The sequence below is a fragment of the Tricharina praecox genome (genome assembly GCF_024521635.1).
Source record: "Tricharina praecox strain CBS 144465 chromosome Unknown BZA05scaffold_6, whole genome shotgun sequence".
NCBI lineage: Eukaryota > Fungi > Ascomycota > Pezizomycetes > Pezizales > Pyronemataceae > Tricharina > Tricharina praecox.
In genome coordinates this window covers 336,310-570,874 of record NW_026250408.1, presented here as the reverse complement: position 1 = coordinate 570,874, position 234,565 = coordinate 336,310, and the positions used below count along the sequence as shown (strand labels likewise).

The following is a 234,565-nucleotide window of genomic DNA, read 5'->3' as shown; positions in this document are numbered from 1 at the left end:
TGTAGCCGGCCTCTAAAAACTCCCAACACAAACACAAACACAACACAAATCTTCTTGCCGAAAGAAAGAAAGACACGAAATATCAAAGGAAAAAAAAATCAATTCACTCGCTGTGGGGATTCAACATTACGATCATAAGGAAAACAGGAAAGAAAATCCAAGGCGGCAGTGGTAGTGTAAGTTGCGGCCCTGGTCGTCGTAACCATAGACTATTCTTCGGAAGAACACTACTTCCCAGTCACCTTCTTCAGATGTTCTGCGTCACTCTCGTCACCCACGAAAGTCCACGACTCCTCGGATTCCTCCGTCACTTCGCCAACGTGCGGCGTCTTGATCAAAGTGCGTGCGTATTCGAGGTCGCGATAGATAGCTTGCACCGCGGTTTCGACACCGTTCTCCTATATTCATTGTTAGCATCCGCCACGCTCGACATGTCCGGACGGATTGAATGAACGCTTACGCTTCTGATCTGCTCGCCCAACACCTCCGCTTTCACAATCATCTTCTCATTATGCGTAGCCTCCAAAAGTGCTTTCGTAAAGACACTGGTGTTCATCTTCTTGATGCACACGCCCACGCCGAGGTCTTCCACGCGATTGCCAAAGAAGAACTGGTCACCAAAGAATGGCTTGATGATTGTCGGAATGCCAGCTCTGAGACTTGCGCCTGTCGTTCCCGCACCGCCGTGGTGGCACGCAGCATCGATCTGCCTGAATAGCCAATCGTGTGGGCACGAGTTGATCTGGTGGATCTCGGCAGGCAATGGGACTTCCGGATTAGTGGAGCCCGCCTTGCTGAGCCTGTCGGACCAGCCCTTGGACAGAATGCATCGAACATCCGCCTTGAGCACTGAATCCACTACTGTTTTCGTGAGCGCCTCCGGATCGCCAACAGTAACTGAGCCGAATCCGACATATACAAGCTTCTTGCCATCATTCCGCGCCTTCTCGATGAATGCCAGCAATTCGCTTGGCGGCTTCCAATCCGTTGGCTGATCCAAGAACCAGTATCCTGTCACACGGATCCAGTCGCTGTAGTCTAGCGGGGGGATAACGACCGATGGGCTGAAGTTGTACAGGAAGGGAACTTTGTTGATCTGGAGCTTGTCTAGACTCGTGCGCGGGAGATTAAGCAGCCGCTTTCTCCATCTGTTGATCTGGCCGGCTGTTGACTTCCAAAACACGTTATCGATGATAACATAAGTGAAGTAATTATAGGCGCCGCCCATCTTGTGTTCCGGCACCGCGAAGGCGTGGGGATAGGCACGGGTCCTTGTCCAAGGCATGGTGAACGCGCGGAAGTATGGAATCCCGAGAGCCTCGGCGATATGGATTCCTCCCATGGCGCTAGGACTCTCAATCAGGAGATCCGATCCTTGACATGCATGCCATGAGGATTCCAGGAGACCGTCTAACCAACCTCGCATCTATCGTTATTTATCAGCTGGGAGCCTTCGTAGTTTTAACGAGGGATCAACGGCATACCCGAGATGTTGTTACTTTGAGAAACTCGACCGTGAACATGCCGTACTCCACACAGAGCTGCATGAGCTCGGCAGGATCTCCTTCAACGGGCGCAAACTGGATACCAAAGCTTTCAATCCAAGGTCCAAACTCGGAATGAGTGGCAATTCGTGTAGTGTGCCCGTCTTTCATCAATCCCAGACAAAGGGCAATAAAGGGCTGCACATCTCCACGGCTACCAATGGTCAAGCAGGTGATGGTCATTGGCTCTGTCGGCTTGAAGTTAAGGATAGATCCATAAGGATCATCAAAAACGATCGGCGGCGCCTCCACGATACAGCTGTCGTCGGTAGCTGTCGGTAGGCGAAGATCATGACCTCCGCCCTCTTCATGTCGGGCATCCTGGAGCATTTGATGTTCCTTCTTTGCGGCCTCGGCACCTTGCTTCTCTTCCCTGCTTAGGAAACCGCTCTCGGCGAGGTGCCGGATATCGTCAATGTTTTGCATCAGAGTAATATGAGCATCGTCTCTGGTATCCGCCTGACCAAACTCGAAGAAGAGTTCCTCGTGGCCTCTAATAGTGATGACGAGACCGGAATATCCAAATCTGAACCCCTTCTCCTTATCAACATTCTCGATGTCCTTGAGAGGCAAAACCATCTTGGTTTTCATGCCAGGCACCATGCTGCGGAAACAAAAGTTGCGGTTGCTGAGATAGATCTTGCCATACAATGGCAAGACTCGGTGAAGATATCCGAAGTAGACCGCTGTTAATCTCTCCGAATCCGGCAACGCAAACCTGGTCCGGAATCGCTCGCCGTGCTCCAAAGCATCCGTCTCATCGCCGTCATCATCACTACCGTCCACCTTCTCGTTCGGCATCATTCCCATAGGCTCCTTGTAGTGCCGTTTGCCGCCGGTCCACATGTCCGACACTTTTTCGAGATATCCCATCGGCTGGGCGGCAATGAGGGTGGTCATTTTCTTGGACCGCCGCTTCATCCAATCGGCCCATCCAGCAGCACGTTGCAGTGGATATACGCCGGTCTTCGCAATGTCTTGAAGCTTGGATGAGCTCGAGGCGCCACCAAGCTGAGAGTCAGAGTCATTGGGTGACATTTTGTGGCGGCTGTCTGCCGTGTGTCTTCTCGAAGGAGGATGGACCCGTATTGTCGCATCAGGCGATGTATCCCTCCTATGTGACTTCCCCTTCTTTGACTTGCCCTTGGAACTCATGGTCGGAGATTTGAAGAGATCGCTACGGCTGAGAATATTGCTGGCCGAGGGGCTGTCGTCCTCGTCGAATGACAGCCGTACATCCGAAGATTCGCCCCCGAAGGAGAAATCAGTTGGCTGCGACTCGCTCGAGAGGACCCTTCTGTGGGAAGACTGTCTCTTCGAGTCTATGCTATGCCGCTGGGGGGCATTTCCAAGCTTTAAACTCTCCCGAGTGAGATCTGTGCTGTGTCTCACCCCGTCGAAACTAGTCCGAGAATATTCGCCACTGTGCCTTGGGCTGGCTCTAGCACTCCCAGCTGGAGATATGGGGGCTAATGTTGCCCGAACAGCCTCTCTACGGACCGAAGTTGTATCGGAAGATGCGATGGACAGCATGGAGCGATCCACTAAACTGTCGGGTAGCTTCGACGCAACGGAACCTTCAACAACTTGTTGCAACACTTTCAGAGCGTCGTTGCCGAAACTAAAGAATGAAAAGAAATACTAGAGGGAGCGATCAGCCACAGCAAGAACAGCATATCACATGCCGAGAGTGCCTTACTTCATCCATTGCATACGTGTCGTCATTGTCGACAACACTCAGCTTGATTGTATCTGCAAATTCCAACACCGGACTCTCCTCGACTCCCATAACATTGGCCACCGGAATCGATATCTTGACGCTGTCGCCTTCATTGTGCGAGCGGAAGATGACCTTCTGGAGGCATTTGACCCATTCCTTTGCGCTGGGTGCGGAATCCGCCTTGAGGTAGTATTTGCGTTGATCGGTAGTGACTGTGAAGACTGTGGGATCCCGATTGTCTGCAAGAGTTGCCTGTATGCCATACCGAAGGTCGATGTGTCCGTTCGGAAAGTACAGCTCCGACGGGTCGGCAAAGTAGGATAATACATCACCCTTCAGGATGAACCAATAGCGCGTAGATTTGACCGTCGACTTGCCACGTTTCGAGAGATAGCCGGATTTCGTGGCAACGTTCTGGAATAATTCTTAGCATTTGCCAGAGGACACTATTTCAAGGAGAGAGCAAACGGTTTTCTTGGGCAAGTACGCATAGAAGCATATGTGTTGTGTCGTGATGTACATGTAGCCCTGTAGCAGTACGCTCTTCAGTAACCAACATGGGTATTCTAGATTGGACGTCAGAACAGTCTCATAACCAACCGGCCGACGCGTCTGCGTAGCCTTACCTGAAACAACCTGTTCCAATTGCGGGAGATCAAAGATCTCCTTCAACTTCTTCGCCAGCTCCGACGATTTTTCGCCCTTAAATAGGATCTCGCTACCGCTACCGAACATCTCAGCCTCGGAGAGTTGTGCCGCAGCACCAAAATCGGCAGTGTTCATCTGCGCCTGAGCTTCCAACATCTGGCTCATGAACGGTGCAGGTCCCAGTTTCGACGAGGATTCTGAAACATCGTCCTGGCCCGCCTCGACATCCGAAGCGGCTCCCCCGGATTCCTCGATGGAATGTAGTCTGCTGAACGACGGCACCCACGGTTTCCGCTCCGTAGCTTTCGCTTTCCCTTTGTCCACAACAACACCTCCGGGCGGCACATCGTCGTCGTCGGAATCCTCGTCCGAGTCCTCGTCGAACCTCGAGCTCATCCGCATGTTCGACGTGACGCCGGTAAGCAGCTGGAAAAAGCTCTGGTTCATGTTGACGGGAACGTTTTTGCCGGGCGCGCACACATCCGCTTGGTCTTCGCTCTCGGAGAAGTTTGGGCGGCTGGGGAGCAGCATGCTCTGGGTGACTGCCCCACCGGAGCTCTGTCGTTTGCGGGAAAACTTGCGGCCTATGCGGTGGATGGGTGTTCGTTCGTCGTCGGAAGGCATGGTGAGTTGATTAGGGTTCGGGGTGATGTCGAAGCTATCAGGGAAGATGTGGGATATAGAGCGGGAGGGAAGGGGGAGGAGGGATATAAGGCCGTGGGGATCTCGGCGCCTCGGGTTGCGCGTAGTCGGTGAGTGGTAGTGGACGGATGGATGGGGTGTGTTGATCGCGGGGCGTGGATGGATGTAAGGTACGGGGATGGTTACTTGATACCAGTGGCGTGTGTCCGGGGATGGGAGGGGCGGGGGGCTATCGAAGCTTGAGTTGGGGGCGGGGTCAGAGTTGAAAGCAGCAGCTTGTTGCAACGTGAAGCTTCGGTCCCAGCAATGGAATTCCCGATGAGAGGTGAATATTTCAATTTCGCACAAACGCTTTTCGTTGTATGTACAAGCAGGGAGCGCGATAGATAAGCCACTCGCTCACGTTGGATGGTGGGAAGAGCGATGGGGTACGTAGTGTGTATGGAGCTCGGTGGGGCTTTCCGTATGACTGGGCTATCACAGGGCCGCGGGTTGGCAGGCAGCTGGTCGAGGCAGGCGTTCGCTAGGCGCATACGGTGCTTACCTCCATAGGTACCGCTCCCCCGTACTCAGCAAGCTATTTGTACAGCCAGGTACCTGCTCTGCTCACTCGCCTTAATGGTGTCATATGACACTTGGCGAAGTTCTCTCGCTACCTATCCTCTACCCGGCCTTCGTTCTGAGTAGAGTGCGGTAATCGTGGAGGAATCGTTCTTCACATGGATTTCCGAAATCCTTCCTGCTGCCTGCTGCCTGCTATCTATCTACATACTTGTGCCTGCCCGCTGCATGAACTTGCTTGCTTGCTTGAGGATTTGCAGGTAGCACGCCTGTGACAGGGGTCACCTATCCGCGTCGACGATCTGTGACGAAGTACCGACGTTTCCTGTCCCTAGTTGAGGCGCTAATCGTGCTACATAGCCCACTTAGTCATCCACTTCAATGGATTCTCTCGGCGGCCGGGTGCTCTTGTTTCCGTCTCTTCACAACTGTTTCGCTATCGTTCACGATCGGTGTTTGTGTGTGCAGTCGGGCTGCGAATTTGAGGACATCTATGAACGGCGCTACGACAAGATGGACAAAGAGCTGCGTTTCCACACGGCGAGCGATAAGACGGGCAGACAGAGAGAGCTGCATTTCCACATGGCGAGCGTGAAGAAATACGAGTGATATATCATACAACATGCACATGCCAGAGCTCGAGCTGCGAAACATATGATAGCACCAAGGATGCAGAACGACGGCAGGAATCGGTAAGCATATTGATTCAGCCGTTCTACTCATATGTCCACAGCTAACCGATTCTTCGGAAACCTAGAATCGGAGATATCTTGTCGCTGTTGGGCGAATCCGAGGTCGGAGGGACTATTCTGTCATTATCGGGCCGACGCCTCGAAGCTCTCTCGAGTATCGACCCGAATACGAAGCGCTATATTCATGGGGGAGGAAACTTCAGGAAAATGTTGAGAGGTCGTATCGTGAACTCGGATTCTTCACGCTTGTATGCTGTGCGCAACAGGCAACCAACTAAGTAAGTCCTTACGAATCAGAGCCTCCGACCCGTCAGACTCCGGAATAATTTGTGCGCCGGATGCATCATCATGCATATCACTTTTGCTTCTTCCGCATCGACCGACCAGCCGTTGCAAACATCAATGCCGTATCAAGGGACAGTTCTCATGGCACTGTTCGAAGTGAAGCGAGGAACTTTTGCTTCTTTCCTATCGTCCGACATCAGGCAACAATTACAGCCTTTGCCCTTTGCTTTTTCTCCATTCCAGTCCTGAGTCATACATACACGTTCTCTTCATGGCCCAAAGGGTGTCACGGACTAACAGTTCGCCGTGAACACAGGCGCCGGTCTGTCTTGGTACAAACGGCTGGCTGGCTGCGCGGGCTGTGACTTGAAAGCCATCGTTCCACCAGGCTAACTATGGTCCTGCCCGACGTCAGATGTGCAAGAAGTTCTCAGCTAGAGCTCTTGGGAGCTGTATATTCATTCACCTTGGAAAAAAAGGTCGCAACTAGGTCGAAATGCCATCCCTTCAAAAGGAACGCTCTTTCCTCTGAGTAAAGTACTTGCATACATCTCCATCTCAGACCCTCACCGGCAGTCAATCAATTTTCAGGAACACACACAAATAAACTCACGCCATCCCCACCCGCAGCAACAATGAAAGTCGCGGTTTTCGGCACGAAGAAGGTTCGCATCCATACCCCTCCACCCCTCCACCCCCCCGCCCCACCACCCCGCATGATGTAGTTAGTTAGCGGTGCATCCAATCCACATCGAAGCAAACTGACAACCTACATACATACAGTACGACAGCGACAGCTTCGACGGCATCGATCCCAAATCCCACGGGATCGAGTTTAAGTACCTCGACGTCAAGCTCGACGTCAACACCTCGCTTCTCTCCGCCGGCTACGATGCCGTGTGCATCTTCGTCAACGATGTGTGCGACAAGGAGGTTCTGTCGCAGCTGAAAGAGCACGGAGTCGTACGTTTCCCTGCCTCGCGCTGTCTTTTGGGGGAGGGAATCGGGCTGACTGGCCTACCTATGTAGAAATTCATCGCGCTGCGTTGCGCAGGCTACAACAACGTTGACCTTTCTGCCGCGCAGGAGCTAGGCCTAAAAGTGGTGCACGTCCCCGCGTATTCTCCCGAATCCGTCGCCGAATTCGCCGTCGGAATGATCATGACGGTTGTGCGCAAGTACCACAAGGCGTACCTGCGGGTGCGCGAGGGGAACTTCCTACTCGACGGGCTGCTGGGGTTCAATCTCAAAGACAAGACTGTCGGCATCGTTGGCACGGGCAGGATTGGGCTGCTCACCGGTCGCATCCTCGCGAAGGGCTTTGGCTGCAACGTTATCGCTTACGATACTTACCCGAATCCTGAGGCGGGGGACTACGGCATCTCGTATGTCGACACCCTGGAGGATCTCCTGGTACGCGCGGATATCATCAGTCTGCATTGTCCGCTCACGGAGGGGACGAGGTATATGCTCAACGATAAGACGCTGTCGAAGACGAAGAAGGGCGCTATCTTGATCAATACTTCGAGGGGTGCGCTGATCGATACACATGCGCTCATTCGGTAAGTCTCCTCTTCCTCCGTATCTTTTAACCGTACTAACGCGGAATATAGCGCGTTGAAGACTGGTCACCTCGGTGCTGTTGGCCTGGATGTGTACGAGAAGGAGGCATCCTACTTCTTTGCGGACTCGAGCTCAAAGATTATCCACGACGATAACTTTGCCCGGCTACTGTCCTTCTACAATGTTTTCGTCAGGCATGTTACCTTACCCTCTCCTCTCACTCGCTCTTTCACCCGTATTCTGACATCCCCAAAGTGGCCATCAAGCTTTCCTCACCCACGAAGCGCTGAAGGGAATCGCCGAGACTACCATCAAGAACTTGCAGGAGCTCGAGCAGGAGGAGAAGTGTGCAAACGAGGTGAAGCAGAAATAGAACTGGTCTACCTGACAGCATAGAAGGAAACTGGAGTATACTAGTAGAGGTTTTCGGTTGGAGTTAATTGTTGATTTGTTGAGATTCCTTTTGTGCTTTCTTTACTCTATTTTTTGCCTGCTTGCTTGCTCATATACCTGGATATACTATACCTAGTAGCAATTTCATACCCCGTTGTCCATAGACTGTTTTCACGAGTGAGCGGGATGAAACGTGCGAAGAGCTTAATGTGCTCCTCATCATCCCGCACTCGGGTATAGTGTAAAATACAAGCAACCGCACTCGTGGTATACCACCTTACCTCGAGCTCCCTATCATACCATCATACATCCTCTCCCTCCTCGCCTCCAGCTCCTCCAACTCAGCCTGTACTCTCTCGACCTCGAGCCTAGCTAGATCCTTCTCCGGCGGCAATCCCTGGAATCCCTTGGCCTGGGCCTCGAGATTAAGCACATGTTCCTTGAGCGCGAGCACCTCCTGCTCCTGCTCGACCAGCACAGGGACCAACAGCTCCTCCCTCGGCGCCTCCGCCGCCTCCTCCTCCAGCCGGATCCTGTAGTCCTCCGTCTTATTCCGCAGGTGTCGTGCAGTGCGTGTCCACTCCGTCACTCGCGTGCTGAGGTCCGATGGGAGTCTGTATTCGTCGCCTGTCTCGAGGTGCCGCAGCGTCTCCCGGAGAGTCTGCAGGTCCGCTTGTAGTCGCGAGTGTAGTGCGTCAATGCGCGCGGTTTGCGTGGTCACGGAGAATTCCTGCGTGGAGAGCGTGAGGAGGTGGGAGGATAGCCTGGGGGGAGGTTAGTGGCGCGGTAAACATGGGGTGCGTTGAAGCTCGGGCGGAGGGGGAGGGGGAGGGGGAAGGCTACTTCTTCGGGTCGGTGCTGTTGCCCGCGAGCGCAACGCTCAGCAGCGCTACGGAGTTTAGACACCGTCGCCCCTCCGGCGTGAGGTGCTCCTCGACGCCCACGAGTATGTGCTCGCCCTTCCCCAATCCCGCCGCTTCCACAGCCGCATCGCGCTTCTTCAGCTCGGCGAGCGCCTTCTCCTTCACCCTGCGCTCGAGGGTTTTCTCCTCGTCGGCGGACTCGTTGGCCGCGGCGAGCGCGAGCAGAGCTTTCAGCGTGTCCGGGTTGCGCTCGAATTTGGGCACCGCGGCGGGCGCGAAACGCGTCGTCAGGAATTGGTCCACGTACGCCCAGTCTTTGAGGAGCAGGCTGGCTTGCTTGGCGACCGTGGGGGAGAAGACTTTCGCGGGCGACCAGATCGAGTCGAAGTCTGTCATCGTGCGTGCGAAGGTGTGCTCGTCGAGGATTAAGGTTGCGGATGAAGCTCAGTGTGTGTGTGGGGGAAACGTGATCACGAACGAACCTTGTCGTCTAGCTATCCGGGTCCCGGGCTTTAGCCGTGGAAGGTGCACTCTATGTACGGCCCGCTAACCGCCCCCGCCACAGCGCCACATATAATAGTATCGGCGCGCCTTGCAACGTGCCACGCCACGCTAACATCAGCCCGATAGACGGTGTCGTCCGTAAGGGGAATAGTCTGTTGGAGCTGTATGGAAAGGCCACTCTGGTCCATCTCGAGAACTCAGCCATAAAACAATTACACTCCCCCGTGTCGGCTCAGCGCGAACGGTCACTCTCATTCCCTTCACTCTGACAAGTCACTCTTTTTTCCAAACAAACTTCTCCTTCCATATACCCCGCACAAGGAAACGGACGGCGTGGAAATAAACTTCCTGCTCTATCTACTCTAGCATTCAACCTTCTCGACAGATATCCACTCTGCGCATACCTCGCCACCTCATACGATTGGCTTGACGCAGGCTACGCACCCCGCCATCTTACGCCTTCCCCCACCACCACTCGCTTCAGCATGATCCTCCTCAGCGCGAAGTTCGTTCTCTCGGCGGGTCTTCTCTGCAGCGTGCTATCCCCCGTCTTGGGTGGCGAGCCCGACTACGACCTTCCGGTGAGCTCTTTGATCGCCAGCGCGGACGCACTGCTGCAATCGGGCGACAAGCAGAGCGCGCTGGACCACTTCGCCGCCGCGATCAAGAAGGACCCCACCAACTACCTGACGCTGTTCAAGCGTGGCGCGACGTACCTCTCGCTCGGCCGCTCCACCGCCGCGTCCGCAGACTTCGATGCCGTGCTGGAGATCAAGCCGGACTTTGAGGCCGCGCTCCTCCAGCGCGCGAGGCTGAAGTCGAAGGCCGGCGATTGGACGGCTGCCGCGGAGGATTATCAGAAGGCCGGCACGGCTAAGTATGCTACTGAGATCCTGGAGATCGAGGAGGCGAAGACGGCGGCTGCGGAAGCGTACGCAGCGGAGGGGAAGAAGGACTGGGATACTTGTGTGGAGAAGGCCGGTACCGCTATCATGATCGCGCAGGCTACGCCAGGCCTCAGGAGCTTGCGCGCCAGGTGTCGGATGCACAAGGGGGATGTGTTGGAAGCTGTGGGAGATCTAACGTGGGTTGACCTCTACCCTTGTTGCCGGTAGGATGCGGGTGCTGACGGTGGTGGTGGTGTAGACACTTCGCGCAGCTCAGTCCGTCTGATATCTCACCCCATTTGCAGATCGCAAACCTGCTGTATTTCACCATGCACGACTTTGACCGGTCGACTGCCCAGCTCCGCAAATGTTTACACTCCGATCCCGACTCGAAGCCGTGCAGCAAGCTGCTGCGCCGGATAAAGAACCATGGAAAGGCGGTGAACATGGCAAAGGACGTACGGGAGAAGCGGCAGTGGAATACTGCCAACAAGGTCTTGCTGGGTGTGGCCGATGAAACCGGAGTCATAGACGATATCAAGGAAGACGTTGCAGATCTCAAGAAGGAAGGCATCATCAACGAAAAATGCCCTCAGACATTGCTCGGAGATCTCCAGGAGATGGTTTGCGAAGACTTCACTGAGGTATGTTGTTGTCTTGCTGGCTTCGTTTTTTTTTGCCTACTAGTACTGACCAAACTGTAGATGGGTAAACCCGAAAAGGCGCAGCCATACTGCGAAGAAACTCTTCGAATTAACCCGCAATCCATCGTAGCAACGGTGTCCAAAGCTACACGGTTAATAAAGGAAGACAAGTTTGACGAGGCAATCCGACTTCTCGAGAAAGCGAAAGAAGAGATAGAGGGAGCTAGCAACGACCGTCGGATCCAGAAGAAGCTACAAGACGCACACACCCTCCTGCGGCGGTCCAAGACCAAGGACTACTACAAAGTCCTGGGCGTATCACGCGACGCCTCCGAGCGCGAGATCAAGAAGGCGTACCGCAAGCTCACCAAGCAATACCACCCGGACAAGTACCGCGGCACCATGACGCCCGAAGAGATCCAGACGAAGATGAGCGCCATCAACGAGGCCCACGAGGTCCTCAATAACCCTGAGCTCCGCGCCCGCTTCGATAATGGCGATGATCCTAATAGCCAGGAGGGACATAACCCGTTCGCGCAGGGTGGCAGCCCGTTCGGAGGTGGATTCGGCGGTCAGCAGCAGTTCATGTTTAGACAGCAGCATGGAGGTGGCGGAAGTCCCTTTGGTCGTGGTGGTGGCGGGTTCGAATTCAACTTTTAAAGGATATAGAGTTTACTTTTTTTCTTCTTTTTTCTTTCTTCCCGCGGTTGAGGGGTTTCTTTTTTTGCTGGATTTGCTTTGCGTTTTCGTCAATGGGTCGGTGTTCTGAGTTACATCATCTTTTTTTCTTTTCTTTCTGCTTGCGTGACTTGACTTGACCTTTTCTTCTACCGAGTACCTGCTTGTTTTATATTTTATGATAGGAGGAACTTCTCTAGACAAATCTTTACGTTTCGTCCTGTGATGGATGGTGATTATGCTAGTGCTCCCCGTACCAGTATGCATAATTCCACTCGTAATTCTTCACCACCTGTCTGGCTGTTCACACCCGTAAAACAGCGCTGTAGTACGTACGGTAGGTATTGCTCCCCCTCCAGATCCAGACTATAACGGACGGACGGGCAAACGCTAGAAATAAAAACCAAAGATAAGCATCGCTGTATAGATAACATCGCTACATCGCTACATCTCGCACAACCACTATTCATCGCCAGCCAAACAACCACACACGAACACACGAACACACGAACACACGAACACACGAACACACGAACACACGAACACACGAACACACGAACACACGAACACACGAACACACGAACACACGAACACACGAACACACGAACACACGAACACACGAACACACGAACACACGAACACACGAACACACGAACACACGAACACACGAACACACGAACACACGAACACACGAACACACGAACACACGATCAATTGAGTGTGTGTTGCACACACATACACACACACATACACACACGCACACGCAACTCGTCAGTGACCACAGCCCACTCAGGAAGCAGTGAGCAACCTAGCATACCTCGACATGATAGTGGGCTCCTGTCCTCTAGGGGTGTAGACATTCCTAGACTTGACGCCCTCGAGCATGTCCCTAGTCTTGTCCTCGCGGCACTTGACGACCGCCTCGACCCAGCTCAGCGGGAGGTCCCAGTACGCAGTCTTAAAGTCCTCGTACCGCTCCGGGAGCGCGTCCTTTTCCGTCGAGATCATTGCCAGGAACTGTTCCAGCACCGTCCACACGCTGCGGACCTCGCCCGAATCGATGAACTCCGTAAAGAAACGGTAGGCTAGCGCCACGTCGGCACGGATCTGAGAGACCGCCTCGCCGATCCGGAATTTGGCGCCTTTGTTGTACACGCCGGAGAGGTAGGTGATACAGGTCTGCTCCGAGAGCTGGTGCATGAACGCGGCAAAGAGATCTTCGTCCAAGCCGCCTTCGATGTCGGCGACGTAGCTGCGGATGGTCGTGATCATTGTTTCCATTTCGTTACCGCTGTACCAGGAGGCTGTGAAGAGAGTGTTCCGGATTGGTTTGAGGTCGTTGAAGATGATTTCGATTAGTTGGCCCATGCAGAAGGTGGCTAAGTCGACGAATCCGTTGGTTGCATCGTCGAGGGAGGCGCGCACGCGGTCTTCGTATTTCTTGGAGAGGAGGGGCGCTTTGCTGTCCGATATTTCTTGCGTGTAGGCGGCGCAGCGGAGCTGATCGTTGGCTACTGCGATCATGTACTCCAGGATACCATCTGGGAGGTCCTCCAGCTCCTCCTTGGTAACAGCACGCATGTGCTTGCTGATCTCGTCCTTGATGACCTGCTCCCACTTTGATTGGCGGTTCTTGAGGAGCCGTACGCACTCGTCGATGACGCTCGACACGACGTTGCCCTTGTTACTGTCGAGAGCTACGTTGAGCTGCTGGTTGATCATGGTGAACATGGTTGGTACACTAGGCATGTGCCACTTTCCGTCCTGTTCGGTCGGTTGATTCTCCCGCTGCACGAATTCCCGTGTGTCGTCATCCATGATGTTGTTCATCCATTCCTCCATCTTGCTGGCGATGAGCTGCGAGTACTCCCGGAGCAGATCTGCCTCCTTGTTGTCTATCACGTGAGGCACCATTTCCGCCGCCTTGATACCAAGCTTCTTCATGCCCTGAGAGTACTCGCCGTTCCAAAGGATAATGCTGAGTAAACTCTGACCGTCCAGATCGGGCCGGTCGATATGATCCTTCAGGAAGTCGTGCATTAGGTTATGGTAGGTGTCCAGTATGGTGTGGAAGATCCTCCATTTCGGCGGGAATAGCTTCGGAAAGTCATGCTTGACCAGTGACAGGTCATCAAAGTACCACTCCATCCACTGCCCGAGCATATCTGGATCGTCCTCGAAATTGTTTCTCGCATTTTCGAACTTCGCTTCGGCCGAGGCCCTGATGCAGTCCAGGAACTTCTGCTTGTATCCTCGCGCAGTCTTTGGCACTCGTGCTATCGACTTGAACTTCTGTGTCAGATGCTGGTGCGATTCTTGCGCCTCCTTCAGCGCCAGCACTTTCTCGTCTGCTCGCTCCTCCGCCTCTATGATCTTCGCCAGGCGCACTACCAAGCCCTGGTTTTCGGCCCGGACCAGGTCTACCATGCTCATCGCGATGAGACCGATCCGTTCGTTAAAAAGTTCGATGGTATTATCCAACGGCGCGAAGTAGCTCTCCAATGTTTTCCGTACGTCGTTGTCGCCGACCTTGTCACTCTGTTCCATTACATCGTCCCGAAAATCTTGCAGCTGGGTCAATGCGAAGTGGATGGGAAGGAGATTCGGCATCGGGTTCGTCAGCTCTGTAGGAAGCCGCGGTTAGTTAGCAGGAAGACGTAAGGGTGAATAAGCATTTGGTACCATCGCCATCGTCCTGTTCGAGCATACGATCCACATTGCTCAGCTGATCGTGCAGACTGGCAAGATTCGACTTGATATCTTCGACTGCTAGAAAGTTCCGATGGATTTTCGATATCTTCTCCCATCAGCCTACTCCTCCTAGGTCGGACCACTATGCTCGCCCTAGTACCTTATTGATCAGGGGGAACTCCGAGATCATATTCTCTGCCTCCGCACAGAGCTTGTCTATCTACGTTCTATTAGCATCAGCCTCAGTGAAATCCTGAGAAAGCTTGTAGTACCCGGATCATCTCCTCTTTGATGCCATTAAGCGTCTTCTGGCCATTACTGATGGCATTGATACCCGCCTACCTCTCCCTCGTCAGACAAAACATCTTACGTCTCCCTCTCCAGCTAGCAGTAGGTACCTCTGTAACCTCGAGCTGGCTTTTCAATCCCGACTTTAACTGCGTATCCACATGTGCCTTCTTGCGACTGAAATCTGAGCGAAGCGCAGCTATCTTGTCGAGGTCCTGGGGTTATGTCAGCTGCTGAGGCACGAGCTGAGAGGTAGTGACTCGAATACCTCCGGGTGCCGTAACAGCTCGGATAGCCGCACGGTGATGGCTTCGGTCTCGTCCATGGTAGGTCTTTCGGAGGTGCAGGCGAGCTCGTGTAGCCAATCGTGGGTGTCCGCTTGTGTGGTAATGAGTATTAGATGCTCTGGAGATCAACTATCGCCGATGCAAGTGGTATATGTAGACGGGCTCGTTTTGTCGCGGGTCTGCCGTATGAAGAGAGCTTCGAGGGTGCTGCGGAGCTGACAACCGCGTAGGAGGTGAGATGCGGTTCAAGTTACACACGGCCCTTCCCACAGCCCTTCCCACCACGGGTGTCTCGCCTCGTCACTAACTGCAGCGCGCTACAAAACGAAACGAACACCCCACCACCACCACCACCGCCTCCACCACCACCACATACGCGCCATGGCCGACTCAAGCAGCAAAAAGCGTCAGCACGACTCGCGCGATGACAATTCCGGCAAAAAGAACAAGGCGCGCACAACACTCCAAAAGACACTCTGCGCGACTCTGACTTTGAGGCTGGCGGTAGACAAATCACCAGTGGAAGAAGAACAATTTCCAAACGTTGACGGGAATCGAGCTGGGATGGCAGGGGATCTTTGCGACGTGTGATAAAGGACGAGAGAGTAGGGCTGTGGCGGAGATGTACTCTATACTCGAGGAGGTACGCGCATGCTCTCTCTATGCTATGCCGTGGACCTGGGACTGATTTGGCAGTGCGCTTCAAAACTCTACCCCGACATGAAGAAAGACGGCGAAGGCGCAGCGGACTCGGACGATGAGGAGGAAGACATAGAGTCAGCGATCAAGAAGGAATTGGCGGACAACAAAGACAAGAAGAAGAAAGACACGCGGTCAATTGCCTCTGTGAAGATTGACACCATGTGTGGTGCGTGCGCACCTCTCCTTGCCTTCCCACCTCCCCAAAACACTGACCGGGTGTAGTGACATTCTTTCGCCTGAAACCCCCACTTGAGGCGACCGGCATGGTCCGCGCACTCTGCGAGTCTGCGAGTAACCCCGTCGGCGGCTCGATTCGCAGCAAGTTCGTGCACCGCCTTACGCCCGTAACGCGGACGGGGAAGGCTACGCTCGAGGGGCTGAGGGAGGTTGCTGCGGAGGTGTTGAAGCCGCATTTTCACAGTGGACAGGAAGGGATTAAAGTTGGTCTGTCTGGCATGTTCGCCCGTTCAATTGCTGACACGTTTGATTAGTTCGCCATCCGTCCAACAACCAGAAACCACAGTATCCTCAAGCGCGACGAAATAATCCGCACGATTGCGTCGTGTGTAGGACCATCGCATACGGTCGACCTCAAAAATCCAGATCTTCTCATCCTCGTGGAGCTCTACAAGAATGTTTGCGGAATGAGTGTTGTCACTGATTTCGAGAAGCTGAAGCGATTCAACTTTGGGCAGCTACAAATTGATGCTAGTAGTGGCGGTGGTGAGGATGAGAAGAGGGAGGGTGAGAGTAAGAAGGTGGTGCCTACTGTTGAGGAGGTTGAGCCCAAGAACGAAGAGGTTGAGCCCAAGACTAAGGAGGTTGAGGACAAGAAGCCGGAAGAATAATCGCACATCTAGAGTTCTTGAATGGCAAGTAGTGTCTAGAGGTCTTGACCGCGAACAAGCGATGGAGGTTTAGGTAACTAAGTCTTGATGTTATCACTGGTTACATGATGTGATCTATATAGCTTACAGCCGAAAGACGGATGTATACTTATCCATACAACTTATCACTCGGCTAGATTTACTTCAGTGCACACCATGAATGTTCCACAATATCAAGATGTTGAAATTCAATCAACTTCCCCGGGTGGGTGTGAAACCACCGTAAAGCATACATACCCCCACTCTCCACGGCCAAAAGTAAGGGTACGGATTGACGACAAGTCGTCAGTCAAGCTTTATACCAGCCAACAAGTGCACAACACAGGATGTCACCGAGCACGCAGGCGTGCTACAAACATCGACAGGTTCCGACCATCAGCAAGATCACCATGTTAAGCAACGTTCTCGTACATCGCAATTCGTAACACATGTATGGTCCCATAGACAACCTGAGCCGTACACATTCGGCAATCTTGTAGAAAGAAAGAAAGCCTTTATCTTCTCCTGCCGCCCTTGGCGTCCGCCTTGGCCTCGGCTTCCTTCTTCTTCTCCTCTTGTTCTGTGAATCCGTCAGCAAGTGATCCTCGCCGCACAGGAAGCATGGTAACATACCCGCCTTCCTCTGCTTGGCCTTCTCCTCTCTGTCCTCCCTGATCTTCGCCAGACGAGCCATGTCCGCCTTCGCCTGATCGGTCTTTCCAGCCTCCTGAAGCTTCCAGTACCTCTCCTTGGCAGCAGCCGCCTCCAGCGCCTCACGCTCACGCCTGCTCAGTCCACCAGCCGCCGCGTTGGCTGGGTCATTGGGATTCGACACGGCGATGGTCTTCTTGGGCGCAGCCTTGGCAGGTTTCCGCTCCTCCTCCTCCTCTTCCTCGTCATCGTCGTCGGAAGCGGCGGGGCCAGCGAGACGCGCCTTGGCAGCTTCCTTGCGAGCCTTTGCAGCGGCTTTACGTTCGTCGCGGGTCATGGCTTCTCCTCCTCCTCCTGCGGCGGGACGGGACTCATCCTCTGACTCCTCCTCGTCCGATTCAGACTCCTCTTCTTCCGACTCGGGTTTCTCAATGGGTTCCTAAGGTTGTCAGCGGAATGCGGACTGGGGAAACGTGCGGTGCGTCATACATCGAGGGGTCGGAGGTCACGCGAAAAGTGCTTTCCTCCACCACGGGCGACCTTGCGCTTTGCACGGGGGGCACCGGGAGCCATTTTTGTGATTTGGTAAGAGTAGTAATTGCTTGTTTGAGTGTCGTAGTTCGTTGTGAGTAGACTGGTGTCTAAGGAAGTGCTCTTGGTCGCGGTGGGAGGGGATGGAGGCAAAGAGACAAGGCAGTTAAGTTTAGCGCGGGGTCGAAGGCTCCATGGAAGCACCAGTCGACATCATATTCCACTAGTGAATTCCAGGTATGGTCGGTTGTTGAGCCCTATCTTAGACTGATAATCTGTGAAATTTTAGCCGTCCGCCAAGCCTCTGGGCCTACAAAACTACGATTTCCTCGCCGAGTTTCCTCCTCTTCTTTTTTTCTCCACATAAAACTTAAACTGAAACCCTTCATATTCACTCTGTTTTCTAGACCAATGGAATCTCGGAGGGGAAAATGGAGGGGAGAGAAAGTGGCCGTGGAAGAGCCTAATCACTCTATCTTGCGGCCGTTGGATACCTCATGCTCTTCGAATCTTCAAATTCCAGAGTTCAAAGAGCAACATCCGGCGACACATCTTTTTTTCCTTCCGTGACATCTTCTGCTGGACGCTGTTCGAGCCGAAGAGGTCACTTTGTTCATTTTACTTTACTTCACTTCCTGCTCTAAAAATTCCCTCCAATCCCTTCGCATTCCCTACTTCTTCGCCAACGCCTTCTCGACAGCCTCCCGTACCATCTTCTCCAGTATTCCCCCCTTCGCACCGAGGCCCTTCTCCAGATGGGCCTTTACCTGCTTCTCAATGTACTTCCCAGCCATATCGACCTCGACATTGACACTCTCGCCCACCGCTTTACCGGGAATCACAATCTTCTCCTGCGTGTACGCGACGAGCATGATCTCAAACCACTGCTCCTCATCGTTCACCGCGACGATAGTCAAACTCGCGCCGTCGAGCGTGATATAGCCCTTCTCAACGATGTAGGTGAGCACCGCCGGGTCCTTGGGGTGGAGCCGGATCGTGAGCGCATTGCCGTCCGGCGTCTTGGAGAGGATCGCAGCGGTGGTGTCGACATGACCCTGTTGTCCCATCGATCAGCCCCCATCTCCCCCCCCTCCCCCTCCCCCTCTAAAAAAAACATAACCGGCCACGCACCTGAACAAAATGTCCACCGAAGCGAACATGGCCGGCAACGGCGCGCTCAAGGTTGACGCCCATGCCGACCTTGAGCTCGCCCAGGTTCGTGCGGCGAAGGGTCTCGGGCGCCACGCCGACCTTGAACGTGTCGGCTGTGAACTCGGTCACGGTGAGACAGGTGCCGTTGATGGAGATGCTGTCGCCTAGGTGCACGTCGTCGAGAATGCAGGCCGCATTGGAGATGGTGAGGGAGGTGCCGCCGCCGCCGGTGGAGGTTGCGTCGAGCGGGACGAGGGACGAGACAGCTATTACAGATCAATAGGTGGCGATGTTGGGGATAGGATTGAAGGCGCACTCCCGATGGTTTCCACGATTCCGGTAAACATTTTGAGTTGGAGTGTGTTGTGAAATTCAGATGGCAACAGTGATGGGTGTGTTGCTCAGGCCTCGGTGTCGGCAGTGGTGATAGTGGGTCATCCTTGTAGCTCGCCCGGGCAGATATGTCATGCTCCGTAAGTTCAACGCCATCGGACTTTACATCGCGGGCCGGAGGAAACGAGCATTCCATGGCCCATTTTGACGATATATTGTTTAGTTTCGGCCCTCAGAACATAAATTTTATCACTCAGTTACAAAACGTGAGAGCCGTAAGGCACGAGTCAGGTGTGCCATTGCTATCTACGCATAACACATATACAATTCGAAGCCGGTGTGGCGTACATCATCAAATCACACTTGTTCCGTTGAAAGAACGTCAAGCTAAGAATAGCCCTGCAATTCACACAGGTAACACACAATGGGGATAGAGGTTGGGGGAAAGGGTAAGAGGATAAGGGGAATATGAAGGGGCAGGGACAACACGGATGATGAATCTCCTTTGAAAACACGGACGAAGGACCTCCTCCAATACAGCTCTCATTCAGATCATGATTATTTTTGACTGGAAACACCGAAGTAAACGTTGTGAGAGACAAATGAAGGCGCGAGACCGAACAACCAAACCAAAAGGCGTTTACGACTTGTGGATGAGCTCCTCGTTCTCCTGCTGAGCCTTGATGAAAGCCTCCTTGAAAAGGTTGGCATCTGGTGTAGTTTGTTAGTTCATTGGACCGCTGGACGGGAAGTATCAGGTCCTTACTCTCGGCGTTCGCAAATCGGATGGCTAGCGTCTGCGCCTCGGGGGCACCCTCGCTGACGTCGGCAGAGGTGTTCCACACCCAACTCCTGTCGCTGCCAACGTTGGGAGAGAGCTTCATGTTGGGAACAACTATGTCATGCATTAGCAATCATCCGGGGAGTAGGCGTATCCGGATAACCCTTACCGTAGTGGTTCGCGCAGACCTTGAGGGTCTTGTCCCGTCTCATGACCAGCCTGGTCTTGCCGTTCTCCTTGTGCTTCAACAGCTTGACGTCACCGGTGCCGCGCTCCTTCCACTCCTTCGAATCGGAATCGAACTTGAATAGCTTCGCGCGCCTGAGGGAAAGACCAGAGCTTTGTCAGTATCGCATCCACAGCTTTTTCTTCACGGCACGGGCACGGAACGTACATCTTGAAGGTCTGTTCCTCAGACTCCTCGTGGGTCTTGACTTCAGCCTTCTCGAGGTGAACCAGGGGCTCGAAGTGGACATCGGGGGATTCGGGCGCCTCATCCTCCTAGTATAGCATCAGCATCCGGTACACACACAAACGCTATCAAATTGGAACCGGACGACAACACATACCTCACCCTCCTTCTTCTCCTTCTTCTCTGGCTGCTCCTCGTCATCGTCCCTGGAAGTGTCCTTCTTCTTGGGAGCGCCTCCTCCGAACATGGAGAAGATGTTGTTCTGGGGGAGCTTTCCAGCCTCCTCCTTCTTCTCCTCCTGGGTCTGCTCGGGGGTGTCTTTTACGTCGGTGGAGTCGGCCATGGTTGATAGTGTTAGAGTAGAGGTTGTGATGTTCGACGGGGGAAGGGAGGTGTGAGAGCGCGTGGAGGTTGATTATGTGGCGGCGGAGATGGTAGTTGGGGAGGCGGGTGTTGTGTGGTTGGCGGTGGGTTATTAGATGGAGGGGGAAAGAGGAGGGGTGGGCTTTTAGGGTGTCAGTGCTGTTTAGTGGGGTTTGCTGGTTTGTGTTGTTTCTGTGCCTGCTTGGCGGCTACGAGGCACAACCTATGACTCCTAGTCGCGTGATTGCACTGGATAAGGAATTTGAGAGTAAAATGTCTGTCGTTGTATTCTACAGTATTCATCGTCTGAAGAACAGCTGAAACACAAAGGCTAGATTTCCGTCACGATTGAATAAAGATACAGTTCCTAGTTTCCTCAGGTCTTTCATGCGGGGTAATCTACGCTTCCCTACAGAGTTCCCGCCAAGACAGCCTCAAGCTGTGACTTGTGGCCATCTTATCAGCACATCCAGCTGTATGAGACTTTATGATAGACGCCACATCAATGTGGCGCGTCGCTTTCAGGCAAAGCTGGAAAATCAAACGGCTTGATCCGCCTTTCACTAGCGTTCAACAATTTCTCGCGGTCCACCTCAACAACCACCACTACCACCACCTTCACCTCCGATCTCCCTCAATCCTACCATTCTTCTCCGCGACCACCCTCCATCAATCAAACTCACACCCATCCTTCGGTAGATCGTCATCACCATGCTCTTCAACACCTCGAGGACCCTTCTTTCTCGGGCCGCGCTCCGTACCATCAGGACCACCCCCGTTGCTGCCGCCGCCGTCCGTGTTCCAGCGTTCAAGTTGCCATCACAGCTGCAGGCTCGCCACGCTAGCTCTGGTACTAGGGAGTACACGGTGCGAGATGCTCTGAACGAGGCTCTCGGTATGTCTCTATTTTGATTTTGTATTTTAGATGGTGAGTGTGAGCGTGGGGAAGCTGATGGTAGTGGTGATTGATAGCGGAGGAGCTGGAGAGAAATCCTAAGGTCTTCATCTTGGGAGAGGAAGTTGCTCAGTACAACGGTGCGTATAAGGTCACCAAGGGCCTGCTGGACAGATTTGGTGACAAGAGGGTCATTGATACTCCGTATATCATCCATATTTCCCCGCCGTGCTTCTCCGAACCATATCCTGACTTTGCATGTGCAGCATCACCGAGCACGGTTTCACCGGTTTGGCCGTCGGAGCTGCTCTTGCTGGCTTGCATCCTGTGTGCGAGTTCATGACCTGGAACTTTGCTGTATGTTTGTTCCATACATGGCAAAGCCGCGTTATCGGGAGATCATCGCTAATATCGAACTATCCGAATTAGATGCAAGCCATTGACCAGATCATCAACTCGGGAGCCAAGACTCACTACATGTCTGGCGGCATCCAGCCTTGTAACATCACCTTCCGTGGACCCAACGGTTTTGCCGCCGGTGTCGCCGCCCAGCACTCGCAGGATTACTCCGCATGGTACGGTTCTATTCCCGGTCTGAAGGTTGTCTCTCCCTGGAGTGCCGAAGACGCCAAGGGACTCCTCAAGGCTGCCATCCGCGATCCCAACCCTGTTGTCGTCCTCGAGAACGAGCTGCTATACGGACAGGTCTTCCCCATGTCTGAGGAGGCCCAGAGCAGCGACTTCGTCCTGCCCATCGGAAAGGCTAAGATTGAGCGTGTCGGAAAGGACGTCACCATCGTCTCGCTCTCCCGCACCGTCGGACAGTCTCTCATCGCCGCCGAGAACCTCAAGAAGAAGTACGGTGTCGAGTGCGAGGTCATCAACCTGCGCTCCGTCAAGCCTCTCGACGTTGAGGCTATCGTCCAGTCCGTCCAGAAGACCCACCACTTGGTTGCTGTCGAGTCCGGATTCCCGAGTTTCGGTGTTGCATCTGAGATCCTCGCTCTGAGTATGGAGTACATGTTCGACACTCTCGATGCCCCCGCTCAGGTATACTCTTACCCTCAGTCCCCCTTTGTCTCTCTTTCAGTCAACTAACATTCCCCAGCGTGTCACCGGAGCCGAGGTTCCTACTCCTTACGCCGCAGGTCTTGAGGCCCTTTCATTCCCCGACGAGCACGTAATCGAGAAGAAGATCGTCCAACTTCTCCGTTTGTAAGTGGGGTAGGAAAAAAGGAAATCATGTAATTCTCGAACAGGAGGTTTTCCGCACAAAAGAAAACGTAATGTCTTTTTCAGTGCTATGCTGTTCCGAATGATTTCTTTTCTGCCTGTAGTATGTGGTTGTGGTGTGGTGTGGTGTGGTATGTGCGGTGTTGATCTGGTTGAGGATATCTACTGTTGCTGTAACTGGTGTTTTTGTTTGTTTTGTTTGGGCTTCCCATGGGTGATTTTCATTTTCGTTCCTGGTTTCTGTCTTTATTTTTGGCGGTCGATCGATCGGTTGTGCTGGGATGTGTTTTTGTAGAGTAACCCACAATTATAGAGGCGGGAGGAGGAAGAAGAAGGACGGTCCTGTTCTGTTCTGTTCTGTTGTGAAAGGTGTTGTTTTTGTTGTGGAAGAGGAAAAAAGAAAACACATGCCGGCAAGAAACAAAGCGGAGAAAAGTTCAAATTTATTCATGTCACTGGCAGGCCGACTGGATTTCTCGGCCCTCGGTCGGAAGGTAACTACGCTCCAAAACCAACATGGGTTCCGCTCGTCCAGGGGACCGGTCGGTATATCATGTGATCTCTTCTTCCAATATATGAATGATATTGTATGAATGAAGTGAGGTGAATTCTACATATCCATCCGTCTGATACAAAACACAAACAAAACCCCGCCGATAGTATGTAATTTTATACCCAACCAGGAGCAAAAAAAGAAACGAGCAAGGAGAGAGAAGAAGAAGGTTTTACAAATATCTCTTCTCCTCGATAACCTCATAGCACTGAACCAGATCTCCCTCCTGGAACTCACCCCAGCCCTCAAAGCCGAGACCACAATCGCTTCCCTTCCGCATCTCGGGCACATCCTTCTTGACGTTCTTCAGACTGTCGAGGGTACCATCGTACACCACCTCCTTCTTGCGTATGACACGGACCTTCGAGTTTCGCGCTACGACTCCAAGCTTGACTCGGCATCCGGCAACTGGTTTGTAGACACTACCTTTGATGTTGATTTGGAAGATCTGGGCGACCTCGGCTTCGCCGGTTACGTTGGTGCTGATCTTGGGTGGGAGGAGCTCCGAGAGCTTGTGGCGCACTTCGTCGACTAGATGATAGATTACGTTGTGAGAGATGATTGTTACTTTGCGGGCGCGCGCGTATTGTGTGATCTGCGGGTCAGCGGGAAGGTTGAAGGCGAGGACGTAGGCTGGGCGATGTTAGCTGAATTTGTGTCAGGGGAAGGGCGGGGCGGTTCAGTATACCTCCAGCGGCAGCAGCATGGTCGATATCGAACTCGCTGACGGCACCGAATGATGATCGAATCACTCTCGTTTTAACCTCGTTGTTGCCGAGTGCGGAGACTGAGTCCACCACCGCCTCAACGGAACCGGCGACATCAGCCTTGACGATCAACCCAATTTCCTGCGTCTTCGCCACTGCTCCTTCACGGATCTTCTTCGCCGCTTCGAGAATAGCCTTTTCCGGGTCTTCTCCCCGAGATATTGCGTCTCGCCGGATCTCTTCTTCAGCTTCTTCCTTCTCGCGAGCTAGGCGTCGCGACTCGTTGATCGCCTCCATGTCCGTGGCTTGTTTGATTCGGTCGGCCTTTTGTATGCGGTAGTCAACTGCCTGCTTCGCGCGGTCCTCAGTCTCGGCGGACAGGGCCAACTCGCCGGCCTCAGGGTGGTCTCGCCAACCATCGATTTCCACGGGCGTACCAGGCGTGGCAAGTAGGACCTCATCGCCGAATTCGTTGGTCATGCTCCGAACCTTGGTCCACGTCTTTCCAGCCACCAGAATATCTCCCGGCTTCAAGGATCCCCTTGTGATCAGAACAGTGGCTACACGCCCCTTCTTCTTTGTGGTAGCCTCGAGTACCCAGCCCTCAGTCTGCCCATCCGTCTCTGCTCTGTGATCCAGAATTTCACCAAGCAGCAGAGTCGCCTCCTCGAGGTCCTCCATTCCCTGTCCCGTCTTTCCAGATACGCAGACGGTCTGTGTGTCGCCTCCATAGTCCTCAACCTCAACACCGTACCGGGCAAGATCTTGCTTGACCCTTTCCACATCCGAACCTTCCTTGTCGACTTTGTTTATGGCGACGATCATGGGTACGTTTGCGGCTTTGGCGTGTCTGATGGCCTCGATCGTTTGCGGCTTTACCGAGTCGTCCGCTGCCACCACGAGAATGACGATATCGGTGACGTTGGCACCTCGCTCACGCATGGAAAGGAATGCAGCGTGGCCGGGTGTGTCTAAGAATGTAATAACCTTACCAGAAGGCATGGTGACGGAGAAGGCTCCGATGTGTTGCGTGATTCCTCCGTGCTCCGAGTCCACAATAGCGGACTTGCGGAGCCAGTCGAGGAGAGTGGTTTTGCCGTGGTCGACGTGGCCCATGATTGTAACTACCGGCGGGCGAGTAGGCAATGATGTTTTGTCCTCGGGCGGAGGCCTATGGATATTAGTACGTATTAGGGCACCGACATGTGAGAGCATACCTAGGCTTGAGGTCAAGATCGTTGCCTCTGTCAATTACAGGATCGTATCCGTATTCTCCACAGATCAATCCAGCTTCTTCGGCACCCAAAACGTGGCCATAGCTCGTCTCAGTGAACCCCATATCCTGCAGCTGCTGCGTAAACCTCTCAACACGGATATTGAGCATGGCCGCCAGGGTCTCGATGCTAATAAACTGCGGCAAGAAGATGGGGATTAACTCCTTCCGTGCCTCCTTCCGCTTCGCTTTCTTCGCCTTCTTCGCTTCTTTGCCTGACAATTCGGCCTCATCGAGGATGGCAGACTCAGTGTCATCGAAACGGCGGTTGCGGCCTCGGTCTTTCGCCTTGGCAGCTTGCTTCTTGGTGTAGGACGCATCCTGGGGTTTCTCGCGGGCCTGACCAGTGGTGTATCGTGACGGTGTGGGGGCTTCCACTTCCTCGGCAGGCTCATGCCAGAGATTTCCCCCATCCGATTTTCCAGAGCGGGTCTCGCCACCAAACCGTTCGTTCCTCTGCTGGCGATCCTCGGAATATGCAGGCCTAGAGTTCCGCTCCCCACCGTGACGAGCACCCATGCCTTGTCTATCATCGCCATGTCGGTTGATTGCCTGCTCACCACCGAAACGGTCTCCTCTCTGTTGCCAGTTCCCACGCGGAGACTGCTGGGTTTGGTCTCCCCTCGTGAATCGCTGCCCGTATGTGTCGCCACCGGCATTTCGTGTGACGTTACCACCGCCTGTCCGCTCGCCACCGTACCGGCTGTCCCTTTGTGGCCGTGGCATCTGGTCATTTCTCCCCGCGTACCGCGGTGCAAACCCCTCGGTATCCCCAGTGATCCGTGACATAATCCCGCCAGACGATCGCTGAGAATCATTACCCAGCCCTGGCAGCGATCCCGCCCTATTGATGTTGCTATTCTTCAACAAGAATGATACAGGGTCTCTACCGGGTGGTCCCGTCACCGCCGAGGCAGATGCTGGCTGCGCCTTCCAATTGCTCCCGCCACCACCACCATTCCCGTGCGTTCCCACGCGAGAGATATTCAGTCTCGATCCCGGCGATGCATTGTTCTGTGTAGCGCCTCCATTCCGTGGCCTCCAAGCACTGGGGTTACTGCTGGGGTTACTGCGCGGCTCGGGAATGCCCCACTTTGCCGCCGCGCTCTCGGCAGTCTTCTTGTGGCGGACGGAGTCGAAACCTGCGGGACTATAGGAGGGTTCCGAGCTGCGCGTTGCTGGCGGTACTTCGTATTCGTTCGCTTTGTTGGAGCTGTGTAGGTGTCGTTGTGGTTGAGAGAGAGCGAGCGTGGAGGGGCACGGACGGATAGCGCAGAACGCACAGGTGAAGGGCCGGTTCTGCGACTATTAGCAACTCCTCGGAAGCTCTTGAGTGATTGGCACACCGTGATGTTCTTCGAAGATCGTAACATGGTAGACGAATTGATGAGGTCGACTGTCCGTTGTTTGGTGTCTGGTGTCCGGCAAACAGAGCTTTAAGTCAATCTCCAGAGATTCAGATCGTCCCGACGCCCCTCCAAATTTTTAGGGTCTTAGTTTGATAATAAGGGAGCACTAAGCTTCAAATGGAATAGTGAGCCTCTAACCCAGTCGGGTGCAACCGCATTTGCCCCGAGTGACAACTCTTACAGATAACGATATTGCACGCGTTCATGGACGTCTTTCTTTGGCTGGAGACGTGTGATTGGTCGCCGGAGGGATCAATTGGGTGGGTTACGTGTCTCGGCCCAGTCTGCCTATTCGCCAGGTGGACTTACCCCGCTATCTGCAGACTGCAGACTGCAGCGTTTGGGAACTGCTCTGCTGTTGGGTGCCATTTCAGACCTTTAGGGTAGTTACATAAGTACCGTAGTGTATGGACTTCCGCGAGCTTGAGCTCGGCTGTCACCAGAGCAATTCTCCGGACACGCGATTGATGTCTCGGAGTACAACTATCTAGGGCGCCAGCACGGACGGGCCGGTTATCGACGCGTGCAATTGACGTGCGTACATACCGTTAAAGTGCGGCTCTTGCAGCAGCTTCTCATTTTCCATATGTAGGGGTCTTTTGCTGGGACAGGTCGGCCGTAGAGTAGTTGGCCCCAAGCTCGCTGCTCGATACGGCAAGTAACGAGTGATTTGAGGTGCAACAATGGCCACCATCGCGGACACCTTGAAGTAGATATGTGCTCTGATTACGTCGCCGAAAGCTAAGTTTCGAACGCGATTGGCTCCATACTCGAGACCGGAGTCAAAACGGGGTTTGAAGGTGGATAACCAGAATCGTGCCACCATGACTGCTGCTGATAATGCAGTCTGCCTAAGATACAGAACTCATGCCCGGCAGATTAGTCACTGTGGCATCGCAGTCGCCGACACGAGTGCTCTAGAGCTGAGAGTCCGAGCCCATGGCGGATTGGCACAGCTTACGCCGATGGTTGTCGATGTCTGGGGCCAGAAATATTCTTCTCCGGCGTTCGAACTTCTCTGTAGTCGAGCGTCTCCTGTCTCATGTCTCCTGTCTCCTGTCTCTTGTCTCCTGTTTCCTGTCTAACAAAAACACTTTTCAGCCGCACCTTCAGACTTTGTCCGCTAAGCTTTTGCAACAGATCGCCGCTTCTAAAAATTGCCCCTACTCCCGAGCCTCCGACAGCTCCGATCCCATCCCCCCCAAAACCAAACCCCCAAATCAACCCTCTCCGTTCCTTCATCTACGCCCACACCGCGCATCATCGAGAAACCCACCGCCCACCACCACCAAAAAAAAAAGTTACATCCCGCCCCCCCGCGCCTGTCCTCCCCGGCAAAAATCAATTAAAGAAGAAAGAGAAGAGAGAAAGGAAGAGAAGAGAAAAGGGATATGGCCTCTCACCCTCAAAACGGGGACAACTTGAAGGACGATCAGCAGAACAACAGCACGCCGATCACTCCCGTGGCCGCACCCGTTCTGTTCCCACCTTCATCTTCACATTCGATACTGGAGAACGTCCACGCGGCGCCCATTCCCGCCCCCAACCCGTCGGCCGCACACTCGCTGCAGCCCCGCTGCGTATACCTCAAAGACCATGTGACGCAGGCGACAATATACCCCGTCGCGTCGGCGGCGCAGCTGGCCACCGGAATTCTCCAAGTGCTACAGGATGAGTTCAATAGCGAGATCCGAAAGGGTGATACCTACCCCATGGAAGAGGAGATGGGCTTTGATAAGTTCGTAAGCTATTGGTTCGGCACGTTTGCTGCGGTGATGCTTCAGGGCAAACCGGAGGAGCATGGAGACCTGACCGACGAGAGGGATTGGTCGCAGTTCGTCTTGGGAACGTTCTATATAAAACCAAATTACCCTGGTACGTTCACGGTATATTGAACTGACGGCGGACAGCCGCGTGCTAGGGAGGCATTGACGTAGTGAAGTGAGGTTAATTGAACGCTGTGGATTGTAGGTCGGAGTTCGCACATCTGTAATGGAGGATTCCTGACATCTGCTGCCTCCCGAGGCAAAGGATGCGGCAGGCTGTTGGGAGAATCATATTTGGAGTATGCTCCAAAACTTGTCTGTGCCCCCAGGACAAGGTCCATAACTCGGTGGTGCTGACTTCTCTTTTCAATAAAAAGGGGTTTACATACTCTGTCTTCAACCTCGTCTACGAAAGCAACGCCATATCGTGTAAGATATGGGACTCCCTAGGCTTCAAAAGAATTGGAGTCGTCCGGGGCGCTGGCCGTCTCCAGTCGTGCCCGCTCATCCTCGTTGACGCCATCATCTACGGTCGAGACTTGAAAGACGACGACGACTATGTGTCGGAGGAGCGTTTCGACAAGATCCGCTTCTACCTTGAGAAGGGAAAATACCCACCTTCCGCCGACCGATCCGAGAAATCTCGCCTCCGATCAGCTGCTACGCATTACCGCATCACGGATGGAAAGCTCATGCTGAAGGATAAAGAAGTCGTGTCGGATAGTCAACTGCAGTACGAGATTGCCAGGAACGTGCATGCACAGTCTCACGGAGGGATCAATAAGACTACTGCAAATATCGCCGAGAAATATCACTGGGTCCGCATTAAGGAGACCGTTTCTCAGGTCATCCGCAATTGCCCAGAATGCAAGGAGCACCCTAAGCCACCAGTTGTCAGAACAGAGAACCGGACGCCGCCGAAGCGTGCTTCGCCGTCGAAACAGGTCCCGGTTCCGGTCCAGCAACAGCAACAGCCACCGCAGCTGCAGCATCAGCAGCAGCAACAGCAACAGCAACAGCAGCAACAGCAACATCAACAACCGCATCAACAGCAGCATCAACAGCAGCATCAACAGCAGCAGCAGCAGCATCAACAGCAGCATCAACAGCAGCATCAACAGCACCAACATCATCAGCAGCAGCAACAGCACCACCAGCAACAGCAACATCACCAGCAACAGCAACAGCATCAACAACATCAGCATCAACACCAACACCAACAAGTCCAAGCCCAAGTACAACAGCAAGTGCAACAACTCCTGCTCGAGCGACAGGCGCTGCAAATGCAACAACAACAAGCGCAACAAATGGCGCTCCAAGTACCCACATCCGTCTCGGTATCTATGGTCCCACAATCCACGCCCCTGATGCCACTTGACGTCACCCGCGCCGGCGCACTAGTAGGGATGGATATTCCTGTGGATCCTCAGATGATGGAAGGCGTTGAGCACGCTGCCGCACATGCACAGTTCGTTCAACACATGCAAGTTTATACCGCGCCGGTGGCCTCCATGCATCCCGCCGCCCACCACATGGCCGTCGCGGCGGCGGCGGCAGCAGATCATGCCAGCCGATTGCAGCAGCAGCAACATGCCGTTGAGGCTGCACGGGCGGCGTTGAGTGCGGGTGGAGAGGTGCTCACAGATGAGGATCGGATGAGTAAGGATCGGCATTTACTCGAGACTTTGACGGCGGAGTTGAAAAGGGAAGGGGGAAACTATGTCGACGATGAGGTCTAGATGGTTTCAGATAGTGTATGCAGTGTCTGTGTTGGTAGTGACAATGTCTCTATGCGTTTTGGTGGTTTTGCGTTGTGATTTCGTCGATTCTCAGGCATCCATGGGTGTTTTTTTGGGTGTCTTACTGTTAATTTCTCTATTTAGCGAACTGCTCGTTGGATACTTGTGTTTTCATGCGTGCTTTATACAGCGAGGTTGATTTTGTGGTCTGGTGGATTGATATGGTAAGAAACGTGACATACAGACAGTAGAATTCATCAAAGAGCGCAACAGCCAGCGTGACGAAACAAAACAAAGCAAAGCAAAAGAACGCCCAACAAAAGAACACCATGCATGTACGTAACCTTCATTCAACGCCTGAGACTATCCAACCTCGCCTGCAAATCATCATCCTCGGCGCCACCTCCAGGCACGCCCACAGCCTGCGGCACCTTCCCCTCCGCGACCCGTCCGGACTGAATTCCATTCGGCGTCTCGCCCAGCTGCATATTGAGGTCGACGCCGATCTCGTCTAGCACCTGGTTGACGATCTCGTCTGTCTCCTCCTCCTCGTCGAGGCCGGTGATATCGTCGATGGCGTCATCCATCATCTCCTGGCGCTGGTCCATGATGTCGTTCTCGCGCTCGAACTCCATCGCGATCCGCTGCAGCGCAGGCAGGTTCATGCTGCGGTTCATCGAGCTCAAAAGCCCCGTCGCCCCCTTCATCGACTGCATCATCTGCTCGTTGCTCCGCACCGTCTGGATCCGAAGGCTGATCGCTTGCAGCTGCGTCTTCATGCTCGCGAATTTCTGTATGTACCTATTTTTGCCGCCCCACGTTAGCCCTCCCTCCCTCCCTCCCGTCACCGCCGAAGACATGTCCTCGGGGGAGGGGACAACTCACCGTCGCGTCCGCACTAGATCCTTCGCCTGGATCTTGCACGCCCCCATCTGCCCGTTCTTGGCGGACTTCTTGATGTCGGCGATGAGCTTCTTCTCCTGCTGCTCGAGTTTGATGCGTTCGCGGTCGAGCTCGCGCTGGGCTTTCTCAAGGGACCGTTGGTGCTATGGCTGGCTGTTAGCTGTAGTAGTAGGACCCCGGGGGAAGAGGGATTTGACGGGGGGGAGGGCATACTTTGCGCAGACGCTCGGCGGGAGTTTGCCGGCGGCCAAAGGCCCATTCTATTATTCCGCTCATGCTGGTGAATGGGCGGGCGTGTGAGGTGGAGGTTCCTAGGAGGGTGAGTTGAGGTGAAGTGGTGGGTTGATAGCTTCAGGCTTCAGTCCCCCAGTCTGCCGGTTGGACTCGCTTCGTCATTGCCAAGTTGATCGTTACCCTAATCACGTGCAGGCGCATTTCGTGGGGCACCCGCGCGGCTATACTCTATATGACTCTTCACTCATCTTCACATTCTCCCCTACAAGCACTGTAAGTGTATCATTTATACGCCCTCGCATGCCCTGCCTCAGAGTAGTGACTGAGGCATCATCTCCAAGCTGGGTGGGAATAACAAAAGGAAGGAGAATACAGAAAGAAAAAAATACGAATTAGAAGCAAAACAAAATCGACAAAGACACCGTTCTACCCCCTCGTTCTCCCCCGCCCTACAGCTACAAACACCCACATCTCTCTCACCCCCCCGAAGTCATGGTCATAAAACATATTTCATTCCCTCGTAAATACCCCCCCCCCCCCCACCCTCCCCTAAAGCAACAAAAGAACACCATCCCCTACAAGCCGCCAGACCTACACGAAGTGACGCTGCACGGTGGGGACCATCTCGGCGGGCAGGCGAGCTGCTAGCTCGCGGACGTCTGCTCCGGTCATCGCGATCAACGCTTTGGTCGCGTTGATCACTCTCTCGGCAACGTTGCCCTGGATGGTCTCCGCATCCACCGCCTGCACAACGTAGTCGAAGACCTGGGGGGCGGCGTTCAGGACAGCAGGGTTTTTCCTGCATTACTTTCAGCATTACTGTCTCGCACGTTAACTCGATGGGATGTGAACATACTGCTCAATGAGCTCGGCCAAGAATGCGTAGGCGAACGGGGCTGCCTCGTCGTCATTGACGACGGGCAGCGTCCCGATCCAGTGGTTGACAACCGCCTGGACGTCCTGCACCTTGCTGCTGTTGTAGTGCAGGATCTTTGCGATCGAAGCACAGGCGTTCTCGGTGGCGAAAACGTGGTCATCCCGGCGTGCCTTGGGCCCCTGGGTGGCTTCGAACAATTGCCGGATGGTGTGCGCGACAAACTCCGAGAAAGCGGGGCCACCGTTCTTAGCAGCAACACCCACACCATACGCGGCCGCTTGTCGGTTCGCCGGAATCTTGTCGGACAGGCCTTGCACGAGAGGTCCCGTAAAGTGAGCCTGGTATTTCCACGCCTCCGGCCCGCAGAACTCCAGCACATCGTCAATGATGCAGAGTGCCCATTGACGCTGTGTGGCATCCGAGCTGTTGATAAACCGATCGTAGAACGGAATTAAGCGCTCCCATTGAGGGAGGAAAGATGTTCCCTGGTTCTTGAAGATTGTGTGGAAGGCTTTGTTCATATCCGCCAAAAGGGTCTGGTCATCCTCGATGGCATAAAGCATCTCGTCGGTGTCCTCACGCTCCTCCTCTGGCTTCAAGAGCTCCACTACTCGCTGCTCGTGACGCTGCTGGTATTCCTGAAGCGAGCTCTCGACCACAGAAATGAACGCAGCCATCGTCTCCTGAGACAAGCAGTTCTGACCAACGACTTCAACGGACTCGTAGAAACATTGGTACATCTCCGCAAGGGTATCAACTGCCGGTTCTTGGGCGAGGTCTTCCAGGATCTTTCCGACTGTTGGCTGCCAAATCTCGGCCAGCTGTGGAGACTGAGGTCCATGTGCTTTCTTCATGCTGTTCAAAAGTTGAGGAACCAGCTTCGCCGAGGCAACGCGTACTGCATCATTAAAGAAGAAGCGAAGGCCTGGAATAGCGATCTCCTTAAGAACGGTGTGAACATAAGGTTCGAAGGCGGCTTCCAGTTGTTGGGCATAGATGACGAGAAGCTCGATCGCCATATACTTGTCGTCCAAAGCAGAAGTCTTGATGCCAATGTACTTTCCTCGAACGGGAAGCAACTCCCAACCTTCTTCTTGTTCTATAGTAGCCAGTTGCTCTTCGTCTGCAATTACCAATTAGCATCAAACTAAAATGTTTGGAGAACGTGTCCAAGTTACCATCAAGAAGTTGCACATCAGCCTTCGCACTAGCGAGCTCGAGCAGTGGGGGCATAACAGCAGGCAGATATGGCAAGAAGTCGTTGCCCATGACTCGGCACATTCTACCCCAGCAGTGAAGCAGGTAGGATCCTTGAGGGTCATCCGGGTCCGACACCGATTGCTGAATTCGTCCGAGCACTTGCACCAACTGAACCGCATCCGCTCCTAACCTCTCCCGGCCGACGGCTAAAGCAATCAAAGTGGCACACTCCATAGCCTTAGCACACAGCAATCGGTTCTCCTTCACTTGGGCATTCTGCGGCTGGTTCAGAACGCCAAACAACAGTGGCATGAGATGATCATAATAGCGGCCGAACGCCTGTTCCGCCGAGTCCGCAATGGTAGCAATAGTCGACAAGGCTTGTTCCTGGACATATCGCTTGGTATCATTCGTCAACAGAGCCAGCAGCCTCTTAAGCAGCTCGTCTAAGTAGGGCTCCAGAACCTCCTTCTCGGCTTCCTCGCAAAAGTTGACCAGTGCCGCGGCGGCATGCGATTGTACCCTGAGAAATTGTCAACACCCGCTGCGGCAATTTACCACAAACGTATCAGGAATAACATACCTTGGCTCTGGGGATTCCAGCACCGGAATAATACTCGACATAACAACCTGGTGGTACTTCTCCTGCATAATTCCAGCAAAATCCGTACTCATTTGGCCCAACGCATTGCATCCTGCCCATCGAACTCGGGGATGAGGGTCTCTCAATGCCGGAACGACCAGATCCAAGATTTTGTCAAGCTCGCCCTCCATCATCTCACGGCAGCCCTCTGAAATAGCAGAAATGGCCATCAAAGCCGCATGTCGATCACGCCATGCCGAGGAAGTCATCATCCGAGGAAGCCACTGGAATGTCGGTGCAAGAACAGCGGAACCACCAAGTCTATTGGCCAGACGGTCCATACATTGTTCTCCAGCAACATGATTGAGGTCGCTCTCGTCAACGTCAAGCTGAATTGCATACATTAGCCAGAATTCTTTCCCTCCGAAAGCAGGACAAGCCGAAGGAAAGACTCACATCGTCTGTTTCATTCCATTCAGACGCATCATCGTCGTCGGCTCCAATGTCGGTCATCAAGCTAAGACATTGAGTAACCATTTCCGAGGTATAGTTAGGATCCTTCCTGCACATATTCGGTGCGGTATCGGCAAAGGTCGCAAGGAACTCCAATGCGTTCTGCCTCGTCATGTCGGTGAGATCCTTGTCTTGGACGACAGCAATGCCGAACTTGACGACCTCGCTGAAGACTGATTTGAACATGACAGGCGCAACCTCTGCAAGTTCCATCAAAGCTACCAAGGCCTGGGCGAGGCAGTCCGAGTCTTGTTGCTCCTTCAGAGGAACCAGTATCACCAGGATATTCTGCAACAATCCGTGGTATGCCTTCTGCGCAGGCTTCTTAATCGATCGGAAGAATGCCGAGAAAGCCTCCATTGCTGCAATGCGGACCTTCTGCTCGGGATCCGCGAAGCCGTCATTGAAGACACCTTTGACGGTATCGCCATGCTGCTTCTCGATGATACCCGGCGTGGTGGTAAATATCCTGAAAGCGCCCTCTCGGAAGCTCGCGTGTGGCGACTTGCTTGCCGAAAACAGTGCTTGCAACAATTCGGGCCATGGCTCTTCTAAACACAGGAACAAAATCCATCAGCTCGCTCATTTCATACGAGAGAACCCAACCACTTTCCAACGCAAAGCAACACGTCGGAAGTTGTTGGTGGGGGTTGGAACTGACCAGCATCCGAAAGTTGCCTGGCAACTTCCGCAATAGAATCACCAATCTTCTTCCGTACATGGTCGTCGGTTTCTGAGGCGAAGCCGCGCAGGAGGATATCGCGAATGTAGGTCCTTACTGCGGGCAAGCAACCAATGTAGAGTTCCTGCGGCTCATCCTTCTTAGTCTGAGTCTTGAGCGCCAATCGTCGGAAAAGAACGGCCGAAAACGAGCGAGCCTGCGTATGAACGTCGCATGTCAGAAAATGTCATCTTCCACGATTCCGCCGCCCAAGCCGCAAAAAATCTTAACACACTCGCGTAACAAGACACCCGCCTATATCGGGCCTTTTGTTTCGGCGGAGCAAGATTCGCGGCTAGTAGCAAAACACATCCCCGGGGTCGATCATTTCAAACTCACATTCGCGTCACCACCCCCCAGGACCTGTTCCGCCAGGCCCGAAAGCAGCATTTCCGGTTTTGTAGCGACCCAGTCGTTAGTCAGAGACTCCTCCGCGCGGTGACGAATGGCATTGTCGGCCGAGCTGAGGCCCTGTAGCAACTGCTGCAGGCTCTCGACGATATCTGGAGGGAGCTGCGATGCCATGATTTTGCTTTTCTTTTTGTCGAACTGTTTTTCCTTTTCGTTTGAGGAAGTGCTCTTAGCCGTCGACAAGAGGCGACGAACTAACTGCGGGGTGTAGTCGTTAGTTGGGCGTGGGTATGTAGGTCGTCAGAAGAATTAACGCGGGTGGTGGTAATGGGTCGTGATTGTTGTGGAATTCGGTTTGGTGTGGTGGGTCGTTGTGCTGCTGGTTATGTGCTGCAGTCGCAAAGAAGTGATACGGGCGATGAAATGAGAGGCCAAGCGAACCGGCGGGTGTGAGGGCGGCGATCACTGTTCACAGGGCTCGAGGGCGACGTGTTGAATTCTTTTTTCGGGGTGGGTAGGGTGGGTGGGGGATAACGGATGGTGGGGTTGGTTGGATGGCCCTAAATTTTGAGGTAGAAGTCAGTACGAGAGGATTACTTACAGTTACTAGTAGCCCGAAGGGCAGAACCCTGCAACGGCAGTAGAGTACATACCAAACAGCAAGATAGCAAGTTGCGTACGCTCGCGAGTCGAGAGATTTCTTTTTCCGGAGGATGTTGTCGATCAGAGCAGTGAGTGGAGAAGAAGAGGGGAGAAGAGAAGGAGGAAGGAAAGGAAGGTGTGCTAGTGGGTTGGAAATCTGAGGTCTACAGACCCAACTTGAGAGGAGGCCTCTTGAATCCCAAACAATTTTCGTTTGTTTACGGGCTTGGCAAGTGGGCAGGCTGAATGAGAAGTGGCAGCGACATCCGTTCATGATATCTCGCTCGACGATTGCTAGTCAATACGCAGCTCTCTCAGCCGCTCAGAATCCCTCATCCACAATTTGGACACCCAAACCTTCATAGTAAAAGACTTCGTAACTTCGATAGGTTTCTTTTTACAAGGAACAGAGAAAGAAGAACCCTACGAGAGGAAATAAATAAAGGGAATAGAGGATGATAGCATGGAAACGAAACAGAGGACGAACAGACGGAAATGAAGGGCTAAAGGCGATAGTTAGTGAGCACAGTGCAAATGAAGAAAAAAAAGTCAAGCAACGGGACAATCGGACCAAATTACAAAAATGAGACATGAAAAGGTTGGAATCGAATTCAAGAAAGTAGCCCTCGGTCTGTGTAGGGTAATTGAATGGGCAAGAGAGAGAGAGATACAGTTAAGCTATGCCGCTGAGCTCCAACGACAAATAACAAGATCAATACAACCGAAAAAAAGCTTCCGTCTACCTCTAAAGCACATAAAAAATGGGTATTGCGGTCCAAAGAACAAATTCTCAGGCTTGCTGGTCCCATCTCTCCTTCACCAACTCCTCTTCCCCTTTGTACTTGAAGTTTATGTCTCTATCTTCTGGACAGAGCAAAGACGGCAACAATAGCCACAGCGAGCGTGACGATGGCCCCCGGCAAGATCAGCTCGTTGGGCACTCCCGGAATCAACTCGGGCTGAGCCGGTGAGATGGGTTCAGGCGGCGCCGTGTACCTCTTCTTCGGCCTACGCACTTGTCCTTCGGAATCGTCCGAGTCCTCGTCGTGATCCTCGATCTCGATTCTTGGCTTCCTCCTCGTCACAATTGGGGGCTGTGGGTCTACGGTGGCGACCACAGCCGGTTTCGAAGGGTCGTGAACGTACAGGTCAACCTTGTCCCTCCCGGTACGCCTGGCAAGGTTGACGGCATCAAGCAGGTCAGGGTCCGAAGTGATGGAAATGATATCTCCTTCGTCGTCGACATAGCTCAACGCAAAGCCTTGGCTGATCAAACTGCCGTCCGCTCCGAACTCAGGCTCTCCGCCAACCTCAGCAACCTCGACTCCAAGCTTCTCGCTAACAGCACCGAGGAGTTCCATCAATCCTCCGTTTGGGGCCGCCTGCACACGATGGATACGACCACTGGGAGCCTTGAACTTGAACGCATACGGCTGATCCATCGGGTCGGCAACTGGATCATGGATCATGGAACCTTCGGAATGGTCTCCGATGTGCGAAGCTGAATCGCCAGGCTGGATGGCAGCATCGTGACGTTCTAGGTGGCTCAGGCCGGATGTGTGTCGCATAGCAGCAATTGGCGATTCTGTTCCTTGCCCTCGGACCGAAGGTGTGGGACCCCGCGCACTGGTGTGATCGGAAATCTGGGATTCTGTATCATTGTCAAGCGAAAGCCAGAACTTATTCCAAGCGGGTCCCTCGCTGTCAGCAGTTTGCATCGAGTTGATCTATGATGCAAAGTCAGCTCACCGAATTCATTGATCCACCTACTCCCGTGGATTTTACCTGTTCGAGAGTGGCATAGGTCAATTTTAAGACGTCCACCATTCCAACAATCTCCCCTTCATTATTCATAACCGGAAGGTTAAGATAGTGTCCATCTAGCGACAATAACCATGTCAGCAGTTATATTTTTATTGGCAAAAAAAGTAAGGAGAGTCGCGAACCATGCATCTTTCGCAGGGCAGCCTGAATGGACATCTCCATTGGTGCGAAATCCGGATGAGGTGTCATGACACGCACGACGCTGCAGTTGGCAGGGTCCAATCCCGGCGCTATGACACGCAGGACTACATCCTTACTCGTGAAGATACCAGTAATATTCCCGGCATCCTGGACCAACACCGCAGTCGTGCGGTTCTCCTTCATCATGGCCGCCGCATCCTTGACGGTAGTCCGGACGGAAACAACTGTAGGAGGATTGCCGTCCAGGACCGATTCCAGGTTCGGGCCGGACATCTTTTGCCGCAGAGCCTCGACATAGGAGATGATTTGCTGGGGCTGCGAGGACCCGAGCTCCGACTGGACACCTTCCAGCGCATCATAGAGCTTCCTGGAAGACGCATATGCACGCTCCAGCTTCTCCATCGCCTCGTAGAAGCACTTGGTGATATCCAGAATACCGGAGATGTCTTGGTTCTCGTCCATCACCGGCAGATGACGGAAACCCTTGCGAACCATCAAATCCAGAGCGTCGGTAGCGGAGGTATCGGTCCGGGCGCAGAGCGGGTTTTTGGTCATGATCTGAGCAATCGTGATATCTCTAGCATCGATGCCGGCGCCTACAACACGAAACGCCAGATCTTTGGCGGTGAAGATTCCAGAGATGCGGTCATCGTCATCGGTAACGAGCACACAATCCTCACGCTTCGCCGCCATGAGCTGGGCAGCCTCCGCTACCGTCGTGAGAGGCTTGATCTGGAGTGCCTGGGATGGACGCAGGGCCATGACCGATCCGGGGGCTATTTTGCGCGTCTGTCTAGCACGAGAAGTCGTGCTCTTCTTCTTGCTGAGATCTGATTCGATTTTGCGACGGATAGCCTGTACGAGAGAGAGAACGGGTGTCAGCCTCCGATATCCTTTCTCCTCCCTAAAGCGGGCCGGCCAAGCAGCCACAACCCCACAGCCAGACGGGGGCCGGTATGCAGATGGCCTATGAGCGGACCCTGCCGTACCCCCCGTTTCGTAGAGATCGAGGGACTTATACACACCTCATCTCTCTTTGACTGTCTCTTCCGGCTATCGCTGACGCTGGGCTGGGAGTCTGAAGCCGGCGGAGTATGACTGTTAGGAACAGGGATTCCCGACGGAGCAGGAGTGGTGCTTCGACCACTATTGGTACCAGCTCTGCTGGGAGTACCTCTGAAAGATCCTACATGAGACATCTTGCTTTCGGCCCGCGTTCAGAGGTTTTGGGAAAGGTGATGTTGACGAGACGGCGTTTGGATGCCACAACTAGGGAGGGTGTGGAGGTGGAGGTGTGTGGTGGTGGTGGTGGTGGTGGTGGTGGTGGTGGTGGTGGGGGGCTTGTTGTAGTAGTAGTGGGCGATGGTTCGGAAGGGATGAGCGTTCGGCAACAACACCCTCTACATAGATGGGCCCACGAAACGAAACAGCAACAGACCCTTGGCATGTCACGCACCCGGAATAGCCCGTGACCACAAACAGGAGTAACAGCTGAGAATAATATGTACGAAGCTGGAGAAAACACGTCCCATAAAACGCCCAGTAACGATGCTTCTAATACGCCACCTATCCTACACGTGGGGGAGATATGCATTTAAAGGGGGCAAGGAGAAGGCACAGCCGTGAAGGGCAAAGACATTCCAACAACCAACAACAATCACCAGCAAAAACAACATATTCAACCCCCTAGAACAACCACATCCCGATTACATGCTTCGCAACATTGAACCCAAGCAAGCTGGTCGCCCATAGGATGACGAGTACAACAACAGGGAAAAGGAGGACCTCGGTATGGTGGAGGAAAGGAAGAGCTGAAGCGCGAGAACATCGGCCAGTCAGCAATCGTACGTCCATCGCGTCAATCCGTCCGGTGAAACGGAGGGAGCGGGGTTCCCGTACCATTGTACCCGAGAAAGGTGATTACGCTGTAGAACGAGAATGCGATCAAGTAAAGCGAATTGCCGAGAAAGATCGATATCCTGCGTCAAGCTAATATCAGCCGATTCGTACCGAAATAGTGCGTCAACAACCCATACATACCAATAATCGTTCTTCAGGAGCGGCATCATCAGGAACTGAACGACATAGCTGGTTTACACCGCCCGCCGGCAGTATCAGCCTTGCACTCTCCGTCTCCACTCCTTCAATGCGGGAAACTCACAGAAACACCCACACCGGGAAGAACGCCCTAACACTGATCTCGAAGCAGTACATAAACTCAAGGTCGCCATCGCCGGTAACAATTCCGGCCCTCGGTAGCCTTCCGGAAGGCGGAACCTTCAAGAACTTGCCACACAGATAGTATCCGGCCGTCGCGAAAACGAGCGACGTGAGTAGGAAATGGAGGAACACGAGCGAGAAGACCAATCGTACGATCGAGCTGAACGTGGGCGTGTAGGCGAGGCCCCAGGCTACGGCCGTAACCGTGAGGAAAAACGTGAGGAGAACGATGAAGGATGGGTCATCGCGCGACCACGAGTTTTTGGTTTCTAGAGCCCGCGGGGTCAGATCAACCAAGTCCGTGACAGCATGCGCTCGAACACAACCTACGTTTCTGCCGTTGTCCAGCCAAAGTCAGCAAGCAGTATTCATACAGCTGCTAGACTTACTCACGTGATAATATATCGCTTTGAACACCTTCTTGGGCGCGATGATCAGAGAGGTCATCTCCCATATGGCAACCTGTTCACCACGTCAATCTCAAGGGCCGCCTTTCCGCTGCCGACAGGACCCCTCCGGGTCCCCCCTCCCAACTAAACGAACCTCGAAATCCATCTGTGGGTACTTGAAGATCCTTCGAAAGAACACCGGTAACCGCATCGCGGAGCGCTCTCTAGCACCAGCCGTTGTGTATCGGGGCGCGGTACTATGCGGAGAAAACGTGGAGCGGTTGGGCGGTGGTGAGTAACGCGACGCCATTTCGAAGTGTCGACGCGGGTACGAATCTAGGCAGCAAGCGGTAGTCTTTGAATGGTATCTCGAGGGTTCGATGCGCTTGTTACTTGGGCACGTTGCGATTCGTTCGTGGGGGTGGCTCTCAATGACGTTCAAGGTTGACGGCCTTCGACGGCAATACAAGCCTCCGACGAGTGGTCACGTGGGACATGGAATGTCACTCGATGAGGCCAGGTTGCACTCGCCTAATAGTATGTAAGACTTGAGTAAGTGCCATGGTTACGGCCTTTCACCGGCAGGTGAGTACAATTTCCGAGAATTGAACGGCAGGCTGATGTTAGATGTGTTATGCGACTTACTTCTATGTAGTGATGCGAATGAGTTGCTGTGTTATGCAATAGGTGATGCGAACGAGAACTGCATCTCCCACGCGTCGGCCACGATGTCTTCTGTTGTATGTAGGATCGTCCCTGGGTACGGCCACTAAAGTGCCGCCGCCGCTCCCGCTCCGCGTGCCTGGCTAAGACGGACCTCATGCTGGAAACGGGAGCCCTTTGACCTCCGCGAGCGCCCCTGCAGATCAGCCCCGACTTCCGCGATACCATAAATTCACCTCCGTTCCCCGGGGGGTGCAGTTATGTACATATCTCCAGCCAATGAGCATGACCAGAAGGCCAACATAGATCTCTCCAACCGCAGGCTCAGCTGCACAATGCGATCATGCACAGCTACCTACAGTTGAAAGCGCGATTAAAAAGCATCGAGAGCTAGAACAGACAAACAAAAGCCGCACTCGTGAGAAAGATACCGCACGAAAGTACCTATACTTAGGCATCAGCGTCAAACGCCGAGTCGGAGATGACGATTCATGAGTGGACACCTGATGATACCCAAGTATGTTGGGTGCGCGCGTATGATACGGTAGTGAACATCCATCCCATTGTGCTCGGAACCAGCGCCCTGGTTCACTCTCCTGGGAATTATATTGTACTGTAGGTACGCTATGTACCTTTTCCTCTTCTTTTTCTATGTATCCACAGACGGAAAGCCCAATATCTTCACAAGAATCCAGTGACAGCCCTCAAGTCTCGCAGTCAAAAGAATGCACTCTCGGTACTGTAGCAGTCCCGCCACCGGCAGTAGCAGCAGCAGCAGCAGCCAGCGGACGTGGCACCGGAGAACCTTTGACGACATGGTTCACCCCCGCATTTCCAGGGGGAGACCTACCTACCGACGTTATGATGCTATCTACATGGAGCCATAGTTGCCCATGGTGCAAGTCCTTCCAGCTCGGTTTCACACAGACATCCAATTAACGGGAAAATGTTGACAGATGTCGATGTTCGTCCGGTTCCCGTACGTACATGCGGCACATACATATGATCTCGGTACCGGCGTGGCGTGGCAAAAGTTACCGTGTCTCTGGGAAGGTTGGTGATGGGGAGTATCTAACGTTTTGCCATGTGTGTATCTACTCAACCGCAAAGTCTTCCGTATCTGCTTCAATCAGAGGATCGGGATGATGATGATGGTGGTGAGTTAAGGGGAGAAGGGATGGATGCTTCCAGTAGGTATTTATTTAAGATTCCTCAGGAGCAGATCTTCTCTGTGATTGGGATATTATGGACTACAGACGAGTTGGGAAGTAAGGACGAAAGGCCGAAACAATGGTGAATCTTGAAGTTTCCGTCTCGAGTAAAGTGAGGATTGTTCGTTCGGCCAGACCGCAGTTGGCCGCTTAGTTCCTCGGCGCGTTGGGCAGCCCGCCCGGTCAAGACTTCAGGCCCAAGGCTGGCCTGAGGCTGATCATGGTTCCTCCGGATCTCGCAATTAGGCGGTAGACATTCTGCCTGTTTTCCCGTAAATTGATCACGATGCATAGATACACAAGTACATGTACCTACACAGGTGGAAGTGAATACGTGAGTACTTCTCACTTACCGCATCTCGAGGCAATTTTTCTGCATGGCCGCCATTGTTTTTGAATCGTCGCAGCCCCTCAATATAGGCATGATATCTTACTCGCTTCACCTTCGTGCCTTCCTTCTACGCATGCCTCGGGATCAACTAATCCACACCCACGTTCCCCAATAGCCATCTACGGACTTATGTAAACCCGCATCGCACGCACCTTCTCTGGTCAAGCTACTCCAAGTTTCACACACGTGCAGATTGTTCTGTCCAACTCTTCGCATACATGTGGTCTCCTCCGGCTGGGTAACCTCACACTACCTACGCCTGCCTATCATTCATCCATTCCCACCACCCCCTCGCTCTCTCCGCATACATTCTTTTGTTTTTCCCACGCACTCGTTCGTTTGTTGGACCTGGGTACCTATCGCAGCTGTATAGACGGTACTGCTCACATCATACCAAAGCTCTGGCTCCGGATCCCCGGAGATTCTTCTCCACCGACAACCTGCGTGTGCGTATATTGGAGACCTCGAATACCTACACACGGTACCTACGGTACATAGGGACTGACTTCAGTACGCAGGCATCCAACCGTGCCGGACCGGAGACTACACTGATGCCGCACGTCTAGCTTCATCGGCTCAGCTTCGTCTCAGCAGCCCTGCGTGCACATTAGACGAAAAGATTCCACACTCATCCGACCCGACCTGACCTGCCTGCTGCTGCCTGCTGCCTGCATCTCCAGGCGGAAAAGAAAGAAAGAAAAAAACGTGGGGATCTTTTGCTCGGGCGGACAGACTCAGCTCAGCCCAGCCCGTAGGTACATGTACCTGCAGACAACTCGCCTGCCGTGCCCCCTCCACCCAGTTCTCCAGCCAATCGGTAACCACCGCCTCTCCCTGTCCTGTCGAATTACGATTTGCAGCAACTTCCCCGCTAGACGCTAGAAAGGCATCCTCGAAAGAGAGGCGCATATCCACTACCCACACACACTCCCAGTCCAGTTGGGGTCCGCGAGCGTTGAACTAAGCACCGGTAGTGTGTTTATTAGAAGTTGGCTCCCCTCGACCATGGTGGCCCCTCTAGAGCCGGACTCCTCGACATCTCGATTCCACACCGCCGACAAAACGAGGCGCAGGCCTATCCAGAGGTCAATTTCTGGTCCGTCGCCGCTTTCGACAGCTTCTTCTGTCACGGATCTAACATCATCGATGTCGGGCTACGGAAGCACGAATTCCAACAGGTCCCATCTACCAAAGTCAGGGGAAGTTCCGGACAGCGACCACCACAGCCACCACAATCACCACCACAATCACGACAGCAGCAGACGTGATTCCCACGATCTCTCATTGAGCAACGGCGGCCGAGTACGAGACTCACTCCTAGACAACCTCCTTCTCTCCTTCGACAAGATTGGCGACGGCACTTTTGGAAACTTCGACGCCTCACCCTTCTTCTCCAACATCGACGAGGTCGACGACGACGAATCTGTATATTCGCGGCGCGGACGTTCCAATAGTGCCGGCTACGACTCGCAGTTTTCGTCTTCTGCCCCTAGGCAGTTGGAATCTGCACACGACTACGGCGAGGGCAGTTTCGGAGTTACTTACGAGAGAGACACGCGCTCGCGGGGACGCGGAGGGCTAAGCTCATCACATGGGTATGCGAACGGTTACGAAACTTTTGAATCTGCACCTGCGCCCAGCATAAGAACTAGGAACCGCACACCTTCTCCTCCGAGATCGCCGAGACTTGTGCGACGACCGTCCAACAAGAGCATCAAAAGCTACAGGAGCAGAAGCAGAGATCAACCATTCAACACGCCCCCTGAACCCGCGACACTCCCGCCGCTCCCAGCCTTTGCCAACCCCCCATCTCAAGCGACAGCAGTAGCAGCAGCAGCGGCAATGGGTTCTTCTACCAAGTCGGGCGGGCGGCCCGGATTCTTCAGACGTGTGTTTGGTGGCGGCGGAAGCTCTAACTCAACACACACACAGAGCACAAGTAACAGCAGCTCCAAGACCAGCATAGTGTCAAATCCCCCCTACCCTCCCAGTGCGCCGAATCCACCGCCACCGAATCCTCCGATAGCTCCCCCACCCGAACAATCACAGCCAGTGCTTCATAAGAAAGCTTCCTTCTTTAGGAGGCGGAAAAAGTCGCTGTCCGACATCACTGCACCCCCGCCGGTTCCAGCTCTCCCTCAAGCTGTCCCCGCGCCCATCCATGTTCCGCCCGCAGCCATAAAAGACGACGCAATCGTGCCCAGCCCATCCGGCATGTCTTTGCGCACCGCCATGAACCCCTATATCCGAGCGCCTCCCCGGCCTGGAACACTGGAATCCACAATGGAAGACCGCGAGACAGCCTACCTTGCACGTAATGCGACGATCCGCACGGTTGCTTCCTCCGATCCTGTTTCACCTCGGCGCCCATCATTCTTTAGTGAGAGCTCTAGGGATCGGGATATTGCACCACACCTGAGCGTAGACAGCAGCGGGAAGAGGTACCACAAGGAGATGTGGGGTGGCGGAAAGGATATGTCGGTGACCACCGATCACCGCGCGCCGTCGAGATCGCCCACAGGCGGCATAGAGCGACCACAAACATCCCCAAACACCCCATTCAACAGCCGCACCTTTTTCTTGGACAAGGACGAGGATGACAAGGACATGAACTGGCCACCGACGCCCCCGAGCCGCGGCATATTGACCAATGCCAGGTCCAGCACTACCGGGTTCCTGGGATCAGGGAAAGAGCGACAGGATTCGGACAGTTCTCTCGGACGCGCGCGAGAGTCTTCTGTTACATCCCTCAGCGCCGTACGGAAGTCCTCAACAGCTTCACTGAGCCAGACACGGAAGACATCAGCCGCCTCCAGGGAAAACGCGATCGTCGACATGAAAGAGCTCGAAAGACTGTACAACGAGGAGGATGCCAAGAAGAAGCATTCGTCGTCGCGTACCAGCAGGGGCGGCGATCAGTTGGAATTGGATACCATCAACCTGGAGCCACCGAGACCGAAGGAAGGATCTTGGATATCAGGACCAAGCCCCAGCACGCCCACCGTGACTCTACAGAAAGACGGTCCCGGTGAAGAGGCGGAACCACTGCGCCACGAGGAAGAAACGGACAGTGCACTGGATGATGGCTTGCCCGAGCCGTCGGCTGAGGACAACGAAATGGCGAAAAAGATTTTTGGTGGTGACGAGGATTTCATTGCAAAGGAACGGGCGGCAGCTTGGTTGGGCGACAAGTGAGTGACTCTCGGCAGAGTCGACGTTGTCGGATCAAATCACTAACCGGGTTCAACAGTGAGGCGGGCAAGGCGATTATATTGAAAGCGTATATGCGACTCTTCGATTGGTCGGGAGTGAACATTTTGCACGCCATGAGGATACTGTGTGGAAGACTCATTCTCAAGGGAGAAACCCAGCAGGTCGACAGAATCATCGTGGCGTTCGCGCATCGATGGTGTGTTTGCAACCCAAACCATGGGTTCAAGAGCGAAGGTAAGACAGCCCTTGGGAATGCATCTGAAATATCTTGATCTAACACATGAGTTACAGACATTGTGCACACGATTCTTTACTCGTTGCTATTGTTGAACACTGACCTTCATCTCGCCGAGTTGACTAATTCGCAGAGGATGACGCGCGGTCAGTTCATCAAGAATACCATGGCTACGATTCGACGTGGTATCCAAGAAGCTGCGGCTACAGCCAGCGTCGAAGAGGAGTTTAGACAGTCGCAAAGTGCTTCGGTAGCACGTTCCCAGACATCTTTCCAGAGAGGTACCGATGGGGACTCTCAGCTGTTTGCATCCGCATCGGCCACATTCCCCCTAGCTGCGCCAGAACTCCGGGGACACAAGGCAAAAGGGTCGTTGGATTTCGGGCGGGAGTCGAAGGGCTCGCGCTTGAGCCGGATTGGAAACATCGGAAACCTCAGCCCTAGGATCTTGCCGGAGGACCATGCGGAAAAATCAGACTTCGACCTGGACGGCGCTGTTGCGTTGGTCAATGCTCCGATAGGCGGTGGACTCCGGCTGTGGGAAACCCAGCTGGAGATCGTCTTGAAGGACTTTTACCATTCCGTCAAGAATAACGCTTTGCCTCTACATGGAGCGCAGGAGAGGATGGAGTCGTCTCAGTCGGGTGGATTGGCTGTGTTCGGTGGGAACAATGGCATGCTTCGTCGATCACCGAGTACTATCAGCAAAGCGCCGTCCGAACAATCGAAAAGAGGTGGAGACAGCAGCAAATTGGGCGCCAAGTGGTCGTCAAAGAACCGGTCCCGCCAGAGAGTGTACAATGCATCGCACGCAGGATCGAGCAGGACTAGTCTCGAGGACCGATCGATGTGGAGCCCTTCGGCATCTAGCACTTGGAGTAAGTACACGCTTGACAAAACCCAGACTTCCATGTCTGTGGATTCCCTTGGATCCTCGTTTGCGCACTCTGGAGACTATCAACAATCAATAGGATTCGCCGGTGCGCTCAACAACGCTATCATCAGGGAGGAAGGGGCTTCAATGACTTCTGCCGGGGAGGATGACGATGTGGATATACTCGACGGGGATGACGCACTTGAGTTGGAAGGAGCACCATGGGCCAAGGAGGGATTGCTCAAGCATAAGCATCACCTTGAGTCGGTTGATAAGCGGGCCAAGAACCGTGGATGGACCGACTGCTTTGCCGTTATTCAACGCGGCTACATGCGCCTCTTCCAGTTCCCTAGCAAGAGCGGGAAGGGCTCGCATGCCTCTGGTGGTGTCGTCGGTGGTGGTAATTGGACGGAGAATGCAGAGCCGATTGGATCATTCCTTCTGCGCCAGACTCTTGCTTCTGCTCTTCCGCCGCCGGGATACTCGAAGGATAGGCCGAATGTGTGGGCGCTTTCGCTGCCATCCGGTGCAGTCCATTTCTTCGAAGTTGGGACGGCCGAGATTGTCACCGAGTTTGTCACAACTGCCAATTACTGGTCTGCCCGTCTGTCGAAGGAACCCCTGACAGGTGGTGTCAGTAATGTCGAGTACGGCTGGGGCGAGTGCCTGGCTGGTATCGAAACGATTAGTTCATCGCCGCCATCCTCGAATAATCAGGAAAGTGGGGCTCATGGACGTGCAAGTCTTCAGATGAGCATTCGTTCCAGTATGGACCATGGTGCAGTGCGTCCGAGACTCCCCGGAGACAAGATCAACATCAAGGACTGGTCGCCCCCGACTCAAAGTATGCTGGCGTCCAGTCTCGCCGAAAGGGACCAGCTTAAGGCGCTCAAGCACTATGTGGAGAACATTGAGGCTGAATTAGCTAAACACAACGAACTCCAGCATGCCATGAAGCTAGCTGTAAGTCCCACCATCCACTCACCCTTTCACGAATTCCCATACTGACCAGTTGATAGTTCTCCCCACGCCATCCCAACAGCGCCAGGACCATGGCCAATTGGGAGAAGAAGAGCTCGTACCTCTTCCGCGAAATCATCAAATTCACAACCTACATCGAAACCCTCCAATCAGCGATTGAGCGTCGCGAAAAAGTCAGCCAAGACCGGCTCTCGTGGGTAGCCGCAAAGAAGGATGCCGCCGTCGAACGAGACGGCGTATTCGTCATCGAACGCGGCTTCGCCACCACCCCAGAGCCTACGCCGATAGAACTGGATTTGACCGGCTTTTCGACGTCTTTTGAATAGTCCACGACCTCCCCACACCCACCCACCCACACATGAATTTAATGGCCTTTGATGTTTCTACCATCCATCCTGTCTATCTGTCTATCAGCGCTGCATATTCCTTTTCTTTCTTTCTTTTCTTTCTTTGCACTCTCTTTTTGCTTCTTTCTTCTATCACCAAGCTTTTCGATTCTTTACCCACCTTTGTAGTTCCGTTCCCTCTCCTCAGCCCATAAAAACGGAGGGTTGCTTTGCTTTGCTGCGCTTTACTTTTGCTTTACTTTTGCTTTACTTTTGCCTTTGCTTTTACTTTTGCGTGTTATCCGGTTGGGCGTTGTGATTTCTACTTTTTAATTTCTACTTTCATTTTCGTTCAGGGAAGAAGTTGGGTTACTTTACTTAATAGGAAGGGAGAGGGAGAGGGAGAGGGAGAGGGATGGAGAGATGGAGGGGGATGGAGGGGGGGATTTCATTAGGTCTTGATACCCTTTTTTTTTGTGTGTGTGTGTGTTATACTGGTATGATAGGAAGAGCTGAGATCTCAGTGTGGGTCTGTGACGCAGGGAGGAAGGAGGGAAGGAAGGAAAGCGGGAGAGGGAGGGATGTAATTGTTGTTTAGGATACGATACATATACTAAAGAGACGAAGTTGTATGTACCGGTATCGTTCGATCATACCACTGTGAATGGACTCTGGAGAGCCTGCTGGTATGTCCCATGTTCCATGGGGACAGTGCTAGTGGTGGGCTGGGCTTGTCGTTGCCGGATCACGATCGTGTTGGGTGGTGGTTCCTCTTTGCAAAAGATTCATCATTCGGTCCCGTCGGCTACCATACAATGCATTCTGCCCTGTTACAATGGCCGTATGATACTCCATACCAATTGAACGAGCTCAATTTCTAAGTATCGTCACCATACCTTCCCTTCCGCCCACCCATAGTATCCCATCCACACATCAACTCATCCACCCACCTCCCATCTCCATTCCTCCCCCTCCCTCCAAAACACATTCGACAAAAATGCAAAACACCCACCACCACCCTTCACAAACTGCAGATGCCAAAAAAAACCACTACGGGCACACACACCACACACGATCATACATTCTCATGGTATAAGTAAGTAAGTAAGGTAGTCAACCGAACAGCAGCACATCACATCGCAGCACATCGCATCACAGAAACCAAAAAAAGGACCACAAACATTTCAACCTGAACGCCCAAAGTAACAAAAAGCAAAAAGCAAAAAGCAAAAAAGCAAAAGCAAACCTGGAAGGATGAGTATGTAGGGACGGCGGGATACATACATATACATAGTAATGTAAAGGAAAAAAGGGGGATATTGCGAGGACGACGGAAAGGGCCCGAGATATCATCATCAGCCAGCGAGGAAATAAACGGCGGTAAACCTCTCCCCGAAAAGAAACACAGTAAAACCTAGCCCGGAAAGAAAAAAGTAGAAAGTAAATAAAAACCTCCTCTACCATGTACACGCTCGCCCGCTCACCCAGCAGCCACTAAGCTCTCGGGACTCATCATACCACCGTTTCCGTCGTCTGCCTCGGAGATCTTGCTGGCGCTGCGTTCCATAAACTCCTTTTTGACTGGTGGCGGCGCGGCATTTGGCTTCTTTTTCTTTTTGCTGCCACCGCCCTGGCCGTTGAGGGGTCGCTTCCGGGGCATGGAAATCTTTCCTGTCGGTGGGAGACGCGGCTTAGGCGGCCGCTGCTTGAGCGGAAGGTCCTCGTCTTCGATAAGGGGTTGCTCATTGTTGGCGTGGAGCTTGGCCAGGAAGAAGTTTCGCACCAGGTCGATTTGAGGCTTGAGGAGCTCGTGAGTGACTGGTTCGAATGAAGGCGGAGGTTTGTGGCCTTCGTCGGCAGTAGCGCCAGGGCTATGGGTTCAAATGTAAGCAAGCGGAACATGTGGGATGAGAATGGGGGACATACATCTGGATGGGCTGATATGCTTTGTTCATTCTGCCTTGGAGCAGGTGCAAGGGTACGGACAAGGTTGATAAGGAAAACTCCTTATCAAGACCAAGTTCTTTAAATCCAAAGAAATCATCGCCAATGTCCGATGCAAAGTCGCCGCCGATGAATTGCTCACTGCCGTCAACAAAGTTCGCATCATCGCCGGTCGAGTCGGCAAGTGCAGGACGCTGGAAACGGTTAGCACTAGAAATACCCAATAGATGCGCGGTAGACCCACCAGAAGATCTGCAAGGTGGCACTTCATACGCTCATGGATGCTATTCAGCTTCGTACCGAGCCGATCAACGTCGTCTCGGATGTAGTTGTCTAAGCACTCGACATCCGCGCCGTTATGGCAGAGGGTATGTAGTATGGTTTCCTGCAACCAGCCGTTAATTTGATGTGACGCAGGAACCAAGGATGTTACGACCACCTACCTCGGTGTCAAATCTGCGCTCGTGCTGGGGCGCCTCTTGATAAACCATTAGGGTCTTGCCGAGTTTCTGGAAGTAATCCACTGCAATGTCGGTTATGGCATCTATAGCTGTGGGCTGGAATTCCTCGAAGCCGGCATGGTAAAAGACTTTCCCGATCGAACGCTGTAGCGCAGCCCGCGCGACATTCGCACACATCACCGGCCCGTCATCAGATATGACAAAATCATCCACATCCTTCTCCACAAACTCTTTGGGATTGTATTTCGTGAATTGGTTGGCGTACATCTTTAAGCGGGCTATAGTCAGTTACTGTGGCTCCAGGACGGACTGTGTGTTCGTACCTGAGTCTGAACCTGCATCTGCTTGACAACGCCAATCTTTGCACATAGTTTCCTTGTCTCTTGGATCTGTTTGATGTTTCCATCAATTTTGCTGGCGAGTATCGATTTCGACGGGACAAACATCCCCCTAGGTGCAATCCTCACTCGCTCGTCGGGCATTTCGACCTCTTCCTCGTCCCCATCGTTCGCCCAAACTGTTCTCCATGGAATTTCAGGCACGCAAGCCTGTGGGTAGTAATAGTCTGGCAAAAGTATCCCATCCTCTTCTTCCGCATCCCCAAAGAGAGTCCCCACCAGGTCATCCTCCTCAATGTCCTTTAGATGACTTTCCGCGTTCTTGATATGTCTTGCCATACCGATTCTCGAACGTATCAAAGCGGGCTCTTCGGGGTTGATTTTGTTACCGCGAACTAGTTTATGGCGCTCGCTCTAGACAAAACATCAGCCCAATATCCGGCTAGCCAGACAATCAATCGTCCTTACCGCAATCTTTGCCCTCCCCTTCTTGGTAATCTTCTTCCACGCTTGATACTCGGGGTCCTTGCTGTCATCCGCCAGCTTGTCATGGTCCAAATCCAGCTGAGAGATTCCCGAGATCCCGTTCGGCATCGGTGTTCCACCGGTTGGTGTAAGGAATCCGTTTTGACTCATATGGGTGTCGTTTGGCGGGGGATTTGAATCGGCGCGGATGAGATTGACTATTGGGGGTTTGATGTCGGGAGTGCCTTCCCGCGGTAGCGATGCACCTTTTCTCGACTTCTTTGTGCCTGGTCCTTTCCGTCCGCGGCTGGACATTATGGGTTCTAGATAAGGTGTCAACAAAGCCACTCCAGTAATAACGTCACTGGTGAACTACCATCGTCACTTTCTCCCTCGGCATCAACCTCAGCAGCACCCGCTTCTTCCGCCTCTACCTCCGCTCGATCCCGGATAACGATGTCGGGGATTAGTGGTTCTAGGGTAGCTGTGATCTTCTGCATGGCTTTCGCGTGTTTGCGGAGGAAATGGTTCGGGTCGGCATTGTACTTGAGGCAATTCGCCCAGATGAGATTAATATCTTCGACGAACTCCTTCTTGCTTTTGTATTGGTGTTGCTTCAGCTTCTTCATAACTGTGCCAAGGTCCATAGGCTGTTTAATGACTGCAAACGACTGTTAGTCAATGCTTACGGCCATGGTATGCCCTGTGGATATCTCACTCGTGTAGTAATCCGGAGCTTCTCTCTTGTTTACTCTGTTCAGGAATGCCGTGGAATGCTCTGTCATTGCACGCAATTCCAGAACAACCTTTTCCGCAGCTTCATAGAGTTCCTCCTGGCCAACCTTCTCCTCGCTCGCCCATTTAGACCGGTTCTTGCGCACCTCCGACATAAGGTTGCGCAGCTCCATGTCCGAGATCTTAACCCGCTCTCGGGTCGCATCGATACGAGCAATGAGATGCTTCAAGGTCAAGCTTGATGCGCCCAAATTAGCGCTCGAGAGCTTCCCCGGCTGCGTATCTTGAGCCGCATTGGCCTCAGCATTGACCTGACGATCCGATTCGTCCAACTTCTGCTGTTCCAGCATCGCATCGCGGTCGGTTTCCAACGTAAAGAAAGTAGTATGGAACGCGCGCTTCGCCGCCTCCTCGGCGGCCTTGCGGTCGGCCTCCAATTTCTCCCGGGTCGCGACGATATCCTTGGCATCGATGCCTGGTCTCGTCGGGGATCCGGTCGACGTCACCTGCGAGGAAGACAACCGCTTCGGCAGCGGCGGCGGTGTGGCTGGCTTTTTCGCGGGGGCCTCATCCTCGTCCTCGTCGAAGTCATAGTCGTCATCCTCCACGCGCACGGGGGCGGCCGGCTTAGGGGGTTCTGCGGCGGCGGCGGGCGCATCGTCGGTCATATCATGTTCGGCGAATTCCAGCGATGCAATATCGAGCTCGGACGCGGCGCAGCACGGGTGATCGGAGCGAAACAGGGCGTTTATGGATCTCTCGAATAGTTGATATCGGTCGTGGAAGGCGGCCATGATAGGATCGGATTGTTCCTCTCTGTCGGCCACGTCGCCAACGATCTCGGCTGAGAGTGTTCGCGTGCGATCGGCACGGGGGAAGGAGTCATCGCGGGTGGGCTGTAAGCGCTGCCGTTGTGCTGGAGGTAGAGAGGACATGATTTTATACACAAGGGGGGCACAGATTGGGGGATATCTGACGCGAAGGGAGACGTCAGAAGCGTATTCAAGTAGCACGGGTCATAGCCCTCGCGTGCGACAGGCGACCCGCGAAAAGTGGGGACTGGAGAATGGGATGAAAAGCGGGATTTGATATTTTTGCTTGGTTGTGGAAGAAGTATCGTTCCCTCGCGGAGAAGGGGAGGGTTGGAAGTTGTTGTTGAAGAGCCGCCTTAGTCAGGCAAGTCCCATCAGATCAGTCAGGTGGATGGTGGGTTTGGGATTGGCCGAGCTGGAGGTGGCTCTAGTTATGGGTATGGGTTCGTGTAACCCTACGCGGTGCGGCAGGGCGGCTGGTGAATGTGGCTGACGAGCAGCGGTGGTTGGCGGAGGTGAACGTGCTAAGACCATGAAGATGTCATCGGAAGTGGGGCAGGAGAGTGAAGAGAGCAGAGTCGAAACAAAATGGGAGGCAGGAGAGAAGTGTCAGAGGGCAATGGAAGAGGGAGAATAGAGGGTTTACTAGTATATCCAGACACAACGGCACCACTGCATCTTAATCTCATACGACCACATAAGCATCATCCCCGCCATCATCGTCTCCACCATCGATATAGCTATCACTACCACCACCACCATCCATAAACTTCAACTCGGCCGAACTTCAACAAGCACACGGAAAGGCAAACCACGGACCAGTCGATCCTCGGGTCCAACGGACAGACGAATCCCAACCATAACCACGCCGGCAAACTGATGCAATCATAGCATACGAAACGACGCTGCCATGAGGTGAGATTCTGCACCATCACCGCGGAGAACCGTTGTGTTAGTGGGGCTGGTTCACCGAACATGTAGCTAACTCGTCCACACCCACTCTAGAATACGAAAGCCCTTTGCCCTCGCATTTCTGACCTTGTGCCTGATCGCGGCCTACCTCGGTTTCTCCTCACTGCACCTCCCCGTCAACGACAAGTTCCTACACTTCGTCACATTCCTGACCTTGACGGTCAGTTACATCATCTACTCTCCTCGACTTCTTCCGGCACTCGTCTAACCTCTCGGCAGGTATGCTTCTACTGGATTCTCGATGCGAGCCGCCGTCGGGTAGTGAATCTCACGATGGGAGTCTGTACGCTGGTCGGCGGAGTCGGTAGCGAGTTCGTGCAGAGCGTGGCCACAGTATGCTTCCCCAAACAACTACACATGTTTCTTCCATGTTTCACCTTACCAACACCGTCCGTCACAGAGCCGTGAATTCGATCCTCTAGACATCGTCTCGAATCTCCTCGGCTCCGGACTGGGGTTGCTGTTGTGCACCTGGTACCACCGGCGAATGCTCGAGCGCAAGCGCCTCACCAAGCTCTACCAGCCAGTGTCGGCAGAAGACGACGTGGAGTTCGAGAACAACGGTGAAGAGCTACAAGATCTCGAAGCAAGCGCACCAGCACGTGCATTCACTGCCACACCACCAATCCCCGACGAAACAAGGGAAGGAGGGAGCAAGGTACATGCACTCGTATGACGGGAAAGTGCACACCCGGGCCGGTACGCGTGGAATGGAAGGGAAACGAACAGGTCAACCTTGCATAGGTATCGAGGCAGTTCTTTGCTTTGCTTTGCTTTGCTTTTCGTAGGAGGTCCACGGGACGATTACTTGTTTGCATCGATTGAGCTCTGTGTGCCCCATCTTTACTTTACCCCACCATTTCTATCCAAGCATGTGGCAGACGTTGAAGGGGGGCAACTTGGATCCTCGGCATCTGGATTCTGAGGGAATGTCTGTGCGCGAGATGTGTCAAGCGCCGACAAAGAATGTAACCGTGCACAATGACGATGAATAAGCTTGCGCTGCACTGGGATTGGGATGAACCTTTCGGCCATTCAGTAGAATGGAGAAGCTCTGCGTCTCCAACCTGACATACTCGCGTCGCGCTCGCGTCAGTTGACGTCTAGCAGAGCGGTGAAGACGAACCTCCACAAACGTCCACCATCAACCCGGAAGCGCAACCATTGCCTCAAAGACCCCGTGATAGTTATCCACCTACTGCATAAAGTTCTAACCAACACTAATTCCGTCCAAGCTCCCTCAAAACTCTAGCATTTTAGCTTCCCCGCTGCCAGATCTTTGGACTTCCTTTACTATACCCAGAGGCCCTCGAGGTCAAAAGATACAGAATGAAAACCTCCCATTACAGGACTTCATTTACTGCATAACCTATTGTTACCTTACCCTCTAGTAGAATATAGAGATGAGAACGGCTGACCTCCGCTACTGGTGGGGAAGGAACAGGAACTTAGATGTGTGTGGAGTGAATGAATCCCGAAAGCCACCATATACGAGTAGAAATTTATCCCACCCGTTAAAAACCGCTGTTCATCCCTCCTGCTTACAGCTCCAAACGAGAAGATGTGAGTACATACCATTGGCAACGAGTGATACCATGTGGAGTTCCAAGGGTTCCAAATCAGCTGATCAGGCATTAGCGTTCCACTGACGTTGCCACCAACTTCATGGATCCGAAAACCTTCGCGTCTTCCCAGCTCTTTCCACGCGCCACTTCCTTCATCCACCGCCACGATGAGGTTCAAGATTGGGTATGTCCCCTCCAAACTTCGCGATGTCAGTTTTTAACTTGGTGCTAGTGATCTGGAAGTTCTCTTCCCATATCCAAAGATCTATCCAGGTATGTTCCGGAACTCCCCAGTGGTGTCTGATAGCTTGATAGCTAACTCCGGACTCAATCGATAGAACAATATGCGTATGTTTACACCCACGACGACCGGGGCGCTAGAGGTAGCTAACGGGCCTGCGGGAACAAAGCTACATGACAGATCTCAAGCGTACCACCCCAGCGACCGCGACGACTAGTTTAATAGAAGAACTAACAAGCTCCAGGAACGCTCGACGCGGGCGGCCATGGCATCCTCGAGATGCCTTCGGGCACCGGCAAGACCGTCTCGCTTCTCTCATTGATTGTGGCATACCAGCAAGCGTCCGCGGAGCCGCGAAAGCTCATCTACTGCTCGCGCACGATGTCGGAGATCGAGAAGGCATTGGCAGAGTTGAAGGCGTTGATGGCGTACCGCGCCAAAGAGCTGGGATATGTCGAGGAGTTCCGTGGGCTGGGTTTAACCAGTAGGAAAAATTTGTGTCTGCACCCCGGGGTGAAGAGGGAGAAGAGGGGCGAGGCGGTCGATGCGAGATGTAGAAGCCTTACGGCGGGGTTTGTAAAGGAGAAGAAGGCGCAGGGCGAGGATGTGGAGGTTTGCGTTTATCATGATGTGAGCTGCCTCCCAGTAATAACGGTGAACGGGCGACTGATGTGGGGGCAGAATCTGGACCTGCTGGAGCCGAGTAACCTCATCCCGCCGGGTGTATATACGTTCGATGGACTGTTGAAGTACTGCGAGAAGCACACACAATGCCCGTACTTCAGTGCACGGAGAATGGTATGTCCAGTTGAATATCCAACAAGAGTTCGACCGATGCTCACATCAGAAATGTACTAGATGCCGTTCTGCGATGTGATCATCTACTCGTACCATTACCTACTCGATCCTAAGATTGCCGAGCGTGTATCGAAGGAATTCTCCAAGGACTGTATCGTGGTATTCGACGAAGCCCACAATATCGACAACGTGTGCATTGAGTCGCTGAGCATAGACCTGACTGATGACTCACTACGGAAAGCCTCTCGGGGAGCAACCAATCTGGAACGTAAGATCGCGGAGATGAAAACGAGTGATGCGGCGAAGCTACAGAATGAATATCAGAAGCTTGTTGAAGGCCTGCGGCAGGAAGATGAGAGGAGAGAATCTGAAGATTCGTTCATGGCCAATCCTGGTGGGTTTATCGTATTACGATACGGAGCGTATGAGCTGACGAGGTAATAGTGTTACCTGATGATCTGTTGAAAGAAGCAGTGCCTGGTAATATCCGGAGAGCTGAGCATTTTGTGGCATTCTTGAAACGGTTTGTCGAATATTTGAAGGTATGTAAATGCTTGGGATGTCGGTTGGATACAAACATGCTGAGTGTCTGCAGACACGAATGAAAGTCCTGCACGTCATCTCGGAAACTCCAGCATCATTCCTTAAGCATCTAAAAGACTTGACATTCATCGAGAAGAAGCCTCTGAGGTTGGTTTCCACTCCTTCTACACCGTGGGAAAGTATTGACGGGCTGTCCGTAGGTTCTGTGCGGAACGGCTCACATCTCTCGTACGCACTCTGGAGCTGGCCAATATAGAGGACTACCAACCATTACAACAGGTCGCAACATTTGCAACCTTAGTGGCAACATATGAGAAGGGGTTCCTATTAATACTGGAACCATTCGAATCTGAAGCTGCCAAAGTGCCTAATCCCGTCCTACACTTTACCTGTCTGGATGCCTCTATTGCCATTAAGCCTGTGTTCGACCGCTTCTCGTCGGTCGTCATAACCTCGGGGACAATTTCCCCGCTGGATATGTACCCACGGATGTTGCAATTCGAGACGGTCGTCATGGAGTCCTACACCATGACTCTAGCGCGACGTTCCTTCCTTCCCCTCATCGTAACCCGCGGTAGCGACCAAGTAGCTGTCAGCAGCCGATTCGAGATCCGCAACGATCCCGGTGTCGTACGGAACTACGGCAGTCTCCTTGTCGAATTCTCCAAGATTACCCCCGACGGGATGGTCGTCTTCTTCCCCTCCTACCTTTACATGGAGAGCATAATCAGCATGTGGCAAGGCATGGGGATCCTCGACGAAGTTTGGAAATACAAGCTCCTCCTAGTGGAAACTCCCGACAGCCAGGAAACCAGTTTGGCTCTGGAAACCTACCGCACCGCCTGCTGCAATGGCCGCGGCGCAGTAATGCTCTGCGTCGCGCGCGGCAAGGTGAGCGAGGGAATCGATTTCGACCATCACTACGGACGCACTGTGCTCTGCATAGGAGTTCCATACCAGTACACCGAGTCTCGAATCCTCAAAGCGCGCCTCGAATTCCTCCGCGAGAACTTTCGGATCCGGGAGAGCGATTTCCTCTCGTTCGACGCGATGCGCCACGCCGCACAGTGCCTTGGCCGTGTCCTCCGCGGGAAAGATGACTACGGAATCATGGTGCTCGCGGATAAGCGCTATGGCCGGAAGCGAACACAGCTTCCGAAATGGATCGCGCAGGCCCTTCACGAGAGCGATGTCAACCTGTCCACGGATATGGCGGTTGCAGCGGCCAAGAAGTTTCTCAGAACTATGGCCCAGCCCATGGAGGAGCGCGACGGCATATCGACGTGGACGCTGGCGGAGCTCGAGGAACACCAGCGGAGCAACGCGGTGGGTGGCAGGGTTGAGGAGGTGACTGGGAAAGATGCCGAGCAGATGGGCAATGGCGACGGCGATGATGTCGGGAGTCATTACGATTTCTCGGATGAGGAGGAGCTCGCGAAGATGGATATTGATGTGCCCCCAGTGGCGGTTTGAAGGATGGAGTGGATGTTAGCTTGCATAGCATTGGATAGGTTGTAGATTGAATTCACACACACGTGTGGCGTTGGTTGCACTGTAAACATCGCACGGTGGCTGTGGCTTCGTGGAGGGAGAGAGAACATCAATTCATTTCGCATATGTACAGCCTTTCCAGATTATGACTAATCAAACCAACCTGACCTGTCCTGCCCGCCCTGCAGAGGGTCAGGATGGAAAACCCGCTACCGTACAGTCAGTTGCGGTGCTGTGGCTTCGTGAAGAGCTATTTTCTTGCGCACAGATTTTTGATGACTGTAAGTGACCGAGTGATATATTATGAGGATTTTCTCCGCTTGGAACGACATCCCGAAGGCAGTAAGGTTGACAACCTACCTTGGAACCGCCCTGACAGTGTGTATCGCTGCAACTTGTCGCCATTGACACTTGACGTCTCACCCACTTCCATCCTGGAAACCGAGCGAGTGATAATGCAGCATCCGCTACAAATACTACCTACCTAAGTTAGACTGATAGACTAGAGCATAGTTGTAGAGTAGTGGTAGCGGATGGCTACGTCGTGGCTGGATTCTAGGGGCATGGCATAGGAAGTATGCTCTTCCCCTCCCCCATCTCACGATGTGGAATCGGCCTGGCAAGAAACCTAGGCATCGATCGATGGCGAGTGACAAGTAGGTTCGCTGTGACCTCGAAAGCACCCAGCTCCAATGCGGAGCGGCTTTCTCATTTGATTTGACCGACTTGGGCGGAGGAATAGCTAGCTAACTAGAATACAAAGTTCCTGGTATCGAGTAGGCGTCGAGACAAGTACATGAATGTATGTACTGAACTTTGATATCTCTAAATGGAATCGGTATCCGAGTAAACTCCTGGGAAATGACAGCACCCTTTGCCGTCCAAGTCAGACCGTCTTCAACGCGGAAGATGCGGCCTTCGAAAAAAGACTTATACCTACCCAAGTAGCTGTCTTTCCAGAAACCTCCCAAGCTCGTCCGGAACCGGGACGATGCAATGCATCACCACATGTGTCTGAGTTTGTTATAGCGAGAATAGGTACTTTGGGGGTTATTTCCAACCCCCCCTTATGTGACTACGCTGAGCTCTTTCTTCGGGATTGGACGGGCTGCACCCCCAAGGTGGCTCTGCGGCAGCCTGCGGGTCGGCGGTGAGAACTTCAGCAAGCTCTTCGCCGTTTATAGGTACATAACTCTGGCGTTGACCATATGCCCACATAATCTAGGGAACTTGTATAGCGTTTCTGCTCCTCCTTTTTTGTTCACCTGAACGGAATGGGTCAGCCTCCAGCTTGAAGAAATATTCTATTGAATGTATGTACTCACACTGTCGTGATTGTTCACTGGGCTGGGGTTGTTAACTAGTGGTGTTGATAGGAGGCGGAGAGTGTCCGGGGGCTGTCCAACATCAAAATTTCTTGATGTGTATATGTAACGAGTAATGACTGGATTCCGAAAAGGTCTCATGGACTGAGGTCGGGAAGCTTTGTATCGTGGGAGGGAGGAGTCATTGCTGTTGTCGTCGCCATGGGGATGGAGCTTCATTGGAGAGGAATACTGCTACTGTCCACTAGTTAACAAGGGACGAAGCTTAATCGAGAGAGCTACGGAGCTCTACCGAGTTGGAAAGGAACAAAAATTCAACAGAGAAGCCTGGACTCGCTGTCGTCCAATAGGGTTTTCCGATCAGCACCTCTCTCTCCGACGAAAATTTCTTGCAGCTTTTCTCGTTTTCTTGCCGCTCGCCACGTTCTATTGGAAGCTTCACGGAAAGTCGCTTACGTGAGCCAGTTCCGGGTTCCAGCTCTAGGTATAATAGGGATGTAACCATATGACCAGGGAGCTTCCGATTCAGCTCTCGTACCCAACCCCGCACTGTATCCCATGGCCACCGCGACCGTCGCCCACTGTTACTATTGCTTCGACGTTCTCACGGCGAAGCTCGAAGGCCGGCCTCCGCACTCTCTTGCCAAAATCGAAGCTCTGTTGGCTGCACAGAAGCTGTCGCAAGCGAGCGGACACTCCGGCCTCACCAACGGTCATGCCGACCTCACCAACGGTAATTCCGTCCACGCCAACGGTCATAGCCAGACAAACGGAACCGCCGCTCACCCGCAGCCAACGAAGCAAGCCGAAACACCGCTGTTCGTCACATGGAAGAAGAGTTCGTCGTCGTCGGCGGACCACAGGCTGCGCGGGTGCATCGGCACTTTCGACGCAAAGCCGCTCAACAGTGGGCTGAAAGACTATGCGCTGACCGCGTAAGTTCCACTCCCCCTCCACTCCGCGACATTTCCTAACATCTCCCCCGCTTCCTCTAGTGCCCTCCACGATACCCGCTTCGAACCGATCTCGCGCAGTGAACTCTCGCGCCTCGAGTGCGGCGTAACGCTGCTGACCGACTTCGAGCCGGCGAAGGACGCGATGGACTGGACGCTGGGCAAACACGGCCTGCAGATCGACTTCGTGTACCATCACAGGAGGATGGGCGCTACGTATCTGCCCGACGTGCCGGTGGAGCAGGGCTGGACGCAGGAGGAGACGCTGGTCAGTCTCATGCGCAAGGCGGGCTGGACAGGCAGGAAGGATGAGTGGAGGAAGATCCCGCTCAAGGTTACGAGGTATAGGGGGAGTAATGCGACGGCTAAGTGGGCGGGGTACAGGAAACTCGTGGGCGATGGCGCCGAGGATGATGATGATGAGAGGGACGATGACGATGACGACATGGATGAAGACGAGGAGGACGAGGAGGAGGATGAGTAGGGGGCGCGAGCGCTGTTTATAATGTTACGATCTAGAACGCGCACTTGTTTTCGGTGGGACTGCTCAGTATAGAGAATAGATCCTGAGAATTTATGACAAACACATAACTGCACGCCACCGTGATACTTGTCCGTAGCACCTCAGCTTTGCTTCTTCGTTGGGAGTAAGCAGCCCGAATACTCCGTCGCCGAGTGATACACTGTGGTATTCCCATGACAAAGCTCCGGCTAACCAAGTACTCTACCTGTATTGCTCGGGGCACCAAGAAACATTTTGGTTTTGAGAAATCGATACTATGAGCCAGACGACTCCCCAGGGGTTGCAGGAAAAAATTCCAAAAGCGGCTCATATTTCTTGACTTCCTTTTGTCTGCGTCGTCCTGCTCTGATCTGAGAGTACCTATCGTACGGTACGCACGAATGAATCATCATCCATGAGGTAGGCACGATTTTAACTACGGTTATCAAGATGTTCCCCAGCATCCTTGCTGGCCGGCTGCTAACTAACCAACTAGTTTGCAAGTACTAGTCAACCCCGCTCCTCGCCAACTGCGGAAGCGCCTGTCATGCCCAACCCGGGCTCTGGGGATACGAGCCAAGCCTGCCCAGGTTCTTCATCAACCTCAGGCTCTGTCTCGCTTCGGTTTCGAATCTGATGCAAGAGTTCCATGACAAAAAAAACAAGGGCGCGTTTATAATCCAGGTGCCCTACCTACCTGCTAGTAACTAGGTAGCCGCCCCGGTCCGACAGCGACAGGTAGGTATGCACTGAAACCGTACAGATGTGTCAAGAGTCGGACTTCCAAACTGGACACGGGCTGGTTGGCCTGGGTTGGGTTGGGCTGGGTCGCGGCGGGGGGGAAGAGCTCTGACGTTTCGATGTTGCTGGTCCATTCCGATACGATACGATACGATACGATACGGCGCGGGGCGGTGCTGCTCCTCCCCTGGAGAAGAAAGAGGTGTTGGTCGGTGACGATGGTGAGGCAGCAGCCACAAGCCACCACCGCTCCGTCCGTCTGCTGTGCATCGCATTCGCTGTGTCGTGTTGGTTGGTTGGAACTTGGTGCTGCAGCTGTAACAGCCACCGACACGGATCTCGCAGATCCCTTCCATTCGAAACTTCTGCTACGTCTTCCGTGCGGAATGGAAAGGAAATCATCACTGCTGCCCTGCCACACAGCCGTATATATACCGCCCCTCTCTCGTGCTTCCCAACTTGCCCTCCCATCCAAAATACCATCCAGCAATCGGTCACTTCCTCGATCCTCATTCTTCCCTTCCGTCCGTCCGTCTATAGACTACTTGTAGTTTCTTTACATTCTTCGCATAATACGCACCCTGTCGACCGGCTCGACTTTTTATACACTCCATCTTTTGCCTGCAACCATCACATCACGTACTTTTTGGGCTCCTTCCTCCTCCGCTGAAAAAACAACTCATCCATCCATCCATCCATCCGCCGAATCGTCTCCATCGTCCAACCACGCAAAAACAAAACAGAACAAAACAAATACAACACAACACAGCAAATATGCAGTTCACGCTTAGCACGCTCCTCGTTGCCGCCGTCGCGTTCATTGGCTTGACCATGGCCGCACCCATCGGAAAGCTCGCCGCCCGTCAGGGTGAGTCCCTTCCTTCCCGTCCCATGGACAGCCACGTCCTCTCCTTCCAGTGCTAACCGCTCGATCTGCAGTCATCACCTTCGGCGACGACGGAGTCCCGTCCATGTCTGGCGCCGGCGGTGCGGTGATCCCTTACAGCAACAACTAGTTGGTGTCCGCGGACCGCGAACTGTTTCCTACGTCTGTCTGTCTGTCTGTTTGTTTTGCATCGAGCGGGCTCGGGTGCACGGCCCAATCCAATCCGACCAAGGATGTGGACCACCACCGTGCCTCCTCCCCCCGCTCTGGCTGGGTGTTTTTTCTTCTTCCTATTTTTTCTTCTCTCTCTCCACGACGATTCGAATCATTGGTGAATGAAATGGGTGCATGTGTTTGTGTTCGGAGCGACGGGATGAGACCCTCCAAGTACGTGCTGCAGAGTACTCGCTATGAGAGGAAGGCCACTGAAATGGAGTTGGTTGGGTGGGGGGGGGGGGTATTTTGTTCTTTCTTGCTTTCTTTCCTTTGGGGGGTTTCTTTCTTCGCTTCGCTCGGCTGGCTAGACGCTACTATACGTTTCTTTGATTTGTTGCTTCATTCCATGGCTGGATCTTTGGGTTTTTTTCTTCTTTTCTTCTGCCCGGCTGTGCCTGTGGCTCTTCTTACCCCGTGCGATCGCTTTGGTCCCCGGGGCTTTCTTCTTTTTCCCCTTTTTCTTATTTCATCTAACGGATCACTTGGTCCCGCGGGCTTCTTCTTCTTCTTCTTCCTCTTCTTCTTGGGGGGGGGGGAGGGGGGGTGTTTTTATAGTGTTGGTTGATTGGACGAGGACGGTGGCGGGGGGCATTGGGCATTGGGACGTAACTGGAGGTGGCGGATAATCGGTGGGGCCGTCCTTACTTTGTCAAGGGGGATGGCCGGGACGAGGGACGAGGGAGTGTAGGATATGTACGAGCTGGCTACTTAAGTGGCTATATGTAGTGGAATACTTACGACGTTACGAGTTCACGGAATCGTCTGTCTGTCCGCGTGCGTGCGTGCGTGCGGTGATATTGGGTGTTCGAAGAGAACAGCTTGGGATCTCGCCGTCTATGCCGATGGCAGAGCATTCGTGACGTCCCCACCGAACCCGCCCGCCCCCATCTACAATCCGCCACGCCATTGGCCGCAGCGAGATGCATCAGGCCTCAGCTCGAGACGGTACCGCCCCCAGACCTGAAACCGTATAAAAGCCAAGAATTATGCACCCGCCCATCAACCTACCTACTTGCATCGCGAGCTTGGGTGGAGTAGAGAGCCTGAGACAGCACCACGTGCTGCGCTGAGGCTGGATGTTGGATGCATACATACTACATAGCGGAGTTATCCAGGGTATCAATATCAATGTCAATATCAATAACAGGAGCCGGGAAGACGGGAGTGTGCTCCCAAGCAACGTCTCGAGCCGGGGGATCAGAGATGCATGTTTGTGTCTTATGCCACTCTACTTTATGTATCGAGTTATATGCATAAGTAGATATTCCAGGTAGAGAGACGTCTGCGCATACCTAGTCGGCACTATCCCAGCCATACACAGTCGGCACTGTCACAGCCCCGCATCCCCATCACTCGCTTGTGAGATATCAATATCAAATACCTACCACTGATAACTGTTACTGTTTCCTCGCGGGTAGGGGTATCCATGGCATGTGCCGCTACCAATATCAATACCAATAACTACCAATCTCGCACGTTTGAGTGGGGGGGGGGGACCTGGAACGGAGGAACAGACTGCCGGGAATGATTTGTAAGATTAGGTACTTTCCCCACACTTTGTGGGTGGATGCTTGATGCTTGGTTGGTTGGTGGGGGGGTATGCTTGCTGGCGTAAAATGTAGGTATCTACCAACTCGTGCGGAACAATCAGGTAGAGACGATGGCAGCCGGCTACCTACTATAGTAGAGTGGTTAGGTTCATAGTCACTGGTACCGGTGTCGGTGTCGGTGTCGGACCCGCTGGCTGGCCCCACGCCCCACGCAAGTTTCGCAAGTAGTGCAAGTTTCGCAAGTTTCCGAGTGATCGAATAGGTACCTGCATACCAGCCTATGCGGCAGCATCAAGTGGCTGGGTACATACACCATTCAGCGGCCTCGCCCTTCAGGCTTCAGAATTCCTTTCCCTTTCTCTCCCTCCCTTCCGGCCGGCGGGAAATCACTCGCCACCTCTCGTCACCTCTCGTCGCCTCTCGGATTCCCCGCCCGAATAGGCAACTCTAATCCGCACCCTCTGCCTCACTCGGTTTCAACTTTCAGCCATGGTGTGACCGGGCCGGATAACGTTTCAGTAAGCACCGTTGCATTTTTCTTCATTCATTTTATTTCTTTCTTCGGTGAACACCTGGTAGGTCAGGTACATAAAAGTAGGCACCAAGTGACTGACTGACCAGGTAACTAGCGCTCAGCTCACTCGCGACCGTTTCAACTTCCAAGCTTCTCTTCTCTTCTCTTCTCTTCTTTTATACTACCAGTTATAGAGTAGATTATATGCATGCATGCATTACAGGTGGGCACTCACTGGGTGTGTTTAAGCGATTAAGCGTTTAATGTTGTTTGGTTTGGTCGTTGGTTGTTTGGTGGTGAAACACTGGAAGTCTGGAACCCGGCAGGCCTTGCGTGCGTGCGTGCAGTAGAGTGATTCCGTGTAGTCAGGACCGGGAGGTTATCGACTGTGATACCGATAAGGATGTTGGGGAAGTCTGTGAGTCTATGTATTGCATACATGCATCATCAGCAGCTGGGGGGGGGGGGGGGGGGGGGGGGATGAGGACGTATGGAGTAGACGAGTCGACTTAGCGAAGCGCTGGGTTGGGAGGGGGTTTATTCCACACATAACAACCGTGCTCACCACCGGTCACTCACCGCCATCCGGTCGACGGTCAACGGTCGTGTCCTGAAACCCATTCCCGGGGTGGGTTGCATACATGCATGTATGCAGTCGTGTTAACGATTGGCTTCAATGGCTGGAGACGTCCCAATTTCCGTGCGCTTGGTCTAGACTGTTGGTCCGGCCTGTTGGGGGGGTGAGGGGTCATCGACAAGCTGGCATACCCAAGTATCCCCGTATCCGCCGCATCTGCGGTATCCTCGTATCACACCGGGGCAATTTCCAGCTCCAAGTTCCCAACATGTATGCCAAACGTCAGCGCGAAAGCACTGACGGGGGAGGAGAAGATATCCACCCGACTCCGACTCCGACTCTCCGACTCCGACTCCGACTCTCCGACTCCGAACATCATGCTTTGTCACTCAGGCATCGCTCATCTATCGCTCAGCCCTACAGGCTACATACAGGCTACAGGCTACAGCTGTAACCTGTTGCCCATATCTATAGTAGTACTATAGTTAGCCGGGTGCTGAAACCGCCCGCCAGGCCTGGGGTGTGTTGCATGTACATACCTCATACATGCATACCTCATACTTGGTAGGCACATGCATAGGCAGTTGTACATACTCGCCTTGGATACCGACCGACCACCAGCTGTGTGGAATATACCGGTACTCTAGTAGAGACGCTGTTGGTGTTGGTGTTGCTCCGCGCCGGGGATCCTTCCTCACTCCCTCAGTCGTGCGGGGGAGAAGTGGGGGAGGAAAGGGTTTTATCGATAGGGCACCGTCGTCCTGTAGCGTGCTTGTTGGAGCCGTCGTAGAGTCGTCGAGGAGTCTGGTAGGCCCCATCCAGGTCTGACAGATAGACTCCGGAGGGAGAGAGGGAGGGAGGGAGGGTTTGCCCGTTGACGAGCCTGACAGGCCTGTGGGGAATGCACACTCTATTGCACACTCTATTGCATTAGGTATATGGTTAAGCGCACCGAACCTTCCCCACCTTCCCCACCTTCCCCACCTTCCCCACCGCCCCCTCAGCTCTCCTCAGGATCGTGGCCGTGATAGTGGGCCGTCACGCCCGTGACTTCCCGTCCGTCACTTCCCGTCCGAAGCCGAGTAACTATAGTACTAGGCAGTGTGGATAACGGCGAGCCAGCTTCAAAACATCTTCAAAACATCTTCAAAGCATCTTCCTGCCGTGCCCTACCGTGCTCTACCGTCCGTCTGCGGGCTACCTAGATGGAGCATCTGTATACCCAGGTAGGTACGCTGCCATGTGCCGTAGTTGTGCGGTATCTGTCGATCCAGAGGCTTCCAGAACTCCAGAACTCCCTGTCTGTACTACCCGTCCGTACTCCCCATCCGTAGGTACACGAGATAGTCATACCAATATCTCTCCGAGTCTCTCCCTCTCTGAGCCCCTCCGTGCTCCTCCCGAGTCTCCCTCCCGAGTCTCCTCCCGAGCCCCCTCCGAGCCCCCAACCCAAAAACCCAAAGCCCAAAAAACCCCATAAAACCCAAAAACCCGCTCACTACGCCTAACCGTAACCCAACTGTAACCCACGCCACCACGCAAAGTCACCACGCAAAGCTACCACACAAACTCACTCCGCAATAGCAAGTTGTCAACTGGCAACGGAAAGCCTAACCTTAACCCCCGCCCCCCTCCCAAGACCCGAGGGCCAAGATTTCCGCCTCACCGCCCAGACAGGGCAATATTCTTTCTTTCAGAATTTCAAAAACGGAAGACACCAAAACGCTCCACGGAAAACTTGCGAAACTTGCAATGCTTTACCAGGCAGTAGGTATGCCACTCATAAAGACCTTTGAAGTTTGTGTATCTATTGTACAATGCATACTGTGCTAATCCTCATATGCGGCAGTTTATCATAAGAACTGACAATTCGAAAGCTGTTTCCCTTCCCTTGCAACACCTCCTCACCGCTTAGGCAAGAAACCGAGTAACAGCAAAAAAAAAAAAGGTAAAAAAGGTAAAAAAGGAAAAATTGAGACGAACCGGACGTATAAGGTTGATACCTTATATACGTCCGAAGCCAAAGAGCAGCAGCTAGTAAAACCATCAAGAAACAAATATACCGAAAAGAAAAAAGAAAAAAAAACCCCCCCGTAAAATTAAACCGAATCATAACCATGAGTGAAAAGAAAAGAAAAAGAGAAAAGAAAAACAAGTGTCCTGAACGACAAACTCCATAGGATAACAAATGTATTCCGAAAACAAACTAACGCCGATGTATTCTTTTCGCACCAGGAAGGATACCAGCCCTTTATGCACCGAACGCCTTTTATCCAGAGAAGCCAACAATCAAGATATCCGTAATTTTGGAAGATCTTGAATGTCTAGTGCGGTTATTGCTGTGTCCGTGAATATCGTATTCAGAAGCGTTGCGGGGCTAGGCAGACGGCGCGAGACCACGATGATGAGACAAGGAAGAAAAGAAAAGAACAGACGATCCGGTTTCGTGGTTCACGTGACGCTCGACTCGAGCATCCAGTCCTGGTTCACAAACTCGCCCCACGCGTCCTGATCGGCGGCGTACTGTTCGATCGGTGCCGAGTCGAATTTTCCGAACGCATCCGATCCCGCTAGCGTCGTCCCATCGCTGAACAACGAGTTCAGGAGATCGTCCTCCTGGTTTTGATTGTCGTTCAAGAAGCTAGGGTTGCTCGCGGTGCCCACGTTGAGATATGGAGAGTCGACTCTGCTAGGCTGCCACTTCAGCTCCCCGGTGGTGGTCGCGAGGCCATCCTCGGTCTTGGACTCGAAGGGATCGCTCTGCTGATTGGGACTCAGACTCGTGGTGAAGCCTTTGCTGGTGGTGTACGTGGTGCCGTTATCGAACCGGTCAAAGTTTCCGGGAATGTTGAGACTGTTCGCACTTGTTCCGGCAAAGAACCTGGCGGATTCGGCGGGAAGTTCGTTCGAGAACAGATAGTTCGAGTAGGGTTCCTCCTCATTCGACATGGGAGATGACAAGGGTGGTGGCTGGGGCGGAGACTGGTACGCCGGCATGCTCGAGTACAAAGGCGTGGGCCGACAAGAGGACGGCGTTGGCATCTGTTGGATGTGAGGCATGTTTGCAGCGAACTGGTCTTCTTGCGAGACGTGAGTCTCCGGCGAGAGCGAGGGCGAGTTTGATGTCCGTTTGATCTCGGCGGGCTGGGCTGCCCTTATCATCATCGGCTGTTGCTGCGGAATGTGCGTAGACATGGCCCTGCCATGGCTGTGGCTGCTACCACCGGCGGGAGGAGCATAAGGCTGCTGGCGATAGGCGGACTGTTGCTGTAGAGGCTGTCTGAAGAAGGGATACTGCTGTTGCTGGAGAGCGTATCCACCGGGGAAGGTCTGATGCGGGGAATAACCGGTAGCCACTCCCATATTCACGCCCATGCCCATACTCGCCTGACTCATAGCCATCCTGTTGTTCAGTTCTCGGTCCACGGCATTCCTCATGTAAACCTGGTGTTGGTAGTAAGCGGCGAAACGGCGATCGATGGGTCCACCGCCCATAAGCGCGCTCAGGTTGCGGTAGGCTGTGGTCACGTCGTCGTCCTCCTCCTCGTACATCTCCTCGTTGACGACATCGGCCTCGGTGACTCGGAGAGCTCGGCCGGTCCTTTTCTTGTGGATCTCCGAGGCTCGGCGGGCAGATTCGATTCTCGCCTCGAGACTTCTATCACTTCTTCGGGACGCAGCAATGTAGGCTCTGTGAAGTGGCAATCAGCTATCCCACCCGATCCCATGCAGACGGAGACAAGTGCTACATACCGTTCCTGATTCTCTTCGTGTGTGCGTTCAGACTTGACCGGCTTGGAAGCCGGCTTGGAATGTGCCGTTCTCTGGGGTGGCATGACCGACGATGACCGAGAATACGCTGGGGTTTACGGGGGAGCGGTGTGTGGGTGGGTGTGTGTGATTGCACGTTCTAATTGCGTCCGGTGGTTCAGTCGGAGAATATTGGGAGAGGCGGTTGATGGAGGGATCTATTATGGGATGATGGTCGTGGTGATCGGGTATGCGTGAGCAGGAGGAGGAGGAGATGTAGTGTGCAGAGGTCCAGATCGTCGATTCGGAGGGGCAGAAGGGAATCCTTAAGTGCGGTGGCCGGGTCCGAGACAGCAGAGAGGGAGCAAAGCGAGTATGTAAGAGTAACAGCGGGGAGGGAGGGGTGTGTGAGAGTGAGTGGGTTGGGGGAGGGGGGCGGAGGGTTCGACACCGGATAAACCGAGACACAACGTGCGTGAGGAGAGCGCCGGGGTTGTGAGGAGGGGGGTGGGAGGCTGTTAATTGCTTGAGTTTGTTGGGGAAAGTATGAATGTTTTTTTTCCTTTCCTTTCTTTTCTTTATCTCCCAGGAAGGAGAAGAAGGTGCGGTAGGGTAGGAAGGGTAAGTATAGTAGCCTGACTGACAGTCTGGGGAGGGGGGTGGGGAAGGAAAGGGCTGGCAGAGGTTGATACGGAGCAGCGAGGGCGCCGGGAGGGCGGTAGAGTTTCCAACATAAATGCTATCGGCTCTTACGTCCAAGGGTCCAGAGCAGCCGCGCTGGTTAATCATGGTTGCACGGCAGTGAGCGAAGGCGAAGGGTGAACAACACGTCTGGGCGCCGCACGCAAGCAGGCAAGCAAGCAGGCAAGCAAGCAGGCAAGCAAGCATGGTCTGGAGGGAATGATGGAGAAGGTCGCTGGGCAGGGGGGGGGGGCTCTTCTTTTTTTCCGGCTCTTGGTGGGCAAGTCTGGCGCGCTGGCTCTGCTCTGACGTTGCTCGACAGGCGGTGGAGCGGGAGGAACTGGGGGGAGGTGAGGAAAGGGAGAAGTGCAGAAAGGGAGATGGGTTGGGGGGCGGACTGCGCCGCGATGCCACGAGCAATGTCTAAGTTACGGAGATCGGACAGCCAGATTCGGCTGCAGGTGTGGGTGGACCTTGGCGAGTTTCATGGGGTTTGAAGATTGGCGGGAGATGCGGAAAACGGTGTGGTGGTGGTGGTGTGCATAGGTGGCTGCTTGCCGATGGTAGGGCCGCATGCTTTCATTTCATCCACCGACGGACGCAGCAGGGGCGGCGTGGAAGCCCGGCAGCATCGCGATAGGTGCTATCGATAATAGTTACAGCTGCTTTATGGAGACATCTGCGGTTCTGTGCAATGCTCACTGCATCTACGGCTCTGTGCAATTGCTCGCTACATCTATGGAACTGTAAATGCTCTGTGCCAGCGCTTGCCGCCTCTACAATTCCATAGATCCTCTGTCCAAACACTTGCTATCCTCTCCACCTCCGAGAAGCCCACGGAACTCCGAGCGCGCCCAAGCAACCAAGGGTGTAATGCCGAATCCTGATGAATTCCAAATACCTAGCATCATACCTGCCATACTACCATACCTCCTACCTATCATACCTCCCCACCCAACCCACTCCGTAACCCAACCCAACCAGTGACACAGCCCGAACAGATATTTAGAGTGCTCTACTAACGACGTTTGCCACGGCCGCGCGACGATGACCCTGATTTGCGGGGGGCAGGGACCCGTGGGAAGCGGTGAGGGAGGCAGAGAAAGAGAAAAATAAAACACCGCACCGCATCGTCACCTCACGACCACGGCGTCTTCCTGATCCTCCCTGATCCTCCCTGATCCTCGCAGTCCCAAGCCGGTGTCTCGAATCTCGCATGTCCCTGTCGACGGGCGACGGGCGAGTCGCCCTTACAGACCGCCCTTACAGACCGACCAGACCGACCGACCGACAGGAGACCGCCGGTTCCCCAGCAATATGCAGTTAGCTCCTCTCTAGTAGTCGACCGACTACCGTATCGTATGTACCAGTCAGTACCAGCGATGCAAGCGGCCAGGGAAGGAAGCGGAAGTGTGCCCCCCCCCCCTCCCCACCACCATCACCAGAGAGAACTGAGAGAGAGATACGCGAGCCGCGCTAGCCCCGTCAGGCATAGACCAGATCGTTGCACGCCTGTGGATGGGCGCTCAGATCTTCCACCCCCCTGGCTCCCCCCGGTTCAGAGCTAGGCGGCGGAGGATGGTTCCGGCCAATCAACAAGCCGGACGCGGTAGAGTACGGAGCTTGTCGTCATGGCTTGGAAGGGCAGCTGCGGATGTTGAGGGTGTGGGGGCAGATGGCGTGGAGATTTGTGTGCAGCTTTGTGTGTGTCCCGTGTGCGTGTGTCCCGTGTGTGTGTGTGTGTGTGTGTGTGTGTGTGTGTGTGTGTGTGTGTGTCTCTCCTCCTCTGACTATCGATCTCGTGTTGCACAGTCGAGTAACCATCTACCGGTAGTGGCGGCGGGCCCTCGAGGGAGGCAGGGAGGGAGGGAGCGAAAACGTCCGCACCATGAGTCCGTGACAGGCTTGCCTGTCTAGATACCTTCGAGGGAAACGTCCGAAACCGAAACCCGTGACGGCGTGACGGGCGCCGGAAACTTTTTGGCAGTACTCTAACTACCCTAACTACTTCCCGGAAAACTCAGTTGATGAACGGGAGATGCTTCTGATGCAGCTGGTGCCGTGGCTCGCTGTGTCGAGTTGTGTAGGAACTCCGTCTCTATCTCTATTCTGCATAACGGTACTCTATTCACCGTTTGTTCTACTTTAACTTCACTCCTGTGATAGCCATGAACAGTACTAACCAGTAGTAACTAGTACCAGGTAAGTAGCAACTAGCCTATCGCGCCCTTCATCCCCGAACCGCTTTCGGAAAACCTGACAACCCTTCAACCCAGCCAGCTTCACGAGCGAGCGAGCAGCGAACGACCCTGTCCGCCAGTCCGAGCCGCTGGAACCCGCTCCCTTGCGAGCAGCTGTGTGTGTCGGATACCTCGATCCCGTCCGCAGCATGCGTCTTATCTCGTGCGGAAGCGATCTGTGGAGCGGCCTGGCCAGGACCGGGGGGAGGGGGGGGGGGGGGGGGAGGGATGGCAAGATCTTCCAAGATCTCCATCCAGATCCATCTCCATCTCCATCTCGCCGAAGCAGCAGCATAAGCATAGATGTTCAAACCCCAACCCTAACCCCGAAGCCTAGAGTTAATGATCACCGCTCCTGCTGCTCGGCGACTTTGCTTTCCGACACGAGTGGGCATGGAGGTAAGTCCGTACGAGTAGGTAAAATCCGCAATCCCCGGCACCATCTGGGGGAGGGGAGGGCGGACCCCGCGCGTGCCCGCTTCCATCCTTCCTTCCTTCCATCCATCCAGTCATCCATCAATCCGTCGTAATGACCTCACCAGCCTCACGTGCTATGTAAACCTATCGAGGATTGAGGGTTCAGAATTCAAGAAGCAGCAACCACGGAACGGAAGACTGAAGTTGGAACGGGACTACGGAAGCGCGGTTAGCTAACTATTTTAACTATTTCGGGGTATTGCGTGTGTGGCTTGCAGCTTTCCACTTGCGCCCCGTGTCCACTGCCCTGACCTGACCAAATCAGTCCAGTCCAGTTCCGACAGCTAGATAGATGCTCAATTAGCAATCCTGACCAACCAACCAGCCCGCACCACTACCAGCCCGCACCGCACCACTGCCAACCGCACCCTCGGGCCTCCGGGAGTTTGAGCCGGCCCCAGCCAAACATCCCGAGCCGCTCGCTCATGGGAGAACTCCGGCACAGGGTCAAATCGGCTACTGTCGGCTCCAAAGGTCCGGGCCTAGAGGTGAGTCGAGCCCTGCACGGGATGCAACCGCCTGCCCTGCCTAGGTTTCGGCAAGATGGAGGTTCAGGGACCAGGCAGCAAGATCCGGGGATCAACATTTGTAGGATGATCGAGGAGTGGGATAATGGGATACGGAATACGGAAAATGGGATCTGGGATACGGAATACCTATGGAATATAGAATACGGAATACTGTACGGAATGGCCCTCTCGGAGCGACGCCGAGCTTGCTCTTGCTCGAGGCTTTCGAGGACACCAAGCCCCCTCCCCGCCTCCCGAGTCCCGACGCCCCCGACGCACCAGTCAGGAGTCTACCACCTACCGAGCCTACCTATACTCTGGAGCGTCCACCCGTGCCAGCGTACTCTACATACTCACAGACGGCACGTACGTAGCGTACGGGGACCCCAACTATTGGCGGGTATTTCCATTCGCTCTCATTCGCTCTCCTCTTGTTCGCTCTCATTCGCTCTCGCTCGCTCCAGGTCGGTCTGCTCGTCCGCCTCGAAAGGGGGTCCCAACCGGTCGGGACTACACACATCTCTACTTGTGGAAGGTTGCGTTGACGTCGGCCGAGCGTTCGTGGAGGAGATCTCAGCGTGGAGACATGGAAGGGAAGACATGGAAGGCATGGAAAGCATGGGAGACATGGGAGACATGGAAGGGAAGACATGGGAGATATGCCCGGTAATTGTACAATGCACGGACCGCACCTTCATCTTCATCGGAGAGAAACGCCTCTGTCTCTGTTTCCACGGAAAGTAATCTACCCTCACGCGAGCCCTGCGTTTGTGGTGGGGGCGGTAACTTTGTATCTGGGTAGGCAGTTGCTTGGTTGCTTGGTTATCGGACCACGACCCTTTTCCCCGGTGTTTGGATATACGGTAGGTACATACATGGAAGTTTTCGAGTTGTCGGATCCAAATCCAAATCCTGAGACGCCACGCCGCTGCGAAACATCCCCCCGGGGACCCAAGCAGCTCTACGGGTTTCCAAGTTTCCGAGTCCATGCCTCCGGTCTCGGTGGAGTTTCATCTCGGGGGGAAGAGCAGTTCTCGCCAGTGCGTGTCAACTCAAACCTCAACAACGGGCTCGCGAGTCCCCACGGCTGTTCCGGAGTGTCGGAAACGGGTATAACCCCCACCACCGCGCACGAACCGAGTGCGGTGGACGCAAAAGAAAAGAAAAGAAAGTTCTCGGCGGTTTCTTTTAACGAGGGAGGAGGATAATTACCGTGTTTCTCGTTTATGCATGCCACCTCGTGTTTTGCTCGGAATTTGAATTTCGCAGAGGTGCCTATTATTGGCAGCTCGAGCCTCGACTACTAAATGGCAAAGAAGAAGAAGAAAGGAAGAAGAAGAGGAGGAGGAGGCCAACACGAAAGAAATCTTCCGGCCCGTGGTTAGAACTTAGAGTTTGTGGGCGTGGGCGTCCAACAATGTCTGGGATTTTCTTGGCATAGATGATGAGATGCACGCTTTGAAGTCGGTTCGACAGCTTGGCAACATCGTGTACCTACTCTCATACATAACGAGTTGGTGGTGGTTGTGGTGGTGGAGATAGAGTAATTCGACCTCTCGTATCAAGCCGTCCCTACCTACATATCTTGATTCTTACCAAGCCCACCGCGGCTGGACGGTGCAACCGTACAAGACCACAGTCCCTAGAGAAACCAACTGCTCTGCTCTACAGTAGGTAGAGTACGGTAGAGAAGCCACAACCGCACAGGACACGAGAAAAAGCAATGGGTACGTATCTGCTGGCTGGTTTCGTCCAATGAGCCCGCCTCCGGATCCAATGCCCGCCGGTTGGATACGCCCAGCAGGGTCGGCCTCAGCGTTGCGAGATCTAGCTTAACCGCTAGTTATAGGTAGCGTTGCGCCTCATGTCCGCCCTATATAGAGTACCACGGTACTCCGCTCTGCGGGCAGGGACGTCGACTGCTGGATGAGCGGTGAAGGTGGGTACGAGAACTTGGTTGTAGCTTGTCACTCTGTCCTGCGGCGGGCAGGTATCTAGGGATCCTCTACATACGACTAATACGATTCGAGTGTGTATCTACACTGTGACACGTGCGTTTAGTACAACTCAATCCACGGTCCACAATCCACGGTTCGCAGAAGCACGTGACACCCGAGTGATTTAAAATGATCCCGACGTGTCCATTCAGCTTCCGGCGCCCCTACGGCGGTAACTACGGCGGTAACTACGGCGCAACTTCCGGCTTAACTACAGCGGTAACTACGGCAATAACTTCGGGGGTAACCAACTAATCCCGCAAAAGCCGGCCGGTCGTCACCGTAAGAGCACATACTCTACACACGGCCGTCCCGGGGACCACCGGGGACCATCGGAACCCTCGAAGCCTACGGTAACTTACTTGCCCGCAGGCTGCATACTTCCCGAGCTGATGCTCTAGCTTCGCGCCAGCTGCAGGCGCCGACGCGCAGCCTGGCCTGCTTGCTGGCGCCGGATATATACTTACCTAGAGTATGTATCGGTATCGGTAGGTATCGGAGCTCCGCACGGCGCTCCGACCCCGCCGGAAAAGGCACAGAGGCATAAAGGCACGAAATAACCTTTTTGAGCTTTCTCCCCTTGCATCAGAACCTTTCCGCGCTCCGTCCCTCTATCCCGAAACCGGTAGGGGCTGTACCGTATGTAGCATTTGGGAGGCGCCGGGGAGAGGGGGAGGGGGAGGCGGGCAGGGCACCGAAATATTCGCTGAGAGACTATTTCGGAGCGGAGCGGTAACTATCGTAGCTCGCGATGGTCCAACTTTGTTGTCATGTTTTAGTAATCGAATCCGCCCTTCCAACAGAAACAGAGACAGAGACAGAAATGATCACAAGTCACGCCCTCCGGGAATAACAAGGCTCTGCTGGAATTTGGAATGTCCGCTAGAGTACCAGGTATGCATAAGAGGCAGATTATGTGTGAAGCAAGTGGAGAGCCATGTATCCTCTCCCTCTCCCTCCTCCTCCTCCCTCCCCCTCTCTCGAAAAAGTAAAGAAAAGCAAAGAAAAAAAGAAATTTCCGGCACTGATAGAACTTCCAATTGCGGCACTATCCCCTCCCTCCTCCCCTCCATCCCTCCCCCGGACCCCGGCATTAAAAACTGTCTTCCACAAGAACCTAATATATTCGCCGCAAACTCTAAATCCTCCCCACCCCGCCCCGACTGCCCCGCTCCGACTGCCCCGTGCACTTGACACTTGACGGTTGTAGATAAGGTACTTACCCGTTCCGAAAGTTGAAACGTTACCCGTTGGGGTGGATTGTCTGGATTGCTGGACTGCCGGGGTGGGGTGGGAGGCGGGGGGGTGGGAGGCGGAGAGAGAGAGAGAGATGTATTATTGCATACAGCTCGTCTATACCTAGTACTATACTACCCATAGCGATAGAAGCGACAAAAGCGAGCTGCCAGTTCAGCAGGGAACGGGGATGGGGGAGGGTGCCTGTTCGGGGTGAGGTTTTATACCGCGAGTGACAACGAGTGATCACCCCCACTCCATCCTCCCAAGCCGGTTCGAAAGTTGAAAGTTGAAACTTAAAAGTTAAAACAGTCTCTTCGGCCGGTAAGTGTGCTATTACGGCAAGTATGCTGCTACGGCAACTGTCGCGCGGACTGGTCACACCTACGGGATCGGGATCGGGAGAGAGCCGTGTTGCGCTCCGAAACTCGTGTTTGCGCGGGATGCAGTTGCTCTTGCCTCGGCGTTGGATGCGAGGAATCAGGATGCGTGGATGCTTTGGGGACGGAGGTGTTTTGGGGGGCGGGCGAGCGAGCGGGCGGCTACTGACGACATGGCGGTGGGGACTCATGCGGAGTCCGCGGGGTGCAATATGAGCGGCTAGATGGTGGGCACTGGGAAAGCCCAGTTCCTGCGAGTCTTGCACGGATCCGAGACTCGTGAGGCGTGGTTGCTTGTCTTCCGCCGCTTGCCTAGAGTACCCGCCGGTTCTGGGAGCAGTGGGGTAAGTCCTCCAAGTACCCAGGTGGGTTGACGTCTTGAACAGGAGCTTAGAGTACGGACTCGTGCGCACTGGGCTGGCTTGGAGTTCTTCGGCGTTTTCTGCCAGCCATCCATCCGCGCCTTCGAAATCTGCGTATCCCACTATCGAAAAGGTCTTACTCGTGCCATCCAAGTTCTAACCACTGCTCACTCGTGAATCATGATTCCAAGTACATACATAGCGCCCCGAAGATCTCAGAGATCCCCAGCTCCCGCGACCCCACCTCCCCCGATCCTAGCCCCCCGATCCTAGCTCCCCCGATTGGTGGTGGAGCACAGAAATCCTCCGAGACCCCCGAAGCCCGACCCCCGACGGCCGGGAGGCGGAGCGGACGATATGAGACATGCATGCCATACATGTGCGAGATGTGCCATGAATCCCGCGCCCCCACTCTCCTTGCTCCACCGTCCACGCTCTGGTCCACGCTCTGACGTGCCCGCTGGTCATGGGCCCAGGAAGGAACTCAGGAAAGAAATCAAATCCAGAAACCCCCCCCCTCCTTCCCCCTCCCACTACAAACCTGACCGAGCGGTGATCGTATCACGAAACCGGCCTCGTATCCCAACTGGGAAGTGTGCCGCCGCTACTACCTATCATATGTAGACTCCATAGTAGTTATGTAGAGCAGTTATGTAACTACTCTACTGAAATCTCGGATCCGGATTGGATTGGATTGGATTGGATGCACGGCGGATCTGAAATCGGTTTCGGATCGTTCCCTTGAAGCGTGCTCCGCCACGATACGGTATGTCAGACAGTCAGGGTGCCCGATACGGGCTTGCATAGGCACATACAAGGAAGGTATCGCTCGCTTGGACGCTTCGCGCTAGAGATCACACGAAGTCCTAAAAGCCTGAAGCCATGAAGTCATGCTCCCCCCGGTCCGGTCACCTCGTGCACCAGCCGTCACTCTCCGCACACAAGTGACGTGCAGAGTAATCACGTGTAGTAGACTCCCGCCTTCACACAAATAACACATCTTCGCGGCTGCGAATCTCTTCCGTTGCCATTACCTACAGCATCATTCCGAGCTCAAAGCCTCAAACAGACACGAAACCTACGAAGCCCACCGCCCAATCATAACATACATGACCATCCCCGACTACAATAAACCAGACCATGAGCAACCCTCTCAGAGTAAGTACCTATCGATGGAAGCGGAAACACTACATTACATAGAGTAAACAAAGGAATTACTTGGTTGTACACAACTAAGTAGACAGCGCACTAACAGAATAAACCAGACAGACACGAGGGGTAATTTTTTAAAAAAGACGCCTTTTGGACTGTACGCTGTTAAATGATGATATCAAATGGAGCACAAGAAATCACTACAAAACCCCCACCTCTCCCCCCCCTTTCCCCCGCAGGTATCTAGCCCTCCATCGTGCGCTTCACCGCCTCGGTGATGTCGAGTTCGGTTTCTCGGACGAACACTAGAAACAAAGTTAGCGGGTGTATTGTGGTATCTCGTCAACATGACAACTTACCCAAGAAGTACGGTGTCGGCGGCGAAGATCCAGGCTCGACCGAGTGCTTGAACACCTCCGCCTCGTCCAGGACTTCCGTCACGTACTGGTCGTTGTACTTTCTGAAGAGCCGCTTCTGGAAGTCATAGATGTATATCCAGTAATGGCCGAAGCTTACCGATCCCCGATGGATGAAGACCGAATGGATGCGGTATCCGTGCTTGCGGAGATCGGTGAATTGCTGGTTGATCCGCGACTCGAGCTCTTTGATGTTCTGGTCGATGGATTCTACCTCGCGACGGACAGCCGCGGTGCGACGCTCAAGCATCTCAACGACGTTGGGCTGGATGTCCATCTCCTCTATCAGGTCGGTGTCTAGATTCGCTTGCATTCCTTCCACCCACTCACGCGCGGCGTCGAGCACTGATAAGCTGTTCTCGTTGGCCAACTATTATGAGTCAGCAATCAATCACGAGCTATCACTATCCTAGTGTAAACATACCGTTGTTTGTAGAAGCTCCGCCTTGCGCTCGACCAACTCCTTTAGTGTTTGCTTCCAGTTCCAGGTCTCCTCCCTCCTAGCCATCAGACCAGCGTCGTCGTTGTCCAAGTACCGGTCCATGAAGAGAGTCTCAGGGAAGCTGAGATGAGCATTCGATTTGTAAGCAGCCCCTTTCTCACGGTCAAACTGGACTCGCTGAACCTGAATCTGGAGCACAGGAGGTAAGTGACTGATTGAGAGATGGCGCGTCGCTTCTCGGCCCTCGAGGTCTACTCGCTCGATGTCAAAGCTGTTGTCTAGTGCAGTGTACAGATCGCAATCGCCTTCCGAGACATTCACGAGCAAGTGTGAGAACATCTCCTCCTTGGTCCTGGTCTCCATGGAGTTGGGGAAAGCCAGCGTTTGCTTCGTCTTGCCGTAGAAGTATTCCTTTACGAGGTCGATCTGTTCACCGTTCTCGTCGATGCGGTCTGGCTTGATTGCAGCCTCGATCTGGAACATGACATTCCCGATGCATTCCGTCACATCCTGCTGGCGACCGAACATATTAATGTCCGAAACGGTATCTCTCCTCGCCCTGGGCCGCATAGGGATCGGTGGAGGCATGCGCTCTGGCTCGGGGGGCGGAGTCGGAAGGGTTTGAACGCCGGCGGTCAGTTCCATGCCCTCGTCCGATGGAGGCTCAGATAAATCGATAAGCTCCATCGGTGCATCTTCGTTTTGAGGAGGCATATTCTCCTTTTCCTCCTTCTGCACCTGATTCACTACCATCTGGTCTTCAGATGACACAACATCTTGAGAATCGTTAACCAGCGTGACTTCACTCCGCGCGTCGTCATCCTGGACTGGAGCCCCGGGCTGAGCCTGGTCGACGTCCATATCATCCACGTTTGTGCTAGCCGTTGTATCATCCGCGTTTGTGACAGCAATTGTAACTGCTGACTCTTCGCTCTCAGCTTCGTCCTTCGAGCTTACTAATGCTAGGTAGGCAAGATCACGTTCCGGAGAAATAGCAGAAGAAGTGGACTTGATCAGCTCTGCAAATAATGTTCGGAGGTGTCCGACGACTAAAACTAATCAGCATCGTTCATATGCAGTCACAGTGAAACACTCACATTTCTTTGCTCGTTCAATTTCCTGCTTCGTGACTTTTCGCCCACCCACTCGCTTGCGGGAGACGACTTCGTCGGTGACCTCCCCCTCTTGATATTGATCCAGCTGTAATATCATCTCCCTTAGTGGCTTGATAGTGAAATAAAACTGCAGTAGACTGTTGAGATAACAGGTATTGCCAATGTTCTCAAGTCCGACTGGCGAGGAAGTAGAGCCTCTCGTATGATCGTTGGCGTTTCCGGTGTCCAGGAAATCCTTAATCTTATGGCTGTCTCGGTTCTCGCCAATCACTCGTAGCGCGCCGCGGAGGTCCTGGATCTTACTTGGTTCATCATCCCACTACACTATGAGTCAGTACGGACATACGAAGCCTAAAGAACTTATGATGCATACTCGCAAGTTGAAGAGGCTGATAAGCAAATCATCATCGACAACGGATGGATCCTCGATCCCAAGTCTAGTGTATGCTTCGTTGATGTTCGGAGGCATATCGTAGATGGCTCCGCCCTTCTCAATGTATGAGAGCAGGAATGTACTCCTCCGAGCTTCGGCAATCGCCTTCAGGGCTTCTTTTGCGATCGGCTCATCGACGGGGTGGTCGGAAACCTGGGGCACCTGTTAAAAAGTGATGGGGACCAACACCTTAAGCACATACCCTGAGATCGTATGTTACGATGAGGAACTGATCATCTATATTTTCCGGAACATCTAGCCAAGCATAGGCCCCCTTAAGGTCCGTAAAAGCTAAGAGCAATTACCAGTCATCATCATGAAGGATTCGTATGTACGTGCCAGTGATGCACCAACCTTTCTGCGCAGCAAACTCGAGTCGAGAGCTCCGTCTCTGCCGTGCCATAATCCTCATAGCGTTCCTGATCTGTGATTCTTGTCGTGGTGCGTCGGCAAGACGAGCACGAAATATTCCGATAATTAAATCTTCATTTTGTTCCTTTGGGTCGATTCCAAGAGATGAACATGCTTCAGTGTGTTCCGTTCTAGTGAATTCTCCCTGTGACTGAAGCTTTGCGGCGTCAAGTAAGAGATCGTCACTGGATCTGCCACGTGCGATGACTGAGAAGCATTCAAAGTAGAAGGCTGCTTCGCTAGGATTGCAGTCTCGCTGCCGACGGTACGCCCAGGCGACTATTTTATCGGCAACATCTGACACTATGCCAAGAACAGCGTAAAAGCTGCGAGGAGGGTTCAGCGACAAGCAAGCACATAGGATAAGGGCGACTCACGGGTGCTCAGGTTTGGTGAGATCGATACTGTGGGATGCTCCGTATGAATCATCTGAACACATGACATGTGAGTGACTCGTGAGCGGGTGGGACGGTTGGGATCACCTACAATTACCACGCAAGAGCTGCCTGATCATGGTGTCTGCACGTTCGATGCCTGCGCGGTAGGTTTCTTGTTTCAAATCAACACATTGTTTACCTTCATACATACTGCGTGCAACGTGGGTTCATTACCTCTCCGTTCCCTGTGTTGGTCCATCAAGATGAGGACTTCTTCTACCGTATCTTCCAGATTCCGGCGTACCGGTCCGTCCTTGTTGTCTATTTCCTCCAAAGTGGGAGGAGCCCAGGAAAGTGCATCGCCCTACTATCGGTCAGCCGACATCACTCGTATTGGACGGGCACCGTACATCCTGAAAATCCTTAAATCCCAGTGTCTTCAAAATCGGCGCACATTCATCAGAAAGATGGAGCTGGTAGCGCGCATTCTCCCGCGGAATCTTCCGCTTATCACCGCCAATGACATTGCTTAGGTATTTCTGAAATGTCTCCAGAACCTTTACCGGCGAAGCGTCCTGGTTGCTCTTCACTCCCTGAGCTTCCTCATATTTCTGTATTCGTCGCTTCAGCACCGACTTATCTGTCAAAAGGTTGATAGATTGCAGGTCGAGGATAGGAGGCTTGGTTATGACGGTGACGGTTGTCGGGCAGGTCGTTGCCGAGCAGCTGAAGACCCGGATATCTTCAAACCGTGTCTTCCCGAAGGATTCCCGCGCAGCAGGCCACGATCTCGAGGGTTCATAGCGCAAGTGATGCAGCGGATTGTCTTTGGTAGGGCAGGGACCGGACTCGGACAAAGTGGGCTGCGAGGAATCCACTATGACGTCTATGTGCGCTCGACAGATCTCACAGATTGACGATACTGTCCAAGGTGCACTCGTATCGCTCGCTCGCGGAGGTGGAAGGGCACTCCGGCTTCGTCGGAGTGAGAGGCTGTGTCTGTGCCGCTGCAATAACAACTTGGCGGCGGTAGACTCGTCGACATATGGCGGCGCATCGCAAAGAACATTTCGCTCTGGATTGGTGGGATCGTACTCCAGCAGGTCGGCGATGAAGCGTGGTGGTGTTTTCCCTGCCATTCAGGCGACTCGGTCAGCTGCGAAACCAAGCGGTAAACTGGGTACCCTCGGCCTGAAGGCCCCCGACGACAATACAGGCACATACCTGGCCTCCCAGAGTCACTATTGTATGCCTCCATATGTGCTGAGGGCTGAGGTGCGGTCAAACTGGCGCAAAGGTAAAGAATAGTAGATGACCTCTACTTGTAGCTTCGAAGTTTCAACAGTTGGGGATCAAAGGAGCACAGCTCGTAGGGTGGTATTTCGAGGAAGGATGTTTGAGGTGAGTTTGTGGGAGGTGAGAATGGGACGCGACGAGAGACCCTGGGTTGTTGGGGTTGTAGTTATAGATGAAGGTTGAGAGTTGTAAATGTAATTGTGGGGGTAGCAGGTAACTTTGAACGGTTGGTTTGCTAGGTGGGGGAACCTTACCATGCATTCGTGGGAGCCGCTTCGCTTCCGTCCTGCACTCCCGCATCCGCTTCATCAGCAAAGCAATCGGCTCTCTTTGTCTGGCTCCAGTACTACTACTACCACGACCACACAGACACCCCGACCGGTAAGTGACAGAGAACGCAAGCCCCCTCTGGAACGACAATCCTTCGGACCGTCGTCTCTGCGCATCCATCGAGTCGCCTGCTGACAGCATTCACATGTAGCACAGAGCAGATAGACTCGTGCGAACGTCATCCCCACCTCCACTCACTCCACTCATCCACCCCCCACCTCGAACGAAAATAATGGCCGGAGAGAAGGGCTTCGAACGGCGGGATGCCATCGGACAGGGTGTCAAGGGCTCCCTGATCATGGGCGGTATAGGCAGCATCCTGAGCGGTGTCCAGAACTCGCTCGCCAAGCAGAACATTGGAGCCATGGGTGTTATCACTCGCACGGGTGGTACCGTCGCGATTTTCGGTATGCCTAATGCTATGCCGCTGAAGGAAACAGAGAGTTGATGCTGAGGGTGTTGTAGCTGCTATGGGTGGCTCCTTCATGTTCGTGCGCAACGCCTCAGCCAATTTGAGGGAGAAGGATGATCACTGGAACCCTACCATTGGAGGCTTCGTCGCCGGCGCCATCCTCGGAACCCGATGTATGCCTACCCATCCCTTTGTTACAGCCTCTAGTGGAGGGCTCACGGGATCTTCTATCTAGTCCGCACGATGCCTTCCGTCATTGGATACGGTGCCGCTCTGGCTGTGACATTGGGCGTGTTTGATTACAGCGGTGGCTCCCTTAAAGCGATGTTCCGGGACCCCGGAATCGACGAGGTTGAGCGGAAGGAAGCCCTGAGGAAGAGCCGCCGACGACCCATCGAGGAGGCTATTGAGCACATTGGTGAAGGACGTGGTATGTTTCCAGCAGGTTCCGCTTCTCCGATGTTGTGCCGCTGACCAATGATACAGGAATTTACGGCCCGGGCTACGAGGATAGACGACGTGAGCGCCTCACCGAGAAGTATGGCATCGACTTCACAAACGTCGAGCGCAGATAGACTGGTTTCTCATCACGGGCTTGGATACCGGGGCTTGGATACCGGGGCCGCACGGGGGGAGAGGACTCTGTACATTTCGAACGGCGCGTTTCTAAAAATGTTTTCTCATGACCAATTACAGTGTTCACACGAGTTCTCACTTTCTTTGCTTGCCTCGTGGTTCCCATTCGCGTTCTTAACTTCTTCCTTCTCTCCGTAACCTTGCAGCTCAACTTCCTCGTTGCCCCTCCCGAACCCCGCGTGTCTGCACCACGTTTTTACCCAACCGGCCCCATGAGTACTGTTAACGACAGCAAAGAAGCTGTACACAGCATATTCCACGAGCAATACAAAGGCATAACCCCACGCTTCCCGCAGCATCCCCATCGCCACTAACGAAGCCCAATAGCTCTCGAAATTCTCCTCGAAATTCTCCCCACAGTTTCAGCCACCGACCGCCCACAGATAATCGACGAGTGTCTAGCAGGAATCGGCCGTCTGACCGACGTCCTCAAGGATGCGTCCACCTACCTTCCCGCCTACGACCAACGCGCCTACTCCCTGGTAAGTAAAGTAACCACCGTCGCATCCCCACGCCGTATTAATCTCCGCCCGGTAGAAAGTCAAAACGCTATCCGACAAGCTCTTGGGCATCCGACTCTCGCTCGCGCCAAAACAAAAATTCTCGTTCAAGTCGCGCAGCAAAAACACCAGCGGCACCATCGGCGGCGCAGTAGACCTCGGGCAGACCGGGGCGCCGACGCAGTTCACGAGCGCGGCGCAGAAGGCCGCCACCGAGCAGGAAAATGTCGTTGTCACTGAGCGATCCGACGAGTTCATACGGCCGCCGGGAGCCACGACTACCGCGTCCGCGTCGCTGCTGTTGAGCAGCCTGAGGGGATGTGGCATCACTATCCCCGAGACGCTGAGGTTCTCGAGTGCCGCCGTCAAGAACGTCGATGCGTCCCTGCTCCTGCTAGGAGAGGCCGTTAACGGCCCGATACATCTTACGGGCGTGAGGGATAGTGTCCTGGTTTTTGCGTGCAGACAGTTCAGGATGCATGATGCTAGGAATGTGGACGTCTATCTGCGCTGCACTTCGAGGCCGATTATCGAGGACTGTGAGGATATCCGGTTTCATCCGTACGGGGATCAGCAGGACCCGAAAAATCTGTGGGATCAGGTAGATGATTTTAAGTGGTTGAGGGCCGAGAAGAGTCCGCATTGGAGTGCTTCCCGTGTCGAGGGAGCAGAGGAAGTGGAGAAGAGGTGGAAGGAGATTGAAGGGATGGCGACGGAAGGGGTGGATGTTAAGCAGGTGCTGGGTCCTTTGTTGAAGAGTTGATTCGATGCGGCCACAGTGTATTACTACAGAACGGAATGATACCAGAAGAAGGTTTTGAAGATGCTCATGAAACTCTACGAAGCAATCAATGAGTTGAGAAAAGCTGTGCCCCAAAATGACAGAAAACGCCCAAGTAACTAATGTACACCCCACGAGCACCAGCCCATCGATCGTAAAACAACACTCATCTCTCATCGCAACACACCGCCCGCCGCATCTATGAGTTCTTTTCCAGGAACTCCTTTGCCTCGTTGACCTTTCCGGCCAGATACGGACTGCCGCCACGATCCGGGTGATTGAGCAGCATGAGCTCGCGATGTCGTTTTCGAATGTTGGGCTTCGTCAAGTTCCGTTCGCTATCCCGCCACCCCACTGTCAGCCCGAGGCTCCTCCCTAACCCCCCCGCCATCTGCCCGGAGTTGCATACCTCATCTGCAGGATCAACGCAGCTTCACGCTTGTTCATCCGGTTCTCGAATCCGCCCTTGTAGAACTGCTTCCCGAGCGTACCGACAGCACCTCCGGCTCCGGCCTTGTAGCGCTTGAACGCCTGTAGTCCGACCCTTCCCGCGATAGCTAACCCACGCCACACATTAGCCACCTGCCCTCACCTTTCCAGCCGCTCGGGAAAGCATACCAGCACCGGCCACACCGCACCCAATCAAAATGACAGTCGACATAGTGAATCCGGAGCTCTGGAGTTCGTTCGTTTGTTGTTGTTGGTGGTGTTCGTGAGGGTGAGCGGAGGAGTGATCGGCCATCTTTCGAATTGCTCACAGTTACCAGAAAAATGTTGCAGCCGGATTCTGCCAGGGATTTCCCGCCGCCGCCGCCAAGCCCCCGCGCTAACGGCAAATGGCAAGGCACCTGGATTATACTCTAAACGATAAACTTTTTGTCAAGCAGAGAACTTCAGAAGGAAGCAGCCCATTTCATCTCCTCTAAGCGCATCTCCGACCAACAACAACAAATCTCACCACCGTCCACCGACCCACAAGCACCGACACGATGCGTATCTTCTCGTGCCACTTCTGGTATGTCGCCATTGCGAGGCGGAGGAGAACCTGCGAAGAAAACCGTTACTGACCCCCACATAGCAGCGCTCCCGTCTACCCAAGCAAGGGAATAACTTTTGTCCGCAACGATGCCAAAGAGTTCCGTTTCTGCCGGTCGAAATGCCACAAGAACTTCAAGATGAAGCGTAAAATTGCCCCTCCGTGCGCACACTCGCGCTGTGCCTTCCTTCTCTGCTAACACCATCACTCATCCCGCAGGTAACCCCCGTAAACTGAAGTGGACGAAGGCCTTCCGCAAGGCGGCGGGCAAGGAGATGGTCGTCGACACCACATTGACGTTCGCCCAACGCCGCCACGTGCCCACGCGGTACAGCCGTGACCTGGTCGCGAAAACGCTCACGGCTATGCAGCGGGTCGAGGAGATCCGGCGCCGCCGCGAGCGGGTGTTCTACCGCCAGCGCATGTCCGGCAACAAGGAGAAGGAGCGCGCGGCGAACCGGAAGATCGTCGAGGAGAACCAGCACCTGCTACATCCGAGCCAGCGCACCGTCGTCGAGAAGCTCGAGAAGGACGTCGAGGGTATGGATCTCGAGATGCAGAGCGACGTCGAGGTCGAGAGCGAAGAGGAGGAGGAGGTGCAGCTCGTCAAGGTCCCCGTCAAGGTCGCAAAGAACAAGAAGCAAAAGGTCTCCGCCCGCATGGATGTTGACTGAGAATGATTACCGTCCGGCTAGGGAAAATGAAAATGAAGGAATGGCCCTCGTTTTCTGCTAGCATGTCCGTCCGTCTGTCTGTCTGTCCGCTGCTACCTACGGGTTCCTTCAAAAGTTGTTTGTCGTTTGCACTCGTTTGGAGAAAGGCGTTTTTTGTTTGGCTTCGTTTGCTGCTTTGGATGTAACTACCCTTCACTCGATTACCAACTGTTGAAAGCGTAATGGACATTGGACCCGGTAAAGAGCAGGCAAAGACTTTTCACTATCTCTCATGCCGTTGATATTCTATGATCTCCTTGCATGAAGCCGGCGGTGCTCCGTTGCTACTATTACATCTGCGCCAGTAACTCCCCGAATTCCCACGCACTGAACGAAGGTTATACTACTCTAGGGAGATACTCGTCGTATCCACACCTGGCTGCATTGACTGTAACGTTGCCGCAGCCGAAGTGTATCAAGTCTGATCAGGGATTGAGTTCCTGTAGGTATCAATAGGATTGCCACGCCTCTGAACCGCCCTCTGAGCCGTGGACTTGCGACTTACGGCTTTGGAGACTTGCGACTTGCACCCACTTCCCTTCCTCACTTTCCTTCCTTCCTTCCTTCACCCTCGCACGAGCAACACGGTACTCAGGAGCGACAGATGCCGGAGGGTGGAACGACGAGAAAACCGGGGAAACGGACGGACATACGGGAAGGTATTCACATGATCGGACGAAACCAAGCACCACTCACCATCGGACCAGTGCGGTATGAGATGGGATAGAATGGGATACTTACAGCTCGGCGGATAGATGGTTTCTATATATGCATACCTCTCCTCATCCTCGAGAGTCGAGACGGCGAGGACGACAGCAGTCGGTTTCATGTACTTCGGCTTCGGCTTTGGCGCACGCTCGAATACGCAGGGTGACTTCTGGAGGCTGAAGGCTGGAGGGTTAGAGGGCTTGCTTGGCCTGGTCTGGGCTTTGAACACTGAAGATCGAGAGCGGTTGTGTATTGCTGGCACTGATCTGCGATACCTACAGGTTCGCCATGTTTGTGATAAAGCCTCTTTTGCGCCTGTCACCGCGTTCCTATGCCGCCTGTAACACGTATTTACCAGACAGCAACGACCGGCAGGCAGGCAATATGGGCGATGAGGCGATGACAGCAAGGCGCCCCGCAGTCTGGAGGCCATCGATGCACATAGTATCACTCGGCGCGCGGTAGTGCCAGCGCAGTTCCTCAGGCTGGCCGCTGGCGGCGGCGCTGTTTCCAGCGGGCTTGAATCCAGCCGGAGCCTGATGGTCGTGGATGGTAGATGCACGGCGAGCGGCGTTGAGACAAGGCCGAAGCCGATGAAGGGAGGGGGGGGAGGGCCGACACGGACACGCTGTTCCGGGGTAGGTGGGTAGTTGCCTGTTTCCGCACCTATCTAGCAAGGCAGCCTCAACTACTCGCTGGCTGTGCAGAAGCACCTGGAGGAATGCTGCATATATATGTAGCTGGACGAGGCTCGATCACGAAGAGAGGGCACATCCATGCGCACCTACAGGTATGTAAGTAAGCAGGTACCTGCCTAAGGCCGGATAGGTAGACCCAGGCAACCCCGCCCACACGACCGGCACCACATGACACCAACCGCCAGCCACCAGCGCGCCTATCATCGTCACCGTCGACCGTATGCATGTGCGTATAGAGAACGTGAGGATTCGATGGCACCAGATTCTGCGAGTGTGGGGTACGGTAAGTAGACGAGTGCGGGGAAAGCATTATCGATCGAACTCAAGCTGCGACCTGCGACCTGCGTGTGTGTGGGGGGGGGTTTAGATTTTTGTTCTAGAAAAGCCCGTGCAGCCAGCGGTTGGCAATGTTTAGGGGAGGGGGGGGGGAGGTGGGAGGTGGTCGCACAAGGATCGGCAGAAGAGACTTGGCGGGAAGGGGGGACGACGACGCACGGACCACTAAACGGCCGGACAGGGTTGCTGGCTGATGTGATGGGCCGGAGCCTCGTTGACGACAGACAAACCTTGCCGATGTGCAGGAGGGAAGTTGGTGACGGGCATGAGGATCACACCCCCTCAGCCTTGAGAAATGAGAAACGAGAAACCACGCCGACCCCCAGACTGGGCATGAGAAACGAGAAACCACGCCGACCCCCAGACTGGGCATGAGACGTATGGACCCCAATCCGTGGGGACGCTTTCGGCGACTTGCTGGAGTCGAGCAGTGCGCGCGTCCAATGGATTCGCACGGTCTTGGCTCTCAGGCACTACTCTACTCTACCATGCTCTCCTCTGCTCTGGCATGTTCCCCCCACTCCATGCTGGATGCCGCGTTTCAGCCTTGTTTCGCTCTACCACTGCCCGCGGCAGCCTCGTTTAGGCCTGACTCACCCAGTAGGTACTCTAGGTACCGTGAACCATCGCAGAGCTCATCTTCGTTTGTTCGTCCCCTTCCTCCTCGCCCAGAGGCCGAACGCACATCGACCACGGTGACGGAGAAGAGAAAATCCATCCACCGGCCATTCAGCGTGTTCCAGAAGCGATGCGTGTGATGATGATGTCTTGCAGCCACCGACAGAGGAAAAGCCCAGGCCTTTGGACATATCCAGCGCCACATCTGCTGGCCAGCCTGCGTCTCGGCGTCGTCTCTGCTTTCCACCTCCTCCCCACAGCCCTCCATGAGCTATTCCTCCATGTCACGAAGCTGTTCTCCAGCTTCAATGGGTCTTCACACTCTCATTGGGGACCTTCCGCTTGATCTTCGAGCCTCCCTCTTCGCATCCCCCACCCCCCTCTCCCCCACCACCGGATCACTCTGCAATATCACAATCCCCGTTCCTCCGATCCCGCCTACCTGACCGCACCCCATACTACCTTCCACCACCACCCTTAACCCATCAATCGTCCGCCGCCGCCTAGGTAAGAAGCAAAGCATGAGCAGAGAGCAAAGCAAGCTGCGTGCTGGCTCCCCCCAGTTCCGGCCTCCCTCTCCCAAGACTCGCCTGCCACCGTCCACCGCCCACCGCCCACCGTCCAGTGCCCGTCCTTTTCAATTTCCCACCCCCCGTTCCAAAGCTGCTGAGGCCGAAAGTTCTCAACTGTGTTGCTTGTCTTTAAAAATTAAAAGAAAACCCACCACCGTATCCCTTGACCGAAAAGTCCCCTTCCATCTCGCCCTCTCTCCCTCTCTTCCTCCTTCCTCCCTCACCCCCCAGAAAACTACACTCTTCATCATCACGATCCCCCCATATTCAACCCCCCGTCCCCCCACTGCCTCCACACTCTGCCCTTCAACCTATCCCCAACTACCGCCACCGTCTCTACGGTTCTCGGGGTCCTTTTGACTCTTCGTCTTTGCTCCCTCCCAAGATCCTCGTCTCCCTCCTGATTGTTTGCTGTCACGCTCCACGCTCCACACTCCACGCTCGACGCCAGAGTTGAAGTTGCGCTCGTTCGTCACGCAGCTTGATCTCCGGTGCAGACTGGCAGAGTAGCGAGAACAGCACTCTCCCGTCCGACGAGAGGCTATCACGCTTTCTTTCTTCTTCCTTCCTTCCCTTTCTTTCTTTTTCTTTTCCTCACGCCGACGCCGTGATGTCTTCGGCTTCGTTTGGTAGCCCGTCCGCGAAGCACCGTCACCACCCAAACGCCAGCTCCCCAAACACCCCTGCCGTCCATGGCGGTATTGGAAGTCCCAACCACGCACTCCTGACGCGCAACGATGGGGGTGGTGGTAGCAATACCAGCCACGCCTCACCGTTCCAGCGTCACCACAATCTTTCTCATGGTGTTTAGTTTACCCTTCCCTCCACCCCCATCCCACCCCAACCCAACTCAACCCACCCCAACTCAACCCCGTCCCTTCCCGCTACACAAACTACGCTCGCGCGACTGCGCTACATGATGCTAACGAAAGATATCGCAACACAGAAGCTTCATCCCCACAACAACAACTACTACAGCAACAACAGCAACAACGCGCATTACCGTCTCGCCATGCGGAAGTGATCGAACTCACTGATTCGGACTCCGAAGGTGGCGCTCCGGAAAATAGAAATTTGGGAAATCACACTCCCAGATCGGGGCATCTGCAACCTCCGTTTGATCCGATCCCTCGCTCCTCGGCCGGCAACAATAGCACTCCCACCTCCGCCGCCGTTGCAGGCTCGACGAAATTCGGACATCGCGCTTCGGCCTCGCCGTCAATTGCTTCCTTAATCAATGCTGACCCGCCGGCCAAGAAGCCTAGGACGTCTGGTGCCCAGCCCACATCTAATTTCGTCGAGGATCCGAACGGCAACAATAGTAGTACTAGCAGTACCAACAACAACAAGAGGCTCAAGAAGGAAGGGACCGAAAATTCGCCCATGTTGAAGGCGGCCACTACGACTAATACTACTACGAATAATAATACTTCCACGGCCAACAGTTCGAAGGCTCCTTCTCCGAAGCCGGCTCGTCAGGCGGGATCGGGGGGTGGACTGCTTGGAAACGCTCTGCCGGGCATGGGTGGAGGAAACCAGGATGACGAGTTTCGTGTACCGAACATCTACCTAAATTTCCCACTCGAGGGAGAAACGAATAGGTACATCGACTTTGCCAAATTGGCGGAGGAGAAGTACGGATGGGCGGCATTGAACCCGAGGCTTGCCAAGGCGAAAATGATGATGGACAGTGGAGATGAAATGGCGGTGGATGGGTCCGAGTCTGAGTCGAACGTGGAGATGGGAGGAACCGGAGAAGCTGCCAGTGAGAGCTCCAAGCAGCGCAAAAAGAGGAGATATCAGGACATCTACGACAAGGAGGATCCCTTCATTGACGACTCGGAGATGATGTGGGAGGAGCAGGCTGCTTCTTCCAAGGATGGCTTTTTCGTGTACAGCGGCCCGTTGGTTCCCGAGGGAGAGAAGCCTCTGATCGAGAGGTATGTTGCTGGCGCACCGCATGCCTTTTTCTTTTCTTTTTTATGCTACTCATACTAACTTGGGCTTCAGGGCCGATGGTACCGTCAAGAGAGGTAGAGGTCGCGGCCGTGGTGGCCGCGGCGGCGGTACTGCGACGACTCGAGCTCCCGCGACTACCGCGCGTAAGCCGAGGATCACCAAGAAGGAGAAGGAAAAGCTGGAGAAGGAAAAGGAGGAACGAGAGAGGTATGCCCTTGCTGTTGCACAGTCCAAAGATGTTCATCCCCATTAGGAGAGCATCCCTTTCGGCCATTGCTTGCTGCGGCTTCCGAAGCACAGTCGGTGGACCCGTGCTTCGTGGGATCTCTTGATCGGGCCACATGTACTTGTAGAGTTGCTTTTCCCTTGCGTCCCTTTTCCTTTTCCTTTTCTTTTTTTCCGAATGGCGTTCCGAGATTTCTTGACTGTGTTGGGAGGGGTTCTTTCTATAAGTGTCAACGGCTGCTGCTGCTCCTTCAATTCTGTTCATTTCGTTTTCCTACGGTGCTTTCTAGGGGATCTTGTGTGTGTGTGTGTGTGTGTGTGTTGGCTCTTTCTGGTATTTAGATGACGACACACCAGTCAGTCGGACAGACAGTGTGGGATATACTTCTTATTTATATTCTCTTTTTGTTGCGTGGGATTCTCTGGTGTTCTTGCTCCTTCGTCGCCGAGTGCTCATGAATTCCAAGCGTTCACTCGAATCGCGTCCTTCAAGGTTTCCGGCCGGCTTATTGACCCGTGCCTGAGTCTTGGTGTTGTGGCGCAGCGCCCAAAGGGTAAATGGCTGTCTTCCCCCCAAACCCGCTGAGCTAAGCGCGACATCACCTTCGCCCTGACTTTGCCCCTCAACTTCTCCTGTTTCCAACCAGATACCGTCGACACGACACACCCACCTTTTTGTTTTCTTCCTTTCTCTTTTTTCCGTAATCCTTCTGCGCCCCGGTCTTATTTCGCCTTTCCTCTCGTCAACAGAAAATCCAAAACAAAAACAATAAACCTTCGATCGCTCGGTATGAGCCACCGCTACGAGAGGGTGAGTGACATTGGTCGTCGTCGTCGGAGAGCTGCGTCGGAGCTTCCAGCCTGCCGAACCGAAGACGCTGACGCACGCATTTCATTTTCCACCCACAGATCGACCATGCCGACGACGAGGATCTCGACGTGCACGGCGTGATAGCTCCTCCCACAAACACGAGCGCACCCATCACCTCCTCACCGCCAGCAGCATCGATCATGAGCTCTCCGCCCGCCTACTCGCGCCCCGTCTCGCCCGCCATCGCGCAGCACAATCCGGATCTGGCCGACTCGTTCGACGCCCCCAGCGACGACGAGGACGATGACGCCGACCACGACATGAGAAACCATAACCGCTCCGCCAGTAATGCGAATTTTCAGGAGTCGCAGCCGCTCGTGCCGTCGTCCGCGGCGACCGCGGCGACGAACACAATGAGGCCGGTGTATAATGTTGCGGCGCCGTCCGGGAGGAGGGTCGGTGGGGGCCAGACCGATGGTGTTTTTGCGAATTTGAGCGCGAAGCCGACCGTCGGTGAGAAGTTGGAGGAACATCCGCCGGTATGAGGGGTTTTCTATGAGATGAGATGGGGTGCGCGAGCGGCCGGGGCTGACGATGTTGATGCTGCTGGTGATAGACGTACGAGCAGGCTGCGGCTGACGCTACACCTCCTTACTGGGAGACGACGATCCTCACCCCTGGAATGGCCAGCGACGAGGTGTTCATCGATGGGCTACCGGTCGGCTCGGTTTTCGCGTTCGTCTGGAATTGTTTGAGTAAGGGCCCGAACCGAGGAGTTTCTACGGGGAGAGTATGGGGAAATGGATAGCTAATCGAGAGTAACAAACAAACAGTCTCCATGTCGTTCCAGCTCGTCGGTTTCCTCCTCACCTACCTCCTGCACACGACGCACGCAGCCAAGAACGGATCCCGCGCTGGGCTCGGAATCACACTAGTTCAGTTTGGCTTCATGATGCGCGGACGTTCGGACGATGGCGATGCGACCACTGGCTCTCCGCCGCCCGAAACCTCGCCGGGGGACCCGAACGCCTACAATTTCCAGGGAGCGACGGACTCGGCGACGGATCCGGCGGGGGCAGATACAAGCTTGGGGCGGAATGAGTGGCTGAGTTATGTGCTGATGGTCGTCGGTTGGTTCATTCTGATCCGTGCGGTCGGTGACTTCTTGAGAGCTCGCCGTATGGAGCAGTTGGTGCTGGCGAGTCCCGATCGTGGCCTTGGTGTCGCGGTCGTCGCGGAGAATGAGCAGCCCGAGAGGGCGGTATAAGCATCGTTGTTAGTATCATCGTCGTCGTCATCGTCATCATCATCGTCTACCTGCATGTAGACATATTTTTCCTTTCGCTTCCGATTCTTTTCTCTTACGGGCTTTCTTTTCTTTCTTTTCTTTCTTTCCTTTTTCCTTTTTTTTCTCCTTTCGCTTTGTATTTGGATTACTGGCATGGTGTTTCTTCCCTTTCATGTGTACTCTCTTCTTCTTCTTTGCGTTCCTTTTTGTCTACATGCTTTGCCTGACCTTTTGCCATAGAAACAACAATACTCGCTGGTAGGCCCTGGCGGGCGGGCGCAGGAGCAAGAGCAGTGAGTGTTGCATATCAAGGTACCTAATCTTTTGGGCTGGCTATTTACCGTATTCACGAACATGCCGAGTGAGACCGAACGTGTGCACTGAACTCCACCATCAATCACATGCACCCCCGCCCTCAATCCTAGTGGACTGGGGACGCACTCGTGCATATGCATGACGTCTGTCTGTCATGTATGTACGATAGGTATATACATTTGACAGCTTCCCCACATTCCACATTCCACATCTCGACAGCTCTCGCCACCAGCAACCCCCCAGCTCCCATTTTCACAACCACAATAACCACAGCAAAAATGTCCTGGCGTTCCACCGGACACACAAACAGCGAACTAATCAACAACCTGTCTCGCAACGGGCTGCTGACGTCGCGCGCGCTGGCAGCGGCCATGCTCGCCACCGACCGCGCACACTTCTGTCCGCACGCGCCCTACGCCGACGCCCCGCAGCGCATCGGATACGACGCTACTATCTCCGCGCCGCATATGCATGTTTATGCGCTGGAGGCGCTGTTGCCTTACATAACTGGCGAGAGAAGGGGGAAGGTGGGGGAAAAGGAGGGCAGGGGAGTGAGGGTCCTCGACGTCGGCTGCGGCAGCGGGTATCTTCTTGCTGTGATCGGACATCTTCTCGTACTTTCCCCATCCCTCTCTCACTCCTCCACTGACCCCCCCCCCTCCCCCAGCCCCCGGGCGGCAAAGTAATCGGCATCGAGCACATCCCGCAACTAACCTCTTTGGCAACCTCAAACCTGCGGCGCTCCCCCGCAACCGCCGCAATGCTGTCGGACGGGCGGATCCAGGCCGTGACCGCCGACGGCCGCCAGGGCTATGCGCCCGAGGCCCCGTACGATGCTATTCATGTCGGCGCTGCGGCGGATGGGTGGGGCGTTGTGGACACGCTGGTCAATCAGCTGGGGAGGGGCGGGAGGTTGTTTATTCCTGTTTGTGATGGGGATGGGGGCGAGGGCGAGGGGGGAGGCACTGCGGGGCAGTGGGTTTGGGAGGTGGATAAGGATGAAGAGGGAAAGGTCACAAAAAAGAAGAGTCATGGTGTTATGTATGTTCCGTTGACGGATCGGAAGGAGTTTTCTTAGTGGGGGAAGGGGGATGAAAGTTGTTGGCATGGCTGCAGACAGAGAAATGGACAGATAATTCGTGGACGGTGGAGGAAACTTGTTGGAAAATAGTGGCCGAAATGATGGCTGTATATCGCTGCGGAAAACACCGCTATGCCACTACGATTCGAAGCACTAGAGTTGAGTGATATCCATGACGCAGCCCTCCTCCTCTATGCAGTGTACAGTTCTCCCGAGTTCCACCACAATCCTATCCGCACATATCTCCGTATCGATAGCTAGAAGGATAGCCAAAAGGCGTGTATATAGAATTCCTGACAGCAAGGCCTGTACCGGTACATACTAGGTAGGTAGGTAGAGTGTTTCGAGATTCTCACACCCGGTACCTAGGCACATACTTATATCTAGGTAGGCACCTACGAGTATCTACGAGTATCTACCTGGTATGTAGCTGACTGAGTTGAGCACCTTCCACCTCGGGAGTCCATGACCATAAGTTTCGGGCCCGCCGGGGGATTACCGGACGGTGGACAGGCCGGGAGTTACATAGGAAGCATATGGTCGTTTGGATGCCCACGCGCACGTTGCGGGCGTGGGATACCCCTAAAAGTAAAAGTAAAAGTAAAGGTAAAACAGAGGACTAATGGGGCTGTTCTTTAGCTTGTAGCTTGTGGCTTGTTTACCCCACGTCTACACACCCACTGACGCATCCCGAAATTGTACACAGATGACATGATAGAGCCGTAAAGTGACCAGAAATCCCACCGCTCCATTCAAGTTTCAACATTGTCGCCGACGTAAATACTTGGTGAATACTCTAGCCTGAAGATGTACAGCTGAAGAATCGAAGAAAAAGAAGTAAAAGAACAGAAGAAATGAAGAAATGAAAACAAAAGCTAAGAAACAGAAGCCAAGAAACAGAAGCTAAGAGGGTATGGTATCAAACATCTACACAGAAAAACCACTCGCAACACGCAACCGGACCAGGTGGGTACTCGAAACACTGGAACTCTTCAATACAGGCGGTACTCCAGTCAAAAAAAACCAAACAAAAAAAAAGACCAGAATAACCGAAGTAGATCCCCCGTAAAAACGCTGAAAGAAATCCCCTCAGAAAAGAAGAAAAAAACCAGAACAGCAAAACCTTACAAGAAACTCAAAAATTAACAGACGTATTCATACAACATACATTCACATATCCCCGTCTCATCTCGTCTCATCTCATCTCGTCATCACTCAGATCAGATCAGATCGAGAATTCCTCATCATCTTCACCGTCGGCATCGAGAAGATCCAACTCGTCATCATCGCCGCCACCGTACTCCTTGCGCCCGAAAAAGGTGTCCTCCGACGGCTCGCCGGCCCACATGCTCTCGTCTGCGTCGTTGCGCAGGGAAAGGATGCTGTCGTCGCCAGAGGCAGAGGGGGCAGTATGGGGGATGGCTTCGTAGGTAGGTAGTTGGTCCGAATTTTCAGAGGGCTGGACGTGGTTGGTGGGGGCGTCGTTGGTAAGCATGGTGTTGTCGTCGCCAGAGGCGGTAGTATGACCGTTGGCTTCGTCAACAAATAAGGTACTGCCATCTCCAGAGACAGAATTATGATCATTAGCTTCCTCGGCAGGCATGGTGCTGTCGTCGCGAGAGACAGAATTATGACCGTTGACTTCGTCGGCCGGCTGCTGTTCCTCGTTTTCGGCGGAAAGAATGGTGCTGTCATCGCCAGGAGCAGCATTATGACCGTTGACTTCGTCGGCAACAATCTGATCCTCGTTTTCGGCGTGCTGGACGTCTCCGGCGGTGGCGTCGTCGGCAGGCAGCTGCTCCTCATTTTCGGCGGGCTGGATATCTTCGGCGACGGCGTCGTCAGCAGGCACTTGGTCCTCATTTTCGGCGGGCTGGGTGTGTTCGGCGACGGCGTCGTCAGGGTCTAGGTCCATAGGATCCGTGTCCGAACTGATGGATGGAAGTACACACTTATCCATATCATTCTGTGCATCGGCCTGGAGGGCCTGCTCGGCAGCGGCAGCGGCGTCGACATCGACAGGTTCGACGGCTCCGATGGCCAACTCTAACTCTAGAACACCATCGGTTTTGTCGCAGTCCGTCGCATTGTTTATCGCACCATGCACCTCATCCATAAAACTCTCTAGGTAGGCTTCTCTAACAGCGATTCCTAGAGCTAGTGACACTCCTCGAGCCACTGAGTTTCCTATGACATGGAGCTTGTTGGAGGGAGCACCGGCGAGCACGTCGTCTTCCGGATAGCCCTGAGCGATCCTAGCTTCCTGGATCGTTAGAAGACGGTTCTCGTCCGAATGCATCCAGCGACCGGTTCTCGAGCACTGAGGAGTCGGCGTCGTAGTGATCGTGCGGCAAAGGCCACTTCTAAAGACTCTGCTATATGTCCTGCTGACGGCCGTCCCCTTCTCACCGACCTGGTTGAATGTTTGGAGCACTGGGTGGAGACGACCACTGTCGATCGCTACCCGCCACGAATTGTTTGCCATAAACCGAGGCACATGGGACATCAGCAATCTTATTGTTGTGTCGTTGGCGCCGGCACAGGTGTGGTCCGGGTAGCGAATCGATAGGCCAACGTGTCCGTTTCCGATATTGGGCAGGTGTGCCCAGGCGACCTCCGTAGTCAAATACGGAAACGGCGTCAGCTCGCCGATCTCGCGGCGTCCGAACCGTGCCCCGTTCGGCGCCGAGTACAAAGCCTGGGACTTCGCGTTGGGGCTGTGCTGGTGACTCCGGGGTGGCCGGTCAAGGGCCTTGTATCCGGTCTTGGAGATGGCGAGGATCAGCCGAGTCCTGCTCTGGGGGTTCCCGTGGGACCAGGCGTCGCAAAAGAAGGATTGGATCTGGTAGCCCATGCCGACGATCGCACAGAGCATCTCCGTATACGTGTTCTCTTGCTTTCCATTCCGGATTCGTGAAGTCGCGATGCCGTGCACGTTTTCCAGAATGGCGTACGTGGGTCGGTACACATCGATAGCAGTGGCTAGGGAACACACCAGACTCTGCTTGCGTTGAGCGCCGAAGCTGGTCCGGCAGTTGTTCGCCAGTGAGAACCCTTGGCAGGGGGATCCAGCGCTGATGAAGTCCACCTCGTCTTTCCCGGGGATACCTGTCTTTTCGGAGTATCGTCCACAGATGGCATCCTCAAGGTAGTTGTTGATGCTACCAAGATAAAGTTTCGTGTCGTCCAGATTGTTCAGGTTGGCTCTGTACGAGTGAAGGGGGTTCTTGTCGAAATCAACAGCCCACTTCATCTGCACAACACCTCCTTCCTCTAGACCTCGTCCGAAATTGCCTCCTCCACAGAACAGGTCCATACCTCTGAGGACGGGCTTATCTTTAGGGAGCTCATCCGTGAGACTCCACCCTTCTCGAAACTCGTCCTGACCAAGCTCGGGCACAGGGATGGTATTGCCTTCTGAGTCCAGGGCCCCAGAAATGTAAAAGAGCTCACCAATCCCATCGCGATCGTAAGGTGTCTCGGGTCTGGCGTCGTCCCGGAGAACAGCGATGTAACATCTACGCTTGATGTTACCGATGATGCCGCAATGCAAGTAGGCAGTTTCCTGGGTCCACAACAGCTGGTTGGGTTTCGCCCCCGGAACCACCCCCGGCGCGCGGACCAATTTCCTGAGTGTGATACCCATTGTCGAGTCGTCAAGAGCGAAAACCACTCCGGGCTCGAGCAACTTGACGTCCTTGCCTTCGGGAGTGTAAAGCACTGTTGATCCTACAGGAAACTGCTTCTTGAGCTTGTGATAGAGGTTGGGAAGTATCGTGTCGTCATCGTCAGGGTCCGTGCATTGGCAGTTGCCGAGTTCGAGATCCTTCTTCGAAAGCGAAATGAAGGCGCAATCGGTCGCCTGCGCCTTCTGCCGAATGAAGTACTCGGCTGACTCCATTTCCTCCGTGGTTTTCGGATTGAACACCACAGAGATCTTGCGGACGATGTTCTTCGCGTACAGCGGATCTGAATCCTCATCGCAATTGCAATGGTCCGAGAAGAAGAGCTAGATTCAGTCTCAGCGAGATGTAAACAAACGGATGGAGTGGACATGAGCAGAGTCGGTTAGAGCGCAGCCGCCGGTGAGCTGAGCGGTCTAGGGTACATTCTTTGTGGACTCGAGAACGAGCTCAACCCAAGGTCTTGGCCGAGTCGCGCCGACTCGGCTCACACATTCGAGTTGAAGACCCGACGAACCGAGCAGGCTCGAGCTGACGCCGAGCCGAAGACGCGCAGCAAGCCGAGACCGCTTCATGTCTGGATCAATGAAAACAAAGTGTAAAAGGAAACATACCTCGTTCTTGTACGGATAGTGGCCCCCATCCAGAATCGTGTCCTTAGGCCGGTAGAGCCAGACAATTTTAATTTGCCGGCCTTCCAGCTTCGTAACATACCCAAACCACTCCTCTTCTTCCTTTTCGTCGTCGTCCACCACCACACCCTTCACCCCCTTCCTCCTCTTCGTTTTCTCCTTCTTGGACCATGTCCCCTTCTCTTCGACGGCGACCTGCACGCAGTCTCCCACGCGTGGGACGTAGACCTCGTTGGTCTTCGCCTTCTGCTTCTTATGCACAAGGACGCCGGCGAGCTTCTTAGGCACGTCCGGGACTGGTACAACTTTCTTCAGATGGGGTCCGTACATGTCCTTGAAAATCTCATAGACATACGGTGTTACGACGGTGAGGTTCTCGTGCCGACCTGGGTAAGCCGGCGCGATGGCATTCAGCGTCCTGGTCTCCTTCCAAAGCGTGAGATCAGCGAAGCGGCGGTAGGCGTGGACAGCGTAGACTTGGTTCCAAAGCCAGTCTTTGTGGGTCGTGATGTCATTCCGGAAGTCGCGACGACTCCCCACCGCATTCCACCAGCCGAAGAAGAACGTCTCCACCTCGACCTTGTCACCCCGCTTATCGAACTGCCTCTCCATCCAGTCGCCGAAATTACGGAAGTCGCGCAGTAAGACGTCGCCCTTCCTCATCTGCGACTCCACGAATGCGAAGAAATGAAGGCCGAACTGCGCCAACCATTGAAATGGCTCGTAGTATGGCTTGTACTCCTTGGAGGGCGTTCCTAACCTGTACCAGACATCCCGAAGCCTCGTGTCACCACTTCTGCTATTCGAACACATTGAGGACTGAACGTGTATGTCACGTGGCTTGAAAGGGTCGCGGTAGCTAACGGACAACACGTCAACCTTCATTCGTTCAAAGTAGTGTCGCACACCATCTTCGCCAACAAGGAAACCATCGGCATAGAGATACTCGATGTTCGGCACGATGTTCATTGCCGATAGTCTGATCATCTCCCACGGGTATTTGAAAGGATACGGATCCCTCGCCCCCTCCTTCGGCTTGATATGGCTGCGACCGGTGTAGAAGCTAAAATCTTCCAGGCGGTACTCATAGTAGGTTTTATCGTCGTTGTCGACGCCGTTCTTGCTCTCTTGCGCCTATTCAAGGTTAGCACACAGCACCCACAAGCCATCTCGCAGCGCAAAGACTTACAAGAAGCATCGACACGATTAGTTGCTCCGGCTTCTTCGGCGCCGGCCTCTGCCCATACACCGACATCGGATTTACACTGCCAGGCGGCAGGATATGGCTAAAGCTTCTGCCTTTCGCCCGAGGCTCAGTCTCCGCCTCCGCCTCTGCCTCTACATCCTTGACGTCGTCTCTCTTCCGCTTTTTCGACGTCACCGCGGGAATGACCATGGCTTCGTCTTCGGCGCCGTCTACAACCATTGACTCTTCGGGGACTTCGGCGACTTCGGAACTGTTCCTAGCTGTTCCGGGCGCCTTGGTTGCGTACGCACTGTCGATGGGAGAGGCCGTGTCCGCCGGAGGAGCGTCGTCGGCCGCTGAAGACTTGCATTGCTCGTCCGGCGCTTCTTCGGGCGAATTGGTCTGGTCGGGCACCGGCGGAGAAGAGGAAATGGCGATTACCTCGTCGGACACGGGGGGTGAAGAGGGAATGACGATTACCTCGTCGTCCATGCTGCCGGACCGCACGAGCGAGCGGGTAGGGAACTATACGCAGCTGGAGGTGGGGGAATGGGGGATCGTAACTATAGCAGTGGTGGTAATTACGGTGGTGGTGGTGGTGGTGGTGGTGGTGGTGGTGGTGGTGGTGGTGATGGAGGAGTAAAGGAAAGGAAACGAAAGAATACACCGAGAAGACGATGGGAAGCAAGGAAAGAAGGAGGGAAGAAGTGAAAGAGCGGTGGAGGAGTTAAGAAAAGAAAAGCTCAAAAGTCCATATCGCCGCGGCGACTGAAACTTGTGCGATTTCGTGGGTTGTTCAACGGATTCGGCCGGCGACGCGCCAATACGGTACGCGTGCCTAACAACAACCTAGCACGCACATAACAAAAGCAACGCTCCGCACGGCGCACCAGCCTACATACGCCTACCTAATGCAAGATCCCTTGGACCAAGCTTTAGCCAGGTTGCTCGCTGGATGTATTATTATTCCCCACGCGCCATGCGAGGGACCAGATCTGATGCGGCGAATGGTGGCTTTGTGGCTGCATACGATGGATGGATGATGACCCCTCCCCTCACCGCCGTGATATCATATCCCCAGCCATAGAGCTCTACCTATATTGAGCTTCTGAAGCCCCGAGATTCGCGATTCGCGATTCGGGATTATATCGCATACAAAAACCCCACCTACATACGTACTCACAGAACAGAATCCAAGGCAACGAAAGGCCTACAATATCCGCCTGCAAGGACGAGAGAAACAACCCATCCAGCCATAAATTCCATGCGAAGGACCAAAGGAACGAAACCCAATCCCATTCCAGTGCGAATCATGGCTTAATCGGTAATGACGACTTTAATTGGTCAGGACGACCTTAATCGAACAGAACCGACCCTTAATCGACCAAAAAGTGAGAGTCGGGTGAGATATGCGTGTGGACACTGTATGCCTACTCACATATCCGGAAGCGAAGGCCCAAGGGAAGAAAGAAAGAAAAAACGCGACTCTCGAGTCTCGAGTCTTAAGTCTCGATCTCTAACGGAGCTCCAATGCAAGGGAAGAAAAGGGATAAATCCGACCCGAGAAATCGAGAGTCGAGGCCCTACCTCAGCATTGCTTGAGATTGTTTCACTCCCTCCCTCCCCACCAGCAGCTCGGTGGAATTGTATCGTGCGAAGTTCGGACCATGGAAAATGTACATACCTACAGGTTACTCGTACATACGTACATACTCGATCCTGTCCTGTCCCCCATCTGGACCTCCGACCGAGCGGCGCGCACTGTTTGAATTTTGAACTATGTGGTGGATCAGACTCTTCCGGTCCGCGAGCGAAATGCTTCGGAATTCGGAATGCTGCGAGAACTTCGAAGGGCTGCTCATTCCCGTACGCATAGGTAGGTCGCTGGCTCGAGCACTAGCAAACGTCTTGTCGACGGCAGCAGCAGCGGCAGCAGCAAGTCAATTTCACTGTTCGGCTTCCAGAGAGTGTGCCTGCTTGTCGGTAGGCAGAGTACATACCAAGCGTACGATAGGTACGACAGCAAATCCCACCCAGCTGCCACTTGACATCGTCCTCCGGCCCCAGCGGCGAAGGATGGATCTGGTATATAGGACACTTGCCAATGGGGTTTCGAAATTCGAATCGAGCAAGCTGTCAACGAAGTATCAACCAACCGAAAGTCGTGTGTATGATACCGTAGCAGCGGGAAGGTACCTACCTAGTACGTCGCTGGTGGGCTTGAAGGGTTCAAATCGACACAGTACGGCACTGGGCAGAGTAGGTACAGCAGAAGCAAGAAGCTACCCAACACCTAGGTGAATATTACGGAAACACCAAGCATACACAGGCCCCTCAAGCCTCAAGGTAGGAGCAGTTCAGTGGAAGTGACGTTGACGTTGAGTTTCGGTAGGCAGAGTATCGGTAGGCACAGCTACAAGTAGAGTGCCGGTACACGTACGGCTACAGCAATTATACAGCCACAAGTACAGAAGCAAAGCACGGACATCTGCCTGCCCAGCGGTACGGCGGTACCTATCTGTCTGTAGCCAGGCCAGTTCAAACTTCAAACTTCAAACTTCACATCGGTAGCCTCAGGTACCTAGCCATCTCACCAAACGTTATAAACCCATGCGTTCCTCTTCTGAGCCGATTACCGATTACCGAAAGTCGATCGAGGTCTAAGCTCGTCTCCAAGACTCCAAGTGAATAGTTCATGTCCTCCTGTCCGCGAGCGATTGCGCCGGTCAGGACTTCTAGCTCGGCGATGGCATGGCTTTCGCCTACAGACCGACATGTTTACGCCAGGCACAGGCCTTTCTGCTAAGTCCTGTGGTTGAGCAGCCAGCCAGCGGCAGCCAGCTAGCGGCACTGCGGCAGTCATCGGCAGCCAGCAGTCAGCCAGCCAACCAACGGCAGCCTGCAAATACTGTACTTACCGTTCATACCGTTCACACCGGTGCCGTACTCTGCCAACCCGCAGTACTCTAGCGTAAGCGGTGAATAAAGGAAAGGAAAGCCCAGCAGGAAGACTGATTTCATTGTTGAGAATTGTGGAATTGTGGACTTCTACGGTAGATGGTAGGTAAGTACTGTGCCAAAAAGCTGGTAGAAATTGACACTGGATTTACACTATGTCTACACGGAATATGTTTTTTTCATGCATTTAGACTAAACCTCATATTAATCCGGTGCATATACAAACTATAATTTGTTCAGGTTCGGCATCTATTTTCGATACCACTTGCAAGAAACTCTTTATTTTTATCATTGTGGGATCTATACGGGATCCATGATGGATTTCAACAAATTTATATCTAGATGATCACCGGATCAACACCGAAGAAACACCGAGATCATAAAACTCAAAGAATTCAATAAGCACAAATTTTATTACAACACGAGGTCTTTAGTATTATTCTTTTGATTTAATCCGGTGTGAGCCTGGTGTTGCTACCCTACTTCAACCAATCCGTGTTGAATGAATCACAGCAGCCATATTGGGTTGATCCCATATCTTCCATCACGCCGCATGATCACAAACGAGTGTCAGAAAATAATACTGGATGCTTCCGACATCAACCCGTAATCTACTCGTTTTTGATGGGTATATACGTAAATCTGAATTCCAAAAAAGAGTATTGATACAGGTCCCAGTTGCAAGGTCTATACTACCTAGCATGCGAAGTGACTTTATATATGAATTCATCTTCTAATGAATTTCTACTTATTACAAGAGGCTCAACCCACAAGAGAAGGAAGTGACGGATGAGCTGTTTGTGAGAGAAGGAGCTGTCAGCGAGAGGAGGAGGAGATATCTGCGAGAGAAAGAACTGTCAACGAGATGACGAATTGATGGCGGATTCCTGTTAGCAGAAGTATGCGGATGTGGTTGGTTGGGAGCATCGACGTTGGTGGGTCCAGAGACTTATCTGCTCGCTTGGTAGAAAAAGAAGTAGGAGGAGACGTTATCCGCGGCGGGTCTAGCGGCCGAGTACTAGTAGGAAGGAACAGATATTGGTAGTCCAGCTGGGTTAGGATCAGCACATACTATTAGGGAGACAGTTTTCACAGTGCAGCCAGTGCTGTGAGATGGTCGGCGAGAAGCAGTATCTAGGGGAGAGACAGTATCAGCTGCGGGGCCTGCAGATTGAAGAGCAGGACTAGAAGCAAGAATAGAAGCATGAATAGAAGCAGGAATAGAAGCAGGGAAAGGTGCAGTTGGTGGAGAGAGAGAGTATCTGCGGCGGCTTGTGGAGCGATTGAAGAGCTGTCAGCGAAAGGAGGAAGTGATGTCGCCCCCATATGGGACCAGGGACCAGGAGGGAGAGGAGTAGTAGGGGGAGACAGTATCTGCGATGGTGCCGGCATGGTTAGGAGTAGTAGAGAGGGGGGCGGAGGCGGGGATTCACAGTGCAGTATCAGCGGCGGGTTGTGGCTGAGCTGTAGGTGAGAGAAGGAAGTGATGATGAGCTGTCAGCGAGAGGAGGAAGTATTGGAGGAACTAAGTGATAGAGGATTTCTATTGGCGGGAGGAAGCGGATGTGGTTTTGCGAGCGGTTCGTGGGCCAACACTACTCCAGGCCGGAGGCGGGATCTTTGGAAGAAAGCGCACACAGAGAAAAAGAGAAGATGGTAGGGTTGATCGTCTACCTGGATGATGGTGGTGATGATGACGAGATGAAAGAAGAAGAAGAAGAAGAAGAAGAAGAGAGGATGAGGGGAGCAGAAGCCGACGGCTATAACAGCGAACGGCACAACTCGACCCCCCACCGCTGGTGCTGGCTATCAACGGTGGACTCCCCAACGCTGGACCCTCCACCACACCGGTATGAATCCCAACAGGCGAACGGGGCGGTGAAGATAGCGTAGAATCCCGGCAATGGTGGTGTAGCAGTATCCGTGGCGGCGATGGTTTCGTCTCGAAGGACCTCTCTCGCTACTGTGGAGGCAAATGGCCTCGTTCCGGAGGCAGTACTGGCGTCGCCCCGGAGACGTCTCTCACTGCTATGCTCTGCAACCGTTCGGCAGATGCCCCTCTCGCCGGCGTGGAGGCAGCACTGGAGATTTGAGTACCGTAGCTGTTTACAATCAATGCGGTGTCTCTACCGCTTTTATTCGAGTTATCATTCAAGTTCATGCACAGGGTCGCCTAAATACGGAATCAGAACAAATCCGTGTTCCTTGGGTGTCTGTTATACTCCACCTTCAAACATCAGCACAGGTATGGAACCGCATACTTACATACCATCACCATACATACATACCATCGCACACTCGTGACTTCACTGCTCCTCGCCCGTATCCGTACCCGTATGTACCACGCTGCACGTCCAACGGTCCAAGTACTTGGGTATGTACTCCATTCTACCGTCAGCAATCTGACGCCCGGGCAATACTCTACTTGTACAATACATACCGTACGGCACCAAATCAAACCAATCGATGTAGCCACTGCACTTGCACAGTCGCACAGTTGCACATTTGCACTTGTAGGTAGGTAGACCCTCCCAGTTCCAACAGTTAGCCGGTTGAAAATTGAAATGGGAACACTGGAACACTGGTTTAAACAGTCCAGTTCTGGTTGATTTTGTTCGCGGTTCAGCTGGGAATAGAACAGAGGCTGTCAGTTCTAACTCCCCAGTTGGTTTAGGTATCTATCTAAGTCTGGCTGTTGTTCCCGGGGAAAACTGGCAGAACTGCCAGTTCAGTTCAGCCAGCCCAGCCAAAGTGGGCGAGATACCGTAGGTAGGTTTCCTATGCTCACGGAAAAAGCGATACAGAATGGGTACATACAGTACTAGCTATGAATTACTACTCTGATGCTATGTACTTACCCATGATGGGAGTACGGCGATTGAACCTCTTGATACCTACTCTGCAGAGATTGAACATTCTCGGTATGTACTTAGGGAATATCGGTGATCAGTAAGAATCATCTTGCACTCGGAGAACGGCCGTTCAACCTTAGGTAGCCGACATGGCTGGAATAGGTAGACAGTATGTCAATCGCCATTCGGCTGAGGTTAGGAAAGTTGACGTCGTTGCTGGCCGGCGCGGTTCCAGCCACCATTCGATCGCGGTATATTCGCAGCAGGACTGTTTCAAATTCAAAAATTCCTCTCGAGAATCGACGGGCAATGAACAATAGGTAGTCCTGGAGCTTGTCAACCGGCGGCGTCCTATGTACTGGCTGCTGGGGAAATAGTAGTGACTGGGTGGCGGGTTGTAGCCTTGTAGGCGGTTATCCGGTCGGTTGGTGGTGGCGATGGGTTTGGCCCAAACGTTTAAGCCTCACTGAACTGAACTGATGGGCCAAGCAGTTTTCCCAGTCCAAAACCTGATATGTAGTTGGTTCAGTTTGCCAGTTGGTTCAGTTCACGACCCCCCAGCAGTTGGGGGGTACGGAAAACCCGGTTTGTTCCCAGTTCGAACTGTTGGAGGGTCTGAGTCCATCCATGATCCCACTGCCAGAAATCGGACGTCCGTACATAGGTACTTGTACTGTACATACATACGGCGCCAATCGACGAAGGCACTCCATCTGCACTTGCACTTGCACTCGCAGGCACGCACGCATACCCGCTCTAGGTAGACCGTGGAGACCAGAGACACACAAGTAAAAGCATTTAGCATTAATGATCATATGTAGCGATAACATCCTCTTCCTGATTCCTGAAAAGCTCTTATCCATAAGGGAGACGGACTCAAATTACCTATGCCCACCGCCCGCTCTCACCATTCATGCAACCGCCGTTCATCAAGCACCAACGCAAAGCAAAAGCATCCATTAACAGTCGACTGCCCTAACTGCCCTCCTCAGTCCTCAGTCCTCAGTCCTCAGTCCTCAGTCCTCAGTCCTCAGTCCTCAGTCCTCAGTCCTCAGTCCTCAGTCCTCAGTCCTCAGTCCTCAGTCCTCAGTCCTCAATCCTAGCGTGAATAGTGAATAGTGAATACCAATACCAATACCAATACCAATATCAATACTAACCGGCGACGAATCCGCCATGTCCTGCCGACCCTCCTTACCTCCCCCTGCCCCCCCCCCCCCTCCCCTCCTCCAAATACCTTGCTCAGAAAGCTTGAAACAAACAAAGAAGCCCAGTATGGCAAGCCACTCCCGCCCGTGCATACTACAGCGGCCAGCCCGGTGGACCGTGAACAAAGCAGCCAGCGGACTCTGGAGTGACTGTACAGCACAGCCCATGCCCTGCCCCGCTTCTACATACCTTCAGGCTCCTCGCTCCTTATTGCTCGGGCACCAGCGTGCCAGCTCAGCACTGCTCACCTTGTTCCCCGCCTCCGTCTCCGCCATGGCCTCACAAGCCCGCCCGTCATCACTCACCCTCCCCTCCCCGCCACCTCCGCCACATAAACTCTACCACCCCCACCACCGAATGAGCTGCCATGGCCCTTCACACAATCACCCCGCCACTACGCTGCCACACCACCACGCGCAACCACTCCATCACTTCGATGCCACCAATACCCTAATCACTCGTGTCAGGCTACCACTCCACCACTACCATACCCATCCCGCAGTATCACTCCACTCCCTCACAGCCTCGCTTCAATCACTCACCGTCACCTCACTCACCATCACCGTCACCTCACCGCACCCCACTCCGCACTTGGAATCCCCATCACTCAACCCCCATCACTCAACCATCACTCAAACCACCCATTCAACCATTCAACCATTCAACCATTACCGTTCGCTCCCTTCTTCTCTGCACCTTCAAACCATCAATCCTTTAATCCGGGTCTGCATGCAAAGCTTGCCTTGCGGTACCTACCAGTACCAGTAAGTACCAGTACCAGTAAATACCAATACCAGTAAGTACCAATACAGATCAAGTATCAAGTACATACAAGAAAACGGGCGGGGTGGGTAGAGTGAATGAAATCAGTAAAAAAGCCTAAGCAAAGGGAATTTCCATCAACAGTCGCAAACGCACGTCACAATAACAGCCAGCCGTTCCAGTTCCGTCACGATTCTCATCAACGCAAGAACCCTTTTTTCCCGGTCTCCGATCCTCCTCGCCTCCCCTCTAGACCGGCCGCCCCCATCCATCACCAAGCAGAAAGCAGAACAAACAGCGAACTCAAAAGAGAGGTTGACAAACTCGAAAGGAAAGACGACAAATGTAAAATGAAAAGAAAAAATGAAATCATCGCCCCCATAGTAGCAACACAACACAGCATCGAAAGATGGAAAGATCTGTAAACACCAGCAAGAGATCCGAACGATAGAGAAACAAAGAAACCCCGTAAAAGAGACAGCTCCGTATCCAATGCGTCAAAAAAAACTAGCCCATCTGGTGGTCGGGAACGGACTGCTCGGCGCCCTCCATCGGATCTCCGCCGTAGCTGGTGTACCGGACGAAGCTAAGGCCGAGAGGACGCCCGCCGTAAAGGTATCCGGTGAATTTCGCTACACGTAAACGGGTTAGCACACGGAACTATACTGGTCCACCCACGGATGGATTGAACCCACTAATAGCGATCTCCGCATTTTCGGCCGTATCGAACTGTACGACACCGGTTCCTCTGGATCGGCCACTCGGTTCGTACTGAATCTCGGCACGCTCAACCTTTCCGATGGTGTTGAACAGCTCGACCAGGTCCTCGTTGCTGGTAGACCAGGGAAGCTAAAATTATTCGTCAGCGAAAAGCAACCGTGACGAGTGATTGACCAAACTCACGTTGCGGACGTAGATAGTGTTGGATCTATCTCCTCCACTGCTGGCATGATCCGTAAAGTCGTTCGGGGGTACCGATTGTGTGGGAGCACTGTAGTCGGTAGGGCCTGCGAAACCACCAGGACGAGCACCACCGAAGCCTCCACCTCCGCCGCCATAGCCACCGAAGCCACCGCGACCTCCGCCGAAGCCTCCAGCACGAGGAACTCCGAAACCTCCGCCGAAACCTCCGCCGCCACGACCTCCGCCGGGAAATCCACCACGTCCTCCGCCCATGTTTCCACCAAAACCTCCTCCGCCACCTCCGCCAGCACCGGCAAAGCGGTCCTCCCTCACCTCCAACTGACGACCCTGCCATTCGTGCCCGTTGAACTGGGCGATAGCATTACGTGCGTCCTCGGGGGTTTCGAAGGCAACGACACCGCTACCCTTGGGACGACCGTCGGGACCGATGTGAACATCGGCACGGACGACAGCACCTATTGAGAATGTTAGATAGGATATCATGCGTGCGATGGTCGTCCATTGGGAACTTACCGGCTTGGCGGAAGAGATCCTTAAGATCCTGCCACCCGACAGTGTAGGGAAGCTGTAATGCGTCAGCGAGTTACCCAGACAGCCTGAAACCGGTGAGACATACGTTGGAGACGTAAATCTGACGGCCTCCAACGCCTCCGCCCATGCCCCCGCCCATGCCTCCGCCCATGCCTCCGCCAGGGGGGCCTCCGTAACCAGCACCGAAGCCGGGTCCTCCGCCGGGAGCACCGTAAGGCGCACGGGCGTTGGGCTGACCGTTGAAACGTGGCTCGGCCTCGCGGTCCTAGAACTCTGATCAATAGCTGCTCCGCAAGATCAATGCCGGCGCAGATCCTCCTACCTCACGGACGTAGACGAGCCGGCCCATCAGGCTTTGATTGCTAAGGGTGTTAACGGCAGTCTGAGCTTGATCCCTTGTGGCATATTCCACAATCCTGTTGACCGTTAGCAAGGTGTCAAACCAAAAAGAGTCTCCTCGGGAAGAGGAATACATGCCCGCATCCCTACAAATCCCACGGACGTCCATGTCCAGCCCCGTCAATCACCATCCCACAATAATCCCACAAAAAAAAGAAAAACCCAGCATCGTTCGTAGACCCCACCTTCGACATTCCATTCGGCAGTAACAAGACGTCGGCGAAGAGGACTTCTCCGGCTGTACAGATGAGTATTCGTTAGTATTGATTCGATCGGCAATAACATGTGAAGAAAAGAACAAGAAAGAAAAAAGCGAGAATATATGCAACCACGCGACAGTTCCCATCGGGGAGAATGAACGCAGCGCGAAAGACATTACGCATGGTGTTATCCCATCCCGACCCGATTGCGAGCTCCGAGATTCGAAAGACGGAAGCTCACCGTCGAGACGAGGCGGAAGGGAACCAGGATCAGGAAACGTCGCCGGAACGCGAGGAGAGAAAAAGCACAGCGAAGAGAGAAAAGAAACGAATTGACCCACCCTGTCTCATAAAGTCCTTGAGGTGATGCCACTTGACATCGTAAGAGAGATTTCCGACGTAGACCCGACGGTCCTGCTGAGAGCTATCACGAAGACTCTGCATCATAGCGTCCTTTGCTGCAGTGCGATCTTCCGTTGAGCGACGAGGTTCACCAACAACACCACCACCCGAAACAGAACCACCAAGATAGCCGGAAGTTGAACCTGCGTATGATGCTCCTCCTAAGCCTTGACCACCTAATCCTCCGCTCGGTGCTGGTGAGCGACTCGGTCGCCTTCTGTTGCTGCTGCTGTGGTATTCGTCCCGACTTCTTGATCTGCTTCGAGGTGAGTAGGATCTCCGACGGGAGTGGCGAGGGCTGCGAGGTGACCTTGCGCGATCACGATGATGGTGAGAGTTATCTGGAGAGCGACGACGCGGAGAACGGGATCTATCGCGCTGAGAGTGTGTCAAAGAGGGGTGGTCCATCAGCGGGTGTGATCGGCGCCTAAAAAAGCGAAGAGGAAGGACTTGGGGGGTGGAGGGTGGGGAGAGGGTTAGGATTGGGGGTGGGTGGGGAAGGGTAGTTGGTGTGTGTGGTGGAAGGGTGCGTGTGTTGGGGGGTAGGAAACAGTGTGATGTGGTGTGGGTATTGGGGGGGGGGGGGGGGGGGTTGGGTTGGCAGAGTGACAGGGCGACAGGCAGCAGCAGTAGCAGAAGCAGCGGCGAGGGCGGGATTGATAGAAAGATGTGGGGAGGGGAGGGGGGGTGGAGGGGGGTGGGTATTACGGGACTTAGCAAGTGTAGGAAGTAGTGGCCGAGGATTAGTGGAGTGTGATGGGAGCAAGCGACGACGGCAAGACACTCGACGACAGAGTACGGGCGGGGGGAGAGGAGGGAGAGGGAAGGAAACAAGAAGAGGAGGGATGTCGACGGGAGAAGACGACGAAACAACTCGGAGTGGCATATCTAGGGCAGAGATACACACACACGAGTGTGGGGGAACAATTATTCAACGGCCTCGATCAGTCGAGGCAAACGAGGCAAGAGCGGACGAGGGTCGAACCAGCGCGAACGAGGCAGACAGAAGCAGACAGAGCAGCAGCAACAACAGCCGCAGTAGCAACCATCACAGCACGAGCAAGCAGGAGATGCGAACGAACGAACAAGCGGCAACAACAACGGCAACGACAACACGGCAACGACAGGGTGCCGTGAGGAACATACGGATCGAGCAGATCGAGTGACAACATCAATCAGAGGCATGAAGTATCAACTTTCAATCGCCCATCCATACGTTCCCCACCAATCCCACAAGTCTTGAGTGAAGTAAAAGACGATAATAGAGATGGTGATGGTGATAATGATGGTGATGCGTGAGGGATATCGCGTGCAGCAGTACTTAGAAGCACACCTTTTTCCTGCTGCCCGGCATTCCCGCATACGCACGAGGGGAAATGTCGAGTCCGCAGGTGGGACGACTCGACGGCGCTCGATGGCTGGGGTCATCTCCAGCTGGTTGCGACAGCACCGACCACTCTACTACCTTCCGCTTTCGCATGGGCAAAGGTGGGGGTGGAGGGGAGGGCGCGAGGGGACGGAAACGAAACAACAGCATCGCCAACAACAAAAACAACAACACACCACACACCACACACCACGCGGGCGGACGAGCAGGGAATACCGGTGGCGGAAGTTCGATAGCACTGGAGGGGGGAAGATAGGCAGGCGGATACATGGGTAGATTAACTGCAGCCAGGGAGAGAAAAGGTGATTGCGGTGCGGTGCGGATGGGGGAGGAAGCGGAGCAGAACAGATAGAGTGCTGTACTCCACTCTGCGTCTGCGGCAGACACCTCTCCAGAGGGATGGGGAAAAAGAATGTGGGGAGCTCGAGTCTCACCGTCACATCGCCATCCGTCCGACACGATCAATCCAGTCAATCCAGTCAATCCAGTCAATCCAATCCATCTCTCCTGCCATCTCCGACGGACGAATTGATTGATTGATTGATTGATTGCTTGATCGATGCAGAAACGATGGAGATGACGTGGCGGATGAGATGGGCAATGTGCAGAGTGTGGCCGACAGGAAAAAGATGGGATAATTGAATCAAACAACGCAAACTCGAATGCTCGGGAAAGGGTTGGTAATCGGTATTGATGGAAGTAGTAACAAAGATAGCGAGTCGTGGCCCGTGATGGGTATCTCTTGTCTTGCTCGCTTTCCTCCGAGCTCTCCGCCATCTCGGTTCTCCGCTGTCCTGGCTGCTTGCTCTCTCTGTCTGCTTGCTTGCTTCTGCTCCCCCGTCTTTCCGTCTCTCGCCAGCTGGTGTTGCCCCGCCATGCTTCCCAGCTCCGACCGGAGCCCAAACAATGTTGCCGCCGTGGGAATAGTGCCAGTGCCAGTGCCAGTGATCGGAGTTTGAGGGAATATCTCAGCGCGCAGGTCACAGCCCAGCGCCGCCACCACCACAAAATGTGTATGCTCAGTGTGACCGGAAAGCCCGCAATCGAATGCGCAGTGCACCCCTCCACCGCAAAAGAAGAAAAAAGAAAAAGTAGAGAAGAGAAGAGAACAGAAGGGAAGATGAATGGACTCGAGACAACCATCTCCTCGGAACGGTAGTACTCACATTATCGAACGAACGAGCGCCGTCTACGAAGCCTCCTCCACCTCCACCTCCACGACGGTGGGAATCACTGACGTTGTCTGCGTATGACGATCAACAGAGCGCCGCTGGTTAGCTTTGACTGAGAGTACGGGGGAGTGAGGACCGGGTTTGTCTGCTGAGAAGGGCAAAGGGTAGATGTATATGTATATATATAAAAAAAGCGAGGTGGTGGTTCAGATGTAAGAAGTATTGGTTGGGAGCAGCAGACCCATAGAAGCTCACTCCTGTTGTCTTTGAAGCTAGGAGGAGAGAGAGAGAGAGAGAGAATCACTCGGAGGAGAGAGTCAGGGAGCGGGCGGGTAGATATGCAAGGTGCGGAGCCCCCCTTATGTATCCGTGCTGTAAGTGTTATGGTGGTGCTGGTGCTGGTGCTGGTGGTGGTGGTGGTGAGTTGCGCGTGCGGACTTGTGTGTGTGGTTTTTTTTTGTGACGAGTGATGGAGGGAAGGAGCGAGCGAATGGGATGCAGAGGAAATGTTGAACGTTTGCCGCGATACGATAGGAGGCTGGCAAGCAGGCAAGGGTGGATGATTTCTTCTTGGGGGAAGGGGGGAGGCTGGATGGAGTAAACAGCACGCCTTTCTCGGCAGGCAGACAGAGCGAAGGAGAGGCGGGTCGGTCAGTCCCTTCTTTCGGGATTTTCTTTATTTATTTTTGGTGGAGGGGGTGGGGTGAGCACTGAGGGTGGTGGGGGGGGACCGGGACGGGGTGGGTGATGATATATCGATATGGATGTCGTGTCCTCTGCGGTTGATGCTTGCAAAGTCCAGCGTTAGCGGTTGGAGGAGAGGGGACGGAGGGAGGGATCGAAAGAGAGAGGGAAAGGAAGGAAAGGAAGGAAAGGAAAAAGAGACCGGCTGCATCCAAACGAGGAAGTTGGCCGTGGGAGAATGAAGATCAGGACACGGAGCAGGCCAGCGTTTGAGCGGCAAGGCTGAGACGTCTGCTGGAGCAGAACGGAAAGAAACAAGGACAAGGGCAAAGGGCCCGCCTCTTGCTCGCCATTCTGCGAATGGCATAGCGCCCACCTCTTTAGTCACCGGAATTCGCTTTTGACCGCCCGCAGCGCGCGAGCCGAACCTTCCCAGCCATGCTACATATGAGTTGGAGCATGTTCTTGAGTTCTCGAGTTCTCGGGGCCCACAGCCTCGCTCCCTGAAACGCAAATCAGAGGGACAGAGCAAACCGCGAGCGGAAGCGACACACAGACGGATCAACCCGATAGATAACCAACTGCTATTGTTGCCTTTCACATGCCGATGCCGAGTGACACCGTGTGCGACATCGGCGACCCCCACGTTGAAATGCGAATGCACAACATGTAGGCAAGTACTATGCTTACATACTGGTCCCGAACGACCCGCTGCGGTGCGGCACGGCTCACTCGCTGCATGCAATTACGTTGTGCATGTCCTGTTAAAAGCTCGCAATCGCAATTGAGTTGGCTTGGCTGGAAACGGTAAGTACCACCTATACATGAGGACATCGAGGACGTTTCCTGTGATTTGGGCTTCGGGTGCACCAGCTCGACTCTAATATGTACCCAATTATTTACCCACCTATGCTCATCATACGTACGCCGAATCCTAATGTCAAAAACGCTACATATACTCCACTACGGTACAGGCCATCGATATCGGGAATGTTCTGTTACTGTTGTGCTTCGAGAGCCCTCTGGATCCGATTTTACTATGTACACACACACTCGTGGTGAATGCCCGTGCCAAAACCGGAACCCGAAGATGGAAAATCACGGGACGGCCATAAGGAATATCGACATCGATATCAAGCAGCCCCACTTCCCACCCCTCTACTCATGCTGCCGTTAAGACTCAAAAGCATCGTCTTCGAAAACCAGCCAGCAAGCTGGCCACCTTCACCCACCCCCGTGCTGCCTCTCGAAAAGGCGGGCAGGACGTCGCGAGACAACGAGACAACCCTCTGCCGCCTCTCGAAGCGGTTGCTCTCACGTTTGGAAACCGTGGCCGTCTCGTCGGTTCGAGACATGCCAAGTTGCCAACGCTTCGCCTCGACTCGCCTCGACTCGCCTCGCGGGTTCCGTTCTTAGCCTTCTCCGAGGTCGGCATGGAGATAGTGCTGGCAGTATGTGAATCCATCGCGGTAGGTATATGTAGCCAGTTGTTGCATGCCATGACAACGAAGGCCGTGAAAAACAAACCTTTCAATTCAATTAACCAATGGATCACGAGTACTGAACACGGCCTTAGTTACCCTCTCATATTCCACGCCGGTAGGCATGGCGGTTAATTAACCAATGTTGCAATACCTATTGAGTCATTCGTTGCGTAGTAGTTGCATAGGTAGGCGGTTACTTGGCTATGACGACGGCAGCGGGCACTGGCCAGCTTATAGCCTTCTTGTACATATGCCCGCTCGAGGCCTCGGATTCTTGCAATTCATTCGTACTTTCTAACAACTAACACTTCCCCATGGTCAAATACCTACGTTCGGCATGCGTATTCATGGTATCTCACTCGCCACAACTTCAGCTTCGTTACCTGTTGATATTTTCAGAAGTCTTGAACGAAGCGTGCAGTCGGCAGCGGTGCTTATGGTTATCCATTTTGCAGTCTGTTCAATCGATGCACTAATTTCAAAATGGACAACCATAAGTACCACTGTCGACTGCACGTGTCGTCTCAAGAAAGACAGAGTAGGTATCAACAACAGGTTATGCACCTATGAGCGGCGAGCGCGGGCTCATAACCTGTTGAAAGTTGAAACTGGGAGAGAGAAGTACTTGAGTTGACTTGAGTGATGCAATGATATCTACGGGAAAGACGAGAAAGATGAGAAAGATGAGAAAGACAAAAGACGAGAAAGGAGACTGCTCATATAGTAAAGGGAATCGGGCTGGGGCTGGGGGCCTGAAGAGGCTTATTATGTACTGTACCTATATTCTGGTGAGAAGCCAGGGACAATGCTACATAAGTAAGAAGCCATGAAGGTTGCGTAGGTATGCGATAATGCAAAGGGACAGAGGGCGGAGAAAAGTATGTACAAGTGACACCGGAATTGGTAGGCAATAGGACGCATATTATCAAGTTATCAACAGTACCCGATGATAGATGCGGTAGAAATACTCAGTGGATATAAGCCTGCAGAGGATCATAGGTAAGGTACATAATCAAGAAAATCAGTGGACAAAAGGTTTGAACCACTGCCGGAAAGATACCCCGAACACTGTGTATGGGGTTTCTTGCAGTGCGTTGCCTCCTATGTAGAGCAGATCCGATCTATGGCAGATTTTGGCTACATAGAGACCCGTGCTCTCAACAGAGGAAGCTGCCGGCCATGAATCATGATATCTCCACTCCCGATCATCAGGGAACCCACCAACCTTCATATTTCGTATCTTATACCTAATTTATAACCCCCGATCATATGGTTTATACACGACCGGCCCCCAACCAGACAGACACCTTGAGGCGCTGTGGCTTCCACGCAACATGCCCACGCCCCAGTTCAGCCCCGGATTTCGACCGCAATAGTGAGTAATCCGGGATAGTCATGATATACATACCGGACCCCATTACCGTACGTACATACACGGAGTCTGTCCGTAGCGGTTTTGGCAGGTCATGTCATCTTCACTTTCACTTTCACAGCACTCCCAAATTCCCAATCGTTAAGGAAACAAAATCAATTTTCACTTTCCGTACATATCCCACATTCCATAATTCATGATCCATATCCCAAATTCCAAGTTCAGTGCAATAACAGCAAACAAACCAAAAAAAGAAACCCGTCAATCTGAGCCTAAGCCTAGTTATTCCTACTTATCCATCCCCATCGCATGCTTCGCCTTATCGGCCATGGACTCCTTCTCGCGGCGGGACTTATCGAATCCCTTCTGGGTGGTGCTCTTTGAGCTATCGGACTGGAGTTCTCCAGCGGCCCCTAGTTAGTTAAGTATCGTGCGTCAGCACCCACCCACTGCATTCACCCAACGGTAACAGGTATGAGAGACGCACTGTCGGCAGTGTCGGTAACGCTCTCTTTGGCCTTGTCCATGGTGCTCTTCGAAGAGTCGGGCGTCACCTTCTCCTGCGCACGGTCGCTGAAGTCTTTGCGCATGTTGTCGGACATTTTGAGGGGCTGGTGGTTTTTGTGGGGGGGGGGGGGGGGGGGGGCTTCGAGTGGGTTTGTGTGGATGTTTGTGGGGGATGTGAGAGTGGATGTGAAAGTGTCTGGACGAAAAGCCAAAGAAGCAGCAGCGGGATGAGCGTTTCTTATACTCACACGATTCCGTTCGATTGGGCGGAATCGACAATCCCCCTCTCCCCCTCCACACATATGGCTTCTACGCACGCGTCCGCCCTACTCTACTCCAGTCCTGCCCCCAGATCTCGACCGCAACACTGAAAGTCCGGGGTATGTAGCGTACAAAATACCGGACTTCGACATAGGGCTGTCCGTTGGTGGTGGTGGTGGTGGTGGCCTTGACGATCCATGACATCTCGATGACGTATATGATCGTCGTCGGCCGCAACCGTCTCGACTCTCGAGCTCGCTTTCGATGCTGATGATCATGATCATGCGGGACGGATTGATCCTCTCCGTGCGCGTTTTTCTCCCGCATGGAGTGCTGGGGCAGTGGAGCAGTGGCCTTGGAAGTTGTTTGGAGTTGGCGATAGGTAGGGTTGGGGGTGCACGTTGCTGGATGGAGATCACGGATAGTGGAAACTCATGGGATGTCACTCGGTAGTGTGTGGTGGGGGAGGCATCGGAAGTTGAAACCATAGTTGTTTTCCCCGATAGGACTAGGAGTTTGCAGTGTAATTCCCCATGATCTAGAGAAGGTCGCACATAATAGGAATCATCATGATCGTAATGTTTTTCCCCACGGCGTGGAGCTGCGGGAGCATCGAGATCAATGGTTCCTACGGTACCACCGGTACCGACGCTGGCTAGACTCCAAGAGTGGAAATTCCGAGCGGCGGCTTGAACTCGATGTGCATGTCCGACAAGTCCAGATGGCCTAGGCGATCGTGGAGAGCCGCGGATGGATATCCGCAAATACCTACATGCGCGTTGAATCGACGAGGCGGTGGACGCTGGATCCACACCAATACCTGCCGTAGGTATCTCGCAAACGTTTGAACTTTGATAAACGCAAACATCAATAACCCGGACGATCAATGCATATGGAGTAACTATCGAGGAACGGTTATGCTAAAGAGGGACGTAGGTTTAGCTAGCCATAACCGACAGCCAGCCAGCCAGCTGAGCTCCATGAGGCGTGGCCGGCGGGGTATCGAAGGAGCAAAGCACATGCGAGTGTGGCGCTGGCCAAAGCTCTTGTGGCTCTTTTGCCACGACTTCCATAATCCATTGCCTTTGGCGAGGTTTGATAAGCTCTGGATTGAACGAAAAGGCCGGTTTTTTGTCCGCCGAAAACCGTGTAGCCGTTCAAAGCCCAAACCTGCGAAAGCTGGAGTAGGAGTACATATGGAGAATTAAACTCCAGGTGCAAATTAAGCTTCAATGAGGTCAGAATTTCCCATCGTGGACGAAGACAAAATTGCCTCCGCGGGTGCTTACTCGAGTCGGTATCACTTTCCGTCTCAGGACTCCGAAGTTGCCACATCCCCGCGGTCCCGGTATTCCTGCCGTCCGCCGTTTGAACTGAATTTCCCGGAGTATGATGCCTAAAAACAGGATCTGAAACTCCGGCATGTCCAAATGCAAACTTTACATGGTCAATATGCCCGGAAACATTGCAGATAGAGGATAGAACAACAGGATGTTCATAGAAACATTGATTGTGAGCTGGAGAAGGGACTCCACTTTGGCGCCACCAGCGGATGATCATATGGGCCATCACTGTGCCATCACTGCGCCACCACTGCGCTACGCCGCACCACGCCGCACCGGAACACGGGATGTCTCAACATTTCTCTCCACCGGACCGATCTGCTTTTCAAGAGTCTTCACGGCCCCTAGAGAAAAACGATTCCCAAGGCCCACCAGTTACCGCGCGACTACGTGGTCCAGAGCGCCAAGTGATCATTCATGAAGCCAGCTTACTCAACTTCGCCTAGCCCCGCCTATCATGGGCAACAGCAACGGTGCTAGGTAGTACATATTCGAGCTCTGTCACACTCTCATCCTGGGTGACGACTTCAGATGAACGACGAACCACTACTTTCCACACCGAGATAACACGACGGACAGACACCCTTTCATGAGTACCAGCTTTGATCTATCGCCGGTAATAGGCCTGCTGCAGGTTCTCCCGCCGAACTCGAGCAGAACACCCTCCACCGCGGGCACCAGTTGTGACCAGGAGTCGCTATTCCCTGTCCCGAGTGGCGAGAGCAACAAGAAGAGCAAGGACACGGACAGCTCCCGACAGCTGGGCGATTTCGCCGCGATATGGCACTTCCTGGGATCGAGCGTGCCTGCCGCCACCGCCGGGAGTCGCGTTGGCGCACCAATCTCCGAGCCCTCTACCACGCCGACTATATTCACGACCCGCCACCGCACTCCCAATAACGACACCGACAGCTATACATTCGCGCCGCTCACGCCCTCGAAACCGGAATACCCCATTCTCCGCTCGTCGGGCTCGCCCAGCAAGCCGCGACGCGTGGTAACGTTCGCGTCCGCAGTCGGGTTCTCGGATGAAGACATCAACACTGCATCAGCCGCATTTACGTCTGCCACGGGCTTGAAAACTGCGCTGGACGACAAGACCTGCACCGGCGTGAAAGCTTTCGTCAAGCATGCGTCACGACCGATGATAATGCCTGCTCTCACATCGGAGCAGAGGAAGAAGAGCATCATACAGAAGCTCCTGGCCATGTTCCCCGAGGATCGTGGAGGGCTGCTGAAACCCACTGGGACGGGGGTGGTGGTGAAAGGGGGGGTACATGTGTTTATCGATAACAGTAACGTTAGTCCTCCTACTCATCCCCTGCTATTGGACACAACTGAAACAGAGACTAGGTTCTAATCGGTTTCTACGACCACATGAAGAAGCTGCGAGGCTTCAGCAAGAACGAGTCCGTTCGGCGACCACCATTCAGCTTTCACGGGTTATCTTTGATCCTGGAACGCGGCCGTCCCACGGCCAAAAAAGTCCTCGTCGGGAGCTCGCCGATAACACCGGTGATCCTCGAGGCGCGCGAGCTATCCTACGAAACGAGTATTCTCGAGCGCGTCGAGAAAGAGCGGAACACAGGATCCGCCTCGTCGGGCTCCGAGTCGGCGACGAGCAAGCGTCGCAAGGTGGAGCAGGCGGTAGACGAGATCTGCCACCTGAAGATATTGGAAAGCGTGCTGGATTATAAGCCAGGCACGATTGTGTTGGCCTCCGGAGACGGGGCCGCCGGAGAGTACAGTCCAGGATTCTTCAGGGTCATCGAGAGATGCCTTATAAGGGGATGGACGGTCGAACTCGTCAGCTGGAAGAAGAACCTGAGCGGGTTCTATAGGGATAAGGCGTTTTTGAAGAAGTGGAAGGGCAAGTTCAGGTTTGTGCCGCTTGATGGGTTTGCGGAGGAGTTGTTGGCTTGATGTATGGACGGTTGTGTTTCCGTTTGTGACGATCTTTCGGATCTCTATGGGCGATATATTTTTCTCGAATGCCCCCTTTCCTTTGCGGTTTCGTTTGTTGCTTGCTGGCGGTGTCATTTACTCTGCTATATATTTTTGCTGTTTTGCCTACACCTTGATTGAGGTGCACTCCGTTCTGTTTCTGTTGCTATTTTGGTTTCATTATCTCTCTTCTATCTGTCGAGTTGCATATCGGAGCGGAGTCTATGGATTGCGTGGTGGGTTTTTGTCTGGCGGTTGACGGTTGATTGGATAGCCGTGGCCGTGTGTAGGCACGCATCTCGAGAGTCGAGATCACAAACGAATGAATGAAGGCGTTGCGAGATCGTTTTGGCGCTGCATCTACCTACACAATCTGTGCAAGAGTTAAATCCATTTCTCCTGTCTTCATATTCCACGCCATCATATGTACAGCCCCAATACCAGCTCAAAACCCGAGAACATTCTTCGACCTCGCCACATTGATTGCCGCCCTCGCCGTGAATCCCAAATACCCCACCACCCCCTCCGCCACGCCAGTGGCCACGTCCACATCTCGTAGCCGTCTGTCCACAAACTCCCACGTATCCCTAAACTCGGGCGACCGATCCGTAGTCATGAACAGCTCTGCCACATCACATGTCAACTCAGCCCAGCCCACAGAACCACAGAGCACTATCGGGGGAAACCTACCAGCGGAAGCGTAAACCGCAGCGACCACCGCCCTGCGCGAGTACCACCTAGTATCGACATGGGTATCACCCGACAGGAAAACGATATCGTCGCTGAGCCTTGCGAGCTCGCGGACGCTCTCGGGGATATTCTCGCCGAGCGACATGATCGCGAGGGCCTCCTGCCAGCGCGGCAGGACCTCGATGTTACCGCGCAGCCGCGCTACGATCAAGTCGCGGATGCCCGGTGGAGATCCGGGGGTGGGAGTGTCGGAGCGAGCGAGGGCCGCCCGCTGAGATACCAGGTGCCATTGTACCAGTGAGAACGCCCCCCGTGGGAACAGTGCGAGGCTTGTGTCGGGGTACCCGTGTCGCCGCAGAGAGTGCAGGAGGCTGGTGCTCGTGAAGCCGTAAGTGGGAACGTGCGTCAGCGCTGTGGTGAGGAGCGTTGACTCCAGCGGTGTGTATGCATCTGTGGCTGCCGTCGGGTGCGAGTGGGAGACGAAGCTGCGGGCTTGCGGAAGGCGCGGTGCGTGGAGACGGAGACGGGGCGGCATGGTGGGTTGTGAGGATTGGTGGGGTTGGTGGGGTGACGTGACTGGAGCTAGGTGGGTTGCTCTAGATACTCTATGCGTGGTAGTTACTAGCAGTTCGCGTCTATCTATCTACACAAGCGACTCGAGCATGGAATGGTGGATCACGAGTTATCACGGATCCTGAGCTTTCGAGCATCGAGTACAAATTCCGTTCAAACTTTTGTCTATTCTATGGTATATCCCCTCTTCCAAGTCCTATCTATCCCCTAGATGTACTTCTTCCCTGGATCCACGCGGTCAAAGAACTCAATAGCCTTCTCGTAAAACGTAAAGACCAACCCGCCGGACACCATTAACCTCGCCAGCCTCGGCGTAGCCCCACTCCAAAACACCCTCACGCCCTCCTCCTTATACAGCCTGACCGCGCAATGCAGCGTGTTCTTATACATCTGCTTAGCCTCAATGCTCTGCATGCGGGTTTTCACACTATCCAACGGCTGCGTGCAGTAGACAGTGATCAATCCCGCGATAGCACCGATTCCGAAGGTAGTCATGCCGCCGAGCTTCTCCCCTGGGGCAGTGTACCCCGCCGCGAACTGCCGCAGAGTCGTGTAGGAGCCGAAACGGACGGCGGAGTTGGCGGCCTGGCGCGCGGTGGTGGGCACAAACCCCTGGAGGAACCCGGCGACCCCCTTTTCGCGGAAAATCAGTGCGGAGCCGTGCAGGAAGCCACGCATCCGCGGTTGCGCACGCTTGCGGTCGTCGATGCTGAAGCTCTTCGTCAGCCTAGCCTACCTACCTACCACGGGTGTTCACCCAAACCCCCGCCTGGGAGAGAGCGAGAGAGAAAGAGAGAGAACTCACATCTGAGTCTTGATACTCTCGAACGGGGTGACGGCGAGTGCGCTCTCCGTGACACCAGCCCCGAACCCAGCCAGCACCGTACGCGGACCGCTCAGATGCCCGTCCTCATCGACCAGCATCTCCTTGTACGCATCGAACGCCAGGAAGCGGACTCCGGCCTTGACACTGTTGCCCACGACCGAGGTGGTGCAGCCGGCGTACCACTCTTTCCCGAATTTGGGCCATGGGAGCTTCTCCCCCGCGCCGAGACGCCGGTTGAGCTGTGAGCGAGTTTTGGCGAATTCGAACGGGTACGTTATGCTGATCTCGATTGCGCCGGCGGTGGCGCCGGCGAGGAGGGAGCGGAGGACGCTGGGCTACTGGGCGGGTTAGAGTGCGTGGCTGGGTTGGAGTGGGGTGGGGTGGGGTGGACCTTTTCGCTTTTGGAGGCGGCCATGCTAGGCAGTGATCGTGTGCGTGGTGGGGCGTCGTGAGAGATGACAGGCACCAAAAGTATGGATCAATCTAACTCAGTTATCGGCAAGGCAAGAAAGTCGATGATGGCTGAGGCTTATCCGACTGCATGAAGCCAGTGCTCGGCTACTTGGCATGGCGGGGACGCTTCCTCCTCAGCCCCGGAATTCAGGAACAAAATTCAGATGGAAGACGGGTATTTCGCATTGACAGAGATCTCTAGTTACAGCCCCATACAAGAAGCAACATCCAGCAGAAAAAGCTCCAAAAAACAGAAACAGAAGCAGAAAAGGTAAGTTAAGTACGAGACAACATCGACGGCCAATCTCCACTGCAACTATTTCTTCCCTTCTCATCCAATTCCTGAGCTTTCCATCCCAGAAGCCGAGGGCAGGCTAAGAAGATCATCTCCGTCCCACCTATCCATCCTCTTTTTTTTATAGATTTTGTGTGCAAACTGTTCCCTTCAGGTCCAATCGATTCCATAGCCACAAGATGCCCCACTGAAAAGCCGGTCTGTGATCGCATCGTTCGAATAATGAGTATGTGTATGGTGTATGGTGTAAATCGTGTATTGATGTGGGAGAGAAAGCAAGAATGCTGTCCGTCCGTTTGGTCCGTAAAGGGGTCGTCGTATAAGACAAAGGACAGAAAAACGTCGATGATGCCGATTCCGAGGTTGATGCCCAGGAATAAACCCACTGAAGTCAGTTCTGTCAAGGTAAAGGAGTCTCACTCTCCTCTTAATCTGTGCGCAAGCAAGATGGCGCCCAACACTTCTCGTCCATCCAACGGACATCCTCAGCGCCCTCCCAACATCCACAGCGCCATCCCAACATCCACAGCAAGCACTAACTCCTCCACTTGCTATCAACCATCCACCGTACCCTTCCACTTCCCCCCACAAATGCTAAATCCGATCCATCCACAATGCGTAAGTGAAGCCTGAGCCCGAAGTTCCGGAGCCGACAAAGAAGAAATGAAAACCAGAAGTGACGGAAATTCCATGCGCCTACCAACCGAATCCCATCATCGCAGTCGTGCCAATCCCAACCCGGATTCCCCAGAAAAAAAGAACCCAACTAATACAAAACCCAAAGTGAAAAGAAAGTAAAAAAAACCACACCGACCATCGTCCCCAAACATTACCAGACGTAAAAGCTCAGACACAAAGAAAATCACATAATGTACAGCGCAATCAGCACAGGTAATCCATCAGACCATCCACATACTGTCGAACGGGAAAATGTTGAATCACTTGCGGCCAAGAACATCCGGTATCCACCCTCCTCTTCCCCTCAACCCCCCGCCCACCTCCACTCCCCACCATTTCTTGCTGATGGTATCTGGACTACTGACCCCGTGGAGGGGCAGTTCCAGAATCCGCCGACGAGAAGCCGTTTGACCTCTGTTGCTGATTGTTGAACCGAGGTGGTCTGCGCCCTTGCTGCTGCTGCTGCTGCTGCTGCTGCTGCTGCTGCTGCTGGGATTGCTGCTGCTCCCGAGGCTGCTGCTGCTGCTCCCGGGGCGCGACGTTCTGTGAATGATACTGGCCTTGGTTGCTACCCTGCTGCTGATATTGTCGAGGCCTCTGCTGGTTGGATCGTCCGGCGGGAGGCTGCTGGCCACCGTTCCTTGACTGCTGAAGCTGTTGCTGACCACCGGGCTGCTGCTGGTTGGATCGCGTATTCTGCTGTTGAGGGGCAGGGGGAGGGCGAGGAATTGTTTCTGGTGAGTCGTAAACATAGAGACTCTTGTCGATGATCGGGGGAATGGGTTGAATTTCGGTTCCCAGTTCCTGCTCAATCTTGTAGAGGTTGAACCTGCAGAAAAGTCAGCTTCTTACGTCACCGAGAGTACGGATGCGCTTCAAGTACCTGTCATCCCAGTTGATCAGGTTGATGGCCAGACCCAGATGCCCGAATCGGCCCGAACGACCAATACGATGGAGGTAGGTCTCGGCATTCTTTGGGAAATCGAAGTTGATGACTACGTTGACCGCTTGAATGTCGATACCACGGGTGAGAAGGTCGGAGCAGACCAAGTTGCGACAAACGCCGTTTCGGAAGTCGTGGAAGACACGGTTACGGTGGTTCTGCAACATCTTTGCGTGCGAGTAGAAGCAGGAGTATCCAAGCTCAGTAATCTTTTTGGCCAATAACTCGACGCGGTTTGTCGAATTGCAGAATATGATAGATTGGTTGATTTGTAGCTGTTTGAGAAGTTAATTAGGCTATAGCTCTCTGGAAAGATCCAAAAGGGTCACAACTTGCCTTTGAGAAAAGGGTATTGAGACAATGGACCTTCTGCTTTTCTTCCACAAAAGCATAGTATTGGGTTACACCACGAAGGGTAAGTTCGTCCATGAGGTTGATCTCGTAAGGTGAGCTCAGGTGTTTATCCTGCGATTGCCAGTCAGCTCAGCCCAAGTAGGAAGTGACCGCAGCACAGTCAATTACCATGAAGCTCTTTACAACAAGCGGGAATGTAGCGCTGAAGAGCATGATTTGGCGATCCTTGGGGAAGTATGCGAGGAGTTGTTCGATGATGGGAGTGAACTCGGGACTCAGCAGCTTGTCTGCCTCGTCCATGATGAAAGTGGGGCATTCTGTGAAATCGGCGACGCCTTTACCGGCAAGATCGAGGATTCTTCCTGGTGTGCCGACGAGAATATGTACAGCCTCGTTTAGACGAATGATGTCGTCCTTCAATCCTGTTCCTCCAGTCGTGACCATGACATTGATGCCCAGGTGCTTGCCCAGTGTCTTGCAAACCTGCGACGTCTGCAGGGCCAATTCTCTGGTGGGCACAAGGATCAGAGCTTGGGTCTTTGGGCTCTTGGGGTTGACTCGTTCTAGTGCGGGGATAACGAATGCAGCAGTCTTGCCAGTGCCGTTCTTTGCTCGAGCAAGGATGTCTCGGCCAGTTAGAGCAACGGGTATAGTTTCCTCTTGTATAGGCGAGGGCTTTTCGAAACCAGCCTCGAAAATCCCCATTAACAGTTCACGCTTGATGTATAGATCCTCGAATTCCAGGCCCTTCGTGTTGGTGACATCCTTTCAATCCGTTAGTATAAACTGTCACTTGTTGTGCATTGTGAGGTGGCATGGATACCTCTGTCTGTGGCCTCAAGTCTTTTGTAGGAGCCTTCAATTGCGCCTTCCAGTCGTCACCCCTGCGCGTCCAATGGTACTCAGCATAAGTTCCAGCATCGACAGCGGTCAACAACAAACCCTAATGAGGTATTCTCAAGCTGTTCCGCGAGATTGGTCGCCATTGGGAGGTATCGTGTGTTGCAAGTGTTCAGGCCGGGGAAGCGGGGAAGGCGGAGGGTGGGGATGATCCGAGTAGGAGTCGTCAAAACGGAGACTTGATGATACGTGAAAGAGCCGGCAATCTCGTGAGGAATTCGGCGGACGAGGTTCGATTGGATATATGGTGGTGGTAGTGGTAGTGGCGGTGATACGTTGTCGAGAGTGGTAGGGTTGATGCGGAGTTGATGCAATGGAGATGTGTAAGTTCCCTTTCAAAGGCGGTACCTGCTGCTAGCGCCGACGTAGGAGGACAGAGAAGCGGGTGACTACAACGATGAGGTGTGAGAACAAAAGATCGACCGGTCTCGACTGGCGGGGGTGGGGGTGAGGAGTAGTCGAGTGGTAGCGGGCGGGAGAGAGATGAGTATGCTCTTCGGGCGTGTGCGTGAAGGGGCTGAGAGGGCAGGAACAGGAACAGAGAGCGAAGAGGTCGACGAACGGGAAGTAAGAGGAAAAGTGTTGTCTTTGAGCGAGGAAGGAGTTGTCGATTCGTCAAACCACAGAAGTGGGGGTGGAAGTCGAAGGCTATATTGGAGTTGCTTGTACCGGATTGAGGAACTCGTAGGGAGTTTCTTGTTGTTGCTGTTGCTGTTGTTGTTATTTGTTGCTGTTGGTGATGTTGAGAGGTTGATGGAGGGGGGAGTTTGAGGGTTGTAGTGGGTAGGGTAGTTGGCGGTGGAGGGATGGGATGATGAGGTTTGGATTGGTGGGTGAGAGGTGAGAGTGAGGGTGAGTGAGAACGAGAGAGCCGAGCGCAAGACAGGAAAGGCCCAGCTGCCTCTTTCTATGGCTCTCTCAATGAAGGGAAGGGGCCAAGTGCCCGTCGTACAGCGCCTCACCGCAAAACTTGGCAGCGGGCACACCTTCGAGTAACCACAGATGCTGCTCTCAACTCCAACGGCTCGCTGCTGATGTTGCTCTGTTTACGTCCAAAATCGGTATCACGACCGACTGTCTGCTTCTTTCATGGGCACCACCGGCTATGTTTGTGTATTAGCTACGTTGTGGCGTTGTGGCGCAACGGTGATTATGCTCTAGGAAGCAGCGTCTACATATTCCCACTGAAATCCGAGAAGCTAGAGTGCCAAAGGGGCCAAGACCAAAGAAATAGTAGTCAACCCTGAGGAAAAAGAAAAGACATCGTGTCGAAAGGGTAAGAAAAAGGGACACATCGAACTATGAACTACTATCTATGCCACAAAACCACTAGACGCCAGAAAAAACAGACAAAACACCATCTGACCGAATTCACATTGCATCAGCAAACAAGACATGCTCTATTCTATCATGGCCATCCAGTGTACTCTAGGCGATCCTCGTCTGGAGGCGTCCATCACGCTCTGGGTCACTCAGGCTGTGAGGTAGTAGTTAGTTATGGTGTCCCAAGACGGAAGGAATAACGAGGTGAGGCCAGCATACCGGAAGATCTTGCAGCGAGTGCTCGTCACCTGGTTCATATTCTGCGGAGTGATCAGAATGAACTGCTTGCCGGCCGAACGTTCGGCGGCTTTAAGCTGTGCGGATGTCAATCTCGGGGAAAGCAATATCTCGTGGTGGTAGACTGCTTACCATCATCTCCACACTGATACTTCGGTTGATATGGTCCATGTACACGTCGCTACCAAAACATTAGTCCGACAGAACGCACCAACAGCACATGGAGAGAACTCACAATTCGTCCAGACAGCGCAGTGGGGAGCCCATTGCCTCCCAGAGAGCCAACAGAAGACAGATGGTCGAGAAAGACCGTTCACCGCCAGACAGAGTCTTGGGTCCCCGCTTTCCCGACTTTTCGCCACTAGGTCCGGCCTCGATGATAAGCTGCGGCGGGCGCTCGTTGTGCTCCAACCTAAGACGACCCTTGAAAGCTCGCTCCGACATTAGATGGGAAAACTGAGCCCGGGCGCGGATACTGATGAAACTCTGGAAGAGTTCCCATCGGCGCCTCCGCTCCATCATGACATTTGTTGCCATCTACAGTCAAATCAGCCATGATTTCTCCCAAAAGCAGAAGCAACATACCACAAGAAGTCTATCGTTATCGGCCCACTCATTCTTCGACGCCTCGTAGTCTTTCTGGAACTTGAGGAGTGCCTTGACTGCTTCCTCTTTGCTGCATCCAATCCTACGAGGCCATTAACACTGTTTCCGTGCTTCTCTGGACTGCCAACTCACCTCTTTTCGGAAGTAAGGATGTCATTTCTGACTTTCGTAAGCTTTTTGTCCAAAGTTGCCATCGTCTCCGTGTCGGGGACGGGGACCTCGTCGCAGACCCCTTGTGCCTGGTCGGTGTGGGTCTGTTACAGTTAGTGGGCCGGAACTCTTCGAGGAGTAATGGAAAGGGGCGGGAGAGGAACCTGAAGCATCTCATTTAACTCCTCTTTCTTAGCTTGGAGTTCCTGCTCGACAGCTTCAAACTGATCTAGTTTGGCCAGCAAATCGTTCTTCCTGGATAGGGCTTTCGTCCGCCGTCCGTTGATGCGAGTGTATTCGTCCTTCAGGATGTTTAGAAAACCATTAGATAGTGTGAAGGGATACGAACCTGAATTGACTTGACCTGTTGCGTAGCACGATCCAAATCTTGCTGAAGGCTTCGGAGTTCCCCTTCGATGACGGCCTGGGCTGCATTCATCCGAGCAATGTTCGTTTCCAGATCGCGATAGGTGTTCTCGCCATGCTCCCTATCCTCCTCGGCCAACTATATTTCTTTTCTCAGCATATATGTATGTTTAGCCAGGGAATTCTCGATCCCACCTTGAGGTCCTGTTGGAGAACATTGAGTTCACCATCCACGGCTATCTCTTCGATCTTATTGTTCAAACGCTCAATCTTCTCCTCTTTACGTTGGATCTCAATCACAAGCTCTTTACGGCGACTCTCTGCTGACTGTACGGCTCTACGACGTTCGACCTCAACGGTTCCTGCTGAATGTGCAGCGGACTGCAACACCCGCAATTCCTCCTCCAGGTATCTGATACTAGTTCGAACAGTCTCGCGTTGATCCATTCCCTGTGACTTGATTCGAGCCATGCCCGACCACGGGGAGATAGGTGTTACACTCATCACACCGTAACTACCGCCAACTTTGTGGCCCCAGCCAGGCCTTGAGCGATTGAGCGCGTAGCAGCTGGAGATACGGTCTTCGGGACTTCTGGCAGCCATAACGTTATTAGCTTCGCGCAAGTTCTCGATCAGGACGACCTGTTCGATGCCGCTGAAGATGATCAACTGGGTGCGAACCGCTTCGTTCCTGATATCCAGGACCCTAAGCATAGTGTCGTAATTGGCCGCTGGTTCCTCGATGGTTATCTTCTCGCGTGGTACAACGAAGTACGGGACGTTCGAAAGCCCGGCACGTTTGATGACCCTATCCAGCAATTTGCCATCCTCATGACTAGCCACGACAAACCCATTCACCTTATTCCCGAAGAATTTCTCGACAATGCTCGACCATTGTGGCTTCTTGAGACTCATGTACATCCCGAGCGGACCAATGGGTTTTTCCCGAAAGCCTCGCTCATTATCGATAGCATCCAGCAGATGTTTCATCTTAGGGTGAAAGCCCCCCAGCGGATCCGAGCCGGCTCGATCAAGCCGCTCGAACAATTGGCGCTTGGAGTCAATTTCTTTCTGTTTGGCACTGACCCGAGTCTCGGCTTCGTTTTTCGCCTGGACTGCCGCGTGGTGGTCAAGGCCTCTATCCTCTCGTCCTGCTTCGATTTGGGACCGTTGCGATTTCAGGTCATCAACCTCAACTTGGAAAGCTTTGATTGAATCCATCAAACGGGTACTGCTTCCTCCGTTTTGCTCTTCTAGTCGGTCTTCCTCGGAACGGATTTTTGATTTGCACTCAGCAATTTTCCTGTCCGTTTTGACCATCTCTCCCTTCGTCTCACGTTGTTGGCGCTGTAGATGAGTATTAATATCTTTGATAATTGATTATTGAAAGATAGAGGAATACCTGGTACTCTAACAGCTCGCTTCTGTTGTTGCTCAGCTGCTCCTTCTTCTGCGCCTTCTCGTCTTCGATCGGTTCTAGCAGGGTTGTCGCCTCCTCGATTTGGGCTTTGATGTTTTCCAGTTCAAGATTGGCTGCATCGAAGTCGGCTGAAGCCTTATCTCGTTCCTTCTCCGCCGCAGCGATCTTCCGGGCGTGTATCTCCATCACGTCTTCGTGAGCCTTGAGGGCTGCCTTACGATCTCGGACTTGAAGCCAAGCACTCCGGTTGACGAGGTCGTCGTATCTCTGGTTCAGCGAGGCTTGCGAATCGAACTGTTTGACCGTCTCCTTCGCTTGATCTCGTTTCTTTTTGAGGGCTGCCACGGCCTCCTTCTTGAGCTCAAGCATCGCCTCGGCGTTCTTAATGGCGACTGCAATGAGAGAGTAGTCTTGGTCCAACTGCTCGAGCTGAACACCCTGGTTGAAGAATTTGTACTTCTGGGCATTTGTTGACTCGTTCAAGAACGCTCGGGCGTTGTCCTGGGTAAGGATGGTCATTGGGTTGTCCACCTGCAAACCGTAAAAATCGGTGATCGCGTCGACTTCCTCCCTCTTCCGCGACACAACTTTTCCAGCCTTCGACTTAAGAAGGTAACTGCTCCCACCATCGCGGCTGAATACTCGCTGGATGACTATGACATCACCATACGCATCCACTCTGTGGCCATCGCCGCCGTTCGACAGTTTCACGGTAACCCTCGCGGTGCTATCGACCATCGATTAGTATGCGCAAACAAATCAGAGGAATCAAACCTACCCCCGTCCTTCCTTGATGAAGCTCTTGAGTGATGTGCCACGGTTTGTCGCAAGAACTTTTCCTCCGAGGCAGAGGGTAAGTGCCGTGAGCACAGCACTCTTTCCGCTGCCGTTGTGACCAATGATGAAGTTCATGCAGGGGCCGAGTGGAATGTCCAAGTAATCATGACACTACTTCCATGTGAGCACCCATTCGACCTCTCACCAGCTCCATCTTCGGCGTCGACTCACCATAAAATTTTCGCAAATGACCTGCTTGATGACGCCTCCTTCCGCTACGGTCTAAGACACTGTTAGCATACGAATCGAACGCACCTCCCTACGCAGGGCCTCAGTACATTGGCTCCATTATTCTTCTTCCGTAGCTCAGCAGCCTGTGTCAACACCTCTTCCAAGTCCTCGTCATCGTCGGCCTGTGACGAAGGGCGTGATTCCTCCTCGCTCTGGTTCGCTTCTTCGCTAGAAGGAGTTCGGGGAATATCGAGACGTGGTCGTTTCGATGCCTACAACAGCACAAATGAGACTTAGTATCTTGCTACACAGTCATGCAAAGGGAATCGTACCGAAGCGGTGGACCGCTCTTCCTCATCATCTTCTCGATCGGAGTTGAAGGAAGCATCTTCGTCTTCCTCATCGTTGTCGGAGGTGAACTCCTGTCGTCGTTTTTTTGGCGCCATTGTTGGCGGTGTGTGCTCGGCGGTGTTTGTGTTCTGTAGGTATTGAAGCTCGGGGAGGTGGAGGGGTTACAACCTGCAGAAGCGCGCCCACTTTCGACGCGACGCGATCAATCAAGCAGCCCGTGTGGACTGGCGCACAAGCCCGACTCTACAAACTTTACGTGAGTGACATCTTGGCAACCTCTCTCGCCCGCAGTTACGCTCGAGCCCCACCTGTTTTCAAAGTATTGGATCACAGTTGAGTGATTGACGATTCACCTACCAGGACGACCGATACCACAATTCTCTTATATCGTGCTAGGGGAACGCGTAAATGCATGAAAGCCAAACGTGCATACAAGTGGCGGTAAAATGGTAGCTAAATCCCAGCCGACCGGTTCGAATTTGACTCCAACCTTATGGGCATCTTTCCACATAAATATACAGCGGAACCTAGAAGCGAACGGACAGCAGTCCTGATCAGCAAGCGTTCTCTTCTATGTATACATACTCGGTGTTTGTAGGGCAGTCGCCCGAAATCCAGGGATTGGTTGCTGTGGGCCCACAAGGGTCGTTGATTTCTACCCTATGCGGAATCACCTCAGCCTCAGCCACACATTAGAAATAATTAAAAAATAAAATAAAAAATATTGGCGTCGTGGAAAAAGGGTGGGCGAATGCTCACGGCACGCGCAACTCTACTCTACTGTACACTCACCACACAACAAACCCGTACCACCCAACAAACTCTCACCAGATACTCGAACTTTTGTCCTCGTTACTACCTACAACAAACACGATACCATCTATTGTCGCCACTACTTCATCATGACTTCTACCCAGTGTTCTACATAGACCAGACCGGTCGGCCGACCGGACGGGTCGGTCGGGATATAGCTCGACCCGACCAGGCCAAGTTGTTTTTTGGTCGGGATATATCCCGACCGACCAGACCTTGCCAGGTTTGGTCGGGACTGGTCTATGTAGAACACTGCTTCTACCTACTCCCCAGAACACTGATCTGGTGCGACAAATTGTTTAATCTCCACGCGCCTGTTCTTCTGACAAAGGAAGAATACGACGCGTACCGGCCACTTGTAAGTACAGTGTACGCCAAACTCAACGCTTGTAAACACGGAGGAACGGCGAAATTACAGTAATGGCAGCCTGGACTCTGTCAGGTCCGAATCAAAGTTACGCGTATCATACGGTGGACAAACCGATCACTGTGACGGGAATCGTTCTTCAGCTACGCGAACTAGGGGAACGTCTTAACCAACAGCTTTATGCTGTCCATGATATGATAGAAGAAGACCGTTTTGTAGACGCAGAACACCAGGAGATTGTAGAAAATTTGATGGACTCTGTAAACCAGTGGTGGAGCTAGGAGAGAACATCAATTATTATTTTTTGCTGCGCGACCACAACGATCTTTCCTGCCAGCGCGGAGACGGTTTTTTGTCAGAGAGAGAACATTAGTTTGTTTTGTTGCGTGACCACAACAATCTTTCCTGCCGGCGCCGCGATGGTCGGAGAGAAAGAACATTATTTTTGTCAGCGCGACGACTCACTCACACCCGCATGCGCCATTTGCTTTCCTCTCTTTCACAACGCCAATACTTTTTTCATGTGTGGCTGTGGCTGGAGTAATGTGGAGTAATTGCCGAATACAGCACCCTTGTGGGCCCACAGGAACCTATCTCGAAATCTACCGGTCGCCAACTTGCACATTAACGCGCTTGCATGCGGTTTGTATGTAGGTACTTTACTTAGTCACTCGTTGCCGCACCGCGTTGACGTGGGATCTGCATGCATGTGATGTGACCCCACGCGACGACGTCGACAACAGCAACTCCACGACCTCCCCACCTCACGGGTCGATACAGATATGGATTCGCTCCTCGCGCAGCCCCTTGCGCAGATCTCTCAATCTGCATCCAACATCACATCCCTCCACTTCGCGCCCCCTAAGATCTTCACCAATGGTCTGTGCCGTCCAGTCCTCACTCTTTGATCCGGGTTCGAAATGACGGGAGCTGATAAGAATACATAGCGATCCTCCACTCCACCAACATCGTCTCCCTCCTCCGCGACAGCGATGTACAAGAGCGCGCGCTATTCACGATGCCAACGGCGACACGCGCTGGCACCGCAGAGCGCAAGCAGCGGCAAAACACGGCTGTGCAAAACGTTCTCGGCGGCGATATGATTGCGCAGTTGCGTCGCGGAGGCGCGGGTGGTCACGGTAGCGCTATGGGTCATCCAGCGCAGGGGGACGTGGATGTGGAATTGCTGTTGATGGGTGCCGAGAAGCTCGTTAGTGTTTTGTAAGTACCCCTTGAAGGTGTGGGGAGTCGAGGGGAGGTATCTAGATGATCGGAAGGGTGTCGGCTGACGATGGGGGTCGGGTAGTCATATTCCTGGCGCAAGCAGACGGATCGCGACGGCGAGACAGCGATTTGAGCAGTTGTCCGAGTCTATTGTGATCTATGAGGCGCTTGTAGAGGCGCAGAGGAAGCAGCTGGATATTCTCAATGCTGGTGTGGAGGATGCCGAGGAGGAGGAGCCGGCGCCGCAGCAAGAGCAAGATTTCATAACGGATGAGATGTTGGAGCAGGAGGAAGAAGCGATTAGGCAGCTGGAACAGAGGAGGGAGCAGATGGAGCTGAAGATCAAGAACTTGGACCGACAGATGAGCTCCGTATATAGAAACGTGTGATTGAACATCTTATTCTGGCTGCCTTCCTGAGTCTCGTGCTGTGTAGAGTGCATGGGAATAAGACAATATCTTGCTTCTCCACCCAAAAGCTTGGGCCGCGCTTATCGCGCATAATCACTCTGCACCACTATCAAGCTTCACTACTGGAAACTCTCCACGCCGTAACAGTCACTCTGAATGGCATCTTCACTCACACCCTGATTCAAATCTCAACTCACCAGAACCCACCAGCCTGAATGAGGCGCAAGAAAACCCACGCCTTCACTACAGCCGCCTGCCGCTCCTCGGCTCGCCATTTCAGACTCAGCACCGACCATAACTATTTCTCACCAACACCGCCTTCCGCCTCCATCCTCCCCAACCAATAGAGCCTATTTCCCGCACCCGGCGACAAACCGATATCGCAGTCACGAACAGAACAGCAATGCGCAAAAAGCCCACACCCTCACCCCCCAGCTCCGACAAGCCCGGCAGCACCACGCCACGCGTCGCCGCGAAGGAAATAACCTCCGTCGTCTTCGGCGGACAGTTAATCGCGCCCTGGTACCCGTCCAGCTACCCTTCTAAGCTCCTCGGCGATGCCAGCTTCAAGAATGGTCGGCTGTACGTATGCGAGCACTGCTTTAAGTACACGCCGGATGTAGCGCGCGCGTTGGGACATCAGGTATGGCACTTTGGAGTGAGAAGTGACAATGGACAGTGGGTTAATGAACGAGGGGAGGACAGAAGTTTTGTACGTTGGCAAGAGGAGAGATGTTGGGCACGCTGATGTATTCCCACGGCGGGTGCGATATCTACGAAGTGGATGGAGCAGAAGAGCCCGTGAGCCCTCCCTACCCCCGTATCCCTTCCCCGTCCCCCACGACCCCCACTGATCTCTCCCAGCTCTTTTGCCAGAGCCTCAGTCTCTTCGCCAAATTCTTCCTCGACACAAAAGGCGTCTGCTACGAAACACGGTCGTTCTTATTCTACACGCTTATCGGCACCTGCGGAACCACGGGACGCAAACGCGTACTCGGCTTCTTCTCAAAGGAGAAAATCTCGTGGGACGACTACAACCTCGCGTGTATACTTGTCTTCCCACCCTTTCAGAAGAAAGGTTTGGGCAAGCTCCTGATTGCGTTTTCGTATGAGCTGTCGAGAGGCGCGGGAAAAATGGGGTCGCCGGAGAAACGTAGGTAACTTGGAATTCCGAGAGGGAGAGAGGAATGCTGATGATGTCGTGGGAGGATAGCGCTATCGGATTTGGGCCATAAAGGATATATTGCCTACTGGTCCACCTGCATTGCGAAGGTAATCCGCGACTCGGAGAAGGATAGTATCAGTATAAACGATCTGTCGAAGGCGACGTATATACAGCCGGACGATATCAAGGCGGCACTCGACAGCATGGGGGTGTTAGTCGCTGATGAGAACGGAGGTGCCCCGAGGATCCAAATGGATCGTTGGAGACACGAGGTCGACGAGGCGTATACTATTAATCCCGAGGGGATGATGGTGAGGCAGTGTTAAGAGTCGATGGATGGATGGATGGCATTGGTCGGCGTTGATTGTGCTTTTCCTTTACTTTTATGCATCTTGGGTTGTACTATGGGTTTTATAAATGCTTGTTCATTACATTGGTCTTTGCTGTGGGGTTTGATCTCACGATCCCGTTCTGTCAAACTCCCTCGTCCTGATAAATTGTGATCCTAAGTGAAGGATGATCACAGTATCCTTATAAAAAGGGAGTATTCATACACACACCACATCCTCTCAACAGAACGCCTGTACCCCCGTGATAGCCCGTCCTAGAATCAAGCCTATCCCTACTTTTAGCAGCCTTCCCATCCCAACCAGTCACGGGATAACTTACTATGGATATCGCTCTGTCCCTCATATGTCTGCGTAACAAACAAATTCGCGACGTGCCTTCCAATGTGATACTCATCGCTCACCGCGTTTCCTCCGAAAATCTCCTGTAGCGCTCTCGCTCCCACCAGCGCACGATCACAGTTCTGCCTCTTGATCATTGAGATCATCTCCGGCGTAGCAAGGCCTTTATCCTTCAGCCGTCCGACTTGAAGCGCAGCGGCAAGGCCATAGGCGACATCTGTACTCGCATCTGCGAGCTTCTTCTGGACGAGTTGATACCTCGCCAGCGGGTTCCCACGGAACTGTTTGCGTTCCAAACTGTAGGCGCGGGCACGGGCGAGACAGTCTTCAAGTGCGCCTATGGTGCCCCAAGCTATGCCGTAACGGGCGGAATTCAGACAGGTGAAAGGGCCGCGGAGGCCGGAGATGTGCGGAAACAGGTTGGACGCTAGTACAGGAGTGTCTGTAAGGTGGATCATTCCCGTGATGCTGGCGCGCAGGCCAGATTTGTTTTTGATTGCGGGGGTGGAGAGGGAGTCCCCTGCGGTCGAGCGGTCAACGAGGAAGCCGCGAATCTCGCCGTCTAGTTTGGCCCAGACCAGGAGGACGTCCGCTATGGTGGGTTAGAAAGTGGTACGAAAGGAGGGGTGGGCAAAGGCGAATGCAGACCGATGGGACTGTTGGTGATCCAGGTTTTGGAGCCATTAAGGAGGTAGACACCCTCCTTTGTGGAATGCGGTCGGGCAACGGTTTCCATCCTGCTAATCTCAGTCCCCGCGCCTGAATATTCAAGTGGGCGTCGGGACTTACGCTCCAGGATCAGAACCATGGTTTGCTACACCTTCAGTCAGCAGCACTCACTCACGTCCGACCCAGAGGAATCTTACGCTCGGTCAACCCAAAAGCACCCACGATCTTCCCCTTCGCCATGCCGGGAAGATATCGTTCCTTCTGCTCAGTAGTTCCGAACTCGTCTGTGTTTCTATCAATATATGTCCAATTGACATGAGCTGGGAAGGAGGGAATACCAATTCCACCCATAACGAGTGAGCTCTGAACGGACATTCCACTTCTGTAACCGCTGTCCACCCTGTCCGGCTATGATATCAATATCTCATCCATATAGTCATAAAGCAAGATTTACCTCTCAACCTCCCGTGTGATCAACTGCGCGCACAATATCAGCCTCGCTCAATATCACTCCGCATGCTTAGAGTACTCACACCATTAGCAACATGTCCCACTCCCGCGCACCCGTATCCGTCAATACTTGCGCCCAGAAACCCGAGCTCTCCCATCTCCTCAAGTATCTCGCGTTCATAATGTTCCTCTCTGTACGCCTCTGTCCCCGCTAATTAGCCACTGCCTTAGCTACCCGCGCAGAAGATGACCTAAATACCGAGAACTCGCGGCAGAAGGCGCTCCTGACAGTAGTCACGCGCGGTCTGTGCAATGGCAATTTCCTCCTCGTCGAGCTGCTCGCGGAGAAGGAGTGGGTCTTCCCAGTCGTAGGTGGTTGTGTGGGCTAACCTCCGGGCGGCGGGCCGCAGGGCGGCGGTGGCGGAGGCGGCGAAGGCGGTGCGTTTGAGAAGTGTGAACATCGTGTATAGATAGCACAGTTTCGTGTATAGAGGGTGCAATTTAGTGTATATAGATGGAGCACGCGGGCCAGATATATACAAATGTAAGCAATGGCGGGGTGCGTCGGCGGCGGAAGCGGGCGCGCAGATCGACTGCCGAGGCTGACGGAAACGAACTCGGCAGGGTTCTTGGAGCTAAAGAATCACCTGGAAATGCCGATACATCCTGTATCACTCACGATGGGCCACCTTCTAGATGTGGTTGTGCGTTGAATTTGGTTCATAAAGTGTGGTATTATGTATCGTATTTTCTCAATTCATGCAGGTAATACACTTGAGCTATCTTCTTCGTCATTCCCAAGTCTAGCTTAATTAAGCAGCACAGTAACTTCATCCACAGTCCTAGGCCAGAATCGACGCATATCTTCTGCCTCCCCCTCGTTACCGCCCATCGTGTCGATCACTGCCTCCTCGACCCGTGCAAAATTGTGTGTAAACTCCTCAGCGGCTTTCGCCGTGATTTCGTCTAGAAACTGCGGGGAGCTGAGGCGGTTAAGGGTTGCTCGGGCGTCCATCAGCGCCGAGGGAAGGAAGTCGTCCAACTTTTCCGAGGCTTGTTGAAGGGAAGTGGGTGTGAACGGAGGGTGGCCGGTGGGCTTTGTGAGACATGTCAGCGAGAGCCGGCAATAACTCGGGTCAATCAATCTACCTTGGCTTCCCATTCCGAGAGAGTCTGAAGGAGAGGATGCAGGCCTGATTGCTGAAGGAAGAAGTCAAGCTCATAGTCCACTAAGATGTTGACATGGTGTGCAATCTGCTCCTGCAGCTTTTCGACTCGTCGAGCTGTGAACTCGAAGGGTTCCAGAGCAGACTTTGCTACGTGTAGGCAGTTGAGACTGAAGACATCTCCATCAGGCTTCTGCAGCTCTCGCGAGAGCTCGACGCATCCTTCAAGGTATGGATCCAGCGCGCTATCTAGGATCTTGGCGAATCCATCCTCTCTTGATTCTAGCGGAGCAAGAGAAGTGTCGTACGACTTCATCAGAAGTGTCAACTCTTTCAGCGCATCCTGGAGGAACATAGGAGGCGCGAGATTGGTAGGTGCCTGCGGCAAGTCCGATTTGACCGACCGGACATGGTCCTGGAGTGTGCTGTAAAATTGTCGCAGCGCTGAGTCGTGCAGGCTGAATATCGTTAGCTACGCTTCTAATAGTCGAATAACAGAGGATTTACTTCTGTGTGGTGGCGAGAAGATTGGAATCCTCTCCAAATAGACGTTGGAAAGTGAGCCGGTAAAAATTGATCAGGTTCGTCAGCTTGTAAGTCAAGGTGCTTGACTCCTGGCTGGCAATTGCTTGCTCAATCCGGGCCTTCACGAAATAGGTTAGTCAGATAGCTCCAGAGCTGAGACAAGATCTCACTCACTTTCAACGGCTTGCACACCGTCTCGAGATTCTTATCGACGAGTAACACCAGCCCGCGCCGAGCATCCCACCCAAATGCCTCATCCTCTGCCATAAGATCACTTTTCAAGCTCTCCTCAAACCCCCCTAATATACTCATTTTCTGAACGCCATCCTCGCCCTCTTGAGCGACGAACAGAACTTCAAGTGTTTCTTGCTCTCCTACCGCTGTGGAATGTAGCCACGCTAACATGTCGCCAATGTACCGGAGAGGGTCGTGGGCATAGACCTCTATAGGTTTCGTGGCATGATCGATATGGTAGTCTACCGCGGTGCCGTGGGTACTTCCGGTCATCGCAGTGTAGAATGAGTCGAGCAATATCTTCTGTCGTGCCTCGGCAAAGAAGTCTAGACAGTTTCTTGAAGTGCGTCAGCACTTGGGAATTCTTGGACAGACACTGGATGATGGGAACCCACTGAAATAATGTAGGGCGCTCAGCTAAGACTCGAAGAGCCCGCCGTATACCACTGTTTACTTGGGGATTCTCCAGGGAGAGAGTCTTGAGCTCTCGCTGCACCCAACGGAAGAGCTTCTGGAAAGCGGCATGTAGATGCTTGACCATTTCGTCCATAATCTCGGTGCCCACCTTTTCATTCCCACTTGCCAGTAGTACTTGACAATCGGTGTGTATTCTCTTGACATTCTGGAGTACTCTGAAAAACCGGTCGTCTACGGGTTCGGCGGAGCTCGTGAGCAACACGATGTCATCTTCAGATACGGTGAAGTGCTTGGTAAACGCGGCGAGCAGCACTTGCTTGTCTTCAACGGCTTTCTTCTGTGCGAGGAGCTGAGAGGACTCTTCGAGGATCGGTGCAGTTTCGGCAGACGCCAGGGCAGTACGAGCGCGCATCGAGGAGACCACATCGTTCATGGAGTCCAAAGCGGAGCCGATTTGTGTCAATTGCTACTGGGGAGGCACCATCTCAATACCGTTCGACACTATAAAAACAAGAAACAAAACACAAGACATGCAGGAGAAAAGATACCTCTGCGACCAGAGCAAAGTCCCGCACTATCTGCGCATTGCCGCGGATAACGTCGCCTTGGACGTTGACTCGGAGCTGCCTGCGGGTTTCGGCTGTGTTCTCGACGAATCGTGTATCCAGCACGGCGAGTGCATTACGAATATCGGCGTCAATGTAGGATGCAGATAAGACGCTGGCGAGGCGTTGCTGAGACGCAGATGACGAGGAGGAGGAGTCCATTGCTGATAGGTGGACAGGAGCTTCGCGAGTGCTCTCTGAAGCGGGAAGCAAAGACGGGTAATTTACAATAGAGAGGAACCCGCGTTTAAACCTTCGTATCTTATCTGACCGATGGGGCTAAGTCGCAAGAGGGATAGTGCACATGAGCTCCTCCATCTGCTGAGCCATAGCTTCACCACACCCACAAATTTACCACTCACGAGAACAACTTCAAAGCACACGACAACGGACAACGCGGGACATCCTCCAGCTGATCTATCCTGAGCTCCAAACTTCTACAGAGCCAGAGAACAGTATTGAAAAAGCCTGCCCTCTCTCTGAAAAGACGCCCGACCGTTCCTACAGCTCCCCAGTGCCCCACTATTTCGTTTGACCGGACGAAGGAGCGTGAGCTACAGCCACAGCCAGCCTTCTTAGGTTGCCGCGACACATCTAGAACAGCAATACTGTCACGATACAATCTCCACTGTACTCACGATGACAAGCCAACTTTTGTCACGAATATTCAACCAGAACACATCTGCTTCAATATACGAGACCTTGCGCGAGCAAGATGCCGCCATCGACTCAGACTCCGATGCCGATGATCTTGAAGAACGAGCCGGCCTACGGCCAATAGCCACACGGCAAGACAGTGGCGACGCAGACGACGTATCGGACATGGACGACAGCACGTTCCAGCTCCAGGATCAGCCACCGGGGAAGGATCGTCAGCGGGTTTTTCCGTCATTATCGGGCGGACGAGGCAACAGATATGCTCCTAGCCGTTATATCGACGACGACGATAATACCGAAGTTCCACAGTCGTTACTATTTGAGACCGGGGGTTCCCCGAGCCACCAACGACGGAAAGACCTCGGCAGCGACAAGTCGGTTCCGGGGCCTGGCGTCGGTAGCTCCGGCGATCCTGGGCCGCCCACAATGAGGAATCGGCGACTTGAGGAACAGTGGAATGCTGCTACTGCTGCGGCGAGTAATGAGCCGAGGGGCGCGGCAAAGAAGCCGATGCCGCAGCGATGGTCAGTGGGCGCGAAGGAACGAGCTATGTGGAAGTGGGCGAATGTTGAGAATCTGGACAATTTCTTGCAAGATGTTGGTTTTCCAGTAGTTCATGGTGGAAGCTTTGCTTACTGACGCTGCTAGGTGTATCTTTATTATGTTGGCAAAGGAATATACAACATATTCCTTACTCGGCTCTTGAATCTCTGGTAAGTGGCCACCAACTGTCCAAAAAGCTTTTCTGACCTTATCTCAGTACCCTCGTATTCGTCGTTGGCTTCTCTACGTTTCTTGGTTTCTGCATCGACTACAGTAAAATAGATGCCCACCACAGCCTTGCGATGATCATAAAGGGCCAGTGCATGAGCGAGATGTCAACTACGGCAACGTTTTTCCAGTGGATGATTGTATTCTTCTGCGTCTACAAGCTGGTCAGCTACCTCATGGACGCTCGCCGTTTGATCGACATGTACAATTTCTATACACATCTTCTAGCTATTCCGGATAGCGACATGCAGACGGTCGCATGGCAAGACGTCGTTGGCCGCCTGATGGTTCTTCGAGATGCCAACCCGAACACATCCGAGTCGATCAAGAACCGGAATTGGACCAACGTGGCTAAGCAACGTATGGATGCTCACGACATCTGTAACCGGCTCATGAGGAGAGAGAACTACCTTATTGCCCTCTTTAATAAGGAGGTTCTCGATTTGACCGTCCCACTGCCATTTTTCAGGAACCAAGGGCCCATGTTGACTAGGACGCTTGAGTGGAATCTCAGTCAGTGCATTCTGGACTTTGCTTTCAATGATCAGGGTCATTTTCGGCAACTATTTCTCAATGGTACGCACAGGAAGGCACTCAGTGAAGGGTAAGACTTGCTCAGAAATCTGGCCGGATACCCGAGCTTACGAGAGGCAGTCTCCGGAGGCGGTTTATGTTCGCAGCAGTAATGAATGCCATATTTGCGCCCTTCATCGCATCCTACTTCCTCGTGCTGTTCTTGTTCCGCAATCTTCATGTAGGCTTCTCCTGAACCTAAGTACTTTCAGAGTGCTAAGTATGTAGGATTTCATCAAAACACCGGCTCGCATTGGCCACCGTCAATACACCCCCTTCGCGGAGTGGAAATTCCGGGAGTTCAATGAGCTCTGGCACTTGTTTCAAATGCGAATCAATATGAGCTATCCGGCCGCAGAGGCATACGTCGACCAGTTTCCAAAGGAAAAGACCGCTCAGTTGGCGAGGTACAGTCTCCGCCCTCAGTACATAGGACGTTTTTCCTAAATTAACCGTGTTGTAGGTTTGTCTCATTCGTTGCGGGCTCTCTCTTGGGTGTCCTCGTCGTCGGGACTTTGATCGACAACGAATTGAACTTCAAGATCGTCGGAGACCTCAATGCGGTCACTGTCATAGGAATTCTCACGACAATTGTTGCGGTCAGCAGAGGGATGTTGCAGGATGAGTACGCGGTGTATGATCCAGAGTGGTCACTCACCAATGTCATCCAACACACCCATTACATGCCTGACCACTGGAAAGACAAGCTGCACTCTGATGATGTCAGTATTTCAGTTCCCTGTGGCGTTATTTTCGCTGACAACGATTAGGTTAAACGGGAGTTCATGCAGCTATATGCGATGAAGTTGACGATCTTCATGGAAGAAGTTCTGAGCGTTTTCCTCACACCCTTCATCCTATACTTCTCGTTGCCCAAGAGCAGTGACCGCATCATCGATTTCTTCAGGGAGTTTACCGTACACATCGACGGGGTAGGGTACGTTTGCAGCTTTGGGATGTTTGATTTTGAGAAGCCTGGAGTAAGAATCGCCCCCAATCACCGCTCGCTATGATAAGTACTAAATCCCGTTACAGCAGCACAAGGCTGGAGATCTCCGAGAAGAATACTTCGCCACCAAAGACAACAAGATGCTCGCTTCATACCTGGGGTTCATGGACCAATACCACCCTACGACCAAGAATGGCAAACGTTTACAACCAACGCATCCATTTATGGTATCGCCGGTCCTAACAGGCGATAACGCTGCCGCGGCAGGCCGATGGCCCACGAATCGCCATGGGCCTCAGGACCAGCGAGCACCCAACCTTGCACAGTCAATGTTCCGGGAGAATCCAACCCGTATGCAGTCCTCGATGATGATGCGGTCGTCACTGCTGGATCACCACCATCAGCCACCCAACACCTACAATCGAAATCCGAGGGCTGGCTTCCACCCGTCCACGGCAGTGTCACTGAAGGAAGAGGATGACTATGAAGATAATTCACGGAACACCAGTTCAAGAGGCTTCAGGGATGGCCTTGGCGAATCGTTTGTGTCTTCTGGAGTTAAGGGCATTCAAGCCGAAAACACCTATGACAAGCCCGTGAGCGGTGGTGCAGGAGTATTGGGCATGCTCAACCAGTTTGTAGCTGCTGGAGGCGATGGGGCCGGTAGACCAGGAGGAGGAATGGTGTAGTGGTAGATAGCTAAGCAGATCATAGACAGTTGGAGTGAACTTTGCGAGTTGGATTATGTGCTTTTGGCTTGAGACGGGGGTTACCTGTTCTCTTTGGATCTGGAACTTGGAGTGTACATGCCAGGCGGACGGCGTTCTTGGATGGCGAACGCCCATCGATTTGATTTTTTGTTCCTTATTTTTTTACCTCCCGATGTTTCATTGATGTACTCGGCTGTACGAATTACTTAGAGAGATGATCAATTTATTGTCACATACAGGCTTTTTTTGGACTGTGGTGACCCGCTTTGCCGACCTCTCCTGTCAGCCCCGTGGGGACAGAGATGAAGCCCTGTAACTGTATGGTTCGTTGTTGCGTCGCTGCCTTCCAAAACCAGAGAGAGAAGGAAAACATGACTGCGCTCCTCACCTCATGATTCCCCTACGTACACAACCCGCATACACAGAACCCCGCCGGGCATGCCTGTTCGGCTTCGGAGGCGTGGCTTCCCTCCTCGGCCACTTCTTCCATCATTAGAATTTTTCCCCCCACTTCTGTCGTCCTCAGGTATTCTAGCACGGCTCTGAGTAGCGCTCATCGGCGAACATCCCCGCCATGCTCCATGCCTTTTCTCCTGTCTCGCATTTTCTTAACCCTTGTCCACAGGCAATATACTGAGTGATATCCCATGCATATGTCGATCACGTGTAGATCACGTGCGAATAACATAGCGCGATAGTTTATCTCGAATTCCGTTAAATTTTCTACACTGGTAGCCATCCCACTCGCCATACGAACAAACAACCATACAATGTCACCGATCGCAAAACGCCGGAGAACCGACATGGAAGAAACCTCTGGAGACGAAAAAGCCCTGCGACAGGCACAGAAGAAACATGCGGCGGCGCAGCACAAGACGCAGTTGACGGCACAGGCGGTTGGCGAGATGTACAGCTACAAGAGCAATGTGTTCCGGATGGAGACCGAGGAGATGTTGAGTGAGGTTGCGTTCAATTACGGGAGCAAGCGCATGGCTTCCGTAGAGAAGACGCTGCATCAACTGAAGGACCTGGTTGATGCGATTCCCGAGAGGAGCGGACTGAAGGTTCGTTCTTTCGCTACGATTGGATCTTGGGTTTATGAGGGCGCTGACGGATGAGAGTAGATTGCGGAGGTTGAGGCAGAAATGAAGAAGCGCAACATCAATATTCCGTTCCCAGAATCCAAGCCGGCGAAGGATGCGCAGTACCAGTTTTCGTTCGCGAAGCCGTCATATGTCAATGTTACCGGCAGTTATGCGCTCAAAACGGTGATCAAGCAGAAGGAGGGTCTTTCAATAGATCTAGTTCTTTCAATGCCATCTGTACAGCGCCCTTGGTTGAAATTATGAAGCTTGGTGCTGATGGTCATGACGCAGGAAATGTTTCAAGAAAAAGACTACATGAACTATCGATACTTCCACAAGCGCGCATATTATTTAGCCGTCGTCGCAAGTGCCCTCGCCGACTCGAAAGAACTGAGGGGGTTAAAGATGGAGTATAGTTTCATGAACGGTGACCAGCTGAAGCCGATTCTCGTCGTCTCACCTGGCAGCGAAGCAGGGTCCGACGCAAAGTCCCTCAAATGGTCTATCAACATTATTCCTTCCGCACCGTCAAATATCTTCCCCGCCGGAAAGCTGTATCCACTCAAGAATTGTGTGCGGCCGCAGCAGGCTGCCGATGCCCCCGCTAAGGCGACGAGTGCGCCCGTCTTCGACCCTACTCCTGTCTACAATGCTTCGCTTGCTGCCGATATGACCTATTTCCCGTACCTGGCACTGCTGCATTCTAGCTCATCTACATGCGCGGCGTTCACTGATGCGTGCGTACTGGGACGGGTATGGTTAAGACAACGAGGTTTTGGGGGTGCCGTGAGCAAAGGCGGGTTTGGACATTTTGAGTGGGCGGTCATAATGGCCTTCCTTCTGAAAGGCGGCGGGACTAAGGGTCATGCGCTGTTGGCTGCTGGTTACAGTAACTACCAAATGTTCAAGGCAATGCTGCAGTTTTTGGCCGGGAGGAATCTGTCGATTGATCCCCTGGTCTTTGGAACGACTGAGAGTGTGAAGAAGGCGGGCTCGAAGGCTCCGGTACTCTTTGATGGGGAGCGTGGGGTTAATGTGCTGTATAAGATGACGCCGTGGAGTTATGAAATGGTTAGTTCACAGACAAGCACTCGGGTTTTTCTTTGCTAATTCTGATGCTTTGGACAGCTGCGACACGAAGCAGAGCGTACTCTGGAATGCCTCAATAATACCACATTGTCTGATCAGTTCGAGGTTGTCTTTTTGCAGAAGGCGGATGAACCTTGCTACAAGTTCGACGTCGTTGCACGTCTTCCCTTTCCGTCAGAAGCAGAGCTTGCTGGTCACGTATCTGTGACGGCGATAAGCCTCGGCAGGGAAGTGGACTATGCCCAGCGGATCTATAACGTTTTAAAGGAAGGTCTTACCGATCGTGCCTCGCTGATCCACCTCTCGCTCCCTAGCGAAAGATCCTTCGCAATCAAGGGCACCCCACAAGCGGATATTTCGTCCGGCAAGATCACTATTGGACTTCTCCTAAACCCCCAGAATGTCTCGCGAACAATCGACCGCGGTCCATCCCCTGAGGAGAAGAAGAAAGCTGCAGCTTTCCGCATGTTCTGGGGCCCCAAGGCAGAACTTCGACGGTTCCCGGACGGCAGCATCATCGAGAGTGTCACCTGGCCCAAGTCGAAAGTACCAGTGTACCAGCAAATCATCTCTCACATCTTCACTCGGCATTTCGATGTGGAGTTGGTAGAGCATCTGGAGTTCGTTGGCAATGCGTTTAATCACATACTTGACGGCGGTGAGCAGGTCACATTGTTCCAGCCCGTCTATGACGCCTTCGATACGTTGGATAGAGACCTGAAGAGCTTGACCGGAATTCCGCTTGCCATGCGGCACGTTTCTGCAGCCGCACCTGCTCTTCGTGCTGCTACCGTCGACATCCCCATGACGCCGGACCACCCGCTCATGGAACCCGCCGACGTCGTGGTGCAATTCGAATCCTCTAGTAGATGGCCCGACGACCTTGTCGCCATCCAAAAGACCAAGGCCTCTTTTTTGATCCAAATGGGACGCCTGCTCGAGGAAAAGAAGCCTGACCAACTCATAACCCGCGTCGGCCTGGAGAATGAAACCGCCGAAATAATGAATTACGCCTTCCTGGACGTGATCTACCTCTCCGGACCATCCTTCCGTATTCGCATCTACCACGACCGTGAAGCGACTCTCCTTGAGAACCGGAGCAAAGACCCAAGTCTCTCTCCACGCTCTAAAGACGCTGCCATCGCCGCCCTGGCCGCGCATCGCCGAACATTCGTCCTCGCCCCCCGCCACACCGACGGAATCCGGCAGCTAACCCACCGCTTCCCTCTCCTCTCCCCCACTATCCGCCTCCTCAAGAGGTGGTTCTCCTCGCAACTCCTGACGCCTCACGTCACCGAAGAATTCATCGAACTCCTCGCTGCCCGCAGCTTCCTTTACCCATTTCCCAATTCCGTGCCCGCAAGTGTGCTTACCGGCTTCCTTCGCACTATCGGCTTCCTCGCCCGGTGGGACTGGCGCACCGACCCACTAATCCTCGATATCTCCTCCACGGACGGCCTGAAGTCCGAGGACTTCACCAAGATCCGCGAGAACTTTACAAACACCCGCACGCACACCGACCCGGCGATGAACCACGTCGCGATGTGGGTAGCCAGCAACCACGATCGCGAGCACTCGCTATGGACCACCGGCAACCGGCCGGCCAAGGTCGTCGCCGCGCGCATCACCGCCCTGGCCCGCGCGGCCCGAAGCCACCTTGACGGTAAGATCCTCTTCTCGCCGGAAACAGCCGAGTTCGACTTCGTACTCGATCTCAACCCGCGCTTCGTCCGCGGTAGCGGCGTGAAGAAGTCCTCCTCCTCCACCACAAAATTCAAGAATCTGGAGCAGTCGGGCGAGGTCACCGCCGAGGACCTGGGCCGTCTCGGCTTTGATCCCGTGGGCGCTTTTGTCGAGGAGATATCCACGCTGTACAGCGGTACGGTGATATTCTTCTCCTCGCCGTCGTGGCCGGTGGTCGGGGGCGTGTGGGCGCCGAGTACGGCCAGGAAGTGGAAGGCGGAGCTGGGGTACTCGTCGATTCCTGTTGCAGCGAAGAAAGCGCAGGAGGAGCAGGAGGACGGCGATGTCCAGGTGAAATTGAACAAGGACGCGATTCTGAATGAAATCGCTAGGATCGGCGGGGAGTTGGTTTCGAGGGTCGTGGTTAATAGGGCTTGATTGCTGTAAATATGTAGTTGGATGTTCAAATATAGAACGGTGGTAAATGGATGAGCCGGTTGCTCGTGATTCAGAAGTATTCATTGTTTTGCACATACTTCTACAAACCATTTCCGCGTACTTATTGTGACGATGGTCGTCCTGGAAAACACCCATAGCACTCGTCAATAGGAATAGGAATACACGTGCAGCACGATACCTATCAGGTCGATTCAGGCCTGAACTTCCTTAACCACAATAATGAACCCCAAAAGAAGTACCAATAAACATAAGTAGTAACGCGAAGGTAAAGAAAGCAACAGAGTAACAGTAATTGTAATGAAAATAAAGCAAATCAAAACCACTTTAACGCCGTCGTCCATTCATGCCTCCTCCCCTTTCCCCCACCTTCCCTACACCTTCCCTACACTCTACTATTACAAATCACCCCCTTCTTCTTCTTCTTCTTCTTCTTTTTCTTCCTTTTCTATCCCGACTTCCTAGCGCTAGATGGAGGATATGAGCAGTACCGATCCTCGATCGAAGTGACTTCATACGTTCCCTCCAGACTGGCAAACATGCTGTACGTGTAGTCGTCGGCCATGCGGGTGTGGCTCTCGAGGACGCGCGGCTTCTGGCCCTTCTTGTAGATTGCGCTACGGGTGTAGGTGAAGGTGAAAGGCGGGGTGCCGTAGAAGCGGAATGTGATTTCAGCTTGGTCACCTGTCGTTGTTGTGTTAGTTGATGAGGATAGGAAATAAAAAGGGAGGGGGGAGGAGAGGAGAGGGTATGTAGTTAGACGTACCTTGAGGAATTCCCTTAATGACAGCTTCTCCCTCGCTGATCCTGACGGAGGGCACTTCGTGGATGGTGCGTTGGAGGTCGACGGCTACCTGGCAGTCGCTGGCACTATCCTGCAACCCGGTGATGGTGAAGTTTCCTGGGCGCTCGGCAACACGGACGAACGAGGAGGGCTGATTGGCAGCCAGCATCGTCTCGCCGTTCCATTTGTACTGGACTGCGAATGGCGGGAGACCGGCAAGTGTGTATGCGATACGCTCTCCCACACAGTAGTCTTTGCGTTGGTCGGAGGGAGAGATGGTGGGCATGTCCGCGACAGCGACCGTCACGTGCGGGCCGTCGTCCATTCTACGGGAACAGCCGCGCGCATCCTTGACTTTGTGGATGGTCACTGTGTGGTCGCCGAGGGTGAGGACGTGCGAGGGTATCTTGAAGTCGTAGAAGTTGGAGTCGATCAGCGGAAGGTGTACTATATCCTTCTTACCCGTGTTGTGATGCTTGATGTGAACGGTAAGTGCGAACGGAGCAAGTCCCGTAAGCTGAATAGGAATGATGCTATCCTCTCCGGCAACAGCCGAGTCCAGGCAGTACTTGTACACTTTGTTGGGGTTCAAGAACGTGGTAGATGGACGGGGGTAGACTGTCTGTTGTAAAACAATCGGTGCCGGTATGTTGCGATCCCGTGGGTCATCGTAGAGTCCATCAGCAAGGCGGTTGAACTTGTACTCGTGCAGACCAGACTTGTGAGTCTCCAGTCGGACAGTGGCAGTCGACAATCCAGCGACCAGCCTATCATCAGTCTTCTCGAGTTGACGTTTAGTACCCTCAGGACGGTAGCTCCGTTGGTAGTCCACAGTAAACGGCGGCTGACCAATGAATGCAAGCTCGACTGCATCCTCATCGCCCTCGCATACCTCCTTCCGGACAAAGATACCATCCTTCTGGGTGATTGAACTGGACGGTGGCAGTCGGACTTTGGGTCTCTCGATGATAGATACCGTGAACTTGTCGTTTGGCGGGGTGACAGCACCAGGGCATTCACTATCGCGAACGTCCTCAATCTGGTAAGTACCAACTTTGGTAACCTGGTACTGAGTGTTGGCACTGTCGAATCGGAGTTCTTCTGCCGGAGTATCGGTTTCGAGGTTTTTGATTTTGATGAACCAAGGCTAAATGATTATTAGGATACGATAGTTCTCGCGAGTGGTTTCATTGGACGACTTACAGCTTCACCACTCAAGCGGAGCGGGATCTTGACGGTCTTGCCTTCGAGAGCACGGATCGACATCTTGCCCTCGTGGGGGGAGAACTGAGCCTTGGGCCTCTGGAAGCGTACGCTAACCTTGGCCTCCGACTCCAAAAACACTTTGCATCCGTTCTGATCTTCTACCGAAGTCAAAGCCAAAGAATGCTCACCACCAGTCGTAAGAGGAGGCGTCTTGATCTTGTAAATCGGCGAAGTGATGTCCTTCTCGGAATACCGGACCCTTCTTCCATTGTGGATGAGATCGTACTGGAGGTTCCAAGGTGCATCGCCGACCATCTTAACCTCGAATTCCACCGGCTCGTCGATACAAGCTGTCCTCTTTGCGGTCGGGTTGATAAAGTGTGCACCAGCAGTTGGCTTGACGGCCTGCTCCACACGGTATAAAGCAGGATTGAGCTTAATGCCCCCGTAGTTCTTGTCATCCAGACTAAAGAATTCGTAGGTGTAGTTGCCGGGGTCCTCCGGCGTGAAACGTTCCTGGTGTCTCGTCCTATCAATCCGAAGGGTCCTAACCTCTGCGGTGCCCTTGTCCTTGATGAGACGGTACTGAAGACTGAACGGCGGTGAACCGACAAGAGTAAGGTCGATATTGAGTCCGACTGAGGATTTGGTGCACTTGTCCAAAATCTCATCGTGTTCCATCGTCATTGAAGGCTCCGGTGGAGTCACCACGAGACAAGAAGCTGGTTCGTACACGTCGCCAGTACAGTAAGCGCTCGAGGCCTGGCGCAAACTGTAAAGTCCAGGCTCCTTGACCATGACCAAGTCCGATGGACTCTTCCAAGTGTATTCTAGGATTTGAGCATCTGGCGCATGCTCAGACGCGGAACCAAGCTTGCTCTGCGGTGTAAAGGCGACCTTGAAGTTATAGGGCGCATCGGAACCCCTGGTATCGAGTTTGACGGGAAGGGCACCCTTAGAGCCCCTCGGAACTTGCAGCGGATTCTTGAGGTCGCAATTACCGAACCGCACCGACGGTCGTTCGTGAACAACCAGCTTGTGCCCAAGGCCGGCCATATCAGTCGACTTCGGAAGCCACGAATCTCCCTCCTCTTGATGGGCCTTGTAGTCTATCAGATTACCACATCCGTCAGTGACCTGGTCGATTTCATACAGCCAATCGCCAGTCGAGGTCATCGAATCGTTGAGAGCAACATCGAGGGTCTCGCGTTTGCCCCAGGATGTAAGGTCTTCGTAACCTCGTTCGCGAAGATGCCCTTCAAGGCGAGGGTTGTTCAAAAGTGGTGACTCGTAGTTTTCCGGATGAATTCTGCCAACGCTAAGGGTAGTCGCTTTGCCCTTAACGACACGGCTATAGGTGACGGAAAGGGGAGCTAGTCCCTCCAGTTGAATGGACAGATCCGACATATCGTGCTTGCACACATCTTTCTTTGCTCCGGGCGTGGTCTTGATCTTGGCCTGGGGACACTTCACGACGAGCGCATAGGCATCCTGAATACGTACGTCGAGTTCAGAGACGTCCCTGACCTTCGTGAGGCGGTAAAGACCGGGGGTTTTAATGGTGTAGGGAAGATAACGTAGATCCGGTTCATCCTCGCGCGGTGCTTGTTTTATGAGTCTCTTGATTTCCTTCGGCTGGAGATCCATGATATCCACGTGGCCGGTGTCAAGGTCGGCCCTTGTGAGCTGGATTTTGATCGGAGTGGTTCCATTGATCTTGATGGGAACGGTGATGACCGGCGATGAAGGGCCCAAACAGAAGCAGTTCCCGTCCGGATTCAGCTTGGCGGCGCCCTCAGGTAGGATATGCACCGTGTACTTTCCCATGATGTGAGTGTCGTTATAGATGATGTCGTTCCATTTCACACGTCTCTCCGATATGGAGAGTTCGCGATCGTAGACGAGTTTCCACAGGCTCGAAAACACGGCAATGATTGGCGCGCCGGAGACATGAGGAAGTAAGAGATCGACCAAGGCGAGCCACATGATGATGGAGAGGGTAGCAGAAGGATCAAATCGCAGCCACGGTATTCTCAAGTAAGGCAGGTTCCAAAAGAAAAGCGCATCGGCGAACCACCATTTCAGGCAGAACCAGAGCGTCGTGATATCCCCTTCGTCGGCCCAAAGTCGCGAAATGTCGTACAACTTCCATGCCTGGAGCAAACCGAATATTCCGACCACGTATAGTCTTTGCGTGGGCGTGTCGATGATGTTTGTTGGGATCAGGGTATCATTCTCTCCGACGACTGGCTGGACCACCGCAGAGGGTATCGTCGTTGACGGCGGTGTTGTCGTCGTTGTCGTCGTCGATGTCGGTGTCGTCGTCGCGGCGGTATTCGCCTGTGTTCCTAACGCCCCTGTTCGTCGCTGCGGTTGATTGCCGAACGGTCTTTGAGGAGGAGGGGGAGGAGGGCGAGAACGAAGAGCGGTAGGATGTGGAGATTCGGGAAATGACGATGGAAACCGTGGGGTTTCCTGGGGATTGTTGTTGCTCATCTTCCTAGGCCATTCACACGCAGCGCAGAGGAAGGGTGGAGTAGGGACGAACGAGTTTGCTGAGGATCAGGAGACAGAGTGAGCTTGTCTTCGTGGATGGAGGATGTGTTGTCGTGTCGTGTCGTGAAGGCGGCGGTAGTAGTTCAACAGATCTCACGCCGTCATGCAGCTAGCAAAAGGGAGACGCGAGTGTGCAATTTTTGTGGTGGGCACGTGGATTTTGCCGGGATAGATAACAACGACAGCATGGCCTGTCTATTTGGAGGAAGTCGAGTCGAGTAGGAGAGTGCGAACCATTCCACTCTGAAATATTCTTCCCGAACACCACTGGAGAAAAGTGAGAAGTATTTACAGCAGTCCCGCTCCATTCCCCATCATATGCCTGGTTGGTTGGTGGACTCGGCTGTCCTGAGCAAGGCTAACCCAACCTTTCCGAGGCTGAGCGTGACAGCATGGTGAACCGTGAACATGGTGTTTTCCAACTCTCGGGTTCTTAACATTCACTGCGGAGATAAGATACGTTCGGGACAGAAACCAAGTTGTATTCAGCCTCTTCTCTAGTATCAATGTTGTTCGATGATACAGATGGCAGGATACCTACAAGAATGTGGCCCATTAAGACCAACTCGAGAAGACAGGTGCTGAGAGGATATACTCACGTCAAGGAGGCCGAAAGGTGGGTCCGCTTCCATGCACGGCCTCCCTCATCACTGAAAGCCGAGACTCTCATCCAACAAGCAATCTGCGACAACGCCGCAGGATTACCATGAAGCCCTATCACTCGCATGTGGCGGTCTTTCCTATGCAGTGGCATTTCTAGGTATTGCGTGTGCGGAGGGTGTGGACAATGAGCGCGATCATGTTTTCCTTTGTAAAATTGGCTGGTGAGCAGTGGCACAGCAACGGGCCGTGGTGGTAGAACTTTCTCTCCATCCGGCGGAGCTGGCAGGAAAGGTTGAGTTTGTAGTCGCCATCGTCTACCGGCACTCTAGTAAGGCCGTATGCAACAATAAATTGATGTTTATTCCCTCTCTCTGCCACTGGCAGACGAGTGAGTATGGCCAAATAAAAAAGCTGCTGGCGGACGAGGCCACCTATCGACAACTTCTACATACGAGATCGGCCTATGCCGTGGTTTTGGTCGTTTCTTGCCTATTGCGATTGATCTTCAAGTGATGGGAACCTGAAGTGTTGGATTCTAGGAAGGACTCAAAGGAATCCCGGTTGAATGAAGCTGGAATACAAAGAGCCTCTTTATACGTGCTTACCAATAGAAGCCAGTGTCAACTGTTGTCCAGCAGTTGCCAGGCAATCAATCTACGTCAAGACAATTTCCTCTGCTGTATCTCGGAACTGGGTAGCTCTTGATCCGATAAAGAAGAAGCCTCAGAGAATCTCAAAGAATGTCCGCATCTAGAATGAGAGCGGGTGAGGGCAGAGTAAATATAAAGCATGCGAAGGTAGAAGCATTTCGCCCTCCGCACGGTAGAAGAATAGAGCTTTGGAAATCTTCGGAGAGCACAAATGGGGCTCTATCCGTTGGTATGAAGTTGTAACTACAGTAGCAAAAAGTGGGGTGCGATTACTACCTGAAAAATACCAGGGTTATCGCAATACTAAAGAACTAACAGGTTTTTACTTAACCCGTATTTTTACTTTTTTTTTAAAAAAAACAGACATCACGTATTTTCACATAGAAAAAAGGACTACCATCTTTCCCACACCATGTATCAAAATATAATACGTCTACTACAGATCACGAGAGTTATTCAGTGTTGCAGTCACATTTGCATATAATACGTAAATATAAAATCTACATAGTTCTAGAATCATATGGTAAACAAAACTGCCTATTGGGTTAACTTCAATGGTACTGCGTGATCGTCACCGGATGTCTGCGATATCTCTACTAAAAGACTTCCGTGCTTGCAGAAATCTGTGCTCACCAGTACCATAGAGTCCGTACAATGCGATCTTTTGGAGTACCATGGGGCTTCGTCCGTCTAGTCCGTCCTGGGCTAGGGATACCTCAGACAGGGTGGGGGAATGACTCGTCACCGAGCAGGAAGGACTAGTCACTAAATTGGGAATGACTAGCCACCGAGTGGGAATGACTCTGGTCATCGGGTGGGAGTGACTAGTCGATGAGTGGGAATGACTCTAGTCACCGGCGCCAGTATTGCATATATGGCCCCCAGGCGGCAGCAGTACTGCCTCCACTGCAGCGCGAGGGGGGTCGGCGGGTGAAATCGAATGTGGTTAGTAGTGGGCCTCAACGTTGGCGGGCATGGCGGGCATGGCGGGGCCGACCGAGTGCGGAGGAGGGGTACTTAAGCTGGGTCCCGCGGCGTTTCTTCTTCTTCTTCTTCTTTCTTGTTCATCTCCTACAGAATAGACGGTCAACCCCCCCTCCTCCACCCCCCCCTCCTTTGCTCGCCGGCAGTCTTTGAACTCACTTCCTTCTTCTGCTTCTTCTTATTCCTTTTTTCATCATCACAACTCCCCCCCGGAACTCCCCCCCACAACTCCTCCTCCCCCCACAACTCCTCCCCTCGCCGCAACTACTACTGCTACTCCCACCGCAACTGTGGGGAGGGTATCGGTGGTTGGCAGATGCTTCGATTGGAAGCACGAGCCGCCTACAGTAATCAGTAGTAGCAGTAGTAGTAGTAGTAGTAGTAATAGTAGTAGTAATGGTGGTAGTAGTACCTGAAAACTGCCAGAATGTCGTACATTTTTGCTTGCGCACAACACGTCTTACCCACAATACGTATTTTTTGAAGCCAAAGGGTTTCTATGGATTTCTCTTGTGGTTGTAGTTTTACTACAGTCCAGGGACCATTTGGTTGACATGACAACGGTGCTCTCTGCACTACGTTGTTGTGCATACAAGGTAGTTTCCTGGTATGTCTCTGGTATTCCCGACACCACGTAAGATTTTGCGTCTGGAAGAATTGCAGTGGCTCTTCCCACTTTTTGGTATGCATATCTTTACAACCCTACGTAAAGATTTTCGATACCGTAGAGCTTGGACTATGGGAAGAAAGGAATAAAAAAATATATCTGTATTTTCGGAAAACTGCTAGGTTTTTACCTATACGGCGGTTCTACTCATGACCTGCGGAAGGAGTCGCACCCCACTTTTTGCTACTGTATTTCCCGATAGACAGTTTGTTTCCTCGTACGTTCGACTTATAGATCATGGCGTGCACGCCTCCGTATACATAGAATCTCGCTACAAGGTATATGGAAATCTCGGTACGGACGTAGTCACGTACAAATCCGACTGACGTGAGGCTCTGCTACTAAGGGCACTAACCGAGCCCTATTGGCGGATTTGGGGTCTTGGCATGAGCTATTGCGAAAGCCACAGTCGCGGACTATGAAGTCTTGGCATGCAGTAGGTAGTGCGCTCTACTGCACGACCCGCGTCGCCCCACGTCTCCCGTTCCAACTCAATCCACAACTCTAAAGAAGCTTCAGTTCACAATCCCAGTTTCACTTTCCCCCACAACTTTCGGCCACATTTCTTTAATCTACTACTTCCTTCACCACCGACGACTTCCTTCACCACCGACGACTCACTTCATCGCCGACGACTCACTTTGTCACCGCCAACCCTTTTCGTCCAGCCGACTCAACCTTTCGACCCAATACTATCAGATGACAATGGCTCCAACCAAACGCAAGGCTTCCCATATGTCTAGTGCTAAACCAAACAAAAAGACCAGTGCTGCGCTTCCCGCAGTGTCACAATCCACCGCTTCGTCAACTGAAGAGAAGGTTGATGGAGAGGTTACGGAGGAGTGGCCTGGTTGGGCTCCTGTCGAGAGCGAGCCGGTAAGTATATCGCTCTCCGCAAGTGATATACTATTTTCGAATATATCTAACGTCGATATGCAGGCTATTTTCACCGAGTTGATCAAAGAGTTCGGTGTTAAGGGAGTCGTCGTACAAGATGTTTACAGTACTGATGAGGATACTATGCGCGGTTTCGTCAATGCCCATGGAATCATCTTCTTGTTTCGTCACAGGGACAACGAGGAGGTTGAAGGGGATATCGAGACGACTTGTCCGGAGGGTGTTTGGTTCGCCAATCAAGTAAGTGCATCCCCGCCGAAAAGAGTCGCGCAGACATTGGGCCCCTCTGCCTCTCCTATAAAAGCCCTCAAATCCCCCACCACAACCACTTCTCTTCCTTTACACTTCACACTTCAAATACTTACGGCCAATAGATCGTCGAAAACGCCTGCGCATCGCTTGCGATGCTCAATATCCTCGCCAACTCAACCGCCGAACTCGGCGCAACGCTCTCAGCGTTCAAGGAGTTCGCGGCTCCTCTGACACCTCCCATGAAGGGACTCGCTGTTGCCAACAATCCCCATTTGCGCAACATCCACAACTCCTTCGCCAGGTAAGAACCCCCCACGCTGATCTCCAAAGTTCTTCAGCCACTAACAACATCAACAGGCAGTCTGAATGCCGGGACCTCGACATCTTGCTCACAGAGCAGGTCAAGACGCGGCCGTTCATGACTGCTGCCAAGCCCAAATCCAAAGGGAAGGGCTCAAAGAAGAAGCAGGCGAAGGAGGAGGAGGAGGAGGAGGAGGACTACGACGACGACGGCCCTGCGTTTCACTACGTCGCCTACGTCCACATCAACGGCGCCCTCTACGAGCTCGATGGGCTCCAGAAGCGGCCTGTGCGCGTGTGCAACTGCCCCCAGAGCGAGTGGACCGTTCAAGTTGGCTCCACCGTCCGCGAGAGGATGCGTCGTTACCCCAAGGAGCGCACGTTCAATCTTCTCTCGGTCGGACCGGAGACCGGGGTGGATGTCGACGAGGACTTCGTGGAAATCGCGAGGAGGCGCAAGGTCGATTGGGAGGCGTTTGTCCACAGGGCGCTTACCATCCTGGGTACAAAGAAGATCGCCCAGCAAAAGCTTTGATCTGAGATATCTGAAGATGTCGAAGTCGGGCGACAGTATGGTGTGTTTCTCTTCGTCCCCTCGGTTTGCTCGGCTTCTGGGGAGTCGGAGTTTTTTCTTTACTTTTCGACTTCGGGTTGGGGTTTCGGGTTTTTGGGTCGGTTTCCATTGGCGGTGGTGTTTGGAGATGGCCCTTTTCCTGGTTTTTTTCTTTCCTGGTTTTTTCTTTCTTTTTCGCTCTGGCTTCCTACTCGGTAAGGTCTACGACCAGCAGGATGGGATAAAGTCAGGGCGGTTTAATAATTTGATTTGTTGGTTTCTTGTTCTCTTCATCTTTCTGGAGGTTTTTCTTCTTTTTTCTGGCGTTTTGTAGTTGTATCTGTACCATGGCGTATACGGGGGGCGCTGGGGGCGTTGGGGAGTAACGGGGTTCATTTCATTTCACATTTCAATTCACATTCACGGGCTACCAGTATCTTGAGGAAATTGGGGAGCTCTTCTGAGTCATTACGATGGCGCTGGGGGGAGGGGGGGGTACCGGAGTTTCATTTCACATCTCAATTCACGTTCACGGAGAGGGGGTATCACTATGATGCCGACTTTCGCAGTGACCATCGAGAATCGACGGGTGATGAGCTGGGTAGACATCTATAATTCCACGGAAGCACATGGTCTTCATGCCGGTATCATATCCAATCCAGACCCCGAGTGATGATTCCAAAGTCTATTTGCACAAGATATCTATCTGCCCCCCTCATCTCCGCTTCTACTCTCTCTACTCCCTACACCACCGCCACCAACGCCTCCAACGCCCCCCCAAAGATCCCCACCAGGGCCTCCGTATCCTCGAGTCCCACGGAGACCCTTACGAGATTCGCCTCGACACCATACTGTGCAGCCCATTCGAGTTCACCATAGTGAGCCAGGATCGTGTACGGCGAAGTGAGCGTAAAATTAGTGCCCAGACTCGGACCCTTCGCCGTATCGATAACGTCAAAGAAGCGCACGGCATCCTCCATCGAAAAGAATGTCACGCTCAGCAGGCCGCCGTAGCCGCCGTCGGGGCAGCGGCAGGCGTCGTAGAATGACCGCGTGGGAGAGAATTTCGGGTAGTAGACGCGTTTGACTAAGTGGATGGGTTAGTGGGGTTGGTGGGGGGCAGTGCAGGGGATGAGGAGGGGCGGGATGGACACACTCTTGGGGTGGTTGACCAGCAAAGTGCTCACGGCTTCGGCGTTGATGTTGATTCGCTCGATGCGGGACACAAAGTCCCGGCTGTTGCGCTCGAGGAAGAGCGCGTCTTCGCCCCAGAAGTTGTCTTCGTACGTGGCGTCGAGGGATTTCTTCAGTCGTGCGTAGTAGGGACCTTTGGGGTTAAGGACCAGGCTGGGGGATCTGTCAGTGCGTGCATGCCACAGGAGGAGGGAGAGGGCGGAGAGCGTACCTTCCGCCCATAACATTGCTATCCCCACTGAACACCTTAGTCAAGCTACTGGCAACGATATCCGCAAACGGCAGGACATGTACATTGAGCGGGTTGCCGACGGTCTCGTCGATCACCACGGCGAAATCGTAGGTGTCGGCGAGCTTTCGGATTCGCTGGAGGTCCGGGGACATGAGGAGGGGGTTTCCCGGGAACTCGCAGAATAGCGCCAGCACCCGCTCACCGGATTGGAGTTTGCTTTCGAGATCGTCGAGGTCTTCCGAGGAGCCGTGGCCGTAGAAGTGACAACCCGGACCGAACTTTTGGAGGATCTTGAGGGTGTCTATGTACGGGAAACTAGTGCACAGTCAGTTGTAGAGGCCCGCGGAAGGGAGGAAGAAGATGATATACCCGTAGCAAACGCTCTTCCTCGGCTCGATTGTCTCCATCAACAGCTGGTGAGAGTTGAAGATGGCACTCATACCCGTAGGGAAGAGGTACACATCCTCCTCCGTGAACCCATCGACATCTCTACCACCCTCCCTCGATAGTGCAATCGCATCGCTCAGCGCAACATTGCTCCTCAAGGTTCCGGCAATCCTTCTCCTAACCGCCAACTTTGCATTCGCCACAAACTCCACCCCCAAGTTCCTGCCAAACCTCTCCTCGACGAACCGGGACGTATCTTCCGTTGGCGAGATCCTCCCACCAGCACCTTTATCCGCCGCAACCTTTGAGTATCTCTTCGGCCCCTTCGCTGGACGTTGCGAGAGCTCATCTGGAAGTCCCTTCTCAACCAACACACCCTCCTCCAGTTCCTGCTGACAGAACTCCGCGCGGCGCGATGACACGCCGTCGCCCGAGTGCTGCCAGAACTGCTTCGCGACCTTGAAATCCGGCGCGGGGAAGAACACTGCCGAGAGGCCGGAGATGATCGTCGTGCGGGTAGCGCCGGTGACTCGGGGCGTGAACTCGACGATGCGGACCGACGGCGGCGTTAGCGTCGCGGTGTGCTGCTTCAAGAAGCGGTTGCAGCGGTGGGCAATATGGGCGGAGGGAAAGAGCATACAGTCCTCTCCGGGACGTCCGTGGCTCGCGAGGATCGACGATGAGAGCTTCTGGATGCTCTTGTGGATGAAGAACCTACAACTCTTCCCATCAGCAACCGCCTCCACCCACCCACTCGAAGTATCAATCGCACCTGGGGTATCCAGTCTGCATCTTATCGAATACCCACGCCTCTCCTTCTTCATACGCGACATTCGCCTTCCATGTGGGCAACGACACGCTGACCGCCTACGCACGCACGTACAGTCAAAAACCGATCCAGTCATTCATACGAAGGGAGAAAAAACGAACATGCGGCGTATCCTCCGGTATCGAGGAACCAACTTCGCCAGTCATCATGATAGCTTCGGCCTGTTGATGGTGAGAAGGACTTGGTTTGGATCCGGATCTCCATCGTTCATAGCTAGCGGCGTGCGAACATGTGGGGTGGGAAGAATCTTGGTGGGGTAAGCCGTAGGGTCCATGCAACCGATGTTTACTAAGCTCGGTCTGCGACGAGTGCTGGAGTGTGATGCCAAGCCATATGTGGTCAATCGATGCGGAACGAGGAACGGTAACTACGGCTGCATACTTGACACACGACACTCGCAGTGCTGGCAAGCTGGGCTAGCAGCATGGATTTGCTCCCTGTTGACGTGTTGCCGGACAAGCGCCAGCGGCACAGCCAGAGCCCCCTCCTATCTGATCATTTTCCACCTCTTGACGGGGAGTTGCAGGGCAGAAGTCGTACGGTACTTTGAAGCCAACTGTCAACCCGTACGTAAGTACGAGCGCACGGCCTCACAGACGAGAGATACTGCACACGTATCCCGAACCGCGCAGGAGCTGATTGTAGCTGGAACGTCGTAGATATGAACTGACGTATGCATAACTGTGAATCTCGGCATCCTCCAAGTTGCCCCATACATACATACAATTTGAAAGTAAGTCACGAGACAAGAAACCGAGTGATGCACAGTGGCAGAAGCCCAGACATGCCGTGATAATCGAAGGGTCCGACGCTGTCTGAAGGCATCTTCCTCGGAGAATCACTGTGCTGCTGAGGAGGGAAGCGAGGGGTATACGAAATAAATTGAAGTTCTCTCTCTCTCTCTCTGAGGGCGAGTCCGCGAGGAAGAACTCTTCTCGCCTCGTGACTTTCTTGTAGGAGAGAGGTGGAATTTCTCGAATTTCTTTCTCTTCCGGTTAGCCTTCGGAAGTTGGTGCTGGCGCTGGCGTGCTGGTGTACCTGGAGAGTGCGTACAACCGACGTCTGGGGAAGAAGTTCTGGCCGGCAGTTTCTTCTTTGGGAGGGGTGTTTTTTTAGCCGGGCCGAACGGACGGTCGGTCGTGATATCACTCAGCAACCCGGACGTTCTTTGCCGCCGAGGAAGATGGATGACCTGCGGTGTTTCTCCGAGATTTCTGCATTGTCAGCTGGCTGTCACGCATCGAGGCCCTTCGAGTGGCGGGTTCTCCCAGCTCCTTGCTTGCCTTCCGTGCTACTAGGTAGCAGGCACGAGTACCTGCACGCACCCTGCACTTGGTACTCGACAGCATCTTGGTGTATCGACGCGGGTCTTCATGACCAGATGGAGATAGAGAGTGCCGCAACTTCCCGGGTGTCCTTTCCTTGTCTATCGCGCCGTCGAGGGCTGATTCGATTCACGTGCCCATCCACTAGCATGGCGAGAAATGGCGCGGATAAAGCTGACACAAAGAGAGAACGATGGAACTGGAATGAGACAGCAGGACGGAAGGAGATGCAAGCAGGCAAGAAGGCGGGCGGGCAGACAGGCAAACAAGACCGGATAGAGCGTGTCGCCGTTGCCGCTCCAATAATTCGAAACAAAAAACAAATCGAAAAACAAAGAATTAAATATTATTTTCCATTTTATCTGGCTTCTCTCGATTTCCACCTGTTGCTAGCTGCGTCCCCCGAAATGGGTTGGTTTGTTAGGTTTCTGGGGGCGTGAGCGAGTGAGTGTTTTGGGTGCTCAGCGGCTGGTTGGCTTGCAAAACCCCTCCTTCTATCTCCTCTCTTCGCCCCTCCGATTCAAAGGTTGCAACCACCACCACCACCAGCACCCACCCCCCCCTTCCTTACTTAACCCATCCCAACCACCACCCGTTACCTTCCCCACCATCTTCCATCACCACCTCTTCCTCCAACTCCCACTACTTCCACCCCCCGGTTCCCCTTGATTCCTACACCAACCACCACTACCACCACCACCCAAAAGGTCTGTTCTCACATATACTCTGTTCACTTCCTTCATCCCTCTCTCTCCTTCGCCACCTTAATCGCGACAAAATCACCTCTTTCGCTCCTTCGCTTGTTCTCTTGTTACCCAATCAAACACTTCATTCAACTTCCTGATCCTCTCGCTGACCCCACTTCTCGCCAACAGCCTACAAACAAACACCACAAGCAGAAATGGCCCTCAAGAGAATCACCAAGGAGCTGACTGATCTCGGACGGTATGTCGACCCTCTCTCTCATGTGTCTTGAGCTTTGGTCTTCGTCCGCCATCCCATTATATCATGGAGGTGGTAGTGAGGTCATGTGCTTAGGCACCTGGGCATCGTGATTGCTTTTTCATATAGCAGACTGACGCAAACTATCGTGCCTACAGCGACCCACCCTCGTCCTGCAGTGCTGGTCCTATCGGAGACGATTTGGTATGTTTTCCACACTTCTTTTCCGCTCGGGTTGTCTCCGGTTGTGAGTTCTTTCGAGCTCTTTGTAGAAAGAGGCTCGGGGTTTCACAGCTGTGCGATGACAGCTCAGCTTTGTTGTGATTTATTCAAAGTGCTAATAATATCTATAGTTTCACTGGCAGGCGACCATCATGGGTCCCGTACGTCTTGACTACATCCAAACCTTCGACGATGAAAGTACATACTGATTTGTCTTTGTTCACAGTCTGACTCCCCATACTCGTCGGGCGTGTTCTTCCTGAGCATCGCTTTCCCCACCGACTACCCGTTCAAGCCCCCGAAGGTCAACTTCACCACCCGCATCTACCACCCCAACATCAATGCCAACGGCAGTATCTGTCTTGACATCCTGAGGGATCAGTGGTCTCCAGCCTTAACCATCTCGAAAGGTTAGTACCCAGCTATTATCGACCATTTCTAGGTTTAGTCTCTAACGTCACCAGTTTTGCTTTCGATTTGCTCGATGTTGACCGACCCGAACCCCGACGACCCTCTGGTCCCGGAGATCGCGCATGTCTACAAGACCGACCGCGCTCGTTACGAGGCGACCGCGAGGGAGTGGACCAGGAAGTACGCCATCTAAGGTGTGGGGCGAACATGTTTGATTCTCTTTCATTCGTTCTGACGGCTTGGGTGTTTTCATTCTTCGGTTTCACTGTACGCAAACACGTGTTGATACGATAAATTGTTCCGTTCGTGGAAGGTCTTTTCTCTCTGGTGTGTGCTTGTGCGTGTGAGAGGTTGGATGAGAGCAGTGGGGTTTACGAAAATCATGATCATGACGGGCGGGAGTTCAAGGTGCCGAGAGGGTTGCTTCTAGGTAGTCTATTCATTGCGGTACGGCAGCTTACACCAGTATCCATCTCTGCTTTCACTTCGTAGTCGTGTAGTTACCTGGAAAAGCGTTGCGATAAGCAAACATGTCTTGTTTAGCGGCGATTGCAAAGCTCGTCTTCTAACAACCAGGTCCCTACTATTCCACGTTGAGCCCTTGTATCAGCACCTCACATACCACGACGAAGCGCACTACAGTCGAGAGCCCATTCATGTGCTCATAGATCAATCATGAGTTGTGTATTGTACAACTATCCGCCCATAAGCAAATCACATATACGCCATATCCTGATCTCAATCATGAGTTGTAGGTACACAACTCTTCGCCCATAACCAAATCACATATACGCCACATCCAGTTCTCAATTCAGATATCTACCTCCTCATCGCCGTCCGCGTCCGCATCATCATCCTCCCCCTCCCCTTCCTCCCCATCCTCCTCCTCCTCCTCCTCCTCGTCAGGGTCGACATAGTTGAGGAAATCATGTTCCAGCGCCTCCGCGGCACTAATCCTCTTCGCGGGGTCAAGTTCAAAGCACCTCGCGAGGAACTGACACGCCAGCTTTTCCCCCTCTGGTAGTAAATCCTGGTCTGCGCTGCTGCTGCCGCCGCCCGCGGAGCGGTTCGTCGCCCATAGCACGATCTTTTCTAACGTGAACCCCTTCTCGCCGATCGTCGGGATGGTCGTCTCGAATATGCACCCGTGTAAAGCGGCGCATGAGCGCATCTTCGACTTGCCGAAGATCGTCGCGATCTCGATTATGGCGTCCACGTCGTCGCTGCTGTTGAAGAAGGGGAAACGCTTGCTGAGGATTGTGAGCAGGATTACGCCCGCGGACCAGATGTCGATTTCTACAGGGGTTAAGTCAGTCTGTGCCCGGGAGGAGTGGGGGGGATGGGGGGGAAGAAGGGGGGAGGGGGGGCGGACGCACTGGTTGTTTGGCAGGTGCACTTGAACAGCACCTCTGGAGCGCGGAAGCCGCGGGTGCCCGCACGGTTTGCGCGGCGGGAGGGTCTTGAGTCGTTTTTTGGGTATCCCTGGGACATGGCGGTCATCGACGAGGGTAGTCGGAGGTCTTTGCGCTCTCCGCTGGATTGCTGGCAGGCGCAGAACGAAGTGTCGGTGCCCTCGCGCTCGGCGAGGCCAAAGTCGCAGAGCACGCCCCGGCCCTTGTAGAAGTCGTACAGAAAGTTGGTCGGCTTGATGTCCCGGTGGATGATGTTGTGGGCGTGCACGTGCTCCAGCGCGGTGAAGAGCGATTTGAAGTACAAGATCATGCCGTTTATTGTTAGGTTGCGGAAGTATTCCTGCATGGTGCTGGGTCAGTGGCTGTAGCTTGACTTGACTTGTGTGGAATGAAGATATATCGACGCACCCGGAAATCAACATGTCGGAAGTATGGCAGGATCGCAACAACTTGGTCTTGGTACCGGAATGCGGTAACCAGCGGAACGACGGATTTGCAGCCTGTCAGATCGTGCAGAAGTTCCAGCTCGTTCTGTATTCGTGCTGGTGAACTGGTGACATAAATCTTTTTGATAGCTACGTATTTTGGCGGACGACTGCCGTTCAGTCGTGGCGGGGGTATGTCCTCGAGGTCCCAGCTGTTGTCGTATCTATCGTACAGTAGGTCTTCCGCTTTATACACCGAACTGAAAGTTCCTGGAGGAATAATCAGTTCTGAGAGGTGGCCGTGGGTGGAGGGGTGATTACCTTCACCGATCTTATTTATCAACCTAAATCGTTTCTCAATGCCGCGGAACGTGGTCTGGAACTTCTCAATCTCCTCTATGACCAGAGGATCTGTGGCATATTCCTCATCCTCTTCCTCTTCTTCTTCCTCCTCCTCTTCCTCTTCTGGACATTCCGAGTACACAGACCCCTCATCCTCATCCTCCGTACCCTCCCCATCCGTCCGGTCGTCATCCTCCCTGGCTTTATCCTCATAACTAGGACTTCGAGAAGCTGCACGCCGCCTATCCTTGATCCCGTTCTCAGCATTGACATTGGCATTTCCACGCCTTTCATCTGGCTCCTCCTCACTCTCCTCCTGTAGATCTTCTGTTTCCGCCGGATCCCTCACATCCTCAACCTCTTCGTCCTCAACCTCCTCATCCTCACCCTCCGCGTCCTCATCCTCGTCCTCATACTCCTCCTCCGCCTCATCTTCCTCCTCGCCCACCTCCTCCTCCTCCGCATACGAGTGGTCCTCATCCATTTCGTCGTACTCTGGCTGGCGGCTGTCCTTGTGATTGTGACTATATCCCCGTTCTCCGCCATCCGCCTCTACCTCTTCCTCCTCTTCCTCCTCCTCCTCCTCCTCTTCCTCCTCCTCCTCCTCTTCTTCAGTGTGCGAACTCAATGGTGCGGCACCAGTGGCGACGGTAGTTGGCGCAGTAGTAGTGGTAATGCTGTAGGCCCCCGAAGCGCGCTGCCGCTTATTGTGCTCAATCAGATTTGCCAGGCCCGGATCTCGCAGCGCGATCTGGCGCTCGACGTTCTCGTCATAGAAGCTGTAGGACGACGTCGCATGCGATATCGGCGAAGGCGGTTTCTTGACCGGCGTGTGGTATGCGCTTGGAGATTCGCGGGTGGAGTCCATGCTGGCCTGAATAGACTAGACAGCGTCCGCGACAAGGGAGAGCAACAATGTCTCGCGGGGTCGTGGGAATGCGCGAGTCGTTTCGTAAGGTGTGGTCTGTGAAGTTGAGAAGTTGTTTTGGTCTCGCCGGTGGTGGTGCTGCTGCTGGTGCTGGTGGTGGTGTGTAGCGAAAAAACGCGACAGGGATCACAAAGAAAGACGTGACAGCGTGAAGCGTGAAGCGAACGGCCTGGAAGTGAGAGAGAGCATCACCTATCTACAACCCCACTGCCGCCCGCCACCGCAACCTCTTCTGGACGCCGCATAAACAAACAAAAAACTTCAGCACCGCCATCACATTCGCTTCACAACATCTGCACCTGTCGCTATGGACGAAGATATGGAGGAAGACCGGGTGTCCTTCGATTTGAACGCCTCGCTGCGCTTCTACCACGACAACCCGGCGTCGGTGCCATGTACAGAAGCGGACAACGGCCTGATCGAAGCAGAAGAGAATCCCGATTCGCTCACCAATGCGATGATAAACCAGATCTTGGATCCCATCATCGATCGGGTCGCCGAGAATCCCGACGCGATCTCTAGACTCTCGGTGCTGGATACTGTACAGTGTTTGCTCAAGTAGGCGTCTTCTACGTGTGTGGGTGTGGCGGCTTTGATCTGGGGCGCGCGCGGCTGATGTGTTTGTGTTTGTGCGCGCAGGTACTTCGCGGTCATCCCGGTCCAGGCCGCCGGAAAAGTCCTGGACATCATCGTCTCCGGACTCTCGGCGGAAGCGGACGTTGTCAATATGGATCTCGATTCCGACGAGCAGGACACGTTGAAGGAACATAGAGAGTTGCTGGAGATTTATGGGTTCCTCCTCCAATGGGTGATCGCAGGACTGGAGGCGAGAAATGAGAAACCGGACTCTTCGGCAACGGCTGGTACGACGGTGGGCGGACAAAGGGGCAAAGGAAAAGCCAAAGGGAAGGGGAAAGCCGTAGCAAGCGCGGCATGGGATTCGACCACACAGCTCACCACCGCTCTAGAGGTGATGTGCAAAGTTCTCAATCTCAAGGTCCGGTTGCTACGAGTGTTTGTCACGACCTCCGAGAGGGACACCTTTGTCTCGCTCTTCACGAGGCCAGTCTACTTGATTTTAGAGAACGAGCAGAGAGTGAAAAACAACAAAATCAAGATGTACATCATCAGGGTTCTCTGTATCGCGGTGAAGCACCATGGCCACGCTTTCGGTATGTCCGCGAGATCCTAGGTGTGGCGTCTATATCTGACGAAACCTCTGTCTAGGTGCACAAACGTCCATCGTGCAGAAATTGACGTACTTTGAGCATCTGTCTGAGCCGATGGCCGAGTTCCTCCAAATATTGTTCGAGCAATACGACTATCCGCAGCTGGTGGATGAAGTCCTGAGGGAACTGAGCAACAGGGAGTTCAATAGCAATGACTCCAAAGGCCCCAAGTCCATCTCGACCTTCATCGTAACGTTGTCAGAAAGGCTGCCTCGCTTGGTGTTGAAGCAGATGACATTGGTTGTCAAGCTGCTGGAGATAGAAGTATGTCTTGTTGGATCCCACGGTTATGGCTGGTTGAAATTTACACAATGTCGCAGTCACACAACTTGCGGAACGCCGTCATCGAAGTTTGCGGAAACCTTATTGTAGAGCTGACGAAGGACGATGAGCGAAGCGAAAACCATAAGGCTCAGATGAATGCGTTTTTCGACTTGCTGGAAGAAAGATTCTTGGATGTCAACCCATATTGCAGGTCAAAAACGATCCAGGTTTATCACGGCAAACTTCTCGAGTATGTCATGTCCAGCTTCTTCCCTGCCTACTTCGGACATTAACTGAGACTACGCGTATAGCCTTGAAACCAAGTTCCCCAAGCGTCGTCAAAAGGCGGCAGACCTTGCGTGTCGCAGTCTGAAGGACAAGAGCAGCAATGTCCGCAGGAATGCGATTAAGCTTTTGACTAAGCTCCTCTCCAGCCACCCGTTTAGTGCACTGCACGGTGGTCTCCTGAGATACTCGGAATGGGAGGCGCGGCTCAACGTGTTGGATGACGAACTCAACCAGCTCATCGCACCTGTTGAAGAGATGGCCGCCAGTAAAGCTGAACCCGGAGACGGAACGGTGGATCCCGAGCTGTTGGACGACGCGACAGAGATCGGGAGTAACGATGGCCATGATGCCGGAGAAAGCCCAAAGAAAGCCCCGCCGCAGCCCCAACAGGACCACTCGGAGGAAATCACGAGGCTGCAGCTTACGAGGCGATACTACTTGGAGGCGTTGAGGTTCATCGAAACAATCCACGAGGCCTCGGACATCGTCATGCAGCTCTTGTCCTCTAAAAACAAGAGTGAAGTCATCGAGGCCATGGACTTCTTCAAATCCCTCGACGTCTACAAAGTTGAGACCGCAAAGATTGGAATCCGGCGAATGCTCCGTCTGATCTGGACGAAAGCTAGCAGCGATGAAGGGAAGGGGGTGCAAACGCACCTCATCGAGACCTACAAGGACCTCTTCTTCGTTGCTCCGCCGGAAATGTCGGAAAATGACTCTGCCAACTACATTGCCCGAAACATGCTCAGCCTGACGATCGGTACCACAACTTCGGAGTTGACTTCGCTCGAACAACTCATGAGCAAGATGATGTCTGAAGGTCTCATCTCCGATCTCGTCATCAGCAAATTGTGGCAGATATACAATGTGCAGAAGGTCAAGATTCCGAGAGCGCAGAGGCGCGGCGCGATAATTGTGCTTGGGATGTTGGCCCTCGCCGAACCGGAGATCGTGGTCAGGCAGCTGGAGACCATCATTCGTGTGGGACTTGGTCCGCTGGGGAGGAAGGACCTCGGGCTTGCAAAATACACTTGTCTAGCTTTGAGACACATCAGTCCCGTTGGTAGGAAAGCAAAGGACGCACCGTCTTCCATGGGCAAACTACCGAACGATCACCCGATAATGGAACGATTGGCAGCATTGGTACAATTGCCATCGGAAAGCAAAGACTGGTACGGCATGGCAGAACAGGCGATAGGCGCCATATATGCACTTGCGAAGAAGCCGGATCTACTCTGCGGAGACATCATCAAGAGGAAGACGGTTGCTGTCTTCAGCAACCTGCCGGCGCTCCCGCAACAGGACGGTTCTGAAGATCAGGTCATGCAGGAAGCTGGTGCGCCTGAGGAAGCGGAGACGGCTCAACAATCGAACGAACCGGCGGCCCCGTCCTACTTCCCGTTGTCGCAGCTTCTCTTCATCGTTGGACATGTTGCTAGTGAGTGTCTTCATAATCGTCCATCGCAAGATCAGTGAAGCTGATGGTTATTAGTCAAACAAATCGTCCACCTCGAACTCCTAGAGCTCGAGTTCAAACGCAAGAAGACGGAGCTGGAGAAGAGTGCGCTTTCCCCCTGCCTATTCGGTGTTACTGGTCCAGCTGACACCCTGCAGAGAAGGAAGTTGAAACTCCCAACGGTAAAACCGATGAGGAGCAGGACGAACTCGATCTCATTGGCGGTACTACGGAGGACGATTTCACCGAGGGAATAGCACACGTTCGGTTCGTTGCCATACGGTTGCATAGAGTATTATGGACGATGGCTAACGATGATTAGTGAACGCGAGCTGCTGTATGGAGAAGATTCATTGCTAGCCAGGTTCGGATCTTTGGTCACGGAGATTTGTACAAGGAATACACTGTACACTGTAAGTTCTCCACCGATACCTGGAATAGATGGAACATCGTGTGTTGATGATCAGTAGGATCGGAATCTCCAGGCTCAGGCTACGCTTTGCATGGGCAAGTTGATGTGTGTGTCAGCGGAATACTGCGAGGAACACCTGCAGCTGTTGATTACCATCATGGAACGGTCCACCGACTCCATTGTGCGAAACAACGCCGTGATCGCAGTGGGCGACATGGCCGTATGCTTCAACCACCTCATCGATGAAAACACCAACTTCCTCTACCGGCGTCTAAACGACAACGAAGCGTCGGTAAAGCGCACCTGTCTGATGACACTGACATTCTTGATCCTGGCGGGTCAAGTCAAGGTCAAAGGGCAGCTGGGACAGATGGCCAAGTGCCTTGAGGATTCGGACAAGAGGATCGCGGATCTGGCGAGAATGTTTTTCACCGAGCTTGCTACCAAGGATAATGCAGTCTATAACCACTTTGTGGATATGTTCTCGCTACTCTCCGCAGAGGAGGACCTCGACGAGGAGTCGATGAAGCGTATCGTTAAATTCCTTGCGAGCTTTATTGAGAAGGTAATCATCGCCTCGATCCTATTATTCCCTTCTCATCTAAACTATTTCTGACATACAAAAACAATTACAGGACAAACACGCAAAGCAGCTCTCCGACAAACTTGCCGCTCGTCTCCCACGCTGCGAGACTCAGCGGCAATGGGACGAGATTGCGTATGCACTCTCCCTTCTCCCACATAAGAATGAAGAAATACAGAAGACAGTTACGGGGGGCTTCAGAGTGGTTCAGGCTGCTGCTTAGGGGATCTACTCTATTCTATTATGCAAGATACTTGGGTATGGAAGGGTCATGATTGGTTTCTTTTCTTTCTTTAGCGGTTTTGGTTGGCTATGTTCTATGTTTCTCTTACGATGATGATCCATCGTGACTATGGCTGTGATCCTGATCGTGGTCGTGATTGTGCTCATGCTCGTTTCCTTCACAACCACAGCTCGGGTTCGGGCTCGGCTTCAGGTACAGAATCAACCTGAACGCTGAGTTGCCGTTGAAGTAATATCGATGTAGCCGCTTACTCCTCAGGAAGCCTAGGCGCTCATAGAGCTTTATGGCCGCGGTATTTGTCGTTTCCGTCTCGAGTGCGACCTTGTGAATCCCCGGCTTGTCAGCCAGCTCCTTCCGTTCAGGGCCGGGGCACAATACCTCATCGGCATCCTGCGCCTTCATCGCATCGATAGCCATCTGCACCAACTTCGTCGCTGTAACCCTCAGCTGTCAGCAACCGCCTCCCCCGTCCACGCGTACCGCCACATACCGATCCCATTCCCCCGGTACTCCTTCTTCGTCGCCAACATGGCAATGTACCCACGCAGGGGGCCACCACGATGTCGCTCGAGCTTGCCAACAACCACCCCGACCAACAGATCCCCATCGAACGCCATGTAGCATAGGTCGCCCCATTGGTAGAGGAAATACCGGTACACATAGATGCTGTAGGGTTCTGAGAGGTCCGTGGAGATCATCGACCGGATCGCTTCGAGCTGCGCGACCTCGCGGCTAGGGTCGTAGGCGCTGTAGTTGATCGGGCCCTGGGTGGCGGCCATGGTGGGTAGAGTGGTGGGTGGGAGTCGGGCTGCGTTTCGGGGTTCAGCATGGTGGCACTGGCATAGCAAGCACACGGGAGGGAGCGTCTCACAAGCTTGTTCTCTGCGTGCGGGCGAGGATGGATAGGTAAGCTTCGTTCGGAACACGAGCTTCTTGTTGGACGTGGGGTTGCTGTGCTGGATGGTTGGTGGGAGTGGAGCACATGCCTTATCGGAACTTCCCATGCGGCTCAAAGAAGCTCCACTAACTAATGATGTAACCAATTTCTGACCACGGAACCCGGGGGATCAGGGATGGTATGGGAAGCTCCATCACAAGCTTGGGACGGAACGCGAACCTCAGTTCGATCCGTTCCGCGCGCGCCATTCACCCCCCTCTGAGAAGAAAGAAACACCCTCGCTAGTTCTCCGGACATTGTGATGTCGCCCTCCACCGCAAAAGCAGAAATGGCTCCTCGCCATCGCAAATCGTCACAGTCGAAGCCTGGCACTGGCACCGGCACCACCACGGTCACGCTCGAAGTCGAAGAATCCTCCTCGTCCGAAGACGCCACCGCCCACCGAACCACACACAAACGTCAAAAAAAGCGGTCGTCGTGGCTGATCTTCACCATAGGTGGCCTGGCCGGGTTGCTGCTCGCTGGGGCGGCGGCAAAGAATCAGGACATAGGACTACAGTTGCTGAGGGACATGAGTCTCGACTCCATTATTGATGTTATTCCAGTCGGCATCTTGAAAGAGGCGAGCGATATCTCTCAGAGGGAGAAGGCTGCAGTTAATTATGAAGCCTTTAGCACTGGGCTTTCGCTAAAGGCGCAAGGACTGGAGGTTAAGTATCCAGTTGTTATGGTATGTGGGCTAGGTTGAACGGTCGACGATATATGCTGATGATGGGGGAGAACAGATTCCGGGGGTTATTTCTACAGGGTTCGTTTCGCGATCTTCCTCCTCCGTTGAAAACACATACGACAGTGCTAAGATTACCGCTACTATGCAGTCTCGAAAGTTGGGGCACTGAAGAGCAAAGCCGGCCGTACTTCAGAAAGCGGTTATGGGGTTCGTGGGTAATGCTTCGGGCGTTGATCACAGGTTTGGCCCCACAAACCTCTGCTGTGAAGCGGCACGCCGTTACTAATTTACTAAGATCGTACCAGCTGGAAGGTAGCTACTCTGGTCGAACGAGTGGTTCGTGCGGATGGGACGCTGACGGGATGTACCCATAGCAACATATCATGTTGGATAAAGTAACGGGACTCGATCCGCCGGGGATTAAACTGAGGGCTGCCATGGTGAGTTTGACTTTAAGGATTCGATGGAAGGGACGCAAGCTGATAGCTGTGTAGGGGTTCGATGCCACGGACTTCTTCGTTACTGGATACTGGATCTGGAGTAAAATCCTCGAGAACCTGGCGTCGATTGGATATGATCCTACCTCGGCATACACCGGTGAGTGGACTTCTCAGCTTGGTGAGACGAAGGAATCCCACTGATGTGTTGGAATACTCAAGCCTCCTACGATTGGCGGCTGTCGTACTCTAATCTGGAGGTTCGGGATAGATACTTCTCAAAGCTTAAAGTGCATATAGAAACGGCCAGACGATTGTCAGATAAGAAGGTTGCTATCGTTGCGCACAGCATGGGCTCACAAGGTAGGCAGATCTCGTCGCTCTGCGGAACGAACGAGTATGTGACTCTAATCCGCGGGATGCAGTGGTACATTACTTCTTCAAGTGGGTAGAGGCAGAAGGCTTTGGGAATGGAGGTCCGAATTGGGTGGAGGACAACGTGGGTAAGATTCACGAACCTCGTATCAATATTACGAAGCTATTCTAACGATGGGACCATAGACTCTTTCATCAATGTAGGTTATCGGGGAAGCTATGGTGAATTTTCCGGTGCTGACAGTGTCTCAGCTCAGCGGTAGCATGCTCGGTGCAATCAAAGGCGTTCCCGCGGTCCTCTCTGGCGAAATGCGAGACACCGTTCAACTAAACCCCGTAGCCGTCTACGGCCTCGAAAAATTCTTCGGCAAAGAAGACCGAGCGGAGATCATGCGGGCCATGCCGGGAATCTCCAGCATGTTACCGAAGGGCGGCGAGGCGATTTGGGGAAACCTCACTTGGGCGCCTGACGACGAGCCAGGAATGGGGGATACATTCGGATCAACGCTCAAGTACGCGCTGAAGAATGGAACTACCGTGGCGAACAACATGACGGTTTCCGATAGTCTAAAGTACTTGCTAGATACCAGCGATGACTGGTACAGAAACCAGATCTCGCAGAATTATAGTCACGGCGTGGCTTTGACCAGGAAGGAGATTGAGGTAGCTATTTCCCACATCTGCACGGCGGCGGTGTATATCTCGCTCCAACTAACAAACTCGTAGGAAAACGAACACAACCCAGCCAAATGGATCAACCCACTCGAGTCGCGCCTCCCGCTCGCGCCCAACCTAAAAATTTACTGTTTCTACGGCGTCGGCAAGCCCACCGAGCGGAGCTACTACATCCGTCCGGTCGACGACGCGACCTCGAAGCTGCGCGTCGTCATCGACAGCGCCATCACGGGCTTCGGCAGCGACCACGGCGTGATCCTGGGCGAGGGCGACGGCACAGTGCCGATCCTGAGCTCGGGGTACATGTGCACCAAGGGCTGGAAGATCTCGCGGTACAATCCCGCCGGCGTACAGATAAAGACCGTTGAGCTCGCCCACGAGCCTGGCAGGTTCGATATCAGAGGCGGTCCGACCACCGCCGATCATGTCGATATCCTCGGAAGGCCCGATTTGAACGAGCTTATACTACGAGTCGTCGCCGGGAAGGGCGAGGACATAGAGGAGGTCGTGCATAGCGATATTAGAGCGATCAGTGAGAGGGTGCCGATATATGAGGATTAGTACTATAGATGGCGTGGTGAGGGGGGGGGGGGGGGGGGTATGATATGTATGGCGCAGAAGATTGTTTCGAGCGGGATTCTTTTTCGTTTTCCTTTCCTTTCCTTTGATTATTAATACAGCTTGCCAGCTTTGTAACGTTGTATGTACCCACCTACTTGTGTAATTTCGTTCGTTCGTTAGACACTTGTCAGGATACTTGGACTATGGACTGTATAGGTATCTATGGATCTATTGTGGACTTTGACGATCTCCGTTGCGTGAAGGGCGTGTCAGTGGGTGGGGGGTGAGTGATGTTGTGTGATATCAACACTTCCGGAGCACCTAACTACCCAACAGCAGAGGGAACCGCTGTTGCCTCCTCCCATGCTTTCACATATAAGTGTGTGGTTATAGCAAATGACTCATGTAGGATTGTCCATTGTCCATGAATATAACGGATTAGCTCTACCAGTAAACGGATAAATTTCCACCACTAGAATCGTTCATGAGATATCATACACGAAGCACTGAGGATATGATTCATAATCTTCCATCGCTCCGAGCTTGACATTTCAAAAGCAATCGCAGACCATATCTAAATACCTTAAGTATCCACATAAAACTAAACCAGTAGGCAATAGACAATAGGGTATCTATGGTATCATCCCATCATCCCGTCATGTCCAGCCATGTCCAGTCATATAATGTCCAGTCATATCCCATCATATCCAGTCATCCAGTCATATCCGATCATATCCCGTATCTCATCTCATCATATCATACCCCCATCACCCTCCCCCCTCCGTCCCCCCTTCCTTCCTCCCTCCCCCTCCCCCTTCCCCAGCCCACCACAGTCCACCCGTTCACCCCGTCAACTAGTCTTAACAAAATGCGTCTTAACATGCCTCCTGAGATTATCCTGCCGTGACAGTTTAGTGCTACAATACGGACACTGAAAGCTCGGCGTCTTTTTCTGTCCCGCCTGCTCCGCCTTCCCCATCCCTCCCGTCCCTCCCGCCGCCGTCGACACTGGTACGGGAACTGTCTCTGGCGGCCGCGGTTGGATCGGGAGTTGGTTCTGGTTGTGGTTGTGGTTAAGGTTGGTGTACGAGGCTGATAGTGGGCTGGTTTGTGGTGGCGAGACGGCGCTGGAGGGAAGTGACCAGGAGAATGGGGCTGTGCTTACGTTAGTTGATACGGACGGGGGGGGGGGATGTGGGGGAGGATGGGGACGTACGAGTCAGGACTTGCTGCTGCGGCTGTATCGGTTGTGAAAAGTTATTTTCCGGTTTTATACGCTGGAAAATCTGCTGCTGCAGCTGCTGCTGGTGGTGGTGGAGCTGGCTGTACATATCCTGCTGCTGATACATATCTCCCTGCGGGAACAGATCCTGCTGCCGGAACATTTCCTGCTGCTGCTGGAACATATCCCCCTGCTGGAACATGTCTCCCTGCGCGTACATATCTCCTCCTCCCCCCTGCTGGTACAGATCCTCCTGCTGCGGCGGCGGGAACTGGTCCATCTGCTGTTGGAACAGCCCCTGCTGCTGCTGGTGCTGCTGGTGCTGGTGCTCCTGCTGCTGGCTGAACCCATCGCGCAGCGACGTGAGCCGCGGTTTCCGCGTCAGGCCGCGGCCAGATTTCCCGCCGCGCAGGGAATGGTGGGCGTGATCGGCGTCTGATGGCGCGCTTTTGCCGCCCGAGTCCGGCACGCGGGAGCCTTTCGCCTGGGCGTGAGCGTGAGCCGGCGTCAGCGCCTGCGCGCCCTTGAGGGTCTTCGAGATGTGGTCGGTTCTGTCGGCGGGCAGGATGGGGTTCGACAGCTTCCCGTCGGCGTGCATCCACTTGTGGTCGAGCCCCCAGTCGCCCTGCCATTGCGACATCTTCTGGCCGTGCTTGAATTCCCAGGCTACGTGCGTCATGCGGTGGTGCCAGTCCTCGAAGGTGGCGGCGCAGAAGCCGCAGCGCGATTTTTGCGGCCCTTTGGATTTCTGCGCCCACGCTTCGAAGGAGAGGCGCCACTTCGTGATGCCGTGCATGCGCTTCAGATGCTGCTTGAGGTGGTCTTTTCGCGCGAAGATGCGTTCCGAGGGCCCGCGGCCGTGGCAGTACGATGCGTTGCAGCGGTTGGGGATGTTGGATTTCTCAGCGTGCACTTCGTCGCAGTACACGCATTCCTGTGTGCCGGTTTTGTACTGTCCTTCGGGCGCACACACCCATTTCTCGAGGACCAGGTGGATGACTTCTTCGTGGCGGCGCCAATCGCCAAAGTTGGCGAAGTCGGCCATGCAGAATGTGCACTGGTACAAGCGCAGCCCCTGGTTCGATGATCTGGCGCCCTTCCGTTTGCGCAGCCGGAGCACCTTCTTTCGTCGGCTCTCGAGGGAGTGCTGCGACATGGCCGAGTTGACACTGGAGTTCGAGTTCGAGTTCGAGGTGAGAACCGAGTGCGAGCTGTTGGAGGACGGGATGTCGCTGCTGCCTTCATCCGAGGGATTCGAATTGCTGTTGGAAGCGAATGGCGGTCTAGGCAGCAAGAAATCACCAGCCCTCGCACGCCGCGTTGCTTCCTTCTTGATGGCGTTCACATCAGCACCTTCATCTTCCGAGCCGCTGGTGGTGTATCGTTCGATCGGTGATGCGGGCTTCTTTTCGTCCGTCCATACGGTGTGATCCTGGCACTGTGAGGGTTTAGCTATCCGCAAACGGTAGGATTGACACTTGGGCTACCCACCGTCGAAGCATGTTGGTACCAGTTGAAGTCGGGCTTCGACAAGTCCAACGCGATCCAGTTCTTGCAGCTTGCGCAGAATCCTTCGTAGCCGGCGCCAACAATGCCAACAATTGGCTTCACCTCAAGCGGAGCCCAATACCGGAATCCGGTCTGGAAGTCCACCCCGTGGATCTCCTCTCTATGCGGACGGTACGCGAGCGAATCCACCAAGCAGGCCGGCTGACATAGCTCGCACAGTATTCCACCGCTCTCCTTCGGGATCTCGTCCCCGGTGACCGGTAGATTCCGCTTGGATGCGTAGTTTGTGGTGAACCACTCCATGATGGTCTCGGGGGTGTGCTGGAGACGGTCCCGTGGCAGCCAGCTATTGCGACCACGCGGTACGTCCGGCAGATCTGGGACAGGACGATCGAAAAGATCAACGCCTCGACTCGGCGGCAGCGGTTCGAGGTCGTACCCATGTTCGGCCGAGTAGTGCTGCGTGAGTTCATTGAGGAAATCGGTATTGTACTGATCAACGTCCAGAAACGACGGATCTAGCGGATTGTAGAAGGTCTCTGCGCCCGTCGTCGCCGGCAAGCCCATTGTGTGATCGATGTCTATGGTAGTATTCGGTACCTCGAGACGTACATGTCAACCCCAATGCGGCTTAAGACACATCAAGCAAGGGAGCGCGGAATACCATTTGACCCATTGACCAGGGGTCCTGAGTTTCGTAGCCCACCACCCGGGGCTGCGTTGTGGACGGGTCGGTGGTGGCGAGAAATGTGCCGTTGCCGCCGCCGCCGCCTCCGCCGCCACTTCCGTAGAACGACTCGTGGAACTGTGACTGCGCATCAGTGTACGGAACCTTACGTCCCCGTGTCAGCGCAGTGTGTCTCGATCAAAAGAGACGTCCGTTACAAAAACGAAACAAGTATAGAAACCGACATTGACACCGGAATTCGGTATGTAGTAGCCGCCCTCCGGAGGAGAGTACGGTGCTTGGAGGAGATCCGCCGGCTGCGCGTAAGCGCCTGTCACGGGGGGCTGGTATCCATCCCACTGAGATTGTTCGAGCGCCTGTTGCTGTTGCAGCTGCTGCAGTTGTAGCTGCTCCTGCTGCTGCTGCTGTAGCAATTCCAGTGGTTGCTGGTGCTGCAGGTTCTGGTTCTGTTGCTGTAGTTGCTGTCGCCGCTGCATCCGCGAGCGCAAGCTTTGTTGCTGATCGCCCTGGTACAATTCCCCTGCCGTTCCCACGTGCGCATAGATATCTTGGGGGTTCTGGTGGTGTGTATTCGAGTTCAGCTGGGCATACTCCATCGTTCGGCGGGCACTGCGGGCACTGCGGGCGGACAGGCGAAGACCGGGGCCAGGCGTTATGGATTGGGTCGGTTCAAGCGAGCGATGGTGACGACGGCGGGCGACGATGTGGGGTTCGCGAGTGCTTCCTGGGGGCCGGGGGCGGGAAGACTCAGTTACTTATAAAGCTCCGACAAAGAATAAGGTGGCGGCAAGCAGTCGGACTCGGTAGTAGACCGAAGAAGTAGTGGGGGAGGAACAGTGGGGAGGGGCTGTGGGATAAGGAAGTGGGATGTGGTGGTGGCAGTGGAGGAGTTGGAGGAGAAGTTGGTGGTGGTGGTGGAGATGCAGCAAACGCAGGCAAGCAATCATATCTCACCTGCAGCATGAACCCAGCTCCGGAATGGGTGGTATCGGTATGTATATGCAACGGAGTGGCCAGGGCACTCTATGGAGATGTTGGCCCACGAGGGGAGGACGGCAACGGTACTCGGGGCAGAGGGATGAAGATTTACAGAGTAACTACAGCCAATACCACAACGAGGACCGGCCATCAAAATGAAGTGCAAGCTTTTCTGAGGACACAGAGTATTGCGTGTTGGCCATGATCGACAGGCCGGTCAGCCCTGAATACAGCGCGCGTATATGCATAGTAAAAATACCTACCGACTCGATTTATGATTTGGCTTCACTACTAAAAGTTCACTTCGCTTCAGCAAGCTCTCTTCTTGGTGCTGGTTTTGGCGCCTCTCCCTTTCCAGAGTGCACAAGCCCAAAACAATAAGGTGATGTGTCTTGTCTCGTGTGTGGGTGTGTGTGTGAGGAATGGTGTGTGGAATGGTGTGTGGGTGTCTGCGGAGAGAAGCGAGACGAAGGGTTGGTGGGTGGTGATGATGATGATGATGGTGGTGGTGGTGATGGTGTGCGGGTGCCAGGGAAGTGGGCTGCGAAGGAGGGGCTCCCTGCCCTGGCGAACCAGACCGCCCACTGAAGTACCGGTAGGGCCAGCACCATTTGCCGCGATCAATCGAGATATCGATCCTCCATGTATGTAGATAGGAGATTTTTCGAGGGACAAGACTTGAAGAGACCAAGAGGAACGGCTAAAGAGGGGCCTTGAGGCTTGAGTGTCTACACGGACACACGCCACAGTCTGGACTCGGTTCCAGCCACAGATCTCAGCCGCAGACTGGACACTGTTTCAGCCACAGTGCTGGCCCCGACCATGGCCCGCTCCCCGCCCTTGGAGCTTCCGTGCTCACTGCTCACAGCCCCCCTCCAATGCATCTCGAATTCCAGAAGGCAGCAGCAGCAGCCCATCAGACGTCTTATATCCCGCCGAGTGCAGTTACATACCCCGAATGCCTGCTGTATGCGCCCACGCCCCGTGAGAACTTTCCCGTGCACGGCCAATCCCAATCCTGAAGACACTCGTATGTACGTACGGTACCTCCAAGTATCTACCCTACTAGTAGCAGTAGGGCACCTCAGCTATCCTTCAGGCCCACTGGGACTCCAAGCCTCAAACGCTCCGTCATGGTACTGGCGATCGCTAGCTCCAACCTCTTCGAATCACGCTGCAATATGCGATTACTCTGTCCTGGTAGGCGGAAATGGACATAAAACGGAAAAGGCCGACGGCCTCCGCCTAGAGCAAGGAATCTTATTCGACAGCCGTCCGACATGAAGCACCTCAGCCTCATCACCGCCACCCAACTGATCGTCGGAATCGATGTATGCCTACTGTCACCACTGCCCGTGCACCCCCAGTGAACTAGCTGTTACCTAAGCTACATCCATCTTCCCTCCTGGACCCTCTCCGAACGAACGTCGATCGCGTCAAGAGCTCTTCAGAGCTGTATCGGAATCGCTTCATCGCCTGCTGAACCACTGGACCGACCGCATCCAGCTACATCATCCCGCACAGCTCGTCCGCCCGCCAACACACGGCAGAACACGCCCCTCGCGATCCGAGCGTGAAGCTACCCGACGGAGATAGGCAGACAGACGGACAGACAGAGCGGACATGGCCTCTGGTGGGAGGACGACATCTGGTGCTGGCCGCGGAGCAGGAGCTGATAGCCCTATTCGTCGGGAAGCAGGACGCGAGGATGCGGTAATTACCAAGACCCCCGATCATTACATTTTTTGCAGGGGGAAGGCGTATGAACTCAGGCTCATGGAATCATTGTGTTGCGCGTCCATCTAGCTATCGAACCTCCAGAGATTGAGTTCGCGTCCGCAATATACCGAGCAGACCGGTTTCCGGTTCCCGCCCACGCCGCCCCGCGCCCGTCGACGGCGCCAGACGTCAGCGTCGATCAGCAGCTTCGAGGCCTACGTTCCGGCCAGAATGGAGAATACCCCGCGCTCGTCGGTCGATATGACGAATCGGCTTCGCGACCTGCGGTTGGATACGCTGGCGATGCTGGAGGGGGGTAGTGGTGCCATCCCACAGGTCCGATTTCACGAGTGCAATGTGCTCTTCGTGGTCAATGGCGGCACGCCGCAGCATCGCGGATTCAAGAACTTTGCGCATCAGTTATTACTGCGGCGAAAGCTGGCGCATCCTACCGCGCCGGCGACCACGAAGATGATATTCTGGAACGAGGCGTTTAACCAGTACGTGCTCCAAGAAGTCAGCGCCGTCGACGGCCAGATCAAGTCCGAGGTCGCAGACGTGGGATCGGTGTGGGATCTTACCAGGTTGGAGCCAGTGCAGCGACAGGCGGATCTCATCATCGTCTTTACAAATCGAAGCGGCGCCGCGTTATCGCAACGGTTTCTCCTGGGCATCGAACGAGCGGGGCTACAACTCACCCCGCACATCGTGGTGATGGCGAATGAGAATCCGCATAAACCGACTCCGAGGGAGGCGTTCGCCTCTGCGCTGCAATACACGAACCTTCCGAATGTCGCCGTGCTGTATCAGGTGACGCCGGCGTTCGACTCGTTGGGGTGGTGTCACATCCTCCATATCGACGGGAACCTCCAGTATCTTCGACGGCGCGGGAAATTCGATGGCCGCAACCTGAACCGGATGATAGAATGGATGGACCTGCCCGACCTCGAGCTAGGCGTCTCGTTGGAACGTCTGGTTCTGAACGGGATTCCGGGCTCGGTGATGAGTGCTGTTGATTCCCCGCTCGAGCAATCTCCGCCAATACAGGAAGACCCCGAAGAAGTAGTAGCCGCTCCCAGTGAACGTGTGGCGACGAGGATCCGGCGCATCTCCGAGCTCTTCGCGGCGCCCACGCCTGGGAGCGAACCGGTAATCTCGAGACTCCAGCAAGAGTTGCGGACAGAGCACCGGAGGAACAGCAGGATGGGCATGTCCATGGGTTCGATGTCGATGAGGGGATCGGCAAACGGCTCGATAGGCTCCTGGATAACTGGGCTGCCTTCCAACCGACCACTCAGCATCCTCGAGGAACCCTCCCTCCAACCAGCACTATCCAACTTTGGTGGCTCCTTCCGCGGCGAATGCCAACTCTGCTGCGAAGAAGACTCGCAGCTCGTCTTCCTCCTCAAGCAATCGGGAAAATCGATACCCCAGCAATTCCACGTGCAATGGCCGCTCGCCGTCGGTTCCGACCCCGAAAACGACATCATCTCGGCCTTTATGTGCTGCGACAACTGCAGCTTCTACGTGGTCGAGCAAGGCCGCACGCCCCTCCGCGAGCCCGCAACCGGCGCCTTCTCGCTAATCCCCTACACCACCAACGCCGACCGCTGGAAAGAAGACCTATACAAAGGCTTCCACCACTACGGGCGTCTCTCACGGGATCTCCTGCCCCTAATCTTCCTCTCCCTCGTCGACGAGACCCTCCGCGCCAAGTCCTGGGCGCGCCTCGACGGCAGCGAAGAGAACGAGCAGCGGCGCGACGCGCTGCTCTGGACTAAACGGGAGATCGTCGCGAACGTGCACATGTCGGGTGACGGACACGACGGGTACATCGGCGAGTGGATCTACGCGTGCGTTACCGCGCCGGCGCGCGGCTTCAACAGCATCGTGTACCGCTACCCGCTCCGCGGCTTCCTGTTCATGCTGCGCTTCGCCGACGAGATCCATCCGCACGCCGACGCGGAGCCACTCGGTAAGGTCCTCTGGGCCCGCATCCTCATCGAGGTCACACGGCACTTCCGCTCGCTCCTGGAGGTGTCGCCGGAGGCGTTCGAGACCGTCACTGGCATGGCCGTGGCTATCAACGAGGCGCTCCTTGGCGACGCCCTGAAGGAGGGCGACTGGCTACAGCATGCGGCGGCAGAGGGTGCGTTCCCCGAACAGGACTTGAATACGCTGAAGGCAGCGAAGGACGAGATGCGCTGGGTCACGGATAATTGTAGGTATGCCATGGTCATGTGGCTCAGCTATATGCCTAGCATCCAGGGCTTTGGTGAGAGCACGGACGCTGTCGTTACTGCGCTCATGGAGATCGCTGGCGCGGAGTTTGTCATCGGCGCGCCTGAGGAGGTCGGGAGGGAGTGGTGCGAGGAGTTGGTGCGGGAGACGTGAGCGGGGGAAGAAGGAGGGGGAGGGGAAGGGGGAAGAAGGAGGGGGAGGGGAAGGGGGAGGAGCGGGGATAAAGCTTCTTTGCATATTTCGTATGGGGTACGGTGTTTTTTTTTATACTTTTGGCTGGTGGGTGTGGAACTTTGGTACTGCAAGAGGTTTTATACATATCCATAATAGTTTCTTACGTTTGTGCTTGTCCGCTTCCGTGCCCGTGTTCTTGTGGTGGTGGCCGTGTCGTTGTTCGTGTTCTTATGGTGGTGGTTTGGGGGGATGTCTAGAGAGGTCAGAAGGTAGAGTTGGAGGGAGGGGGAATCGACGGCTGCTGGAGATTCGAGACCGATAACAATGAAGTAGTCCGTGACAATCGTGAATGATTATTTGTGGTTTTGTGATGATTGCGATTCTCGTTGAAAAGCCACCGTCGTCACTCGTCCAAGGTGCATTTGTCATATATGCGTCTCGAGAATCCTGTTTATTCTCATACCTGCTTCTGCTTCTGTCGGGTATGTCTAGATGGTCATCCCCTGTGTTTTGCGAATGAATCAAGCAACTGAAACATCACTCATATTTTCAACAATTATGCAACAAGAAAAGCGAGTGATAGAACGGAACGGTCGTGTAAAACTTTTGGAAGGAAGGAAGGAAGAAATCAAGTGGTAAGTGAGAGTGGGAGCGGAATAGCTGGTGGCTACAAACCAATGACGTAGGATGTAGATATTCCTGTGGGGCGGTTGATGGAGTGGTACCAGGTGAGATCACAATGTGTCACTCGATATTTCGCAGGTTTCGATTTCGGTCGATGGGGGACTGTAGAGTATAGTAGGCGAAGCCCGTCTTCATCGGTGGGAGCAAGAACGCCAGAGGCCGCAGAAGGCACGCAAACCCCATAAACAAGAGTCGGAAAACCTTCAATCAGAGGCGAGCCTCCGAGGGTAGGTGGGAATAGAGGGGAGAGAGGAGAGGTTGGAACTTGGAAGGAGCGGGCATGCAGGCCCATATCAGTCTTTACCGTGTATCTATCTACATTGCTGGGACAGGCCACGGCCTACGACGGGGGTAGGGGAAGGACAAAGCCACATCGGGCCGCTCGATGGAAGTTGGGCTGGACAGTGAAGTGGAAACGGGGGAAGGGTGATTGCAATGATCTGGATAGGCCGTATGCAATTACTGATTAAACAAAAAATAGAGGGTTGTGTTCTCGAGCGTGATATTTAGGCGTAATCCCGTAAGTTTCCAAATTTCAAGATGTCGAAGCGTAAGGTGTCGTTTCCACGGTCCCCGCTCGCGGTGGGAAACGGATCAACACAGAGTTACCGAACGGAGCAGGTATCTACATCTAGGTATCTACGGCACATCTACGGTAGATATAGTGCACCCGCCGATCACCGCACGTTGCACGATCCGCTCGCTCGGAACCACTGTTTCGGCTTTCGACTCTCGACTCTCGAATGCACCGCGGGTAAAACAATGAAACAACGTCGGGGTCGACAGAGCCCCTAGCGTGCGCGTGCTCGGAGATCGACTCGGGGATCGACTCGGGGGGTGGGAGGGAGGGGGGATTCGGAGTTTACGCTTTGCGTGGGAGGGGGGATCACAGTGTGTCACCCGTGTTCGTCCAAGAATTGCTCACGATTCACCTCACTACCCCGGAATCCCAGATTGACTGACTGCCGGACGGGAAACGAAAGACGCGTGTACCAGTACATACCACTTATACACACCTGCCCACTCATAGAGTACACACGATTCCAATCCCTACGTATCCGCTTATTCGAACTCCAATCAATGGGATCAATGGGATTCAATCAACAGGATTCCATCAATGGGATTCATACTCTCCATAGGGCTGCATCCGCAGATTCAGATTTTGCCGATTCGCAGGTCACGTCCGCCCGTCTGTACTCAGTAAGTTCATATCTACCCGCTTAATTATCCCCGAACCGGTGGCCCGAAGCGCCCTCCTCAGCTCCTCGCCCCTCTCGCCAGACCTGTGGCGTGGCGTGGAGTTCAGCTGAAATCCGAGTCGGAATTGGTATGAGACATCGCCACGCAGAGTCGCAGACTACAACACGGGGGATGCATATGCAGGTACCGTAGGTGCTTACATACAAAAGTAGGGGAAAGGGGAGGAAAGGGAAGCGTTGGAGGGAAGCGAGCGAGGGGGAAGGGGGGAGAGGGAAGCGAAGAGCCTGCTGCCTGCTCTGCCTGGGTCGGAGACGTGAGAGGTGAGAGGTGGACTGGACTTGACGGCGAGGCGAGGCGAGAAGGGGTTGTCTCTCTCTCTCTGTGTGTGTGCTGCGTGCGCGGAAGGGCTGAACTGAACTGAACAGGTAATGAAACCTGCGATTGGAGGACGCAGGATTGCTTCCTTCACGATGCCCTGGCAGCCCTGCCCTGCCGTAAATAACTGGAGTAACACCGAACACAGAACACAGAAGAGAAGAGTGCTCCTGCGCACGAGCACGAGCACGAGCACGAGTGAGCGTTCCTTCATCTTCAGCTCTCCATTCATATCCGTCGCCCCCAGGCGCCAATGGTAATGTTAACCGCAGCTCGGATCCACGATATCCATGCATTCATACATCCATTCATTCGCAGTAGTTACCAAGTATCTGTGTAAGCATCGCCATCACGTTTTGACTCCGGGATGCTGATGCTGATGCTGATGCTGATTCTGATGCAGATTCTGATTGATTCGCTATGGCCCCCCACACATGGTTTGCGCAGTCGGTAAGAATTAAACTCCAACCACGCACCCTCCACCCTTCGCCTGGGATTGGGATGTAGAGCTTGGCTACAAACTCTAGACCATCGGGGGGGACGGGGACGGGGACGGGGACGGGGAGCACACGACTTTGTAACTAATTCTATGATCTAGGGGCGACTCGAAGCTCCTTTGAAACCACGTAGAAGCACCTCTGGTAGTTCTTCTCTGCGCGAAGACTCACGCAACACGTGCGAAGAAAAAAATGCCGTCTTCTCTGTATCCACATACCTACCACCCAGGCCCATATCTAGCAGAAGAAGATGAAGAACCCCCGGCCCGAAATGAAGCCAACCAAAAGCCTCGTCAGCTGCGAGTCGCGAGTCGCCCCCTTTCTTTCCATTTTCTGCGCAGTCGGTGGGTGTCCACTGTCCAGGCCCGACCGCGGTTTGGTTTGGTTTGGTTTGGTTTGGTTTGGTTTGGTTTTAGCGAAGCTTCTGGCTTGCGTGCACTCCTACTCCAGAGTAGCGGGAGCGAGGGAGGGAGGGAGGCAGGAGGCAGGAGGCAGGAACGCGAGCTCGAGCTCGAGCCCGCTAGCCACAGAGAGTAGAGCATGGCTGAAAGGTTTCTGCCCGTGAGTGAGTGAGTGAGTGGGTGAGTGGGTGAGTGGGTGAGTGAGTGAGTGAGTGAGTGAGTGAGTGAGTGAGTGAGTGAGTGAGTGAGTGAGTGAGTGAGTGAGTGAGTGAGTGCTCGAGCGAGAGCAAGAGCTCGAGGTTTCTGCTTCATGTATATTTACTTGAGACTCGAGAGTCTCGCCGGGTGTGTGGTAGTTACCGGTACGAGCTCACCGAATGTCGGAGATGCGGAGTCGGTGGGGAGTCGGTGGGGATACCGGTAGCTGGATTATGTAGGGACATAGGGACATACAACGGTAACGGCTTTCCAGGTACTGTAGGTACTCTATGTAGAGTACAGACACGACGCGCCTGCCATTCCACCGCCGGTGAAGGCATCTCTGCAGTGTACCACTATACAAACATACTAGTAATCACGACGGATACGATCCCGGGAGTTTGGTGACAGGCACCACAGTCCATTTATTCGGCTGGTGTCTCCGTTTCACACCGGCACACACGCACACACGCATACACCCTGCGTAGAAGAGAGGGGGAGAGAGACCGTGATGACTCGACTCTCTTCTGCAGGCCCCATGCAATGCGGTGGCAGGGGGGAGGACGAGAAAGTCGTGGAAAAGGGGATCCCGGTAACCAATGAGCGCGCCGAGCACGAGACACCGGCGGTTCGATGCGCCTAGCGACGAGAATCGCATTTCCTGGGCAGGTGGGTATCTGTTGGAGTTGGATGCGCAGCGTAGAGCAACGTCGGTGTAGTAAACATAGCGACAGACTGTAGATACCTTCCTATCGATGCTCCCCAAATAGCCATCAATCCAGTCATCCATCGGCCCATCCACCCATCAAGGCGCCGTCTGATCTTCTTCCTCAGCCTTTGTTCGTCTTTCTGTATATTCGTTATGGGCATCGATGGTCACAACGACTCTGCGCTCAGCCATCCAGATCGGTGGACACAAACCGACCGTTACTCTTTGCAGGCCAAGTCCATATTCTCGGTACATATGGTACGGACCTAGGAATGCAACTATTCTCGCCCAGTGCTATGATCCTTGCGATTCCTTGCCGCATTAATGCTTGCTGGCCAGCACTTTCGCTCGTCTCTGCAAATTTCCCCTGGCTAGACGGAAAGTGGCGGTGAAGGTGGTGGTAGTACTACCAGAAGTGGAGGTGGAGGTGACGGTGGAGGTGGACGAGTGCCCCTCCGCTGAATCCTTGCCGCGTCACTTTGTTGTTCCTGGCAGATTGCACGCAAGCAACTCAGCCCAGCCCCAGCCCGGTACCACCTCCTCCACACACCACTCTCACTCAGGCACACACCCCATCCGTATAAGACTCGGTACCCATCTCACTCCCCTCCCTTCTTTCACTTCTTCATCGCATCCTCGTCGTTCTCTACACCAAAACCTTCGCCGTCATTCATTCTTTTGCTGGTTAAATACCGCACCACATTCTTTACAGTCGCTTCAAAAAAAACAAACAAACAAACAAAACACTTTCGAAAACCCCTCCACCTTCAAATAATCCTCACAATGAAGGCCTCCATCTTCGCCGGCGCTGTCGCCTACTTCGCTGCCCTCGCTGCTGCCTACACCACTCCGGTTGGCGAGCCCCAGGGAAACCCCTTCCACACTCCCGCCCGTGGTGAGAGCGTTCCCGTTGGAAAGTCGTACACCGTTACTTGGACTGTATGTATCTCAATCGCTCGCGCACTTGGTCGCAAACGAAACTGACAATTCAGCCCACCTCCGATGGAACCGTGTCGCTGGTCCTCCTCCGTGGCCCGTCGACCAACGTGGTCCCCATGTACGCCATCGCCGAGGCCATCCCCAACACCGGATCTTACACCTGGACCCCGGCTGCCACGCTCGAGGACGACGTCTCCCACTACGGAATCCAGCTGATCCAGGACGCGACCGGTTACTACCAGTACACCGACCAGTTCGGTGTCTCCAACAAGGCGGTCGCTTCGTCGTCCACCCCCGAGGCCGCCCCGGCTTCCACCGCCGCCCCTGAGGAGACGGAGGTCATCACCCCGGAGTACACCACGTCGGCGCCCGCTGCCGCCGAGCCCACGTACGAGGCTGAGCCCACTGAGGCCGAGGTTGAGGAGGAGAGCATCTCGTACTCTACCCACTATGCCACCCTGACTTCTTGCGACTGCACTGAGACCCCCACTAGCTACGCTGTAGTCCCCACTGGAACCGGATCCCAGGAGGCCGTTAACTCCACCGGATACAACGTCCCGTCGTCCACCACCCCTCCCACCGCCGAGTACACCGGAGCCGGATCGCAGCTTAAGGTCGGCGGTGCCCTCGTCGCTGTCGTTGCTGCCATGGGTATGTGTCTTCTCATCTGAACCCCCATCAATCTCTCCCTGCATCGTCTAACAAATACAACAGCCTTCACCCTCTTCTAAATCACCGGATTTACATAATGCAATAATGTGGGGATCTGTTTGGAGGAGCATTGGTGTAATTAGTCAATTGTGAGGAGATGAGGAATGAGAGGATTCGAATTCTGTCAACAAATGTCACGTGGAGAGCATTACAGCTCCACCATTTGTTTGGCTTCCAAATTCTGTTGTTTTTTCTCTTCCGTTTTCTTTTCTCTTCTATTGTGGTTCGCGTGAAGGGAGAGGAGAGATTTGTGCGAGAGCATGCATGTGTGATTTTTAGTTTGCTGTTCTGTTCTGTTCATTCATTTCTGCTGTACATATCATTATACCCCCGGATTATCTTTTTTTCTTTTGATTTTTTCCTCGATTCAAAAACGTGCATGGGATTATAATTACAGGTTGGTTTTTGTTCTGACACGTTTGTATTGTATTGTCTGTCCTGTCTGTCTGCATTATTATTGTTTGTACTCGTATTTTGGTCCGCTCTTTTTTTCTTTACCTCGTTTTCTCTGGAGTTGCGATAGATAGAAATCGGATTTGTTCTTTCATTCTTTCATTCTTTCATTCTTTCATTCTCCATTGTGTTCCCCTGAATGAGGCTGTGGGAGTGAGTGGGTGAGAAAGTTCCCGGCCAGTTCCCGTAATTTGCACTCTTACTTTTAACTGTGTGGTCTGTGGTCTGGTTGGTGGTCGAGCACGAAAGAAATTAAAGGGGGAGTGGACACTCAGATAGGAAGTTGGGACAACTCCCTATCCGAGTGTGCCAAGCGCCCGGCGCGTGCGGGTTGTGCCTGGGAGAAGAGGGGGGACTTGGAAGGGAGGGTGGGCTGATGCCTACTTGGGTAGTGGGGTTGCTTAATGGGTTAGTGGGGTTAGTCGGTTAGGTAGTGGCTTGGGTGGTTTGGGCGGGTGGTTTGCGAGCGAGCGGGATGGGGTGGCTCGGCGGGATGGCTTGTCCCGCGTTCAAGACTTTAGGTGAGGGAATTGAAAGGGGATGGGGAGGCTGAGAGGGGGAAAGGGGAGGGGGAGAGAGGGGGGGTTAAGCCGTGGGCATGGGCGGTCACTCGTGGTTGTAGTCGACATTCACTACTCTGGAGTCTACGAGATGTTGCCTCAATTTGGGGGTGGGGTGGGATGAGCATTGGGGTGCTGCAGGGTGCCCACTGCCCGCCGCCCGGTGCCCCCGGTGAATGGGCATTGGGATACCGGTACATATGATACGGTACCTGGCATAACTATTCTAGGATGAGGCTCCAAAAAGCTTGAATGGCGTGCGCACTGCGGTTGGAAGAGGTGGCCGCGAAGGAGTGGTGGAGTGGTGGAACGCGTCTGGAATAGCCGAGCCGAGCTGCTGCCCGCTGGACTCTGGAGGTCGGCGGTCGGTGGTCGGTAATTGGCGGTTGGCGGTCGGTGGATCCATCTGGTGGATCGATAATCGGTGGTCGGTGGTTGGCGGATCTGGTGGGTCTGGTGGATCGATGGAGGGATGCGAGTTGATTGCTGCGCACGTTGTAACCCTGTCTTGTTCTGTTTGGTCCTGTCCGGTCTTGTCGCTCTTGACTTGATCGACTGCTTATGTGAGGTCTCCTACATCCTATCATACCTCCTACATGATACAACGATAGTCGTAGGCATTCACATCACATGCGATCAATGGCATCACCTCATGGACTCGGTGGACGTACGGAATGTGCTCGGTACGGTGTTCTGTGGTCGTAGTTCGTCTCCGTTCTGTCTACTAACTATCGGTTGCCGGGCCCGGGTACTTCTCCGTCCAGTCTCGTCTCCGACCGCACCACCCGTTTCAACGCTCAGCGATCGCTACGGAGACGAGAGACGAGAGATGGGAGACTGGCGGTCGATGGCGACTACGGTACCGGTGCCGGTATCCGCCGTCAGAAAGTACTCGCATACTCAAACAACCGCCGACGCCGACGCCGACGTCCACCGGTCCAAGCTCTCTGCCGCTGGACATCGCCTCCTCCACCGGCTAAAACCCAGGTATGTAACCAAGTGCTCAGGAAGTTACTCCGCAAACGATGATTTCCTAATCTCCATTCCCCATTCTACCGCTCCCCAGTGCCGTTTGGGGAGAAATCGGCGGGGTATGTACATGCATACCTAGCGTGTGACTCTTCTTCTTCTTCTCCTTCTCCTTCTCTCGCTATGCAGGGCAGATAGAGTGTGTGCATCAACGGCGGTGGGCGGCCTGAATGTTTTCCTGTTCTGGTAGGTGCGTACGATAAGTGGATTGGCGTTTACTCATACACTAGGTACTCCACTGTCACTTATGGCAGTTGGTTAATCTACTCCTACACCTCATGGATCCGGAGGTAGGCGAGTATCTAAGGGTGGTAGATGCGCAAAGATTTGCTGGCCCTACACGGCCGGTGGTGGTGGTGCAGTGGTGATGGTGGTGGTGGTGGTGGTGGTGGCGGTGGCGGTCGTTACGATTGATACCTGGTACCGATTAGTCTGGTACCTGCTTGTGGCGTGGGCATTGTGGCGTTTCGTCGCCCGTTCGCGCAGATGTTTTCAGATTCCGGAGGCGTCAGTCGACAGTGATCGGGTGCTGGGGTAAGGTACTCTACGGGTAAGCGGGCTGAGTAAGGTGGAGAGGTACCTGCATAGCGTGCCGATTCCCGAGGGTTGCTGGGGGCCAGGGCACGTGTTTGTACCGTATGACAGTCTGCTCTGCCGGCCGGTTGGATGTGACGGTTATCAGGTGTGGTGGGTGTGCGCAGTGCATTGGCCGGAACATAGTGCCTGGGAACCGGAATGAAATTTTTAGGTATTCTTCGACGACGTGCGTTTGGGGTGGTACATACGGCTTCTAGATTTCTAGCTGCTGGATCACGGATGTCACTGGTGGGGGAGATTTATTCAGCCATGATCAAGCGCCGGGGACGTCTGTAGCAGTTCTTGGGAACGACCGAGACCAATGTTGTGCTTGTGCCGGGAAAGGGTGGATTCGCAAGTGCTGAGATAGTACATGTTAGGTACTTCGACGCCTGTAGCCGTGCGGGATGGGATGTTTGCTGTGCCGTCTACTTTATTACACCGGCATCGTTCTGCGGGCCTACGGCTCGGAATGTGAAACTGCTCTGCCGCCTATGGCACGGAGGAAACGCATGGCACGACAGCGAAGGGAAGCAGACCGGTTAGTCGTAACGCTCGCCGGTTTCAATGGGTCTCGAGCCCGGGGCGATATCCGACTCGCATCATGATTCACGAATCCGGCATATTATATACCACCAACAAGGTCGCAAACGGCAGAGCCGAACCCTTACGAGACACGTCGAGATACCCCTCCAGCACGCCTAGCCGGGTTGCCGCCTTCCTACTCGTCAGGGTTATGCCAGCACAGGCCGGACACGGCGCCTTGCCCCCCTCGGCCCCTTCGGTGGTGCTGGTGATGTATCCGGCGTGGCAACCATAGCACGGGAGTACTGCCCCTCGTGAAGCTCTGGCTGCGGTTGCGGAGCAGAGTGACACCACCGGCTTCTTGCCGGCACCGAGGGCGAAATCGATGCGTGATAGTACGTGCCCGCACGGAGTGTAGGTCGTGCTTTGCCACTGGCACATTGTGATGGGATGTGATGTGATGTGATGTGCTCGCTGTGAGATCGGGAAGGTCGTGGAAGATGTGATGTGTAAGCTGGAGATGTGGCCGTCGGCGATGTTTATGCGGAGGGCCCGAGCGTGAACGTTGAAGTACCTAGGATTAGCGAGGCTGTTGATGAACAACTGAGGAGACGAGCCCTTACGGAAGGGGTGGGTTTATATGACGCGGCGGCGGCGTGCGGCTTCGGCAATCCATGTTGACATACCTACCGTCGGTACTCCATCAGTACTTCTATGTGTTGCTACCTAAAGACCACCGATCGAAGCGTTAACTTGTCGAGATGGCTCCCTCCCGCTGCAGAGTGAGATATATGGTGTCACCATGGCTCACTCGCTTCGAGATCGCTTTCACACCCGAACAACATATTGAATTGGAGTCCTTTCGCCATAGTCTCGGTAGGCTGCATGCGAAATAAACTGAAGATCTCTATCTCTTCTGCCACCGAGCCTTCGTTTGGCGAAATTCTGCAATTGCTGAAAAGAAAATCGTTTTCTTGATGTCTTGGCATTGGACTGCAGTCCGTCCTGCCCTCGATTTTTTCTGGACTAGTTCGTCCGAACACCGCTCCCGGACGGACTGCCAAGATACAGTCCAGTCCAGTCCGTCCCGGGACGGGACGGACTGGAATGTCGAACACTGCCAGTCAAAATTGCTAGTTGTCTTTGTACTTACCCTACCCATAAAACCTGCAAACACTGCAACTCTCGACCCAACTTTTAAACTTCATCTGAACCGCTACTGGCCGCCACCAACTACACCCGCCTCCCCCGCCGCTTCCACCTCCTCCTCCCCCTCCGCCTCTGCCTCCTCCTCCCCCTCCGCCTCCGCCTCCGCCTCCGCCTCCGCCTCCTCCTCCGCCTCCGCCTCCGCCTCCTCCTCCCCCTCCGCCCCCGCCTCCTCCTCCCCCTCCGCCTCCCGCCTCCCCTCCCGCCTCTCCTCTGCCGCCGCCGCATCCTCCTCCGCCGGCGATTACCTCATCATCACCCAACAATCATGGCGAGACGAGCTAGAAAACACAGGGCCGATAGCGGAGTTCGCGCCGCTGCAACGAACGAGTCCACACTACCAGTACCCCGGTCCAGATCCCCAACTCCAACTACCAACGACGACTCACCCGACTCTAACCCCGAAACCGACGTACAACAGCAGGAGGAAGATGTTTCCACTGGAGCGAATGCGGATGACATATCAATTCCCGAAGTCTCCAAATCAAAGAGGAAACAGCGGTCGAGTCACATTTGGCTTCCAGAGAACGGCTCGGAATGTGCAGTCGATGGGGTAACAAGATGGAAATGTCATCGATGTATGGTTGCATCTGAACTCTAGCAAAGGCGATATCACTGCTAACTACTATGCTTAGGTCCCTATCCTTCGACGGCTGTTACCTTTTCTCTGAGCACTACGAAAAACGCTATCAATCATCTCAAACTTGTACACCATGTCGGCCCCGACGGACCAATCGTAGATAGCCCCAGTGGTAACCAGCAAACGATTGAAGCCGCATTCGGAAGGGCACCTCCAAAAATCGTCTTCAATACCGATGTCTTTCAGGATATGCTTCTACAGTGGATGGTCGACACCAACATTAGCCTTCGGATGTACGAAGATCCGTCATTTCGAACGCTTTTTGCTTACCTTGCCGCTTGCCAACCTGATTACTCTGGTATTGATCGTGCCCTACCTCGGAATGGCAATGCGATCAAGGAGGAAATTCTGATATGGTATCAAGCCATGAAGTTGGAAGTCAAGAAGAAACTCCGAGCCACGAGTAGCAAGATTCACTTTTCCTTTGACGTGTGGAGTGGACCGAATCAACAGGCCTATCAAGCGATTGTTGGCCATTGCTTGGATACGGATGGAAAAGTTCACGCTGTATTGCTCTCGTTGTATCGGTTCCGAGGCACTCATAGCGGAACCAATTTGGCCGACCACCTTTGGAATACAATTCGAGATTACGAGATCGAACCGTTCGTCGGAATGTTTAACGTCGACAATTCGCTGATCAATGATACAGCCCTTGTGGAAGTTGCACGGCGGCTACGTGCGGCCGGGCACCCCTCCTTTGATCCTGTTGCTTCACGATTGCGGTGCTTCGGTCATGTTTTGAACCTTACAGTCAAGACAATTCTCTGGGGAACGGATGTCGAAACGTTCGAGACCGATATCAACGCGGTTCAACCGGAGTTGGCAAAGCTGCCTAAGTGGCGCCAAAAGGGTGCTTTGGGAAAGCTCCATAACATTTTGGCCTACATTCTGAACACGCCAGAACGTCGTGATGACTTTGAATGCGTTGTTAACCGGTTCTATCCTGATGAAACTGTCTACACAGTATTTATCGGCAATGTCACGAGTTGGTCGAGTGACTACGAGAGCATTCAGAGAGCCCTTCGTCTACGTGACGCAGTTGATGCTTTTGTGGATGATGCCATCCTGAAAGATTCCACCGGTGATAGCGATGGCCCGGACAGACTGTTTCCAGAGGACTGGGACTTTTTACGCTGCATCAAGCAAATCCTTGAACCGTTCAAGGAGTGGACGCTCAGACTACAAGTGCGCGACGGCAATGGATGTGTGGCTGATATTCTACCGACGATGGATGAGCTTCTCTCTCACCTTGAGGATCTCAAAATTCAGTTCCACAGCGACGAACATCTACTCACAAGGATCAATAATGGCTGGTCCATCATGGATAAGTATGTACCTACTCTACCCGGTTGTTTTTGTCTATAGTTTTAACATTGTATCTGCTGCTACTAGATACTACTCGAAGACTGATCTCTGCCCCGGATATGCAGTGGCTATGGCACTTCATCCCAACATGAGGTTTGCCTATTTCCGCGAAGAGTGGCAGACAAGGCCCGAGTGGATCGAGCAGGCCGAGCGCACCGTGAAAGAGATCTGGAAGACTACCTACTGTGGATACAGTGCAGCACAAGCAATTCGACTGCATGGGGCGGATAGTCAAGATCTGAACCATCACTTTCACGATTCGAAACTAGGGATCCGTTGGGACCGCAAGCGCCTTGCGCTTGGTCTTTACGACACTGCCAACAATGACATCATGGACGAATTTCAACAGGATCCCCCAACCCGCAATGATGTTAACGATGTCGTCAAATACTGGAGGATGCATTCGGGTATTCCCCAGTACTGCGACCTCGCCCGCATGGCTCTGGATTACCTGACGATACCTGCCATGAGTGCGGAGCCGAAGCAGGTGTTCAGTGGTGCTAAACTTGCACTGTCTGAGAGCTGGTGCGGGGTGGGAGACGATGCTATTGAGGCGTTTGAATGCCTTAAGAGCTGGCACAGAGCGGGATGGGCGGAAGGAAGCCGCCAGGATGTCAAAGAAGTGGAGGAAATGTTGCATGCGCTTCGCGAGAGGGATTCAGAGTAGTTAGATCCACACACGACGGAATGACAGGCAGCGCCTTCTTGAGAATGTTTTGCGTCTTGTAATTGCTTAGGTACAGATTTTAGCTAGCCGTCTTCTACTCCGACCCGAGTGCTTTTGGGCGTGGCCGGCGTGCCGGGAGTGTTGTTGGGGGGTCCGGCGGGGGGCCCGGCGGGGATGGGAGGGAGACATCGTAGTTGTTGGTCAATGTTTGTGCTGGGAATGGGGGTTGGATGGGGAAAAAAAGATGAAGAATCTTCGGGCGCTCGAGAAGTTACTTATATAACCTCTTCGATCCTGGATGCAAACGGGCTTTGCCAAAGCTCATGCCTTTAATGGGCTGGAGCTGGGTATGTCTCTTCCGAGTTCTCCCTCGTGATGGTGGATAAGTGTCTGGTGTCTGCAACCATCGATAGAATGATACCAGAGCACGCATTTTTCCTGCCTGATACTCTTGGTCTGTTTGTGGACTCGGGTTGCAAACATCCCCCACTCTCCACTCTCCAAATGGGCACCTATACGATAGAGCTTGACTTGGTCCCGAGCCCACGTCCGGCATCCATCCGAAAGTCGAAACGGAAGCGTCCTTCGACATGTAGCCCACCAGTGACCACAGGCGTTTGGTATCACGATCCATTCAATTTGGATGTTGCCGGTTCCGATTCGTGACGTTTCCCGCGGCCGTCTATAAACTCCCCCATTCACCGTCCTCTGTCGCCGTCCCCAACACCCACGCCGCGCCGATCAACCTCCAGTAGTTTACACAACCATGGCCCCCGTCTTCGACCCCTGCCCCATCATTCGCGCCCCCCCTCCTCCCACGAAGCCGCCCACGAAGCCGCCCACGAAGCCGCCCACGAAGCCGCCCACGAAGCCGCGGCCCTCGCCTGCACAGCCCACACCTGTTACGAAGCCGGGCGGTAGCGGTGGAAGTAATAGTGCCAGTGATAGTGATAGTACCGGTGAAAGTGCTACTGGTAAAAGTGCTACCGGTGGCTTCTACTGCTGCATGTGCGGTACCGCGTATAATAATGCCTGCTGGGCTTGTGGACATAGGGGATGTGCGGCTTGTGTTAAAGCTTGAGGCTTGAGGGTTGACTGGGAGGAATGGATGGGTGGATGGGTGGGTGGATGGGATGGAGGGAGGGATGGGTGGATGGTTGGATGGTCATCATGTACCGAGGGTCTAATATCTAATATCTATGTGTGAATACCCACCCACCTGATGGCTTGTTTTGTGGCTGAGGAATAGTTGGCAATTGGATCCCGAAGATCGGCTTGTTTTAGCATATCGTATCGGACTGCATGTGTCTTGTTTATACTCCTGGCAAGCGATTTGTAGCGGTCCTCGTGTCCATATGTACGGTAGTCCTGCTTGGGTTGTAACTTGTTTCTCGTCCAGGGCAGGTGAGACGTCGGGACGTTGGGGGTGGCGCCTATGGTTCCCACCCCCCACATCTGCCTGGACGTAGTGGCGTAGGAAACTACAAAGGTAGGTGGTATCCCGCGCCTTCAGGCTCCACCTCCGCCTCCCTCGTGATTGGTATGTAGCGAAATCAGCGGCGCGAGGTCGGGTGGTACGTTCCGTGATGTTAATGAGGATGGTGATGATGATTGTCGTTGCGCATGTTGAGGGCCCGCCCATCGTGTTCGACGTCGCGGACATCATGAGCACCACGATCCTTATATCCACAGCGATTTGTCCCGCTCGCCCGTCCGCTCCCCACTCTTTATACCAAGCACCTCCCTCCCTCCCTCCCTACCCCCATGGCACTATGCACCCCATAACCCCGCACAGCCCTTACACCCACCCCGCGCCCCCGCCCACACCCACTTCGCCCCTTCCGTTCCTTAACGGCGGCCACTACTGCTGCGTCTGCGGCACATCGTTCACGATTGGCTGCTGGGCGTGTGGGCACCAGCCGTGTTCGTCGTGTAGATCTGTATAGCCCTCCCCCCCGTCCCCCCGCCGCCGACGCCGCCCGGAGGTCGATGGAGGACGAAGAAGTAGTTGCTTAGGAGATGTAAACAGCCGGAGTAAGTGCGCGAGCGGCTCCGGGGACCTTCAGGACGGGGGCCTGGAGAAAAGCGGTGAGGGTGTTCCGCGGTTGGGTTTGTTTTGGTTGATGATTCGTATGCGGCTAACCTCTTACTTAGTAGATAGCTAGTAGCTAGTAGAGCATGGCATGATAGTAGTCTAGAGAGAGATCTTGTCAGAAGTGGACATTGGAAAGCGGTGATTTGAAGAAAAAAACGGAAGGGGTGAGTGATGGTTCGTGACCGGCTGCCATCTTCCTCCGAGTTATCATCCGAGGTAGGTATCCTCACCCTAGAGCGTATGTACCGGTAGTCGCCTGTAAGACTGTGGCTATACCCGACTGCAGGCTGCCGGATGTCATCCTCCACGACGGGATACTCGTTACAGCGGGATGGAGCTGACAGGCGCCTGTTCCCCACCGGGTCGGCTTCGACAGCCCGGAGCTCCAGCGCCAGTACAGTGTTCCCACTCCCTTCCTTCCAACCGTGTTCGTAATCCGAAATCCGAAAACACGCCCGAAAAATCCGCAGCGCCAGACACGGCCGTCGAGTGATCTGTGATGATGAGCAATCTGCAGATGCCCCCTCCCGCTTTCCCCCCCGCTTCCACCGCTTCCCCCTCACCACCCGTTCATAGCCAAGACACAGGACAGCCTCCTATACACCTACAGTCCACAGCCTACGGAACACTCGTGTATTTTTTAAGTCTTGGTGAGTTGGCGCAACGTCCGGACTCCGGGGTTCGATTCGTCACTCCGGTAATCAGCCAATCACAGAGCTGTTGTTGGTGTGGTTGGTGTGGTCGTTGTTGTGCATACTCACAGGTCACCACAACTCCGACCGATTGCCTATGTAACCAGCCAAGTCAAGTCCAGGCAAGGCAAGTCAAGCCTACCTATACCTAGTACATACGGCAAGTTGTAATCTGCGGAGGCTGCGGACTCTGGAATCTGCGGTGCAACCGTCTAGAAGGTTCCATGCCTGCCTTGTTCTTGTTGGTTCCGTGTTGGGCGATGAGTGTATGCGGGATGAGTATGCGGGTGGGGGTTCATATGGGACGGTGTGGATGGAGGGTGGGTGGAGGGTGGATGTGTGGATGGAGGGTGGGTGGAGGTGGATGTGTGGATGGAGGGTGGAGGGTGGGTGGAGGGTGGATGGGTGGATGGAGGGTGGGTGGGATGCATAGTACGGTAGCTATCAGCGGGAATTAGAGTAGAGGCAGAGTCTATCCTAGGTGTTTGTTTGTTTGTTGGGCACCATCATCTATGCATATGGTGGGGAGTGGGCGAGGAGTGGACTGTGGGCGAGGAGAGGGCGTCACATGCCCTACATGCTCTAGGCACTGGTACATGCCTCTCCAGAGTCGTTGAGTTACTACCGTACACAGTCTTCACCCGAAAACGGTAATGTAGGTATCTATCTTTGCCCAGTGTTTCTTTCTGTACTGGTGCCCGTCTACCTATCGTACCCATCCGACCAGGCCGAGAGACAAGCCCTACGACACCAGTGCTCTACTGCCTGTCCCCGCTGGCTCGGCGACCGTCGCCGGTCTCCCAGAAATACCTCCATGTGAGCCCTGAGGCAACAGAAATAGAGTATCTAGACCCTACCCACAGTTGCCAGTCTCCCACTACGCAGAAGTTAGAACAACAGTAGTTCTGGAGTCGTCGTCGACGTCGGCGAGAATATACGGTAGCTAGATACCCATGATTGCATGTAGAGTACATACAGTACGGTGACAGTACCTACGCACCTGGGTTGCTCACCCCACGGCTCAGTGCTAGTTAAGTGCTCAGTGCTAGTTAAGTGCTCAGTGCTAGTTAAGTGCTCAGTGCTCATTCCGGTGCTCGGCGCGAGGTTAGGCGCTCAGTCACGACTCACCACTGACGAGTGCTCACGGGCACGAGCTTAATTTTAGTGACGTGGGCTAAAGATAGTCGTTGTCCGGCCCCGGTCCGGGAAGTCTGGGTCCATCGTCCGACAGTCCAACAGACCCACGAACCAGCGAATCGCGGGACCTCGCATCGCACATTGCACCGCATCGCATCAAATCGTACCTCTGCCTGTCCCCGCGTCGACGGTCATTGCGTGGAAAGCGTCATATGCTGAATATCCCTCGCTTGCGAACCAATCCAACAGCTGCCTCAATGCTCGCCGAATCCTTAGGCAACCTCAGGCCTCCCCCTCCCCCTCCCCCCGCGCGGGATCGTCGCGTTACGGCACTTCTAGAACCTTCCCGCAGACTACCTGTGTGGACGTGACGTGGGGGAGGGGGAGGGGGAGGGGGAGGGTGCATCCGCGTGGTTCCTATGTGCCTGCCACTGCCTGTCGTGTCGAGTCGTGATTACTTCTTCCCCGCCGGACATCACGATTTGGCCGTTGGGGGCTGAATGAAGTTGGCAATAGGTGCCGTACTTTCGCGTTCGTGACGTATGTAGAGTAGGCAGGACTCAACGGTACGGTAACGGTAGTCTTCTCACCGCCTTTCGCCAACCACCAAGCCAGCTGCCAGCCTACTTAGGCAGCCGCGCAGGATCATCCTCTACGAGTACGGTAACCAAACATCGCGCTAGTTAAAGGAAACGTCAGTATCGTACCATATCTTTCATCATGAGCCTTCTTCGTTCGCTCGTGAGCCGTGAGGGGAAACGTATTCTGGACGTCTAGACGTTAGGATCAACGGTTGTTGACGACATTGACGATATTGACGGCGTTGACGACATTGACGATATTGACGGCGTTGACGACATTGACGATATTGACGGCGTTGATGACATCGGAGACGGTCTGGCGACGGTCTGGCTGCCGCCAACCGACCGACTGACTGACTGACCGGGCGGGGCGGTGGTACTTGAGTTGCATACTCTGGAAACACCGACGTAGGTACTCCACTCTACTTATCTCTATGTAGGGAGCTGGGAGCTGTCTGCCCGGCCTCTTCCGCTCGCATCGCACGCATCGCTCTCACTGAACTCGAGGGAATGGATGACTGTAACTGCACGGGACAAAGTATGCTGTATAGCCACGACGGTGATGCTCATGCGAGGCGAGCTTACGAACAAAATAATCTGCGACTGCGACTGCGAGCTGCGGCAGTTCGTAGAGTGCTGAGTACAGTACTCAACTTTAGAGGGAGGGAGCGTGACTCAATCGTCTCCGGCGCGTAACGACGTTTTCGAAACTCGTCGGCATGGCTTGGACTTTGATTCTTTCGACGGGTTCGAAAGGAAGCTGCGAGAACTACGTAGACACCTCGTGGACACCTCGTGGACACCTCGTGGACACCTCGCGTACCTGGGGTACGTCTTGCACCTCTCTTTCTCTCTCTCTTTCTCTCTCTCTTTCTCTCTCTCTCTTTCTCTCTCTCTTTCTCTTTCTCTCTCGCTCTCTTTCGACGAGCGAGTCGCGCACGGCGCCCGGCAGTTTGTTCGCTAACATGACGCCCGTCGCCAAGGCTGTTCAGAATCCAGATGTTCTCTGCTTGTCAGGGCTTAGGCTATCTGCTAGTAACTAGGCGACGATAGGGTTCCAATCCGACGCCTTATGCCAGTGCTGCCAGTGCTGACTGGAAAAAAAAGGTGAATTCGCTGACGTTGAGGGATACATAGCACGTTGGCGAGGAGGCGGAGGAGGAGGCGGAGGAGGAGGAGGAGGAGGCGGAGGCGGAGCGGAGGCGGAGGAGTGGGGGAGAGCGTGGGTTAGGGTTGCGGAGACGGTAGCGGCCGTAGTTATGGATGATGACTGGCCTGTCCTGGGTGTGATAGAGTACTCTGATTACTGTTTCGTCTGGTACTGGGCCTCACCTCACCGGAGATCCAGAGTGCCCATCGTCTCCCCAGTGCTCTTGCGCGCTTCTGCGCAGTTGGCAGTTATCATATCGGCGCGGATTCGACGCCGGTGTGAATCGTCGGCTGCCTGAAACCCCCGTGCGGATGTGGTTAACCAAGAAGCACTTTGTACTCTACCACACATAGCAGTCCGTTGAAGTGATTCGTGAAGTTGCGCAGACGCAGACGCAGAGTACCTTGCGCACATGCACTGCGACGCGGTGCGGGATGCGACGTGACATGCGCAAGTTGCAACACGTGGAGTAAACATGCATCTAAAAACTTCCAGTCACTGTCAGTCATTGTCACTGCCACCGTGGACGTCGACGTCAATGTCGCGGCTGGTTGTTTCGTCCGCTAGGCACGAGACCCTCGTGTTCCCCGTGCTCCTCGTCTTCGCCGGAAACCGGGGGTGGCCCGGGTGGCCCCCTGGGGCGCGGTCGTTGACTCGTTGTTTCATCGCGAGGCGAGACGAGACGAGGCTCGGGGGTTCGCGATTCGATTGATAGCCAGTCGGCCAGCGCGCGGCGCGGTGGGTGTTTCCTCCGCGAAATGGGAGCATTGTACAGGGTCCTCCAACTGCTTCTGCTTCTGCTTCTCGAGAGTCGGCGGTGCGAATCAATCAATCAATCGATCCCTCGCGCGCGCTCTCGGGTTTGACAGCTTCGCTTCGCTTCGGTGCGGTTCGAATCCGCTGTAGAGTAAACTTTCCCCCCTCCCCCGCTCCTCCTGTGACTTAAAAAAATAAAAAAATAAAAAAATAAAGCCACATCCACCGTCGTGAGTCGTGACGTCTGTCGGGCTGCCTCAGCACCGTTTCCGCCGTCTCCGCGAAATCTGCCGATAGTGGGGGATTTCCTCGTGTACTACTCTAGATTCTGAGTATCGACTCATGAGAACACACAAACTAGCTGAGCCGCCACGCGTACGTTAGCTTTTGGCGCGAAAATGACACGCTTCCACACGTACGATTCCGTATCCGAGTACCCCCAACCACCTCATTTCCGTGTCGGCCCGGGAAGACGCGTTGAGGGGCAGTGAATTGAGCGAGTTCGTTTCGTTTGCGCGTGAGCGGAGGGCGTGTCCGAACTATGTGTCCACCCAGAGGAATTGCTGGTGGCCTGGGAAGACGCGACTTTGCTCATCGCGAAAATCGCGCGAGTGGCCAGCCCCCTTCTTATTATCTTCTGCCACGGCCGGAATCCCCCCACTTTCCGCGAGGAGTCACGATATTAGCAAACTACTGTACGCGAGTTCCCGTGATTTCGCGTCGGATGGCTCGTTCTTTTTTCTTTTTTTCTTCTCTCCGCGAGTTCCCGTGATTTCGCGTCGGATGGCTCATTCTTTTTTCTTTTTTTCTTCTCTCCGCGCGTTGGGGCTGTGCTGCTCTCTTGAAGCACGCTGCTGATTGGTCCGCCAGTCCGAACTGGCTAGACCCGAGCAGGAACAGGGATGCCAGCCGGTCCAGTCAGCTCTGCCTAATTTGCTGGCTCCTTCATTGGGTCTCACCGAAACTCTGCTAATGATGCTCAGGTAATTCCGCCTACTCAGGTATGACTCCCTGGCAGCCTCGATGTTCCTCCCTCCCCTCCCTCATCGCCCCGACGCTCACACAATACTCATACACGCACTCACTCACCCACGACCATGACCACCACCACCGCCGCAGACAACCCGTCACCCACCACCACCCGCCTACCCGTCCCGTGGGGGTTTTCCGCTCCGTCTGCTCTAAGCCTCTAAGCCTGATTCCGCACCGCCGAACGAGCGAGGCCATGGCTCCCTCCGACTCCCTTCCCCTCCCCTCCCCTTCCCTCCCCTCCCCTCCCCTTCCCTCCCCTCCCCTCCCCTCCCTCCTCTCCCCTCCCTCCCTCCTCTCCCCTCCCTCCCTCCCCTCCCCTCCCCCCACCCTGCCTGCCGTAACAGCTAGGGCCAGGGACCCGCTGTGACGCAAAAGCTACTAGCCACTAGCTGGAGCCCTGCCGAGCGACGCGATGAGCGGAAGGGAGCGAAGGGTCGCAAGACTCGCAAGACCCGCAAGACTCGCATTGCACACACTCTCTAGCACGGCTCAGCGGCCGGCCGTTACTCAAGACCGCAGCACCACCCTCCTCCTCCCTCTCCTCCCTCCCTCTCCCCGGCGGAGGGAGAGGGCGCACGGGTGTCCGTCTCCTCGTCCAGCGGAAACCGGTATGATATAAGAGTCACCCGAAACCACCGTTTCGAGATCCATTCTTCACTCCACCTTCCTCAGCAGATCAGATCGCAATCCAGCTACACCTACACCTACCTACTCCAGCTCCTACTCCTACATAAGATCCCGCGTTCGCTCATACCTGATCGCAAGACATCAACTACCACCACTCCTCATACCAACACGAGTTCTCAATACCAAAGCAACAGCAACATCCGCTTCCACTAAGGATCACCCTTGCATCGCATCGTATCATCATCACCGAAGCTCCCACTGGCACTATCACTGCTGCCACTGCTACCTCTGCTACCTCTGCTGCCACTGCTGTTACTCTACCACCACTGCCACTACAACCACCACCGCAACCCCATCGCAATGCCTGCCCCGTCGACCCCCCCCTCGCGGCCGCAGCCCCCGCGCATTCCGACCCCGGATCTGCCTCCGGCGCCATACGGCATGTTCGGCCACAAGTGAGCCGATCCGACGACAGTATGCGACGCGCTGCGCATGTATAAACACCACTCCTCCCTAAACTCCTCTTTACTCCGACCGACGGGCGAACATCCAGCTCCAACAACCATGCGAGCTGATTACCGGCGACGAACTCCCCGACTCCCGACTTCCGATTTCCGACTTCCGAGGCCCGCCATCTTTGGCGCATCGACGACTGACGACGGCGACGGCGATGACACCGACGGACTACGATCACAACCGCAACCGCACATCTCGGCCAAGCACCGGCCGGCTGGATGTCGAGTGGGGCTTGCTTTTCTTTTATCATACTCTTGTTCATGTCTGTTTGTTTCTACGGGTGTTGGTTGGTAGCAGGATCTGGGTCTGTTTTTTGTACCTACTTATATTGTTAGGCTTTTCTGATGTTGCTTTTCTCCGGTCCGGGGAAAGTATCCAGACGGGGCATGGACGCGGGGATGGATGTGGTCGGTGCTCTGAGCAATGTTCCTTCCTTCTTCCTTTGGAGTCTCCTTGTGCGGGTTGCTATGGGTGGTGGATGGTTTCTTTTGTCGGTTCGATTACTTTTTCCTTCACTCTTAAAATCTACAATATATTCTATGCCTACTTGGTACTTGACATGCACACACACACATAGGTACACGCACAAGCAGTGACCAGTGCAGTGACCAGTCGCGATCGTGATGGTTTGCATTGCAGTCTTGCAGAGCCCAGATCCGCACCTACTCTATTTCTCGAGAATCGAGATGGATATTTCTTTTCCTGTGCCGTAGAACGCTACCTATTGGCAACCCCGAGCATTCAATGAGATGGCATCGAATACTAGTAGAACTCAATCGTCTTATGGTGGTAGTGTCTTCCATTCTTTTTTGTCTTTCTGTCTTTCTTTTCGTACTTTGTATCCATCGTCATCTCCACATCCATCGTAGACTCGTAGACTCGTAGTCGTAGTCGTAGTTTGGAGTGAGTACCTGAGTAGAGTACCTGAATACCATGGAGGTGAGTAGCTGGGGAGGTGAGTCACATAACCACCCTCGATCCCTGTACGCAGATCCGCATTCCCCACCATGGTGGCATGGGCATGGGCAATGGGCAAAATGGTCAGCATCGCTACTCTACAGGTTTGTAGTCTATGTATTTACCGTAGTATGTACCATGTTCACGACCTGTCTCGAATGTGAGTTTTCCCTACCGGTAGTCTATGTATTGTGTCTCTGCTTAAATTAACTTATGGTTTGCCACTCGCGACTCAAGTGACGCCACGGTTCGTCGGTTCGTAGCGAATATCTATATCTATCTATTCATTTCCAGAGTTTCCCCATAGACGAGATGTGTATTAGGTTGTGGGCCTTCTTAACTTAACTTATGGTTTGCCACCGCAAGACGCAAGTGACGCTACGGTTCATAGCGAAGAAGCGAAGTTGAAGCGAACATCTACAGTATCCATCCCATCCATCCCATCCATCCCATCCATCCCATCCATCCCATCCATCCCATCCATCCCATCCGTCCTATCTATCTCATCCATCCTAACAGAAAAAAAACCTGAGGCCGACAACACGGTGTGGTGCGCACACCCACCGCATCCCGCTACCTGTGACGTTGTGACCCGCATATTTACCCTGACCTGCCGCCTCGATCCATCACGAGATGCAGCAAGAGATGCAGCACACCGATAGATACCAGCGCAGCACAGCACAGCAACGGCATCCGGCGCGCCGCCGGCGCGCTTTTGGGGGTGGAAAAGGTGCCAAGAAGGACTGACGGACAGACAGAAAGATAGATGTACATATGAAACAAGAGAATGCGCAGTCTCGCGGTCTCGGAGTCTCTGCGCACAGAGCACAGACAGAGCACAGACAGAGGGGGCGGGGGCGGGGGTCGGGGACATTTTGCGCACAACGCACATCGTATAGAGTACCTACATGGGGCTCGGGATTGCCATACTTGCGTACTTGCATACTTGCTTACTTGGCTGCTCGACGCGCGGTTGCTTCTCCGTCCCCCACGACTCACCCGTCCCCTGCGGGCTCCGACTGCCCCGACTCCGACTGCCACAATTTCCGGCTCACACGGCGGAGATGGCGGAGGTGGCGGAGATGGCTACAACCCCAGGCTATCTTGCGCACGCGCACAAATGCATACAGATACAGATATATGTAGAGTAGGTACAGAAACAGTTACGCCAAGTTCCAGCCGTCCGCCAGCGGCCAGCGTCACCGTCCACGGTCCGTGTACTAAGTATGGATACCTTATATATGTGCTAGCCTACACGGCAGATTTTCCCATCTTTAGATGGGCCGGCCCAGCGGACAGCAGACCAGCCAGGTCATGAATAGTTCTGATCTGCTTGTTGGCCGGACCATCCTCAGAAAAATTCCTATGCTTTGTAGATTGGTATGTAAAGTACATACGGCTTCGGATGGATCGGTGGAGTACCTAGAAAACCCCTAGGTCCGAACAGACACCTGTCCTGCCTGCAGTTATCCCGTACGTATTGGAGTCTGGAGTTTGTTCGGGTCTGAATCTGCAAATACTTAGAGCAAATTATAACTTCACATTATGATGGAAGTAGATATGGATTGTGCCAATCCACTCGCTGCTTGTTCCCCCCAGCCTCGCCATTGCCCCGGAAATATACCGCGACATATACGCTCACTCGGATATCAAAATCTGTCGTCAAACTCCATCAATTGAAATCAGCTGGCATCTACGACTGCACCAGAAGAGCTCTCACGATGTATCCGTATACTTGCGGGCTCGGCTGAAGAAATAATCAGGATCGTCTACATACAAGAAGGGCATTGCGTGTGCCCGTGATATATCCTGTGGAGGTGCGAATTAACTGTACTTACTACTGGTCTTGTAGCCATTCTCGATTCTCTACATCATGATCTCCGCTGGTAGTTCGGGTAGGTAGATAGTGATATAATACACAGTCACAGCTACAGCCACATACCGGACCGAAGCCGTTCCATCGCGACAACGAGTGATAGGTACTACGTGAGATGTTTCGATTCCGAATCTTACGAAACGGCATGATTAATATCGCTAGAAGATGTGAATTCACTCACCGCAGGACCAACACACAAACAAACAAGCCATGCGTACGCTCGCGACTCCCCAATGCCCATCAGTTAATACCACCGAACGCCAACGCCAACGCCAACGCCAACACCAATACCAACGCAACGCCGAGCACACGATATAGAAAAGTACGCAACCAGCCAGCCAACCAACCCGCAATCCGCAATTGACAAACAGCGTCACGGAACAGTGTCACAAACGCTTAGCCAAGTACCTACGGCAACCCCGGCGCATCACTGCGCGTGGACATAGTCCTGCTCAGGCCACCGGTATTAACCTCCAGCCGCTCCTTCGCCGACGCGGTAGTATTCCTACTCGCCGTGCTCCCGCCTCTCTTCAGCCCATTGACCACGACTCTTCCGAGCATCTGCTCCCTCTGGCTCCTCGTCGTCTCCCTGGACAGTCCCGCCCCGCCGCCAGTCCTCGTCGTCTCCCTGGACAGTCCCGCCCCGCCGCCGGTCCTCGTCGTCTCCCTGGACAGCCCCACGCCCACGACCGTGGCATCCGTGCTCCCAGACCCACTCCTGGACCTAACCGACGGCACCACAAGCCTCATGCCAGCACTATCCCTCCCGCGCCCATGGCGCCCCGCAATCGCCGCGGGCAGGGTGACGACCTGCGGCGGCGTCGTCGTCGGCGGCGGGTGGCGGCGCCACGTCGGCCCGCGCTTATCCGCGCGTGCGTGTGCGTGTGCGTGTGTGTGTGCACCGCCCTCGGCGTCGTCGGAGACGTCGCCAATGACGGGCGTGCGGAAGCTCCAGAGCAGCCACCAGCAGGTGAAGATTATTACGCTGAACGGGAGGAAGGCGATTACGCGGTGCCGGTGCTGGGGGACTGGCGAGGGTGAAACGAGGAGGATCGCGAGGAGAGTCGAGATGCACCCAGAAGTGATTAGGACCACGAGAACGAGGCTGGGGAGGTTGTACCGTGACCGGTGCAGGCGGATGCTGCTGTGGAGGAGTGTGCTGATGAGGCTGGGAGGCGGCTGCGGCTGCGAGGACATGATGCGGTGGGGGCGGTGGAGGGAGTGATTGTAGTGACTAGTGAAGCTGGAGTGTTGTGTTCGATGGAGAGGGAGGACGGAAGGGAATGTGAAGGTTTGGACAGGGATCGATGATGAAGGGAGTGTTGTTTCCAGCAGAGAGCGAGGACGAAGGGAGCGTGAAGGTATGGACAGTGAACGATGTGAAGTCGAAAGGTTAGAGACAAACAAACGGATGGAATCGACGAAACGAGCGTGGCTGCTGCGTAGGAGTGTGGCTCAAGCTAACTGGGCCGACGGAGCTAGAGCAACAGAAGGAACGGGTACCTGCAGCGGGCCCCGACGGGAAGCAGGCACAATTGTGTGTAACCAAAGGTCTCTATTGATGGCCGGTATTGGTCTTCGTCCAGACATATACACCGTGCTCAACTCGATACATCTCGAATTTTCTCGTCGGAGTTACTTGTTCTTTCATCTCGCCATCGGTGCACGTGCCCACCGAAAGAGAATATACACATGGTATGTACATGGAGGAGTATTCCATCCAATGTCCACCCGTTAACCTGCACTCCCAACAGCACTTACAAGAGCACTTCCAGCAGCCAGCAGCACTTCCAACAGCACTCCCCAATCCACCGACCAAGATTTCTAAAAACCTCCACCATGGCCAACCCCGTCCCCACCGCTCCGGTCCCAGCGGGATTCTTCCAGCACCTCATGGCTCTCATCGACGTTTGCCGGAGCTCTCTCAACGTAGGCAGTCGCCCACGCCGTCCTCCACGACCACCCAACTCCCGGCGGCGCCGAGCTGGAGCGGCGAATCGCAAGTATTCACCTATTGGGTCACGGGTACACCCAGTTCTCATCGTTTTCGCCGAGCTCGCGGCAGATGTAGGGTACCTGGTGCTCTCTATACTGCAGGAGATGCGCGGGGATGTACGTCAGCTGGTGAAGGCTGTGGTTGCGGTTACGAACTGGTCTCGGGAGGCGGCGAGGCGGCTGCGGGTGGTGATAAAACGGTTGGTCGACTATTCGACTTAAGTTTGCGGGAGGACGTGAAGCTCCAAGCGGTTGGCTGCTCGTGAGTCGTGCTGCGCTGAAGCGGGGAGATCCATAGTGGAGGTTGGGCCCGCTGTAGGCACTAGGCGGGCTGTCTTTCCGGGATTCCAGTTATCATGGAGAGCACATGGAGATGTATACCGTACGGTCCGTACTCATCAAGGTGAGCCGATGAATGCAAGTCCTCTGCTGAGTTCCCCTGTTTTGTTCCTCGTCATGCAAAGTGACGTATCTCCCCCATCACAGATCACTCGGTGTTGATAGGCCAGCGACCCAGTTATCCAGTGACGAACTCTGCACCGCGGAATCGGAAACCCATGACCCAAGAAATGGGTTGCGAAATGGTTCGAGAAGACGCCCCGTTCGGCCAGAATTTCCCCGAGCAGTCGCGGGTAATATAGTATCCCGCCGTGCGATCCTTCTATCCGGTTCGGCTGGAGGCAGCCTGTAGGTATGATATTGTTACTATCGATAAACATCCCAGCGCCATCTAGGTACCCCACAACCTGCAGCCTACATACAGCCTACATACAGCCTACTGCCTACACGGACCACGGTGCCTGAGTGAGGGGAGCCGATCGATGCGGGGGGCCACGTGCGATGCGATCCAGCGGACGGAAGGAACTGTGAACATGCCATGGAAGAAAACAAAAACGGTCATCACCGTGACAGCCTACAGCTTGCAGGAAACAAAAAACAAGCCTCGGTAAATTTCCCCACAAACCGAGATGTAGAGTGCATTTTCCGTATATAACATGATCACCGCCGCGCCCAATTGTGCATCATAGTCCCCAAGCTCCAACCGTTTCAGCATCACTCCAGCAACAATGCAACTCCTCCACCACCTCCTCTTCCCAATCCTCCTACTCACCGGCGCCTCGGCAGCCTCCGCACGCCGCGCCTGCTCAAAGGCGATCTTCGTCCTCAGCGGCGATTCCACAACGGCGCCAGGTGGCGGGTGGGGCGACAGCTTCAACGCGACGACTCTGCTACCGCCGAGCTTCGGCGAGAACCACGCTGTGGGCGGACGGTCGACACAGAGCGTGCTCGCGAACGGCGAGTGGGCCGCAGTCCTGGACGCCGTCGAGGACTATAAGGCCCAGGGAAATGTCTATGTCACCATACAGTTCGGACATAACGATCAGAAAATCGCGAACTTTACCGCGCAGTTCGAGGTTAATCTCAGGCGCATGGTCAACGATGTTAAGGCGGCCGGAGGGGTGCCGGTAGGATCTGTCCTTTCTTCTGGCCTTGCTGCCCGAGAGTGATCGGAATTGACGTGGGAGTGATAGGTTCTGGTGACGCCTCTCGCGCGGCGCACGTGGTCCGGCGGCGTCCTCACCGATCTCCTCGGCGACTGGGCCGCGATCGCGCTATCGGTAGCGGCAGAGACGGGGACGCACAAGATCGAGCTTTTGAAGGAGAGCATGCGGTACCTTGCTGCGATCGGCGAGGCGAACGCGCGCACGTTCGATCTGGCCGCCGGCGATAAAACGCACCTGAACGCTGTGGGAGCTGTGGTGTTTTCCCGCTTGGTTAGCGATCTCCTCGGTGCGGAGTTGGGAGAGCCCGTCAGGTGTGTCACGAACAGGAATGAGACGCTTAGTGCTGCGATTAGGGATGGGGTTATGGCTACGTAGGGGGGGATGTGTGTACTTATGGAATAAAACGACGGAAATTGTCAATTCTGCCTGGTCTCGAGTCCGGCTCGAAGTAAACTCACTATAGCATCCAGAAAGTACATAGTTTGCTAATCATGAATTCGTGGCCCATCGTCGTGACTGTGAGAACCTCCGGTGCTGTCTGGTGGTATCAGGTAGGTAGCTCGTGGATGAAGAGATGGAACACGTCTACCTATTACGCCGATCCCATCATCAGCCAGTTCTATCCACTGTAGAACAACCATCTTCTACTCCACTACCACATGTCGTAAGTGTCTGGAAGTAACCCGCTCCGGTGGGCACTGGGCAGGTACCTACCAGGTACCTACTGCACCTCGAAAAAATGGAACCATTCGTACCGACGCTTTCAGACTTCTAGCTGTAGTCATAGCCATAGCCATAGTGATTTTATTGTAAGTTCGTAACCTTTCCTATCGTCATACCGTACGTTGACATGAGACGACAACCTGACAGGGAGTGCCGGATGCTTCTGCGATCACTCGGCTCGTTGAAGGATTCACGGAGATGATGGATCCAGTCACGCTACCAACATAGCTTCTGGCCTCGAAGTGATTCATCCCGTCCTTATGAATACCTAAAGGAAGTAATAGGTGTATCTACTACCAGTATATGAGCGCATGGCTATTCGGACAGGATTGCTATTCGGACAAGATGGCTGGGTAATCGGACAGGCTGGGTAATCGGACAGGTTGGGTAATCGGACAGGCTGGGTAATCGGACAGGCTGGGTAATCGGACAGGCTGGGTAATCGGAAAAGATTGGTATTCGGACTGGATAGCTGAGTAATCGGACAGGATGGCTATTCGGACAGGATGCGTGGTACCAGTAGGGTGGCTGTCCGAATACCTCGTAGGTCGTGTCTTCCCGCCTCCGTACATCGCGGGCGTACATGGAAGGATCCAGTAGCGTTCGGAAATCGGAATACAAAACACCTCGTTGCGGCCAACCATGCACGATTAAGGCGTCCGGTACCGCGTAGATCCATCCCCTCCCTCCCTGCGACCCTCAAAGCGATGCTTCGGTAGTATGGAGTACGTCCTGTTTCCTCAGGATATCTGCTCGGTGCTGGAAGCCAGCCATGCTCGGTGCAGCCCGTGCTTCGACCAGGTGGTCCTGGGTCGGTTTCCTTGAACATTGCTGATGGCTGAGGAGTCTGAGAGGTATGCCGCTGTTGTTGAGTTGTGCTGCTGCCGGTCGCAGTCCGGATTCAGCTCGAGGATGCCTTGGTTGATGATCCTGAAACTGCCTGTGGCCGCCCTAACTTCCTGGTTGAGGATATTCCGAAGGTCGTCGCCTTTTCCGATGGTGTCCGTGGCTGCTGTGCCATCTCCTCGCGACCAGAGCTCCGATCTGCGCATCGCCACTGACTAGACGCAGGCTGACATGACCTTGCGGTGGTTTGTCGGTGAAAGTCACATCTGCCCTGCTACTGTCGTCGGAGTTGGTTCATGGCGTTCCTATCCTTCTTCTGACCGATTAAGGTTTCATTGGAGACGATGGGAGATTTGGGGATTGTCGGAGAGGATGGTGGTCAATAGTGACTAGGCAGGATGGGATACGAATGGAATTATTGTTGTGGGGTCATCGCATATGGGTAAGTAAACTGCGAGTGACTCCTGTGATTGCGTGGAAGCAGTAAAACATACTGCGAAGCTACACATCACCAATTCACCGGCTACTGGTAACACTGACTGACTTGACCGATTAATTTTGAAGCTGTAGTCGAAAGACGGGGCTGATTGATGGTTTTTGACAGCCCTCTGTAAGAGTATCAAGCGGTGCAGCAGCTGCGTATATGTCTGGTTATTCCGCACACAGAGTCATGGGACCGCCCCGGGAAAGGCAGAACCTTTCCCTGGATATTGCTGCGTGACGGTGGAGGACGTATTGCGACGCTTTGGAGCCGCCGGATTTGCACCATACGAGGAATTGTTTGCTAGGCCCAGTGTGACTACAAGCAACTGCTGCCCCAGTTCCAGGGCACGCAGATGTTGCCTATCGGATCGATAACATCTACGTTACCAAGTTAGGTATATCGTTTGTTATCGCGATGATCAACAGTGAGGTCGAAATACTTATTTAATCATCGCACTTCCTCCTCCTCCTTTCCCCCTCCATACCATCAACCATCCTCCTCCTTTCCCCCACAATACCATCAACAATCCTTCTAATTTCCCCCACCATCATCAATCAAACGGAACATCCACCACCCGCATTCCCAATCCACATCTGAGATCTCAGGAATCAAGATGGGTAACGAGACACTGGTAAGTATAGTGCAACCTCCAATGGATTGTTCCAGACCAGTACAGAGAGTAGAGACGGCGGATGCTAGCTAATAACTACCTGGAGTGGTGTCGTATTGCTTTACTGACGCCTTGGAAGCATCTTTCCATGTCCACCGCCATCCGATGATCTGCCCTCACTCAAGAAGTCAGGCGTCATAGTCGGCCAAGGTCTCAAGGAATCTGGGATTGATCGCGACCAATTTTCTGGCATGTTCACCACGTTCTCGATAGTGGATTACGAGTCGGACCCGCCAGCAAAGCGTTGGATCACCTTCGAGACACCCGGACGTCGTCTCAAGGAGGATGCCCCATCCGCCACACGTACATGCGATGAGGAAGAATCACAAGAAGAAATCGTCTTCGGATATCTCTGGTGCGCCTTCAAGAATGCCCCTGGCGACAGAACTCCCGACCGTCTCAGAATAGTATTTAGCGCCCTCGATCCGCGCGACGAGCGTTTCGTGCTCCGCATTCAAAATGAGTGGCACATGATCTTTCAATCGCCGCGTGGTTTCTCTGCAGCGCCTGAACAGGGCACGATAACCTTCGTGGTGGTCGAAGGTGCGTCAGAGGCTCTGGGGAGACCGCGGGACATCGCCTACCAATCAATGCGGCAAACGATCCTCAAACAATGCCGCGTTGGTCGGTCGAAGAACAAGGAGATCCTGATCCGTCTTAAGTTCGAGCAGCCGAACTTCGTAGGATACGTGCACGACTACCTGCGTGAGATGTTTGCGGAAGGGACGCCACTGCGACACTTTCTCCCGGAGGCTATCGAGCATTTCCTCGGCGAGAGTGACGACGATACGTCTTTGCAAAGAAGCAACGATTAACTGAAGAAGGATGCCTATCGTTGCATCCCAACCGCCGCATCTGCGGAGGTTGCGGAGGAGGCTTTCCCACTCCTTGCGACTTTCTAGTGCATTTCGAGAAGGAGCCCTGCACGTACCTTTGCGAGCGTGATGACGAGGTCGGATTCAAAAACATGAATCACCACCAAGGTAGCGGCGACAGGATGAAGTGTGTCTACTGCGGTCATTACCTTGGCGACTATGTCTCCTACTCCCAGCATCTCATGAAGAATGCGGAATGTACGGCGGAACACGTAGCGGCCAGGATGCAAAGACAGAGGTTGGAGGAACTTCAGGAGCAAGAGTACGTGCGGGAGGCTGGGGATGAAGGAGGGGAGTTGGAGGAGCCTGCGGTTCTGGAGAACTGACCGAAGAAGCATCGCAGAGGGAAAAAGGGTCTTCCAGCTAGAGACACCGATCTTCCAGCCAGAGACCGAAGAAACCAGAGACCACACCGCTCATTCCCCGCCGAAGATTGAACTCAATCATTAAACTTGCGAAAAAAAAGGAGACGCGCCTGCAACTCCTCCAAGATTCTGTAAGTTTCCATCTTCTCGTCGTGCTTTGTCATATGTCTGATTTTTTTTTTTGAGGTTACCACTGTTTCTTCCTTCTGTTGATCCACACTGTCACAGCTCACTACACCCTGACGGTTTTCATTGATTCCGTTTTTTACTCTGTTTCGGTTTTCAAGCCCTTCTTTCTTTTCTGTGTTTCACCTTTTTACCCTCGACGGTTCGCGCGTTTTCAGCGCACTTTCCTGGATTGTTGTTCTGTTGTACCGCAATTTCTTGTACCTACGAGTTACGCAATGATCAATGGGTGTTTTCTTTCCCTCGTTTTTTAGATCGTATTTACCTGTAGGAGAAGTTACGGACCTTATCCATGTTAAAATTCGCGTACTAACGTGTACATTCTTTTGTTATCCCTCAGTCCGCACACCGAGCACGGATTGAGGTCAACCATGTGACCGCAAATTTTGCCTCTATGTAGTGTCTACAACATCCTCGGCTCGCAGATATTCCTGTGCCTGGCCGTTGCGGAAATAGCGTGGCACCGGCCTTCACCACCCCCGATCCCGAAATTTCCGGTTCCGGCTAATATAGGAATGTGGGATGCGGGGAAATGCAGATCTCGCGTGGGAAAGCTTGACCATCGCTTACGGCCAGGACTTCGGGGTAAGTACCTTCTCACCGAAGCAACACCGTTGTTTCTATTTTTTTTATTCCTTAGTACTTATACAGCCCTGTCTAAATCGCCATCACCCCGTCCTTAATCTTCTTACTAAGCTCCTTGTCCGCCTTCGTAACACATCTCACCGGCTCTCCCATCTCCGCGACTAGGAGGTCGCTGACCATGCGCCCAAACACAACGCTCCCCGCATCATTTAGATGTGTGCGATCATCGGCTACCAGATCGAACTTCCGCGCGTTCGCTTCGCCGATGGCGGTAAGGTACCGCATGCTCTCCTTCAGCAAATCGATTTTATGCGTCTTCGTCTGCTTGGCTACCGAGAGGGTGATCGTCGCCCAATCCGCAAGTTTGTCCGTAAGCACACCGTCGGTGTAAGTGCGGCGGGCGAGGGGGGTGACGAGAATCTATCCATCCATCAGCTTTAATCCACTCACGCCCAGCAGGGAGATAATCGTACCGGTACACCGCCCGCCGTCTTCACATCCCCGACCATCCTCTTAAGGTTCACCTCGAACTGCCCCGTGAAATTCACTAACTTCTGATCGTTGTGCCCAAACTGGATGGTGACATAAACGCTCCCTTGGCTTTTGTATTTCGTCACAGCGTCCAAGACACCTGCCCATTCACCGTTCGCGAGGACGCTCTGGGTTGACCGTCCGTTCACTGCGTGGTTCTCGGCGAAGCTGGGCGCGAGCAGAGTCGTGTTCTTGAAGCCGTTGCCCCAGCCGCCGCCGCCCGCGGACTGGGGGGCCGTGGTGGAATCGCCACTGAGGACGAAGATCGCTTTCTGGCAAGCACGACGGGGCGCTGCGGCGGCGGCGGTGAGCGCAAGGACCGGGAGGAGAAGGAGACGGAGGAACTGCATTGTTGCCAGACTTCTGGGACGGGGTTGGACCAAGATGCACGAAGGGGGCGCGGTGAACACGTTATATACGGCAAGCGCAATCTAGATCTCGGTTTGGGGAGAAATTGACCGAGGCCTGTTTTCTGTTCCAAGATATATTGCTGTAGGCTGTAGGCACCATGCGTTTGCGGGGATGGATGGGCCGGGATGTCTAATTGATAGTGTCTTGGGCCGAACCGGATTTCGGGATCGGACACCGGGGTACTGTGTTGCGCACGACGCTCGGGAAAATGCTGGCCGAGTAGGCATCCTCAATACCGCGGTTTCCTGTTTTCTTTTGTCAAAAAGGTGCAACTGCCCCACTTTTGCACCCGGATATTTTATGTACTCCCTTCCGCCCGACCGAGAGATCTTTCGTGATCACGGTGCCCAGCAAGCGTATGTACCCACCTCCAATCCCTCGGCTCCTTCCCTCGACGTCACCACCAAAACTCTACTAACGTCGTTGATCTCAGTCAGCTCTGTCAACACCATGGGGGGGGTTTCTTAAAGCCGTGTGTTTGATACCTTTGAGCGGAGGAAAGCAACTGAAAACTAGTTAGGCCATAGCGACGAATTCGCAGCCGAGGGGAAGCGAAAGACAGGTGAGCGCTCCAGGGCGCCTAATCAACTAAAAACGAGTGTGTCGTAGTGGGAACAGTCAAAGCTAAATCACAGCTGTATTAGAATCATGGTTGTCAGCTGGAGTTGCAATCTCACACCCGGGGGAGACGAAAGACAGTTCAGAGCTCCTAATCGACCGAAAACGAGTGTGTCGTAGTGGGGAAGAGTCGAAGTTCCCAATCGCTTGAAAACGAGTGTGTCGTAATGGAAACATTCAAAGCTGCACCACATCTGTACTGGCATCACGGTTGCCGGCTGAAGTGCAATCACGGCCAGCGAGAAATCGGAAAACGAGGGCCGTGCTAGATTCCGCCGGGCGATGACGCGGTGTCCGTTCCGTCAGTCTGAACTCGACGCATCGGCGATCGCTGCCTGCTGTATCACTCTCCTCCGTTTTCCGGCGACTGCAACAGTGCAACCGTGGATGTCCTAACCAGGAGTCAGCTCAATTGGATCTTTAACTATATCCACGTCTCCGTAGGTAAAATGCAAGCTCACTAGGTGTGACATCCGCGATGATTATGTTGCTGAGGTAGCGGGGAACCCACTCAAGGCGCGTGGGAACTTGAGGTGAGATCGTGAGCTTGGCAGCGACTGTAGCAGACCGAGGGACCGCGACCGGCTGTCATCGCGAGGGTGAAAGGGAATCCGGTTTGCGAGGGCTCTTTTGCTAATGCCTCGCCTGGAAGTAGGTCGAGAGAAGGAGAACACACAAGGAGGGAGAGGATGTAGAGGTTGATCGTCTATTCTGTAGATGATAAGAGAGAAAGAAGAAGATAGAAGCGGATGACTAAGATAGCAGACGGCTCGCTGGCCCCGCCAACGTTGGTGCTCCCAACTAACCACATTCGCTTCCTTCCGCCGACGGCTCCTCCATCACTCGTCAACACCACATAGAGGGATCACACTACGTAGAGCATATGTGAAAATCAGACCGCAAGACGCGGAAATTCTTATATCAGCCTTATGCTCATCCAGCACTGGCCTCCGAGTAGTAATTGTTGTGCCCAGCTCACTGAGTGTATTTCCAACTTCCCCATGACATCGACCCACCATGCCCTCCTCCTCTCGCCGACAACTTTATGCTTAGGATTTCTACATCAGGAGAAACAAAAAGTCCTATGGGCGCTGTAACTGCACGGTCGAGCAAGGCTCCAGGTAGCGAAGTTGGGCGGGTGATCGGGTACTGGGTTTGCCAGAGGCAAGACAGGTTCGGAGGACAAGGCAAGGCAGGGCTCAGTGCAGACGGCAACTGAGAACAGAGGCAGGGACAAGGACTAAGGTGCAGACGGCAGCCGAGGCAAGGACAGAGGTAACAGTGATTGAATTAACAAGTTGTTGCGTGAAGAACTAAATACAGAGGGGCAACGGCCCGTTTATATAGAAAATCTGTCACGGCTCGCGACGGAATGACGAAGGGAGGGTCGGCACAAGGATCGGGAGAGTTGGGGGGCAGTGCAGAGGCAGTGCACCGGCAGTGCAAGGATGAGTCGCAGAGGATTTGGGGCTGTGTGCAGGGAGCAGGGATAGCGCAGTAATGAGTCGCAGGAGATTGGGGCTGTGTGTAGGAAGCAGGGGTAGTGCGGCTGCGCAGGGTATGAGTCACGGAAGTGGGATACTGGCAAGGTGGATTTCTCAGGGTCTGGCACACGCTCACGGTCATTGTCAGGTTGCGGGAAGAAGGGGAGGATTTCCTATATAAACGGGCCGTTGCCCTTCTGTATTTAGTTCTTCACGCAATAACTGTGAGACTGGGACGGGTTTGTGTCGTCGGAGTCTATAGTAAAATCGAGGATAGAATAAAAGTCAGGGATTTCGATAATTCACAACGGAATAATCTTAAGGGTGTTTGTTCGATGGTTTGTTCGGTGCGATGATTGTAGTTTTGTTCGGTTGCCCGCTCGGTTCGACTTATAGTCGTCCCGATCCTCAGCACGTGATTCCTCTAGAGTGCGGCCTAACGTAGCTCCGTTGCTTCCTTTGCATCGGAGTTCCGCGGCCTAGCCTTGAGTCGTCGTCAGCTCTCTTCGGATAGTCTTCTCGACTAGGCAGGTGGTAAATACCACGCGCCCAAGATAGATCGGAGTTTCCGAGCAATTATCTCCCTCATGCGCCGGCAGAGTTCTTCGCTCGAAGTTGTCTGCCCCCATCGGTCGATGTTCGATTCTCTCGTCATAACAGTTTTTTCCTGGATCGGAGTTCCTACTGCGGGGCCCTATGATCGGAGATCTCAAAGTCCTCTGGACTGTTATCCCGATCTCCCGCATCTCCGATCACTGTCTAGACTCTGGAATCCGTTTGCTCCCTCCTTCCTATCTTGTCCTCGATCGCTTCTAACTATCCTTTCGGCTCGCAACTCTATTCTAATCACCCGAACTATCTAATCACGTCTCTTGCGACCGTCGTGACCTCCGATACCTATCGGGGTGTCACACCATCTCCCCTCCCACAAGGCTTCGGCCCGAAGCACCCAAGTCCTCGCCTTTATCCTAACTTGATAACTGTGGATGAAGTCCTCCAACCCCTTCATCCTACTACCTGCCCGAGTTCGAGAAAAACCTCATGGGAAAAAACTCTTACTCATCTGTGAGCCGGTAGTCCCTCGGCGCATCGGGATTTTTGCGATGAAACTCGCGTAGCTTTTCCCGACCGCCTACTGAGAAGTTGTCGAATGGCTCGTTCGTCCAGTCCCGTCGTTCGGGGTAGTTGAGCCATTTGACGAGGTAGAGCACTCGTCGACCTTTCTTCGAGCTGCCCATAACCTCATCGACGTCGTATTCTTCGTTGCCTTCCACATCATCGGCCTCTCGTAAGATTTGAGAGGGATCCGGTGGTGCTCGGGTGCCGGCTCGGAACGGTTCAACGAGCGAGACGTGAAAGACATTATGAATCTTCCACTTCCTTGGCAGAGTGAGCTTGACAGCGAGCGGCGATACGATCTTCTCGATTTGGAAGGGACCATGGTTCTTGTGGTCCAACTTCCGCGAGGGTCGGCGGGTTTGAATGTTCCGCCCATTGAGCATTACCAAGTCTCCTACTTGATAAGCCGGTGCCTCCTGACGATGTTGATCTGCATACTAGCGCATTCGTTCGCGCGTTCGTTCGAGGGTCTTGATGTTTTCCTCGTGGACTGTATGCATCCAGTGAGCGTAGACCTTGCTGGCGGGGTTGAGAGAATTTGCCGCAGCAGGGTTTGTCGCCGACGGGTGGTATCCGAAATTCGCATAGAAGGGCGACATTCCGGTTGCCGATGTAACCGAGTTGTTGTAGGCAAACTCAGCCATCGGTAGGAGATTCACCCAATCGTTCTGTTCGTAGTTGACGAAGGAGCGGAGGTATGCTTCAATCGTCTGGTTGAGGCGTTCAGTTTGTCCATCCGTCTGTGGGTGGAATGCTGTTGACATCCGGGGCTTAATGCCTAGCAGCCGGATGAATTCTTTCCATGTACCCGAGGTAAACCGTGAGTCTCGGTCCGACACTATGTCTGCTGGTAATCCGTGAAAGCGCCATATCTCGCGGGCAAAAATCTTCGCGAGATCCTCGGCTATCTTTCCATCCTTAGGTAGGGGGATGAAATGCGCCATCTTGGTGAAGTGGTCGACGACCACCCATAGCTGGTCGCAACCGTTGGATTCCGGTAGGTCGGTAATGAAGTCCATGGCTATTGATTGCCATGGGGTGTATGGTAACTCGAGGGGATTGAGTAGTCCATACGGCTGGTGCCTTGTTGCTTTGTCCTTCTGACACTGCGCGCAACTCCGGACGAAGTCTATAATCTGCTCGTCCATCTTTGGCCACCAGAAATTGCGTCGGATAAGTTCGATAGTCTTGTCCTGGCCCATATGCCCCGCGACTTTCGTATCGTGTTCCGACTCGAGGATGTGTCTGACGAGTTCCTTATCGTCTGGTACCCATAGCCTTTCTTTCCTATACAGGCACCCCTCTTCCATCCTCAAAATCCTGGCCTTTCGGCCCATCCTGCCGGAGTCCCTACTCTCGGCGGCCAGTTCCCAGGCCTTTCGGCCCTCCGACTCAGTGTCCTTCTGAGCCGCGTCCTCGTTCGTGTCCTTGATGCTGCTCAGAGCCTCCTGATACCCAGCATCTTCCTTTCCTGCCTTCCTGACCCAACCCAGAAATTCTTCATTCCACTTTGGCACGGGGATTGAATGTAGCCGAGTTGACGAAACCAGAAACACGGTGCTCTCGCCTCCGGTGCTGATTGATGAAACTCTCGAATCGTCGCCTGCAAAGTGTGATTTATGCAGGATCGTCGTAATCGGCTGATCTTCACCCCCCCCTTTTTCAGGGCGGTACTCCGGGCGCCTGGATAATGCGTCAGGCTTGCCATTCTGGCTGCCGGGCCGGTAGTAGATTTTGAAGTCGATGCCAGCGAGTTCTTGTGCCCATCTCGCCTGCCGTCGATTGAGTACTTTCGTGGTTGTGAAGTACTCAAGGTTCTGGTGGTCGCTGTACACCTGGATCTGGTGTTTTGCTCCCTCAAGGTATTGCCGCCAGCGTTTGAAAGAGTCTACTATCGCGAGTAGTTCCTTATCGTGAATCTCAAAGTTGATTTCGGCTGGGGTAAACTTTCTTGAGTGGAACGCAACTGGGTGTAACTTCCCATCCTCTGTCCTTTGAGACAGGACCGCGCCCAACGCGAAGTCCGAAGCGTCGGATTCCACCATGACAGGTAATTCTGGGTTGAAGTGCCCGAGAATCGGTGCCGTGGTGAACCTAGACTTCAGCTCCTCGAAGGCCAGTTCCATCTCCGCTGTCCATCTCCAATCCTTCCCTTTTTCTTTTGTGCTCTCGGTTAAGGGTCTCGTGATCTTTGAGAAATCCTTGATGAAGCGCCTGTAAAAATTGGCGAACCCAAGAAAGGCTTGTACTTCCTTCAGGGACCGCGGCGCCTCCCATGAGAGCACAGATTCCACCTTTTCCTTAGCCATCTCAATTCCATCTTGGGATATCACGTATCCTAGGAACTCGACTCTCCCTGTTGACCAGGCACACTTCTCTGGTGAGATTGCCAACTTATTTTCTTCCAACCTCTTTAGTACCTCGATGACTATCTTGTCATGCTCCTCGTGCGTCTTCGCATAGATGAGGAGGTCATCGATGTACGCGACCAGTCCCAGGTCCAACATATCCCGAAATATGTGGTTAATCATGTCCTGAAACGTCGCTGGAGCGTTGGTCAGCCCAAACGGCATGACCAAAAACTCAAACAGTCCGTATCGACAGCGGAAAGCCGTCTTCCACTCGTCACCTTCCTTGATGCGGATAAGGTGATAGCCATTCTTCAGATCAATCTTGGTGAAGACTTTCGCACCCCTGACTCGGTCTTGCAACTCTGCCATGATCGGGAGTGGGTAGCGATTGGCTACGGTAATCTTGTTGATACCGCGATAGTCGACACACAATCGGAGACCCCTGCCGTGCGCCTTTGGTACAAATAATATCGGCGCCCCGGCTGGTGATTTGGATCTTCGAATCTTGCCTGTCTGGAGCATCTCCTTGAGCCACTCCCTGAGGGCCTCAAGTTCTTTCTCTGACAGGGCATAGATAGGACCCCATGGAGGAGTCTCTCCTTCCTTGAGATCGATTGCGTGGCCGTAGGACTTGTGGTCGGGAAGCTTATCGGCTGCTTCCTTGCTCATGATGTTGGCATATCGTCTGAACTTCTCCGGAAGCAGATTCATGGGTGGATCTGATTCCGGGCCAGCTGAGACGTATCCAATAATGCGAGCCTCCGAATTGTGAATGACAGACGTGTCAAGTTCCATCGGAAAGCTGGTTGCTTGTTGCAAGGTGCATTGTTCCTTGCATCGGGTGCTGGTGAAGCGAATTTTCTGTGCTTCATTCTTCCACAACCCTGTCGGTTCATGCTTAGCCATCCACCAATACGGGAGGTAGGCATCGCAGTCGTCCAAGGGAGCCACTTCGAAGGTTTCGTTGGTGTAGTGGCTCCGGTGTTGAAGGAGCATCGGCATTGTATAATATTCCCCGGCTCCTTCCACTATGGTTCCGTGGAAGTCCTTGATTTCCACCGGCTTGGGTCGTTGAATGAGGGGCAACCCAAGTTCTCGTGCAAGGCTTCGTTTGATGATCGGAATGGCACATCCTGTGTCAAGGAGTACTCGGATCCGTCGTCGCTTGTGCTCAGACCAGAGGAGCATCATCTCTATGATTGGTCGTGGTCCGCTGACAGGTTTTGGGGGCTCACACCCTGAGGCGCTCGGCGCGGTTGGACTCGTAGAAATAGGTTGGTCCGTTCGTCTTCGCTTATCTCTGGATTCGCTGTCGATATCCTGAGGCCGTGGTCTCTTCGTTCCGCAAACATATACACTTGGCCGTCCAGTCTGCGGAGTGCTGGGGCCGCTCAAAAATCCTCCGGCTCACTCTCATTCCTTTCCCAGAATGGAGGGGCCTCCGTCATTGCTTCATCCTCCACCACAACCGCCGCAGCCTTGTGTTGCTTGGACCTCGGTCGAGTGGGTTCGGCATCCTGGGTGTCCCGCTTTCTCTTTGTCACGGATGACACCTTTGGACTCTCGGGGAGTTCGGTACCCGCGACTGTTTTTCTGGCGTAGCATTGGAAGGTTCGGTGGCCGTCTCGTCCGCAACGCCAACAGTCGCACTTGGATGCTTTGTGGGCATCGATCTCCTTCTGGGGAACCCTTACCAGAGCCTCCTTTGCTCCTGCGTAGATGTCCCCTTCCCTTGTCCTTCCCTTCCTGACTCCTGTTGCTTCCTTGGCCTTTCGGCCCTCCGGGGACTCCCCGCTTTCCTTGCGGCCCCCGGGGTCTCTTCCCTTTCCTTGGCCCTGCCGGCCGTTGCCAGGTCCCTTCCGGTCGCCGCCGGAACCCTGGCTACCCGATCCCCCTTTCCTCATTGCCCTTGCCTTTTTCAGCGCGTCCCGTCGTTCCACATGGTTGCCAGCCCTGAGCACCGTTTCCAGGAAGTCTTCATCGTCTTCGTAGGGTTCGGTGTGCTGGTTGAAGCACATATCAACGATGTCGGTAGTCATGGCCTGGTTGACTATGTCTTGTAGCGGTTCGCCGGTGGCGCGAGCGATCATGTTGAGCGATCGGAAGGAGGTCATGTAAGCCTGAATGTCTCCTTTGTATTCGAGGGCCCACATCCTTCTTAATGCGTTCGCTCCTTCCTGCGTGTCGCGGTACGCCTCCTTGAGTGCCTCTTGGTACGCCTGCCAGGTATCTTCCAAGTGTAGCTGCCTCAGGCTTTTTCGACGGGCCTGATGCCATTCTGCCGCTGTCCCTTCCAGTCGGGATCCCACCCACGCTATCTTCTGCTGCTCGTTTGTCTCTGGGTGGAACTCAAGATATTCTTCAACTGAGTCCCACCATGGACGGAAGGCTGTTCTTTGCTTGCCATCGAACGGCTTGGGCTCTTTCATTTTAAGCTTGATGGCCCTCGGGTTCGATGCGGAGACGGCAGCAGCGATGATCCGAGCGAAGCGACTCTCTTCGTCTTCGTCGTCTTCTCTTGGTAGCGGAGCGTGTCGGTGACGGGGCGGCGAACGACGCGGCAAGGGGATGGAACCGTCATCATCCGATGGTTCCTCATCCGTGGGATCACCTCCAAGGTTAGTCACCGGACGTCTTGGGGGTGGAGGAGGAGGGGACATTCCTGCACCTGCCGGAGTTTCCCTTGTTGCTGATCTTTCTGCCCGCGATCCTCCTCATGGGGTAGTGTTTACCCACTCCGGGGCCTTTTCCTTCGCCTTCCCTGTCCTTACCTCTACAGCCTTCAATTTTTTCTCTGCTCGAGCGATTTTTTCCTTGATTCGCTGTTGCTCCTTGTAGAGGTATTCTGCCTTCTCTTCCTGTTTCCCTGCCCAATTTTCCACGTTGCGGTTGTACACCGCTTGCTCCCTGCGTTGTTCGACTTGCGCCGTTTCGAGGAACACGATGGCGTCTTGTAGCCGAGTCTTTGCGACGCTTTGCAACTCGCGGTTGTCTTCGTCTTTCTGGTTACGTTCTCGAATGACTGCCCATACGTCGCTGCTCAGGGCGTGCGTCGCGTTCGCTACCGTTGACAGCTCGGTTCGAAGCCATTCTGTATTCATTTCGGCGTTGTGAGCGTAGAGGTTGTACACATACTTGACCCCATCGCAGAGTTGTTCGTAGTTCCTTCTGATTTCCTGCATTCGGGAGTCCTCTTCGTTGAACTTCTGATCGCATGCTTGGTAAAGCTGGCGCAGGTCTCTTTGTGCCGTTTGGTATTGGTGGTTCATCAGCCTGAGCCAGGCTGCCGGGTTTCGTACTTCGACGGTTTCGGATGCTTGCGGGATGCTAACGAGCGCATTGCTCAGGGTCTGAGGAAGTTCGAGGCGGAGCATGTCGAGGTTTGAGGAGGACATTTTCGATAGAAATCGGTGACTGTAACCTTAAGATTATAGTGTGAGACTGGGACGGGTTTGTGTCGTCGGAGTCTATAGTAAAATCGAGGATAGAATAAAAGTCAGGGATTTCGATAATTCACAGCGGAATAATCTTAAGGGTGTTTGTTCGATGGTTTGTTCGGTGCGATGATTGTAGTTTGTTCGGTTGCCCGCTCGGTTCGACTTATAGTCGTCCCGTTCCTCAGCACGTGATTCCTCTAGAGTGCGGCCTAACGTAGCTCCGTTGCTTCCTTTGCATCGGAGTTCCGCGGCCTAGCCTTGAGTCGTCGTCAGCTCTCTTCGGATAGTCTTCTCGACTAGGCAGGTGGTAAACACCACGCGCCCAAGATAGATCGGAGTTTCCGAGCAATTATCTCCCTCATGCGCCGGCAGAGTTCTTCGCTCGAAGTTGTCTGCCCCCATCGGTCGATGTTCGATTCTCTCGTCATAACAGTTTTTTCCTGGATCGGAGCTCCTACTGCGGGGCCCTATGATCGGAGATCTCAAAGTCCTCTGGACTGTTATCCCGATAACCCGCATCTCCGATCACTGTCTAGACTCTGGAATCCGTTTGCTCCCTCCTTCCTATCTTGTCCTTGATCGCTTCTAACTATCCTTTCGGCTCGCAACTCTATTCTAATCACCCGAACTATCTAATCACATCTCTTGCGACCGTCGTGACCTCCGATACCTATCGGGGTGTCACAGCCGTCTGCGCCGTAGTCCTTGTCCCTGCCTCTGTTCTCAGTTGCCTTCTGCACTGAGCTCTGCCTTACCTTGTCCTCTGAACCCGTCTTGCCTCTACCGAAGGCAGAACCCGATCCCCAGCCCGGCTTCGCTACCTGCAGCCTTGCCCAACCGTGCCGTTACAAAATCCTCCACTTCTTCCCGCAACCTGACAATGACCGTGGGAGTGTGCCAGTGTCACGGCTCGCGATGGAATGACGAAGGGAGGGTCGTCACAAGGATCGGGAGAGTTGGGGGGCAGTGCAGAGGCAGTGCACCGGCAGTGCAAGGATGAGCCGCAGAGGATTTGGGGCTGTGTGCAGGGAGCAGGGATAGCGCAGCAATGAGTCGCAGGAGATTGGGGCTGTGTGCAGGAAGCAGGGGTAGTGCGTGTAATAAAGTACACTGGGAAAGTACTATACCACTCGACCAAAAGGTATTTTGATGGCTGATGGCCATCATCCCAGTAGCTACTTAAGGCCAGGATTTCTGAACTGTGACAGTATCCCCTCTTTAGGGGCTTACTCCAGGAAGCCTTCAAGTAGTTAACCCCCAATGAGTGATAATACATGATAACAATCATGAACCGTCACTCACTGTAAGCCATGCAATTCCTGAACAACGCTGCAGCAGAGGAATGTAACTGCTCACAGTGGGAATTGAACTCATGACCTTTGCAGCCATCAAACTGTAATAAAGTACACTGGGAAAGTACTATACCACTCGACCAAAAGGTATTTTGATGGCTGATGGCCATTATCCCAGTAGCTACTTAAGGCCAGGATTTCTGAACTGTGACAGTTGCCCGGCTGGAGTCAGCCCAGCCCACCAACACCACCCCGGCTCACACCTATCACAACTGCAACCAGGATTGCGGCGAGACCTCCCAGCAGTCGGGAAAAGCCTAGACCAACAACCGCTTGATGGCACTGTTGTTGGTCGTACCCAGGATAAGTCTTTGTCTCCTATGTCCCCTATTTTTCGTTTGTCTAGTCTCTCAGTGTCAGGAATGGTTGTGGAAGAATCATCAATGGAAGGAAAACATCTTGTTGTATTGTGTAACCTTTCGTTTGGTGACAAAACTATTGCCACGCATGCGCTGATCAACTGTGGGGCAACCGGAATTGCATTTGTAGACAAAGACTTCGCCCGCCATCACCACCTACCCCTCGTACCCCTGAAATCCCCGCGAAGTCTAGAAGTCATCGATGGCCGTCCCATCGAGTCAGGCGACATCACACATGTTGCCACCACCACCCTGTCCATACAGGAACACCACGAGGAAATCCCTATGTTTGTCACCAAACTAGGCCACTACCCCGTTGTACTCGGAATCCCCTGGATGGACCTCCACGATGTGGCCATCCGGTTCAGCTCCCGAACCCTCACCTTCGGCTCTCAATACTGCACAGCCAATTGCAATGCGGTGCCCACAGTTGCACATGGAATCACCACCGACCCGCCTGACGTATCTACCTATGCTCTCGCGTCAAAAGCAGCTCAGCAAGAGCCAGCGGTAAGCGCGGGGGCCGGCGACATCGTGGCCCGCTACATTACGTCTCCCCCAAGGAAGAATCACCAAGAATGCACTAACCTTTCAAGGGAAAGCACAGTCAGAATCTCAGCCTTACAGATGGAGTCATTCCAAGAACTGGTCGACAAGGAAAGCCTCACGATTTTCAACACCACGCTTGCCGAGGTCAACGGCGCACTGGAAGGAAACAAGGACCCCACGGCACATATCCCTCACGAATACCACGAGTTCCTACCGCTATTCTCTGAAGCCCTTGCCCAGAACTTGCCCCCGCACCGACACTACGGCCATAAGATTCCACTCAAGGAGGGATTTATGCCCCCATACGGACCCCTGTACTCACTTTCGAAAACGGAGCTTGTCGTACTGAAGGAATGGCTTGACGACAACCTCCGCAAAGGTTTCATCCGTGCCTCTTCCTCTCCAGCAGCATCGCCAATCCTGTTTGTCAAGAAATCGGACGGCTCCCTACGCCTGTGTGTGGATTACAGGGGCCTGAACGGAGGAACAATCAAGAACAGGTACCCACTCCCACTCCTCCAAGAAACTCTGATGCGGCTATCCGGGGCAAAATACTTCACCACCCTGGATATCCGCGGTGCCTACAACCTTGTGCGGATGGCGGAAGGAGAAGAGTGGAAAACTGCCTTCCGGACACGCTATGGGCTCTTCGAATCCCTCGTCATGCCCTTCGGCCTCACCAACGCCCCTGCCGACTTCCAAGCTCTGATCAACGATGTGCTACGCCCGTTCCTCGACGACTTCTGTACCGCATTCATCGATGACGTCTTCATTTACAGCGGATCCTTAGATGAACACCGGAAACATGTCAGGAAAGTACTTCAGGCCTTATCAGCAGCCGGTCTACATCTCAAACCTGAAAAATGTCATTTCCACCAGACGGAAGTCAAGTATTTGGGACTGATCATTACAACAAACGGGATCAAGATGGACCCAGCGAAAGTCTCCTGCATACTGGAATGGGAGGAGCCGAGTACCGTCACCGATGTGCAATGCTTTCTGGGATTTGCGAACTTCTACCGGCGATTCATCCAAGACTATTCCAAGGTGGTATCCCCACTGACAGCATTGACCAAGAAGGAGGATGGAAAGTATGTTCCCTTCGTGTGGGGACCGGAACAGCAGAAAGCATTCGACGAACTAAAAACAGCATTTACCTCGGCCCCGATCCTCTGGCACTTCCACTACGATCGGCAGATAGTAGTGGAAACTGACGCCTCCGACTACGTCTCTGCCGGAGTCCTATCTCAGTACGACGACGAGGGAATCCTGCACCCAGTGGCATTCTATTCCAAGAAACACTCCCCGGCAGAATGCAACTACGAGATCTATGACAAAGAACTCCTTGCAATCATCCGCGCCTTTGAGGAGTGGAGACCACATCTGGAGGGCGCTCCTCACCCCATCCAAGTCCTAAGCGACCACAAGAATCTGGAGTATTTCATGACAACGAAACTACTCAACCGACGACAAGCGCGATGGTCAGAGTTCCTTTCCCGTTTCCATTTCAAGATTGTCTACCGACCAGGCAAAGCGGGAGGAAAACCGGATGCACTGACCAGGAGGTCAGGAGACCTCCCTAAAGAAGGGGATGAAAGATTGCTTGCCAACCAGCAGGCGGTCCTGAAACCGGACAACCTACCGGAAGAGCTCCGGTTGGCAGCAACCAACACACCCGAACAACACCGTCCCCTCCTCACGTCACTGATAACAGAAGGCTACGACATAGACCCCGTCCCAAATCGAATCCTCGAGCTACTCCGAAATGGTACACGCCACTCGAAGGAGATGTCCTTGGCCGAATGTGTCACGGCTCACGACGGAATGACGAAGGGATGGTCGGCACAAGGATCGGGAAAATTGGGGGGCAGTGCAGAGGCAGTGCACCGGCAGTGCAAGGATGAGTCGCAGAGGATTTGGGGCTGTGTGCAGGGAGCAGGGATAGCGCAGTAATGAGTCGCAGGATATTGGGGCTGTGTGCAGGAAGCAGGGGTAGTGCGGCTGCGCAGGGTGTGAGTCACGGAAGTGGGGTACTGGCAAAGTGGATTTCTCAGGGTCTGGCACACGCCCACGGTCATTGTCAGGTTGCGGGAAGAAGTGGAGGATTTTCTATATAAACGGGCCGTTGCCCCTCTGTATTTAGTTCTTCACGCAACAACTTGTTAATTCAATCACTGTTACCTCTGTCCTTGCCTCGGCTGCCGTCTGCGCCGTAGTCCTTGTCCCTGCCTCTGTTTTCAGTTGCCGTCTGCACTATGTAACGGCACGGTCGGGCAAGGCTCCAGGTAGCGAAGTCGGGCTGGGGAACGGGTTCTGGGTTCGGTCGAGGCGAGACGGGTTCGGGGAACAAGGTGAGGCAGGGCTCAGTGCAGACGGCAACTGAGAACAGAGGCAGGGACAAGGACTACGGCGCAGACGGCAGCCGAGGCAAGGACAGAGGTAACAGTGGTTGAATTAACAAGTTGTTGCGTGAAGAACTAAATACAGAGGGGCAACGGCCCGTTTATATAGAAAATCCTCCACTTCTTCCCGCAACCTGACAATGACCGTGGGCGTGTGCCAGACCCTGAGAAATCCACCTTGCCAGTACCCCACTTCCGTGACTCATACCCTGCGCAGCCGCACTACCCCTGTTTCCTGCACACAGCCCCAATCTCCTGCGACTCATTGCTGCGCTATCCCTGCTCCCTGCACACAGCCCCAAATCCTCTGCGACTCATCCTTGCACTGCCGGTGCACTGCCTCTGCACTGTTCCCCAACTCTCCCGATCCTTGTGCCGACCCTCCCTTCGTCATTCCATCGCGAGCCGTGACAGTAGTCCCTCCTAAGGCTCGAGTTCCCACGAGAGCAAGTTCGACTGGTCCAGGCTGCATGGGGTATCGTCGATGGAAGTCGTCCACAGCTTGTACCTCGGTAAGGTTCTCCTCTGGTTCCCATGTTGGTGCCGCGTAGCCTCTCCATTTCACCAGGTACTGGAGTTTGCCCCTGAGGTTCCGGCTGTCGAGGACCTCTTCAACCTCCCATTCTTCTTGGTCGTCCACGATTACCGGAAGTGGTGGCGGTGGAATTTGTCCAGGGAAGGGATCGTCAGCGGAGGCATGAAGGAGGGATACAGGAAATGTTCGGTGCTTCTGAACGGTGTCCGGGATGTCCAATTCGTAGGCGTGGGTTCCGATTGTCCGAATCACACGGTAGGGACCATGGTGTTTGTTTTCCAGCTTGCGACTGGGTCTCTCGGTGCGCCAGTTCCGACCATCCACCCATACCATGTCGCCTGGTTGGAAGGCTGGCGCAGGGGTTCGGTGTCGGTCGGAGTCGTCCTGTTGCCGTGCCTGGGCATACCGCATTTGGCTGCGGGCGACGTCGTGGATTTGATGCAACCGTTCCGCTGCACTCTGAGCTTGATGTTCCTCCTTGGTGTCGACACGGATATCCAGCTCAAAGTCACACCGTGGGTGGTATCCTAGGTTAGCGAAGAATGGGGACAGGGTAGTCGTGTCGGAGACCTGGTTGTTGCCGGCGAATTCGGCCAAGAAGAGGTAGTCGACCCAGTCATCCTGGAGGTAGCTGACGTACGCACGGAGGTGCTGTTCCATGACGGCGTTCATCCGTTCGGTTTGGCCGCCGGTCTGGGGGTGGAAGGCAGTTGACAGGCGTGGCTCGATCTTGAGGCATGAGCATAGGTGTTTCCAGAATCTCGAGGCAAACTGGGGACCCCTATCCGAGACGATGGTTTCTGGCAACCCGTGGTACCTGAAGATCCGGTCGCAGAACAGCTCGGCCAGTCCTTCCGAGGTGATGGTCGTGGTACATGGTAGGAGATGGCGTTGCTTGGTCAGTCGGTCAACAAAAACACAGATGGCGTCAAACCCCTTTGAGGCCGGTAAGCCAGTGACAAAGTCGACTGAGATGTGTTGCCATGGCTTCTCGGGTACTGGGAGGGGGCGCAGGACACCATAGGGTGCGTGCCGGGTGGCCTTGGTTCGTCGGCAGGTGTGGCAGTTTCGGACAAACTGGTCAACGTCCTTTCGCATCTGTGGCCAGTAGTACCTTCGAGCAAGTAGTTCCAGGGTTTTTGCGCGCCCTGGGTGCCCCATGGTCGGTGGGCCGTGGTGGTCCTGGATCAGTCGTAGTCGGAGTCGGTCGTACTCTGGAACATAGAGGCAGTCTCGGTAGATCAGTCGCCCGTTGACTTCACGGCATTCGGCCAAGGAGATCTGCTTCGAGTGGCGTGTACCATTTCGGAGTAGCTCGAGGATTCGATTTGGGACGGGGTCTATGTCGTAGCCTTCTGTTATCAGTGACGTGAGGAGGGGACGGTCTTGTTCGGGTGTGTTGGTTGCTGCCAACCGGAGCTCTTCCGGTAGGTTATCCGGTTTCAGGACTGCCTGCTGGTTGGCAAGCAGTCTTTCATCCCCTTCTTTAGGGAGGTCTCCTGACCTCCTGGTCAGTGCATCCGGTTTTCCTCCCGCTTTGCCTGGTCGGTAGACAATCTTGAAATGGAAACGGGAAAGGAACTCTGACCATCGCGCTTGTCGTCGGTTGAGTAGTTTCGTTGTCATGAAATACTCCAGATTCTTGTGGTCGCTTAGGACTTGGATGGGGTGAGGAGCGCCCTCCAGGTGTGGTCTCCACTCCTCAAAGGCGCGGACGATTGCGAGGAGTTCTTTGTCGTAGATCTCGTAGTTGCATTCTGCCGGGGAATGTTTCTTGGAATAGAATGCCACTGGGTGCAGGAT

General features: G+C 53.8%; 65 protein-coding genes across 65 annotated transcripts; 33 read left to right on the top strand and 32 right to left on the bottom strand.

The window, feature by feature from the left end:
• Window positions 1-227: 227 nt before the first annotated feature.
• On the bottom strand, window positions 228-4,536 carry BZA05DRAFT_333797 (uncharacterized protein; the record flags this gene model as incomplete). Its single annotated transcript, XM_051480701.1, has 6 exons — window positions 228-398; window positions 461-1,426; window positions 1,485-3,185; window positions 3,244-3,678; window positions 3,733-3,830; window positions 3,891-4,536. 6 exons carry the CDS (start codon window positions 4,534-4,536, stop codon window positions 228-230), a joined length of 4,017 nt encoding a protein of 1,338 aa, XP_051341575.1.
• A 2,191-nt stretch (window positions 4,537-6,727) lies between these two features.
• BZA05DRAFT_424557 (D-lactate dehydrogenase) lies at window positions 6,728-8,028 on the top strand (the record flags this gene model as incomplete). Its single annotated transcript, XM_051485918.1, has 5 exons — window positions 6,728-6,757; window positions 6,876-7,055; window positions 7,122-7,654; window positions 7,706-7,849; window positions 7,911-8,028. 5 exons carry the CDS (start codon window positions 6,728-6,730, stop codon window positions 8,026-8,028), a joined length of 1,005 nt encoding a protein of 334 aa, XP_051341574.1.
• Window positions 8,029-8,114: 86 nt separating this feature from the next.
• BZA05DRAFT_429166 (uncharacterized protein) lies at window positions 8,115-9,389 on the bottom strand. The gene is made up of 2 exons (XM_051486121.1): window positions 8,892-9,389; window positions 8,115-8,812 (listed from the first exon to the last, which is right to left on the bottom strand). The coding sequence occupies exons 1-2, from the start codon at window positions 9,305-9,307 to the stop codon at window positions 8,326-8,328; spliced, it is 903 nt and encodes a 300-aa protein (XP_051341573.1). The 5' UTR covers window positions 9,308-9,389; the 3' UTR covers window positions 8,115-8,325.
• A 396-nt stretch (window positions 9,390-9,785) lies between these two features.
• Window positions 9,786-11,612, top strand: BZA05DRAFT_235532 (uncharacterized protein). The gene is made up of 3 exons (XM_051479851.1): window positions 9,786-10,499; window positions 10,562-10,946; window positions 11,007-11,612. Exons 1-3 carry the CDS (start codon window positions 9,901-9,903, stop codon window positions 11,604-11,606), a joined length of 1,584 nt encoding a protein of 527 aa, XP_051341572.1. The 5' UTR covers window positions 9,786-9,900; the 3' UTR covers window positions 11,607-11,612.
• Window positions 11,613-12,271: 659 nt separating this feature from the next.
• Window positions 12,272-15,257, bottom strand: BZA05DRAFT_434609 (exocyst complex component Sec6-domain-containing protein). The gene is made up of 6 exons (XM_051486332.1): window positions 14,872-15,257; window positions 14,714-14,818; window positions 14,588-14,653; window positions 14,476-14,535; window positions 14,307-14,421; window positions 12,272-14,248 (listed from the first exon to the last, which is right to left on the bottom strand). Exons 1-6 carry the CDS (start codon window positions 14,926-14,928, stop codon window positions 12,414-12,416), a joined length of 2,238 nt encoding a protein of 745 aa, XP_051341571.1. The 5' UTR covers window positions 14,929-15,257; the 3' UTR covers window positions 12,272-12,413.
• Window positions 15,184-16,615, top strand: BZA05DRAFT_391059 (uncharacterized protein). Its single transcript, XM_051482939.1, has 5 exons — window positions 15,184-15,340; window positions 15,399-15,533; window positions 15,587-15,758; window positions 15,815-16,032; window positions 16,084-16,615. The coding sequence occupies exons 1-5, from the start codon at window positions 15,272-15,274 to the stop codon at window positions 16,438-16,440; spliced, it is 951 nt and encodes a 316-aa protein (XP_051341570.1). The 5' UTR covers window positions 15,184-15,271; the 3' UTR covers window positions 16,441-16,615.
• Window positions 16,608-17,869, bottom strand: BZA05DRAFT_391056 (casein kinase substrate phosphoprotein PP28-domain-containing protein). The gene is made up of 3 exons (XM_051482938.1): window positions 17,599-17,869; window positions 17,092-17,548; window positions 16,608-17,038 (listed from the first exon to the last, which is right to left on the bottom strand). Exons 1-3 carry the CDS (start codon window positions 17,680-17,682, stop codon window positions 16,974-16,976), a joined length of 606 nt encoding a protein of 201 aa, XP_051341569.1. The 5' UTR covers window positions 17,683-17,869; the 3' UTR covers window positions 16,608-16,973.
• A 442-nt stretch (window positions 17,870-18,311) lies between these two features.
• On the bottom strand, window positions 18,312-19,139 carry BZA05DRAFT_416855 (riboflavin synthase alpha chain; the record flags this gene model as incomplete). Its single annotated transcript, XM_051485433.1, has 3 exons — window positions 18,312-18,695; window positions 18,772-19,058; window positions 19,109-19,139. The coding sequence occupies 3 exons, from the start codon at window positions 19,137-19,139 to the stop codon at window positions 18,312-18,314; spliced, it is 702 nt and encodes a 233-aa protein (XP_051341568.1).
• A 626-nt stretch (window positions 19,140-19,765) lies between these two features.
• On the bottom strand, window positions 19,766-20,679 carry BZA05DRAFT_334004 (RanBP1 domain-containing protein; the record flags this gene model as incomplete). The annotated part of the gene is made up of 5 exons (XM_051480712.1): window positions 19,766-19,836; window positions 19,892-20,020; window positions 20,076-20,227; window positions 20,301-20,407; window positions 20,476-20,679. Coding segments are annotated over 5 exons (663 nt in total), but the record flags the coding sequence as incomplete, so codon positions are not given.
• A 634-nt stretch (window positions 20,680-21,313) lies between these two features.
• On the top strand, window positions 21,314-22,943 carry BZA05DRAFT_235406 (thiamine diphosphate-binding protein). Its single transcript, XM_051479850.1, has 5 exons — window positions 21,314-21,576; window positions 21,654-21,780; window positions 21,843-21,933; window positions 22,006-22,626; window positions 22,685-22,943. Exons 1-5 carry the CDS (start codon window positions 21,393-21,395, stop codon window positions 22,793-22,795), a joined length of 1,134 nt encoding a protein of 377 aa, XP_051341566.1. The 5' UTR covers window positions 21,314-21,392; the 3' UTR covers window positions 22,796-22,943.
• Window positions 22,546-23,330, top strand: BZA05DRAFT_391048 (uncharacterized protein). Its single transcript, XM_051482937.1, has 2 exons — window positions 22,546-22,567; window positions 22,639-23,330. The coding sequence occupies exon 2, from the start codon at window positions 22,880-22,882 to the stop codon at window positions 23,102-23,104; it is 225 nt and encodes a 74-aa protein (XP_051341565.1). The 5' UTR covers window positions 22,546-22,567; window positions 22,639-22,879; the 3' UTR covers window positions 23,105-23,330.
• A 204-nt stretch (window positions 23,331-23,534) lies between these two features.
• On the bottom strand, window positions 23,535-25,861 carry BZA05DRAFT_334290 (uncharacterized protein; the record flags this gene model as incomplete). The annotated part of the gene is made up of 3 exons (XM_051480723.1): window positions 23,535-23,995; window positions 24,051-25,240; window positions 25,287-25,861. 3 exons carry the CDS (start codon window positions 25,859-25,861, stop codon window positions 23,535-23,537), a joined length of 2,226 nt encoding a protein of 741 aa, XP_051341564.1.
• Window positions 25,862-27,862: 2,001 nt separating this feature from the next.
• On the top strand, window positions 27,863-30,420 carry BZA05DRAFT_391046 (uncharacterized protein). Its single transcript, XM_051482936.1, has 4 exons — window positions 27,863-28,626; window positions 28,723-28,832; window positions 28,895-29,488; window positions 29,510-30,420. Exons 1-4 carry the CDS (start codon window positions 28,143-28,145, stop codon window positions 30,254-30,256), a joined length of 1,935 nt encoding a protein of 644 aa, XP_051341563.1. The 5' UTR covers window positions 27,863-28,142; the 3' UTR covers window positions 30,257-30,420.
• On the bottom strand, window positions 30,421-31,601 carry BZA05DRAFT_391044 (Snf7-domain-containing protein). Its single transcript, XM_051482935.1, has 3 exons — window positions 31,373-31,601; window positions 31,142-31,302; window positions 30,421-31,057 (listed from the first exon to the last, which is right to left on the bottom strand). The coding sequence occupies exons 1-3, from the start codon at window positions 31,433-31,435 to the stop codon at window positions 30,607-30,609; spliced, it is 675 nt and encodes a 224-aa protein (XP_051341562.1). The 5' UTR covers window positions 31,436-31,601; the 3' UTR covers window positions 30,421-30,606.
• A 383-nt stretch (window positions 31,602-31,984) lies between these two features.
• BZA05DRAFT_334217 (armadillo-type protein) lies at window positions 31,985-35,812 on the bottom strand (the record flags this gene model as incomplete). The annotated part of the gene is made up of 7 exons (XM_051480719.1): window positions 31,985-32,192; window positions 32,250-33,393; window positions 33,449-33,993; window positions 34,054-34,442; window positions 34,510-35,117; window positions 35,228-35,444; window positions 35,627-35,812. The coding sequence occupies 7 exons, from the start codon at window positions 35,810-35,812 to the stop codon at window positions 31,985-31,987; spliced, it is 3,297 nt and encodes a 1,098-aa protein (XP_051341561.1).
• Window positions 35,813-37,137: 1,325 nt separating this feature from the next.
• On the bottom strand, window positions 37,138-39,444 carry BZA05DRAFT_334340 (uncharacterized protein; the record flags this gene model as incomplete). The annotated part of the gene is made up of 4 exons (XM_051480724.1): window positions 37,138-38,007; window positions 38,066-38,160; window positions 38,227-39,100; window positions 39,271-39,444. The coding sequence occupies 4 exons, from the start codon at window positions 39,442-39,444 to the stop codon at window positions 37,138-37,140; spliced, it is 2,013 nt and encodes a 670-aa protein (XP_051341560.1).
• Window positions 39,445-39,724: 280 nt separating this feature from the next.
• On the bottom strand, window positions 39,725-41,161 carry BZA05DRAFT_465977 (UNC-50 family-domain-containing protein; the record flags this gene model as incomplete). The annotated part of the gene is made up of 6 exons (XM_051487779.1): window positions 39,725-40,056; window positions 40,145-40,224; window positions 40,286-40,333; window positions 40,407-40,656; window positions 40,840-40,927; window positions 41,009-41,161. Coding segments are annotated over 6 exons (744 nt in total), but the record flags the coding sequence as incomplete, so codon positions are not given.
• A 2,722-nt stretch (window positions 41,162-43,883) lies between these two features.
• BZA05DRAFT_235179 (uncharacterized protein) lies at window positions 43,884-49,096 on the top strand. Its single transcript, XM_051479847.1, has 4 exons — window positions 43,884-46,310; window positions 46,370-46,566; window positions 46,624-48,404; window positions 48,461-49,096. Exons 1-4 carry the CDS (start codon window positions 44,125-44,127, stop codon window positions 48,746-48,748), a joined length of 4,452 nt encoding a protein of 1,483 aa, XP_051341558.1. The 5' UTR covers window positions 43,884-44,124; the 3' UTR covers window positions 48,749-49,096.
• Window positions 49,097-50,228: 1,132 nt separating this feature from the next.
• BZA05DRAFT_442925 (uncharacterized protein) lies at window positions 50,229-53,626 on the bottom strand (the record flags this gene model as incomplete). Its single annotated transcript, XM_051486813.1, has 8 exons — window positions 50,229-50,619; window positions 50,675-50,886; window positions 50,937-51,077; window positions 51,136-51,420; window positions 51,477-51,905; window positions 51,960-52,279; window positions 52,333-52,617; window positions 52,675-53,626. 8 exons carry the CDS (start codon window positions 53,624-53,626, stop codon window positions 50,229-50,231), a joined length of 3,015 nt encoding a protein of 1,004 aa, XP_051341557.1.
• Window positions 53,627-53,974: 348 nt separating this feature from the next.
• Window positions 53,975-55,508, top strand: BZA05DRAFT_391021 (uncharacterized protein). The gene is made up of 4 exons (XM_051482934.1): window positions 53,975-54,418; window positions 54,509-54,635; window positions 54,695-54,808; window positions 54,876-55,508. Exons 1-4 carry the CDS (start codon window positions 54,414-54,416, stop codon window positions 55,149-55,151), a joined length of 522 nt encoding a protein of 173 aa, XP_051341556.1. The 5' UTR covers window positions 53,975-54,413; the 3' UTR covers window positions 55,152-55,508.
• Window positions 55,509-56,131: 623 nt separating this feature from the next.
• On the top strand, window positions 56,132-59,221 carry BZA05DRAFT_349894 (uncharacterized protein). The gene is made up of 10 exons (XM_051481264.1): window positions 56,132-56,224; window positions 56,273-56,313; window positions 56,379-56,388; window positions 56,451-56,470; window positions 56,526-56,911; window positions 56,963-57,079; window positions 57,140-57,473; window positions 57,524-57,621; window positions 57,675-57,769; window positions 57,823-59,221. The coding sequence occupies exons 1-10, from the start codon at window positions 56,208-56,210 to the stop codon at window positions 59,093-59,095; spliced, it is 2,391 nt and encodes a 796-aa protein (XP_051341555.1). The 5' UTR covers window positions 56,132-56,207; the 3' UTR covers window positions 59,096-59,221.
• Window positions 59,222-60,963: 1,742 nt separating this feature from the next.
• BZA05DRAFT_349892 (AMMECR1 domain-containing protein) lies at window positions 60,964-61,972 on the top strand. The gene is made up of 2 exons (XM_051481263.1): window positions 60,964-61,373; window positions 61,434-61,972. The coding sequence occupies exons 1-2, from the start codon at window positions 60,997-60,999 to the stop codon at window positions 61,873-61,875; spliced, it is 819 nt and encodes a 272-aa protein (XP_051341554.1). The 5' UTR covers window positions 60,964-60,996; the 3' UTR covers window positions 61,876-61,972.
• A 1,306-nt stretch (window positions 61,973-63,278) lies between these two features.
• Window positions 63,279-64,538, top strand: BZA05DRAFT_235054 (uncharacterized protein). The gene is made up of 4 exons (XM_051479846.1): window positions 63,279-63,502; window positions 63,574-63,626; window positions 63,777-63,816; window positions 64,015-64,538. The coding sequence occupies exons 1-4, from the start codon at window positions 63,409-63,411 to the stop codon at window positions 64,299-64,301; spliced, it is 474 nt and encodes a 157-aa protein (XP_051341553.1). The 5' UTR covers window positions 63,279-63,408; the 3' UTR covers window positions 64,302-64,538.
• Window positions 64,539-68,126: 3,588 nt separating this feature from the next.
• BZA05DRAFT_235020 (uncharacterized protein) lies at window positions 68,127-68,662 on the bottom strand. Its single transcript, XM_051479844.1, has one exon. The coding sequence runs from the start codon at window positions 68,494-68,496 to the stop codon at window positions 68,185-68,187; it is 312 nt and encodes a 103-aa protein (XP_051341552.1). The 5' UTR covers window positions 68,497-68,662; the 3' UTR covers window positions 68,127-68,184.
• Window positions 68,663-70,459, bottom strand: BZA05DRAFT_235025 (uncharacterized protein). The gene is made up of 2 exons (XM_051479845.1): window positions 70,131-70,459; window positions 68,663-70,068 (listed from the first exon to the last, which is right to left on the bottom strand). Exons 1-2 carry the CDS (start codon window positions 70,211-70,213, stop codon window positions 68,829-68,831), a joined length of 1,323 nt encoding a protein of 440 aa, XP_051341551.1. The 5' UTR covers window positions 70,214-70,459; the 3' UTR covers window positions 68,663-68,828.
• A 3,305-nt stretch (window positions 70,460-73,764) lies between these two features.
• Window positions 73,765-75,329, top strand: BZA05DRAFT_234997 (uncharacterized protein). Its single transcript, XM_051479843.1, has 3 exons — window positions 73,765-74,374; window positions 74,463-74,610; window positions 74,660-75,329. Exons 1-3 carry the CDS (start codon window positions 73,951-73,953, stop codon window positions 75,240-75,242), a joined length of 1,155 nt encoding a protein of 384 aa, XP_051341550.1. The 5' UTR covers window positions 73,765-73,950; the 3' UTR covers window positions 75,243-75,329.
• A 4,049-nt stretch (window positions 75,330-79,378) lies between these two features.
• Window positions 79,379-83,928, bottom strand: BZA05DRAFT_434593 (uncharacterized protein). The gene is made up of 12 exons (XM_051486331.1): window positions 83,580-83,928; window positions 82,766-83,487; window positions 82,590-82,719; window positions 82,465-82,527; window positions 82,356-82,407; window positions 81,922-82,304; window positions 81,770-81,858; window positions 81,508-81,720; window positions 81,117-81,453; window positions 80,002-81,068; window positions 79,521-79,947; window positions 79,379-79,466 (listed from the first exon to the last, which is right to left on the bottom strand). Exons 1-12 carry the CDS (start codon window positions 83,611-83,613, stop codon window positions 79,405-79,407), a joined length of 3,579 nt encoding a protein of 1,192 aa, XP_051341549.1. The 5' UTR covers window positions 83,614-83,928; the 3' UTR covers window positions 79,379-79,404.
• A 285-nt stretch (window positions 83,929-84,213) lies between these two features.
• BZA05DRAFT_334115 (uncharacterized protein) lies at window positions 84,214-84,968 on the top strand (the record flags this gene model as incomplete). The annotated part of the gene is made up of 4 exons (XM_051480715.1): window positions 84,214-84,388; window positions 84,447-84,566; window positions 84,629-84,823; window positions 84,880-84,968. 4 exons carry the CDS (start codon window positions 84,214-84,216, stop codon window positions 84,966-84,968), a joined length of 579 nt encoding a protein of 192 aa, XP_051341548.1.
• BZA05DRAFT_234858 (tubulin folding cofactor C) lies at window positions 84,915-86,445 on the top strand. The gene is made up of 3 exons (XM_051479842.1): window positions 84,915-85,302; window positions 85,357-85,511; window positions 85,567-86,445. The coding sequence occupies exons 1-3, from the start codon at window positions 85,242-85,244 to the stop codon at window positions 86,290-86,292; spliced, it is 942 nt and encodes a 313-aa protein (XP_051341547.1). The 5' UTR covers window positions 84,915-85,241; the 3' UTR covers window positions 86,293-86,445.
• A 64-nt stretch (window positions 86,446-86,509) lies between these two features.
• Window positions 86,510-86,971, bottom strand: BZA05DRAFT_442917 (uncharacterized protein; the record flags this gene model as incomplete). Its single annotated transcript, XM_051486812.1, has 3 exons — window positions 86,510-86,648; window positions 86,720-86,867; window positions 86,929-86,971. The coding sequence occupies 3 exons, from the start codon at window positions 86,969-86,971 to the stop codon at window positions 86,510-86,512; spliced, it is 330 nt and encodes a 109-aa protein (XP_051341546.1).
• Window positions 86,972-87,299: 328 nt separating this feature from the next.
• Window positions 87,300-88,020, top strand: BZA05DRAFT_442916 (ribosomal protein L24e-domain-containing protein; the record flags this gene model as incomplete). Its single annotated transcript, XM_051486811.1, has 3 exons — window positions 87,300-87,325; window positions 87,389-87,492; window positions 87,566-88,020. The coding sequence occupies 3 exons, from the start codon at window positions 87,300-87,302 to the stop codon at window positions 88,018-88,020; spliced, it is 585 nt and encodes a 194-aa protein (XP_051341545.1).
• Window positions 88,021-91,539: 3,519 nt separating this feature from the next.
• Window positions 91,540-93,203, top strand: BZA05DRAFT_465947 (uncharacterized protein; the record flags this gene model as incomplete). The annotated part of the gene is made up of 3 exons (XM_051487778.1): window positions 91,540-92,011; window positions 92,086-92,931; window positions 93,002-93,203. The coding sequence occupies exons 1-3, from the start codon at window positions 91,908-91,910 to the stop codon at window positions 93,201-93,203; spliced, it is 1,152 nt and encodes a 383-aa protein (XP_051341544.1). The 5' UTR covers window positions 91,540-91,907.
• A 762-nt stretch (window positions 93,204-93,965) lies between these two features.
• BZA05DRAFT_424538 (uncharacterized protein) lies at window positions 93,966-95,253 on the top strand (the record flags this gene model as incomplete). The annotated part of the gene is made up of 4 exons (XM_051485917.1): window positions 93,966-93,986; window positions 94,085-94,525; window positions 94,603-94,741; window positions 94,820-95,253. 4 exons carry the CDS (start codon window positions 93,966-93,968, stop codon window positions 95,251-95,253), a joined length of 1,035 nt encoding a protein of 344 aa, XP_051341543.1.
• Window positions 95,254-95,867: 614 nt separating this feature from the next.
• BZA05DRAFT_333845 (protein-L-isoaspartate O-methyltransferase) lies at window positions 95,868-96,667 on the top strand (the record flags this gene model as incomplete). The annotated part of the gene is made up of 2 exons (XM_051480705.1): window positions 95,868-96,203; window positions 96,257-96,667. 2 exons carry the CDS (start codon window positions 95,868-95,870, stop codon window positions 96,665-96,667), a joined length of 747 nt encoding a protein of 248 aa, XP_051341542.1.
• A 1,228-nt stretch (window positions 96,668-97,895) lies between these two features.
• BZA05DRAFT_416835 (uncharacterized protein) lies at window positions 97,896-102,663 on the bottom strand (the record flags this gene model as incomplete). The annotated part of the gene is made up of 3 exons (XM_051485432.1): window positions 97,896-100,679; window positions 100,968-102,119; window positions 102,175-102,663. 3 exons carry the CDS (start codon window positions 102,661-102,663, stop codon window positions 97,896-97,898), a joined length of 4,425 nt encoding a protein of 1,474 aa, XP_051341541.1.
• A 7,796-nt stretch (window positions 102,664-110,459) lies between these two features.
• BZA05DRAFT_442911 (uncharacterized protein) lies at window positions 110,460-112,453 on the bottom strand (the record flags this gene model as incomplete). The annotated part of the gene is made up of 9 exons (XM_051486810.1): window positions 110,460-110,584; window positions 110,648-110,801; window positions 110,856-111,331; window positions 111,390-111,441; window positions 111,493-111,672; window positions 111,730-111,823; window positions 111,881-111,892; window positions 111,969-112,044; window positions 112,348-112,453. The coding sequence occupies 9 exons, from the start codon at window positions 112,451-112,453 to the stop codon at window positions 110,460-110,462; spliced, it is 1,275 nt and encodes a 424-aa protein (XP_051341540.1).
• A 6,124-nt stretch (window positions 112,454-118,577) lies between these two features.
• On the bottom strand, window positions 118,578-119,153 carry BZA05DRAFT_390942 (heat shock protein 9/12-domain-containing protein). Its single transcript, XM_051482933.1, has 2 exons — window positions 118,995-119,153; window positions 118,578-118,920 (listed from the first exon to the last, which is right to left on the bottom strand). Exons 1-2 carry the CDS (start codon window positions 119,107-119,109, stop codon window positions 118,796-118,798), a joined length of 240 nt encoding a protein of 79 aa, XP_051341539.1. The 5' UTR covers window positions 119,110-119,153; the 3' UTR covers window positions 118,578-118,795.
• A 1,891-nt stretch (window positions 119,154-121,044) lies between these two features.
• On the top strand, window positions 121,045-122,957 carry BZA05DRAFT_434587 (uncharacterized protein). The gene is made up of 2 exons (XM_051486330.1): window positions 121,045-121,918; window positions 121,972-122,957. Exons 1-2 carry the CDS (start codon window positions 121,208-121,210, stop codon window positions 122,539-122,541), a joined length of 1,281 nt encoding a protein of 426 aa, XP_051341538.1. The 5' UTR covers window positions 121,045-121,207; the 3' UTR covers window positions 122,542-122,957.
• On the bottom strand, window positions 122,958-123,853 carry BZA05DRAFT_390935 (ubiquinone biosynthesis protein COQ9). The gene is made up of 2 exons (XM_051482932.1): window positions 123,253-123,853; window positions 122,958-123,186 (listed from the first exon to the last, which is right to left on the bottom strand). The coding sequence occupies exons 1-2, from the start codon at window positions 123,785-123,787 to the stop codon at window positions 123,008-123,010; spliced, it is 714 nt and encodes a 237-aa protein (XP_051341537.1). The 5' UTR covers window positions 123,788-123,853; the 3' UTR covers window positions 122,958-123,007.
• A 119-nt stretch (window positions 123,854-123,972) lies between these two features.
• BZA05DRAFT_390933 (mitochondrial carrier domain-containing protein) lies at window positions 123,973-125,065 on the bottom strand. Its single transcript, XM_051482931.1, has 2 exons — window positions 124,631-125,065; window positions 123,973-124,534 (listed from the first exon to the last, which is right to left on the bottom strand). The coding sequence occupies exons 1-2, from the start codon at window positions 124,747-124,749 to the stop codon at window positions 124,033-124,035; spliced, it is 621 nt and encodes a 206-aa protein (XP_051341536.1). The 5' UTR covers window positions 124,750-125,065; the 3' UTR covers window positions 123,973-124,032.
• A 1,369-nt stretch (window positions 125,066-126,434) lies between these two features.
• On the bottom strand, window positions 126,435-133,830 carry BZA05DRAFT_424531 (P-loop containing nucleoside triphosphate hydrolase protein; the record flags this gene model as incomplete). Its single annotated transcript, XM_051485916.1, has 19 exons — window positions 126,435-126,575; window positions 126,618-126,906; window positions 126,961-127,295; window positions 127,543-128,139; window positions 128,198-128,258; window positions 129,817-129,911; window positions 129,967-130,015; window positions 130,070-130,195; window positions 130,292-130,342; window positions 130,448-130,510; window positions 130,573-130,679; window positions 130,755-130,892; window positions 130,940-131,095; window positions 131,152-132,303; window positions 132,359-132,877; window positions 132,908-132,963; window positions 133,003-133,103; window positions 133,155-133,324; window positions 133,717-133,830. 19 exons carry the CDS (start codon window positions 133,828-133,830, stop codon window positions 126,435-126,437), a joined length of 4,320 nt encoding a protein of 1,439 aa, XP_051341535.1.
• Window positions 133,831-135,697: 1,867 nt separating this feature from the next.
• On the top strand, window positions 135,698-136,528 carry BZA05DRAFT_442904 (DASH complex subunit Spc34; the record flags this gene model as incomplete). Its single annotated transcript, XM_051486809.1, has 3 exons — window positions 135,698-135,794; window positions 135,863-136,136; window positions 136,222-136,528. 3 exons carry the CDS (start codon window positions 135,698-135,700, stop codon window positions 136,526-136,528), a joined length of 678 nt encoding a protein of 225 aa, XP_051341534.1.
• Window positions 136,529-136,654: 126 nt separating this feature from the next.
• BZA05DRAFT_429139 (acyl-CoA N-acyltransferase) lies at window positions 136,655-138,040 on the top strand (the record flags this gene model as incomplete). The annotated part of the gene is made up of 5 exons (XM_051486120.1): window positions 136,655-137,192; window positions 137,255-137,350; window positions 137,414-137,702; window positions 137,763-137,925; window positions 137,959-138,040. The coding sequence occupies exons 1-5, from the start codon at window positions 136,953-136,955 to the stop codon at window positions 138,038-138,040; spliced, it is 870 nt and encodes a 289-aa protein (XP_051341533.1). The 5' UTR covers window positions 136,655-136,952.
• Window positions 138,041-138,125: 85 nt separating this feature from the next.
• BZA05DRAFT_390918 (glutaryl-CoA dehydrogenase) lies at window positions 138,126-140,218 on the bottom strand. Its single transcript, XM_051482930.1, has 9 exons — window positions 139,782-140,218; window positions 139,606-139,724; window positions 139,527-139,549; window positions 139,411-139,472; window positions 139,270-139,356; window positions 139,193-139,217; window positions 139,052-139,140; window positions 138,384-138,995; window positions 138,126-138,330 (listed from the first exon to the last, which is right to left on the bottom strand). The coding sequence occupies exons 1-9, from the start codon at window positions 139,981-139,983 to the stop codon at window positions 138,284-138,286; spliced, it is 1,266 nt and encodes a 421-aa protein (XP_051341532.1). The 5' UTR covers window positions 139,984-140,218; the 3' UTR covers window positions 138,126-138,283.
• BZA05DRAFT_233979 (oligomeric Golgi complex subunit 6) lies at window positions 140,219-142,676 on the bottom strand. The gene is made up of 6 exons (XM_051479840.1): window positions 142,413-142,676; window positions 141,843-142,330; window positions 141,388-141,784; window positions 141,196-141,332; window positions 140,672-141,146; window positions 140,219-140,618 (listed from the first exon to the last, which is right to left on the bottom strand). The coding sequence occupies exons 1-6, from the start codon at window positions 142,629-142,631 to the stop codon at window positions 140,331-140,333; spliced, it is 2,004 nt and encodes a 667-aa protein (XP_051341531.1). The 5' UTR covers window positions 142,632-142,676; the 3' UTR covers window positions 140,219-140,330.
• A 98-nt stretch (window positions 142,677-142,774) lies between these two features.
• On the top strand, window positions 142,775-146,369 carry BZA05DRAFT_434578 (autophagy protein Apg9-domain-containing protein). Its single transcript, XM_051486329.1, has 8 exons — window positions 142,775-143,723; window positions 143,775-143,839; window positions 143,887-144,501; window positions 144,552-144,651; window positions 144,699-144,877; window positions 144,934-145,192; window positions 145,241-145,450; window positions 145,506-146,369. The coding sequence occupies exons 1-8, from the start codon at window positions 143,109-143,111 to the stop codon at window positions 146,106-146,108; spliced, it is 2,646 nt and encodes an 881-aa protein (XP_051341530.1). The 5' UTR covers window positions 142,775-143,108; the 3' UTR covers window positions 146,109-146,369.
• Window positions 146,370-146,798: 429 nt separating this feature from the next.
• BZA05DRAFT_233932 (Nrap protein) lies at window positions 146,799-150,517 on the top strand. Its single transcript, XM_051479839.1, has 4 exons — window positions 146,799-147,193; window positions 147,254-147,451; window positions 147,506-148,285; window positions 148,343-150,517. The coding sequence occupies exons 1-4, from the start codon at window positions 146,900-146,902 to the stop codon at window positions 150,422-150,424; spliced, it is 3,354 nt and encodes a 1,117-aa protein (XP_051341529.1). The 5' UTR covers window positions 146,799-146,899; the 3' UTR covers window positions 150,425-150,517.
• A 337-nt stretch (window positions 150,518-150,854) lies between these two features.
• Window positions 150,855-155,118, bottom strand: BZA05DRAFT_390910 (uncharacterized protein). Its single transcript, XM_051482929.1, has 3 exons — window positions 152,430-155,118; window positions 151,209-152,373; window positions 150,855-151,126 (listed from the first exon to the last, which is right to left on the bottom strand). The coding sequence occupies exons 1-3, from the start codon at window positions 154,926-154,928 to the stop codon at window positions 150,891-150,893; spliced, it is 3,900 nt and encodes a 1,299-aa protein (XP_051341528.1). The 5' UTR covers window positions 154,929-155,118; the 3' UTR covers window positions 150,855-150,890.
• Window positions 155,119-158,375: 3,257 nt separating this feature from the next.
• Window positions 158,376-159,996, top strand: BZA05DRAFT_233898 (ubiquitin carboxyl-terminal hydrolase). The gene is made up of 4 exons (XM_051479838.1): window positions 158,376-158,768; window positions 158,832-159,029; window positions 159,164-159,342; window positions 159,399-159,996. Exons 1-4 carry the CDS (start codon window positions 158,592-158,594, stop codon window positions 159,874-159,876), a joined length of 1,032 nt encoding a protein of 343 aa, XP_051341527.1. The 5' UTR covers window positions 158,376-158,591; the 3' UTR covers window positions 159,877-159,996.
• A 497-nt stretch (window positions 159,997-160,493) lies between these two features.
• On the bottom strand, window positions 160,494-162,820 carry BZA05DRAFT_390905 (cystathionine gamma-synthase-like protein). The gene is made up of 6 exons (XM_051482928.1): window positions 162,638-162,820; window positions 162,480-162,574; window positions 161,690-162,421; window positions 161,300-161,635; window positions 161,051-161,241; window positions 160,494-160,981 (listed from the first exon to the last, which is right to left on the bottom strand). The coding sequence occupies exons 1-6, from the start codon at window positions 162,683-162,685 to the stop codon at window positions 160,638-160,640; spliced, it is 1,746 nt and encodes a 581-aa protein (XP_051341526.1). The 5' UTR covers window positions 162,686-162,820; the 3' UTR covers window positions 160,494-160,637.
• Window positions 162,821-164,393: 1,573 nt separating this feature from the next.
• BZA05DRAFT_390902 (ubiquitin-conjugating enzyme/RWD-like protein) lies at window positions 164,394-165,984 on the top strand. Its single transcript, XM_051482927.1, has 5 exons — window positions 164,394-164,806; window positions 164,962-165,007; window positions 165,157-165,186; window positions 165,252-165,435; window positions 165,490-165,984. Exons 1-5 carry the CDS (start codon window positions 164,763-164,765, stop codon window positions 165,627-165,629), a joined length of 444 nt encoding a protein of 147 aa, XP_051341525.1. The 5' UTR covers window positions 164,394-164,762; the 3' UTR covers window positions 165,630-165,984.
• Window positions 165,985-166,230: 246 nt separating this feature from the next.
• Window positions 166,231-168,712, bottom strand: BZA05DRAFT_233776 (kinase-like domain-containing protein). The gene is made up of 4 exons (XM_051479837.1): window positions 167,595-168,712; window positions 167,257-167,543; window positions 166,813-167,188; window positions 166,231-166,732 (listed from the first exon to the last, which is right to left on the bottom strand). Exons 1-4 carry the CDS (start codon window positions 168,481-168,483, stop codon window positions 166,248-166,250), a joined length of 2,037 nt encoding a protein of 678 aa, XP_051341524.1. The 5' UTR covers window positions 168,484-168,712; the 3' UTR covers window positions 166,231-166,247.
• Window position 168,713: 1 nt separating this feature from the next.
• Window positions 168,714-173,230, top strand: BZA05DRAFT_233771 (condensin). Its single transcript, XM_051479836.1, has 10 exons — window positions 168,714-169,101; window positions 169,183-169,715; window positions 169,771-170,036; window positions 170,093-170,286; window positions 170,348-171,762; window positions 171,817-171,885; window positions 171,939-172,047; window positions 172,103-172,193; window positions 172,251-172,757; window positions 172,828-173,230. The coding sequence occupies exons 1-10, from the start codon at window positions 168,851-168,853 to the stop codon at window positions 172,996-172,998; spliced, it is 3,606 nt and encodes a 1,201-aa protein (XP_051341523.1). The 5' UTR covers window positions 168,714-168,850; the 3' UTR covers window positions 172,999-173,230.
• On the bottom strand, window positions 172,736-174,013 carry BZA05DRAFT_472118 (acetyltransferase). The gene is made up of 4 exons (XM_051488001.1): window positions 173,891-174,013; window positions 173,510-173,827; window positions 173,398-173,453; window positions 172,736-173,340 (listed from the first exon to the last, which is right to left on the bottom strand). Exons 2-4 carry the CDS (start codon window positions 173,796-173,798, stop codon window positions 173,104-173,106), a joined length of 582 nt encoding a protein of 193 aa, XP_051341522.1. The 5' UTR covers window positions 173,799-173,827; window positions 173,891-174,013; the 3' UTR covers window positions 172,736-173,103.
• Window positions 174,014-174,088: 75 nt separating this feature from the next.
• Window positions 174,089-176,722, top strand: BZA05DRAFT_390890 (Lecithin:cholesterol acyltransferase-domain-containing protein). Its single transcript, XM_051482926.1, has 11 exons — window positions 174,089-174,647; window positions 174,703-174,725; window positions 174,796-174,887; window positions 174,943-174,959; window positions 175,022-175,087; window positions 175,142-175,244; window positions 175,307-175,447; window positions 175,510-175,587; window positions 175,646-175,659; window positions 175,712-176,122; window positions 176,186-176,722. Exons 1-11 carry the CDS (start codon window positions 174,219-174,221, stop codon window positions 176,693-176,695), a joined length of 1,884 nt encoding a protein of 627 aa, XP_051341521.1. The 5' UTR covers window positions 174,089-174,218; the 3' UTR covers window positions 176,696-176,722.
• An 823-nt stretch (window positions 176,723-177,545) lies between these two features.
• On the bottom strand, window positions 177,546-180,710 carry BZA05DRAFT_442890 (uncharacterized protein; the record flags this gene model as incomplete). Its single annotated transcript, XM_051486808.1, has 5 exons — window positions 177,546-177,850; window positions 177,912-179,355; window positions 179,409-180,026; window positions 180,091-180,258; window positions 180,339-180,710. The coding sequence occupies 5 exons, from the start codon at window positions 180,708-180,710 to the stop codon at window positions 177,546-177,548; spliced, it is 2,907 nt and encodes a 968-aa protein (XP_051341520.1).
• A 1,622-nt stretch (window positions 180,711-182,332) lies between these two features.
• Window positions 182,333-185,215, top strand: BZA05DRAFT_472115 (uncharacterized protein). The gene is made up of 2 exons (XM_051488000.1): window positions 182,333-182,805; window positions 182,899-185,215. The coding sequence occupies exons 1-2, from the start codon at window positions 182,716-182,718 to the stop codon at window positions 185,203-185,205; spliced, it is 2,397 nt and encodes a 798-aa protein (XP_051341519.1). The 5' UTR covers window positions 182,333-182,715; the 3' UTR covers window positions 185,206-185,215.
• A 31-nt stretch (window positions 185,216-185,246) lies between these two features.
• BZA05DRAFT_390882 (uncharacterized protein) lies at window positions 185,247-185,580 on the top strand. Its single transcript, XM_051482925.1, has one exon. The coding sequence runs from the start codon at window positions 185,297-185,299 to the stop codon at window positions 185,546-185,548; it is 252 nt and encodes an 83-aa protein (XP_051341518.1). The 5' UTR covers window positions 185,247-185,296; the 3' UTR covers window positions 185,549-185,580.
• A 4,493-nt stretch (window positions 185,581-190,073) lies between these two features.
• Window positions 190,074-190,960, top strand: BZA05DRAFT_416812 (GPI anchored serine-threonine rich protein; the record flags this gene model as incomplete). The annotated part of the gene is made up of 3 exons (XM_051485431.1): window positions 190,074-190,229; window positions 190,283-190,880; window positions 190,944-190,960. The coding sequence occupies 3 exons, from the start codon at window positions 190,074-190,076 to the stop codon at window positions 190,958-190,960; spliced, it is 771 nt and encodes a 256-aa protein (XP_051341517.1).
• A 7,767-nt stretch (window positions 190,961-198,727) lies between these two features.
• Window positions 198,728-199,049, top strand: BZA05DRAFT_442886 (uncharacterized protein; the record flags this gene model as incomplete). Its single annotated transcript, XM_051486807.1, has 2 exons — window positions 198,728-198,935; window positions 199,015-199,049. 2 exons carry the CDS (start codon window positions 198,728-198,730, stop codon window positions 199,047-199,049), a joined length of 243 nt encoding a protein of 80 aa, XP_051341516.1.
• Window positions 199,050-205,736: 6,687 nt separating this feature from the next.
• BZA05DRAFT_390870 (uncharacterized protein) lies at window positions 205,737-207,099 on the bottom strand. Its single transcript, XM_051482924.1, has one exon. It carries the CDS (start codon window positions 206,807-206,809, stop codon window positions 206,177-206,179), a length of 633 nt encoding a protein of 210 aa, XP_051341515.1. The 5' UTR covers window positions 206,810-207,099; the 3' UTR covers window positions 205,737-206,176.
• A 2,098-nt stretch (window positions 207,100-209,197) lies between these two features.
• On the bottom strand, window positions 209,198-210,577 carry BZA05DRAFT_416809 (uncharacterized protein; the record flags this gene model as incomplete). Its single annotated transcript, XM_051485429.1, has 5 exons — window positions 209,198-209,251; window positions 209,282-209,313; window positions 209,343-209,370; window positions 209,447-209,486; window positions 209,793-210,577. The coding sequence occupies 5 exons, from the start codon at window positions 210,575-210,577 to the stop codon at window positions 209,198-209,200; spliced, it is 939 nt and encodes a 312-aa protein (XP_051341514.1).
• A 1,837-nt stretch (window positions 210,578-212,414) lies between these two features.
• On the top strand, window positions 212,415-213,255 carry BZA05DRAFT_369939 (SGNH hydrolase-type esterase domain-containing protein; the record flags this gene model as incomplete). The annotated part of the gene is made up of 2 exons (XM_051481640.1): window positions 212,415-212,841; window positions 212,908-213,255. Exons 1-2 carry the CDS (start codon window positions 212,443-212,445, stop codon window positions 213,253-213,255), a joined length of 747 nt encoding a protein of 248 aa, XP_051341513.1. The 5' UTR covers window positions 212,415-212,442.
• Window positions 213,256-215,546: 2,291 nt separating this feature from the next.
• On the top strand, window positions 215,547-216,928 carry BZA05DRAFT_442880 (uncharacterized protein; the record flags this gene model as incomplete). The annotated part of the gene is made up of 4 exons (XM_051486806.1): window positions 215,547-215,564; window positions 215,729-216,380; window positions 216,506-216,740; window positions 216,814-216,928. The coding sequence occupies 4 exons, from the start codon at window positions 215,547-215,549 to the stop codon at window positions 216,926-216,928; spliced, it is 1,020 nt and encodes a 339-aa protein (XP_051341512.1).
• Window positions 216,929-217,638: 710 nt separating this feature from the next.
• On the bottom strand, window positions 217,639-218,978 carry BZA05DRAFT_233603 (SGNH hydrolase-type esterase domain-containing protein). Its single transcript, XM_051479835.1, has 2 exons — window positions 218,088-218,978; window positions 217,639-218,034 (listed from the first exon to the last, which is right to left on the bottom strand). The coding sequence occupies exons 1-2, from the start codon at window positions 218,493-218,495 to the stop codon at window positions 217,687-217,689; spliced, it is 756 nt and encodes a 251-aa protein (XP_051341511.1). The 5' UTR covers window positions 218,496-218,978; the 3' UTR covers window positions 217,639-217,686.
• Window positions 218,979-234,565: the final 15,587 nt, after the last annotated feature.

What these genes read in the sequence shown, in the direction of transcription:
- BZA05DRAFT_429166 (XM_051486121.1), bottom strand. Translation starts at nt 9,307, where the DNA reads ATGACAGACTTCGACTCGATCTGGTCGCCCGCGAAAGTCTTCTCCCCC. An exon ending in AACAGCACCGACCCGAAGAA is followed by an intron (nt 8,813 to 8,891) that starts GTAGCCTTCCCC and finishes ACCTCCCCCCAG; the next exon opens with GCTATCCTCCCACCTCCTCA.
- BZA05DRAFT_235532 (XM_051479851.1), top strand. Translation starts at nt 9,901, where the DNA reads ATGATCCTCCTCAGCGCGAAGTTCGTTCTCTCGGCGGGTCTTCTCTGC. An exon ending in GAAGCTGTGGGAGATCTAAC is followed by an intron (nt 10,500 to 10,561) that starts GTGGGTTGACCT and finishes GTGGTGGTGTAG; the next exon opens with ACACTTCGCGCAGCTCAGTC. An exon ending in TTTGCGAAGACTTCACTGAG is followed by an intron (nt 10,947 to 11,006) that starts GTATGTTGTTGT and finishes ACCAAACTGTAG; the next exon opens with ATGGGTAAACCCGAAAAGGC.
- BZA05DRAFT_434609 (XM_051486332.1), bottom strand. Translation starts at nt 14,928, where the DNA reads ATGGACGAGACCGAAGCCATCACCGTGCGGCTATCCGAGCTGTTACGG. An exon ending in GCCAGCTCGAGGTTACAGAG is followed by an intron (nt 14,654 to 14,713) that starts GTACCTACTGCT and finishes AGGGAGAGGTAG; the next exon opens with GCGGGTATCAATGCCATCAG. An exon ending in TCAAAGAGGAGATGATCCGG is followed by an intron (nt 14,536 to 14,587) that starts GTACTACAAGCT and finishes AATAGAACGTAG; the next exon opens with ATAGACAAGCTCTGTGCGGA.
- BZA05DRAFT_391059 (XM_051482939.1), top strand. Translation starts at nt 15,272, where the DNA reads ATGGCCGACTCAAGCAGCAAAAAGCGTCAGCACGACTCGCGCGATGAC. An exon ending in ATTCCGGCAAAAAGAACAAG is followed by an intron (nt 15,341 to 15,398) that starts GCGCGCACAACA and finishes GGCTGGCGGTAG; the next exon opens with ACAAATCACCAGTGGAAGAA. An exon ending in GTGGACAGGAAGGGATTAAA is followed by an intron (nt 16,033 to 16,083) that starts GTTGGTCTGTCT and finishes ACGTTTGATTAG; the next exon opens with TTCGCCATCCGTCCAACAAC.
- BZA05DRAFT_391056 (XM_051482938.1), bottom strand. Translation starts at nt 17,682, where the DNA reads ATGGCTCCCGGTGCCCCCCGTGCAAAGCGCAAGGTCGCCCGTGGTGGA. An exon ending in GTGACCTCCGACCCCTCGAT is followed by an intron (nt 17,549 to 17,598) that starts GTATGACGCACC and finishes TGACAACCTTAG; the next exon opens with GAACCCATTGAGAAACCCGA. An exon ending in GGCCAAGCAGAGGAAGGCGG is followed by an intron (nt 17,039 to 17,091) that starts GTATGTTACCAT and finishes ACGGATTCACAG; the next exon opens with AACAAGAGGAGAAGAAGAAG.
- BZA05DRAFT_235406 (XM_051479850.1), top strand. Translation starts at nt 21,393, where the DNA reads ATGCTCTTCAACACCTCGAGGACCCTTCTTTCTCGGGCCGCGCTCCGT. An exon ending in TCATGACCTGGAACTTTGCT is followed by an intron (nt 21,934 to 22,005) that starts GTATGTTTGTTC and finishes TATCCGAATTAG; the next exon opens with ATGCAAGCCATTGACCAGAT. An exon ending in CTCTCGATGCCCCCGCTCAG is followed by an intron (nt 22,627 to 22,684) that starts GTATACTCTTAC and finishes AACATTCCCCAG; the next exon opens with CGTGTCACCGGAGCCGAGGT.
- BZA05DRAFT_391048 (XM_051482937.1), top strand. Translation starts at nt 22,880, where the DNA reads ATGCTGTTCCGAATGATTTCTTTTCTGCCTGTAGTATGTGGTTGTGGT.
- BZA05DRAFT_391046 (XM_051482936.1), top strand. Translation starts at nt 28,143, where the DNA reads ATGGCCTCTCACCCTCAAAACGGGGACAACTTGAAGGACGATCAGCAG. An exon ending in TATAAAACCAAATTACCCTG is followed by an intron (nt 28,627 to 28,722) that starts GTACGTTCACGG and finishes TGTGGATTGTAG; the next exon opens with GTCGGAGTTCGCACATCTGT. An exon ending in TGGAGTATGCTCCAAAACTT is followed by an intron (nt 28,833 to 28,894) that starts GTCTGTGCCCCC and finishes TTCAATAAAAAG; the next exon opens with GGGTTTACATACTCTGTCTT.
- BZA05DRAFT_391044 (XM_051482935.1), bottom strand. Translation starts at nt 31,435, where the DNA reads ATGAGCGGAATAATAGAATGGGCCTTTGGCCGCCGGCAAACTCCCGCC. An exon ending in CCGCCGAGCGTCTGCGCAAA is followed by an intron (nt 31,303 to 31,372) that starts GTATGCCCTCCC and finishes AGCCAGCCATAG; the next exon opens with CACCAACGGTCCCTTGAGAA. An exon ending in GATCTAGTGCGGACGCGACG is followed by an intron (nt 31,058 to 31,141) that starts GTGAGTTGTCCC and finishes CGGCAAAAATAG; the next exon opens with GTACATACAGAAATTCGCGA.
- BZA05DRAFT_235179 (XM_051479847.1), top strand. Translation starts at nt 44,125, where the DNA reads ATGGTGGCCCCTCTAGAGCCGGACTCCTCGACATCTCGATTCCACACC. An exon ending in GCAGCTTGGTTGGGCGACAA is followed by an intron (nt 46,311 to 46,369) that starts GTGAGTGACTCT and finishes CGGGTTCAACAG; the next exon opens with TGAGGCGGGCAAGGCGATTA. An exon ending in CCATGGGTTCAAGAGCGAAG is followed by an intron (nt 46,567 to 46,623) that starts GTAAGACAGCCC and finishes CATGAGTTACAG; the next exon opens with ACATTGTGCACACGATTCTT.
- BZA05DRAFT_391021 (XM_051482934.1), top strand. An exon ending in TCACATTCCTGACCTTGACG is followed by an intron (nt 54,636 to 54,694) that starts GTCAGTTACATC and finishes ACCTCTCGGCAG; the next exon opens with GTATGCTTCTACTGGATTCT. An exon ending in TCGTGCAGAGCGTGGCCACA is followed by an intron (nt 54,809 to 54,875) that starts GTATGCTTCCCC and finishes CGTCCGTCACAG; the next exon opens with AGCCGTGAATTCGATCCTCT.
- BZA05DRAFT_349894 (XM_051481264.1), top strand. An exon ending in CTACATGACAGATCTCAAGC is followed by an intron (nt 56,471 to 56,525) that starts GTACCACCCCAG and finishes AACAAGCTCCAG; the next exon opens with GAACGCTCGACGCGGGCGGC. An exon ending in TTCGTTCATGGCCAATCCTG is followed by an intron (nt 57,474 to 57,523) that starts GTGGGTTTATCG and finishes ACGAGGTAATAG; the next exon opens with TGTTACCTGATGATCTGTTG.
- BZA05DRAFT_349892 (XM_051481263.1), top strand. Translation starts at nt 60,997, where the DNA reads ATGGCCACCGCGACCGTCGCCCACTGTTACTATTGCTTCGACGTTCTC. An exon ending in AAAGACTATGCGCTGACCGC is followed by an intron (nt 61,374 to 61,433) that starts GTAAGTTCCACT and finishes CGCTTCCTCTAG; the next exon opens with TGCCCTCCACGATACCCGCT.
- BZA05DRAFT_235054 (XM_051479846.1), top strand. Translation starts at nt 63,409, where the DNA reads ATGCAGTTCACGCTTAGCACGCTCCTCGTTGCCGCCGTCGCGTTCATT. An exon ending in AAAGCTCGCCGCCCGTCAGG is followed by an intron (nt 63,503 to 63,573) that starts GTGAGTCCCTTC and finishes CTCGATCTGCAG; the next exon opens with TCATCACCTTCGGCGACGAC. An exon ending in TGTCTGGCGCCGGCGGTGCG is followed by an intron (nt 63,627 to 63,776) that starts GTGATCCCTTAC and finishes CACCGTGCCTCC; the next exon opens with TCCCCCCGCTCTGGCTGGGT.
- BZA05DRAFT_235020 (XM_051479844.1), bottom strand. Translation starts at nt 68,496, where the DNA reads ATGGTTATGATTCGGTTTAATTTTACGGGGGGGTTTTTTTTTCTTTTT.
- BZA05DRAFT_235025 (XM_051479845.1), bottom strand. Translation starts at nt 70,213, where the DNA reads ATGCCACCCCAGAGAACGGCACATTCCAAGCCGGCTTCCAAGCCGGTC. An exon ending in CACGAAGAGAATCAGGAACG is followed by an intron (nt 70,069 to 70,130) that starts GTATGTAGCACT and finishes GCCACTTCACAG; the next exon opens with AGCCTACATTGCTGCGTCCC.
- BZA05DRAFT_234997 (XM_051479843.1), top strand. Translation starts at nt 73,951, where the DNA reads ATGGGAGAACTCCGGCACAGGGTCAAATCGGCTACTGTCGGCTCCAAA. An exon ending in GAGCGTCCACCCGTGCCAGC is followed by an intron (nt 74,375 to 74,462) that starts GTACTCTACATA and finishes TCATTCGCTCTC; the next exon opens with CTCTTGTTCGCTCTCATTCG. An exon ending in CGTTCGTGGAGGAGATCTCA is followed by an intron (nt 74,611 to 74,659) that starts GCGTGGAGACAT and finishes AAAGCATGGGAG; the next exon opens with ACATGGGAGACATGGAAGGG.
- BZA05DRAFT_434593 (XM_051486331.1), bottom strand. Translation starts at nt 83,613, where the DNA reads ATGGAGGCATACAATAGTGACTCTGGGAGGCCAG. An exon ending in TAGTGACTCTGGGAGGCCAG is followed by an intron (nt 83,488 to 83,579) that starts GTATGTGCCTGT and finishes CCTGAATGGCAG; the next exon opens with GGAAAACACCACCACGCTTC. An exon ending in TCGTAACATACGATCTCAGG is followed by an intron (nt 81,721 to 81,769) that starts GTATGTGCTTAA and finishes CAGGTGCCCCAG; the next exon opens with GTTTCCGACCACCCCGTCGA.
- BZA05DRAFT_234858 (XM_051479842.1), top strand. Translation starts at nt 85,242, where the DNA reads ATGAGTACTGTTAACGACAGCAAAGAAGCTGTACACAGCATATTCCAC. An exon ending in ATTCCACGAGCAATACAAAG is followed by an intron (nt 85,303 to 85,356) that starts GCATAACCCCAC and finishes GAAGCCCAATAG; the next exon opens with CTCTCGAAATTCTCCTCGAA. An exon ending in ACCAACGCGCCTACTCCCTG is followed by an intron (nt 85,512 to 85,566) that starts GTAAGTAAAGTA and finishes TCCGCCCGGTAG; the next exon opens with AAAGTCAAAACGCTATCCGA.
- BZA05DRAFT_390942 (XM_051482933.1), bottom strand. Translation starts at nt 119,109, where the DNA reads ATGTCCGACAACATGCGCAAAGACTTCAGCGACCGTGCGCAGGAGAAG. An exon ending in CGTTACCGACACTGCCGACA is followed by an intron (nt 118,921 to 118,994) that starts GTGCGTCTCTCA and finishes TTAACTAACTAG; the next exon opens with GGGCCGCTGGAGAACTCCAG.
- BZA05DRAFT_434587 (XM_051486330.1), top strand. Translation starts at nt 121,208, where the DNA reads ATGAGTACCAGCTTTGATCTATCGCCGGTAATAGGCCTGCTGCAGGTT. An exon ending in TGTTTATCGATAACAGTAAC is followed by an intron (nt 121,919 to 121,971) that starts GTTAGTCCTCCT and finishes AACAGAGACTAG; the next exon opens with GTTCTAATCGGTTTCTACGA.
- BZA05DRAFT_390935 (XM_051482932.1), bottom strand. Translation starts at nt 123,787, where the DNA reads ATGCCGCCCCGTCTCCGTCTCCACGCACCGCGCCTTCCGCAAGCCCGC. An exon ending in TGCGGTTTACGCTTCCGCTG is followed by an intron (nt 123,187 to 123,252) that starts GTAGGTTTCCCC and finishes GTGATGTGGCAG; the next exon opens with AGCTGTTCATGACTACGGAT.
- BZA05DRAFT_390933 (XM_051482931.1), bottom strand. Translation starts at nt 124,749, where the DNA reads ATGCTGGTCGATGAGGACGGGCATCTGAGCGGTCCGCGTACGGTGCTG. An exon ending in GAGAGTATCAAGACTCAGAT is followed by an intron (nt 124,535 to 124,630) that starts GTGAGTTCTCTC and finishes GAAGAGCTTCAG; the next exon opens with CATCGACGACCGCAAGCGTG.
- BZA05DRAFT_390918 (XM_051482930.1), bottom strand. Translation starts at nt 139,983, where the DNA reads ATGTTCACACTTCTCAAACGCACCGCCTTCGCCGCCTCCGCCACCGCC. An exon ending in TGGGACATGTTGCTAATGGT is followed by an intron (nt 139,550 to 139,605) that starts GTGAGTACTCTA and finishes TTGTGCGCGCAG; the next exon opens with TTGATCACACGGGAGGTTGA. An exon ending in CATGGTTCTGATCCTGGAGC is followed by an intron (nt 139,141 to 139,192) that starts GTAAGTCCCGAC and finishes TGAGATTAGCAG; the next exon opens with GATGGAAACCGTTGCCCGAC.
- BZA05DRAFT_233979 (XM_051479840.1), bottom strand. Translation starts at nt 142,631, where the DNA reads ATGGACTCCTCCTCCTCGTCATCTGCGTCTCAGCAACGCCTCGCCAGC. An exon ending in GAGCGCCCTACATTATTTCA is followed by an intron (nt 141,785 to 141,842) that starts GTGGGTTCCCAT and finishes ACGCACTTCAAG; the next exon opens with AAACTGTCTAGACTTCTTTG. An exon ending in TCTCGGAATGGGAAGCCAAG is followed by an intron (nt 140,619 to 140,671) that starts GTAGATTGATTG and finishes TGTCTCACAAAG; the next exon opens with CCCACCGGCCACCCTCCGTT.
- BZA05DRAFT_434578 (XM_051486329.1), top strand. Translation starts at nt 143,109, where the DNA reads ATGACAAGCCAACTTTTGTCACGAATATTCAACCAGAACACATCTGCT. An exon ending in AGGAAGGCACTCAGTGAAGG is followed by an intron (nt 144,502 to 144,551) that starts GTAAGACTTGCT and finishes TACGAGAGGCAG; the next exon opens with TCTCCGGAGGCGGTTTATGT. An exon ending in ACAAGCTGCACTCTGATGAT is followed by an intron (nt 145,193 to 145,240) that starts GTCAGTATTTCA and finishes GACAACGATTAG; the next exon opens with GTTAAACGGGAGTTCATGCA.
- BZA05DRAFT_233932 (XM_051479839.1), top strand. Translation starts at nt 146,900, where the DNA reads ATGTCACCGATCGCAAAACGCCGGAGAACCGACATGGAAGAAACCTCT. An exon ending in CCGAGAGGAGCGGACTGAAG is followed by an intron (nt 147,194 to 147,253) that starts GTTCGTTCTTTC and finishes GGATGAGAGTAG; the next exon opens with ATTGCGGAGGTTGAGGCAGA. An exon ending in CGCCGTGGAGTTATGAAATG is followed by an intron (nt 148,286 to 148,342) that starts GTTAGTTCACAG and finishes TGCTTTGGACAG; the next exon opens with CTGCGACACGAAGCAGAGCG.
- BZA05DRAFT_390910 (XM_051482929.1), bottom strand. Translation starts at nt 154,928, where the DNA reads ATGAGCAACAACAATCCCCAGGAAACCCCACGGTTTCCATCGTCATTT. An exon ending in TCCGCTTGAGTGGTGAAGCT is followed by an intron (nt 152,374 to 152,429) that starts GTAAGTCGTCCA and finishes ATAATCATTTAG; the next exon opens with CCTTGGTTCATCAAAATCAA. An exon ending in CATTAAGGGAATTCCTCAAG is followed by an intron (nt 151,127 to 151,208) that starts GTACGTCTAACT and finishes CAACAACGACAG; the next exon opens with GTGACCAAGCTGAAATCACA.
- BZA05DRAFT_233898 (XM_051479838.1), top strand. Translation starts at nt 158,592, where the DNA reads ATGACAATGGCTCCAACCAAACGCAAGGCTTCCCATATGTCTAGTGCT. An exon ending in CTCCTGTCGAGAGCGAGCCG is followed by an intron (nt 158,769 to 158,831) that starts GTAAGTATATCG and finishes GTCGATATGCAG; the next exon opens with GCTATTTTCACCGAGTTGAT. An exon ending in ATCCACAACTCCTTCGCCAG is followed by an intron (nt 159,343 to 159,398) that starts GTAAGAACCCCC and finishes CAACATCAACAG; the next exon opens with GCAGTCTGAATGCCGGGACC.
- BZA05DRAFT_390905 (XM_051482928.1), bottom strand. Translation starts at nt 162,685, where the DNA reads ATGATGACTGGCGAAGTTGGTTCCTCGATACCGGAGGATACGCCGCAT. An exon ending in TACCGGAGGATACGCCGCAT is followed by an intron (nt 162,575 to 162,637) that starts GTTCGTTTTTTC and finishes GTGCGTGCGTAG; the next exon opens with GCGGTCAGCGTGTCGTTGCC. An exon ending in AGCAATGTTATGGGCGGAAG is followed by an intron (nt 161,242 to 161,299) that starts GTACGCTCTCCG and finishes CAGATCCCCCAG; the next exon opens with CCTGGTCCTTAACCCCAAAG.
- BZA05DRAFT_390902 (XM_051482927.1), top strand. Translation starts at nt 164,763, where the DNA reads ATGGCCCTCAAGAGAATCACCAAGGAGCTGACTGATCTCGGACG. An exon ending in GTCCTATCGGAGACGATTTG is followed by an intron (nt 165,008 to 165,156) that starts GTATGTTTTCCA and finishes TAATATCTATAG; the next exon opens with TTTCACTGGCAGGCGACCAT. An exon ending in AGGCGACCATCATGGGTCCC is followed by an intron (nt 165,187 to 165,251) that starts GTACGTCTTGAC and finishes CTTTGTTCACAG; the next exon opens with TCTGACTCCCCATACTCGTC.
- BZA05DRAFT_233776 (XM_051479837.1), bottom strand. Translation starts at nt 168,483, where the DNA reads ATGGACTCCACCCGCGAATCTCCAAGCGCATACCACACGCCGGTCAAG. An exon ending in TCCGACATGTTGATTTCCGG is followed by an intron (nt 167,189 to 167,256) that starts GTGCGTCGATAT and finishes AGCACCATGCAG; the next exon opens with GAATACTTCCGCAACCTAAC. An exon ending in GTGCACCTGCCAAACAACCA is followed by an intron (nt 166,733 to 166,812) that starts GTGCGTCCGCCC and finishes TAACCCCTGTAG; the next exon opens with AAATCGACATCTGGTCCGCG.
- BZA05DRAFT_233771 (XM_051479836.1), top strand. Translation starts at nt 168,851, where the DNA reads ATGGACGAAGATATGGAGGAAGACCGGGTGTCCTTCGATTTGAACGCC. An exon ending in GCACCATGGCCACGCTTTCG is followed by an intron (nt 169,716 to 169,770) that starts GTATGTCCGCGA and finishes ACCTCTGTCTAG; the next exon opens with GTGCACAAACGTCCATCGTG. An exon ending in TATCACGGCAAACTTCTCGA is followed by an intron (nt 170,287 to 170,347) that starts GTATGTCATGTC and finishes CTACGCGTATAG; the next exon opens with CCTTGAAACCAAGTTCCCCA.
- BZA05DRAFT_472118 (XM_051488001.1), bottom strand. Translation starts at nt 173,798, where the DNA reads ATGGCCGCCACCCAGGGCCCGATCAACTACAGCGCCTACGACCCTAGC. An exon ending in GTACCGGGGGAATGGGATCG is followed by an intron (nt 173,454 to 173,509) that starts GTATGTGGCGGT and finishes TGAGGGTTACAG; the next exon opens with CGACGAAGTTGGTGCAGATG. An exon ending in AGGCGCAGGATGCCGATGAG is followed by an intron (nt 173,341 to 173,397) that starts GTATTGTGCCCC and finishes GGGATTCACAAG; the next exon opens with GTCGCACTCGAGACGGAAAC.
- BZA05DRAFT_390890 (XM_051482926.1), top strand. Translation starts at nt 174,219, where the DNA reads ATGTCGCCCTCCACCGCAAAAGCAGAAATGGCTCCTCGCCATCGCAAA. An exon ending in CCGGGGGTTATTTCTACAGG is followed by an intron (nt 174,726 to 174,795) that starts GTTCGTTTCGCG and finishes GCTACTATGCAG; the next exon opens with TCTCGAAAGTTGGGGCACTG. An exon ending in GCACAGCATGGGCTCACAAG is followed by an intron (nt 175,448 to 175,509) that starts GTAGGCAGATCT and finishes CGCGGGATGCAG; the next exon opens with TGGTACATTACTTCTTCAAG.
- BZA05DRAFT_472115 (XM_051488000.1), top strand. Translation starts at nt 182,716, where the DNA reads ATGGCCTCTGGTGGGAGGACGACATCTGGTGCTGGCCGCGGAGCAGGA. An exon ending in AAGCAGGACGCGAGGATGCG is followed by an intron (nt 182,806 to 182,898) that starts GTAATTACCAAG and finishes GCGTCCATCTAG; the next exon opens with CTATCGAACCTCCAGAGATT.
- BZA05DRAFT_390882 (XM_051482925.1), top strand. Translation starts at nt 185,297, where the DNA reads ATGGGGTACGGTGTTTTTTTTTATACTTTTGGCTGGTGGGTGTGGAAC.
- BZA05DRAFT_390870 (XM_051482924.1), bottom strand. Translation starts at nt 206,809, where the DNA reads ATGAACAAGAGTATGATAAAAGAAAAGCAAGCCCCACTCGACATCCAG.
- BZA05DRAFT_233603 (XM_051479835.1), bottom strand. Translation starts at nt 218,495, where the DNA reads ATGCAGTTCCTCCGTCTCCTTCTCCTCCCGGTCCTTGCGCTCACCGCC. An exon ending in AGACGGCGGGCGGTGTACCG is followed by an intron (nt 218,035 to 218,087) that starts GTACGATTATCT and finishes ATGGATGGATAG; the next exon opens with ATTCTCGTCACCCCCCTCGC.